The 282,593-nt window shown below is 48.3% G+C and overlaps 13 protein-coding genes and 1 long non-coding RNA gene across 41 annotated transcripts; 11 read left to right on the top strand and 3 right to left on the bottom strand.

Annotated features, from left to right (window-relative positions):
• The first annotated feature begins 875 nt into the window (after positions 1-875).
• On the top strand, positions 876-10,873 carry LOC122377415 (S-adenosylmethionine mitochondrial carrier protein-like). Of its 3 annotated transcripts, none has more exons than XM_043357418.1 (8): positions 876-895; positions 7,684-7,740; positions 8,124-8,280; positions 8,536-8,645; positions 8,964-9,137; positions 9,466-9,559; positions 10,026-10,164; positions 10,481-10,873. In XM_043357418.1, exons 2-8 carry the CDS (start codon positions 7,693-7,695, stop codon positions 10,575-10,577), a joined length of 819 nt encoding a protein of 272 aa, XP_043213353.1. In that variant the 5' UTR covers positions 876-895; positions 7,684-7,692; the 3' UTR covers positions 10,578-10,873. The 3 variants fall into 3 exon arrangements, with proteins under 3 accessions (XP_043213353.1, XP_043213354.1, XP_043213352.1); XM_043357419.1 differs by having other exon boundaries at positions 888-971; XM_043357417.1 differs by lacking the exon at positions 876-895 and adding an exon at positions 6,247-6,560.
• A 54-nt stretch (positions 10,874-10,927) lies between these two features.
• Positions 10,928-34,561, bottom strand: LOC122377412 (ribosomal protein S6 kinase beta-1-like). Its single transcript, XM_043357415.1, has 11 exons — positions 34,334-34,561; positions 29,929-30,020; positions 27,680-27,717; positions 26,555-26,813; positions 24,321-24,517; positions 17,460-17,588; positions 14,428-14,635; positions 13,896-14,027; positions 12,745-12,852; positions 12,206-12,381; positions 10,928-11,530 (listed from the first exon to the last, which is right to left on the bottom strand). The coding sequence occupies exons 1-11, from the start codon at positions 34,338-34,340 to the stop codon at positions 11,509-11,511; spliced, it is 1,368 nt and encodes a 455-aa protein (XP_043213350.1). The 5' UTR covers positions 34,341-34,561; the 3' UTR covers positions 10,928-11,508.
• LOC122377411 (small G protein signaling modulator 1-like) lies at positions 18,372-21,858 on the top strand. Its single transcript, XM_043357414.1, has one exon. The coding sequence runs from the start codon at positions 18,455-18,457 to the stop codon at positions 21,473-21,475; it is 3,021 nt and encodes a 1,006-aa protein (XP_043213349.1). The 5' UTR covers positions 18,372-18,454; the 3' UTR covers positions 21,476-21,858.
• Positions 34,562-35,005: 444 nt separating the features above from the next.
• Positions 35,006-43,482, top strand: LOC122377419 (actin-related protein 5-like). Of its 2 annotated transcripts, none has more exons than XM_043357421.1 (11): positions 35,006-35,357; positions 35,903-36,000; positions 39,099-39,315; positions 39,664-39,816; positions 40,112-40,242; positions 40,609-40,842; positions 40,995-41,191; positions 41,437-41,620; positions 41,927-42,105; positions 42,390-42,572; positions 43,050-43,482. In XM_043357421.1, exons 1-11 carry the CDS (start codon positions 35,261-35,263, stop codon positions 43,243-43,245), a joined length of 1,869 nt encoding a protein of 622 aa, XP_043213356.1. In that variant the 5' UTR covers positions 35,006-35,260; the 3' UTR covers positions 43,246-43,482. The 2 variants fall into 2 exon arrangements, with proteins under 2 accessions (XP_043213356.1, XP_043213357.1); XM_043357422.1 differs by having other exon boundaries at positions 35,042-35,088.
• A 1,762-nt stretch (positions 43,483-45,244) lies between these two features.
• On the bottom strand, positions 45,245-53,192 carry LOC122377420 (TBC1 domain family member 7-like). 2 transcript variants are annotated; one of them, XM_043357423.1, is made up of 8 exons: positions 53,026-53,192; positions 52,558-52,619; positions 48,801-48,869; positions 48,307-48,546; positions 47,902-48,105; positions 47,507-47,716; positions 46,426-46,680; positions 45,245-46,155 (listed from the first exon to the last, which is right to left on the bottom strand). In XM_043357423.1, the coding sequence occupies exons 5-8, from the start codon at positions 48,103-48,105 to the stop codon at positions 45,946-45,948; spliced, it is 879 nt and encodes a 292-aa protein (XP_043213358.1). In that variant the 5' UTR covers positions 48,307-48,546; positions 48,801-48,869; positions 52,558-52,619; positions 53,026-53,192; the 3' UTR covers positions 45,245-45,945. The 2 variants fall into 2 exon arrangements, with proteins under 2 accessions (XP_043213358.1, XP_043213360.1); XM_043357425.1 differs by lacking the exon at positions 53,026-53,192 and adding an exon at positions 52,842-52,913.
• A 565-nt stretch (positions 53,193-53,757) lies between these two features.
• On the top strand, positions 53,758-56,588 carry LOC122377421. The gene is made up of 3 exons (XR_006255862.1): positions 53,758-54,230; positions 54,723-54,880; positions 56,008-56,588. It is a non-coding gene; the product is annotated as an uncharacterized LOC122377421 (long non-coding RNA).
• Positions 56,589-56,686: 98 nt separating this feature from the next.
• LOC122377384 lies at positions 56,687-58,658 on the top strand. The gene is made up of 4 exons (XM_043357339.1): positions 56,687-56,804; positions 57,140-57,298; positions 57,534-57,835; positions 58,530-58,658. The coding sequence occupies exons 2-4, from the start codon at positions 57,292-57,294 to the stop codon at positions 58,656-58,658; spliced, it is 438 nt and encodes a 145-aa protein (XP_043213274.1). The 5' UTR covers positions 56,687-56,804; positions 57,140-57,291.
• Positions 58,515-59,978, top strand: LOC122377422 (translation initiation factor IF-2-like). Its single transcript, XM_043357426.1, has 2 exons — positions 58,515-59,197; positions 59,613-59,978. The coding sequence occupies exons 1-2, from the start codon at positions 58,714-58,716 to the stop codon at positions 59,798-59,800; spliced, it is 672 nt and encodes a 223-aa protein (XP_043213361.1). The 5' UTR covers positions 58,515-58,713; the 3' UTR covers positions 59,801-59,978.
• A 1,143-nt stretch (positions 59,979-61,121) lies between these two features.
• LOC122377423 (SH3 domain-binding protein 5 homolog) lies at positions 61,122-71,213 on the top strand. The gene is made up of 7 exons (XM_043357427.1): positions 61,122-61,453; positions 67,316-67,378; positions 67,580-67,757; positions 68,018-68,250; positions 68,681-68,892; positions 69,313-69,430; positions 69,954-71,213. The coding sequence occupies exons 1-7, from the start codon at positions 61,412-61,414 to the stop codon at positions 70,167-70,169; spliced, it is 1,062 nt and encodes a 353-aa protein (XP_043213362.1). The 5' UTR covers positions 61,122-61,411; the 3' UTR covers positions 70,170-71,213.
• Positions 71,214-71,949: 736 nt separating this feature from the next.
• LOC122377424 (dnaJ homolog subfamily C member 11-like) lies at positions 71,950-83,900 on the top strand. 6 transcript variants are annotated; one of them, XM_043357428.1, is made up of 14 exons: positions 71,950-71,996; positions 72,834-72,952; positions 73,596-73,725; positions 73,997-74,129; positions 74,565-74,681; positions 74,926-75,023; positions 75,506-75,727; positions 76,037-76,244; positions 76,440-76,556; positions 76,818-77,009; positions 82,227-82,340; positions 82,601-82,730; positions 83,228-83,357; positions 83,690-83,900. In XM_043357428.1, exons 2-14 carry the CDS (start codon positions 72,875-72,877, stop codon positions 83,707-83,709), a joined length of 1,689 nt encoding a protein of 562 aa, XP_043213363.1. In that variant the 5' UTR covers positions 71,950-71,996; positions 72,834-72,874; the 3' UTR covers positions 83,710-83,900. The 6 variants fall into 6 exon arrangements, with proteins under 6 accessions (XP_043213363.1, XP_043213364.1, XP_043213365.1 ...); XM_043357429.1 differs by having other exon boundaries at positions 71,976-72,003; XM_043357430.1 differs by having other exon boundaries at positions 71,988-72,012.
• Positions 83,901-86,917: 3,017 nt separating this feature from the next.
• On the top strand, positions 86,918-135,545 carry LOC122377425 (protein retinal degeneration B-like). Of its 8 annotated transcripts, none has more exons than XR_006255865.1 (26): positions 86,918-87,164; positions 102,345-102,544; positions 110,703-110,826; positions 112,356-112,488; positions 113,230-113,433; positions 113,622-113,761; positions 114,067-114,184; positions 114,501-114,770; positions 115,139-115,252; positions 118,177-118,257; positions 118,635-118,772; positions 119,059-119,221; positions 119,461-119,699; positions 120,109-120,282; positions 122,689-122,848; positions 126,349-126,458; positions 126,743-126,910; positions 127,132-127,433; positions 127,811-128,050; positions 128,275-128,423; positions 130,285-130,434; positions 130,940-131,197; positions 132,543-132,681; positions 133,205-133,325; positions 134,275-134,394; positions 134,783-135,545. XR_006255865.1 is itself a non-coding variant. In XM_043357437.1 (26 exons), the coding sequence occupies exons 3-26, from the start codon at positions 110,749-110,751 to the stop codon at positions 134,922-134,924; spliced, it is 3,834 nt and encodes a 1,277-aa protein (XP_043213372.1). In that variant the 5' UTR covers positions 86,918-87,164; positions 102,345-102,544; positions 110,703-110,748; the 3' UTR covers positions 134,925-135,545. The 8 variants fall into 8 exon arrangements, 5 of the variants coding, with proteins under 5 accessions (XP_043213372.1, XP_043213374.1, XP_043213370.1 ...); XM_043357437.1 differs by having other exon boundaries at positions 130,940-131,120; XR_006255863.1 differs by having other exon boundaries at positions 86,999-87,164; positions 110,700-110,826.
• A 2,639-nt stretch (positions 135,546-138,184) lies between these two features.
• Positions 138,185-188,044, top strand: LOC122377426 (BCL-6 corepressor-like protein 1). 8 transcript variants are annotated; one of them, XM_043357441.1, is made up of 10 exons: positions 138,185-138,405; positions 145,162-145,569; positions 146,138-146,236; positions 148,050-148,193; positions 148,823-149,024; positions 149,306-149,455; positions 149,596-150,600; positions 157,176-157,344; positions 186,484-186,629; positions 187,442-188,044. In XM_043357441.1, exons 5-10 carry the CDS (start codon positions 148,920-148,922, stop codon positions 187,637-187,639), a joined length of 1,773 nt encoding a protein of 590 aa, XP_043213376.1. In that variant the 5' UTR covers positions 138,185-138,405; positions 145,162-145,569; positions 146,138-146,236; positions 148,050-148,193; positions 148,823-148,919; the 3' UTR covers positions 187,640-188,044. The 8 variants fall into 8 exon arrangements, with proteins under 8 accessions (XP_043213376.1, XP_043213380.1, XP_043213379.1 ...); XM_043357445.1 differs by lacking the exon at positions 138,185-138,405 and adding an exon at positions 141,653-141,718; XM_043357444.1 differs by lacking the exon at positions 138,185-138,405 and adding an exon at positions 141,788-141,816.
• A 5,628-nt stretch (positions 188,045-193,672) lies between these two features.
• On the bottom strand, positions 193,673-217,945 carry LOC122377428 (calbindin-32-like). Of its 5 annotated transcripts, XM_043357452.1 has the most exons (15): positions 217,862-217,942; positions 216,034-216,196; positions 211,538-211,623; positions 206,821-206,910; positions 206,376-206,462; positions 205,325-205,381; positions 204,498-204,581; positions 204,118-204,173; positions 203,459-203,504; positions 201,578-201,592; positions 198,924-198,980; positions 198,503-198,574; positions 198,191-198,336; positions 197,440-197,496; positions 195,204-195,342 (listed from the first exon to the last, which is right to left on the bottom strand). In XM_043357452.1, exons 2-14 carry the CDS (start codon positions 216,188-216,190, stop codon positions 197,475-197,477), a joined length of 975 nt encoding a protein of 324 aa, XP_043213387.1. In that variant the 5' UTR covers positions 216,191-216,196; positions 217,862-217,942; the 3' UTR covers positions 195,204-195,342; positions 197,440-197,474. The 5 variants fall into 5 exon arrangements, with proteins under 5 accessions (XP_043213386.1, XP_043213385.1, XP_043213384.1 ...); XM_043357450.1 differs by lacking the exon at positions 197,440-197,496 and having other exon boundaries at positions 194,709-195,342; positions 216,034-216,191; positions 217,863-217,945; XM_043357449.1 differs by lacking the exon at positions 197,440-197,496 and having other exon boundaries at positions 194,709-195,342.
• A 21,920-nt stretch (positions 217,946-239,865) lies between these two features.
• On the top strand, positions 239,866-277,794 carry LOC122377429 (large neutral amino acids transporter small subunit 1-like). Its single transcript, XM_043357454.1, has 9 exons — positions 239,866-240,592; positions 246,172-246,297; positions 267,316-267,463; positions 272,163-272,286; positions 272,764-272,964; positions 273,284-273,402; positions 273,753-273,871; positions 275,151-275,243; positions 275,645-277,794. The coding sequence occupies exons 1-9, from the start codon at positions 240,154-240,156 to the stop codon at positions 275,746-275,748; spliced, it is 1,473 nt and encodes a 490-aa protein (XP_043213389.1). The 5' UTR covers positions 239,866-240,153; the 3' UTR covers positions 275,749-277,794.
• Positions 277,795-282,593: the final 4,799 nt, after the last annotated feature.

Consider the following 282,593-nt stretch of genomic DNA (forward strand, 5'->3'; position numbering starts at 1 on the left):
GAGACGCGAAGGTGGGACCGGATTGCCCCGTTGGGACAGTCCGCCCGCCTCCCAAACGGTCATCCCGGAGAGGATAACGGGTCCTGAAGCGGAGCCGACCTCAACCACCGGTTGTCAGGTGGGATGACCCCCAGCCCGGAAGGGGGAGCGTGAGTATGGGTCTGTTCCGGTCGCACTTCCTAACACCTGTAAACCCCTCCAAGATTGTTTCCCTGTTCCAGTGACAGCTCTAGCCCCTACAAAGCCAAGGAGGACCCTGCTCCAACCTCCTCTATCTTGCTCTTGGAGGAGTTTAGAGGTGTTAGGAAGTGCGACTGGAACAGACCCTTAGATTTTAGAATATGGATGGGCTGGTCCTGAGGATAGCGAGGATGGATGACCTAAGTTGTTTCGTTGGGTTAGGCATTTCGGTCTGACGAGACCCTGACCATTTCAGAGCCGAGAAGATGATAGAAGTTGGGAGAGACGTTGGTCTGGCCAGGCACTCCATTGGGACGCCGGGGCAGAGTCCATCCAGTTGGACAGGCCGCCCAGCCCCCCCCCCCCCCTGCAGTTGAACCACTGCACCACTATTGGTGTGCTCCGATGGAGCTGCCCAGTGCCCGCATGGGGTAAAGTTGCCCGTCCAGCCCGGATCAGGGGCATGGGCGTGGAGGAGAAGGATTTGACCGTCACCACGATTTGACTGTCCTTAGCCCTGAGGTCAGGATGAAAAAGAAGGAACGGTGGAGGCCACTCCAGTCAGTTACCTTTATGCCGAGATTCTTGGTTGGGTTGGCAGCAAAATTCCTGAGTAAGTTGGCAGCAAACTCCGGTTCAAAAATGGCGATATTGCGACGTTTCGAACGCAGGCTTCCCAATGCCGGCGCTCGCTATTTTTTCATAATTCATATCGGTATTTGTTTTTTATTCATATATGTGGTTTATAACTCAATTATTGATAGTTGAGCGCCTGCCAGTCAACTTTGATTGTAATTTTACTGCTGTGTGCTCCGTTTTATCATTGCAGCTCAAAACCCTGGGTCCTGACAGCAGTGTTGGAAAAGTTGCCGTTTTCTGGTATCAGATGCGCCAGGAATTTTGTACTCCACTGGAAAATGACAATTTTTGTACTCCAATGACTACGCGTCCCACACAAATAAAAGGGTGTGAAATTTGACAATGAACTGTCCATACTCCCTTGTGTTACAGGTACCCAGTGGAAACACAGCTTCTGCAATAACTGCATCCCAGCCCAGGGGCCCAACCCAAGTCAGGGCAAAAACTACAAGTACAATGCACAGCAAAATGAGGATCGAAGAGCCAAATATCCTGCATAACATCCACCAGCCGTGATGAACAACTACCAGGACTGATACTTGTACTGGTACATTGCTGTGTTATGCTCAACAAATTATGTGCTTACGTGGTCCTGTAGACAACGTACATGAAATAAACATACATGTAAAATGTTGTATTTTGTGAGCTTAATAACTTAGAATGACTTGCATTTGTGCCAAGTCCAAATCCATGATGATAATGGGGTACAAAGTTATCAAAAACGCCATGGAGTACCTATTGGTCTGGACAGTATATAGGGCCTTGGTCTGGACTAAAAGCTGCATGTGTACCTATCGTAATAAGGATCGATCATAGGGATATCAAGGAAGCAGACACCTTGATTAACACATTAATTTTATCAAGCTAGACAAGTATCTGCCAGCTGCGAATGAGGTTAATAATTTAGCTGTAACCTTCATCATTGTCATGCAATTAAAATGAAACATGGGATATTACAAGTAAAACTCACAAGCCGGCCACAAAATGAATGAATATACGTCGCAAGGTATACGCTTACACATGCCGCTACCTGATGATGATGGTTTAGAGGATTTGCCTTTGCAACGGCTCCTCCTATTCTTTTAAACTGTACTTAAGCTATCGCGCTATGAGTTGGTATGGGGTGCATGATAGTATTGAGCTCTTTTTCTTTTTGCCTTCTATATCTTAACTTCCACATGCTGTATAGAATTTGTTTCTTATCTTCCATATGTTTCCTATTATCATCAAATAGAAATTTCATAATGACTTCTTCTTTATCTTCCCAGTATGGCTGTTGCAGTTCGGGACATTTCTCTCTAATCTCACTCAATATTGGACATTCCAACAAGAAGTGTTTTAGATCCTCATTTTGTTCATCACACAGAACACAGTTTGTTTTCTCTTTTGTAAACCTCTTCCTAGAGTTCAGAGGGAGAGTGTTCGTTCTTGCTTGAAAGAGGATTCTTGATTGTGGGGTGTTGTCATATACATCATCTTCTTTTACCTTCAGTTTCCATCTCTTGTATATCCTCAGACTTGTTTTGGTCTCTACTTCCTCTTTCCATCTTTTATCGTCCCACCTGATCATATTTTGGTTAAGTTCTTCTTTCTTCAAGTCTCTCATGTCTTTTTGGCTTAGGTTTAGCGTTTCTAGGTGCGCGTTGATCATTTTTGCCCATTTCGTACTCTTCTCTTCTAATTGAGTTTCTATTACTTCCTTCAATAGTTGGTTATTTCCTTGAAGAGTGCTTCTAACATACTGTAGATGCCCTTTCATAACTCTTGTTTTCATCGTCGAAGCTCCAATTTCGCCCCGGAGGGCACAGTTGGCGGTATATCTCGGTGCACCGAGTATCTGTCGATATACTCCGTTTTCTATCATTTCCAGTTTCTTTACCTCTTCTTCCGTTATGTAGAATATGTTGGCACCATACAAAATGGATGGTAGAGCAAGGCTCTTCCAGAATGTTTTTCCTATCATGAGCTTGTTGCAACTTCTCGCGATCACCCCATAAGTCATGTTTGCCATCCTTTGAGCTTTTTCTATCATCTGCTGTTTCTGCTCCTTGAACATGTTTCGCTGATTTCCAATCCTTATACCCAGATACTTCAACTTGTCTGTTGTCGGTATTCCTTCTACTTCAGCTGGTTGTTCCTTGCAATTGAATACCAATACAGCACTTTTATCCTTGTTAATATCCAGACCACACTTCTTACTCACTTCGGTTAGAACTTTGATCAGCAGTTGTGTTTCATGAAGTGAATGTGCTAATATTAGTCCATCGTCTGCAAAGAACAGTATTGGAATGTAGAATTTCCTGTTTCTGAACCCAAGCGTTGTCTCCTGTATTTCTTTGGTGATTATATACGTAACAATCTTGAACAATGCTGTAGAACCGGTACATCCTTGTCGAATTCCACTTGTCACGTCCATTTCCTCTGTTGTGCTCTCATTCAAGTTGATCAGTGTAGAGTCTCCTTGGTATATATCTGCTACGGCATCTATAACTTTTGGATGGATCTTATATGCCATCAAAGCTCTTATCATTTCACTTCTTTTCACGGAATCAAATGCTTTTCTATAATCGATTGATGTAACATACAGTGGGGTCTTCCTTTTATAGCTGTCTTCTACGCAATAGTTCAGGATGTAGAGGTTATCTTCAATCTTCCCCCCTTTCGTGAATCCAGCTTGGGTTTCAATTATAGCATCATTTTCTCTTATGTGTTCTTCAATCTCATTTTTCATTAGGGTCATGAAGATTTTATACCCTACATTTGTGAGCGCTATAGGTCTAAGGTCTTTTGCTGTTGGGCGTGGTACCTTCTTTATCATTCTTGTCTTTGATGTTTTCCATTCACTCATTTTCCTTCTTTCTTCCACTTCTCTTCTTATACAGCTCGTTAATATTTTCAATCCGTCCCTTGTCTTTAGGAGTGCTTTATACATCTCTGCTTTCAGTCCATCAGGACCTGCTGATGTCTTGCCTTTCATGTTTTTAACACATCTTTGAACCTTTTCTTCGCTTATGATTGGCTCAGTCATGGCCTTCAATTCACTTATAGCAGTTTGAGCCAACTCTTCATGATCTTTAAGTGGTCTTCTGGCATTGATAGTTTGCTCATCATGTTGCAAAGTTCTGATGTATTCACTTTTCTTTTCTTCATTCCATACCTGATTTATGTCATTTTCATGTTTTTGGTATACAGTCTTCCAATATCTTACCAGTTCTTCCTTCTCTTCCTTTTTCTCTAGTCTATGTCCATCTGTGCTGAATAGGTTGGTTTCCTCATTCTTTTTGCCATCCTTTCTCCTTAAGTTGTCAATGTTCATCCATAGCGCCTTGCTTCTGTTTGTGCTGCATTTTATTTCATTGGTTATCTTCTTTTCATGTATACTCATCTGCTCTTTGACCAGGCTTTGTACATGTCTTTTCTGCTTTAAATACAATAGTTCCATGGCCTTTACCTCTTCCTGAGTTGAGGCATTTCGTTTTTTCCTGTTTATTTCTTTCCTTTTCTTGATTTCTTTTCTTATTTCTTTTGTCATCCATGGAGGTTCTTTCACTTGCTCTTGTTTGTTCAGAACTCTCCTTATATATCTGGCTTTCAGCTTTTCTTCAGCTGTGTCTTTCATTGTTCTATTTAACACTTCCATCGTAACTTGTTCTTCATCATGTACCCTTTTACATACTTCTTCCGCAAACTCTTTTAGTGTCTCTTCATCAGTCTTATAATATTCAATGACATCTTCCTTCCCTTGGGTGAAGTTTAGATTTTTTCCATCTGGTATCTTCATGCTCACAGTAATCATGTTGTGGTCTGACAGATCGAACTTTTCTCTGTCTTCATCTATGATCATTTCCTCGAACCACTTGTAGCATCTACCATTTACTATAACAAAGTCAATCACACTTTGTTGATCTTTTCTCTGCCATGTGATTTGTCCCTTGCATCTTCCATCCATGTTGAGAAGAATCAATGCATATTCATTCAACCATTCAATAACTGTTTTTCCATTGTCATCTTCTCTTTGTTTCCCTAGGCCGGTGATATGTCCATTGAAATCACCTAAAATCGCTAGTGCTTCATGCTCTTCTTCAACGTTTTCAATTATTTTTTCCACTTCCTTTTTTATCCTTTCATTCCTTTTCTTATCTTCATGTTTGTTAACAACAGAGAAATAAACTATCACTATATGCAAAGTTTCTCTGGCTACCTTCACTTTTGCATACAAAATATCACGGTTTGCAGTTTGTACCTTTGTTACATTGAAAAGATCATTTGCTTTGTACATCAGGAGCAATCCTCCTCCTTTCTTGTCTTCCATCTCTCTCATACTCTCAACTTTATCTACACCTCTAGAAAATTGCACTTTTTCATATTTTTGTTGAGTTTCTGTAAGGCATATGAGATCACAATCTGTTTGGAGGAGCTGTTCTAGTTCTACAGCCTTTGGCTTAGTTAATCCTTGCACATTGACTAGATTTATGACAATTTTTTTCTTGCTTTTTTCTTCTTTCTTTCTTGATATGTTCTCATCTTTCCATTTCTTCTTGCTTAGTCTGTCTGGGTTTACTAGTTCCTTCTCTCCTGGTCTTTCTGTACCTCTCCCTCTTTCTTCTGTAGCTTCCCATTTTTTATGTACCATGTGTGGTCACCCGCAGCTTTTTTGAGCTTCAGTTCCTCCCTCAGTTTCATGTCCTGATCCCTTTCCATTTTTGTCATATCTCGTGATATGCCTACTCGCTTTTTCCATGGGTTTTCTTCACCCTTCAGATTTTTGGCACTTGCCAAAATGTGTTTCTTTTCACCTTCGGATGAGAGTTTCACGAGCAGGGGTCGCTTCCTTTCATTTTCTTTCCTTCCCATTCTGACCAGACTTTCGATCTTGACATCTGTCACTTTCAAGGATCCTTCGAACAGGTCCAAACACCTCACCATGTCATCAGATTGCCTCTCTTTCGGATCTTCTTTTCTTTTACCTACCACAGCACAAATCGCACAAATAAGTGCGCAATGATTGTCTTTTTGTTAGAGATGTTCAAGTTGTGCACAGCTTCTGTGGAGTCGCGATTCAGTTCTCCTAAGGATGGAATTTTAAATGGTTTTTGATCGGGAGACGACTTGGAATCTTTCGACACTTGCATCGTAACTTATGCTCAAATAATGATTGTTTGGGGTTTAAAAAAAGGAGAAAAATACAACCTTTCAAAAAATGACCAACTTTTCTCAAATGAAACGCCGTCACTGTTAATATTGGAAATATTCTGAACTGGAAACTCGATGATAAAACTTGAAGTGCAGACCCTGTACTCCTTTGCCAATTGTATGCTCCACACAGCTCCGTTTCTCATGGCCCGGCTATGACAGATACAAAATTGAGCCTGCTTTCTGATGGTAGGCAGTTTTTGGCCAGATGACCTATGGTTATTGTGAAATTGGTGTTCAAAGGCTGTACTCCGACCTCTGTCTCCGGATCCTGTCGCCGCAGCGTAGTCGCGACTCCGTGGTGTGTGCTGTGCCAACTCTACGGGCCGCTTTATTTCGCCGCGCCGATATTTGTGCCGCGGCGTTTTCCAAATTTTCGAAGCTGGCTGTATATTTTCGTTTGTTTTCCATTAGCCGGGTTCACAACGGCATAAACCTGACCGTGTTGCCTGTTTTCCATGCTATGAGTATAGTTGTAAAAACAACCTAACAGGTTTTGTCTTTTATAATTGTAATCAAGCATACGGGCAGTGGGCATTAGCCGTGCGGTAAGTGAACGTTCCACTTTGGTTTTGGTCTGGTTCCTTTCATGATAGTAAATAGGAGTATGATGATTAATTGATAATTTGACTCATGACTGTTACCTGGAGTGGAGTCAATATCACTATCATTAACCTCCCAATTGTCTTTGCTGATCTAGGTACTATCATTTCTCTGACCCTGAATATTCATTCTTATTTTAAATCATAGGCATGATCCAACAAAGTGAAGTCCTATACATAAGTTGAAGTCTAACAAATTCAGATAATCTTGCTTTCAGTTATAGCTTGCATTACATAATATTGCATGACTAAGTAGTGCTTCCTGGTGCATACGAGAGCACCAATTTTTGGATCGACTCGTCCCTACTTCTAGCTGCTAACCTAATCCTTGCTATGACCACTAACCACTCAATTACACAATCACATAATGCTTGCCACTCTCAACAAAAAAGTTCTAGTCGATCGTCTTGCTGCGTCACTCGATAAACATTGTTTTCCACACTGTATTGTTTATTCACATGCTTACAATTCTACATACATAAGTACAAAGAAAAACACTGCACAAAAAACACTATGCAGACGCAGTTGACCACCCCAACGCTGTACAGTTGTACTCCACTGGCCCAAAATTTTTGTACTCCACTACCAGAACAAAAAAGTGAAATTCCAACCCTGCCTGACAGTGACCGCTTGTAGGGGTTCAGTTTATGTTTTTATCAATTTTATTACTTTTTCAATGCCCTTATAATTTCAGTGTGACTGTGACCCATAGTTAGGCTATTTATAGTAAGCATTGAAAGCCTGTATTTAGAACCTTGGTATCTGCTGCATCATTTTCTCTTGCAGTTCGTGACTTTGATTCTGTGAAGTGTGTTGTTATGTAACAGTAAGTGCATGTTGTTGATGCCAAAACAAGTTCATCAATTGATTGAAGAAAAAGTGTAAACTGTTTTTGCAATTTACTCATAGGAGTGCATTTAAGTGATCATTTTGGTTCAACCTGCAATTACATGTTCCATTTAACCATTTGCACTATTTTTCTAAGAACTGAATGATCTAATATTATTTAATATTTGTATCACTGTCACAAACTGGTTGCTTGTTTAACAACATCATAATTTTTTCCCAGTTTTACATCATGTCTTCTAGTGACTCATCTACTCCATCACTTCTTCATTCATTCATTGTAAGTTGTCTCAGCAGTTAGATTGATACAATCTTGATAATAGGGCAAAAATGCACCTCTTCATCCTCTCTCTCTCTCTCTCTCTCTCTCTCTCTCTCTCTCTCTCTCTCTCTCTCTCTCTCTCTCTCTCTCTCTCTCTCTCTCTCTCTCTCTCTCTCTCTCTCTCTCTCTCTCCCTCCCTCTCTCTCTCTCTCTCTCTCTCTCTCTCTCTCTCTCTCTCTCTCTCTCTCTCTCTCTCTCTCTCTCTCTCTCTCTCTCTCTGCCTCCCTTCCATATTTCCTACCCTCTCTCTGTTTCTCATCAGAGGATGACTTTGTTGTGTTTGTGTGCAGGGTAGGGTGCACTGTTTGACCCCCAGGCCCGGTGTGTGCTATGGTTGACAGGCGGGCGGCGCGGCTGGCCTGACTGTGGATGTGTCGCTGTTCCCGCTGGACACACTGAAGACCCGGCTGCAGTCAGCAGAGGGTCTGATGCGCTCTGGTGGTCTGCGAGGCCTCTACTCAGGAGTGGGCGCTGCTGCCACCGGATCTGTACCGACCGGTGAGCACTGAGCAGCCAGCTTGGTTCTCCTTAGCCCCAGTGATCATATCGCAGTCCATAACAGGTTATGTTAGTAATCCGTGCATGGGTCAGACCGAAACTATAAAGACGTTCGAAAGACACTCCGCTGTAAGGCTTGAGTAAAACAGGAAGCGATTTCTGGTCGTTTACAGTAATCACCGACGACAAGCTGTGTCCTGTGACGATTATCACCGACTAATGTCTGCATGATACTGGTCTGTCTTTCCTCCGCAGCGGCGCTGTTCTTCATCACCTATGACGGGCTGGCGCGGCGTGCCTCGGAGCGGCTGTCACCGAGCTGGCTGCCGGCAGCACAGGGAGCCGCCGCCGCTGCCGGCGAAACGGTAACGTCCTCGCGCGCACAATCAACTCACACTACGTGCGCTCGTACAGTCGGGCTGGGGCCTGCGGTTAGAGTAGTGGGTTACATCGGTGGGTTTTCACTCGGTAATCGCTACCGGTTGTGCCGCTTAGCCGATCTGCTCCAGCTTAGCGCGCAATGAGTAGTAAAACGGCTAATTATGCTGTAGAAGACAAGGAACCTGGGAACTCAGTTATGCTGAGCTACCCAGTGTTGTATTTTTAGGTAGTCAATGCTCGATCCCTGACCTACCATGTACTAATACTAGCTGACCTCGGCTCTCCTATACCGTACCGCTCAGGTAGCCGCCGTTGTGCGCGTGCCCGTTGAGGTGGTGAAACAGCGGCGTCAGGCGCGTCCCGACATCTCCGCACGCCACATCATCTCCACCACGCTGGCCGAGGAAGGCTTCGCAGGGATGTACCGCGGCTTCCTCACCACCGTGCTGCGGGAGGTGCCCTTCGCAATATTGCAGGTAGGTATGGGTGTTTATTTGTGTAGTTTTGTTATTGGCCGGGCACCGGCCTCTACCAGTAAGTTCGTTATGATGACATCATTTCTATGGATGCGATGCAAATCGTTTCGAACGATGTGGAGGCTGCATTCCGTTCTTGTTCATTATGTCGCAGGACTCAAGGAGGTTGGGGGAGGTCTTGAAAAACATCCCTGAAGGCTGATCGATTGCTGTTCCTTTGAGTATGCCGACGGGTACAGTCTGGTACAGTAATGTGCTGTCAGTATCTGGCTGCCGCTGGCTGTTCGGTGTTATCGTCTGACTGATCTGTCCGTCGGACCTCCGGCAGCTGCCGCTGTGGGAGGCGCTGAAGGCGGCGTGGGGAAGGCAGCGCGGCCGGCCCGTGGAGCCCTGGCAGTCGGGACTCTGCGGCGGCGTGGCAGGTAGGACGACAGGTTACCCAGGGTCGCCAGGGAAGGTAATAGACCGGCGTTCGTCCCAGATGCAGCTGAATCGAGCAAAAACTATCACACGGAACGCACTGGGCAAACTTGCAGCTGAGTTCGACCAATGTGGAAATGGTTAGCGAATTCAGAGACACTTCCTCTCCTGTAATGGTCAATGCTCGATTTTTACCTTGGTTTGTGAACAATCGCCTTGGTTTTCATTGTTTTGTTGAACCTTTTTCCCTCACCTGTTAGAGGGTTCGAGTTCCAGAAGAGAGCCATGGCCTCAAACTACTTTGTGACGAATGGGTGTAAATGTAGAAAAATGAAATCGATCAGTTGAGTATACTGATTTGTGCTGCAAGTTTGCCACACACATATCAGCTTTAACTGGACTGGATCTGGACTCATGAATCGCTGTTGTGTTGTCGTCTGCGACTGAGCGTGTGCCGTGGTGCGTCAGGCGGCATATCGGCGGCCATCACCACTCCACTGGACGTGGCCAAGACGCGCATCATGCTGGCCGACCGGCACAGCCAGCTGGCGTCCGGGGGCCTGGTGGCCGCCCTGCGCATCATCCGACGCGAGAACGGCTTCGCTGGGTGAGTGAAACCAAGTCCCTGTGATTCAGAGCTATAATTGTAGGCCGGCAGGCTGTCTTAGCACCCACCGTTCACAGGTCGAAGCAAAAAAAGCCCCAAACACTCGCTGTCATCGAGTTTCAAGGGCGCCCGGAATTGGTACCGGTTGTCGACCTTGAACACGCGTGCGTTGTTCACTAAACCAACCCATTAGTCCAGTAAGTTGTAACTTAGAATCGGAACTTATTCCCACAATGCCCTCCACAATATTTACCAAATCAATGTCTCGTTCAACTATCCCCGCCATTGCTAACCGTTTTGTCTGGTTTGTCGACAGGCTGTTTGCTGGTGTGGTGCCTCGCGTCTTGTGGATCTCTACAGGTGGATCAGTGTTTTTCGGTTCGTACTCGCTTGTGATGCGCCTAATCAGCTGACCACTCGCAGCCTCGTTTTAGGCTAGTCGTGTTGGTCAGTCCACCGGTCGTTTTACCAGTGCAATGCAGCTGAGTCATTTGTGGACTTGTGTAGCTGCTCAGTGATCCAACAGATACTATGTTGGGTTTAGTGCTTTGTGATCATAGCCGTATCTGCGTGTTTTTGTCGCAGCGATATTATGTTCATTTGCCTGTCATCACAATGGTCAGCAGTGCGATACGCTTACGATGTTCTACAGTGTTGTGTCAGTCACGTGCAAAGCAGCGACCATAAGCAAATCAAATAAGAACTTTTTGCCCCTGGCATTTGATGCTACTATACGAGCCCACACTACACGCACACGACTGGGTCCGGCTGCCACTTTGTATTAGTTTAGCTGACGGCGGCGAGCTCGGCCTCCGACGGCAGCTGCGCGACACTGTCGTACAAAAAAACACGCCGATCGGCGCCGTCCAGCCGGCGAGTGGTGCGTGCGCCGCCCGCACCCGCACACGGCCACAAACATATCCAAAACTGCCCCGGGAGTCAACAGAGTTTTTGCTCACGTTGAAAGCAACGTCTCGGTAAATTGTAACAACGGTAGACGACAGGCGGGCAGCCGGTCAGGCCACATCATACAAGCCTGTCCTGCCCCGCCAAGGCACGCTTTAACACAAGGACCATTCGAGCCCCAAAAATAGGGTCGCCATCCATCCGTAATAAAAATCTAAACATTACAAACATTATGACATCGCCTCCTATTTCGAAGACTCGAATGCTCAGCCTTAGAAGCGTTCTTATGAAGACGGGTTTGCCCTCTGTCTGGCGCGCGCGCTCTGTCGACGTCGACCGCTGAGCGTGGCCGTTTCGCCAGCTCCGAGCAGCGTCCGCGCGTGGCTGGGTGTGGCCGGGCCGACCAGGGCGCCGCGCCGGCCGGCCGCAGTCGCGTCACTACAGACGAGTCACCTGGGCGCTGTGACCACGGAGCGTCCCGGACGACGGACGACGCAGTGCAGACCGCCGAAAGAGAAAGAAACAGGGAGAGAAAAAGAAAGAGAAAGAAAAAGAAAAGATACAGAGAGAAAGAGAAATGAAGAAAGAGAGAAAGAAGGGAGACAGAGTGAGAGTTAGTAAGTATCTATCAGACCATGGAAATCTCACAGCAGCAGCAGCAGCTATACAGTGGATTCGGTACAGGGCCGGCCCGTGAAGTCGGTACAGGGCCGGCCGGGGCGCCGCTAAGGGCGCAGTCGCTCTCTCTGGGCGCGGGTTCACACACCGGCGTGGACCGCAGGCGCTCAGCTCGGGCCGCGGTCTCACTAGCGCCGCGCGCGCCCCAACGCACTCCATTGAGCAATCTGGCCTGGCCGCGCCGGCGCGCTGACGAGGCAAGTTAGTGACTCCCTACGGAGTCCGGCCAGGGGGCGGGCGCGCCGCGCTGCGCCGATCGCGCGGCGGGCAGCCCGGGGCCGATACCCAGACGGCCGCTTATACAATCACCCAAATACATCTACACGCATTCACATACTATCTGTCTTCAGCTCTATCAGTACCGGAGGCGCATTAGGCTATTGTGCCCGGCGGCGGCGGCGCGGGCCGGGGGAGGGACGGAGGGAGGGGCGCGGGTCAGTGAGGCTGCCACACCCACTTGGGCTGCGGCGGCTGCTGGGAGGTGTCCATCAGCTCCTCGGCGGGCGCCGCGCCCATAGGCGCCGGAGACGGGAACGCCAGCGGGCCGCGCTGCGGCTTCCGCGGCGAGCGCGGCCGGAACGCCATCGGCCGGTTCATCTCCTCCAGGATGGACGGCGCCACGTAGGTGAAACCCTGCGGACGGCCGTGGTGCGCCAGTTAGTCACACAGTGTGTCCTGATCCAGGGTGCAGGCTTCCCACACAACTGGAAATCCGCTTCAATCAACAACCACAGGTGAATGTCGAGATCCACAAAACAGCACTTGACAATACGGCATTGTTGCTGTTTCGCCAGCCCAGTGGCTGACAGGACTATGTACTCTATGAAAGAATATACCATGCGATATATTTTGAGCACGTAAAGTAATTAACGATTATGTCAAAGCGGGAAAGCTGCGTCACAAATGAATGAGACAACGCAACTTTTAACACAGAGCCCTGGCCACTGGTCAGGGCTCTGTGGTCAGTGAACAGCCCGTGTCACGCCGAGTACCCACCTCGAAGACCAGGTTGGCGCTCTCGGAGAGGTGCGAGTCGTCTGGCGAGTCGACGGGCGGCTGGTTGGTGAACCGCTGGTCGAACTGCGACGTATCCTCCTCGCTTGTCTGAACGCAGCGGGGGTAATAGATCAGTCCCAGTCCCCTCACCAACAGCCAGCGGCAATAGTCCCAGTCCCTCGCCCACAGCCAGTGGCAATAGTCTCAGTCCCCTCACCAACAGTCAGTGGAACTAACCTCAGTCCCCTCACCAACAGCCAGTGGAACTAACCTCAGTCCCCTCACCAACAGCCAGTGGAACTAGTCTCAGTCCCCTCACCAACAGCCAGTGGAACTAACCTCAGTCCCCTCACCAACAGCCAGTGGCACCTAGTCTCAGTCCCCTCACCAACAGCCAGTGGCAATAGTCTCAGTCCTCTCAACAGCCAGTGGAACTAACCTCAGTCCCCTCACCAACAGCCAGTGGCACTAGTCTCAGTCCTCTAAACAGCCAGTGGAACTAACCTCAGTCCCCTCACCAACAGCCAGTGGCACTAGTCTCAGTCCCCTCGCCCAAAGCTAGCGACACCTGCCTCAGTCTCAGTTCCCTCACGAATAGCCAGTGTTGCCGGATTAGTCTCAGTTCCAGTCCCCCTCACACAGCCAGCGGCACCGGTATCAGTTTCCTGATCTGCTAACAGCTTAGTCTCAGGCTCAATCCTTTCACCCACAGCCAGCGACACCAGTCTCAGTTTCAGTTCAGTCTCCTCACCCTCACCCACAGCCAGCGCCGGTTTAATCTCAGTCTCGGTCACGTTACCAACAGCCAGAGGCACCACAGATATTTTTTATATCTTATGCATATAAGATCTCTATGAGATCTCTATAGAGATCTTATATACCTATACCTTACGCGTATAAGATCTCTATGAGAGGCACCAGGAGTGTCAGTCCCCTCGCCCACAACCGCGGTCACAAAAAGTTGAAATATCATGAACGGCTATAGCTTAACTATTTTGTATGAGAGGCGGAAAGGGGATCTTATATTCCATCCGGAACGAAGGAGCGACGACCACTAGACTGATCGTAAAGAGGCGACAAGATGCCTGTCACTCACGAGGCTGGGTTTGACGCTGCGACCACGAGTGACGTATACAACAACAAGCACTTACGAGGCTGGGTTTGAAGGGCGGCTCGAGCTGCCGGTTGGCCACGTCCGCCCAGTTTGTGTTTTTGAAGAAGGGATGTGTCTTGATGGGGTCTGCGTCCTCGGGTCCACTGCCCAGCCGCTGCTTCTCCTGACGCTGTGAGCAGACGACGGAAGGTTACAGTCGGCACATAACCATCGCAACGAATACCAGATGATTCGAAACCCGGCCATCGAGACGACTGGACTAGCATGAGACATGAATTATGTAGCTTGGGTTAGTCCCGAGAAGAAAAAATATTCAAATCCTTCTCCTCCACACCGCTACCCTCAGTCCGGGCCGGACAGGCCACTTTATCCAACGCGGGCTGCTCCCATTGGAGCGCACCGCTGCTCCAAAGGGAGCCCACCCGTAGCCACCCTGTCCTAACGGCGGGACGGGGTCTGCCACAAGTATGTGCCAGTAACAGGCGGCCCTGTCACCGATGCCCACCGGTACCGGTGGCCGACTCGGCGTCACAGGCCGAGTCGGCCACTAGGACGACAGAGAACTCTACCTTGAGCAGCTTTCTGACGAGGTCGCGCGCGTCGGCCGTCAGGTAGGGCGGCAGGTTCAGCTTGCCCTTGAGGATCTTCTCCATGGTTTTCTTGCGGTTCTCGGCGGTGAAGGGCGGCGCGCCGGTGAGCATGTCGTACATAAGCGCGCCCAGCGACCACCAGTCGACCGCCTTGGCGTGACCGGTGCGGGTTAGAATCTCCGGTGCCCTGCATCCAACGCACGACTTAGTAAGGCCTATTCCAGCATCAAACGCACAGCCCACACGACACACATGTGATACGCAGAGTGTGGATAGAATTGATGGTTAGGATGCTAGCGTCACCCTGGCATAAAGAGAGACGCGTGGGCAGCATGGTATGGCGTGGATGACGTAGATGACGTCTCTTTGGGATGACGTAGATGACGCATTTCCGGGATTCGCTCGCACTGCACTGAAACGTCAAGACATTAAACAGAATGCGCCAAGGTACGGCACATGAGTCACAGTTCTGACGTCTGCCACAGTGGATCTGTGTTCGGCTGTTAGTAATTTCTTCCTTATTCGTTTTCAGCGTGGTAGAAGAAAAATGGTACATGGTGAAACAGATGAGATTATTTTGTGCGTAGCGCGGCCGGCTGCCGGCTAGCTGAGGCTCCAGTGACATCTAGCTAAAAACCCAGCATCAATGGGAGGGCACGTCAGCACCAAAAAAAAAAAACAACAACAACAACGACAATATACAACGTACAGTCTGTCTTAAAAAGTACCGCGCAAAGTAACGCTGGATCCATCAAGCCTGACCGAGGAAGGGCCTGCTAAATTTGAGTCACCGAAGCAATTGACATCCTCGTCCATTCCCCAGGTCAATTGGTTCGGTGACTTTCAAATTATGGCAGGCCCTTCTTCGGTCAGGCTTGATGGATCCACCGTTACTTTGCGCGGTACTTTTAAGACAGAATGTACAATGAGGTCTAGTGAACGAGCCACACAGTAGGAGTCATTACGATCTCCAACAGGCTCGGGTTAACCCTATTAGTGGCAGGCTCCTGGCTACCCCTATTAGTGGCAGGGGGGGGGCTGTTTACGACCCCCTTGATATCTCGAGATCTAACGGGCCGATTTTCAAAATTCAAACGGCATTCTATTTCGCTCAACGAGATCTACATTTCTTAAAAAAAAATTAAAAAATGTCAATAGGGGGTAGAGGGGGGGGGGGGGTAAAAACGGGCAAATTGCAGATACATTTTAGACTGTTTATCACGGTCAGGTTTTTGAACCAATCTTAAGTTTAACACAACTTTTGCCGATCGATAGAGAATGAACCAGGAATTCACATGGATCCTAAAAATATGCATTTTCAAAAATCATAGGCGGATACAGATCATTGAGATTGGGGGTAGGGGAAGGTGGGGTAAGACGGCCCAGCGGGGCAAGACGGACCACCAGCCCTCCCGGCTGAACCGCTGCTGGTATCTACTGCTTTATGCACTCACTATGTTTGTTTTCCTTCGTAACAATGGCCACCTTGAGCTCATGCTGCTAGGATGCATAGCTTTTGAGTTATTGAGAAAAATGTTGTTTTTCGTCAAACCGATCTAATATAAGAGGTCTACGGGTGATTCAATTACGGCGCCTTTCTTGCATGATTAGTTTCTATTTTGCACTTAACCGTGAAGAACAAAGTTATAAACTTAGTTATAGTCACACTTTAGGAAAGGCAAGGTTTTGCAATGCTGGGCTATTTGACATATACGTCATGATAATGACAGAATTTAGATTTGGGGCAAGATGGACCACTGTGGTCCATCTTACCCTGTGGTGGTCCATTGTACCCTGCATATAGAAAGTTCTTTTCCAAAACATTGACACAAGTTTAAGTAAGCTATTTTTTCAGGAAGGAGTCTTTGTTGCATGTGAGCCATGCATGCAAGTGCTCAGTTAGCATGCATTCATGCCAAACGACAATCAACACACATGTTCCCAGCTTTTAGCTGCACTTCCATCACACATGAGTAAAGAATAAAGGCTCATTTTGTTATTTTACCATTCTGGTTACTTTTTCTTACAAGAGTACAGAGCAGAAGTGTAACACACATGAACGGATAGCAGGCACTGCTGGGTGGTCCGTCTTACCCCACGTTTTTTCTTGTCTGAGCTTTTGACATGCCCCTCTTTAAGAGCATCCACCGCCTAGATGTCTTTAATTTGAAATTTAGTCTTTACACATATCAACAGAGGAAGGATTGAGCATTCCGAAGACTATAAATAATATGAATTACGAGAGCAGTGTAGCAAGATATGCGGCCTCAAACCTTAGCTGGTCCATCTTACCCCACCTTCCCCTACACAAAAAGTATAGTAAATAAGGTTTTTGTTGGTACTGTTTCTAAAAAGGGTGGCAATGGTTTTGTTATGTTACAATTTTCTTATGAGAGAACGACTAAAATTGTATTGGTCATGCATAGGCGGTGTCAGGGCACCTATGTTGGGAGGTAAAAAATAACCCCCCTTTTTGGACGCCTGGATCCGACTATTATAGCAAAAACGTGTCAAAAGAGGATGCACAATAACTTTATATGTTATCACATGATACCTTTCATTCACTGTTCGTAAAACTGGTGCAGCATCGTGATCTTCGCCCAAATGACTCGCTTCACGAATAGGACCCCCCAATTCCCAGTGCTCTGGAGCCGCCCCTGGTAAAGTTATGAACTTGAAATTTTCAGGGAATGTGCCCAATTTAGTTTTAGGAAAAGTCAGAAAATTTCAGCATCGTAGCTTCAGCGGTTTCGGAGATATTCCCGAAAAACCTGAGGGGTGGATAAAAACAACCCCCCCCCCTGCCACTAATAGGGTTAACCCAAGTCCATCGTTGGTATCTTCGGAAGTTTGTCGATTAAGAAGAAGTGTCATGAGTCCCAGACCCCTAAGAGAGTAGGTAGCTCCCACTCGGGGCAAAAAAAAAAAAAACAAAAAACAATATGGCCACACAAAGGTGCCGCAGAAAGAAAAGCTGTCATTACACGCGCACAGTAATGCTGAAGACTCACATGTACTCGATGGTGCCGCAGAATGTGTGGGTGACCAGGCCGTCCTGGATGCTCTCCTTGCACAGGCCGAAGTCGGTGAGCTTCACGTGGCCAGTCGCGTCCAGCAGGATATTCTCCGGCTTTAGATCTCTGCAATACAACAGGGGGCGGATGGCTTAGTCAGTATATCTGTCGGTTCCCAAACCGTCATCTGGGATATATGGATTGTGAGACACGCCGTTTTAGGAAATCTTTCATTTTATTTCAAGTTGAGTAACAAGTTGATCCAGGAAAAGCATGATTCCATCACTGTGGCAGCTGCCGTGTTCCCACGTACCGGTGAAGAGATGAGAGCTTCCTGGATAATATCCAGATGCTCCATATTGTTTTGCCTCCGAGCAGAGGGATGAACGGAAGGGAGGAGGGTATTTGAGACAATCGGAGACAAATGCAATAAATCTAGTGTTTGCTTGTTTATTGGAGCTTTAGGGCGCGCCGACTGCTGGGGTCATTTTGCGCCCATGCAATAAATCTATCGAGACCAAAGCAAACGTCCTAATTAGATAAGTAACTAGCAATAAAACAATAGATGTGTGTCGTTATCTCCATTAGAACATATCCTGTAACATCAATTAGCGAAACAATTTGCTACATGAGCAGCTTCCCAATAACGCAATCATGCATACTCCTACTCGGTATTGAGTGTGGCACGCGCCATCGATCGGTTCTCGCCGCCAGCGGGAAGGGGAGCAACAGGCGGCGTCTCGGCTCGGCTCGGCTCGGCTCGGCTCGATGGCCGACTGGCTGACGTCAGCGACCCACCTGGCCGGCGGCCGTTTCACGGGCATCGATCGGCGGCGCGCGCAGTCGCCGTCCGACGGCGCCGGTCGATCGGCCGCCGCCCCGCTCAGCAGCCACATTCGCCGCAATCCGGTGCCGTCTCAGCCAGCAGCTCGTGAGGTGAGCTGAGCCAGCCACGCGCCGGTCGCGCTCACAACGCCCCAGTCGCCGCCGCCATGGGGCCGGAGACCACAGCCGAGGACGAGAAGGCTCGCCTCATCGGCGCCGTCAAAAAGGAGGTCAAGCAGCTGATGGAGGAGGCCGTCACGCGGAAGTTCACCCACGAGGACTCGGCGTGTATCACGGCACTGTGCGCCTCCGTGGACGCGTGCCTGTCGCACGGTCTGCGGCGACGCGCGCTCGGACTGTTCAAGACCAACTCCACCACAGCGCTGCTGCACAAGATCGGCCGCAGCTGCGAGGCGGCGGCGCTCATCTCGACACGGCTGCAGGAGCTGGAGACAGCCGAGCCGGGCAGGCGCAGCTCCAGCAGTGGCGACTCTAGCTCTCGGATCAGCCCGCGGCCGCCACCGCTGCTCAAACGCACCTCCAGCCAGATCGGCACCCGATATCTCTGGCTTCGGCAGGCGCTCTTCGAGAAACAGCTGGCCAACATTATCAACTTCCTCGTGCAGAACAGCAACCAGTACTACGAGCGGGACGCATTGATCGCCGACCCAGACTACGGCACCATCCTGGGCTCGCTGCTGGTGGGCCCGTGTGCGCTCGAGTACACCCGCATGAAAACCATCGACCACCTGTGGTCGGACCCGCCGGCCGACGAGCTGGTGCAGCGCGCCCGCATCTCGACGGCGCCCTACAGCTCGCCCAGCACCCCGCCAGCCGGCCGCCGCCCGGGCCTCCAGTTCAGCGGTAGTGCGCGCACCCGGCCCCTCAGCGTCGACGGCCTCAACGTGTCAGCGAGGGATTACGTCGAGTCACTCCACCAGAACAACAAGGCCACTCTGCTGTACGGGAAAAATAACGTCCTGGTGCAGCCGCCGCAGCAGGCAGCGCCCCTGCCCGGCTACCTGTCCCTGCACCAGCTGCCCGACTGTTTGGTGATCAAGTGGACACCCAACCAACTGATGAACGGCTGTCACTCGGAAGGCGGTGAGCCAAATGACAAGGAGAAGAGCGCCTTCTGGGAACACGCACTTCAGGTGCGTGTTGATGAGATCGTCTACCTGCACTGTCACCAGCAGGCCGACACGGGCGGCACGGCTGTGCTGGTGGCGCACGACGGCGTGCAGCACCCGCCGGTGCTGTTCCCGCGCGGCGGCCACCTGCTGGCCTTCCTCTCCTGTCTGGAGACGGGCCTCCTGCCGCACGGCCAGCTCGACCCGCCGCTCTGGTCGCAGCGCGGCCGCGGCAAGGTGTTTCCGCGACTCCGGCGGCGCGGCCGCGGCCGACTGCCCTCCGAGCCCGCTCCGACCTCAGGCACGTCGACCAGCGATGAGGAGGCCGAGGCAGCCGACTACGTGTTCCGCATCCTGTACTCGCAGCGTCCGCCGGCCGTCAACTCGCAGGAGCTCATGTATCCGTCGGCCAACCGATGTGGCCCGCTCTCCTGGCGCGCCACCAACACCAAGCTCTCGTCGTCCACCATGTCAACTTCATCCACGTCCTCGGGCAAAAGTCTTTCTATCTCAGAGACGGACACTCAGGTAGCCAACGACGTATTCCCCGAGCAGCAGTCGACGCCACCCAAACAGCCGCCCGCTCCCCTGCCGCCGCCACTGCCGGAAGGGGAGCAGTTGCAAGACACTGCCGAAAGCGACGGCCAAGTGTCGCCCAGCATCAAACTGGTCTGTGACAGCATGCGTCGCCAGATACTGACACGCGCCTTCTACGGCTGGATGGCGCACTGCCGCCACCTGCGCACGGTGCGCACGCACCTGGCAGGACTGGTGAGCGCTAACCTGGTGTCGCCTCAACAGCCAACTGACGCCACCTGCGGCCTCACAGGAGCTCTGTGGGACGCCTGGGGCGCGGACGGCTCCTGGCACAACCAAGACGAGGTCTTCCGGCACGTCTACTTCGGTGGCGTGGAGCCTGAGCGCCGCCGCCACATATGGCCCTTCCTGCTCGGACACTACGCGTTCGATTCGACACCAGCCGAGCGGGAAACACAGGACGAAACACTGCGGCACGACTATGAGAGCATCATGTCCGAGTGGTTAGCTGTGGAAGCGATCGTACGTCAACGGGACCGAGAGCTGGCGGCCACCAACATGGCTCGCTGTTCGCAAAACAGTGTGGTGAACGACGGTGCCACCGATGGAGACGCAGCCACGCCCATGGAAACAGTGCCGGAACCGGAGTCGGAGCCGGAGCCTGAGAAGGAGCAGCGTCCTCCGTCCATCACCGAACCGGAGGAGGCAGAGGAGGCGCCAGAAGCGACACCGCAGGAGCCTGAGGTCGAGGTCGGCGAGTCCTCGGAGCATCTGCGTGTCGACGACGCCGTTGGAGAGCCCGGATCGGGTTGTGGATCGCCGGTCAGCAGCAATGGAGGCGTGTACGCCAACGAGCTTCTCGACGCCTTCGCGCTAAATCTGCATCGTATTGAGAAGGATGTGCAGCGCTGTGACCGCAACTACTGGTTCTTCACGAATGAAAACCTCGACAAGTTGCGCAACATAATGTGCACATATGTCTGGGAGCGCCTTGACACGGGCTACATGCAGGGTATGTGCGACCTGGCGGCGCCGCTGCTGGTCGTACTGGAGGACGAGCCAATCGCCTACAGCTGCTTCTGTCAGCTGATGGAGCGAATGAGCGCCAACTTCCCTCAGGGTGGAGCCATGGACCAGCACCTGGCCAACATGCGCAGTCTCATCCAGGTCATGGACAGCGAAATGTTCGAGCTGATGCACCAGAACGGCGACTACACGCACTTCTACTTCTGCTACCGCTGGTTCCTGCTGGACTTCAAACGCGAACTGGTGTACGCTGACGTGTTCCTGGCATGGGAGACCATATGGTCGGCGAGTAGGCTGGTGTCACCACACTTCGTGCTGTTCATCGCCCTGGCACTGGTCGAGTACTACCGTGACATCATCCTCGACAACAACATGGACTTCACAGACATCATCAAATTCTTCAACGAGATGGCCGAACGGCATGACGCAAAAGCAGTCCTGAGTATGGCACGAGATCTCGTCACACAGCTGCAAACCCTCATCGAAAACAAGTAGAACAGGACTGACAGTCGACCTGATACGGCAACTTGGTCTGACGCACACCCGGCACATATGAGAGCAGTGGTGATTCGGTGGAGGCGATGCAGTGTAGTGATTGGTGGTGCTGTGGCATAAATGTGGTGATGAGGCACCAGCTGGGTGAGTTAGAAGTGAACCAACTGAGATGAAAAGTGAAAGCCGTGGCTGCAGAAAACAGAAGTGTGTCTGCAATTAACTAATAGCTATGGCTTAAGTGGGCTGAAAAGTGACTACAAGAGCATGAAAGCTGTGGCTGCAGGGACCGAAGGAGTGACTAAAAAGTACTGATAGAGCTGCCGCTACAAGAAAAGAGAGCCGTGTCTAGGACGGACTCATAACTGTAACTACAGGGGACTGAACTATGGGTGAAATGGAATGAAAGGTGCGGCTAGAGGGTAGTGAGAGTTTTAGTTGCAGGCAGTGAGAACCGTGGCTGTAAGGAGCTGAAATGTATCTATTTACCACAGCTGCGGCCACAGGTGAGTGAGTGTTTTGAGTGCGGGAGCGACAGCTGCGGATGAAACGGACCGAAAGTCGGCTGCAATGGGCTGGTGCGAGTGTGCAATGTGTTAGCCTGTGAGCGTGTGTGTTTGAGTGCGGATCAGTCGGTACAGGTGGGCAGGTGCCATATGTGTTGACCCACAGGCGGAGGCAGCTGGCCTGTCCTCTCGCGATGCGCTGTGCGCGGCTAGGTGGTTCTAGCGGGTCGACAATGGCGGTCTCGTGTCTGCTGTTGCGTTGCATTGCATTTTATAGTCTATCATTCCTACGAGTCGACTGTGTTCCGAGTCTGTTCTGAACTTTGATATACGCCTGCTGGCTGTGCGACACGAGCAGCGCAGTCTTGTTACGTTCTGGGCAGCCTGTTAACTAGTCCGATGCCAACGACTGGCCCGTGCACCGCCGCGACTCCTCACTCGCTCTCTATGCTGGGTCTGACTATGCGCTGTCTTTGGGCCGGTCCGTTTCCATCCAGCGAGGGCGCGGCTCCCCACTGTCGCCTCAGAGACTGACTGAGCGGCGGTGCGCCAGGCGAGAATGGCGACGTCCAGGAGGGAGCCCCGTGTTTATGTTGTGAGGCGTGTCCACTGTGGAGGCCGAGCGCGCGCTCCCGGCCGTCTGTCCAATACAATGCTGTCTCTGGTGATCGCAGCTCTGGGCACTGAGAGACCGGGCGAGTGGAACGGTGCAATGTGCAGACAAGACGGGAGGGATTCGGTGCAGCGGGACACGGGGCAGGGTTGCGACTCTTATTTGGTAGCGTAAACCAAACATTGACAGAATGGAAAGGGCCAAGGATATTTGCAAAAAATTCAGTAACCGACGCCGATAGTCGTTATCATTTACGTAGGAAGATTAACAAACGTTATACATACAAACGACACTCGAATCTGACGAAAAGAAGAACACAGAAGGGACGCATGCCCACTCTGACGGCTCCAACAGAACGTATAGCTCTTTCGGCTCTATCGGAGCAGAGAGCTCCGCGCGATCGGAGCTGGTGCAGTGCCGCCGGACCGGCGAATGGCCTCGGCAGCAGCCGCGCGCAGTGCGACCGATAGTCGCCAGGCCAGATAACCAATCGGCCCACAGCCGCCCTGGGGCCAATCATTTACAGGGAACTGCCACAAACGTCACTGACTGAGCCCGTGCACCTTACCGATGTCTTTTATGTGTGCTATCCTCAGTTCATGCGTGTTCTCATCCAGCTGAGGAAACAGCAGATGACATCTCTTCATATCAGAACGAGCGTAATTTTCAGTACATATCCATTCAGACCATATTTTAGGTAGCATGCTACGAAAGAGAAGATGGAAACAGACAAGACCCAAAACTGGATAGGGAGTTCACTCTGGGGCATTCTCAGCCGAATTATTAATCATATTAAAGGGAGTGAGATTTGAGCACCTGAAATCAGTGCAGTTTTCATCTGCATCGACTCTGAAACGCTCCAAAACACACTTTCTTCACCAGTGATGTGCTAGGCGACACGGCGCCCGCCGCAGTGGCTTGAAATAAGCACGCGTCGGTTCAGTGCCTAGGGCAGGCGCTGCATTGCGTGCAACGACCGTTACGGTGGTGCTACACAGAGCTGATATGAATTCATAGTGCGGCACCGGACATCCAGATAAAGTAGACAACACCTTGTCGAAGCATTGTGAGATACCGCTTATCTGTATAGGAATTAGGAAGAGTGCACCGTCAGAGGCCGTCTTTAGATACACATGTGTAGCTCGTGTGGGCCGTGTTGTCGCGGAATATCAGGGCGGGCCGCCATCGATCGACACAGTTCCGCAGACTGCTGTGGGTGGCAGTCGATGAGCTCACCGCGATGTGATTATCATACCATATTCAGGCTGGAGTGCGCCACCGATGATCCCTATCTCATCCGTGGCCGATCATACTCTGATTTGATAGATCAACTGCACCGCCCCGGTAACGCGTGTGGAGTTGGTCGAGTGTTCCTCAGTGACCCCAGAGCGGAAGGAGCCGGCATCACGTCACAAACTCACCAAACTATCCAGAGTTCGAACTATGCACTGTTGAAGAAAATTACTAGAATAGATTGGAATATTTTACATAATAAGCTCCTTTCAGAAATATGTGCCAAGTTTGCAATTGTAGTTAGTGCATCACATTACATTTGGTTAAAATAACTTCCACACGGATTCACACTCGAACTTCATGCTGAAAGGAGTAAAGTGAAACACCGCAAACAAATGAAACACTGAGTAGTCTGTAATGCACACGCAACAAGTACAAGTCATTAAAAACATGATTATGCCGGGGCCGAGACCAGCCGCACTGACGATGCGCTCACCTGTATATGATGCCCTGCAGGTGAAGGTGCTCTAGCGCCAGGATAATCTCGGACAAGTAAAAGCTGGCCGTGTCCTCCATGAAGATGCCCTCTCGCTCCAGGTGCATGAACAGCTCCCCGCCAGACAGGTACTCCAGGATCAGGTAGAGCTTGCCGCCCGTTTGGAACGCGTACATCAGGTCCACGATAAACGGGTGCTGTGAACGGCAGAGGGCGCGGGTGGGTGAGAATTGAGAAACTGACGACGAAATACACGGTCAGGAAGTATCAGGGACGTAGCTGACCGACCACACAGTTTATAGCTGGTACGCTCACGTTTTCAAAGTTTTGTTACGCTTTTCTCGCCGTCTTTAAACCTACTTTGTTTTCCTTTCTCCTTCCCATCATAAACTGTGAGAACAAGGTCGACTTAAATCACATGCGCTCTTTGATAATTAAAAAAAAAATGTATTAGCATTTAAACTCAGCCGGCAGTGGTACCGAATAATATCTTGTTTTCTATCGTGCAGTTACGAATTGTAAATACCGCATGGCAAAAGACATATTGACTCGGGTAAGTTGAAAAATAAAATGGGACAGAAATAACAACAACCTTGCAAAACAATGCATCGTTACATACAGTGGCGGATCCAAAAAGGCGGTCTTGGACGCTGCGAAAGGGAAGGGCGTGCAGTCCATACCCCCCTAAAGTTTTTTTTTTAATTCCAAAAGCTCCTCGGATTTCGATTCCATCCGCACTGCTGTGCAGTTTAGGACAAACTTTTCCCTAGAAAAGTTGTGCACTTTACATTTTATAATGAAAAAAGTAAATTTTCGCCGATTTCGGGAAATGCTCCCCTCCCCCCAGGGGGGAGCATTCCCCCGCAAGTGGTTACAGACATTCATCTTGTTTCCAGTGACGTTATCACCGTATACTAGAAAACAATGGGCGTGATGCGTGATGGCTCGAGAGTGGCGGCTACTGACGAGTGAGGGACGACATCCTGTCACTGTTATGAGTCGACTGTGCTAGTGTTGTGGACTGTGGTACACTTCTTTTCTGCTATGTCAGTGTATACTGTATAGTGTATACTCGTAAGTTGATCATGGGATAGCAAGCTCAAGAGGATATGTAAATGTTTGCGGTCAGACGTATTATCCCCTTCTATCCAGAACGCGGCCCGAGTGCCGGCCACACTAACATGCCGGCATATGAGCATTTCCAGTACATGCGCGCTGAATTGGTGAGCGGTCCGCCAGCCGGCGGTCGGACATGATGTGTTGGACATATTCATAAACACGGGCCGATCTGTGCCAAGGTCAGCAGGGCAGCCGGACGGCCCGTGATGGCACTGAGGGCCAGTCGAAAGAGAGCAGCGCGGAGACAGGGGTTACAGCTGGACCAAGTCCGCCTATAAACGTTCGCGAAAATAATTTCAAAATTTTATCACACTACCTATTCACGCGACATAGTGCACTTCTCTGCAGTGTCAGATGTCTGTCTCCACTATCCATCTGTTACAGACCAAGACGAAAATCAAGACGAAAAAAGTGTTGTACGGACTACGGACGTCATAGAAATTATGTACCTTGTAATAACAAGTAATTCATATCGTAGCAATGCGTGAAGAAACGAGTCTAAGAATATTACGTTTTACGTGTAAAAAGGCACTACCAGCTCCATAACGATCGTAAAAATAACTGCTGTGTCCATTCCAAACCAAATCCGGACAGCGTTGCACACGAGGATAGCTGCCGCAGCGGCCAGTGACACTGTTCGGTGACGGCGTCGCGGGCGAGATGAATTCGGGGCGGGCCGCGTTCGGATACGCGTATGCGCTCAACGCTCGACTGTAAATTCTGACGCATTCACAAATCACATAATTATATCGATTGGGAAGGTGGAGACCAGAACAGCAAGCTTTGATTGGCGACAATTCTGGGCACTGGATCCACTTCTTTAAAGTATTCCGAATAAATAAACTCAAATTCAAGGGGCCAATGAACAGCATAAAACAATCACAACGAAACTTAATGCTTACACAACACGTTGTGCGTAATAATCGAAGAAAAAGTTACGCAATAAGAAAATGATCTCCGCTTTTGGACACATCCACGGAGTTCGCCTTTAACCGACTTCCCCACTCCCTGCGCCAATCATAGGGACGGGGACAAGCACAGGGATGGACAATACCTCTCCCCAGCGGCCGCGAGCTTATCCGGCGCGGTCAGACATCGCAGAGACAGCATCTTACCTTGACTGCTTCTAGGATGTTTCGCTCCGCCTTTGTGTGCGCCGTGTCCTTTTGATTCCGAACGATTGTCGCCTTCTTCAGCACCTTCATAGCGAACACCTTTCCGACATATTTGCCACTAATCTTCTTCACCTGGAAAACCTTGCCATAGCCGCCCTTTCCCAGGACTTTGCGAAGCTCGAAATCTTTGGGGCCGACCCGCTCCTTGCCGATATTGACGGTGCTCTCGTTCAGGGCCAATCGCTCTACGCCTTCTTGACTGAAACGGGACAAAATTCGACTTATCGGACAGTTATCTAACGGATAATTTCCTAGTAAATGCACCGAAAATCATGTATTCACGGCAAGTGAAATTATAAACAAAAGTCATGAGAGTGAAGCTGCGACTTGCATGTTAAAATAATACAAAGACATAACAGTGCAGCAGATAGTGGCGTGCCGACCATCTGCGCAATGCAGCTATGGGAGTCTATGATGGAACACTACGGCCCAGTTCCGTAAACACTGCCGTTACGCGAGCCGGTGCCATGGCCGACCCACACACCAGGCACGTGGCGCGCGACACACATGACACAGCTAGAGGCACCAGCCGCGATGTGACATGTCAGATATCGTACCTCAAGAACACCTTTTCCCGAAAAGCTGCACATGTTGGTAGGGATATGAAAGCAGCACATGCTGATACAAAACGTTTATCGTAGCCGTACGGCGAAAAAGTTCCGTTTGGAACTATGGAACGACAACGAAAACAGCTTTACAGATGCTCCGACAGATGTCGAGCCTAGCAATGCCCAATCAAATCATCAATTTAGAATATGAACATGAACTATTATTACCTATTTGATATTCAATTTCCTTTAAAAAAACGCATCGATGTGTCCGATCGAAACAAACCCAATGATATCAGTAAGTCGTATAATTTATTTAAAAAAAAAAAACAGGAAGAGCTCACACTACAGCATTTTAGGCGCAATTTCAAAAAGTTAAAGACCAAATTCAAAACGTTCACGTGCATTTTGAATGTAAACTTTTTGAATTTGGTCTTTAAATTTTTGAAATTGCGACTAAAAAGGTGTAGTCTGACGTGGGATAACGGTTTTAACGGGCAGCACCACAGTCACTTACTTCAGAAAGGCGTTCATGTCCGGCTGGTGGTCGAACTCCTGAAATGGAAATTATATCGTCAGATATATTGAGGGAAGGCAAAATTGCATAGTGAGTCGACAGCGATTGAACGCACCCGTAAAGATCGACTGTCTATTCCCAGGGAAGGGGGTGTTCGGCAAAACTTTTCTGCATACGCATTTCTGCATCTTTTCTGCATATGTTACCAGTAAGATGCCTTTCAGGGCGACAAACGAGCGAGCGAGAGGGTGAGCCTTGCACGTGCGGAATTGCGAGGGGCTGGGGGCACTTCCAACTGACTTGTGCACGGCACCCTAATAACCTGTCTCTAGCGATGTGCCAAATTTGGGGGCAATCGGCTCAGCCGTTCTCGAGATCTGGAAACGGCACCCTGCACGTGCGCACGTGCCAGCTGTGTCCCAAACGACTTTTGCACAGCACCCTACTAAACGGTCCTCCGCCGTGTACCAAATTTGAGCGCAATCGGTTCAGCCGTTCTTGAGATATGAAAGCGAACCCTGCATGTGCGCACGTGCAGCACCACCCCAAGCGTGACAGATGGGAATGCATTGCCTGGTGAGTGCCTACCTACATGCAAAGTTTTAGCGCAATCGGCCCAGTAATAACCGAGATATTGCAATTGTTTTTGTTACCAAACTGACACCCCTTCGTTTTGCGCGTGACACGTGCATAAGGGGTCACCCACATGCATCGCGAATAGTCCAATACTTGGTAGTTAGAAGGAATGAAGCTACCCTACCAAAATTACTGCCAGTAACTCGGTTTAGTAGTTGCGGAGATATAACCATCGCAAAAGCGTGATCACGGCCGGCCGCTCATACTCAGAAGTTTCTGCTACTCTACGTAAGAGTTCGCTCACTCCGCTCGCTCGTAATGAACATTTCATACCCAGACCTCCCACGGTCAGGTCACCAGGGCACGTCAATAGACCTCACTTAAGAAAAAGTTAAAATTTTTGCCTTAGCTGCACCGAGTGACGAATCACTTTGACAATTTCAGCGATTGATAAGAGCAACGATATGCAATGCACATGAAATGTATATCTTGGAATTTCGATGTCGGTGACCTCAGGTGAGGTCAATTTGACGACCTCTCCATAAAAGTCAATGGGATAAGTTGAAATGCGCCTCTTTTGGACGAACTCCATACTAAGCACTCCCAAACATCTGGTTACGGATCAAAATAAAGTACCGAATCAAATGATAGCACTCGAGACCCCTCTTTATGCCCCTGCGGTCATCTCAGGTCATGAAAGGTATCCAACAGTTTTCGCTAATAAATTTTGATAGAGGCATGCCAGAGCGGTGAACACCTCTTATGTGTTCAGCTCGACGGTAGATCTTTTCCGGTCAGGCGATGACCTAAACCTGAGGTCAAATTTCAAGTTGACCTTTTGCATTCGACGTGTCTCAACGAGAGGAACACATAGCCGGCAAAGGTAGGCTCGTACAAGCTTCGAGTCAAAAGCTATTGCAGAAAAAACGTTTCCGCATAACAACGACCATTTTCGCAGTTTTTGCCTTCTGCAGGCTAAACCCTTAACCTTAGGTCAAAGCTGAGAGAGTTACTCAGAAAGAACGTTAAAAGGGCTATCAAATGCATTTTTCTGCAGCGCTGTAGCTCTAATCATTTCCAAGTTATGCGCCGATTTGTCGAAAATTATCGATATAAGCGAAATTTGACCTTCGATTACCCCTGGTGGCCTGACCTCTCACCTGACCTGAAAATTGACCGAAGTTATTTGGTCTATTTTTTACGCTCTTTCAAATCCCACCTACTGCGTGTCGCTACGTCGCCCAGGAGCCGAGTTAAAAGGGAGTGTTCACTCCCCCTCCCCCCGGCAGAGCGCCGAACGAGTCTCATTACGGCGCACTTGCTATTTTTTTCGCATAGTTCTAGCTCAATAAGTGGTGAAACGGCGCAGGGGTCGTGCCAGTCCCCTCGGCCTGGACGTTTGTGGAAAACTGTTGTCCTGCCAGGTTCATGCTGTGATTGTAAAATGACACACTGACCTGAATTCCAATATCATCAGTGCATGCATCAGAGGCAAATAATGTAAGTTTTCCGTGACAAAAAAAAAAACAATGCCAAAAATATAGACTGTGAAACGAGACAACTCCAGGGAGTTTGGAGCAAGGCAGAACAAAATTATCATTTGAGCAGAAAGTTAGGTTAGGGGAGGAAGACTCATCCAACTTATGTTGTTAGATGATCCAACTCCAACTTGCCTGTTCGACGTCAATAATGTCATCGTCGTCGGACACCTGATCCCTGGTGTCGGACTCATGGAGCTCCATATCAAACACTCCGACTCCTGCACCTGAAACAAACACACCCGGATCAGCAACTCCCATGGAGCTCCATATCAAACACTCCGACTCCTGCACCTGAAACAAACACACCCGCATCAGCAACTCTCACCCCACTGGCATAGGCGGCGGAACGGGGAGGGCACCGTGCACCCCTTTGATTTTGACATTTTAACATTAGCCCTATGGACGTTGCATGGAAAGAATGGGACCAAAAGTCGGCAGTGCCCCCCCCCCCCCCTCTTAATTGAAGGTGTTCCGCCGCTACTGCCCACTGGGGCTCCTAGATTTCTACGTACCGCTGGGGGGGGGGGGACGTATGTTGTATTTAACACCCCTCCCCCTTCTAGCTCGCCTTCTGAGCCACACACCGACACGCGGTAGGCGGCGTACGACGAAATTGTTTCAGTCATTCTGAGGTCAGATCCAAGTTCAGGTCACCAGAGGTCACCAAAGGCCAAATTTCGCCTATTTCGACAATTTTCGACAAACCGGCACATAACTTGAAAACGGAGACAGCTGCAGCCTGCATCGCCTCAGAAAAGCGTATTTGATAGCCCTGTTAACGCTCGTTTTGTATACTGTCTTCAGATTTGACCTAAGGTCAACCGTTTAGCCTGCAGGGGAAAAACTGTTAAATAGACGATAGTCGCAGAAACGTTTTATTCCGCGATAACTTTTGACTCAAAACTTGCAAAAGCTTACTTTCACCGGCATTGTGTTCCTCTCGTCAAGACGTGTCGAATGAACAATAAGTTGACCTTGAAAGCCGAGTTTAAAAATTTAGTAGTAGGTACTCGTGGGCCACGTAAGAATACGCAGAAGGCAGCGTTCGAGAGAGCGCCAAAATATTGACGAAATCACTTCGGTCACTTTTTTGATTAGGTCAAAGGTCAGGTCACCAGAGGTCATTGAAGGCAAAATTTCGCCGATTTTCAGGTCGAATGCCGACAATTTCCAAGAAGCCAACGCATAACTCGGAAACCAATAGAGCTACAGCGCCGCAGAAAAGCGCATTCGATAGCCCTATTAACGCCCTTTCTGGGTAATTGTCTCAGATTTGACCTAACGTCAACGGTTTTGCCTGCAGGGGCAAAAACTGCCAAAATAGCCGATTTTTTTCGGAAAGTTTTTCTGCAATAACTTTTGACCCGAGCCTTGTACAAGGTTACTTTTACCGGCATCGTGTTCGTCTCGTCAAAACGCATCGAATGAACTATAACTTGACCTTGAAAGGTCAACTTGAAAATTTGACCTCAGGTCAAGGTCATGACCTGACCGAAAATGGTCATGTTGCATATCAGTCGATCCGTATCGTCGAGCTGAACACATCTAAGGCGTTTTCATCGCTCTAGCATGCCTCCATCAAAGGTTATTTGAGAAAAACTGTTAGATACCATTCGTGACCTGAGATGACCACAGGGGCATAAACAGGGGTCACGGACAGCATTTTTGTGTTCAGTGTGTCTAAGTTACTTGTAATGCAGTGTTTGGGAGTGTTTATGATGACTTTTGTCCAAAAGCGGCACATCTCAGTATTCTCCCATTGACTTATAATGGGGAGGTCGCAAAATTGACCTGACCTTGGGTCATCCATATCAAAATTCTGAGATATACATTTTGTACATGCTATTGCTCTTAGCAATCACTGAAAGTTTAAAAGCCATCGGTCACTCGGTGTAGCTATGGCAGACATTTAAACTTTTTATGAGGTGGGGTCACTTGAAGTGACCTGGTGACTTGACCTTCAATGACCTTGGTCTGAAATTTTCACAACATGTGTAGAAATGATGTCTGATAAGGTGTGCCAAAAACCACAGGGGGAGGGGGTGCTCAACCCCCCCCCCCCCCAGCAGGACATGGGTTAATGCATTTTAGAGAGTACAGAGTATACACAAGGCAACATTCTTTGACTCAATAACCTGCTACCTTGCACCAGGTATGTAGCTGTTATGTTGGCTTTAATTATGTTTTTTATGCTATAAGCTATCTAACAGAAGTTACATGAAAAGTAAGGTAACTGACTGTGTAATATTTCAAGAACAAAACTTTTTTATCAAAACTACCCCAACATGTTGTCTTTTGACTTTTTAAATGCTGATGGACCAAAAAAAAGAAGTTTTATTGGTTTTTACAGATAGTATGCCACTGGCAAAAGGCCAGCGATGGCTAAAATCTGATGCATGTGTAGTGTAATGTTAAATATCAAGAGTTCCTATTCAGCATTTTGCAATGCTTTATGTAATATAATGTAAGTAAGCACACAAACATGCTCCACATCAGTTGGGCAAACTAGACTTTTGGAATCAAAATATGGAGGCATCAATAATTTGATTCTGGTGGGAGGAGCCATGACCAAATATGGGCATGGAATCAATTTTTTGATTCATTTGGGTACACTTTTGACTTCAAATGAATCGTTACGGTTGAAAAAAGGCCCATGACGGTGAGATTTGTCTTTTAAAAGGTAGAAAAATGTGGTAGGTTTGCAAAAAGTGTTACCTCAAAGCTAAGAAATTGTCCCTTTGGCCTTGTGAATGGGAAGAAGACAGAGCCACTGTCCATCACGTAAAAGCTGTTTTGAGGAAATCACACTGTATGTTATTTTTGTATCATGAATCACATACTAACCAATCAGCATTTGTGTAAAATGGCAAAATAAAATTTTTAAACCCCTAATTATCATTGTTGTAGTGCTTTTATATTATTTATATGGTTTTTACCTGTTGCTTCAGTTTTTGTATTCTTGACATTTAAAAATTGTGAATTGTTATCAAATGTAGTGAAGGTAAAGTACAGCAATGCTATAGGTATCAGTTGTGGTGCTGAGGATACCACTAAATGAGAATAATAGCAAGATAAATGCTGTATTCTTGCAAGTCATTGATGCCTATCTGTTAACATTACCTGTGAATCAAAATAATGATTAGCCAGCTGATGGGGAATCAATATAATGATTATCTGTTTAAAGGAAATAGTTCACATTTTAACATGGGTTTTGAACTGGAATAGCAGTTCCGTAGCTTGGGCTGAGACGAGCATAAATCAGGAGCTTTTACAGCCCAACGATCACCCTAGGCAAAGATATTCTATTTCTCGTCCCGAAAAATGTGTCTTGCGTTGAGGATGTGTGCCTTGCATATATTCGCATCCAGTATGAAACGAGCATGGGTCCCGAAAATTCTTCAGAAACTAGAGAAATTATCTACGAGAACTCTAGAGAAATTCGCTCCAGTGAGGCGCTCCAGTAACAAAAGCACGAGCAGATCGCCCAAATGCAGGTGGCCGCGATAATTTTCAGTTTCTGAAGAATTTTCGGGACCCATGCTCTTTTCATACTGGATCGCGTGTGCCTTACAGAAACTGAAAAGTTCTTCCTATATCAAAAATATAGAAAATAATCTTTTGTTGTAAAAAGGTTTTATTTTCTTTGCTGATCATTTTGAACATAAAAAATCACAAATCCATTGCAAAAAAAATAATTTCGTGAAAGTGAACTATTTCCTTTAAAGTGAATCAATTCCTTGATTGCCTTTCACTACCTATAGAATTCAAAACGTTATGATAGGAGCAATATTATTTTGCTTAGGAGATAGTTCAAGCATTTCTGTTCAAGATCAGGCATGCTCCTTCTTGAAACACTCTCTTATTTTTATGTGATTGGTAAGTTAGAAATGGTCTGCATTTATGCCCAAAAAGAATCAATCTTTTGATGCCTCCATATTTTGATTCCAAAGGTCTAGTTTGCCCAACTGACATTATTTTTTACTGAAGTCAATTTAACCAAAAGAAAAATAACCAGCTGCCTTCACCTTTAATGCCTTAAGTGTCCCGCAAGTTCAAACAGCCATGAGAAAACAGCTGATGAAAAATAGCCACAGACCAGTTGGGAAGGCTGAAAGTTTATTAAGACAAAATTTGTCCAAATGGAAAAATGAGTGGTTGTTTCTCACATCGGTGGTTACTATTTGTAGCCGCTAAATGTGAAGGTGATCCAAAGCGACTTATAGCTTGGCCTAAGTCTGCATTTTTTTCTGCTGATAAAGTGGCCTCTGGACCATTATGTTTGGAAACCATATAACCTAAGGCTTAATGATTCATGAAATTCAATACTAACACACAAGCATGATCTTGATAGCTCTTATGATTTGGAGACAGCTGTTTGAATATCACAACTTCGGACATACGACAACCAAATAAACTTATTGACAGTCACAGAATCAAAACCAAAATATTCAAATCAACAAATATTAACAAGCAATTACCAACAATGTTCACCATGGAAAAAATGAGCATAAAACATAGAAAACAGATAGGTACTTACTCATCATGAATGCTTGTGTGATCCCTTCTATGCCAACGATATTTTAATGATCTTCAAGCACGCACTAAAAACCACATGCGAACCTTCTTCCAAATAATCATAAGTTTACTTTATTAGCTTTCTACGTGGATATTGTCCTCCACAAAGTGCATAGCCCTTTTTTCTCTTTACAAAAGCGCACCTTCCATAAGTCGCATTGCGCCACTCACACGGCCGATCTGACACGAACAAGGATGTGATATTGAGGGTCATTCGTATCGTTAAACTACAGTCCTTTTTAGAGGATTAGGTAAATGCTGTGATTCTAAGGTATGTCGTGCTTGTTGGATTCTCATTTTTCAAGTTTCGAATATTTCAAATAATACCCAATGAGTCATAACAAAGGAACCGTTTTTACTAGAATCTGAATCACTCAAATAATGATGTCGGTATGTTTGATTGATTGTACGGTTGCTAACAAATGTTTACGAAGAAACGGTTATATTTTTTGCGAATCTTGTGAGATAGCATTCTGTTCAGGAACTTTGATAGGAACAAATTATGTTTTTAGTAAAGGCTGATTTATTTACTTTAAATTTCATGCTTCAACGCTAATGTAAGGTGTATGCATTTATTTAGTAGTAGCATTCTTCCTTGCTTCCGTTTTGAAAGTCAAGCGAATCTGGCGCATGCAAGGCATGCCTAGCGCATGCAAAATATTTCAAGTTTCACATTCAATTTGCATATCATTTTTTGAGAAAAAAATATATTAGCGGGTAAATTCCCTCTTTTATTGATGTAATTGCTGTATGATATTGAACAAACCCTCCGTGTTCATATTTTATTATTCTGCAGTTTAATGAGAAATAATTGAAACAATTCATCTTTCCTCCCGACCCCGGCCTTGGCCTGCCCCGGCGGCCCCGGCCCCTTGATATAGCTTGCAAAATGGAATCGTATCACTTCAAAGACCTGAAGCCATCTCCTGACAAGATGTTCGCCTATACTGAAGATATCAAGGATGTTCCTTTGATTTTAGACAATGGTAAGATCATGATTAAACAACTAGCAAATGTCTTGTTGGGAAGTGCATTTTGGGCTTCAGTAGGGCAGACGTCACATGATGGTTATCTAACGAAGGAGAGACGCTTTACCTGTATATGCTTCTTAAACCTACAACCTACAAATGTACAAACCTACAACATACAAAGCAAGGCTATATATACAAACCTACAGTGGCTCTCCTTGGTTGGAAAAGCTTCTTGTGATGTCCACTCTAGATATGCCCATTTTTCATCCATTACTAAACTGTTGCAAAATTAAATACAAGCCCATGAGAATTATCATCAGAAAAAATGGAGGAAAGGTCACATAATGCATAGGTATTTTATTTAGGCATAATTTTTTCATTACAAAGGATGGCATGTTTAAGGAACACCAGTTCAAGTTCAAGAGCACTTGGGAACAGAATACTGTTTTTTTTTTCCATACAGTAAGTAAAGGGAACATGCATGAATGCTAAGGTAGTTGTTTAGGTACTCACCATTTAAGTAGTTCTAATTCAACATTTTTTGTGTACTTTGTTTACAGGTTCATACACAGCCAAGGTTGGCTGGACAAATCAGCAAGACCCTGCCATGATCTTTAAAAACCTCATCACAAAGATCAGGAAGGATAAGATGAAAAAGGTATTGTTTTGGCTATAGTGGTTTGGTTCTGGATCCTTATAAGCAGAGTATTGTTGCTGAAAAGGTTTATTTTCCTTACTAGAGGCCAGACCAGAGGGCTACACCTTCCAGCCCTGATGACAAGTACCTACTGATGACAAGTATATTTACCTGAGTATCTAATGAGTCTAGTGATACCTACCAGAGGTTGGGTTCTTTGTAATTAGCTTTCAACCAGTTTGAGGCTGGGACTTATAGCTGCATTAGTTGGCTCAATGTGGGGGCTACCAATGTGGGGACTAACAGTAAAGTAATCTTGTGGGCCTCCATCAAGTTACTGCAATGCTGCTGCTATCTCAAAACCCAAATTTGTGCTGCCTGCACTTGCAGGCTAAATAATGATCTGCACAGTTTGGATGTTCATGTCTGGCACTGATGACAGGCAATAGTGCCACAAGGCAAAAACCCAAATTACAACCCAAGTTTTTCAATTACAAAAAGAAAAATGACACCTAGAATGGAGGATCAAGCAGCCCCCTCTTCAAACTGCTGAGAAGAGCAGCACAGAAGAGTATGAGGTGCACCAAGCAGGGATATAAACACCAGCCCACACCAATCACCCCAACCAATCTGCAGTGAGACCCCGCCCAGGGCGGGATCGAGGGGAACCAGCGCGCGGACGTTCTGGCGAAACAAGCCCTGCCCTGCCCTGCCCCAGGACGTCGTGCCTTCGGACGCCCGCTCGCCGACACGGGCAGTCAGTCCCTCGGGCGGCCACTGGTCAGTGGCGCGACAACTGGTCCGATTCTTTATTTAAGCCCATCTTCTGAAGCACGCTGCCGCTTCCCATCCCCGGAGAGGACCGGAGGGCTGCTGTTTCGGTGCACCAGATGAGGGCGGGCCACGCCCACTGGGGCCGCTCGCTCCAGTACGTACCTGATCGGCCGTATCCCCTCCGAGGCGTGCCATCAGTGACCGGACAAGCGGTGTCCCGCGCTCTGCGCCGTGTGCCGGAAAGAGGCCGATGTGCAGGAGCACGTGCTGCTCCGCTTTCCGGCCCTCTCTGGCGCCCACTTGCGGCTGGCGGGTAGTGTCCACATCGACCCGTCGCGGCTGCGAGACGCCGACATGGTGGCTGCCTTGGTGGTCGGCTACCATCGCCACAGGGATGGTCCTGCTGACTATCCATAGTAGTTGTCAACTACCACTGATAGCCTCGTAACATGCTACGAAGGCACGGAAATTACTTAGTAAACGTGCAACTGGGTGCTAACTTCGAAATCAGCTCCAAAAACTACCCTAGAAACATGGAAAACTATAAAAGTGAACCAAAGTCATCAAAGGCGGCCCTGGTGGCGCAGTCGGTTAACCCGGCCGGGCCCGGGGGGTAATCCCAACCACCGCAGCCCGGGGGGGGGGCGTTTTTCGCCCCCCCCCCTGTCTAACTCCGTAAATAAGGAAGCTACGGAAACAAAAGCGATACCAAACGAAAGGTCCTTACGAGACGATTCTAATGCACCTAAATTTTTTTACCTCAGGTCAATTTTCAAGGTCAGAGGTCAAGGTCAAAGGCCAAAACCGGCATATGTGTAGTGATCTCAAAGTAAGCCTTCTAGAGGACGGCAGGCTGCATCAAACCGGCAAAATTGGGTGTCAAACGAAAGAAGAGAATCTGAGGATTCTGAAAATGTGCTCCAAATTCAAGGTCAAGGTCAAGGTCACGCTCAAAATTGACCTCAAACTTGGCACTTTTTCGCACATCTTGCGTGCTAACTTCCAAGATGTTTTGAAATGTTTTGAGGCTTATCAGTTCCCTATTTGTGGTTCATCTTACGATACAAGGCTGCTCAAAGGTCAAGGTCACAGAAGAGTATCCCTGCTAGAGGCTATTTCACTGATTCAAGTTAGTAATAATAAATAAGACAATTTTGCCATCCGGAAGCTCTAAATGAAGGCTTAGAGGAAAATAGATGCCAGATTCGTGATCAGCGGGTACAAATCCATCATAAACGACCTTTCATGTGTCAAGGTCAACCAGAGGTCATTCGAGGTCACATGAGGTCAACATGAAACTTGACCTTTTCCGAACAAAATATATATCATTCGACGCGGCTTGACAAGGCGAATGCGATGGTACCACTGCCGTAGCTCTAGAACCATTTTTGTCGAAGTTATTTGCGAAAAACTAAAACCACATTTCGGGGTCGTTGACCTGACCTCTGACCTCAGGTCACCAAAACTATTTTTCTATTTTTCTCTAGGTCAAACGCTACACAGCCGTGCTCGTAATTTGTCTTTATCTCTAAAACTCTATTTTTAGCAGCTATTTGAAGTTTGCGTCTGTGACGCCGAAGTTTGCCGTGCAGGGGTCTAGAAAAATGGACCTTGTGACGTCATCAAGGGGGCTAGGTCCAAATTTTTTACTTCAGAAGATGTCAAATTGATGGGAGAAAAGGTACTGAAAGTTTCGCCTTCCTATCCCTAAGCGTTCGGGAGTTATCGCAAATATTCGCCAGGGGGGGGGGCGAAAAACGCCCCCCCCCCGGGCCCGCGAGGGTTAAGGTGTCGGCCCGCGGTGCGGGCGATGCCGGATTCGGGTTCGATTCCCGGTTCCGCCCGTTCCGCCAGGAGGGCCAGGAGGAGGAGGAGCCCTCCTGTAAATGGGCCACAAGTGCCCGTTGGAGGGAGGCCTGAATGAAAAAAATAAAATAAAAAAGGTCAATGACCTTGACCTGTACTTCACGTGACCTTGACACCAACCGCAATGCATGGGACATCATTTCACATGCTTGAATGTTTACAACCACAAAAAGACTGGAAACGCACGGATACTGTGAGCTGACATACGCCGAATCGCAATTCCGGCCAAACATGGTCTCGAGATGACTCATGAAATGTTAGGGAAGGCTTAGTTGATTAACTCGATGGTAGGTACTGAAATTTTCGTCGCGATCCGTCCTATTTTACTCGAGTTGTTCGTGAAGAAGAAAAAACGAAGGATCGTGTTATCCCAAATAAGTCGATGTTTAAGATACTTTGATTGTCAAGGAATCTTTTTTATTCGACTTAATACCAGATTGGCGCCGTTTGTGACGCTGCTGCCACTGCTGTTTTGCCAGGACATGGAGACGCAGATAGGTAACGACATCGTGAGTGTGGAGGCCGGGCGGCTGAACCTACGGACACAGTTCGACCACGGCGTGGTGACGCACTTCGAGGCGCAGGAGACGCTGCTGGACTACTCGCTGACGCACCTGGGGGTGAACACGCCGGACGGCCTGCAGCACCCGATGGTCATCAGCGAGCCGCCGGCCAACCTCAACTCCTCGCGCGCCGGTCAGTCGCAACTCACCAATCGGCCTGTCTCTGTCAGGATGACGCACGTGTCCTTCATTTTCCATAGTGATTGTTTCGTTATTTCGCAAATACTGGGCGAATCATGTTGGGGAACAAATATACCCATTGATATTATGTTAATTACTCCGCTATTAAACTGCATCGCCACCTATCGACCTGCGTCGGAGATCGGCGATCGATTAAGTTAAGTATGGACCTTTGTTGACACTGTATCTAGATAGCATGGGTACTCTCGCACATTGCCAGCGGGAATAACTGCTCAACTATGCTCCAGCTGACGATGGCTTGTTCGCCGAAGCGTGCTTGATACGGTCGTTTTGCCGGTAGCCATGTCGGAGCTGTTGTTCGAGTGTTACCGGGTGCCGTCCATCAGCTACTTCGTGGACGCCCTGGCCAGCCTGCGGTACAACCAGCCCGACTGCCGGGACGCGCTGGTCATTTCCTGTGGCTACCACACCACACACGTCATACCCGTGCTGGGTGAGTCGCCCAGGGTGCAACCAGCGACATTCACTGCACGGATACGCGCACAACGGTTTGCTTTTACTGCCTCCTATTTGACATGAGCGTGAGATGAGTTGAACGTGAGTCTCATAGGTTAACAACGTGCGACCAGTGATATAATTGTGAATGGTCCGAAGGTTACTGTTCAGCGCACTGAGTACTTTGCTCTTCCCTAATCGTTCAGTTCTTTACCGACTCCGGAAGCTGAGGATGACATCGCTAAGCTAAGACCCGCGTTGCCTGACGCTGTCCCCGTTCGCCCATGTGACAGACGGCAGGATGGACGCGGGAAATGCTCGCAGGATCGGCGTCGGCGGCTTCCTGATGACCAGCTACCTGCAGCGCCTTCTGCAGCTCAAGAACCCGTCGGCCCTAGCGGCCATCACGCTCTCCCGCGCCGAGGTATGTGCTGGAATTGACAAACCGAATAATGACGTTTTCTTTTAAATTTGTTAAACCCTGATGTCGATGACTTTGATGTGATGTACTTTTGGCGTAATTTCGAATATAGAACCGAAGCAAAGACCCGCAGATACGTCTTGGCGCATTGAACCGCCGCAGTTCAGCTGCTGATATGCCGTTTCTGGCGGCTGTTCATATGAGAGTCCTGCTTTGTAACCATGTTGACGGATTCACTTGTCTGTCGACCCAGTGACGTACCCGCCCCATGTCGCGTCGGCAGCATGCCAGCGGCCCAGTTCTACCACGAACGCAGACACGAACTGCCTGGCTTTTACCCACACTTGACTGGGGCCGCTCGCTCGCCAGGAGCTGCTGCACGAGCTGGTGCGGTTCAGCGGCGATTACGGCTCGGATTTGCGGCTCTGGGCCGACCCCGCACACCAGAAGGAGCATACCAGACCAGTTCAGCTGCCGGTTACCATAGCAACCGGCTCGGAGCAGCCGCGTCCTTCACAGCCAGCGGCCGGGGAGGCCAAGGACAAGAAACTCATCGCCAAAGCGAGAATGCACGAAATGCATATAAAGAAAAGACAGGCGTTGGTAGGTTTATTTCTGTTCTACTTTCCAGTTTGCTTTCTGTGATGCTCTCCGTTGGTATGTGACCCAATCAAACATCGAAACTAAGCTATATTTCTATCGCTAAATGCAGCACTCGTGATGACTAAAATTTGACATACCGATCTGGCCGTCAGATTTCAGAGGACGAACGGCGGCTGGCCCGGGCCCGTCAGTCGGGCGAGGGTGACGCTGAGTATCTGCAAGAGCTGGAGCGTAGGATCGAGGCCGGCCGGACCAAGCTGGCGGAGCTGGCCGAGCGCGGCCGGGAGACGCCGGTGCGGCTGTCGCCGGACGCCCTGCAGGCCCGGCTGGGGGAGCTCGAGGGCAGACGGTGAGTAGCGACACAGGGAAGAGTCAACCCGGATATGACGGATGCGGGCCTGGAAGAATCATCACTGCCGGTCTGACACCGAATACGACACTCTTGAGATGATATGATAAATGATTAAATACGTTGCAGTATAAACTAACCGGCACTAATAGGTTAACAAAACACCGAGAATCTGTTTAGCTAGATGGATAAATGTGTATGTATGCTCTTGCCGCTAACATCTCGCGAATCCCTGGCCGTTCCAGCCGGGAGCTGCTGGAGCGGCGTGCGGAGAGGCGGCGGCGGCGCGCGGAGATGGCCCGTCGCCGCACGGCTGCCAGCCAGCAGCGCATGCGCATCATCAGCCAGCTGGCCTCCCAGCGGCCCACCAAGGACGACACGTTCGGCGCGCGGGACGAGGACTGGGACGTCTACAAGGCCATCAACGTGGTCAGTGAACGCCACACAGCGTCAGTGGAGAATCAAAACGGCGCGTGAGCGAGGCGTTTACGTGACGGAAAACGCCAGTCGATAAATCGAAAAAAAATAAGTAACATGTTTCAAAAATAAGTAACACATAAGTACAATGTTGACCTGTGAACTGCTTTCAATCAAATAAGTCGTTATTGTGTGGAATGTGACTGCCCTGCTACGACTGAGGTCAAAGCACGGACAGTCGGTGGTTTCTTAGTAGCCGGTACCGTACGGGTTTCGTCCGACCTCTGAGTATCTCCTCTCGCTGTCTGGCGGCGGCAGGACGGCGGTGACAGCGACTCGGAGGCAGACGCCGAGGAGCTGACAGAGGTCGAGGGTCGTCTCCGGCAGCTGGCGCCCGACCTGGCCTGGTGTCAGCCGGCCGCCGGCGGAGCTCAGCCCCACCAGATCCAGCTGGGCACCGAGCCACTGCAGACCGCCGAGATCCTCTTCCAGCCCAGGTCAGACAGGGATGGGTGGTGTTCAACGTGTTCAGCGCGCCGGGAAAGGCGTGTGTGTAGTGATATCACGGAGTCACGGACTTTTGTTTTCGATTGCCGATAAGCCATGCGACACAATCTATGTGTATATTGCGATTCACCGATAGTACGACTTACGAGTAAGTCGACTATTAAATACACTTTTGCCTTCAGGACACGCTACTTATTGTATCGAAAGAAATAGAAAATGCACTCGCACTTCACATGTGCGACGCAGTCGGTAACATTGTGTTTTGGCTCCACAGCATGCTGGGCCTGGACCAGGCGGGTCTGGCCGAGACGATCCAGTTTGTGCTGTCCAAGTACCCCGCCGAGGCCCAGCAGCGGCTGGCGGGTAACGTGTTCGTCACTGGTGGCGTCAGTAACGTGCCCGGTCTGCGGCAGCGGCTGGAGCACGAGCTCCGACAGATGCGGCCCTTCCAGTCCAGGTGAGCGCGCAGCAGATGGAGGAACAGTAGTTGTAAACTGAGCAGCAGCAGCAACCGTGACGGTCTCTCGTAGAAGGGAAGGGTCCAAGCTTATTTCGAAGGGGGATGCGGTGCGCAATGAGCAGTTTCTCTTGAAAGTTTTTTCTTCTTCTTTCTAGCATTGTGCTTCGAACGATTTATAAACAGCAATGAGTTGTTGTAACGGTCGGACCGCCGTCATGACTCTTGATCGACGCAATTATCTTAAAGTACCAATTACAGGATGCGTCATGGCTGACGCTCTCCCGCGGATGCCGCTTAGCCAGTGGCTATCTTTGTTGTAGGTTAGTTTCAGCCTACTCTGTGTATCGGCAGTGTCTGTGCGGCGTTGTGAGTTGTGACAGACTCTGTGCGTGTTTCAGTTTCGCCGTGTCGTTGGCAGACTGTATCGGCGCCTGTGTGTCTGTGCGGCGTTGTGACAGACTCTGTTCGTTGCAGTTTCGCGGTGTCGGTGGCCAGCTCGCCCTCGCTGGACGCGTGGCGCGGCGCCCGCTCCCTGAGCGCCGCGGGCCAGCTCGAGTACGTCTCCCGACAGCAGTACGTCGAGTGTGGCCCCGACTACCTGGCCGAGCACGTGGCCTCCAACCGGTACTGGCCAACCCCGGCCGAGCCGGCGGCCGGCCAGCCCGCCTGAGGTCAGCCAGCAGCGCCGCTGCAGCCCGCCAACTGAACTGTGAATCACTTGTTTTCGTCCACTGTGCCCGTGCAGTGAGTGGTCGGATTTTGCGTGCATTCCGTAGTATCTTTGTTTGTAAGGTTCCGGCCATTTCGAACTTGATCCGTTTGCAAACGTCCTGCATCGACTGTCTGTTTGCAGATTGATTGAGCCATCTATTAACGGATAAGGTTGTCAATAAATGATGCGGAATAATCGGATTATTAAATGCTAAGGCCACTTGTGGATAGTAGAAAACTACAACAGGGCTGCAGCTAAGGGGTTAAGTGCAACCTCGGCAAGAGCCGAGTAAGTCACTCAGTGGTTTTGCAGTTTATTGCAAGGTTTTCGACAGATATTTCACAATGACAAGGTAGGTATCCAGCCCGAACTGGCTTTGCATCTTTGCAATTCTGCACCGGGTTTGGATCGCTAAATCGCGCCACGGGATACATTAAGCTTTGTAATGAAAACAATATGTGCCGAAAACGTACCAAATGTGCTGGAGACATTAACCCGCGCACCGACGGGGGTCTGCGCCAACTTAGTACCGACGGGGGGGGGGCGGATGACCGCCCCCCCCCTGAGATCTCGAGAACGAAGCAAGATAGCGACAAGCGGTAAACGGCATCGGATACGCACGGTCAAGATCTACAATTTTTACTAAGGTCATTTTCAGGTCAGGTCAAAGATGACGTCACAGGGGTCGAAAAAGTAAAAATGGCGGCGCTAAATATGGAGAGAGTTTTTCTCGAATAACTTTCGAATTAGTCAAGATAGGAACAAACTAAGGGCATCATCGTGATCCTCTCGTCAATCCGCATCGAATGATATATATGTTGACCTCGAAAGGTCAAGGTCAAAGGTTGACCTCAGGTCACGTGACCTCGAGGTCATCATGTATATCATTCGATGCGTCTTGACGAGCTGAACACAATGAGACCATCCACGCGTCTGTATCTTGTTCCTGTACGGAGTTATTGGCCAAAAACCTTTGGTGACCTTTGATGACGTCACATGACCTCACAGCTGCCCAACAGCAAAACAGACCTCAAGGTAGTGAAGGTTGATCGTATATGAAGTCATGTATGGTATATGGGGCCATTCCGACCCGTTTTAGTGGTAAAAACAGGGAGTTGATTTTTCCCCCATTGACTTATAATGGGGAGGTCGCGAAATTGACCTGACCTTAGGTCACCGATATCAAAATTCCGAGATATACAAATTGTAGCTACTAATGACCTAATAACATCCTGCGACTTTCAAAGGCCTCCGACATCTACTGTAGCTCTGGCACGGTGACAAAGTTGCAAAAAAGTGACTTGAGGTTGGGTCATTCAAAGTGACCTGGTGACCTGACCTTGAAAGGTAGGAGGTTCAAACTTGCACACCATGTGTAAAATTGATAAGGGAATAGTCATACCAAATTTCGCGGCGCTACGCGCCGCGGTTTTCCCGCTATTTGCGAAAAACCTCAGGGGGGGGGGCGGATATCCGCCCCCCCCCGTCGGTGCGCGGGTTAAAAAGAATGCAGGCGCCACTGTCGGTCATCAAAGTTCACAGTCCGTACCTATTTCAGCAATGCATTGTATGTATATTGTTTTATAGTCTTGAGGAACACCTCCGGCCCCACCCCGAACGTTTTGGCGTCGTAGTCCGTGCCCACGGCTACAGAAATGGCATATGGCAGAAATGGCATGGAATAGACAGAAATGGCTTCGCAGCTTCTGACAACGCTCCAACGCCGGAGTAACACAGCTAACATTCCCTGGCGAGGAAAACTGAACCTCTTTTGCGGCGCTTCGACGAACCCATAATGCCAAGGGCTCAAACCCGGGAAATCGATGATACGAAATTGAACGGTACATACCAACAGTGATTGACGCCGATATCAGTATCCGCTAGGGTGTTTGTCATCAACGAACTATGCTATCTCTAGATCGGTCTGATTGATTGCGTGCCAATGTGACAGCCGATGCCATATTGTTATGCTATATATTTCGACAAAAATGTCTACATTGGAGGGCTTTCCAAAAATCTCAAACAAAACGCTATGAAACAAACCAGTCTGATGATGATGCAACACCGAGCCCTAAAAAAAAATATCACCGAACCCGGCACCGGCGGGACAGATAATCGTGCTAGCTTTGACGATGGCTGTGAGGCGGCAGGTGATTTGCGAAGACGGAATGTGCGTACTACTGTTTTCCAAAATCAAACAAGAGTTGTCGACGAAGAAAAAGCTATAAGATGCTAAACGAGTGTAAATCATTTGAAGGAATTCATGTTCCACATAGTTACTTTCGAAACGAAACCAATACGGTGAGTTCAGGTGACCAGGTCACTGAAGAGAATCCGTAAAACAGCATCGACCGGTGTAGAATGCAGCTACCAGCTAACTGCCGCGGCCTCGCAACAGCTAACACAGAGTCAGAGGACCGACACGGTCCGAAACACGAAAAAAACGCGTCAGCTTTGACACATGAATGAAAGGCGGTTTTCGGCTGATGACCGGACATCTCGCCCATACCTCAGTAACGCGCTCACAAATACATGTCGATCCACAGTGCACTTAGTGGCTGTTTGACCCACACCAGCCGGGCAGCCGGGTGGATTCATATTATGACCATCACAAGCGTTTTCCGACACCCACCCGCAGAGTCGAGTCCGTGTAGTCAGTCAGACCTTGCTGAGTTTGGTCCAGCTGTCGAGTGCCCAGTTGAAGACGCGGTCGGTGTCCTCCGGCTGCACGTGCAGGAGGAGGCGGCGGGCGTCGGCGGGGTCCGTGCAGGCCATCAGTGCGCGGCTGTGTGTCAGCAGCAGACTGACCGCCGTCAGAGGCAGGATCCGCTCTGCGCCGGCCACCAGCCGGTCCACCAGACGCTCCACCTGACAGACAGACACGCAGAGACACAGTAACGCACACGGTAACCGACTCAGCGACGATGAAGAAAATAATTGTACTGACTAAGTGATGCATGTCATAATTGTTCGCTTTTTAGTGATGTTACATTGTACAAAACAACGAAATCTCCTACAAGCACAAGGTTCTCGTGCATGTCGCAGAGGCAAATTAGCTCATAGAACACGCTGACCGTGAATTTTATTGGTTAATAGGTTTAGGGGAGTGTCTAGGGTAGTTATTAGCAGGCGACCCACCGACGACCCGGGCAGAATGCCGCAGAAGAGCCGCTCCGCCCAGTGGCGCAGCGGGCTGTCGCGCTCGGCACTCAGCACACCCAGCTGACTGAGATGAGCGGCCAGCGCCGGCTGTTCGCGCTCCAGCTGAGCCGTCAGCCAGGGCAGCTGGCCGGGCAGCAGCTTCAGCGCACCGGCGGCCAGCGTCCACAGTCGCCAGCTCACCCAGCAGCGCTCCGCGGCGCCGTCAAACAGGTCAGCCACCAGCTCGGCCACCTGCAGGGCGGGAGACGGTGTGAGACACAGACACCGGGCGGATTCGGCTGCAGACAGTCAGCTGATACAGAATGGCCGGATTTCACAGATGTGTAAAGTCACGGGCACGGCTGCTAGAGACAATGACAATATGAATTAAAAGGCACAAATCAAAGCCTATGATCAATGCTGCGTTTGCTGTGAGCGAACCGTTTCTAATCAACGGCGCTGAACCAGCCCAGTCGCATTCTCGAGATCTATAATATCCTCTATTGGTGTCAATCGGTTACCGAAAAATTCGGTTACCGAAAAGATGTGCTGACCGATTCGGTAATTGGTCGGTCAGGCCACCCAAAAATCGGACATTTTCGGTCACCCTGTCAGTGAAACCATTTTCAACAAGAGAAAGCATTCCATTTTTTTCCTAGTTAAATGCAATGTACCCTTAGCCAATGTACCCTGCAATCTACCCTTAGCAATGTAACTTCTACCACAAAATGTATTTTGCAGTGGCTAAGAATTGGCTGAACTTGGACTGAAATGCTATTTCCCATTATTTTCCATCGGAATTTACCAAATAATTGGGGGTAAAATAATAGCAACTAGAATTTCGGTCAAATTTCGGTCAAATTTTGGCTTGGGATGTTGTCGGTCGGTATTCGGTCGGAAATGTTTCCCAAATTTCGGTTTCGGTCGGTATCGGTCAGCCATTTTTTGGAAAATGACACCACTAATATCCTCCTTCACAGGCATCAGAATTCCGATCGCAGGAGTTGGTTCAAGCAGCTCTCTTCGGAGGCCTCCTACCGCTGAGAGCTCGGGCCACCGGCCGTCCATTTCTGCTCACCTGCAGTTGGGGCGCGCTGTTCTGGTCGTCGATCTGAGCCGCGTCCATCGCCACCAGTCGGCCCGAGTTGAGCAGCCAGCCGAGCCAGTGGACGAGCGCCGGCGGCGTGTCGTCCGTGACGTGGCCCAGCAGGCGCAGCATGTGCTCCGTGTCGTCACAGGTCTCCCGGCGGCGCGCCGTGACGAACTCGGCCGCCTCGGGGTGGCACGGCTGTCGGCAGACCACACAGTCCGAGCTGACGTACAGTTACCGCCGTTCGTCACTGGCCGGCGGCAGCAAGAAATCGCAAAACGCCGCATGGTTGATTTTATTCTCGCATGGTCGTTCAAGCTTCTTGGATCGGGTGCAGAACATAAGAAACTCCAGCGGGGCGCAAAACCAGCACTGACGCTCACCTGGACTTTGAGCAGCAGTTTCCAGACGAGCGGCCGGTACATGGCGGGCAGCTGGAGCGCCGTGCGCACCGCTTGGGCCAGGCGCCCGGCGTCCGCCGGCACCTCGCCCAGCAGCGGCTCCAGCGAACGCTTCTCGTCACCGCGACGGAAGCCCACCTTCCCATAGTACTGGGACCGAAAGTTGCGCTCGTCCGTGGAATTCATCTGCGAAGAGGGAAAAGAAACCGGTATTCCGTGAAGCTTAACTGTAAGGATAGGTAGGTACTTTCATTTACGACTTTTATTTATTCTTGAATCTTAAACAAGTCCTGCAGGCTGCATCAGTACCAACATCAAGCATTGCCAAGAATGCACTGGCGATTGCACTTTGGTGAACCATTCCCGCAATGACGAATATCGGTTTACCTTTCAGCGTCGTCTGGCGGTGGGCTCGCGCAGTCAGCGGTCGGCAGGCGGGTCCAGCGGCGGCACGGGCCCGACACGCGCCGTCAGCCGGTCGAACAGCTCCGAGAACTGGTCAAGCTCTGTGTTGAGCTGGTCGACGCACTGCTGACGCTCGCGCTGCACGTCTGCCACCTCTGCGCGCAGCGTCTCGAACGTCTGCCGCACCTTGGTGAGCCGCAGCGCCACCTCGCCCACGGTCGCCTGAAGGACAGCCATCCGTTCTCACTTTGGACAGGACAGACTCCGGCTCGCAGCTGGCTGCCGAATGACGGTTAGGATCGTCTGTTTGTTGAGGTTTTCGGGCGCGTTGACGCGAGCTCAGTATGCGTCAATGACAATAAGGATGTATAGAGTATACTTGAGCATACTTATTAGGGCACCTAATTTGAATTATGAGGAAAAACAGAGGCGCGGATGCCCGACAGTTCACTACTCACAGAAAATGAAGTACGTACCTGGTCACCAGCAGAGTTCGCGTCAAGCTCACGTAAAATGGATTCTACTTCCGAGTCCACTTTACGAAACTGCAAACAAAAAACATCAATATCTTCAGCATTAGGTACGCCATTCCGGGCATGAGTTGGTAGTCGGCGAATGGTGGTCGGAAGACGCTGTACAGAAAATGAATGAACACTTGCCGGCACTTGCCAGTTGCCATTCTGCATTCTTTAGCGGCACATGATGGCGCAAGTTGGTTCGACCCCTAGCCTGCTTGGCCGTTATTCAGGTAAAGCTTCAAAAAATAAGAAGAAGAATCATAACTAGTGTACAGTATACAGTTTTTCGCACCGCCGTTTTCAAAAACGGGGGCGCGGAACGCCGCTGTTTTTGGCACAACTTTTCATGATTGACTCGCCGCGATGAGCTGCATCGAATCAAATACCCCTTTTATGCAAAAATATCAACTTTGAAGTTTGACTTTTTTGACCTGACATTGACCTGACCCCCACCAGGAAGTGACCTAAACCGTTTCTGATGGTCTTATAACCAACACCATTGAGTTGGAAATGAAAAATTAGCCATAAAATATGCATAGCAAAGCCCTAGTAACATTGGGTTCATGTGCTGACCCTTGCGTGACCTGACCTGTTATCAGTGACCTGTAATAGCAACATATGTACTAGGCAACTGTCGCCTTATCGCTGATTTTCGATAAAATGCGTTTTACTCGATGTTAAAGCGCATTCCCTAGAAGACCCGTGAACAGCACAACATTTTATCTTTGACCTGACCTGTGACGTCATCGGCGACCCCGAGGTCAATGAAATTACTATTCCCTTAGCAAATTTGATAGGGCTTTCGAACACCGTTTGAATTTTGCGGATCCGTCCAGTAGGTAGTTACAGAGAAACGGGGGGGGGGGGGCAAAAATAGCCCCCCCCCCCCACCACCACCAGGTCGCTTTATAAACAGACCCCACCAGGGTGTGGGTTAGGGTCCAAGGTCATCGGTTCACCTGCCAGGTCAGGTCAATGACCCAAAAGTCGGAAAAGTCGGGACCTGTTAGAATGTCGTAAAGTGTGGCTGCTATGGGGTTTTTCGGGATGCTGATCACGAATATCATGTTAGTTTTGATCACAGAAGATGTATTCATGCACTTAGGCAGCTCGGGTCAGGTCAGGTCAACCAGTCGGCAGTCAGGTCAACCTGCCAGATGTTTGTAGTACCTACGTGTCAACCGCTTCAGACAGCTTCGTAACATGTCACGAAGGCACCAAAACTACTCGTACTTCGCAAATGTTAAAATGGTTGCTAAATTCGAATTCAGCTTTTAAAAACTAGCCTAGAAACATGTAAAACTCGAAAAAAGAAACCGAGGTCATCAAAGGTCAATGACCTGACCTGACCTTCAGGTCACCCTGACGCCGACCCTAATACATGGGACCAGCATCTTATCACATGTTTGAACGCTGGAGACCACGAAAAGACTGCAGACGCGCGGCTAACGCGGGCCGACATACGCCGAATCGCGATTCTAGCCAAACATGGTCTCGGCAAAAAGGTTACAGGTCAAAGGTCATTAGCGATTAGGGTCAGGGTCATGACATTTTTAGGATAGGTGTGAGATTGATTAACTCGAGGGTACTGAAAGTTTTGTCGCGATCGGCCGCTTTTTACGAGTTTTTTTTTCGAAAAATCTTAGGAGGCCGTTTCGCCCCCCCCCCCCTACGGGGCGCGGGTTAACAGTTGTTGCTGTTTGGAAGCCAAACCGTTGATGTTAGGTCAAATCTGAGGACACACCGCAGAAAGAGCAGGAAAAAAGCTATCGAATGAAATTTTCAATTACAGTTGTTGCTGTTTGGAAGCCAAACCATTGATCCCAGTAAACATGCCGACGTCGGCCCGACGTCGGGCCGAGGCTCGGCCCGACGTCGGCCCAACGTCGGTTCAACCTCGGCCCGACATCGGCTGGACGTCGGATATGCCCGCATGTTCCGACGTCCAGCCGAAGTCCAGCCGACGTCGAGCCGACGTCGGGCCGAGATCGTCTGCCGAGGTTGACGAGATCGTTTGTCGTTGGACCGACGGGGCCGACGTCGGCATGTTTATTGGGACAACGCGCCAAAAATATCAACCGGCGGCGGGATTCGAGCCCCCCAGTCGCCGACGTCGGCATGTTTACTGGGACAACACGCCAAAAGCATCAGCCGGCGATGGGATTCGAACCTCATGTCATTCGAACGAGAGGTTAGTGCGCTAACCACTACACCACACAGCCAACTAACCAACTTGGTTTGTTTTGTTGGGTTATGCCCTTTCGGTCTGACAAGACCATTTCAGACCCGGAAGGATCATAGGATGGAGACATTGGTCTTCTTGGCGAGCACCCTGGGTCCAGTTCATATAGAGTCCCTGGTCCCATTGCTATTACGTGACACTTATTGGAAAGGGCGACCCCACAATGGATTCATATAGCCACTCTTACACACCTGCACCAACGTTTCCCAAAGTGTCTGTACTGTGTTGTACTGTGTACTGGCAGCGCTGATCTGTTTCGCCGGCTCGCTCATGTTGGCGCGCGCGCAGGCGGGTCAAAGTTCGGATGTGCCGGCGGCCGGCAGCGGCGAAGGCCATCTGCAGCGGCCGCCGGGCAGTGGGGGTCAGGCGGAGGGGAGGATCGGGTTTGCGCGTCGTTCGGTGTGCAGGTGCCGACCGCGGCAGTGGAAATACAGTTCCGGCTTACAGTGCCCCTTTGATAAGTGGCACATTGGCAAAGTGACACTTGCCGACTGGCCTTTCTATATGAACTGGGCCCGGCCCTGGTGAGTTGCCGGGGCTGAGCCTGACCAAAGGATAGGCCGAGAAGCCCCCAAGCACTCACCGCACCCGGCTACGGGCGAGCTCGGCTTACGGGCAATCCCAAATGGGAATGGGATAAAGTTTCCCGTCCAGTCCGGATCAGGGGGTTGCGGCGTGGAGGAAGATTTGAGTTTCCTGAGGATATTTTGAATACAGAAGCTCTTTATGAAACATGAAACATGTATTTTATATTATTTTAACGGTCAAAACAGCGGCCGATGTCGGTCCGACGTCGCCCAGACGTCGGCCCGACGTCGGCTGGACCTCAGCAATTGATCTCGGTCCGACGTCGGCCCGACGTCGGCTGGACCTCGGCTGGACGTCGGAACATGCGGGCATGTCCGACATCCAGCCGACGTCGTGCCGAGGTTGGACCGACGTCGGGCCGACGTCGGCATGCCGATGCCGAGTTGCCGACGTCACGCCGACGGCCGACGTCGGGCCGACGTCGGCATGTTTACTGGGATGTTAGGTCAAATCTGAGGACACACCGCAGAAAGAGCAGGAAAAAAGCTATCGAATGAAATTTTCAAAGGTGCTGTAGCTTTATTTGCTTCCATGTTATGCACAGCATTGTTGAAAATTGTTTAACTAGACCAATTTTTAACTTTGATGACCTCTGGTGACCTGACATAAAAATACCCAAAGTATTTTACTGGTTATTTTACACACTCTTTCGAATGCCACTTATACGAATGCCACTTATACATGGCCCAGGAGCTGAGTTAGACAGGGGGTGTGGATTAATGCCCCCAGCACAACAAAAACTCAGACCACCAGCACAACTCAGGTTAACAGCCTGTCCACTCAAATCAATTGTCTTTTAACTCAGATGTGGTTATTAAGTTGACAGCCTGAAAGTGGGTGGTACAAAGTACAAATTTTGCTACACAGAGGTAGGTAGGTACTCACCAAGGCCTCTAGTGTATCAACTGCGGCTGCAGTGCTCATTCCGATTATGTAAGATGAATTCCCTGGAAATGAAATTAAATGATTATGAATATTTCAGCCAGACTCAAATCCACTGTTGACATTTAACCAGGGTGGCAACTGGCAGGCAATTGCAAATTGCACCCGATAAGCAATTCAAAGGGAGACCTTTGACGACTAAAGCACGCACAAATTGACCTCTCTGCGCTGCAAATGCCAAAAATAAAAACTATGCTAAAGAACGGTTTCAGGCAGGCATTATGTACCTTTTAGGATGGGTTACAAAGGGTTGGATTGTAAATTAACATGTGCAAAATGTCTAAAAGCGAATAATGGCTAATTATTGCTAATTTAATGCCAATTATGGCGCAACTGTGACATTGCGGTGCAGAGTAACAAATGCAAAAAATATCACCGGTATTCAATCATTTGAGGTAACTAGCTGCTTACCTCCTCAGTAAGCAAAATGTCCGACTGTGTACGATTTCTAAATTGATAATAAATCCGTGGGAAATGCCGTGCAATCCCCCCACAAACGGGTAGCACCGCATTTATGACATTTATAATTGGACAGCAGTATGCGCACAAATATTGAAGACTTTTAGTAAAACTCTCGTAAAGGGCGACATCAAGAGGAAATTCTGATAGATACGGGCATACTGATACGGGAAACGGAATGCGAATATTCTTGATGTTGATACTGCTGAGTTGATACTTGATACTGAGTTGATACTGAAAGTGCATGTACATTCTCCCCTAAACAATGGTCAATGGGCTACATGAATGTAGAAGGCTGAGGCATTGTGCGTGGACCAGAGAAGCGACAGTTTAAAAAAATCATTTTTCTTCGCTCCCTTACATGAACATTAGGGACCAGAATGAATAGAAATGCTGAGCAAGCTGTGACAAGGGGATTGTTTCTAAAATTGCCTTAGAATTGTCCCTTTGGAGGAATTTATTAAAATATAGCGGTTAATTGCTCATTCAGAGAATTTTGCGATAATTTTCGCTAGTTGATACACTTCTACCACTGCTAAAAAATATGCATTTCAGTCAACATTGCAGTTAAAGGTATTATCAGGGTTTTTTCCGAAATTTCGGAGTTACTCAGTGAAACGTGTAGATGAAGGTGGCTGAGGCCCCGATCCGAAATCATTCGTCTCAAAATTGCCTAATTTCCAAATGGTGGGCCTCCAAAGTTGATCCGTCTGCCAGCCAGTACCTGGAGGAGGCAGTACCAAGTACTCGGATACATTTCCCTATAAGTCCATAGGCTTAACACTAGCTAGAGACTTCTAGAGATATTTTGTATGCCAGATAAGGCCGTCGCATACCAGATAAGGCCGCAATGGCCGTTCAACGTTACGTGGGGAAATTGGAGAAATCTAAAGACTTTTTTCTCTCTGACGTCTCCACTCCGCAACTGGCAAGCGTTGTTAGCATTGGCTCGTGTCGTCGTAAATAAGATTTGTTTGACGGATATTCCGTTAGTTGAGTGTGTTGTTGTAATTTCTGAGGCTGTATGAGTTGGACGGAATGGCGCCATCCCGCCAAGTGCGAAATCGGCGGTGTAGTGTGAAGGGTTGTGGAAAAACAAAGGCTGATTGTCATTTGTCCCGGTCTCAACTTCTTCCATGTTCCGAAAACCGTGTCAAGTAAGTCCAATTTCAAATCCTGGAGATTGCGGGGCAGGCACTAAGTGAAAAACAGTTGCATATTTTACGAAATTGTATTAATATATGTTTTTATGTCAAACATGCACAAATGTAATGATCAAATGTTTGAAGTGTTTGAAGTGTTTGAACACACAAATGTTTGAAGTGTTACTCATACATCAAACAGTAAGGCGTACGAGTAAATTGTGTGGATGAAGTCTGAGTGGTCCGAGGAAAAAAAAAACAAGCGAACTTGACCTAAGTCCTAATATTACCTATTACCTAATAACCTACTAAACTACAGCCTCCCACGAACCTACAACCTACATGCTTCAGCTTACAACCTACAACCTACAACTCGGAGTTCATCTACACATATAACTAAAGTACTCAATGTACTATCTGTGGTTACTTGTTATCTGTTACTTGTACTGGAATGGCAAGCCTTGCAATTTTCCCAGACCTTTGATCACAAAGTCATGCTGTTTTTAGGAGACTTGGTTGGGTGGCTGTCCTAGAAGATGGCTTGGCGGACAAGCAGGTTGACGAAGCACTTGTGTGTAGCTGCCACTTCAACCCTCAAGATCTTTTGCTTGGAGAAAGGGCTAGAACGTCACCACATGCCGTACCGTCAATAGCAGTCGTGGAAGGTGGGTTTGGCATTTCCTTTGTAATTGAACTGGTTTTTAGCACAACTTGTAAAAGTGGCACGAACATTGTTACATTGAACACTTGATGTGATGTAGAACCTGATAGCTGATGTTGAGTCTTCCAAATTGTATGAACAGCAGCTGGTGCATTGAGCCTGACAAGTGACGTTGGCACCCTAGTAGTCTCGTGTTTGAGTGTGGTCACCTAAAAAACTTGTGTGTAACCAACCATAAAGTTTTTAAATATAATTTTGGGATAATATTGATGTGGTGTGTTTTGGTCATATGGCTTGGATGGTGACTAACACTAATTAAGGAATGCTTCTTCACGACAATCTCCAGTCTCCTGAAGCACCATCATCTATATTTTCTTCCCAGGGATTCATCCCTGAATCACAATCATTACCTAGGCCAGATAACTTTGCTGGGCCACATGGTCAAAACAGTTGCAGCTACAGGGTAGGTATACCAGCTGTACATGTATTTGACAGACTAAACATTCTTTCTGTACATCTGGACAGGTTAACTTGATAGGCGGCCGGCGCGCGCCCATCGGCACCGGCGGCCGGCGCGCGACCATCCCATCGGCACCGGCGGCGGGCGCGCGCCCATCGGCACCGGCGGCCGGTGCGCGCCCATCCCATCGGCACCGGCGGCCGGCGCGCGACCATCCCATCGGCACCGGCGGCGAGCGCGCGCCCATCCCATCGGCACCGGCGGCCAGCGCACGCCCATCGGGCACCGTCGGCGGGCGCGCGTCCATCGGCACCGGCGGCCAGCGCGCCCATCCCATCAGCACCGGCGGCGGGCGCGCGCCCATCGGCACCGGCGGCCGGCGCGCGACCATCCCATCGGCACCGGCGGCGAGCGCGCGCCCATCCCATCGGCACCGGCGGCGGGCGCGCGCCCATCGGCACCGGCGGCCGGTGCGTGCCCATCCCATCGGCACCGGCGGCGGGCGCGCGCACATCGGCACCGGCGGCCAGCGCGTGCCCATCGGGCACCGGCGGCGGGCGCGCGCCCATCGCCGGTGCGCACGCGCGCGCCCATTGCATAGAGAGGTGATGTGATTGACCCTGTTGGCCCCCCCCTCCCCCACCCTCTGACCCGCCCGCGCGCCCCGACAGGTCGTCGTGTAGCGCGGCGCTCCGCCAGCTGCTGTGCTGGGGTTGGCGGCGCTCAGCAGCTACCAGCTGATGCAGCGCGCCGTGCTCGCTCGCCGCGGCGCAGTGTTTATAGCGCGTGCGCCGGGCGCTGACGGCAGTCGTCTGGCAGCGACAGCTCTGCCGGTGACGGCACACGCTGCTGCTGCAGAAACTGGACAAGGGCCTGCTTGGGCTCCTGGTCCTGGATCGGTACGCCGGCTCAGTCACCTGATGACGGCGGCGCAAAGCGTGACCTACCCGCCCTACAGCCGGCCCAGCAGGGTGAGTAGTGAACTGAGTACTGAGTAGCGCTCAGAGTTAGCTTGAAGTTGTTTAACATGATGCACTGTTCTTCATGAGTCGTCCCCATCGCTGCTTGTGACTTGCAAGTTCCCTCTTTTTCGGCAGTGCGTCCCAGCAGCGATTTTCACCTCTGAGAAGTATAGTTGCCGTACTAGTGAAAAAGTGTATATCTTTGAAATAAACATTCCGTTTCATCTGCCCACTACCACTAACGCCCCTCTGCCCTCTCCTGCAGCGGACGGGGAGACCCACCTGACCGCTCCTTCCCCCTGTTCTGCTGCAGGCGGGGAGGCCCGCCCTGACCTTCTCCTCTACCCTCTGCCCTCTCCCGCAGCGGACGGAGAGGCCTGCCCGGGCCCAGTGCCGCACGGAGAGAGGCGGTGGCGCTGGAGGCCAACACCCCGGCTCGCGACCTGTAGCTGACGGTGCTGGAGCCGCGAGTCACCGTGTTGGCTGGCCATGGGAACTTGGAAAAGGTGGGTCTCCGCGCAGCGGAGGAAGGGGCGGCGGCTGACAGTGGTGGCCGCCAACGGGGAGCTGGGCGGCGTGGGTCCATGCATAGCGGGGATGTTCGAAAGGACAGCATCAGCTGCATTGTTTGAAGAGCTGCTGCAGTTGGGCGTTGAGATATGATCGCAGACTTGCAAGGAGATGGGCTCCTGAGATGCGTGCTTCGATGATCCGGCTGATCGCTGTTCTATGAGGTCGTATTACCCGCCCGCGGTCACCAGGCCGGGGAGGTATATACGTCTACAGCAGCTGTGTTATTTGTCTGTCCCGGTTGTATCACCCAGTCTTCCCCCGTCCTCAGGCCGGTGAGGTGCGTCTCCAGCTGCGCTGTCAGACGATCCAGTGGAACGAGCAGCAGCCCATGTACCCGTCCCGGCTGTGCCGGTTTGTCTCCCAGCTTGAGCGGCGCCGGCCGACCGCTGCGCTGCTCTACAACTGCCACGTCCACACACGATGCACGGTCAGTCATTATACCGAGTAATGCTAATTATAACCGCGGGTGTTTTGTTAGAATGGCCCTGAGAGTGTGCCTTTGTTGTGTGATTATTGTTGAGTGCGTTTTCTAGTTGTGAAGTACACTGTGGTAGGCTCGACATTACTACTCATTAGAAGTGGCGGGAACACTGCCCCAATGCCCTATTGTCGATTGGAAATGAATAACTACAGCCGCGGCTCCTGACTGTATCCCTCCTCAGCCTCGGTCTACTGGAAGGCGCTGCTGGCGCCGGCCCTGTGGGCCGGCTCCCAGCACCCGCTCACAGAGCAGGTGTGCCACGCCGACTGGCTGCACTGCGCCGACGACCGGGGGACCGCCGGCGCTGAGCCGGCCGGCTCGCAGCTGGACCTGCCACTAGAGACGGACCTGTGCGACCTGGACGTGCGGCTGTGTCAGACCGGCTGGTGCTGGGCCGGCGCCGCCCGGTGCGCTGTCAGCTGGACGGCCGGCCCGTGCTGGCCGCGCCCCAGGAGGCCGACGCGCCGGCTCCCGGCGGCGGCGGCGAGCGGGCGGTACCAAGATACCTATAAGAAACAGGTAGGTCCGATGTTTTGAGCAAAGCCCCCGTGACGTCATTATCATTTTTTATGTGGAGAATTCTGCCTACAAATAAAATATCCTACATACCAAAATTCGTATTATGTAATGAAAAATTACAATCTTTCAATTTCATCACGAAAACTATATAATTTATTTTGAAAAATTAAAGCCCTTCAAGCGTTTGTCCCAACCCCCGCTACAACTTTGGTCACGTGACTACGGTGGTAAACTTTGCTTTTTGCAATGTTGTGACCTAAACGGAAGTAATAAATGTTGAAGATGTATTATTTATGTTGTTTGAAGCAGCAATCGTGTAACTAGATTATGAAATTATTTATAAACTGCTGTAAAGAGGTCACGTGATGCTACCAGATTATGTACACGACAGCATCTTTTTGAACTTCGATTTCGAGTACTTGTACCTTCTTTGAGGCCTAATAATGGACGTTTTCAGACATGAAATGAAACACTGAATCTAATGACGCCAATATTTAATCCTTTTTGCACTTCCAGACTGAGATATCCTGGCATGAACTTTGGTCAATTTGTGTGTAAAGCCTATGGTGAAGGGAAAACTTCACGCCCAGCTGACGTCACAGACCTCGGCTACCAAATCGTGTCCGGTGGGGGTCGGGCGGTACGGGCGCTGCTGCAGCTGCCGACAGCTGCCGCCGCCGCGGACAGCTGCCCGCTGCTGGTGGTCGTCTCCGAGCCGGCCCTGCTCTGCTGGCAGCCGGCACTGCTGCTCTGGCTGTCCCTGGCCACTCAGCTGGCCAGCAGCTGAGTGGCCCGGCGCCGCCGCCACTACCCCAGCCGCCCGAGCCGCCGCCGCCGCCGCCATGGATGTGCCCCGGCCGCAAGGACACTCGGGTACCTCGCGATCGGCACGGAGCCACACCACGGAGAGGAACCTACCCGCAGTGTCACCCAACACCTCCGCTGCGGCGGCCGTCTCCCCCACTCCGCCGGCGCCGCCCGCCGCTCCGACTTTGGCCTGGCTGCCGGCCCTGGAGCGTCTGGAGGTGCGCCTTCAGATCAGCGCGGTCACCGTCACCGTTCCGGCCGGTCCAGAGAGCGGCGGCGGGGCGGCCGGGGACGCGGAGCGGACGGCGGACCCGCTCCCGGCCGCGGCCGGCCACCACCCGGCGCCGGTACCGGGCCGGGTCCGCAGCAGCAGCGACTCGGGCCACCGGTGCTGCCTGCACGGACAGCTGGTCTCTGTGCTGCCGTCAGTCCGACTGGACAGCGCTGCGCTCAAATCGGCCGCCCTGCCGACAGTGCCGGAGGTGCCCGTCCAACTCACCAGACCTTCAGCGGCCGCAGGTCAGTCGCGGCCGCCGCACGGCCAGCTCATACCGGCCACTGAGGAGGGCTTTTCCATAAAACTCTCAGTGCTAGTGATTTTGGCATTGGCATGGGGGCGGGTATTAGTACTCACTACTCACCCTGCTGGGGCCGGCTGAAGGGCGGGTAGGTCACGCTGTGCGCCGCCGTCAACAGGTGACTGAGCCGGTGTACCGATCCAGGACCTCAATTATGATTATAAGTAAAACGGGATGTAGGGATGAAGTCAGCTTGTGCTCAAGACTGACGTCATGACAATCGACACGTGAATATAACGGGCATGTTTGCTCCTTGCTGTCGTGCGGGCATTCGAATCTCTCCCAGTTTGTTGGCCCGTGTCTCTCTCCCGTCCCCCGGGTCTCTCCGCCGGCTGACTCCGCTCTGTCTGTTCCAGCCGGCTCCCAGCTGCGCTCGCCGAGCCAGACGCAGCAGGTGATGTCGCCGTCGGTCGTGGTGCGCGACTGTGCGTCCATCCCGTGTCCAACGCCCCCCCCCCCCCACACCGCGCGCTGCTGCCGGGCCCGCCGTCGTAGTTTTATGGCCTTGCGCCGTCAGTCGCCAGCTGGTGGTGGCGACCCGTGATCGCTCGCGTACGTTCGCCGGCGCGCCCATTGCAGAGAAGGGGTTCGCGCATGCCCATTGTAGAGGGGCGCGCCCCTTGCGGAGGCGGTACGCGCTACGCTGTAGACAGTAATGCTTGTTGGGTAGCCCCTTTGCACATTGTTTGTTCATGGATGTAAATACAAGTTACATGACTGATGAGTGTAATGCTTACATTTTTGAACTAAGAAATGCCACAGGGCAGGTTACCTTGGTGAGTTTCTGATATCAACATACTGAACATAAGAGCAGAATAATTATCCATAGAGCGTTAAGGATTTTAGCCACCGAATTCACCAGTCAGTAATTGCACATGGTGGCACCATGAGCATGAGTACCTTGCCTTGTCCGATCCTATTCACAACTAGCAAGTAGAATGTGGGAAAAGGCAGGGAACTTCAAAGCATGCGCATATGTAGATAGCTGATGATTCTCTCTGTTCAAGCACGATCTGGCACTCTGCAGCCTGTTCTGTTCCACATGAGTTGCCGGGACAGCATCACACATGAATTTCTGCATGCTTCAAACAGAAATGCCTTAATTTTCCTTAAAATATATTCATTTTTCACACAAAGACAACAAAAATGTACATGCAGGTGGGTACTGTGGCAAGAAATTACATACAAATGTATTTTGCCATGTAGGTACCCTCCTTTCACATCACAATCATCAATCATAATTAAGAGCACCAAGACGTTCTTTGCGACTTGCGAGCCCAGCCGTGTCAGACCAGCTGATGCAGGGGCTCTGTCACAGGGGGCACAAGGCCCAATGGTTATGTCACAGCACAATGTTGTACAACCTGCTATTCAAGAACACTTAAATCTTGAAAAACCTGTAGCTCTCTTGTCACCTCACTTTTCGCACTCTTGACAAATCACTAATCAGTCAGATCAAGACTGAAAATTGAAGAGGATAAGCTCTTTTGTGGGATGTACTTGCAGTTTCAATTCAATGACATAAATTACTCGAAATTACCATTTAAATTGTACTGTACCATGACGAATCTACCATTGAAAGAAAATTGTATCATGACCCTGCTATAAAAAAACTGAAACAAGCTCCAATTGCATATGATAAATTTGGCGATGTTTATAAATCTTGCTGCCTTAGACAAGCAATTCTTCAATTTGTTTCAATTTCAGTCGAGTTCTTCACCAAAAATCCATCGTATATCGACAACCAATGCCTATCACCGAAATCTTGTAGAAATCCTCAATCCCGCAAAATTTCGCAAGGCCGCTCTTTGTTTACATTATAGTGATGGGCCAATCTGACCGCTCAAGTACTTGTTTTGCGGGAGTAAGTACATTTTTGTCGTTTTTCAAACGGCTATAACTTGCAAAGTATAGCATCAATAGGCATTTTATGTATATCGTTGAAATCGGCAGAGTCTGGAGACTTAACTGATAGGCAATACATTCCGATTCCTTTCAATTTTTAAACCCTGATAATCCCTTTAACAAACAGCAAGATTCTTACAGATAACAAACAGTGTATGTGGTGTGTTTGAGTGGCTCCCATTTCATCATGGGGGCTGTTCAAATATTTCTTACTTGTGTATGAATCGAAATTCATCTATATGTCATTGACATGGCAGAGGCTGAGGAAGAACCGGTTGATCCACGTGTGCCGGTAAGGGTAATCAACTTTGTAATGTAGTTGCGACTTTCGCAGCGTCCCTTGACCCTTAGTAAGTAAACCAAACTAAAACCCCCCTGAGCCCTCATACTGATACCAGTTGATGCCTAAATGGCTATGCAAAATTTGTTGACCCCACCAGCTTTTGTTTGAGGCCAAGGTAGACACTGTGTGATGTTCCATGAAATAGCACCCATGTCCTGTGTTTCAGTTTTGACGAGCTTTGCGTGAAATTGGTGCACAGATCAGTCATCAGTCACACTGGGTCAGTTACACTGAAATCAGTCAGTTACACTGGGCTATAACAGCCTCCAAGCTCCGCCCACTGCGTCCCTACGTCAGCCTTCCGTCACCACACACAGCGACCGCTGTGGCCGGTCGGGACTGGCCACAGCGGACCGTCCACCGCACGCAGCCGTGACGTCAGAGCCCCTACCCCCCACGCCTGCTGGACGCACCGCACATGCCACACACCGCACGCAGCTGTGTGCGGTGCCCGTGAACACCCTTCAGAATAGCAGCGTGCTGCTATCACCGGTGAAACACCACCAGGGTCACTCACATTCAGTCAAGGAAATCACATGTTCAGTCCAGGAAATGGCAAGTGGATTATCTTGTCAGGATTATCTACCAATACCTATGAAGTTTGGAGTTCTGAACCTTTTTCAGAATCTGTGTGCTTGCTTTATTACTTGAGACAGTTATTGGCAGACTTCGTGGCTCTCTATTGAATCTAGGTGACTAATTAATGATCATGGATTATTGTCAATTATATTAGAAATAAATGTGTGATAAATTAAAAAGAAATGGGTCTTCAAGCCTCAGACACCAACCATCCTAGTCCTGGAGTGCCCTCATGACGCACAGCTTCTGGAGGACGTCAAGCACTGCGCGCACACAGCTCACCACGACCCGGGCCGATGGTCTTCAGCTTCACCCTCGGGTACTGAAGGAGAATGCAGCCGTCCTCTCTCACCCACTGCGCTGGATCTTCAGGAAGTCGCTGGACTCCGGTGATGTCCCCCCAGAGTGGAAAATCGGCAACATGACTCGGATATTAAAAAAGCAGATCGCTGCATACCAGCGAGCTACAGGCCGGTCAGCCTGACATCCGTCTGACCGTCTGTTGATAAGGTCCTCGAATCTGTCATCAAGGATGAGCTCCTGCACCATATGTCAACAAACGGCGTGCTTCACAGAGCCCAGCATGGTTTCCTGGCGAAGGGTTCGGGTAGCTCCCAATTGCTTGAGGCACTGGAAGACTGGACTGCCGCCCTGAAAGACCGAACCCCGGTGGATGTGGTCTACCTGGATTTCGCCAAAGCGTTTGACTCGGTGCCACACAAACGTCTTCTCGAGAATCTGAGGTCGTATGGTGTCGGAGGTAAATTTCTCACCTGGATACAGACCTTCCTATTATAGTTGGCCGTCGTCAACGGGTGCTGATTCAGGGCTGCAGCTCGGAGTGGGCACCTGTCTCCACTCAGCGGTGTCCCCCAAGGCTCAGTGTTGGGGCCGACGCTATTCACAATATCCGTCAACGACATGCCATAGAGGTCTCGAGCTATGTGAAGATGTTCGCGAACGACACCAAGCTATACAAGCCACTGACAAATCCATCCGACTGTGGTGATGGTCTGCAGGGTGACCGGGATGCTCTGGCACGATGTTCCTCAAGGGGGCTGCTACCGTTAAACGCAGGGAAGTGTAAGGTGATGCACATGGGCTCAAGAAGCCCTGCGCATGAGTACAGGTTGCCCATCGCCGTGGTAGACGAAGAAAGGGACTTAGGGATCATAATCGACTCGGAGCTGAAGTTCCACTCGCAAACGGCGGCGGCTGTTTCAAAAGCCTCGCAGCTGCTCGCGGTCATCAAGCGATCCTTCGCTCACATCGACGAGACGACCTTACCTTTGCTCTACAAGGCTCTTGTCCGCCCCTTTCTGGAGTTTGGGAACGCCGTCTGGGGTACATTCAGCAAAGGTGACGGGTGACCAGAAACGCTTGGAAAGGTCCAGAGACGCGCCAAGCGTATGCTGGGGTCCAGCAAGCACCTTCCCTACCCCGAGCGTCTGGAGCGTCTCCGACTGCCGTCCCTGTTCTATCGTCGCCGCGGGGGAGATATGCTGACGGTTTACCAGCTGTTCCACGGTGGAATTGATGTGCCGCCAACCACCTTCTTCACCAAGAACGAGATCGAACTGACCAGAGGACACGGGTGGAAGCTGCTCAAACCCTGAGCTGTGACTCTCGCCCGACGAAGCAGCTTCAGCGTCCGCATCATCAGCGATTGGAACGCTCTACCTACTGAAGTCGTTTCGGCCGAAACACTCGACATTCAAGGCACGACTTGGCCATCACTGGGCCCACCTAATTATGTCATGCCACAACCTTAACCCGCGCACCGACGGGGGTCTGCGCCAACTTCGCACCGACGGGGGGGGGGGGGGCGGATGACCGCCCCCCTGAGATCTCGAGAACGAAGCGAGATAGCGACAAGCAGTAAACGGCATCGGATACGCACGGTCAAGATCTACAATTTTTACACAGGTCATTTTCAGGTCAGGTCAAAGATGACGTCACAGGGGTCGAAAAAGTCAAAATGGCGGCGCTAGATATGGAGAGAGTTTTTCTCGAATAACTTTCGAATTAGTCAAGATAGGACCAAACTAAGGGCAGCATCGTGCTCCTCTCGTCAATCCGCATCGAATGATATATATGTTGACCTCGAAAGGTCAAGGTCAAAGGTTGACCTCAGGTCACGTGACCTCGAGGTCATCATGTATATCATTCGATGCGTCTTGACGAGCTGAACACAATGAGACCATCCATGCGGCTGTATCTTGTTCCTGTACGGAGTTATTGGCCAAAAACCTTTGGTGACATTTGATGACGTCACATGACCTCACAGCTTCCCAACAGCAAAACAGACCTCAAGGTAGTGAAGGTTGATCGTACATGAAGTCATGTATGGTATATGGGGCCATTCCTACCCGTTTTAGTGGTAAAAACAGGGAGTTGATTTTTCCCCCATTGACTTATAATGGGGAGGTCGCGAAATTGACCTGACCTTAGGTCACCGATATCAAAATTCCGAGATAGACAAATTGTAGCTACTAATGACCTAATAACATCCTGCGGGCTGCGACTTTCAAAGGCCTCCGACATCTACTGTAGCTCTGGCACGGTGACAAAGTTGCAAAAAAGTGACTTGAGGTTGGGTCATTCAGAGTGACCTGGTGACCTGACCTTAAAAGGAAGGAGGTTCAAACTTGCACACCATGTGTAAAATTGATGAGGGAATAGTTGTACCAAATTTCGCGGCGCTACGCGCCGCGGTTTTCCCGCTATTCGCGAAAAACCTCAGGGGGAGGGGGCGGATATCCGGCCCCCCGTCGGTGCGCGGGTTAACCCGCGCCCTGCTGGGGGTCCTGGATTTCCACGCCCTGCTGGGGGGGGGGGGGTGTTTGAACACCCCCCTTCTAACTCGGCTCCTGGGCCACGTAGCGATACGCGGAAGGCGGCGTTCGAAAGAGCGTCAAAAATAATGAGGAAATCACTTCAGTCAATTTTTTGGTCAGGTCAAAGGTCAGGTCACCAGAGGTCATTGAAGGCAAAATTTCGCCGATTTCCAGGTCGAATGTCGACAATTTCCAAGAAGCCAACGCATAACTCGGGAACCAATAGAACTACAGCTCCGCGGAAAAGCGCATTCGATAGCCCTATTAACGCCCTTTCTGAGTAATTTTCTCAGATTTGACCTAACGTCAACGGTTTTGCCTGCAGGGGGCAAAAACTGCAAAAATAGCCGATTTTTTTCGGAAACAGTTTTTCTGCAATAACTTTTGACCCAAGCATTGTACGAGCTTACTTTTACCGGCATCGTGTTCCTCTCGTCAAGACGCATCGAATGAACTATAACTTGACCTTGAAAGGTCAACTTGAAAATTTGACCTAAGGTCAAGGTCATGACCTGACCGGAAAGGGTCATGTTGCATATCAGTCGATCCGTATCGTCGAGCTGAACACATCTAAGGCGTTTTCATCGCTCTAGCATGCCTCTATCAAAAGTTATTTGCGAAAAACCGTTAGATACCATTCGTGACCTTAGATGACCTCAGGGCATAAACAGGGGTCACGGACACCATTTTCATGTTCAGTGTGTCTAAACCACTTGTAATTCAGTGTTTGGGAGTGTTCATAATGTCTTTCGTCCAAAAGAGGCGCATTTCAATTTTCTCCCATTGACTTATAATGGGGAGGTCGCAAAATTGACCTGACCTTAGGTCATCGATATCAAAATTCTGAGATATACATTTTGTACATGCTATTGCTCTTAGCAATCGCTGAAAGTTTCAAAGCGATCGGTCACTCGGTGTAGCTATGACAGACATTGAAACTTTTTATGAGGTGAGGTCACTTCAAGTGACCTGGTGACCTGACCTTGAATGACCTTGGTCTGAAATTTTCACAACATGTGTAGAATTGATGTGTGATAAGGTGTACCAAAAACGGCGGCGCTCCGCGCCGCCGTTTTTGAGATATTCGCGAAAAACCACAAGGGGGGGGGGTGTTCAAACACCCCCCCAGCAGGGCGCTGGTTAAGAGTCCTGAATGTCTCTGCAAGTACCTCGGTGAGAACGGGACCTATAGGCCAAGTGGCCTTTTCTATCCCGATGACCTTTAATGTAAGGCAAGTGTTGAGTTGCGGTCGAGTGTATTCGGAACACTACACGGCACTACACACACGAGCGTGCGCACCCCGGCACGCAGCCGAGCCAACTGACCCTGACACCGACAGCGCCCCGCGACCCTGGTCGCAGGGGCGGGCCCAGCCGCTCTGACGGGAGGGTCTATCACATCACATCACCTCCCTCCAGACGCTGATGTGACAAACAAACAAAAGAACAGCAGTGAAGCGTCTCAAAACAAACAACTTGACTGGAGATACCAAATAAGAAACACATTTTCAGCCCGTAGTACCGCTGAAAAAAAAAGAAATTAGAAAAGCAATTAGCTAAATTGTATTGTTCCTTTGACTTTGCTATATTGTACGGTTATCGACCCTCAATACATATACGGAACGAGACAGACAAGAAATGCCAGAACCACTGGCGTGAACGATTTTGGAACCGAAGGAAATCGGAAGGATGCTGGCCCTCAGGGATTGCCCCGTGCCGCAGGCCAGGGTTAAGATACGTATTACGTACGTCCCGCCAGGACCCCTGGCAGTTGGCACGGATGACGGACGGTTTCAAGCCGGGAATATCGGAAGGAGACCGTTCTCGGGTGGGGGGAGGTGAGCGTCCCGCCAGAACCGCTGGCGCAGACGGCCCCAACACCAACCAGCGCGGGGACCGAGGTACTTATGTGGCGAGAGCTAGTGTCCAACTGACCGACCGTCCCGGCCACCGCCCCGACGTGACCTCGTATGGGTCATACAAAAGCGTTTATTGATAGAGGCCAAATGACGTCAATGGCCCAATTGTAATTCAAACCCACATAACAGTATGTTCATTGGCATAGGTAGTGCTTGCGAGTTGTCATGCTTACTGACGTAAGCATACTGAAGTGGACAAAACAGATAGAAAACAAATATCAATAAAGGAAATCCTGCAAGCACAGAAATGCAGATGAGAACATGCACATACTTCCCTGGATCAGATGATGATGCATAGTGTAGGTAGCCTAGCCGTTAGGGAGATATGGAGGGAAGAGGACAGAGAGGCTGTTTCGGCCCCTTCCAGTTTCCGCAATGCGGGGGGGGGGCAGTTTAAAAGGAGTGCATGAACACAGCTGTGTCTCTTTTGTCATAAGCCTACCACAGCACATTTTCAAAATAATTTCTCTTCTCAGGTTGAGCTGGAACGCCTGAATGCATCATCAGACGATATCAACAGGCTTGAAAATAAGTTGGAGGTGAGTTGAAGTGAAGTGCATCTATAGCTATTTGATACCTATAGCAGCAGCCAGATGACCAGTAGGCATGCTGATGTTCATGGATACACAAATAGCTACATGCATGCTTCACTATAAACAAGACATGTAATCTTACTATGGCGAGGTGAATTACCATGATAAGCAGTAAATTGTTATCCACACACTTCTGCTGGTTCTCAGGAGGCCAATGCCTTGTTCCGGACGACGCTAAACAACTCGACAGCCAGTCTGAAGCTTCTCTCGCGCCGGCTGGGCTCGGCCGTGGAGAAGGCGAGGCCGTACTATGAGGCGAGGGAGGCAGCGCGCCGCACCCAGCTCGACTGCCACTGGGCCGCCGTGCAGTTCCAACGGGCCAGCGGTGAGCAGCTCCGATCGTATCCCCAAGGGTCCAGACTCCAGCGGGTACTCTCCAGTTCCTTCCAGTCTAGGATCTGCTGACATTGCTCTGCTGCTATCATTGTGTTGCTCAAAGTTTGATATATTTGCATATTCAGATGCTGCAAATACACAAAGATCGTAATGAAAGAAAAAGCACACTAGAGCACTTCTGTCAGAAACTAGCGTTACCGCGTGCAGTTCCCGAATAACGAGCGACTCTCTGGTCCGCCATTCCGGCAGTGCTGCACCAGAACGCGCGCGAGACGATCCGCCTGGCCGAGGAGCGTTTCCTGCCGCGCCAGAGCGGCGCCGACCAGCCGCCGCCGCCGTCGCCCCAGTACCAGTTCGACAGCGCCTGGCAAGAGCTGCTCAACCACGCCACCATGAAACTGCTCGAGGCCGAGCAGCTCAAGCACGCCAGCGAGAGCGAACACCTGCGGCGGGCCAACACCTTCGCCAAGGCGCAGGCCAAGGTTAGCCGCCTGACGCCGCACGGTGGACCAGTGGCCATTGTAAACAAACGCGAATCATTCATTTGCGATGCACGTCACGTTTTTATTTTTCCCCTTGTATGGGAATCGTTGGTCCATCGAAGCAACGCAAGTAATAGATTCCTCGACCTCTCTCAAAATAATTATTACTTTTTGTCAAGATGCATTATAACAGCTTTCACAAAATTGTATGTAATATTATATATAGTAATAATATTTAGTTTATCGGCTAAGATAAGGTAATAATATGCGACGAATAATTTTACGTCGTATCTTGCATCCTCTCTCTTTTGTGTACGTTCATGCGTTTACGCGTAAGGCCACCACTGTATCTCTTGCCAGTTCTTGCCTTAACTGTGTTATTCATACCGAGCCCAGACGTGTGTGACCTGGTGCGGCGCCCTGTCTGCAGTTGAAGCACCTGGAGCGCTCCTTGGAACGGTTCGTGGCGCGCGCCCGGCCCTACTTCGAGCAGCGAGAGGTCGTTCAGCAGGAGCTCCTCAGACAGAAGGCAACTATTCAGCAGCTGCAGCGGACACTGGGCGCCGCCAAGTCCCGATACAGCTCGTCTCTGCGAGAACTGGAGAGCATCTCTGAACAGATTCACGAGCGCCGACGCATGAGGTGATGAACCTTTCCAGAGGGGTTTCCTGTAAACTGCCTAAAACCTCCAACAAAAATATTGAATCGCAAAGCACGTAAAATTCCTTGCTTGTTGTAAAAGAAGACACATCGTGTGGTGGTATTGTTATCGGCCTGTGATCATGGTGACCACGATCAATTAAAAAGACGTTCCTGCGGGCTACTGCCGATATATTAATGCACCGTTGTCCATTCCATGTTTTTTTAATTCCTCATTTTTATTGCTAAATTTACTTTGCAAATCCTTCCATCGCTCGCTTTTTTGCTATCGTCTCTGCTATTATGTTGACTTTTGTAATAGCTGATCGCCGATCGGTTGTGTTGTTAGCGATAGCGATGCTGTGCCGCAGTGGTATGGTTGATATCGGTTGTGTTCGTTTAACCGCAATGTGGTCCGTCCAGGGAGCTGAAGCCGGACCTGGTGTCGATGGACCTGGGCGCCGCTGAGCTGGACGCTGGGATAGAGCTGGACGGCGAGTCGGCCACTAGCGACTATCAGGAGGACTTCCGACTCAGCCAGGTCAGTCAGGCACCCGTCAGTCGGCACACAAACTACAAGGATCACAAAATTATTTATTTTGTGATTTTGACAAAATAATTTCATTCCTTTTTATCCAGACATCTTGCTATCACAGGAAAAAAAGAATGAAACAATCAGATTTTGATTCTTTGATAATAGTACATAGCAGATTTCCGGCTTCCACCCTCATAAAGAAAACAATACGAACAAATGCACTGAAAGAATAATGTTCGGATGTGTTTGCTGTCATGCATTGCTATTATCTGAACAATTATGTGCGTAAATATTGCAAGCTTTCTGCTTTCAGTTGCAGCAACGAACTGGGTCGTACTCGTAAATATCCAATATTATCAAAAAAGTTATGCCAGTATCAGTCCGTTGTCGCTGCTCCCCTTAACCCCAACAAACAATGATTACGTAAAACAGTGATGCAATGAGACCATTTTGTCATGCATCCGGCTACTGCTAACGTGCTGGCTCGTATCTGGCGTTACTAATTTCCTCTCCTTGTGTGTGCGTGCAGGAGCAACAGTACTGGGCGGATGTCCGGGAGCAGATCGAAGCCATGTCGGCCGGTATGTACGCCGGGAGGGGTGCTGCAGCGCCGGCGGGCCCGCAGGCGCCGCTGGCAGAGCCGCCGAGCGCCGCTCTCCGCAGGAGGCGGACGCTCTCGGAGCCGGGCGGCGGCCAGCTGGGGTCCGGCGGCGAGCGGAGGCGACCGCCGTCGGCCGGCTGGTAACCTCACCGAGTGTGGTGCCACATCAGTCTGAATGTTTGGAGAGGACATGTAGCGATACGGCAGCTGTCCGCGTCTGGGCACTGTGTGTGATACATGGGACGCCGTCCGCGCCGGACGGTGGTAGGTATAGTAGACACAGGACACAGCTGTCCAGAACTGAGGATAGGGTGGGCTCACCCGCCGGCCGGCCGCTCAGAAGAGATGCGTTCCCTGGACGTGACCCGGTCCCGCTCATCCCGTCCGGTATATTGACTATATGGAGGACTACTATCACACTTCACAGTGCGACCTGCTCGACAATTTGTACCCTATGGTACGCTCTGTAGGTTTAGAACGGCTCCGTCCATAGATCCCGATTCCTTGTGCAGCTGCACTGCAGCTTTTCAGGTTCATGTTTACTGAGCCTAGCGGATGTCGGTTGTTTATAAGTAGTGCAATAGTGGGTGACTTAGCCGCCCGTAGTAAGTGCAGCTGGATAGCAGCTTATCAGGTTCATGTTTTCTGAATCTGGCAGCAGTCTGTAAGTTTAACTTGTACATACACCGGTTAGCATTGCTTTTCTATTGAGAAGCGTGTTGACTTACTTAGTTAGGTATTGTTATCGGCAGCGCATTTTTGCAGCGTGATAAGTCCCGAAAGCCTGCAGTGCGATTATCGTTATGGGCATTGAGTCTTGTGAGTTAGCTTAGTGATAATGATGCTGGTAGGCATGCTAAAATGTTCATGAATATGTATTGTCGAGTTAAGGTGAAAAGACATTTGTAAGGTTTATGTGTACATGCTTAAACGACTTCTCATATTTTCCGAAATTTTCTTCAGAATTGCCGCTTCAGAGAGTCGTGGAACAATCTGTACCTACCTATGTTCTCACTCGCAATTCACTGATGGTTGTGCCGTCCTGAATTTTGGTTATACAGGCCAAGGCGTCGGTCAAGACCATGGTATGTTATGTATTTAGCACACGAACTAATAACGGTGTCGTGGTGTGGTATCTGCTGCAAAATGTTTATTAGAATATCTAATAATAACATCTACCGGAAGTTCTATCGCTGTCTTTTGGCATGATGGAATGTCATGAAGTCGCCTGGAAAATAACATTCAAGTTTCTCCTTCACGCACATATTTTTTATCGCATATATAGTACCACTTCACCACCACATGTAACATTGGTGTAATTTATAAATAGAGAACGACAAATGCATTACGGATGCCGTCTATTCTATCATAAATTCTTATTCACGTAGGAACGTAGGTACGAACCAAGATTCTTCAAGATATACGAACTTCTTCTTTGATGCCTATGGACGTTGCATGGAAAGAATGGGACCAAAAGTCGGCATTGCCCCCCCCCCCCCCTTTATATTGAAGGTGTTCCGCCGCTACTGGGATGAAGCAACCTAGCAATTAAAACATCTTGTCAACGCTTTTTTACCATCTTTCCTCCGGACTTCGAATCGCACACATGCCGACTGTGTTGACCTATACCCAAGATTCTTACAGATATACCTATACCTATAGGTACCCTGGTGTTGACATCGGTCATCGACCATAAATAAATATTATTAAATGCGCCTACTTTTCTCTAGTAATCAGATGTGATGAATGCCATGGAAAAAAATAGATAAGTCCAGAGTAACAGAGGCATTGTGCGCAAATATTTGTGAGAATAATGTTGGTCAAATGTGGTCACATTATTCATCATTGAAATGGACAGACAAGTACCAGTCCGAATCCAAGGCTAAATTCACGAACTTCAATAGTGCGCCATTATTGTACTTCACGTTCAAATGACGTCATAACCAGTTTTTTGAGGAGGACGTCAACACGGTAGGTGGTAAATAGGGTAATTACATAAGAAATATGCTAATTTAACCGATTTTATCATACTTGGTGTAAGATGGGGTGCTATCATCAAAGTGCTTTTCACTCATCAAAATGGGCCACCTGAATTTGAGGTGTTTGAGATCTAAGATTGATGAAGTCGTGACCTTACCTTAGCTCAAGTTTTTTTGATTAGGTATCTTTTATCCATTAATTTATCTATGTAGGGAGACGTTTACACCCTTAATGCGCATATAATGTGAGGGGACATGTCAAATAGCAATTTCGGTCAAACATGGTCTGGTGATATAGGTCAGCCCGCCAGACAGGTGAAGGAGTATTTGGGCAAGGATCATGAAAGTCCTCCTCAATATTCAGGGTAGGTGTAAAATCAATCAATTTGAGGCTACTGAAGGTCCTGTCATGATCTGCCGCTTTTTGCTAGAGTTAGTAGCGAAAAATTGAGGGTAGTCTGTTTGACCCCTTCTATATATAAAAAAGACTATATTCAAATACACAATTAAAAGACAGAGCTTTCGGTAACAAATACCTTGATCACTGTGTGTGCTGAAATGAAAATGACCCCTTCTATATGTACGATGTGATTGGGTTTGTATCAGTCCTTGTGTGTCTCAAGGTAAATTTACTATACAAGTGTTAGTGACAAAGTTAAAGGAAGTTTGCTTCAAATTTGTTGCTATCTTATTATGTGGAGTGGACCAATGGCTCACATGGCTGTCTTTTTTGCAGTTGTTCACTTTAAATAGATGCGTGACTCCTGAGCCTTTGTGTGATTTCTGATCACCAGCCAACTGAAGGATGACATAATACATGTATTTACAGAGTATAAAGAACCCTGAAGTAGGTGATACTTGAAGAACAAAATGACGGCCTCAAATCAAGAGGACTTGGCACCAGAAGAAGATGAAGACTACTATAGTCTCCTGAACATTCCTAGAGATGTATGTTTTTCCCACTGTCATTGAATACTTAGATTGGACATGTGCAACAATTTTACTAGAAAAAAATGATATTTGGCATATAGCTTTCATGATAACTGGTACATTATATTTTCATTGGTTATTATTGACAGCTGATCCCTGCATCTTTTCAGTGTTGGTTGTGCTTGGTGGCAGGAAATGTTTCATATTTTATCAGGATCTATTCACTGAAGGCTACCACTCATTTTTTTGTGCCTTCTGTTTGAGCCAGGCGGTGCTGAGACCCTAGGGCCTAGTTGGCACTAAATAAGCACTCTTTATTTGCTTCTGATGGGGATGTTAGAGCACCTATTTATTATTCCATAAAGCCAAGTGCATACAGTTTATTTTTGAATGAGGAGCTTTAAAGTACAACCTATACAATAAACTCCTTCAGTTTTTGTTCTGGGATTGGAATTCAGATCATTCAGAAAGCTGAGCAAATTTATCTAAAATATGCAGTGTCGATTGATTGCCAATTGTCTATACTTTTGTGATTGTGAACTTAGTCATTAGTGTTCTGCTGGGGCTGATACCCAAGACCAGAGTCCCCAAGCCACTATATATAATCTGTCATTGCTTCATGTAACTTATATCCATTTATGACTTGATTGGTAAATTTCAGGCGCCACAAAGCTCCATTAATGATGCATACCGGCGGCTCAGTCGCCTCTACCACCCAGACAAGCATGTCGTGGCAGAGCAAAAGCAGCGGGCTGAGGTCATGTTTGGCAAAATCAAAACTGCCTATGAAGGTGAGGCAACTTAACCAGTGAGGAGACCCATTCCACATTTTTTCTACCCTGCATAGATCTGCCTCGCACCTCTAGCAGCTGCATATTTTTTACTTACAAGCAGGAACTCATAAAAGAATGTGCCTAATTGGTGATTTGATCTGCTGGTGATAATTTTGGTTTGATTTCTGTGAAAATGACTACTTTACAGGCTGATAAAACGCTGCCAGTGTTAAATATCATTGTTCGTCTAAACTGGGCTGTTCTGACTGTGTGCCCGGCCTCTCGGCAGTGCTCAGCGACCCCCATCGGCGCGCCATCTACGACAGTGTCGGCGTGGCGGGCCTGCGCACCGAGGGCTGGCAGGTGGTACAGCGCACTAAAACGCCACAGGAGATCCGAGACGAGTACGAGCAGTTGGCCAGGTGAGCCGCGCGCCAGAGCCGACGGGGACGCGGCTACCACCACATGGATACCACCGCCGGGCACCGGGGACACACGGCTACCACCGACGGTCGCCGGAGCAGCATCGGAATTGCCATTTTTCGATAAATGCGCTTTGTTTCACAATTTTGTTCCTGGTGTGCTAAGATCTGATGGTTCATGCTGGTCACTCGAGCGAGTGCACGTTTTTAAAGTGTTGCTGTGGGGTTCATAACTTATCACAGCCGAAGGTGCCCGTGTGGGTTTTGCATCTTTTCAATTGCTACTGTTCACCAAACACTGGTGTACACCGAATTTTGCGGTCATTTTTGGTGCATTTACCCACGCATCTGTGTCGCCTGTCGGTGTCCCCGCTAGTGCCAGAGTGTCTCTCTGTTTGTAATGCCGTCGTTGGATCTTCTGTTTGGTTTCGGCAGGGAACAGGCGGAACGGCGCCTGTTGCAGAGGACAAACCCAAAGGGCTCAGTGACGCTGTTCATCAATGCCACCGACCTGTTCTGCAGCTACGGGGATGAGCTGGACGACGACGAACTGTAAGTGTTGCCGTATTTCGAGCTCCATAATTGTTGGCGTTTTTATGTTCTATTTTCGCCGCGAGGACGATTGGCCCAGCAGCTGTACGGGTGCTTCTATTTGACTGTGTTCTGTGCTCGCAACATTGATGACTGAAACTGATCATCAGTCATGTATTGGTATCTGTTGACGGTGTTGACCGTGTTCCATGCATGATAGCGTTTGTCCCGATGCCTGTTAACAGCTGTGTTCTGCTCTCGGCAGGGACGACTGGCTGCTGCCCCAAGTGGAGGTCACCGGCATGTCTTTCACGCAGAGCATTGAGGCTCCGCTCACTCTCCGCGACACTGCCACAATGTCCGGTGAGAACCGTCAAAGGAACTTCCGAAGGTACTTCTAAAACCAGCGGTAAACAAAAAATAAGTATTTTTGCAATGAGCTTTCGAGTCGAGGGTTACTGTCGAAGAGAGGGCAGCAATTGGTCTGTGTTCCCACTGAAATCCTTATGGATACCCTGCGTAACGCCACTTCCAGATCATTTCTAGACTCCACTGATATCTGTCCATTCGCCCCGACACCCTCCCCCTTGCCTGTCCGACGATATTATGGTAAAATCGGTAATTGGATGCCCTTGTCACACCTTCTGTCATACTGTGCCCTGTAGGCACTGTATATTTGATAACGGTATAGATCGGGCTTAGAATTGACAAGAGCGTTATATAGGGTGCAGATATTAGGAAATTATAATGCATTTTATCTCATTAATTTAATGTCCCATGGGTCAAACATAAACACCAGTGACGGCTGAGTCATAGACTCATACGGCCGTTCTATCTGCTCCCAGGTAATCTGTCGACGTCGAACGGCACCGGTCAGGGCCAGGTGAGCTGCTCAGTTCGCCGGCTCTTCTCGGACCGCTGCTGGGCAGAGGCCGAGCTGGGGGTCGGCGACGGTCTCATGGTGTCGACACGCGCCTTCCGCTCGCTGGGCCGCCACCTGCACGCCACCGGACACGGGTTCATCTACCTGCTGCCGAACGGGCTCGGCCGCGTCGGACTGCTCGGCTGTAAGTTGCTATAATCGGTCGTGGTCTTCGAAGAGTCGCTCACATTGAACATAGGCAGGTGGCTAGAGAGGGTGCTTCAGTTATAACGTTCATTTTAGGCGCGTTGTAAATCTGAATGCTAGTAAAGCTCTTGCAATTTGAGAGAAGTAAAATATTTGAGAGCCTTTCCAACTAAGCCTTCTTGTCTACGGTCTACTTCGCTGATTGCTATTCCTCTGGCTATTCTTGGTATTGTGCTGGCGTGTGTTTTTGTATTGAGACGTTGTCGACTGTCGTTGTGACGCTGTCGATGTCGTTGCTCTCCCGCAGCTTTGGGCTGCCAGCTGGACCGCCGCACGGTCGGGTACCTCAGCTACCGGGTCGGCCGGCCGGCCGGCGTTCAGGCCATGGTGGTTCGCGAGACGGAGCACAGTCGCCAGTCGGTCAGTCTGTACGTGGGCGTACCGCACAGCTACGTCACCGGCAGTCTGACGGTCACACTGCCAGAGGCAGACGTCAAGGCCAGACTCGTCGCCAAGTGAGTGTCGCCAGCGCGAGGGGCAGGTCACATCTCGGTGGATTAATATGTGGGAGGGAAAACTATGAGCCAATAGTAAATGCTTGTAAGTGTTATCTGGTTTAATATTGGTTCCTTATTTTCGGTCATGTCGAAAAAATTGGTATTCATGACGCTGGGCGGGATTATTGACCAGTGACCAATCTGTTCCTACAGGGGTGGCTCCTTCGGTTTTCTTGTCGAGTGCGGCCTGGACAAGAAGATAACTGAGCTTAGCACACTGGGCGCTACTGTCAGTGTCGGTCTTCCCACAGGAGTCGCCGTCAAACTCAGGTTAGTGCTGATTCAGTCGACGATTGACGCTATTCTGTCTTGAGACTTGAAACTTGGGTGAGGCAGAGCTAACCACTTATTGCTATGCGTCCTCAATTTATAACTTTTACTCAAGGCCAATAAGTTAAATGCATATACCTATAATATATTATATATGTGAACTGCTACGAATATCGTACGACGACAGTGTAGTAGAATATGCTTTGCATTGATGCCGCTCATATGATCGAATCACGACGTTTTACATCTGTCTGCTGGAAGGTTGAGTCGGGCCAGTCAGACATACACTTCGCACGTGCGTCTGTCTGACGAGCTGCAGGCCAGTGCCGTGTTTTACGGCACCGTGGTGCCTCTGCTGGCCTGGACGGCCGTCAACAGGCTGCTGGTGGCACCATACGTCAGCCGGCGCCAGAAGGAGGAGGCCCAGCGGCGCCGAGAGGCCAACAGGGAGAGGTGAGATAGCTCACACTGACAGGAGGGGTCTGACAGCACACAGGGGCAAGGGTGGTCCCAGCTCGACAGCAGTGATCACTTTCGCTGCCAGGTCAACGTTCGCCCCTTCGCTGCGGTGCGCGGCGCTGGCTACATCATCGCTGGTGGACGCATCGCGGCCGACGGAGGTGGGGCGAAGGGAGCGGCCTCGGCCCCTGCCTGCCGCCCGAACGCCTCCCTCGGGGGCGCAAGCCCCGCCCACGCGCCTCACCTTCTCGTGGTGGGGGTGTTTGCACCAAGAGGCGCATCTGCCGGAGTCAACCGACGACTTCAGCTGCGACCGAGTCGCACACCGTCAGCGCGGCCCCCGAGTGGGGGGCTGCGCCTAAATGAATAGCCGACGGGAGCTGCGGTCCGCGTCCCGACCACTGGGCGCGGACCGCGCCGGCGGCGATGCGAGGGGAGGCGCTGCCGCCGGCCACAGGAAGGAGAAGGAGGACGAGACACTACCGACAAAACCAGAGACGGACACCAAACAACCCACCAGAAGAGTCACCAGAGCCATGACAAGACAAGAAGGAACGGCCGATGCCCGAGCAACTGCAACCACTGAAAGTGCAACTCTGCGTAAGGCAATGGCGCAGCTTATCGAGGCAGGAAAGCAGTGTCCCACGGAGGACTTCCAGTTGTGCACAACCGTGGAGGCGGAGACGCTACGTGAAACGATGAAGCGACTCATCCAACGGGGCAAACAGTGCACGGAGGAGGAATTCCGACTCGACAGTGGACTGCTCGAGACGTCAACAGACAAGACGGAACCTGAACCACAAGACATGCCAGCCTCCGGTCCACCGAGACGTAACTCACCTCGCAACACCCGAAGACAAGATACTCAGAGCCCTGCAGAGGACACACGCGAGGATCGGCCGAGGGACGGGGTCGTGGAGCAAGCCGAGCCGGAGAGGCCCCGTCCCTTCGCCGCCCTTGTGAGTGCAGCCAGAGCGCTCCCACAAGAGGACTACCGGCCACCAGAGCATCTGACACGAACAATACGAAGTACAAAACTAACTCACAAGGCAGAACTACACATAATTCAGTTGAACGCTAACGGCATCGGTGCAACAGAGAAGAGGGCAGAGATCCTACGATACGCCGAGGAACAAAAGGTAGATGTCCTCTGCCTCCAAGAAACCAACCTCCGACAGGGACAGGAGACCCCGAAGTTCGAGGGATGGGAGGTGGCGGCGCGGGCTGACAGAAGACAGCATCGAGGAACGCACGCCGGAGAATCCCATGGATACGGAGGTGTCCTGACCCTGGTCCGTAGAGGATGCGGCTTCGGCTTCGAACCGATAGCGTACGACGTACGAGACCAAAACTCCGACGCGGTCATGATAGATATCCAATCAACGACACGAACTGTAAGGCTGCTAAACGCGTACATAGCCACAGTAAAACCAAGTCACGAAGACACGAGAAGGGACGAGTTCAACCCGGACAGCCTCCCCCAGGGAAGAAACGTCATCATTGCAGCGGACATGAACGCACATCATGAACTCTGGGACTCCAACCGTGCGAGAGACCCCAGAGGGGGCAGGATCGCCGAGTGGATGGACCAACATGACATGTGTGTGCTCAACTCCGGAGCACCGACGAGACATGATGCGAGCGGTAGAGGCACCACACCAGACGTCACAATCTGCCATGCCGCCCTGAGCGGCGGGATCGAGTGGTGTATCGGGGAAGACCTGGCGTCGGACCACCGCCCGCTACACATCAAGGTGGAAATGCAAGTCAAGACGCCGCCCCCAGCAAAGAGAAGAGCGAGACTGTGCCTGCGGAAAGCAAACTGGACACTGTACCGAACACTGACCGACCACAAATTCAAGCACAAGCTACGCCGCATGACATCGACCGAGGCAGCGACAAGAAAACTCACTAGAATCATGGTCCAAGCGGCAGAGAAAGCCATCCCTCGCGTGCCACCCCGGAGAAACGCGAAAGCATGGTGGTGTGAAGAAGTCGAAGAAGCCGTGCAGCAAAGAAGGGAAGCCCGAGACGCCCTGAGGAGAGACCCTGGAAACGAAGATCTGATGGCACAATGCACAGAGAAAACCGCACAAGCGAAACAAGTTGTAAAACGTGCAAAGCTGAACGCATGGGCCCGCGAATGCGAGAAGATGGACGCGGCGACAGACAACTCGCACCTCTACTCCACAATCAAGGCGATGGATGGTCGCGGGAAGAAGCAGGGATCGACAGCTATCCTGAAAGTGCACAGAAGATCTGCAAAAACAGCGAAGGAAAAAGCAGATGTCATGGCTAAACACTATGCCTAAGTCAGCCAATCACAATACTCAACCTCAAACCAGGAACTCAGAGACCACCAGAAGGCCAGACGACAGGCGGTGAACAAGGCGGTAGCCCAACCATGCAAGCAACACCCAAACTGCCGGGGCAAAGTCTGCCGTCCCTACAGCCTGACGGAGCTGGAAGTGGCCCTGTCTCACATGAAAACAGGTGCCCCCGGCCCGGACGGAGTGATGCCACAGATGCTGAAGGAACTCAGCACGGCGGGCAAGAAGACGCTCCTCAGAGTGCTGAACAAGAGTCTAGCATCGGGAGAGGTGCCCACCGCCTGGCGCAGAGCCAAGATCATACCGATTCACAAGAACGGGAAACCCCCGGAACAGCCGTCGTCGTACCGCCCCATCAGCCTCCCCAGCTGCATCTGCAAACTGGCCGAACGCCTCCTCCAGGGCCGACTGGCGTACCTGCTCGAAGCGAATGGTACCCTCGTCCCAGAACAGGCGGGCTTCAGATCCGGCCGGTGCACAGAGGAGCAGATTGCCCGACTCGGCCAAGATATCATGGATGCCATGGAAGCGAAGCCCACCAAGAGAACAGTCCTGGTGGCTGTAGACATGACTGCCGCGTACGACCGTGTCAACAAAACCAGTCTGCTCTACAAGATGACGGACATGGATGTTCCACCATGTATGATGAGGTGGATCAGGAACTTCCTGGCAGATCGAAGAGCCAGGGTGGCATGGGACGAGACGGCATCCGCAGAGGTGAAGATGCGGGAGGGCCTGCCGCAGGGAGGAGTGATCTCACCGCTCCTGTGGCTCTGCTACATCAACGACCTGGCACCAGTGCTGCGGCGGCACGACGTGCAGATCGACATGTACGCAGACGACCTGATCATCTACGCCAGTGACAGCAGCGTCCCCACAGCCCAGGCCAAGGTGCAGGCGGCAATGGACGAAGTAGAGGAATGGGCCTACGCCTGGAACATGACAATCAGCGCCACCAAAACCAAGACAATCTTATTCACCTCCAACGTACACGAAGTAAACTCAAAGAAAAAGGTGGACATCTGTCTGGGGGACACGACCATACAGCAAACCAGCGAAGTCACAGTGCTGGGAGTCGTCTTCGATACCCAACTGTCTTTCACCCAACATGTACAGCAGCTGAAGGGCAAGCTGGCAAAGCGACTGCAAGTCACCAAGGCTCTGGCGGGAACCACGTGGGGCTGCAGCTCAGTAACCCTGCGAAGGATGTACTGCCAGTTCATCCAACCCGTAGCGCTGTATGGAAGCGCGGCGTACATGTCGCTGAGCCGGAAGACGAACAGGGAGAAGATGGACCAGGTCGCGGCCGCCGGAGCCCGAATCATCACGGGCTGCCCCGCCGGCACGAGGACGAGGGTGGTGATGGCGGAGGCCAACATCCGGAGCATCTCTTCTCTGGCTGAAGAACAAGGCGCGATCCTGAGAGAGAGGGTCATCCGTCTCCCTGACAGCGTCCCGGCCCGACAGACGGTCACCAGGAAGATGAGGAAGCGGCTCGTGAACCGGCAGACCTGGCGCGAAGAAGCGACCAAGATCGCGAAGGAAGCGCTGCTCGAGGAGACGGAGAGGGAGGCAATGTCCCTGCCACCGCGCCCCCCGTGGCTGTCGATGGGGAAAGGAAGGATCAGCTTCCACACGGAATCTGGTGACACCACCTCCAGGCATGACCCACCGGAAAGAAGGCGAGCGGCAGCGGAGCGCGTCCTGGAATCCCTGCCGCCCACGGACTCAACCTACTACACTGACGGTTCCACGGAGAAGGGGTTTGGAGTTGGCGAAAGGGGAGTTGTCCGCATCGAGCAAGGCCGAGGCAACGCGACCTGGAGCGTACCGGCCGGCAAGTGGTCAAGCTCGTACCGGGCCGAGCAAGTGGCTTTCCTGGCAGCTGTGAGGGACGCAGCGGGAGCCCCAAAGGAAGTCAAGACGACCCGCCTGTGCACCGACTCACTCTCACTGGTAACCTTCCTCAAACAGGGTACCAGAGGGCCCACCCCAGAAACCCTTACCGAGATATGGACAGGCCTGAACCATCTCAGTCGCAGAAAAGTGAACATACAAATCGTCTGGATCCCTGGCCACGCAGACATCGCGGGAAATGAGCAGGCAGACCAGGCAGCAAACACCGGAAGGACCCTCCCTCAAGAAACGGCCAAGATCGACCTCCCGTCGGCGAAAGTGGCCATCCGTGGTGTGTGCTGGAAGAAATGGTCTGGCACGTACCACACCACCGTGCCCCCGGAGCACACACACCGGAGAGCGACGGACGGGCGCTGCCTGAAGTATGAGAGTGAATGGGCCAGACGGGACCAGGTTCTGCTCCATCAGCTGCGAGCGAACCGCTGTCCACTGCTCCAAGCCACACTAGCCAGATGGAACAGGCCGGACACCGACGGCCTGTGTCCCGAGTGTGGCGTGCCGGAGGACACGGAACACGTGGTCTGAATGCCCGAAATACCAGGCGGCGCGGTCTGCGCTCCTCGGCCACACCCCGACACTGACGGTGCTACAAGAGGACCCGGACGCGGTGCTGAGGTTCTTCAGGAGGACTGGCCTCCTGCCGGAGGCTCGATGATCGGCCCGCCGGAATCGCCGGACAACAGAAGAAGAAGGTCAACGTTCCACCCGCCAGACTCCTGATCCATGCCACGAGTTTGTTTAGTGATGTGCGTATGTACGACACATGCGTACTTGGAAGATCCTTCTATTATGTGTGCCGAGTGCCACTTATTCCTTACATGACTGAACGTAGCATTCATGATTGGCTGCCTCTTAGAATATAAAACAATTACTGCTTCGTGCTCACGAATCGGATGGGTCCGCTGCTAGCATTACACCCAGTGTTATTCTCCCGTCAAGCAGCCTGATCGTTTGCTATCGGCAGGACGGCGGCGAAGCGCAGGGAGGCGGAGGCTGCCGTCAGTCTGATGCGCGAGACGGTGGCCAGGATACGGCAGGCCGAGGAGCTGCGCAGGGGACTCGTCATCACCGCCGCCTGGTGAGCCAAATGATGACCTGACGATCCGAAACAGCTGCCTACCAGATGGGTAGTGCGGCGGCAGAGACACGGCGCGAATGGAGGGGGCTCCTGGATGTGATAGTTTAGCTTCGAATCGGGTTTTTATATTTTTTCCTCCACGGGGCATGATTTTTTGCACAATTCGTGTTGGAATCTCATGGAGCATTGTCTAATATATTTATCAATGATTCACGGTCTTTTCTGCGCTATTGACCGACTGTGATTATTCGTACGTGTAGGTACGGTCGCATTGTGCAGGCCGGCTCGGGTGACCAGGCCAACGGTGGTATGGAGGATCTGGTGGACGTCACCATCCCGCTGCAGTGCCTCGTCACCGACTCCAAACTGATCCTGCAGGAGGGAACCAAGGTCGGTGGGGACTGGGTGATTACGAGCGAGCGAGCGCAGCGAGCGAAGCGAGTCTTTTCAATATAACGGAAAAATCTCAGTATGAGCGGCCCGGCCCGGCCCGGCCTGTAACGCTTTTGAGAGGCTTATACCTCAGCAACCGCTAGACCGATTGGCCTGCGGTCTTTTTTGCTGGGTAGCCCCATCCCTTCTACCCCATAATTGACTACTTTTGATACATCTCAGTGACCGTCGTGGCACGTGCCACGTGAAAAGTCAAGGGTGTTCAAGCTGTTTTGCAAAAGTACCTAGTGATTTTTAGAGGCTCATATCTCAGCAGCCGCTTGGGCGATTGGCTTGCGGTAATTTTTGTAGGGTAGCAGCATCCCTTCTACCAAAAATAGGATACCCCCGATGCATGTGTGTCACCCCCAGTGCACGTGCAAAATACAACAATAAGAGGTGTCAAATTTGTTCCCATTTTAATAACTCGGTAATTTAATAACTCGGTATTTCAGAGCCACCTGCCGGGCTTCTTTGACCCGGCGCCGGACACAGAGAAGAGCCTGCAGGTGGAGTACCTGTTCCACAACGCGCGGCACCAGGTGACCGTGGCCGACACCGACCCGCTGCGAATACCCAAACCATGTGAGTCGCCGGGCCGCGTGTGTACCGTCTGTCGGGCCGTACAGGCAGTCGCTCATCGACAGTACATAGTCTCAATCAGTCCACAATTATATGTGTGGGCAACTCATGTTGCAACATTTATCATCAAAATATGTTCGTAAGCCGTTCAAACTTACTTTGAAATTTAATTTGCTGCTGACACCGTCAAAGCGAAACTTATATGACGCCATGAGATACAATGTCGGATTTGCATTATGCTCAGAAATGGTTTGTTCTCACTCACTCACTCACTCACTCACTCACTCACTCACTCACTCACTCACTCACTCACTCACTTTCCTCTTCTCTTGCAGCTCATCGAACAGAATCGTGACCCCAGTCAGTCCACTAGTCGACTAGTGCAATGAGCCGTACCGGCGCGCGCCCACCCCTGGCCAGCCTGGCGCCTCGAGCCGCACGCTGTGGCCGGACCGGCGCTGCCGCCTGGATGATACCAGGCCTACATGAGCGACTGCCGATTACGCAATATGGTTCACAATACACGAGAGCGAGAGAGCGAACGACGCCACTGTTTGCATCGTGCCAGGGAGCTGTGAATGGGCGCTGGTGTAGTCAAAGCCATGGGCGCAAGAGGCAGTTATACCCCTGAGACTTGAGAGGTCTACGAGGCTCGATATACGAGGCTCATAGATATGTTTTTCCGTTACCGGGACCCGGGTTACTGTAGTTGTTGGAGTGGTGGATTGATGTAACTCGACGCACAAGATCAGGTCGGGCTCGGCTGAACGGGCTGATTGCTAATAAGTACCACTTCAAATGATTCCCAACCGGGTGGTGAATTGCCTGCTTCACAGTTGTGGCATGCATCTGATTTGCATAATGGGACATTCGGAGCAGGTTCGCTACCACTGGGCACTGGACATGGCCAGAGAATCTTAGCCGGGATTTGGGCGACGATTGCGTCTGCGTGGCTTGCTCGATCTACTGGAAAAGCTTCAGAGCGGAGGTATTATGCGCGACTATGTTGGATCATACACCTCTACGATTCCGGATCATAACTTCAGATAATGTTGTCATTGCATTGGGACAGCGATTTGTCATATTTTCCAATGTTCAGCGTTTACTGAACCGAATGCGGTTCGAAATTCGCGAATGTAATGCCACTGCTGGACAGTGGCGGATCCAAGGGGGGGGGGGCAAAATGGGCAATTGCCTCCCCCCCCCAAACGGCATAATTTTAACATTACGCCTATGGACGATGCATGGAAAGAATCGATAAATTGTTATGGTTTGCCCCCAAAAAAACTCTGGGCTGGATCCGCCTCTGCTGCTGGATGACCATAGAAAAGTGCATGACGCTAGCTAACCATTGCGAATGAGTAGTCGCTTGGGTAATATTTTAAGCCAAGGCACGATTATTCTGATCGCCAAATCTTATTTGTTCTAATTTGCAATATTTTAGTCTAATATTTATAGTCACCGTGCTGTTTTCATTTTTTCATTCCGATTTTGATGACGTCATTTTGAGGCATTCAAGACGATGAAGCATGTCATTCATTTGTAGCGCTGTTCGGCAGCCGGCTATTTTGTGTGCAGGGTATGACGTATTTCGCGAGCCGACGTCACAGGCGGTGACGTCGGCTCGCGCGCGAGCCGAGCGCCAACGACAAACTAACGGGAACCCTCGGACACCCTCGGGGCATAAACCCAGGCCCAGGGCCCTGTTTCACCGGTGATAGCAGCACGCTGCTATCACGTTTCGCGAGCTGACGTCATGTCATGACGCCATACTGTTGACGTGATGGGCAGTTCTGGCGCACGATTGCCGCGACCTTGGCCGCGGCATTAAGTGACGTATGAGCCACTAAAAGTAAGAGTTTACGCAGTAATGATAGTATATTTATTTTTAATATATATTTTCTTTAATATAATGTATTTAAAATAAGTTGGGTTTAAGGAAAATTTGGACGTAAACTTCGAACATTTAGTTGATGACGTAAAACAATATTGCGGCAATTGTGCGCCAGAATTGCCCCTTACGTCAGCAGTATGACGTCATCACATTACGTCAGCTCGCGCAATTTGATAGTAGCTTGCTGCTATCACCGCTGAAACAGGGCCCAGGTCACTCCACTTTTGATGACATCATATGGGGGCCTCAGGACAATAATGGCGCGGCGCGCCACAATCGCTTCAAAGCTACTTGCCAACAGTTGCCATTTTTGAAAATATTATTTTGAAATAAAGTTTCAAGCAGTGTTCCATTTTTCAGACTTTTTGGTGGCAAATCACACCTAATGGGGAAAATATTTTCATCCCTAAAATATGAATGACCGACTTTACTTCATCTCTGAAAAAGAGTTTCATGTATTCCCAACAGCCAGTTCACACGTCACTTGACAGTTGATGCACCCACTTACTTTTGTTCCACACCCTGTCAAGATCGTGACATGAAATCCTAGTTTATCAGTTGGCATGAAAATTGGCATTACACCATTTTGAAAAAATACTTCAGTTATTTACTTTCTTTTTCGTCATCCTAGGATTCTTCTACTTCATCGGCACACCCAACCAATATCCAATTTTAGAACACTGGTTTCAAGTAACAAAAATATTGTAATAAAGTTGTTGAATAAATCGATACCATATCTAAAAACTTACTGAAAAATGATTTATTCATAGTAAAAATATAAGCTCGATGCATTTTTACGTTGCTTTCCTGCAACTGCAGAGGGTTTTCAAATCGTCTATATCTTCAAAATCGGCCATTTCTTAGCATATTGCTGCTCTTTTTTATCGCTAGAAAATTAGTTGGACTTTCCAATGACATCAATGGTTGAGTGATATATGTAGATTGTCACCAACAATCTTCAAATGAAGTTAGTCATTTTTACGTTGTAAAGGAATGGAGTACCCCTTTCGAGCATCAGGGGTGACGTCACTCAGGATCTGTCTCTGATTGGTCGGCGGGGGAGTGACTGTACCTTCTATAGATGGCCTTGCATAAACCGCGGAGTAGCATATTGAGCGAGTTTTATAAGGAAAATTCATATTTTTTCGTTTCTCAAATGATAATCAGGGTGTCTCTTACCTTTTTACATATCATTTAGGCTTACCTAACACTTCAGTTGCCAAATATCTGCAATTTATTCAAGCCAAGGTATCTTCAGTAAATATCAATGGTATAGACCGAAATCTTTTAAATAAAAACTCCAACCAACAGAAATAAAAATAACTTAATTTATTCCAACCATTTCCTCCAAATAAACAACATAAAAACTCACTTTTACACACATCATCCATAATAAAGCATACTAACACGCCGCTTTTGACAATTGCGGCGTCGAGTGGCGCGCTGCTAGCGCTCTTTTTCGATCGCAGAGACCCTGCACGCGCGCGAGCACACTACGTCACGTCTGGGGGGCACAGGTATATGAAAAATCGCAGTGACGTAACACTTTTCTCGCTTCTCATTGGTCAATAGCCCGTTGCCGGGGTAACGTGCACGTATGTGAGCGCGGGCAAGAGTACTAGCCGGCCGCCGATCAGGGCTTGATCACTTCGTTTGCGGCGTTTACGCCGCGGTCAGTCATTGAGCCCCGCCTCCCCTGTGTTGGGTGCTGTCATTTTACGCTTGATTTTACGTTCCTATTATCTTTTTGTATTGTATTACAGCGCATTCTATTACAATTAGGGTTCTTCATGCCATGATTGTTCCTGTGGAGTTCATGATGTATTGACATGAACTAAGCATCATTTTTCTGGATGTCGAACGAAGTTCCTCATCAGTTGTGAAGCATCAACTGAAGGCTGAAGCTACAGCTCAAGGTAGGAATCTGTTTCCGTTTATATTCTGTAAGTTTCATTCAGGTCATTAAAGCTATTGTAAAACCTCTAGGGAATTTGGCAGGCACATGGGTCACATGGGTCGAACGCCAGTGGCTCGAGTAATTACCTATGTACCGTAAAACGGCGTGTTAAGGGACAGTTTTGAGGTGTTTTGTTATATAACTCAAGAAGGGTTGGAGATAGAAGCATCAAATTGTCAGCATTTTATGTGGAATTTGGTGCTTTACATGCCTGCCACATTTAAGTTTTTAAGATTTATACCTGCATATTATTTTTTATTATTTTTCATCACTGTCCCTTAGCACCTCAATGTGGGGTGTTAAGGGACACCTATATTATTCCAAGAAATGGTCATCAAATGCCCACAATTGGGGTTGGAAGGGCACACAATTTATTTATTGAAATGTTTTGCATATTCTGTCACAAAACAAGTCAGGTTCATTAACCACTAATGACCTTTTTAGCCAATTACGTGTAATGCAGTTTACGCTTGTGAAAAATGTGCTAATTCTAAGGTAAACAGAACCAAAAAGTAATCTTCTGTCATCAATAAAAACCCATGTTGAAGCTAGTCACTTGTCATTATGTTGCCCTCTTTGTTTTAGTATTTTTATGATGACATCACATTTACCTACATCAGTCTCCATTGACCCATCATTGTAAAAGCGTGTTGAGATGTTTTGTTACATAACTTAAGTTGTGTTAGAGATAAAAGCATGAACTTGCCAGCATTTTATGTGGAATTTGGTGTTTTCCATGCCTACTGAAAGAAAACTTAATGAAATAATATTTAAATATTATTTTTTATTTTTTCTTCCCTGTGCCTTAGCACCCCACATCCACCTCAAAATATGCATGTATCCGGAAAAGCGGAAGAGGATGATGAATGAATGGGTGGATTTGCACAAGTTTTTCAGGAAACATGTGCAATACATGTGACAATACACCTATGCATTCATTTTCCCTGTACACCCACTAGTTTATGTGGTACACACAGAGTTTTGGAGATGTTTCAATTTTGTGAAAATGTAGCATGATTTTCAAATCCATTTTTGAACCAAATCACTTGCATGAAAAATCATACCATTTTGTCCTATGGTCAAGAGCAAAACAGTGTCAACTACCACACTGAAGTTTTTATTGAACCTTCTCAAATTAGGAAGTTAATATGACTCAATGTTTTTCCCATGCAACTGTCCCTTAACACCCCACTGTCCCTTAACACCCCATTTTATGGTACTGATTAAAACTTTTGGAGGTCTGAATATCTTTTGTCACTTTTTTGATGATTCAAGGGTTGTTTTATGTGAATTTTCAATGAACTAATCCCACCTAAAAAAAAACAGGTGGTGTGAAAGATCTGGCTTGAGTTGAAAGTCAGGTAGGTAGGTGGTAGGTGTGATACTGACGGCCCGACTGGAAAAAATGCCTCCACTACGCTGAAGTTCTCGGCGGAGGTGATGCGCCGAAATTTCGGCGCAAGGGTTTATGCGCCGAAATTATTTTTCCAAGCCATGCTTCATGCGCCGAACATTTTCAAGGCTTACTGATGGCTGCAGGCTGTAGCCACGCACTTTTCGTCGAGGGGGGGGGGGCTGGCGTGTGTGTGTGGCTGTCTTCCAGTGACTACTGTCTACAGACGGTTGTTGGCACGGTCGACGGGATCGGGCAGACAATAGACATCAGCAGGCCATGCGGGACCGAGCACCAGCGTTCGCTATCACAAAATCTCCTGACTCACAAACTCACTGGCATGTTCCATAATGTAACCTTTATTTTGTTGCCCGGCTCTGATCAGCAGTAGTGCCCAACCGGTGACTGACGCCTGACGGGGCCTTCAACAGGCGTGGTGCAAGCACGGCCGATGGGATCGGGCAGATACCAGGCCACGCGGGACCGATTGCCAGCGTCCGCTCGCAAACCACACGCCGGAAATACAGGAATCACAACGGTCAATACGCACACGATAGCATACGTTACCTATCTGAACTAGGGAATCCGACAATCCATAACCTCACTCTCGACCGGTGAACTGTTCCCGCCGTGGGAGAGTCACAATCAGGTTCACTGAACATGACTTAAATACCCTGAGACGAACACGAGACAAGATAAGTGATATTTAAGATGTTTAACTCCCGAAGACATTTAATCCTCGCCGGCCGAGGGGGGTTGGTGCCACCCCCTGACGGTTTTTTCGCGATTTACGCCGAAGTACGCCGTAAATTTTCGGCGCAAACGCCCAACCATGGATGAAGGAGGTTCTTTCATCCATGGCCCAACTACGCTCGAGTTCTCGACGAAAGCGTGCATTTTTTCCAGTCGGGACTGACGGTTACGCGCCCTAATCCACGAAGAAGAAGAAGGTAGGTGTGATAAGCTTCACCTCTATATCACTAAAGGCATTGAAGCAGTCACTAGCAATCTCCCAGGGGTGAAAGTCACCTGTTCCTGCTTGGGAGGATTAACCCTCTCCAGCACAGGGGGGGGGGGGGAGGTGATGCAACCCCTCCCTTCTAAGGATTTTCGCGAATAATTCGCGTAAAAAGCGGCCGATCGCGATGAAACTTTCAGTACCCTGAACCCTCGCATTTATCGATTTCACACCTACCCTGAAAATTTCATGACCCTGACCGGCCTAACCTTAATGACCCTTGACCTGTGACCTACGTTCCGAGACCATATTTGGCCGGAATTGCGATTCAGCGTATGTCGGCTCGCATTAGCCGCGCGTTTGCAACCTTTTCGTGGTTTCCAACGTTCAAACATGTGATTTGATGCTGCTCCCATGCATTATGGTGGATGTCAAGTAGGGTGGCCCTTATTTTCGAAAGTTTGAAAATCCAGTCTCCAAACCCGGATTCTTGTTCCACTCCATGAGAAAACCACGCGAATATTTTTTTTTTAAATCGAATAATATTTACCCGGTGCTCAACGACCTTAAAATTTTACTTTTTACGCACGCATGGGAGGGGTGGACACAGCACTAGCTGCCCAAGAACAGCGATCGTCACTGCGGCAAGCGGCACAGGAGGCGAGGAAGCGACGCGCGGAGGAGAGGCGTCGACGTCCGCGGCAAGAGTCCAGTTGGAGGATTCGTCCTCAATCTCCTCTAGCACCAGCGCCGAAGGAAGCCCCACACGTGGTATCTCCCCAGTCCCACCCAAACGGCCTCGAGCGAACCTCAACATCGTCACCCCGGACGTGGCGGCCTCTTTGGATCGCGTCAAGGTGAGCGACCGTGGCGCAGTGTTCGTCCTCACCGAGTCAGCGCGTGCCCTGGGGCACGACACAGTTGAGTACAACATCAACAGGACATCGATCCAAAGCCAGCGCCGTCGTCACCGCGAGCAACTGGCCTCCGCCCTCAAGGAGAAACTGCGCGTAGAAGGCCCCTTGGTAGTCCACTGGGACGGGAAGCTGATGCCGGATCTCACCAGCAACGTCCACGTCGACCGCCTGCCCATCCTCGTGTCTGGGGGAGGGGAGGTTCAGCTGCTTCAGGTGGCGAAGCTTCCCAGTGGAAGAGGGGCGAATGAAGCGAAGGCCGTCGTGGAGGCGTTGGATAAGTGGAGCGTCGCTGACCGGGTCATGGGGATGTCCTTTGACACCACCGCCGCCAACACGGGTCGCCACAACGGGGCGTGTACCCTGATTGAGCAGCAGCTGAAGAACGACCTCCTCTACCTCGCCTGCCGGCACCACATTCTCGAGCTCGTGATCGAGGCGGTCTCCACGTCGGTGATGGGGCCAACTACAGGGCCTGCTGTCCTGCTGTTCAAGCGTTTCCAGGAGAGGTGGCCCTTCATCAACCAAGGCGAGTTCCAGCCGATCGAGGATGGAGCAGGAGAGGTCGACATCAAGTGGTTCCTTCAGGCCCTGAAAGAGCGGACAGACCTTCGGGACGACTACCGGGAACTTCTGGAACTAACCGTCATCTTTCTCGGCGGCGTACCTCCCCGCGGAATACGCTTCCGTGCCCCTGGCCCCATGCACCACGCTAGGTGGATGAGCAAGGTGCTGTACTCGCTCAAGGTGTGGCTGTTCAGGGGACAGGTCAAACTGACGCCGAAGGAGGAGCGCGGACTGTTGAGGGTGGCCATGTTCTCCGCCCGCCTCTACAGCAAAGCCTGGACGCAAGCCCCACTTGCTGTCGCGGCTCCGCTCAACGATCTTCAGCTGCTTCAGGCACTGGACGGGTACGAGGACGCGGAGGTCTCCAAGGCCGCGACAAACAAGCTCCTCGGCCACCTCTGGTACCTCTCGGAAGAGCTGGTAGCCCTGGCGTTCTTCGACGACCGGGTTTCATCAGAAACAAAGAAGAAGATGGTAGCGGCGATTGAGGAGAAGGACGGCAACGACACAGCCCAGAAGCGAGTGACCATTCCCGCTTCAGCGATCAGCGGCTGCAGCCTTGAGGACTTCGTGACCTCCAATACGTCCTCGTTCTTCTCTAAGATGTCCATCGACAAGGGATTCCTGGCGTTGGAACCGGCAGACTGGAAGAAGGATGAGGCGTACGGCAAGGCGTGCAAAGCGCTGGAGAAGCTGTCGGTCACCAATGACCACGCGGAACGAGGCGTCGCCCTGATTCAGGAGTATAACCGGCTCCTGACGAAGGACGAAGAGCAACTCCAGTTCCTCGTCCAGGTCGTCGCGGACCATCGGCGCCAGTTCCCGGACACCAGGAAGGGAACGCTTGCACGGACCGGGCGACAATGAGTGGCTAGCAAGTAGCAACCACATAACCCCCGCCAGGAGAGGAAAGCGGCTAATACTCCCACGAGAGCAATGTGGGAGTGGGACCCGGAGTGCTTGTGACTAGCGTTCGCTGAGTAAAATTTCAGAGTCGTTGAGCACCGGTTAAATATATTCCGATTTCAATGAAACTTTGCACAGCACGTTTCTGGGTCAAAAGGAACAAGAATCCGGGTTTGGAGCATAGACAATATTCGTTTGAAATTTCACCCCCATACAGAGGGCCACCCTAATGTCAAGGTCACCTGAAGGTCAGGTCAGGCCATTGACATTTGGTGACCTCGGTTCACTTTTTCGAGTTTTACATGTTTCTAGGCTAGTTTTTTAGCTGAATTCAAATTTAGCAACCATTTGAACGTTTACGAGGTACAGAGTGTCCCAAAAATGATATCACACCCTTCCAGCGTCAATTGCATGAAAATAACAAACATGATTGGTTTGCTTTTCTTACATATGTATCCCACCTTCTCCCTGATACGGGCAAGCATACGGTCCGGGACATCAGACACCAACATATCCAGCTTCTGTGGCCTGATCTTGGACCAGACAGATGGAACGTTCCTGGTAAGCGTGCCTTCAGATTATTCTGGTGCCATTTTGTTCACCTCTTAGTTCTTGCCGGACGATCGCCCTAAGATTTTCTCTCAGCAACAGGTTGGTACTATTTCCCGGTCGTTTGCCCTTCTCCAAGAATGCTGGGAAGTTCGATCTGCACCAGTCATGCGTCGTTCTAGCTCGATGAGCCGGGGCGCCGACCCGTTGAAAGATGACCGTGGACATGTTCAGTAGAAGTTTTCGGCTGGAGACGTGGCTTGGTGGGCTTCAGCTTTAGAAACAACCGCCGGTACCGATGGATTATCAATTTGGAGACTGGATGACTGTTGGCAATCAGCCTCCTTGCCAGTTTCCTTGTGGATAAGCCCACAGATAGATAAGCCCGTCTTTAGCTCTGTACTTCGCGATGACCAGCGATGACGATCTGTGCTATACCCGGCTGGCGGAAGTCTTTCTGCCGCGACCTAACTTGTTCTCAGGCGTCTATCCGCTTCTGTCGCGAGACAACCAGCGCCAAATCGTGCGGCGACTCATGTCCAGTGCCTCGGCGACCTGGCCGAGGGGCGAGGGTCATGCCGTCGGCAGCCATGCCGACTGCCCCGCTGCGGGACGATTTGCTCTGCAATGTTGCCATCCTGGACACCTGGTTCGCGCCCGCTGGGTAGTGGGTACTGCCTCGGAAATGACCTCCGTACACCCCTTGACCGGTCAGGGTCACAAAAATTCGAAGGTCACGTGACTAGAATGTAGCCAAGATGGTCTGGGAGCCAGTACCGGCGAAGTTATATTGATATTGCGCCGTATAAGGCAAAATCTCGCTTAAAGGTAGTGTGCCACCTTTGAAAGATTTCCCATTTTATTTTTCCTAGGATAAGAACCTTCTGTTTTTACCTAATATCGCAAAAAAAAAATCAAAAATGGGCCTGGAATAGTGCCTTTTTCGCCTAAAAGTTTATCGGTTTTTCTATATGTATAACAACTGTAGTGGGCTGACCTGCAAACAGGCGTCGGCAACAATCGCGAATGCGGCGCACATGTGACAATAAGCAAAGGTCATTATAGAGTTACGACGTACGGGAATGAGTTATCAGCTGTCTAATCGTAGACAACACAATGTCGAGCCTTAAACTGTAAGCCTGTATTGGTATTGTTTCTTTTATTTGGCTGTCGAACATTATTTATGGTTTGAAATATGATTTTATGTAAAATAATTGATATGAAAAAGCCGTCTCTTAAGTTATGACCCCATTTCACCACACGCAATTGGCAGAAATGACAATGATCAGCTGACGCATTTTTCTTGGCCGAAGTCAGAGCGCGCGGCCCGACGCACCACCACCGCACCACAAAGTATGAGCAGAAGCCGCGCCCAAAGCCAGGGCCCCGGTAACGTGAGGTAGCCGAGTCGGGGCAGCGTGCGCTGACCCAAGCCGGGGCCGCAGCTTTGGGCGCGGTCTACCGCATCCCCGCGGGCAGCCCCGGGCTATCACATGACACCGGGAGGACGCGCGGCCCCGGCTTGGGTCAGCGCACGCTGCCCCGACTCGGCTACCTGACGTTTCCGGGGCCCTGGCTTTGGGCGCGGTCTACCGCACCACCTAACAGGCGTGTTCGAAACCGCAAGAGATGATGATGAACGGGTTTATCGAAAGTTGATTGGATGAGCATATCGGTAATAGCGATTTCAGTGTGTGCATTTATTGTTCATAGTGGTGTGAAATGTGGTTGGGGTACCACCGACAACCCGTCGCACACTGGTCGGAAACGCCCTCACGAGAGGCCACGGGCGATTCCGGAGTTTCGGATTATTTTTTATATAGATCGATTTGAAATTGATCAAATTATTATGCTTAGGCCAAAAAAACTAATCCGGGTGACCAAAAATAACTGTAATCAGCCCCCGAAGATGGGGTATCCCAGAACTCGGAAACTGACTCAGAGCAAGAGGTTTCTTGAGCCGGATATTCAGAGTCTTATTGCTGATAGACACCAAATTGAAATCCCACATATTATGCATCAAAATGTTCCTTATGAAGTTGCCGACTGGTCAGTGCCAAATTTTTGGTATATTTTTTCCCTAACTAAGATTTACTGTAGCTTTTTTATGAAGGCTCTCCTACAGTGATTCTGGAATATAACTGCAAAGTTTAGGTAAGGAAACAACAGGTAGTCCCATCTAGTTCCACTCTGATTTTTTGTGAGATGAAGCAGGATTTAAATTTACACCAGGGCAACATAAAAGCTAACTGCGCATATTTGCGCAAAATTTGCAGGAGCCGCTCTTCCTACCCAACTACCGCCCGCCCCGCCCCAGTTTCGGCTCGGCCGCCGCGCCCGGCTTACGCTGACCTGTGTGGCCTGCACACATCCATGCGTAGTTGACTGGTCATTAAAAACAGATGCGTTTGAGTTTATGAATTTCGTGAAAGGCGCGTTTTATGTATGCATTTATGTATGTATTGACATCAAAAGCCTTCCACATATTGCGTGGCGATTACGGCTTGCATTTAGAGAGCCTTGCTATTGACAATAGAGGTGGCAAAATGTGGACCCGAGGACCCGGTCCAAAGAACCAGTCTGGACCCATATGGGTCCAGACCGGTTCCTGGAAATTTTCTGACGGGTCCAACCGGGTCCTACCATAACTATACATCTTGCGCACTACACATTATTGCGAAATATGAAGTGAATGTTTCTTTGCACACAGTAGCTCATGAGTATTCCCAGTGGGAAATAGGCTGTTTTACATGATGCAACTAATGATACCTACAAGCAGTTTGTATTAATTGACTTTTGGGGAACGGGTCCAACTGGTTCCGATTCCAACTAAGACCGGGTCCGACTGGTTCCAGAAATGTCCAGCCGGGTCTGGTTCGAGTCTGGTTCCCAAAATTTTCATCTTTTGCCACCTCTAATTGACAACCATCACTCGGCTGAAGAAAGTGGAAATTGAAACCTTCGTGAATATAAGACGCTGCAAATGTAGGACACCTGTCACTGACGTCGGGTTACCTTGGGCCGTCTTTTTACATTAGATCACAATTCTGGTATTTAACCCTGGCCGGACCGATTGGCTTTCTATATTGACCGGGGAGCGTTGGTACAACTCCCTCGCTGTTTCGCCTCTAATTGAGCTAGAGCCTCGAGGAAAAAAGAGCTTGTGTGCCGTTATAAGACGCAACAATTAGGTACTACCCGATTTTAAGGTCTTAGGTCAGCCAGTGACCTCTTAGGTCAGGTAAGTGCCACAAGGCACGGGCTCGGTTTTAGGTTAATTACTTTGCCAAAAATGGCCGCACTGCCGCGATTTTGGCATCATCGTGTTTGTCTAGCTCAGGCGCGTTGAATGCTATACTTGGTGTTCGGGTGAAGTCAACTTAACCCTCGCCGGCACAGGCCATTTTGCGTCCTTCGACGGCACAAGGGTGGTACGACCCCCCCCCCCCCTCGCGTTTGGCCCCTGATCGAGCTAGAGCCTCGCGGAAAAACGAGCGTGTTGCCCGTCACGAGAGGAAGCCGATGATACCCAATTTTAAGGTCCTAGGTCATCGGGTGACCTTCCAGGTCAGGTCAATGACCCGAAAACCGGGAAAATCGGGACCTGTTAGAAAGTCGTAAATTGTGGCTGCTATGTGGTTTTCCGGGGTGCTGATCACGAATATCGTATTAGTTTTGATCAGAGATGATGTCTTTAAGCATTTAGACCAGGTCGGGTCAGGTCAGGTCAGGTGAACCGGTAGGGGTTGTGACGGGTATTCGTAATACGTGTCAACCGCCTCTGACAGCTTCGTAACATGTTACGAAGGCGCCAAAACTACTTCATAAATGTTCAAATGGTTGCTAAATTAGAATTCAGCTCCAAAAACTAGCCTAGAAACATGTACAACTCGAAAAAGTGAACCGAGGTCACCCGAGGTCACCAAAGGTCAATGACTTGACCTGATCTTCAGGTGACCTTGACACCCATCCTAATGTATGGGAGCAACATCAAATCACATGTTTGAGCGTTTGAAACCACGAAAAGCTTGCAAACGCACGGCTAATGCGAGCCGACATACGCCGAATCACGATTTCGGCCAAACATGGTCACGGAAAAGAGGTCACAGGTCAAAGGTCATTTGGGTCAGGGTCATGAAATTTTCAGGGTAGGTGTAAAGTTGATCAATGCGAGGGTACTGAAAGTTTCGTCGCGATCGGCCGCTTTTTACGCGAGGTATTCGCGAAAAACCTTAGGGGGGGTTGCACCAACCTGTGCCGGCGAGGGTTAAGGTGTTAACCTCGGGTCAAGGTCAGGTCGGAGCCCCTCAGGTCACGAAAATGGTTGAAGGAGGTCATATCGCATATCATTCGATTCGGCAGGTCTTCCTGAGTCCAATGGTGGCTTTCCCGACTCTCTAGCTCCATCTGATCAGGAGTTATTGACGAAAAACTTACATGGCCTTAGTGACGTCATAAATGACGTCACGCAAAGTCAACAATGCTAAAGTCAAGCACTGGACCTTGCAAGGAGTGCATAAAACCATTCCCGGTGCCCGAATAGCAGCTCCCAATTTCCCTCGTTGACTTACAAGTGGTGCTAGATCCTGTATTATACTCAATTATGACGTCATAACTTAACAGATTCACGTCATACATTTAGTGCTTGACATCCAAATGATAGCTTACATATGACAGAGAAGGTATGCAAAGTTTTATGAAGTTTGCTTCACTAGTTGTGGAATAACAAGCAAAAAACTTTTGCGGAAAGGCCGCTGGCCTCTCGCTGGAGCGTTTCCGACCAGTGTGCGTCGGGGCGAATTTCGCACTGGGGTACTCAAAATTTGAAGAATTTAAGACGTTTCCATCATCCATGAGTTTTGAAGGTATGGATAAGTTCTAAAAATCCGGTTCTCCTTATCTGGGCCATTAACTCCATACGGTCCAGGAAAGCTGGCACACTACCTTTAAGAAGGCATGTTCCAGATCTCGCTTAGGAACATGTAAAACTTGAAAAATTGAACCGAGGTCATCGAAGGTCAGTGACCTAACCTGGCCTGACCTTCAGTTGACGACTGTCACCCACCAAAATGCATTAGACCAGCACCATTGCACATGTCGACACCTTTTTTTTTGTTAAACCCCACATCTGCTCTCCCGTGAATTTCCGGGAGGCACGAAAGATCTCCTTTTAAAAGTGTCCAATCGTCCGATCCTGATCAAATATGTGTGTTCGTAGGCCTGTTCTGGTATTGCTTTATCTGCCAAGACAGACAAATTTGAGAAAAATCGAGTGATTATACCTTTTTTGAAGGTCTCTAACCAACTTGTCTGAAATTCACCGGAGGACAAATGTGGGGTTTAGAAAAAGAGGTGTCGATGTTTGAACGTTTAAATCCACACAAAAAAGACTGCAAACGCGCGGATAATACTATATGAGCCGACATACGACGAATCGCGATTTCGGTCAAACATGGTCTCGAGAAATAGGTCACAGGTCAAAGATCATTTGGGTCAGGGTCATGAAGATTTCTGGGTAGGTGTTAAATTGATTAACTTTGGGTACTGAATGTTTCGTCGCGATTGGCCGCTTTTTACGCGAGTTATTCGCAAAAAACCGAGGGGGTCCGTTCGACCCCCCCCCCCATAAGCGCGAGGGTTAAGATAAGAGCGCCTATCCGCTGGAAAGTATCAGCCCCGTCCGTTTTACTTTAACCTTCCAGGCGGTTGGGGGGGGGGGCATTTTTTGCCCCCCTTTAGTTTTTTCAATATATCTCGAGAACCGCTGCGCCGATCATCACCAAACTTTCAGTACCCTCCCGGGAGCAGCTAGCGCACATGGTGACCAAAAATTTTTTCCAAAGGCTCTGATAGGTTGGCCGCTTATGACGTCAGAGTGACGTCATTTTTGCCATTTTCGACCCAAAAAAAGGTTTCGCGGGAAGAGCTGTCAGACCTACAGCTTTAGAGATACAGAAAAATGTTTCAGACATAAAAGGTGTGGAATTAAAAGGGCTACAAAACTGCTATTTCGGTTTTTCGAATTTTTTGGATTTTGACCCCCAAAAATCAAAAAATAGATTTTTGAATATAATAGCCAAAAAAATCCAAAAAGTTCTTTGAATTTCGAAAAAACCGGAATAGGGGAGAGTGGGGCACATTCGTGCAAAAAATGGATAAACCCATATATCTGTTCTTTGGTTAGTGCAATGGCAAAATTGTTGATTGTAGTATGGAAAGGAACTATTGCAGATAGTTTTCCTCTTTAAAAGTTATCCTATAAAATTATTGCTTCCATTAGAAAAAATGACTTTTATTAACTCTGAACATTTGTACGAAACTGCCCCACCTATGGGGCACATTCGTTCAAGAGATGGGGCACTTCCGTTCACCCGGCAAAATTCGAGAAATTACCGGGCATTACCAGAAATTTACCAAAGGAAATTGGCAGGGGGTCATTTCACTTGATTCCTTTCGACAAGAATGCATTGCACAACAAATGTAGAAAGAATGGGCTGGCCAACAAGAATGTGCCAACTGCCGGCCTCCGTGACCTCGCCAAGTTCGCGTGAATTGCTCGTCACGACGTCGCAAGCAGTCGAGACTGAGTCAGGCGAGCGTCATTAGAGAAACCTACTACAGATAAAGTCATAAATCGCAAAAACTAAAAAAATATGCACGAATGTGCCCCCAGGCAGTGCGTACACGAACCTGCCCCACAACGTTATTAGTAATATATTTCAAAATTTCTTTTTGAAAAAATGACACTTTTTCAACAAACAAGTTTGCAGCAGTTCCGTGAATAGAGTGGGCTTCTTCACCCCCAATTTTGAAAAGCTGAACCACATTTCCGAGTCAGGATCACGAAAATGGATGATATGAGAAAAGTTTGGAAAGCTCACGAATATTACAAATTTGCGTTTTTATCAAGCATGACAGCAGGTACACTGTTGTCTTCTACGGTGAACGAAGGGCGGCAATGATAGACATATTTCCATAATTTACCTTGAGCTCGTGCAGTCACTCGTGTTCCCATAAACTGCTGAAAACGAATGTGCCCCATCCACGAATGTGCCCCACTCTCCCCTATATGTGATAGTCCCTACCGCCTTCTATCTACATACCAAATTTGAGATCGATACCTCTTTTTTGGCCAAGTTATAGCGAAAAAAAAAACTGTTCAAAATTGATGACATCAAATTTTTAAACTCAATTTTTAGCAATTCTAGACCTCGTAGCGCAAAACAAAGACCACCATTAGACTCCCCGTGACGAGCTGCATCGAATCGATACCCATTTTATGCAAAAATATCAACTTTGAAATTTGACCTTTTTTACCTGACCTTGACCTGACCTTCACCAGAAAGTGACCTAAACCGTACCTGATGGTCTTATAACCAACACCATTGAGTTGGAAATGAAAAACTGGTTATAAAACATGCATCGCATAACCTTAGTAGGGGAAAGTGGGGTAAGACGGGCACCTTAACTTTGGAGCCATTTTTCGGCCGGTTAGAAACATCATAGAAACGGGAAACTGGGTGAAAACCTTTTTCAGACATTTTACTTTCATTTGCCAGAAGATGAGACTTAGACCTGATTCAACAAATAAACTGCAGCTATTTTTGCAAAACCTTGCAAAAACCCGTCTTACCCCACCCCATGGGGTAAGACGGTCACATGGGTAGGGCAAGACGGCCAGCTTCTTTCACCGATCAGCGCAGCTCGCAACAAATGCCCGAGATTAGCCGCATTTATACAGTCGCTCGTTGGTCTCAAGTGCTTCGGAAATGGCAGTATACGAGATTCGTGCAGAAGGCGTATGCTCCTATATAGGCCCTAGTTCAGAAGCCATGTAGAACCGTTTTTCACATTCATTATTCGAGAATAAACTGTGCCGAAGGAATATTGCTAACATGTCTGTGAGTATCGGAATCGAACATATTCTTATTAGAAATGCTTCTTTTTTCCTACAGCAACAAAAATATTTTCACCATTACAGACCCATTGGGTTCATAGTTGCCCGTCTTACCCCAAACTCAATGTCAGAAGTTCAGCACGATTTTTCGCTGTGGACAATTTGATGCAGACAAAGCAAATCCGCCGTAAATGAACACTGTTGGCATATGAGTGTACCACAAGTGATTGCGAGTTTTTAACTCTATAGTGCTGTACACAAAAGCTTGCACAATACATTATGGATGTTTTCAATGAAATGAGTGTTTTAAAGAAATCAAAATAAAAGATTATCGACTGAACACAAATTCACCAGACTTGAATGGTGGTGTGTAGTGGGAAAGGCAATTCTGGTCCTAACTTTTCTTGCTCGTAGCGCTATTGGTTTGGTCTGCAGAAGGGGTGCCCGTCTTACCTACCCTGACCGTCTTACCCCACTTTCCCCTAGTTGGGCTCATGTGGTGACCCTTGGTGACCTTTGGTGACCTGACCTGTGACCTGACCTGGTATGACCAGTGACCTCTAATAGCAACATATGTACTAGACAACTGACGCCTTATCGCTGATTTTCGACAAAATGCGTTTTACTCGGTGTTATAGCGGTTTCCCTAGAAGCTCCGTGAACGGTGAAACATTTTATCTTTGACCTGACCTGTGACGTCATCGGTGACCCCGAGGTCAATGAAATTTGGTTTCCTTCGACAAATTTGACAGGGCTATCGAACGCCGTTTGAATTTTCCGGATCCGTCCAGTAGTTTCGGAGATACGGGGGGGGGGGGCAAAAAAATGCCCCCCCTCCCACCGCGCGGAAGGTGGCTGGTAGGCCCACCGCCTGCCGGGTTAACTGAGGTTGCATGAGCAAGTAAATGCGTATCAGGAACGTAGTTTCCTATTGGCTCATCATTGTGATTCGTTTGTAATGCGCATTTACTCTGGGTATCCCTGGTCATTGTCCCTCCCCCTCTCCGTGCGCGTGACAATGCGAAGACGGAGAAGCAGGACGAGACAGACGCGCCTCAGCTGACGGGCTGGCCGGCTGACGCCTGTCCCGACCGGTCGGCGCCCCGGGGCGGGTCAGGTGACCGCGGCCGGCCAGGAGCGGCACCGGCGCCGCGGGCCAGTTCGCACCGGGACGGGGCGGAGGGTGGTGGTGGGGGCTGCCGTTGTGTTATTGCTGTTTTCTTTTAATCGTTTTTATGTGTATACGGTACACATTATTGGCATTGAAGTTAATGGCAGGGCTGCGGAGTCGGAGTCGGAGTCGGAGTCGGAGCCGGTCGGAGTCGACAGTTGTGACCGGAGTCGGAGTCGGAGTCGGAGTCGATTTTAGAAACCCGAGCCGGAGTCGGAGTCGGTGTCACCGAAAATCTGTCGACTCCGCAGCCCTGCTAGGTCTGCGGAGTCGGAGTCGGGAGTTGGAGTCGGTCGGAGTCGACAATTCTGCCCGGAGTCGGAGTCGGAGTCGGAGCTGGTTTTTGAAAGTCGGAGTCAGAGTCGGAGTCGGAGTCGCCGTAAATCCATCGACTCCGCAGCCCTGGTTAATGGTATTCAGTGCGTCTAGGGAAGAACGTAATTGTTGCGCAGCGATAGTGATATTGAGATTGTTGAAGCGACCAGGTGAACACGTTCCGCTGTGACTGACCTTTCTGATTCCGACTCCGATTCCGATTCCGAGTGAAGTGAATTGAAATGTGAGTTAAGTATTTAGGTTGCCGTCTACCGAAGTACTGGAATACCGCATAAGGGTCATCGACTGTTTTCTGTTAGCTAATTTATATTGGCTATATTTGCCATTGTATTCGAAAAATGCGCTGTCGAAAAGATAAGTCACTTTCCTTTAACAATTACGCTGACTTATCTACGTTTCCTGATGTGTTGGAACGGTGTTGCTGACGATCAACACGTGTTTTTGTCAGCGATGGCCGCGGCCTGGCCGGGGGAGCGCCGGGGCCAGTCGGTCGGGACGCGGCTGACGGTGGCGGCGCACGCGCCTCTGGCCGCCGGCCATCATTGATCGTCGCTGGGCCTCCGATCCGGCCGGGGCCGTCCGTCGAGCGCGCGCACCGAGCCGACCTCTGCAGCCCGACCACCGGACTGGACTCGGCAGTGAATTCAGGTGAGGACTGCTGTGGTGTTTGATTCCACACACATCTTTGTATTATGCTTCATATGCGGACGATATTCGTTGAGGAATTACCGGTATGAAATTTATTGTAATTAGTAGGTATGTCAACAAACAGTGAACACCATATTTGGCTAGGTATAAAATGATATCGATCGATTTGAATGATGTTTGATATTTGTTTCATACCAATGTTTTGTTTTTTAACTGGAACATTTTAAAATTTTGCAAAGATGCGGAGTTTAGCTGCTATATGAGTGATTCAGTAACGGGGGAATTGCATATTGGCATGGATGCACGATTTGATACAACTCCGGCGTTTGCTCCAGTATAACACTCTAAACTATTTGAAATGACTAGATCCGAAACTATGCAGTGCAAGATTCCATGGAGGCCCGTGTGGCATTGTTTACGTCGGTGAAGGCCTCCGCCATCGCGGCTGTGGCGTTAAAAATCAATCGTGCCGTAAGTTCCGCGCGTAGGTATTGCAGTCTTCCGTTCCGACTGTGCGACTTTGTCAATCATCATTGTTGCATATTTACGTCTGGACAACGAGTTGCGGGGAAAAGTGCTGATTTTGTTGCAGTTTTAGGAGCCGGTGATGAGGCTGGATTTTTGGGTTACTTTTTCGTTCCGATTCATGTATTTCATAGTGTTTGGCTTTTGAATATTTTAGTTCTTTCAGATAAATATTACTTGCCTTACAACTTTTGTAAAAACGTTTCATTTTTTATAAGCCGACCTTCAGAGTCCTAAAAATACATCAGCACTACAATCATTGTAAACAAACAAATGGAGCACGACTTGGCTCTATTCCAAAGCGCTTTTTAAGTTTATCTGGTGGTTTCCGTACTCTTGTACGTCGTTTTGTTGGATTTTTGAATCCCTTAAGATTGACTTATATCATATTTAAGAAGCATGTGACTGATTACAATCCGAAGTATCCAAGAGGCTGACAGAGGTCCTGACTCCTGAGCATTGAGCAATATCAATATCAAGTTGAACTTGAAGTTATGAAATTTTATGAAATTTTGGTTGATAAACGCAAGTTAAACGGGCTCATATATCAGCAAGAAAAAGTAAAATTAAAAGAGCTTATTGGCCGAAAACAAGCTATAATATTGCAGATCTTGGAGCAATACTGAAGAGCGCGCTGAGCAGGATCATGCCAGAAAATGTTGACTGATGAGCGCACTACGCATATTGATGTATTGGTATGAATATTGAATGATAACTTACGACAGGAAGATAAATTAGTGCACTATCAAGTTAAAAATCTAGAATGAATGGACTTTGGCAGCTGTACTATGCTTTATAGATGCTATGCAGATTGTAATGTGCATCAGGTACTCAGTGTCTGGTAAATGAAACATGCGATCATTCCATTGCTACTGGAGGAGAAAGCTTGGATCACTAAATCCACTTTATGATGATTTTGTTGTTAATCATTACTGTATTTCTTGAAAAAAGGATTGTTATAAAATTGTCAATGTGACAATCCATGCAACGATGTGATCATATAATGTGTTCATAGTCATTCGTGATAGTGATTGTTTGGTCCAATATACAATGGCAAAGCTCTCAGTCTCAGCATTTCTTCCTGTGGATGGCCAGCAGTGACTCAGAGCTTAGAAGTATTAGTTTTCTTCACAGGGCTGGGATAAAAAGTACTGAGGGTAATCTTCCACCAAGGAACTCTTTTCGATGAGACATATTTGAGTGCTGAGTGAATGGCTATCAACTCAGCACTAAATATGCTATGGTCGTCGTGTAGCCTACTTGTTTTGTTATGATGGTCAGATGTGACAGCGGCTGCCGTCCTCCCGTCACAAACTGAACCATCTGTATATATGTATGCATAGTCTTTATGTTCTTCTTTATGCTCATAGAAAAGTTGAATGCTTTCTTCTTTTGTGACTTTTGATTTTGCCTCTGCGTACAGGAATGCAATATTCTCTATGGCTGGCAGAAAGAAAGAAGAGATGGGTGGCCGATGAAAAATAGATGGAAAATCCAACTGGAAATCACTGAGTGTCCTTTCTATGCGATAGGCGATTATCGGGTATTTGAGTTGGGCCGTTGTGGGAGGGTCGTCCGTATATCGATTGGAGACAATGCGGTGCGAAGGCGAATAAGGGGACAAGAAAGTGCGCGCATAGAAGCGAAGGAGTTGGAGTTTACGGCGGTGAGAGAGAAGAGGAATATTACATTCTGCGTGAAGAGCCTTGATATTTGTGGTGCATTGGGCTCCTGTAACTATACGCAGGGATGAATTTTCGCTTCATATTTTGTAACAAACGCGCTAAAACTGCAATATAACAGCACTATATGCTTCTTGACAAAATGCAAAAGTAGTAAAAATTTAGCCCTGATGGCATTTATCGTTGGTGGAAACGTAATTACAAAATATTTTGTAGTAACTATTAAATTCCGGCCGAAAACAGTGCGCGGTTTAAAAAAGAATCATTACAATGACGGTCCATTCTTGCGGTCCTGAAATCGCCACTATTTCCGGCCTCTCCAACGCAACTCGTTGTCCAGACGTAAATATGCATCATTGTTAGTGTTCTTACCAGTTATTAGTGTTTTTAGCTAATCATTCATTTACAGAAAATGAAAGTCATTTTACCATTACATAAAATAATATGAACATTGAACATAGGTAGTGGTATCAACCATTGGGCTGTTGATACCGTATGAGATACAGATCAAGATGGATATGATATACCTACGGATCATGTGTTTTCGTATACACATATCTGTCTAAAGCCATACACCTCTACCTATGTACATAGGACACGGAATGCATACTGCATTACTGCATAGGTCTAAGCATAACAAACACAAAGCAAAAGTCCGTGCTACTGACATTTAAATAGCTGTGCCTGCTCAGCGCAGGATTTTAAGCCTTATCTGTCGCGAAGCATATCACGCGCCGTGTAGGGGGGGGGGGTGTTTACGTCCGTTACTGTCCCACAATAAAGCTCCTCCAGTTGTTCACCGACATAAAAAACGGCGGCGCGCATCGCAGTCATTTATAGCACACTTAACTTTCCGTATACGTTACGTATGTCTTTCCCGTATAGGTATGTGAAAACTTTGGTCTTTTGAACATATCACAGGTGATTCATCGCCCTCGCATGCTTCTGTCATGTTATTGTAAAAAAAAAAAACGCTGTCGACGTTACCTGGCCTACTATGACCTATCGAGTGACTGCTGGGCGTCAGCTACATATCAGCCATTACATATAGGCTGATATGTCCTGACTGAAAATATGAAGAGGTATTCGCTCACTTGTCGAAAGTGAAAGGTTTTCCTTTACTTATATATTATTTTACAATGATGAGGTGAATTGAGCCGTATCCCTGGTCACAGATGTACGAAATCCGAGATATACGAGTTGCTGGCACTTGTACTTTTATTTAGCCTCAGCTAGTTTTAATGTTGTAGGAAATAAGCTCTAGGGTCGACACGATCGCAATTTTTTAGATGTAATGTAGGGTCCCGTAACTTGACCTTATGATCTAACCCTAGGTCAACTGCGGTCAAACTTTCTACAGTGTATCTAAAATGGATGTGTTACAAGCTTAGCCCATTTTCGCGGTGATACGTGCCGTGGTTTTCTGTGCATTCGTAAAATTAGATCGTTGCCATTTTGATCTCCCTCCCGACGTTCCACCAAGGACCAAGGTGAAGTGTGAACAATTGGTAATACCACCAGGTGATTTTGCTCCAATATAAACCAGTATAGCGCCTTTTGGGGCGACTAACGGAGCGAGCGAGAGGGTGAGCCTTGCACGTGCGAAATTTCGAGGGGGTACCTCCAACTGACTTGTGCACGGCACCCTACTAACCGGTCTCTAGCGATGTGCCAAATTTGAGCACAATCGGCCCAGCCGTTCTCGAGATCTGGAAGCGGCACCCTGCACGTGCGCACGTGCAGAATGGGTCCCAACTGACTTGTGCACGGCACCCTACTAACTGGTCCCTAACCGTGTACCAAATTTGAGCGCCATCGGTCCAGCCGTTCTCGAGATCTGGAAACGACCCCTGCACGTGCGCACGTGCAGCAGCACCCCAACTCTGGCACATGGATATGCAGTGCCTAGTGGGTGCCTACCTACATGCCAACTTTCAGCGCAATCGCCCGAGTAGTTACCGAGATATTGCAACAATTATAAAACTGACACCTCTTCGTTTTGCGCGTGGCCGTGCATATGGGGTCACCCGCATGCATCGGGAATAGTCCAATACTTGGTAGAAGGAATGAAGCTACCCTACAAAAATTACCCCGTGTAAATCGGTCAAGTGGTTGCTGAGATATAAGCCTCGCAAAAGCGTCCGCACGGCCGGCCGGCCGGCCGGCCGGCCGCTCATACTCAGAAATTTCCGTTAAAGGGACCCTCCCACCTTAAAGGAAGACTGCCACCTTCAAAAAGTTTTCTCAGATCGGCCTATGATTTATTCCCTGGACAAAACAAAATTTTTGAATTCACCTGACAAAGTATCATCACGTGAATCGCGAAAAAAATTGTCGATTATCATGCAATTATCAATCGGTTAATGTCTAGCGACAATGTTTACACATCACTAGACTTCAAGGTCATAAGATTATTACATTTTATTTGAAAAAGTAAGGTATTTTATGATTTACTAATATATGATTTCATAAGAAATTGGCCATGTTTAATTTATTTTGCATTTAAGTTCGTAAAACATTTAAAAATCATGGCTCATTTGGAATATGGGTCTGGCCCATGTTAAACCCCATTTCCCACACTTTTTTGGAAAAAATGAACTACTGAATATATAAGTTTAACTTTTATTTTGACTCTCCAAAATTCTTCTCTGATCTCGAAACAATCAAAGTTTTGACATATATTTACCAAAAGATAAGAAAATTCATGTTTCAAAGTTATCGATAAACAGTAGAGATGTCGGTTTTCTTGGACTAAAAAAATGGCATCAAACTGAACTTTGGTCTCCGATTTCTCGCAAACGGGTTCGAATTTCGGAAAACCGACTTCAGTCTGGGACATAGGTGGCTCAGCTCTAGTGAAAACCGTTTTGTGGAAAAAAGGTGGCAGTCTACCTTTAACATTAGTTTTGAGTTGAGATAGCCAAGTTTGCGGCCAGGCTCAGAAACCACCATTTATCCTGGTCGCAACCCCCGCAGCTTTATGGTGTTCAAGAAATTTCTTCCCTTTACTTGCAGGGTGGGACCAGCGTGGTCCCTATCTCTTAACCATTACGGGAATATGATGACGTCATCAGGCTTTCGAACGTCCGTTAAATGTTTGACTAAAACGTTTTGTAGCACGCGGCGGTATATGCTGCTTTGCGCGCAACAAATGCCGCACTTTCAAATAAAGTCGCTAGGAACAGCGGAGATCCCAAAAAGTAAACAAAAGTAAAAGTCTAATATCTTGAAAACCGGTGAATATTTTTCGATGAAATTTGGTAGATATTCGTTTTTGCTCTTTCTGAACCGAGCGACATCACTTTCATGCCAATTCATTAACTTTTTTGAAGGTGGGAGGCAGGGTTGTGCTCGACTCAAAAAAACTTGCCGACTCGACTCAGCATTCAACCTCAGAAAGCCCTGACTCAACTCTGACTCAAACAAGGAGCTGATTTTTTCCCTTGACTCGACTCATGACTCAAGCGGCTCAATGAAAATATGAGTCGACTCAAACTTGACTCAAATTTTTTGTTGAGTCAAGTGATTTGACTCAAAATTGACTCAGATAAAAAAAGCTGTTGAGCGGGGGGAGGGGGGTGAAAAAGTCTGGCAACAGGGCCAGGGAAGCGGGGGTGGGGAATGAAAAGCTTGTTTCTGGAAAGTTGAGTCAGCTGACTCATGTTCCTAAATGTTTGACTCAACTCAATGTCAAAAGTTATTTTACTGACTCAACTCTGACTCAACTCAACGCCTTAATATTTTTATCCGACTCAACTCTGACTCAACTCAACAGCTCAAAAATTTATCCGACTCGACTCAAATCTGACTCATTTGAGTCAGAGTTGAGTCAAACTTTTGACTCGACTCATGAGTCAAGCACAACCCTGGTGGGAGGGTCCCTTTAACCCTATTCCTGGCGGGCTCCGCCGGGACAAGAAACTGGCGGGGGGGCCGATTCGGCCCCCCCCCCCCTTCAGATCTCAAAAACTACACATCGCAGCGACAAACGGCGAACGGTGTTTGATAGGTCGTTTAAAGATCTACAACTTTTACATAAAACATTTTCAGGTCAGGTCAATATTGAGGTCACCAGTGGTCATCAACGATAAAATGTTTTGGAATTAGTTACCTATATAACTTTTAAACTAAGAAACATAGAGACATAAAACCAATACATTTTTTGTTGCTCTCGCCGAGGCGATGCGAAATAAGTATGTGATGACCTTCACAGGTCAATTTAAAATTTGACCTGAGGTCAAGGTCAGGTCATTCATCAATGAGGTTGTGGGGTATGGTCATGCTGCATACCAAACGACGCGCCTTGACCAGGCGAGCAGTTTGGTACCACTTACAAGTCTTTAGCACCATCATGTCGTGATTTATTGACAGAAAAACGATTTATGACGTCACATGACCTCAGATGACCTTTGCCGGTGCCCCTGTCAATTAGCGGCACCAGGATCATCACCGATGAGATAATCTTCCATAATACTGAAAGAACTGGGTGGTTTTGACTCGTTTACACGAAGCAGGAGGCGTTTCAATATTTTCCCATAGGCTTGCAATGTAAAGGTCACGAGTCTGGCCTGACCTCAGGTCACAGATATGAAAATTCTGAGATATACAAATTGCACATACTGGTACCCTCACTAAAGCCTGAAGAGAAGAAATTGATCGGTCAAAAACTCTAGCTCTGGCGTGATTGCAAACTTTTCTGAGGTAGGGTCACCAAACCGCCTCTGCCCTCTGGTGACCTGACCTGAGGTCAGATCAACTCAAAATTTTCAGAAATGTTGCGTAAAAGCCTTTTAGAAAAAGTCAGAAAATTTGAGCTTCCTAGCTCAAAGCGTTTGGGAGATATAACCAAAAAACCTCAGGGGGGGGGGCTCCTGAGGCCCCCCCCCCCGCCAGGAATAGGGTTAATCTAAGGAAAGACTACGCTCGCTTCGCTCGCTCCGTAAAAAGCAGTCTTATTATGATTTCAGCGTGAATAGCGGACGTTCCGAAAATTTGAATGGTATGCCCAGCTTTGCGCTATTTCGATCGAAAAAGTTGTTAACTCCTTCAAAGTCTGACCCAAAAGCCGTTGCAATTCTAATCGCCACGCAGTTTTGACTACGAATTTATGTAGGATAGGAAGGTTGACCAGATGATACTATGATTATGACTCTAACGAAGTCATCTAAATTTATCGTAAATAGGTACCCAACAACATAGATAAGATGAAGTACCTACTGTATGGTAGGTATAAACGAGTTACTCCAGCGTAACATGGCAGTTCATGTAATTGATACCAATACGTCTGCTGTATACCGCTATATGACCCTCGCCCATACACTATGATCTACACTGCAGCTGTGATGGACACTGGCCAGGCACTGAGGAGGTGCTTCGCAGATCGATACCGCCCTTCGGCTTCGTGGGCCCCGAGCCGAAATCGGATTAGAAGCCGGTCGGACGGGTGGTCTGCCGCTCTGACGGAGCGACACCGAATCCCACAGAACGGGGACTGTCTTATATACCTACATATTATGCTTTTTATATGTAGTTACGTTCTCCGACTTCCATTTCTTTGCGCAACTAGTATTCATTATCTTAAATCCATCGCATGCCTGCTACTTGATTCATACCTATTTTATCTCTGTACTGATAGGCACAAGGATGCCTAATCCCAAGTGTGTGACATTTCATATGTGCGAGATCCTATCTGTACTGCCGATAATATTACGAGTCACCGCGTACCGGCTCAGACGATAGTGTGTCCCCGTGGTCTGTCAGGGCGCGCCCGGTCGACCTGTCGCGTCTGACACCGCCCGGGGCGGTCAGGTGTCAGGTGTCGGGCGACAGGGCTGCGTGCGCAGCGTTACGGCCGCCGCCGCGGTGCTTCTGCCGGCTCCGCCCGTCGCGTGACTGGTGTCTGTGCCCTGCCGCGCTGGTGACCGCTCCGTCCGTCTGTCTGCCGCCAGCAGCGGCCGGAGGTGTGCGCTCCCCCGGTGGCTCCGCTAACCGGCCACCATGCTAGTCAAGGAGTACAGAATACCACTGCCGCTGACGGTCGAGGAGTACAGGATTGCACAGCTTTACATGATAGCGGTGAGTACCGAATCTGTCCCATCCTTGGGCGCCGATGACCACTGTAGTCCGGGCGCCCAAAAACCCCAATTCATCATCATCATCATCTGTCCCATCCTTCATCGTATCAGTGTTGCATCTTTATTTCTATGATTTTATCTATCATAACCTCTGGTTACGGGGTGACCGAGTGATGACTAGTAAATTGGCATCTATGCACGCTCCGTAATCGTTGGCAAAAATTTACTGAAGTGCGATAATTCTGCCCACTTATAATATGACTTAGCGCCCATGCAGTTTGGTCCCCAAACGCATACGCGCAAACGCGGTTTGTCCAGGCTAGGCTCAAGGGTTCATTTTTGTTTGGTATTTTAATTTCTTGAACATCGGCGATTCTCACCTTCTCGATTGCACCTTTACATTACACACTCATCACTTGAGACACAATACACGCTCACTCTTATCTTTGAGAAAGACGCTATGCTTTTTCCGTGGGTGGGAAGAACAGTCAGCGGATACGTTTGGCTGAAAAGTGAGGATTTCCATTGCACAATGACTCATGGTTCCATTCATTGACCTATAATAAGTACTTATTATAGGTCAATGGTTCCCTGGGTATATTGAGTGAAGGGTAGGACGAACTTTGGTAGGAATTTCTAGTATAACTACTAGAAAACCTACTATATGTGGTCGGGACTAGCAAAAACTTAGTTCAAACTAGAATATGGTAGCGCTTATGGTTGACAGTCGTGACGCGCACGTGACATTCATTTATTAAATTTCTTAAATAACAGGTTTTAGGGGCCGATTAGTGGGCAGATACATTCAATTAGCTATTAATAATTGATTATGCAAACATTCAAGAATCTACATCATTCAATTCTAGTCGAAATCACGCGGCGCTCCCAGGAATCGAACTCACGACCCTCAGATCCGTAGCCCGATACGCTGCCGACTGCGCTACCGGGGACCGCGCGCCGACGATCGGAGAGCCGGATCGCGGGTGCTGGCGTGCAGAGAAATCTTTACCCTGTACGCCGTAGAAGATCGGCTGGGTTTCGTGAAAAATGGTAGAGGAATTGTCGAAAGAAAATTCATCGATCTATCATTTGAGACTAAGAACCATTGATTCCTTCAAAGGTTGACCGAGATATCGCTCGCCGAAAACAGGCCATTTAACATGTAAACCCTATGGGCTGGTAGGAAATGTACGCCGTGGAGCAGCAGTGCTACCAACTAACTTCGGCGGGGGCCGAATGGTTCCATTACTGAAGGCAGGCTTTTATTAGTCAAGCTATCTTGGTCACCAGCTCGCGACGTTTTATGATACGTATTCCTGTGGGCGAGCCGTGATTGGGCCAGTGCTTCACGATAAAGAAAATAGTATCTGCTTGGCTGCATTTTTTTTTTCGTCATTGATAAGACATGTCTGATACTGATACCTTACCACCATAATGGTAACCTTTGAATAATCTCAGAACCAGTCTTCACATACCGTTACGTGCGTCATAATCTCCCGATCCGACAATCTACGGCGTATTTTGTTACAGAAAAAGAGTCGGGATGAGACTCACGGCGAGGGCAGCGGCGTGGAGATCCTCGTCAACGAGCCGTACCAGGACGGGCCCGGCGGCAACGGACAGTACACCCACAAAATCTACCACGTCGGCAGCCATCTGCCCGGTGAGCTGCCGGTGCATACTCGCTCGTTTGGATGAGCCGAGAGGTTCTTTGGCGATTCTAGTTATTACTGATATTGTATGCGCTTACATTTCTATGCCAAATTGATTCTTAAATGTTATTTGTTAAAATTAATGATACAAATTTCAGCGCGGTAGTGTAACACGCATGGAACAACGGCATGTTTCACTGGGCGCCCGTCATGGGTCGTCTTCGATTTATCAGTAATTTAAATACAGCAAGTATCTTGGAATGACCCTCTAAAACAAAGGTCAGTCCTGTCATCTGCACACCAAACTAATTTAACTCCTCGTAGTTTGTTAGTGGGTGAGATTAAATCTCATCTCATACATCATTGATTGCTTGGTGCTAGGAGACTTTGTGCAGGAAATGTTAATAAGCGCGCCATCTGGCTAACAAAAAGCTAGTTTAAGCTCGTTACGTCAATAAGGGCACTCAGCTGGAGACGCCAGGCTCACGCTGGGCTCGAATTACATCCGTCGGAGCGCAGTTTTTCTCACGTCATAATGAGTTAATCAAATATGACGTGCAGATCAAGGTTGCCAACGTTTCTGGGCGTAAATGTAAATGCTTTCAAAATTGCCGTGGGTTTACAGGTAACACCATGCTGAATGCATTGCATATTGTCATGGCTTTTGCGACTGTCCGTTAATATTGCTTTTCAATGTGTTTTGTTCACGGATGTTTCCTATTGTGACAACCTCGTTGTACGGTGCCCTGCAGGATGGTTCAAAAACCTGCTCCCCAAGTCGGCCCTCACGGTCGAGGAGGAGGCGTGGAACGCCTACCCCTACACCAAGACGCGCTACACCTGTCCGTTTGTGGAGAAGTTCAGTCTGGAGATCGAGACCTACTACTTCAACGACGGCGGTCACCAGGAGAATGTGTTCCAGCTGAACAAGGCCGAGCTGAGCGGCAGGACAGTCGGTGAGCGATCAGACCTGTTCTCTGGTTCCGTCCAGGCTTCGATACGTTTGTTTCACGGTCTACGCTTTTATGCTTGGTCTCTTAGAGGAGTTTGCTACCGATTAAATATATTATTTTAAGGTAAATGGAATATTAGGCGGAGAAGTGGCCAGTGTTGATGGACTGTTTTGCGACGTGTTTGTCTGCAGACCTAATTGATGTGGTGAGAGACCAGCTGGGCATTGGCGACTATCTGCGCGAGGAGGACCCCCGGATCTACGTGTCACAGAGGACCGGCCGCGGACCGCTGAACGATGACTGGATCCAGGACTACTGGGGCGAGTGCAAGGTCAGTAATATTTGCGAATGACTGGATCCAGGACTACTGGGGCGAGTGCAAGGTCAGTAATTCTTGCGACTTTTTTAGCGAATGTCAGGACGTCAGTGACACCACTTATTGAGGGAGTTTCAGGTCGGTGAAGGATATCATTGCGTACACGTATCTACCCCCACAAGTCATATACTTCAATAGCTTATTTTGGTGTTTTGTCGCAATTAATTCAAAATCCAAGCGTTTTTCGGTGAAACCTCTAACTTTATTATCTGTTTATCGAAAGGGAACCCTTATTTATCACGGCCTTTGTGTTGATGCAGGGTAAGAAGACTCCTCTCGCCAACGGGAAGGCCATCATGTGCGCCTACAAGCTCTGCAAGGTCGAATTCCGCTACTGGGGAATGCAAAGCAAGATCGAAAAGTTCATTCACGATATTGGTAAGAAGAGATGTATGGTTTGCGGAAACCATTCTGAAAGAAGCATAAACTCGTTCTCCTGTGTCAGTTACATATACCGATGTAAAGTAGAATAGTAGAGGGAATATGACAAAACATTTTTGGAACAGGTGAGAAGACGAAAAGGAAAGAGACGCCGTTCTTGTTTTATATAGTAATTGGCGACTTCCGGGTCTGTAGCATAAAGCCATCAGAGAAAGTCTGCTTTACAGACCTACCAACGCCCTGGCGAGTTCTGTCACCAAATCTCACGTATTCACCCAACGCTTATACCAGCCCTCTGCGTTTTCGCCGGCAGCGCTGAGGAAGACTATGCTGCGCGCCCACCGGCAGGCGTGGGCGTGGCAGGACGAGTGGCACGGCCTGGCCATCGACGACATCCGCCGCATCGAGGCCGACACGCAGCGCCTGCTGGCCAGCAAGTTCGGCGCCACTGAGGAGGCGGCGCTGCCGGCGCCCGGCGGCGCGGCCGACCTGCCCGACCGGCCCGCCGCAGAGGGCGCGGACGCCGACGCGCGCCGCAGGGGCTGGTCCCGCAGTAGCTCACGACTCACGCTGCATTCGCCCGGTGAGTCGCGCTGGGGTTCGGTGTGGTGCGTGATATGGAGTTTTGTAACCGTGGTCTTCAACCCTGGAGGAGACTGGAGCGCTGACTACGGGCACCTCGCAAGAACTTGCAGTGTTTTTTTTTTTTTTTACGAAACAGCAAACATTTATGTATCATCGACAACACGTTCTGTAGCCTTCATAGTTCTTTTATGAAGCAACTCTAGCTAGAAAAATAACACTTCATGACACGGTTTGGGACGTCACCAGGCTCCCTACAGATAATGCAGTCGCTGCTCCTGTAAAGGTCTGTCGATTCCATTTGAGTCCGGCTCGATATGTATTTTCCCCAACGGCCACCATATCTCATTGACTTGCCCCATTCGTCAGGCTCTGTGTCCGGCAAAGCCGAGCTGGAGGCGCAGCTGGGCAACTGGCGTATGGAGAGCATTCGCCGGGACTCCGTCAATGGCTCATCGGACGACGAGTTCTTTGACTGCGAAGGTAAGCTATGTGACTGGTATCTATCAGTTGTGTAGGTTAGAATACATAGAAGACGTATTCAAATGTCACGCATATCAGTGTGAATAACTAGTCATTTGATCCATGTCTATTCGCATACCTGTTTGTGTGTGCATCTTATATTTGCATCTATAGTTCGTTTTTTTTCAAAAGGACGCTGGCTCAAAGTGCATTACCGAAGCTCTCACGTGAGTTTTGGCAGCTTCAGCGTCTGGCCAAGAATTTCTTACCGAAAAAATATCCGATTTCAAATTGTGCACGGTAAGTACCCGGAAATTGTGTCCTAAAAAATTAGCATACTATGATGACGTCACTGGTTGCAGCAGGCACCCAATGTCCGTACGATTGGACAAAGTTTTGACGAATTTGGGGGAAACTTCGTTTTTCACTGTTGCCGAGGTTATAATCGAGTAAGCGGTTTCGTCCATAATAGTTATACCTTACATTGCAATACAAGTTCGACAGCATGACGTCACCACTGTTCTCATATCTGGCTCCAAAACGCACGTATGGAAATCATCGGGAATATTTCACATGTTAAAATAATGCGACGTTCGAGTTTCTCAGGTTCAGTTTTTGCTCGTTTTGCTCGCTAAAACGCGTGCTTTTTCGAAAAACATACTTGGAGCCAGAGTCCTTTTGAAAAAAACGAACTATAGTTTAGCTAATGGGTGTCCATTTTATTGCTATTGAATTTTTAATGTTGAGAGCAGTTATGAAGTTTCAGTGTTTCACTTTTAAATCCATTGTGTCCCTCTAATTGTATCGCCATGCATCGGCTGTGGCACAGAGCGCCATTAGTTTGACAAAAGTAGTTTAAAGTAGTTAGGCTGCTAACTACTTTGACGATAGTTTGTAATTATCTTTGTAATGTTTTCAGGTTCAGTTTTGTGGCGTTAAATCAACTCGTAGGTTGATTTTGAGTTACTTCCCACTTATTGCCGCCTCCATAGCTTAGCTGAATTTCGTTGGAATAATGGAGAACCAAGGGTGATTAGTAGTGAGCTAACGAAAAACTAGCAGACTTTTCCAAGGTGTCTGTAATACTCACCCGCTCTACAAATAACGAACTTCTACGAATTTGTCGCCTCTTATTTCGTGGAACGCACTCGGACCCAAAGCTCTTTCCAGATTTTGTTCTCGTGTATCATAGCTCTATCATTGTTATCTAATGGTGTCTATTCTTGTCCATTCTATTGTTTAGCGTGTAAATATGCTCTGGCGCTCATTTCTTTAATTCGTCGCATGTGCGACGAAAACGAACTACTGAAATTGGTGCGACCCGCTCGGGAAAAGGTTTTGCGACGGGATAGCTGATGCCTCATGCATACTATCAAATGCGGTAAATGTTGACTTATTTGGGAGCAATCCATTGTGGAAAGTATCCCCATTCCACATCATACAAGTCATTGCGTCTTTTCCAATTTTGAGGTGAAGAATGACGTTTCCCGCCAATGAAGCTGAATTCGATAGAGCAGGCACGCCAAGCCATGTAAGAAAGTGAAATCGAACGTAAATGCTTAGTAGGACTGTCAAAGCAACCCCAAACAAATTTTAATAGACGCACTTTCTGCAGAGTTGCTATTAGTTTGTTCGGTGATGAAAAGATAAGTGTTATGATTTGTCCATTTTGAAATATGCATTTCATTAATCGGAAAAAGCATTCAAGTTTCAACTGGACAAATCCACCGTGTAGCATGTAGACTGTAGTTTGTAGCCGCGTTGTCTATAGTCCTTTGTCAACTGTTCTATCAGAGTAAGCGTACACCAATTAGACAGGAGGTACTCAGTAGATAGATTTCGATTTATCGACCTATTGACTTCCCCTGACAGAATTTGTTTACCGTTTTTAGGTTTTATGATCCCCACAATCAAGGGTAGGTACAATCTGAATTATTGCCAACACACACGGCATGGCCTAGTTAGTGAACAGAAAAGTGCCGCGACACGCATGCGCCTTGCTGCTCTCGTGATGGTTGTCACGAAACTGACCGCTTGGCTAACTAGTTGCTAACACTGTCTGGCGGGGGCATGCGGCGGGGTGGGTGCGCTTATTTAGAACGATGCGCAGCTCAGAACATATGTAAATAACTCGCAACAGACGTCGTGCTGGTGAAATTGTTATCGGCTGCTCTCACATCGCGCTGGAGCGTGGCGCCATAGTCCAGGCTGGTCGGCCGCTGCTCTGGCTGGCATGGTACTCGTCTCACGCCTGTTAGGCACTAGTCTCGCTGCTGACATTGGGCTGGGTGAAATGATACCAACATTGCCGCATCAGGATGTAGTCGACAGCTATTTGCAGGACATGGGGCGTGCTGCAGTACTGGGTTCGGGAGTGCATGGCTGAAAAGTGAAATGTAGTCCTTCTGGACTCATCGTTTGGGAATTCGCTACGGTATTCAAACTCGAAAGTTCAGCCGCATTTGGGTGTATATTTTTACCATTGAAGGTGATTAGCTTCAAATGAGTCACTTTTTTGTCCGAATATACGGAGGCTTGATAGCTGCGGCGTAATCCTTAAGACTGACTATCTGGAGTCGTGATGAAAATATGAGACTGGCTCGTGATTGAAACAGGGAGATTTCCAGTACAACAAGGTACGTTGAGTTACTGTATCAGTATAGACCTCTGAAATACACGGAGGTTGAGTTCGTAAGCTGTTTTTTTTTTCTAAATGCGAAACAAGTGTAGGCAATAATACCGAGAATTAATCCGCACGGTAACAGTATCATCAACTTGAGTGTGCGTTGAGCTATGTAGCTCATTAGCAGAATATCAGTTACCCCTGCCGCTGAGGCGCTGCGACTGTATCGGGCCGGGCGGGCGCCGGCTGAGTCGCGGGGTCGGTGGTCTGCCGGCCGCTCTGTGCCGTCTGCGTCAGCCCGGTCCCGTCCCACTGTCCACAGAGGAGGTGGTGGAGCGCACCACGCTGGCCCGCTGGAGCAGCCTGGAGCTCCTCTCCGACCCGCCCGGAGCCACCAAGGACGGTGAGCGGGGACCGGAGGAAACAGACAGGCCACTGCGCGCCCGCGGTAGTCATGTCATTGTCATTTGAAACATTAAGATGAGTGTGGATAATGCAACAGTAAGTGAAGGAACCAAGACCAAGGGGCGGACTCAACTGACCAGAATATTTCGCAGCTAATCCCTAAAATATAGCGTCTAATAGGAATTATATTTCGACTATAAGCATTCGATGTTCTAGCTAGCTCAATAAATGAATCCTTCGTTTAAATTTAAGGACGACTGGCACGCATCTAATTCGCTCGATCAAGAGGACTGGTGGAAGCCACATAGACTTCTCGCTGCAGTCATGGGCGTGAGGTAGGTGTGCTGTCCGTATCATACCTGTATGGGCCGACAGAGCTGTCGGCGTCGCCGGGCCTGCTCACCAGCCAGCCGCCGGAGCCCGTCAGCTCGGGCAGTCCACAGCCCGGCTCGGCGGTCGGCTCCTGCAGCTTTGAGATCCTGCTGCTGGTGCTCCACTCGGGCAGTGTGCTCGGTGAGGACGGGACGAGGGGCGAGGGATGGTGGCGTCTGGTAGGGTCACTTAGGTGCCGAGAGCGAGCCATGAGTATGACGGAAGTAAGGACCAATAATGGGCTCTTGAGCGGTATTTTTTCGGTGGATGCATTCACAAGCATAAACGGTGTAACCGAATTTCCTCTATCTTTGTGGTTACATTGATGTTAAAACAGTTGCACGTCTACGAGTCTTCCTAGAGTCTAGACTAGAGGCGTACTCCCAGTTCGCCTCCAGTGCTCACGCTCTCTCCGTGTCCCGGTCAGACGCGCACACGGACCGCGGCACGAAACGCTCAGACATCACCACGTTCCGGGCGTCTGTGGAGGCCATCGTGACGCAGCACTACCCGGCGCTGCAGGGCCGTCTCTGCATCCGACTGGTACCCTGTCCGTCAATGTGCGCAGAGGCCATCTCCGTCCTCACCAGGTCAGAGCGGAACGAACGACGCATTTACAGAGACTCATGACTGTTGACATTAAAAAAACGGTTTGGAATCCAAATCCGCGCTTCTGGTCGTCTGCGACTCCAAAACTCCAAACTCCAAATTGTGTATGATCTCGGAGTTGGTCTTTAATTTGGTGGTAATTATAGTGTTGTATGGGGATAATTCTCGACAGTCATATCGGACGCGTCGCTAACATTCCGCCCTACATATGCTCCGGCAGCCTGTCGCCGTACAGTTTCACGACCCCGTGCTCTGGCGGCGGCGGCGGCGGCGGCTCGGACCAGTCTCCGCCGTCTGCCACCGACTCGCTGCCGATCGGCGCCATCCCGCTGCTGGCCGCCGCCGCCCCCGACCACCGGGAGGCGGTGGCCCAGGTGGCCTCCGAGATGAACCGCGTCTACCTGGAGTTCGTCCGCTCACCGGCCGGCGCCGGCTTCCAGGGACAGGTCTCCATCATCGGTGAGGCGCTGCAGTTTAGCGGTCTGTTCTGTGTAATCTGATTATAGGCGAGATCGTACAACGGCCGGATCATTGTCCAATTCTGAGTTGCTCCACGAATTGTTAGTCTGGCCGCAATTAAGTCGTGTGGCCAGTTTCTTAAGCAGCTTAGAAATTCCATGTTTATTCTCATTGTGGTTCTTCATTTGCATTCACTCGTTGGTTACAAATATCCAGCAGTCAGGGTTTCCTTTCTTTGATGTTTTTATTCCTTATGGTCACTAGTTCTTTATTCAAAAGTTCACTTGCGCCTTTGTTTGATTCGCTGGGCGTACGAGGGGCACGACAGAATTTTTTACATTTCCTTTTTTGTCCTTGTCTTGTCATGCGAAGATACCCGCGCTTTCAACTCGCGTCCCGTGCCCGACAGCCGACTCTATGGGCTCTCTGCTGGCGTACGACGTGCTGTCTGCCGGCGGGGACGAGGACGACCACCTGGCGCCGCCCCCCTCGCCGGGCGTGTCCACGTTCGCGGCGTGTCCGAGCGGCGAGCTGCGCCCCGAGCCGGGCCTGGGCGGCGCGGCCACCACCGACACTGAGTATGGTGAGAAGCAGCGACAAACTCACAAGCATACGCACATACACCATAGGCTGCGGACACCACCGACACCGAGTATGGTGAGTAGCAGCGACTGACAAACACACACACACATATATATTTACACCGGTAAAACGCCTTTTGGGCGAAGAACGAGCGAGCGAGATTGTGAGCCCTGCACGTGCGGAAGGGCGAGATGGTGCTTCCAACGGGCTTCCGCAAAGCACCCTTCTAACTGGTCGCTAGCGGTGTGCCAAATTTGAACGCAATCGGCCCAGCCGTTCCTGAGATCTGGAAGCGGCATTCTGCACGTGCGCACGTGCAAACGGGTCCAAAATGACTTTTGCACGGCACCCTACTAACTGGTCCCCAACCGTGTACCAAATTTGAGCGCAATCGGCCCAGCCGTTCTCGAGATCTGGAACCCTGCACGTGCGCACGTGCAGTAGCACCCTAACCGCAACATATGGGAATGCATTGCGTGGTGGGTGCCTACTTGTATGCCAAGTTTCAGCGAAATCGCCCCAGTAATTACCAAGTTACTGAAATGGGAACAAATTTGGCACCTCTTATTGTTGTATTTTGCACGTGCACTGGGGGTGACCCACATGCATCGAGAGTATCCTATTTTGGGTAGAAGGGATGCTGCTACCCTATAAAAATTACCGCAAGTCAATCGCCCAAGCGGCTGCTGAGATATGAGCCTTTCAAAATCACTACTTTTGCAAAACAGCTTGAACACCCTTGGCTTTTCACGTGGCACGTACGCCACGACGGTCACTGAGATGTATCAAAAGTAGTCAATTACGGGGTAGAAGGGATGGGGCTACCCAACAAAAAAGACCGCAGGGCAATCGGTCCAGCGGTTGCTGAGATCTAAGCCTCTCAAAAGCGTTACAGGCCGGGCCGGGCCGGGCCGCTCATACTGAGATTTTTCCGTTATATTGAAAAGACTCACTTCGCTCGCTGCGCTCGCTCGCTCGTAACCAGTCCGTCGCGGCGGATCCCGTATAACGATTTATTCTTTCTCTGCACCTTCCCCACTCAATTACACCGAATTTTACGTCCTTATTATATGGGCTTGTTATCAATGCCATGCGAACAAAAAAAAAAAAAAAACGACTTCGCGTATTTAATAGTGAAGGCTCAACCGGCTTATGGGCATTTGACGTGATCTCAACTTGTTGCTTATCTGAGAAGCTATTCTGTCCCGTTTGTTTTGTGAATTCCATTTAACTATAATCTCGTAGCCGGATTTCGCGTCGACTTACTAAGTTCTATTAATAGACGATATGAATGCCGTCAAAGGTCAAGGCAGACAAGAATTAACGTTAGTGAGCGCATTGTTCTGGAGTCGCTAGACAAACGACGGGACAGTGAGGGGAAACTCCTCGGGCATAGAGCATTGAAGACGAGGAAAGTCATTTGTAATGTAAAGAGCGAGAGTGAAAAATTTGTACGTTGGTTTCTAGAATGGTAAGTTTTACCAGTTTTACTGACTTTCATTCTCAGCCCAAGGTACAGGTCTCGCGAGATTAAGCGGTAGGTTTTGCACTTTTACATTTCCGGTTATATCTCAGAAACTAATCGATCTACGACGAAGCTATTTTACACGATCATGGCCGGCTTGTTACCCAACAAGTCGATCGCATCCTCAACGCTTAAAAGCTTAAGACGACGAAGATATAGCCTGAAGTACGCTAAATTTTCTAGGTGCAAAACCTACTGCTAAAACCCGCGAGACCTGTACATTTCTTTATAAATGATGCGCAGACCATCTCTGCATTTATCTAGCTCGGTCTCAGGTGATAAGTATTGGATTCGCAACGTGCTTTGTGGGAAGTCGCTAGTCTAATTTGCATTTCGTGTCCGAATCTAAAATATAATCTAACAGTTTTGAACCGACTGTGTGCTACCACTCCACGATGTCTGAGTGCGACTGCGTCTTCATGCGACAGCGACTGGGCTGCAGATGTGAAATGGTCCAGATTCATCGCAATGATTAACATCTCATCGCTTAGCCCTAAATCAAAAGCGGATCAATCATACGGAGCTTGTGTTCGCAGTAACACAATAACATTGCATTTTCGGAATCCTCCATTAGCGTTTACCGGCGAAACTGCGCGCAAGCCACGTCTCGACCACAAGCGATCTCGGATTCACCGAATTACCTATCCGCATCAAACAGACTACCCGGCATCCATAGGCGATAATTCTTGTTGCGACAGATTCTGACTGTCCGTAGTAGATCTTTTGCCGTCATAATGTGACTGCTTGTAGATGATCTTTACCACACACTCTAACTGCCAATAGCTGCTTTTATGCCGTCAGACTGTCGTTGGCATTGTCGTCACTGTCGTGGGCGATCTTGTGCTTCATATTCTGACTCAGTAGCTGACCTTTTGCCATCAGACTCTGACTGTCCGTCGAGGGAGCCTCGGGAGCTGCGCCGCTGCAAGTCTGACGTCCCAGCTCGGCCGGCCGCTGCCGGCGAGGCCGGAGCCGCGCGAACCCTCTCCGATAGCGAGCCGATCACACGCCACCTGTCTCCGCGCCGGCCCTCGGGATGCAGGTGGGTGGGCGGGTGCAACTGCCGGCCGTCGGGCTGCAGGTGGGTAGTCTGGTACAGTCGCCGGCCCTCGGGCTGCAGGTGGGTGCCTGGGTAGTCTGGTACAGTTGCCGGCCCTCGGGCTTCTTCTTCTTCTTCTGTTGTCCGGCGATTCCGGCGGGCCGATCATCGAGCCTCCGGCAGGAGGCCAGTCCTCCTGAAGAACCTCAGCACCGCGTCCGGGTCCTCTTGTAGCACCGTCAGTGTCGGGGTGTGGCCGAGGAGCGCAGACCGCGCCGCCTGGTATTTCGGGCATTCACAGACCACGTGTTCCGTGTCCTCCGGCACGCCACACTCGGGACACAGGCCGTCGGTGTCCGGCCTGTTCCATCTGGCTAGTGTGGCTTGGAGCAGTGGACAGCGGTTCGCTCGCAGCTGATGGAGCAGAACCTGGTCCCGTCTGGCCCATTCACTCTCATACTTCAGGCAGCGCCCGTCCGTCGCTCTCCGGTGTGCGTGCTCCGGGGGCACGGTGGTGTGGTACGTGCCAGACCATTTCTTCCAGCACACACCACGGATGGCCACTTTCGCCGACGGGAGGTCGATCTTGGCCGTTTCTTGGGGGAGGGTCCTTCCGGTGTTTGCAGCCTGGTCTGCCTGCTCATTTCCCGCGATGTTTGCGTGGCCAGGGATCCAGACGATTTGCACGTTCACTTTTCTGCGACTGAAATGGTTCAGGCCTGTCCATATCTCGGTAAGGGTTTCTGGGGCGGGCCCTCTGGTACCCTGTTTGAGGAAGGTTACCAGTGAGAGTGAGTCGGTGCACAGGCGGGTCGTCTTGACTTCCTTTGGGGCTCCCGCTGCGTCCCTCACAGCTGCCAGGAAAGCCACTTGCTCGGCCCGGTACGAGCTTGACCACTTGCCGGCCGGTACGCTCCAGGTCGCGTTGCCTCGGCCTTGCTCGATGCGGACAACTCCCCCTCCGCCAACTCCAAACCCCTTCTCCGTGGAACCGTCAGTGTAGTAGGTTGAGTCCGTGGGCGGCAGGGATTCCAGGACGCGCTCCGCTGCCGCTCGCCTTCTTTCCGGTGGATCATGTCTGGAGGTGGTGTCACCAGATTCCGTGTGGAAGCTGATCCTTCCTTTCCCCATCGACAGCCACGGGGGGCGCGGTTGCAGGGACATTGCCTCCCTCTCCGTCTCCTCGAGCAGCGCTTCCTTCGCGATCTTGGTCGCTTCTTCGCGCCAGGTCTGCCGGTTCACGAGCCGCTTCCTCATCTTCCTGGTGACCGTCTGTCGGGCCGGGACGCTGTCAGGGAGACGGATGACCCTCTCTCGCAGGATCGCGCCTTGTTCTTCAGCCAGAGAAGAGATGCTCCGGATGTTGGCCTCCGCCATCACCACCCTCGTCCTCGTGCCGGCGGGGCAGCCCGTGATGATTCGGGCTCCGGCGGCCGCGACCTGGTCCATCTTCTCCCTGTTCGTCTTCCGGCTCAGCGACATGTACGCCGCGCTTCCATACAGCGCTACGGGTTGGATGAACTGGCAGTACATCCTTCGCAGGGTTACTGAGCTGCAACCCCACGTGGTTCCCGCCAGAGCCTTGGTGACTTGCAGTCGCTTTGCCAGCTTGCCCTTCAGCTGCTGTACATGCTGGGTGAAAGACAGTTGGGTATCGAAGACGACTCCCAGCACCGTGACTTCGCTGGTTTGCTGTATGATCGTGTCCCCCAGACAGATGTCCACCTTTTTCTTTGAGTTTACTTCGTGTACGTTGGAGGTGAATAAGATTGTCTTGGTTTTGGTGGCGCTGATTGTCATGTTCCAGGCGTAGGCCCATTCCTCTACTTCGTCCATTGCCGCCTGCACCTTGGCCTGGGCTGTGGGGACGCTGCTGTCACTGGCGTAGATGATCAGGTCGTCTGCGTACATGCCGATCTGCACGTCGTGCCGCCGCAGCACTGGTGCCAGGTCGTTGATGTAGCAGAGCCACAGGAGCGGTGAGATCACTCCTCCCTGCGGCAGGCCCTCCCGCATCTTCACCTCTGCGGATGCCGTCTCGTCCCATGCCACCCTGGCTCTTCGATCTGCCAGGAAGTTCCTGATCCACCTCATCATACATGGTGGAACATCCATGTCCGTCATCTTGTAGAGCAGACTGGTTTTGTTGACACGGTCGTACGCGGCAGTCATGTCTACAGCCACCAGGACTGTTCTCTTGGTGGGCTTCGCTTCCATGGCATCCATGATATCTTGGCCGAGTCGGGCGATCTGCTCCTCTGTGCACCGGCCGGATCTGAAGCCCGCCTGTTCTGGAACGAGGGTACCATTCGCTTCGAGCAGGTACGCCAGTCGGCCCTGGAGGAGGCGTTCGGCCAGTTTGCAGATGCAGCTGGTGAGGCTGATGGGGCGGTACGACGACGGCTGTTCCGGGGGTTTCCCGTTCTTGTGAATCGGTATGATCTTGGCTCTGCGCCAGGCGGTGGGCACCTCTCCCGATGCTAGACTCTTGTTCAGCACTCTGAGGAGCGTCTTCCTGCCCGCCGTGCTGAGTTCCTTCAGCATCTGTGGCATCACTCCGTCCGGGCCGGGGGCACCTGTTTTCATGTGAGACAGGGCCACTTCCAGCTCCGTCAGGCTGTAGGGACGGCAGACTTTGCCCCGGCAGTTTGGGTGTTGCTTGCATGGTTGGGCTACCGCCTTGTTCACCGCCTGTCGTCTGGCCTTCTGGTGGTCTCTGAGTTCCTGGTTTGAGGCTGAGTATTGTGATTGGCTGACTTGGGCATAGTGTTTAGCCATGACATCTGCTTTTTCCTTCGCTGTTTTTGCAGATCTTCTGTGCACTTTCAGGATAGCTGTCGATCCCTGCTTCTTCCCGCGTCCATCCATCGCCTTGATTGTGGAGTAGAGGCGCGAGTTGTCTGTCGCCGCGTCCATCTTCTCGCATTCGCGGGCCCATGCGTTCAGCTTTGCACGTTTTACAACTTGTTTCGCTTGTGCGGTTTTCTCTGTGCATTGTGCCATCAGATCTTCGTTTCCAGGGTCTCTCCTCAGGGCGTCTCGGGCTTCCCTTCTTTGCTGCACGGCTTCTTCGGCTTCTTCACACCACCATGCTTTCGCGTCCACCAGGCCCTCGGGCTGCAGGTGGGTGGGTGGGTGCAGTCGCCGGCCCTCGGGATGCAGGTGGGTAGTCTGGGTGGGCGGGTGCAGTCGCCGGCCCTCGGGCTGCAGGTGGGTAGTCTGATATAACTGTTGTTTTATCACTGGCTGCTGGTAGGTCTGATCAAGGCAGTGGCTGTAGGGTCATCAGAGCTGGCACAGCCGCCGACTCTAGCCAGACTATCACATCGTCACATTTACAAGAATATTATACTGTTTTCATCAGAGTGCGTTGGTGAATACTGTTGGGTTTTGGGTTCCACCGTTAAAAAGTATCAGGATATAATCTCAGTTTTGATTCTTAAGACTAAGTGGCTCGAGTTCCAAAGTGGCGCCGGGCACCTAACGATGTGTTTCGGTTACAGCGATCACCACTGGCGACTCGAGTTCGACGTCACCGACCTGTTCATGTTCGGTGCACCGCTCGGACTGGTGCTGGCCAGTCGGCGAATGTATCTGCCCGAGGAGAACAGAGGTACGGCCAACCAGCCAGACGGGGACATCGCTGTTTGTGTGGTTGTGAGGAGTCATCGGGAGCAAATATGCAACAGGGGACGAGGAACACTTTTGATTTGGGCTGAGAATGGGACATCGCCGAAGTCGCCCGCTAAGATTTTATGACTGAATTCACGATTTAACTCAACATTCATTTCCTATAACACACGCCTGACTGTTTTTATGATTCTTTGGGTTACTTTAAGTGGGTTTGGTTGAATGACTTGGCACATTTATTTGAATTAGCTCATCTTTCTCCGGCAGTGCCGCCTCGTCCGGCGTGTCACAATGTGTACAACCTGTTCCACCCGACTAACCCGGTGGCGTGCCGGCTGGAGCCGCTGCTGTGCTCCCGGTTCGCTGCAGTGCCGCCGGCGACTGTGTGTCGGTACCACAAGTACCCGCTGGGCGACGGACAGCCCACCCACCTCCGTGAGTCGCTGCGGGCAGAGGCGGACTTTGGAGGCTCTGTTAACAGTCCTATTGTGACAAGCGAATGGAATAATCCTGCAGCACTAGTTGTGTCAAATAAACAAATTGTTTCCGGAAGTAGTTCGAGTTTTCTTTTTTGTTAAATGGTTGTCCTAATGTTCAATCAACCCTCTCAATACTATGTCTTAAAATTTAACCCGGCCCTTTTCCCCCCACCACAGTGGAGTTTGTTCAGAGCAATATGCAGCTGCTGGGTGAGCCGTCTGGCGGCGAGGAGCGGCGCGCCGGCGGCGTGTTCCGGCGCGAGTCGGCCGCCTCCGTCCTCTCCACCATGTCCGGTCTGGACACACTACACCTGCACACCGTCAACCACATGGTGCAGCGGTGGTGGGGCAGCAAGCGCATCGACTACGCGCTCTACTGCCCCGAGGGTCTCGCCAGCTTCCCGGCCCAGGTGCTGCCGCATCTGTTTCACGCCAGCTACTGGGAGAGCCAGGACGCCATCGCCTTCATTCTGAGAAATGTGAGAGACAATATGTGGTATGGTCGTGATGTAGGAGAGCACTTAAGTCAAATGTGTATAGAAGTGTCGAAAGTTGGCCTTCTGTCTTCCGTCCGACGAATTGCGAAGAAAGGGTGCAGCGAAGTAGATTTTGCTTATCTTTTAAATAAGGGCATGTGTCTCTTTTCAAAATTTATATCCACTCCCTCCCTCTCCCCTCTCCTGCTCCCCTCCTGCTCTCCCACCAGCTGCTCTCCCATTTCCTCCCCTCTCCCAGTCCTTCATCTTCCTCTCGCTCTCTTCCACTGGACTAGGCATCAGCATGTCGATCAGGCGTTGGCACTGCGCTGACTCGGTGAGCGATACCGCGCGTCATGTATCTGCCCGTGTGCCGGCAGCTGTTGGGTGGCGATCAGCACAGCGCCGGCGGCGACAGCCGCGACGGCGCTGCCGGTGCCCTGTTCTCCCCGGCTCAGCCGCGCGAAAAGTGGATTCGGAAACGCACCTCGGTCAAAATCAAGAACGTGACACCCAACCACCGCGGCAACGACGTGGTCGTTTGCGAGGGTGTGCCGCAAGTGCTGACTGCGCGCTTCACCTACGGACCCATCGACATGGTCTCCCTGACCGGCGAGAAGGTGGGTCGACAGGAACGCTGAGTTACTTCGCTCTTTATCTTGGACATACAGGTCATGTAGCAGTGTCATAAAACATTTTCCTTGCAGGATCTTGAAGATCGTGATTTCCCTAGCTTATGGTCACCGATGACCTCTGAATTCCGGGCGCAATAAAATCACAACTCGTCATTTCCGACAGTGTTAGACATTACTTTCTACGTGTTATCACTAATTCTCTATCACAGGTGGACATTTATTACATGGCCGAGCCGCCGGGTGGCGACTGGCTGCTACTTGGCACCGAGGTGTCCGACAAGAGTGGACGGGTGACCTTCACCATACCGGCGGCCAAGGCGCTCGGATACGGACTGTACCCCATCAAAATGGTCGTCAGGTGAATAGGAACAAAATACCAAGGGAACTTGCCATGACTTTCCACGACGGGCAGATCATGTCCAAATAAACCGTGATTAAAACCGTTCAGTTTATTGGTGATTAACCCGCGCCCGGCTGGGGGTCCTGGATTTCCACGCCCTGCTGGGGGTGGGGGGGGGTGTGTTTGAACACCCCCCCTTCTAACTCGGCTCCTGGGCCACGTAGCGATACGCGGAAGGCGGCGTTCGAAAGAGCGCCAAAAATAATGACGAAATCACTTCGGTCACTTTTTTGGTCAGGTCAAAGGTCAGATCACCAGAGGTCATTGAAGGCAAAATTTCGCCGATTTTCAGGTCGAATGTCGACAATTTCCAGGAAGCCAACGCATAACTCGGGAACCAATAAAGCTACAGCGCCGCGGAAAAGCGCATTCGATAGCCCTATTAACGCCCTTTCTGAGTAATTCTCTCAGATTTGACCTAACGTCAACGGTTTTGCCTGCAGGGGGCAAAAACTGCAAAAATAGCCGATTTTTTTCGGACAGTTTTTCTACAATAACTTTTGACCCAAGCCTTGTACGAGCTTACTTTTACCGGCATCGTGTTCCTCTCGGCAAGACGCATCGAATGAACTATAACTTGACCTTGAAAGGTCAACTTGAAAATTTGACCTCAGGTCAAGGTCATGACCTGACCGGAAAGGGTCATGTTGCATAGCAGTCGATCCGTATCGTCGAGCTGAGCACATCTAAGGCGTTTTCACCGCTCTAGCATGCCTCTATCAAAAGTTATTTGCGAAAATCTGTTAGACACCATTCGTGACCTGAGATGACCTCAGGGGCATAAATCAGTCGGGGAAACTATGGTAAAATCTGCTATTTTTAGCAGTCTGCTATTTTTAGCAGAAATCTGCTAAAAATGGGTACGCATGTGACGTCATCGTACCCAAATATAGCAGATTTGGGTACGGCCCCATACAAAAGCAGATCTGCACCCTAATTGAAGCAAATGCGCATCAAATGCCTGCCAGATTCATGATTAGAATAGTGCTGAGAATGTCCTCTGATATTTTTGTTCAGATCCGACTATTTTCAAATAATGAATTTGAAAATAGTCGAATCTGAACAAAAATAGCAGAGATCACTCTCAGCACTATTCTCATCATGAATCTGCCAGGCATTTGATGCGCATTTGCTTCAATTAGGGTGCAGATCTGCTTTTGTATGGGGCCGTACCCAAATCTGCTATATTTGGGTACGATGACGTCACATGCGTACCCATTTTTAGCAGATTTCTGCTAAAAATAGCAGACTGCTAAAAATAGCAGATTTTACCATAGTTTCCCCGACTGAAATAGGGGTCACGGACACCATTTTCATGTTCAGTGTGTCTAAACCACTTGTAATTCAGTTTTTGGTAGTGTTTATAATGTCTTTCGCCCAAAAGAGGCGCGTTTCAATTTTCTCCCATTGACTTATAATGGGGAGGTCGCAAAGTTGACCTGACCTTAGGTCACCGATATCAAAATTCCGAGATATAAATTTGATAGATACTGTTACCCTTATCAATCGCTGAAAGTTTCAAAGTGATCGGTCACTCGGTGTAGCTATGGCAGACATTGAAACTTTTTATGAGGTGAGGTCACTTCAAGTGACCTGGTGACCTGACCTTGAATGACCTTGGTCTGAAATTCTCACAACATGTGTAGAATTTTTTAGATATTCGCAAAAAAAACAAGGGGGGGGGTGTTCAAACACCCCCTCCCCCAGCAGGGCGCGGGTTAAATGCTTCAGCTGAAGGACCTACGTTCAGTTGTAAACTCGGCTGTCTAGCAGGCTGTACGGCACGCGTTATTTGACACTGCACGTGCCTGTCTGCCAGGGGCGACCACACGTGGTGCGACTTCCAGCTGTGCGTGGTGCCGCCGCAGACCGAGTGCGTCGTGTTCAGTATCGACGGCTCGTTCACGGCCAGTATGTCTGTGACGGGACGCGACCCCAAGGTGCGCGCCTCATCCGTCGACGTCGTCAGGTCAGTGGAGAGAGGCGGCTGCACCTGTGTGGGATGTTAGCTGATAGTGAGTGTGGGTGTGAGAGGGGGCGAATGGATGGTTTCAACTGGTTTTGCTCAATGGATTCGCTTGCTGGCATTCAAAGCGGTGACACTAAAAATGGTATGCTCTCTTGCGTGCCAAATGCTCCCGGTCTGTTGCTTTTCCAGTCGGCATTTCCAGCACTCTTGACTGAACGCAAACCGTTATATTTTTTAATACGAAAGCACAAACTTACATTTCTTCAGCTACAAGTTTTATTAATAAACCTGCTGCGTTATACCTTGCCAGTGATCAGACATAGGCCGCAGCGTCAACACGATCTTGGAAAACGCGTTACAAGTTTCTACTGACATATAGTACATATGCTGGTTTTGAGGTGGGTAGATTTGTCAACGGTAACGGTGTAACCATATATCCAACCAATATATCTGTGTGTAACCACTGCAGGTGATAATTCAATTGTTTATCCTCCTGTAATGGCAGGCACTGGCAGGAGCTGGGCTACCTGATCATCTACGTGACGGGCCGTCCGGACATGCAGCGGCGCAAGGTGCTCTCCTGGCTGTCGCAGCACAACTTTCCGCACGGTCTGGTGTCGTTCGCCGACGGCCTGACCACCGAGCCGCTCAAACACAAGGCCGACTACCTGCGCCAGCTCGTCGAGGTGGGCACGTGACCTCGTGACCTCCGGGCTCCGCTGCGCTCGTTTCACCTCTGGTTCAGGATGAACACATCTCTAAGGTGCTTTCGGGTTTCTGTGCATGCATCTGTAGGAAGGTGTCGCCGATTAAAACTGAGTTAACGCTTTCATTTGTATCTGGTAATGAACACCTTTCGCAGTCTTTGTAATTGCTCAAAGCGGCTGCCAGGGTGTTTGAATTCTCCAGTTTGTTCCTTATTGGGTCATATTCGTGGCCTGACAAAATAATATCGCTACCATTGGTATCAAAACTACGACGTGTTCATAAACTGGCATCATGCACATAATTCACGCATGCCCAATTATCCTAATGCACTTTAAATCCAACAGGCCAGCCTAACGTCACAATATGTTGACTTGACCTTATATGACCTAAAATGATCAAGGTAAATGCAGGGAAGGTTTTTCAAGCGGACCCTGAACTAAGCATAAATACGTTTTTTGTCCCTTTCTTCACAGTACCAGTTAAAATAGGTACACGTTTTGCAAGACCTTGCGGGACAAGCACAGCCTTGACAGACAGATACCAGGAACTGCCGCATGTCCATTGTCCAATGTCCATATTATCTGACCTCACATTCGAAGGATAAGAATAACCTATCTGTGAATTAACACCCGAGCGCACAATGTAACGGATACGGCTGAATCTGACGCATGGTTTCCAGGTCATTGGGCGTGACGCTCCAGCGGCAATATGTATGTGTTATTGGAGTGGATTGGTTTGCTGGTTTTGTCGAGATGGTCCCCAGCGATCCATAAGTTACTGGAGATCAACCACCAGTTACCCCAATGGCGTTACGCCCCTGTGTGCGAGCCACCGCCGCTGGAAGCTTTTTGCCCCCATACCGCTGCATACCTTTGGGATGTAGTTACAACCCCGAGATTTGGGTAACTAATGTAGCATTATAGAACATCGCTATCTTAACAATTATACAGATAAATACAGATACAATGTTTCGGAGTACCCGACTTCTAACTGTCCTGCCTGAAAGTAAATAAGTCCCCGTCCTGCTTATTTTGCAGTGATGTGACGAAAACGGCATTTTAGTCGAAATAAGTATATGATTGAAGTGTGGAAGCATTGTTATCATATGGTGTTCCTGTGTGTTGCTTAACTTCTCATTCCTTGGATTTTCCTAAATCGCTCAATTATTGAATTCAAACATTTATATGATGGGATTCGTAACATAACGCAATTTTATGGCCAGAAATGTCGATTTACTACATGCCTATCTCTAAATGTGTGGTTGTCAAACTTCAGTGCGTTATGTATTACATCCTTTGTTGAAGGTTTGCAGCTAAATGACGTTTACTGCTCCCGACTAACTTGCACCTCATATTGAGGCCGGTCAGTGACGACTGGTTGGCCATTCTGTGTGATCTCAGGAGTCCAGGATGATCATACACGCCGGCTACGGCAGCAGCAAGGACATCGCCATGTACGCCAGCGTGGGACTCCGACCCGAGCAGATCCACATAGTCGGCAAAATGTCCAAAAAGCAGCAGGCCGACTTTTTAGTGGACGGTAAGCGAAAAACGATGCGTGACGAGTGTCATCCTAACTTGTCCTACAGCGTATGGGCGCCGAGTATCTCACTGAAGTCCGGGCGCCCTAAAATCACAAATTATCATTTCTGCAATGTTTGTTATGGGGATCGAATACAGAATGCAGTATGCACGTCTGCTTCCAAGGCATAACATGATTTTGGGATTTGGGCTAATAAGTTGTCATGAAGGTTATTCGCTCAGTTTTTTTTCCATGTCATTGGGATGCCAAACGTGCCTGTAGGTTCAGAATAGTCAAAGCTTTTAGTTTTCCATTTTTCCAGTCATGGCTCACACCCAAGCAATTGCAGAAATATGTCGGGCTAGACTTACCCCTACACACTCATCCTACCCTCGGCTTGGTGTGGGTCAGATACAGATCTGTTAGTCGGGCTAGACTAGTGTGTGCTGCGGGCTGGTGACAGCGCTCCAATGGTTCGTCCCGGCGGCGGTGGCCCGGGGCCTGCGGTGACTGGGCGACTGGTGTGCCGGGACGCTCACAGGTTATGTGGCTCACCTGGCCGAGCTGACCAGTGTCGGAGGCAGCCGGGCCGCTAAGGGTAACGCTCGCATGGTGCTGCCGCGCGGCTGCTTCGGGCTCAACCCCGCCCTCACGCGACGAAGGTGAGTCGGTCCGCATAGGACGTCCGCCTCCTTCGGCACGATCACTTAGGGATTTTTATGTGTACCATCGTCACGTCCATTGCGCTACGCAAGCTGATGATATCTCAATCACCCTTCATTTGGAAAGGAAGTTTTGTTTTCGAAACCGTTCAGCTTTCTAATTTTTCCATAACGGGTATTTCTACAAAATTTGCGCTCTGTGTTAACTCGACCAAATATATAGATTTTTTGGCGGGAGTGCTGAAAATAAACGTCACAAAAACGAGCAACTTTTAAAATTACAAGCGGCTCATGTGTTTTCATTTTTTAAAGAGATGTGTTACATGTAATCATGCTCCAAACTTAATAAATTTACTCCAAATTGAACACATCAATAAGTGCTTATGAAGAAGCAAAAAAGTGTTCATTTTATTTTATCTTTATCTTATGCATGGTGTGTGATTTTAAGTAGCTCGTTACATGCATCCAAAGTATAGTTTATCAAGACCCGACTATGCAGGTGGGTATAACACATTTTGCACGGCTGCTGTTTCAAATGGGTACATTTTGCATGGCGCATGCCCTAATAGTTTGCGATGATGCCCGCTTTAGGCAATATTAGTTTATTCAAAAATACAGGAAGAACACAACTCTTAAATACAAAAGCAAACAGCCGAAAAACGCCTAAATTTGGATTAAGCTCATATTTGTTAGTGTTGTGTTGGTCAATCGTTTCTTCCCAAAAGTAAAACATATAGCTTCCCCTCGGCATTATATGTCCGATAAGAGTTGTATTGTTTCCTAGCCCGTGTGCCGTACGAGTTTGGTTTTACATACACAGCAGCAGGCAGCCGAGGAGGCGGCTGAAGTCGCCGACCTGTGTGGCCGTAGCGCTCGTTTTGGTTTGCATGTGGCCCTGTCGGCGAGCCCGGCTGCCGGGTGCCAGCGGTGACGGCCGTGTCGCCCGCAGGACCACGCTCGTGCACCGGCCCACGTGGCCGGCTGCCGGCCAGTCGCTGCCGGCGCCGCCCGCCTCGCCCGGCCAGCAGACGCACTCGCCACTGCCCGTGCCGCATAGACGCTTCTTTTGGTTGGTGTTTTATACCCTGGGTGGGCTGGGGACACGCACATTGGACCTTGCAGTTGGTGTTATTGCAGTTTATTACTCAATTGCCTCCTATGTTACATTATTTGCAACCGATAGTTATTTTCACTTATTATAGAAATATCAGCTCACTTCGGCTGCTGCACCACAGACGACGAACGTGCTCGCATCTCGTGGTCCCATAGTATAGCTCGACCGTCACGGTATTCACGGTACCGCGGAGAGGGATTTCTGTGGGTCGATACTTAGCTGCCGTCACTCAAAGGGGAACACTAATGGGGGACGAAAAAACTCCCTAACATTTTGATAGATTTCAATGTCATTCTCTATTCTTTGAACTGAGATTTATCCGTCATCCGACCGTCTGTCGCAGGTCTGCCAAGCGAGCTACGTCGTTCCCGGCGACGTCGGCGTCGTCGGCCGGTCCGACGTCGCCGTCGCTGCAGCAGCCCTCCGCCAGCGAGGGTCTCTTCAGCCGACGCAGGCTGGCGCCTCGCGGCAAGACGGCCAGATAGCACGGCGCCCGCCGGGCCATCCGACGGCGTCCGTCGTCCGACTGGCGGCTGGCGCGCGCCGCGCTCCTCCGCGGCCGCGCGCCGACCGCCCGTCACTGTATACGCTTTCTCGTTGGTGTGTTGACCAACGACCTGTGGTAATGTTCAAACGCTGAGAAGACTTAAGGTATTATTTAATGCAGTTACCAGCCGGAACGTGTGCGAATTGTTGTTGACTAGATCTTGATGAGTGTTGTAGTGCAGGCGCGCTAAGTTCAGTGTTGCTTCTGCCGTTAGTCCCGCCCCTGGCGTCGCCGTGAAAGGGACGCGCCCGCCCGCCTCCGAAGGCCAGTTTTATCGTAGCTGACATGTAGAACGTGATGACGGTCGGTGGCCCTACGACGGTCCGTGACTCATTCGACCGCAGCGATATTCTCAAATGATACAATGTGACGTTCAATGTGTGCAAGTGACAAGTTGCAACCAATGACCTCGTACTAGAAATGTACACCCAGTGGCCTCGGCCTTTTTAATTTTTAATTTCTGTCTGTGTCAATGATGGGACATCAAAATTTTAATTGTTTCAACACAGTTCCTCATGTCACAAAGAATGAGAAACAATACAGCAATTTACTGTTACGATCCGATTTCGTTTCAAATTCACCGGCTGACCGACTAGGTTTCGAATCGCATAGAGTGATGGGGCTACGGGAGGGGGCAGTGGGCACACGACCCGTCCGAAACTCTATGATTTGGTCTGCAATTTAGGTAGCGTTAAGTCGTCAGTACGATTGTAGTTTGTAGTTTTTGTACCATTTACCAATGACTAATGCTAAATGTTCAGTGCCCGTGTGAAGTTCAACTTTGTCTGGCCAGTTGGTAGCGTGACGTAGCATTCTCTATTGGTTTCCCCTCCCCCCGTCTAAGCGTGTGCGGCCAAGATTCTCGGCATCCGCAAAATGATTGATAATGTCCCGGGATCACCAGTAATTATTCGGTAATGTAAGAATCCTCGCTGCGATTACAGTCGAGAATCAAGAATCATGGTTATTTGGGCTTTGGAAGACGACGTCGATGTCTAGTTGTAGCCCACTTCTTTTTTCAAATCAGGCACTGTCCTTTGCATCTCTTGGGTCGGTCGAGGGGTCGGTCGTTGTTTGTCTGCTCTTGGTCTGGGCCAGTCTGGGCCTCGTTTCATAAAGCGAGTCCGTAACTTACGCCGGTTTTTGGTCTTGTATTGTAAGTGCATGTGAAGCGATAAATTTATTTCCCCTTCTCCCTTCTGTTTTTACTTGCAAGATAAATAAATTCAACGATTTCACATGCCTTGCACCTTCAAAATGTTTAGAAAAAATGAAGTAGTGTGTAGGATATACGAAAGAGTGCGAAGTTTGAGGTCAATTTTGATCGTGACATTGACTCTTACCTCGAGTACATCATACATCAGACATCAGACATCCTATGAGTACATCATACGCGGAAGCGATACGCGAAACATCCCCCCCCCCCCGGCCCCCCTTCTAACTCGGCTCCTGGGCCACGTAGCGATACGCGGAAGGTGGCGTTCGAAAGAACGTCAAAAATAATGAGGAAATCACTTCGGTCAATTTTTTGGTCAGGTCAAAGGTCAGGTCACCACTCACCAGAGGTCATTGAGGGCAAAATTTCGCCGATTTCCAGGTCGAATGTCGACAATTTCCAAGAAGCCAACGCATAACTCGGGAACCAATAGAGCTACAGCGCCGCGGAAAAGCGCATTCGATAGCCCTATTAAAGGGACCCTCCCACCTTAACATTAGATTTGAGTTGAGATAGCCAAAATGGGGTCCCTGGCTCACAATTACCGGTTTCGGCACTCACAACATCGAGAAATGCCTTAAATCGGAAATATTGAATTTCAAAATTGCAGCATTTTGATTCAGAGGGGCTAATGCTGAGGAATACCCCTCTGAATGTGTGACGTCAGCGCAGATATCTAACGATTTTTAAATGTTTGACTAAAACGTTTTGTAGCACGCGGTGGTATATGCTATTTGCGCGCAACATCTGCCGCAAACGCCGCACTTCTAAAATAAAGTCGCTAGGAACAGCGGAGATCCCCAAAAAAGTAAACAAAAGTAAAAGTCTAATATCTTGAAAACCGGTGAATATTTTTCGGTGAAATTTGGTAGATATTCGTTTTCGCTCTTTCTGAACCGAGCGACATCACTTTCATGCCAATTCATAAACTTTTTTGAAGGTGGGAGGGTCCCTTTAAAGGGACCCTCCCACCTTCAAAAAAGTTTATGAATTGGCATGAAAGTGATGTCGCTCGGTTCAGAAAGAGCGAAAACGAATATCTACCAAATTTCACCGAAAAATATTCACCGGTTTTCAAGATATTAGACTTTTACTTTTGTTTACTTTTTTGGGATCTCCGCTGTTTCTAGCGACTTTATTTTAGAAGTGCGGCGTTTGCGGCATATGTTGCGCGCAAATAGCATATACCACCGCGTGCTACAAAACGTTTTAGTCAAACATTAAAAAATCGTTAGATATCAGCGCTGACGTCACACATTCAGAGGGGTATTCCTAAGCATTAGCCCCTCTGAATCAAAATGCTGCAATTTTGAAATTCAATATTTCCGATTTAAGGCATTTCTCGATGTTGTGAGTGCCGAAACCGGTAATTGTGAGCCAGGGACCCCATTTTGGCTATCTCAACTCAAATCTAATGTTAAGGTGGGAGGGTCCCTTTAACGCCCTTTCTGAATAATTCTCTCAGATTTGACCTAACGTCAACGGTTTTGCCTGCAGGGGGCAAAAACTGCAAAAATACCCGATTTTTTTTCGGAAAGGTTTTCTGCGATAACTTTTGACCCAAGCCTTGTACGAGCTTACTTTTACCGGCATCGTGTTCCTCTCGTCAAGACGCATCGAATGAACTATAACTTGACCTTGAAAGGTCAACTTGAAAATTTGACCTCAGGTCAAGGTCATGACCTGACCGGAAAGGGTCATGTTGCATATCAAAGACTTCATAAATTGCATTTTTCTTACTAACGAACATATTCCACCGGTCTTAGCTAGGACGGTCGGTTTCTTTTGCGCGGCGTAGTTAGGTCGCCGCCCTCCTCGCGAGGCCGGAACTTGGCCACTAAAAAAAGTGCTGTTAGTCTGGCGCCGCAGGATAAAAGTGAAAATAGGTCCAGTTCGACGGACGCCAATTGAGCTGCGCTGTTCGTCAACCTCGAGCACCTCGAGAACAAGAAAGGCCAAGATACCTATAAGAAACAGAAAGGCATTCGGTTTTCTGGAGGCCACGTGTGAGGACGTTTCCGGAGAGGAGAGACATAAGCGTCAAGATCTAGAAGTTGCTATTTGGTTATTGCTTTTCTTTAATTTAATTGTCTTTGAGAGAGGACGATTAACTGGAGGGTGGTGAATATTCCACCGACTGGTTTTCGCTGTTGAGTTCATTCAAGGCCATTTCATTTGTACTTGTAGTTGCATTCGGAGGTCGGTAAGTAGGCGTATGGATTGGACGTGATGGAGGGGCCAAGGGCCTTAAAACGGACAAGAGTGGATGAAATGAGTTTCTGGGGAGATGCAGATGAAGGAACCCAGGGGGTTTATCTGCAACTCAAACTTACATCTGGGAAAAGTGTGAAGGAAAGAGGGTGGCCATGGGTTCAAACCTGTGTCCGAGGCATTCTTGGCGGACAGGAAAAAGTGGCCAAAGCTAACTTCATGGCAGACGGGTCTTTGCTAGTCAAGACCAAAAACGAGGTTCAGACAGACAAACTCTTAAAGGCCCAACTTTTTGGTGGTGAGAAGTGTGTCGTACAGAGGGACGCGAGACTGAATCAGAGCAAGGGTATCATACATGCGCCTGACCTGATTGACTTGTCAGAGTTGGAGATCTGTGGTTGGTTTGAGGAGTTTGGTGTGGTTGGCGTAAAAAGATTCACGAGGAAGGTAGGGGAGGAAGTTCAGCGCACGCCCACTCTTCTTCTTACCTTCAACACCCCAACATGTCCCTCACAGCTCCAATTTGACTATGTCAGGTACCCAGTCAAGAAGTACATACCAAACCCACTTCTTTGCCACAACTGTGGGAAATACGGACATGCACAGGAAAGGTGTAAGGCTGAGTGTATATGTCTGAACTGTGCCTCCAAAAAACATGAAGGGACTTGCTCTCCAAAGTGCATCAACTGTGGTGAGGCTGGACACGGCTGCCTTTCCAAAACCTGCAGTGTTTGGAAAACTGAGAGGGACATATGTGAAATTAAAGTGGACAGAGACGTCTCCTATGCCCATGCTCGTCGTATCCATCGCACAGAGAGGGGGAACTTGCCTCCTGAACCACGCTCCTTTGCAGCAGTGGTACGGAACTCAAGTGAAAGTGTGCGCTGTGACGATTCCCTGAGAGTCAGAGTGGAGAATGTCGAGCATAAGCTTGACAAAATGCTCACGCTACTGGAAAGACTATTACAGCTCCACAGTGCCACACTCACCAAAGAAATGGGCAACACCACAGAGACATCTCTGAACCCAACACCAACTCAGGCAGAGCCTTCAGTGGCACAGGCACTTGCCAACACGCCCTCAACGAACCTCTCCCAGCGACAAACCGTATCAGACAGTGAGAACGAAGGCAGCAGTGACACCTCAATGTCTGACACTGAGGAAACAGAGACTACGCCTCAAAACAGATCACAACGGGAAACTGTTAGCCCACTCTCCCCTCGGGAAACTCACCAGCTGGACAAGCGGAGTACAGGTAGGTCACAAAAGAGGGTACAGCATGGGTGCCCACAGGAAAAAAGGGAAGACTCTTCCCCACATATAGGGAAAAGATCTGGGAAAGTCACAGATAAGAAAAACACATCCAGAATGCCAAGCCTCACCAGGATGGCATTCACTCCAGGTCCTCCTGCAGGACCACCCCAATCGTAGTCAGGAAACCACCAGACCTACTCATAGGTATAATCAGGGTGTTATACCTTTTGTTCATATTGAACATATTGTACTATTGTTATTTTTGTGTCATGTGTATGACAAGGTATACTATGTATACCAAACTTGACACAATGCATCATATCAGAGCTGAAGTCAGCAACTATTTATTTTTGTTTTGTTTTTGTTTCATGCCTAGGCGATTTCAAAAGCCAGGCACCGGACTCTCCCTAGAGAGGGCCACATATGTGTTTGCGACTCAATGTTTATTTACGGCTTTAGACACTCTATTAATGTGACTCCTCAAATCCTTCAATGGAATGCACGTGGACTTATCGGAAAATGGGCCGAAGCAAAGCCACTATTCACGCAAGGGCAATTTAAGGTTCTGTGTCTGCAGGAGACCCATTTCCTGGCAGACGATATATATGATTTCAATTTACCACGATTTACGAAATATAGCAGCTTTTCTCCCAATGGAGATCGACGAGGTGGAGTGACAATTTATGTTACCAATGATGTACCACATTTTCAGCTGAATTTACAGAGCTCCCTTCAGGCAGTGGCCTGTGCAGCAAGATTGAACAATAGAAGAATCACTTTTTGTTCCTTGTACCTTCCCCCAACATACAACTTCACATTGCAAGAGCTCACAGATCTCATTGATGAACTACCTAGACCGTTCATCTTATGCACTGATGCTAACAGCAAGCACCTGATGTGGGGTGCCCCTCATTGTGACAGAAGAGGGATTTTATGGTTAGATGTTATCAATCACTTTGGTCTTCGTATTCTCAATGATGGACAGCCAACACGATTAGACGAAGCCTCGGGGGAGGTTTCCCACATTGATCTTACACTTGCATCAAGCGATATAGCGCACATTATAGATTGGAACACTGACAAAGACCTCCGTGGCAGTGATCATTTTCCAATTTACCTGAGCCTTATTGATGCTATGCAAGGTTTCATTGATCTCCCAACCTTGTTTTCAGGCTGGAACATGAAAAAAGCAAACTGGACTGAATTCCAGACCCAATGTGCCTTTCATTTTGACGATGACATGGGTATCGACAATTATGACGCTATCACCAACGCTATTATTGAAAATGCCCAAAAGTTTATACCGTCTAGAAACGGAAATGGAAAATACCATTGTCCATGGTGGAATGATGGATGCAAAGAGGCGATTCGGGATCGACGAAGAGCTCAAAACAGGATGAGGAGGGATCCTCACTCTGTTTTCCTTCGAATCGAGTATAGGAAACAAAAGGCGAAAACGAGACGTGTGCTTAAGGACGCACAGAAGAGCGCTGTTCGGCAGCCGGCTATTTTGTGTGCAGGGTATGACGTATTTCACGAGCCGACGTCACAGGCGGTGACGTCGGCTCGCGCGCGAGCCGAGCGCCAACGACAAACTAACGGGAACCCTCGGACACCCTCGGGGCATAAACCGCGGAGTAGCATATTGAGCGAGTCTTATAAGGAAAATTCACATATTTTCGTTTCTCAAATGATAATCAGGGTGTCTCTTACCTTTTTACATATCATTTAGGCTTACCTAACACTTCAGTTGCCAAATATCTGCAATTTATTCTAGCGAAGGTATTATCAGTTAATATCAATGCTATAGACCGAAATCTTTTGAATAAAAACTCCAATCAACAGAAATAAAAATAACTTAATTTATTCCAACCATTTCCTCCACATAAACAACGTAAAAACTCACTTTTACACACATCATTCATAATAAAGCATACTAACACGCCACTTTAGACAATTGCGGCGTCGAGTGGCGCGCTGCTAGCGCTCTTTTTCGATCGCAGAGACCCTGCACGCACGCGAGCACACTACGTCACGTCCGGGGGGCACAGGTATATGAAAAATCGCAGTGACGTAACACTTTTCTCGCTTCTCATTGGTCAATAGCCCGTTGCCGGGGTAACGTGCACGTATGTGAGCGCGGGCAAGAGTACTAGCCGGCCGCCGATCAGGGCTAAGGCCTCATGGCACGAACTTTTATCGATTTTTAACCACCGCACCCCAATGAACAGGTTATGGGAAATATTGCGCCGGTTTACACATAAAACCAGAACAATGCGACCTTTCCCTGTACTTAGTGTTCAAGGGGGAGGTCTTGTCGATGAACCTCTTGCTGTTGCCAACATGTTCGGAGAGTTCTTTTCGAATATGAGTGCTAGAACGAACTATTCTGACAGCTTTTTAGCTCACGAGTACGAGCTCCGTGAAAACTTACCAGATTTTGACGACGATAACCACGAAGAGTACAACCAACCCTTCTCGATGCGAGAACTCATGAGTGCCATTAAACACTCTGGGTCGACGGCTGTTGGGCCGGACCAGATCCACTATGACTTTTTCAGACATATGCACGAATCCCAGATTGGAGAACTACTGACATTGTTTAACTTTATATGGACGAATGATGTTTTCCCGAACTCATGGAAACATTCGTTCATAGTCCCGATACTTAAACCGGGGAAAGATTGCAACAAAGTGGAATCCTACAGGCCAATACAGTTGACTTCTTGCATGTGCAAGCTGCTTGAGCGAATGATTGCCAAACGACTGAGCTGGTGTTTGGAACGACATGATTTGTTGTCGACCTACCAATGTGCCTTTCGTCCAGGGAAATCAACGGTTGATCACCTGGTACGAATCGACTCGCATGTTCGTGACGGTTTTTTGCATCACTGCAGCACCCTAGGAGTTTTCCTGGATATAAAGTCGGCCTACAATATGGTTTCACCGACCGTGGTACTTCACAGAATGTACCAAATTGGTTTCCGAGGTCACCTGATGCATTTTGTGAATAATTACCTTACGAACAGAACCTTCCAGGTACGGTGTGGAGTTTTATCAGATGTGTATCAACAGGACTATGGTGTGGTTCAAGGAGGAGTCATTTCACCTCTACTGTTTAATATTGCGATTGACTCTCTGTCTGACCGAATTCCACGACACGTCTCGCTAGCTATATACGCTGACGACTGTACTATCTGGTCTCAGGGACGCTCAATTGAGAACATCTCCATACTGATACAGCAGGCCTTGAACTGTATAGGGGAATGGGCCAACGAGAATGGGTTTACGTTTTCAGCACATAAGTCCAAGGCTATACTATTCCGCCGAGGGCTTCGACGAGTGGATGCCAATTTACCACCGCTGATGCTGAACAATGACTGTATTCCCCTGGTACAGCAAGTGAAATATTTAGGGATGATACTCGATTCTCGTCTGAATCTATCCACACACATGGAATATACGAAAGGCAAAGCGATTAAGAGAATTGCTATCATGAAAAGCATCGCTGGAAAAAGATTTGGCGCAGACCGAGCGACTCTACTCAGACTGTACTCGACGCTTGTCCGACCTATCCTCGAATATGGATCACACATCCTTGATGGGGCTGGCCACAGTAAAAGCAAGGCGTTAGAAACTACAAAACATGTGTCTCCGCATAGCAACAGGAGCGTTACGCACTTCTCCGGTAAAAGCCATGCAGGTTGATACCCATGTGTTTCCACTCGAACTGAGACGACAAGGCCTACTCCTCAGGTATTATTTAAAGATGGTGAGCGACAACCGACATCAGAACTACTCACTGATGTCCACAGTCTCCACTGATCAAACATACGAGGATGTTTCCGAGACATACATGCAAAGAATCGCTGGGATGCCCCTTAAATTCCGGCTGAAGCGGTTATTCTCCTCCATGCAGTTTCTCCCACCTGGTAATATCACCAAACCTGAAGGGAATATTCCACCATGGTTGCTTACTGAGATTGATGCTGTCATGTTGACGGAGAATAAACGAGCAATGACAGACGCTGATGTCCAGACGGCTTTCCATGAACTTATCGCCACTTACCCTGGTTACAGGATATTCTTTACCGATGGCTCTAAAACGGACACGTCAGTCGGTTGTGCCTTCACATTGAACAATGCCTTTTTTTCTTTTAAGCTTCCTGGTGAAGCCTCCATATATACTGCCGAACTGTTCGCAATCCTCGCAGCAATGGAATATATCCGAGACAACCGAGTGCAACGAGCCGTCGTTTGCACCGACTCTCAGTCTGCGGTCATAGCGCTGACCTCACAAAGTCGGGAGCATCGTCTACTGGTAGATATATTAGAGCTGTACCACATAAACTGGCGAGACGGACTTCTTTGCACGGTGGTCTGGATCCCAGGACATAGAGGGATTTCTGGCAATGTTCGTGCTGATTACTGGGCAAAGAAGGCACACCAAAAAGACCGAACCACTCCGGTCAAAATGAGTTACAGAGAACACATTCCTCGTGTGACGGAATGCATCTCAAAGAGATTCGCCAAAGAGTGGGAAGAGTATAGATCAACCCAACTCAAACAAATTAAGCCACTCACCGGACATTGGAAGTCCTGTCACCGCAAAAATCGTACAGAGGAGGTGATACTGTGCCGACTGAGGTTGGGACACACCGTTCTTACTCACTCTTATATTATGGATCACACTCTTCCACCGATATGCGACACATGTGATGATGACTTGGATGTTTCACATCTTCTTCTTGATTGTCGACGTTTTTCCACTAAGAGACAGAGTCTGAGAACGATCTGTCGAATGGCTCGTGTTCCTATGAGTCTAAACACATTGCTAGGTGATAAGGACATCACCATCATAGACGCGCTGTTTCTTTTTCTCCAACAGTGCAATCTCATCAACAAATTGTAGAGCGTTCTCCAATCTCCAGTCCAATCTTACTTTCCTCTATGCATCGACTTCTGCACGGATTGTTTATTTGTGATTGCTCAACTCGTTTTTTCACATTCATTTGTCTGTGTTGATCATTTGTACATGCAGCCTTTGGCATGTACATCCTCTGTCACACCTGCTCTTGGATAAACGGATTAAGCGGCGCATTGTTTTGTTTCTCTCTGCGCGATGATTCTCTCTTTTATTTGCTTACCTCACTGTGCTCAAAATATGCTGTTCGTATGCTCCCCATCCATACGTTGATCGACATTCGACACCCACGACTGGATGCCCTGTACATGACTTCCTTCAGGGTACCTACCAACTATGTGTGCACGGTGGCGTGGACAAGATGTGATTGATTGTGACTTGCGAGTGCTCTATCTGACACCGATGTGATTGCTCGTTACCCGCACGCTGCACCACAGCTGTGTCTGTGACGATTGTTACGAGATGTTACTTGACTTCCTCCGATCGTTGTGTAACTGACCCATGTATGACCTAAGTAGTGTCGTTTAGTTAGTGCCTATCTGACCGAACTTTGCTCTCTCCCGCTTTTAGCAATCTTAACTAGTAGATTACATCAGATCAAAGTTGTGTGAACTAACAAGATTAATATAAAGTAGAAGAGGAAATAACTTAACATTAACTTTACCTTGCCCTTCTCCACGAAAAGTCCTTGCATACCCTTTCCCAGCTATACCGCATCCTTCAGAGCCTTGCTTAGTGACCCTGCTTAGTTTCCCAAAAGCAAAATCGCCTATCAGCGATACAAGACGAGACACCGAGTGAGAGAAGAAAGAAGATGGACGCTTGAGCCCTGGCAGCTACGCGCCCTAATCCAACAAGAACAAGAACAAGAGAACAAGAAAGGCGCTTGAGTGCTTGAGAGACGGCTGGGGCCAAGATTACTTTACAAGATTGCTTTACTGAGCGGGTTGGGGTAAAAACGCTGAACTCTAAGCACCTGTGAGTAAAAAAATAAAAATTGTCGCTATAGCTGCAAGGTATTTAAAACACTTATCGTTGCGGTACTATAGTCGCCTTGCTATAAGTCTTATATCGAAGCTTTATTGATATAGACCAATGTATGAATTCCTATATTGATATCAATATACTCTGCAAAAATGCCAGTACCTGATTCACTGCCTTGGATTCACCTGTAACTTGTAAAATTGAAGCAAAAACCAATTGTATCGTAAATATGGGCATGGGTTTTTAAAGGGACTGGGACCCTCCAATCCAATCTGCAAAAAGGTCAATGAATTGGCCTAAAAGCAATGTCCTCGGTAGGATGTTGGATTAGGTAAGATTTGGTTCGATTTTATTAGTTCAGATTACATAGAATAAAACTCATCAGAATGTAATCAACCACAATGATATTCGTGCTGTGATGGTGATTATCTTCGGTGCACGATTGCCTGCGCTATTCTTATATGGAACTGCATGTGCTGCTGTCTTGTCTCCTGGACTTACAAGCGTCTTCTGTGTCGGCGAAAGCCTTGCCTAATGCCCGCCCCTCCCTCCGTATCGGCAGCGGGTGGAGCCGGCCTGAGTCTGGAGTTGAGAGACGTCCAGACGTCCGACTGCCTATCAGACGAGAGCAGGCGTTCCTGTCAGCCCCCGCCGTGAGAGGGTGAGAGGGGAGACGAGAGAGCGAAAGGGAGAGAGACAGAGACAGAGAATGGGAGAGAAAGATAGAGAGAGGGGGCACAGAGTGCCGCGCTGACTGGGCAGCTTCCTTGTGAAACTAGAATAAGGGTGACTATCTTTTGTGCTCAGCGCTATGACCTGAAAACTAAAATTATATAAATGTGATTTGTGCTTTATTGCGATGCTACTTCATCATTTTATATGATTTATTAACTTGACACATAATCTCAATTTGCTTGTTAACCCGCGAGTTGCTGGGGGGGGGGGGGGCGTTAAACGCCCCCACTTTTTTCGCCGGGCCATAGCATAAAAATGGCGCGCCGCAGGCGCGCCAAATTTTGGGTACCTGTAGGGAATTGATTGAAGTTTATTGTGACAAAGTTTCAAAAAAATCGGTCGGAAAATTTTTGAGATATCGAGGTTTTAGTGACGTCATGATTTCTGAGTTTTCGACCAAAAACGGCATATGTTCAAAAAATCATATAAAATCACAGAATAGAGATACAGACATGCCGTAAACGCCATTAGAATGCCAATACCATGAACAATCAAATGGCTATCTTCGATTATTGATTATCGTTCCGCATTTTCCAAAATCTTGAACTGAATCTTGACAATTTCTCGTGACTACTTCACGACCATGATACATGAATTTCTTAAATTGAGCTTTTTGAGCCAAACACGTACACATATGATAAAATGAATGTCACCATCGTGTTCTACGGCCCAAATTACCCACAAAACATGTGTCATAGGCTGCAAATAACAGTTTTGATTTTCGGGGATATGTGCCTACCCGGTTGACCTGACCTTGACCCTGACCTGACCTATGCTTGACTGACCCCTACATGAAACTGACACTCTTGTAGGCCTTATATGATGGATTGTGCACCGTTTTGACAGAGTTTCTGACGAGAGGCGCCCATTGCGAAGTCCTGAAGTCCATGCTACTGAAAGCCTGATTTCAGGTGTTTGACCTGACCTTGACCCGACCTGTGACCTCAAAATTCAACTTTAAAGTACTCATCTGAAGCGTCTCGTCGCGTTCTTTCGTTTGCCGCCTCGTGCGTTTCGCTGCGCCTATTGGTTCTCGAGTTATCGGCTGGGGGCGTTTAACGCCCCCCCCCCCCCCCAGCAAACGGTGGGTGGCGAAACACCCCAGCAACTGCCGGGTTAATGCTCTGGCACACTGTCCGATGTGATGTGGGGCTGGAGGTCAGTGGAGGTCGACCGCCCTGACCCCGGCTGGAGGTCAGCTTGTCACGGCAGCGTTGTATACTGTCCCAGTGAGAATTATCCCACCCCAATCCAACTCAGCCCAGCCCAGCCCATTGGAGAATGATGACAAGAGTATCGGATCCACCGGCCGTGTCGCGCCGCCCGCCCTCGGATAGGCAGGCTTGTTTGGTTGACGCGGCCGGTCTCTTGGTCGGAGCCGGTCGCTAACGTAAAGCTCTAGTTAACTCACTGTATGTCTGTGCGTGTGACTGACTCAGAGGGGATCGGACGCCCGTAGCGGCGGAGGACGAAAGCGAAGTGCAGCCGAGGCGCCGCTCTGGCGGCCGCTGACGACACGCCTGCCCCGGTGTGAGTGAGTGTGTGACTGCGCTGCAGTAGGGTAGGGGCGGCGGCGGCGCGGCGCGGCGCGGTGGGCCGGCGGCTCGCGGGCGGCCGGCGGCTGAGGCCGTCAGTGGCGGTGTCTCGCCACCGTCCGTCCGTGTCTCTGACTCAATTGTCTGGGCCCGGCGCCGACCGGAGCTCAGCAGCGCCCGTCTCTGACGGCCCGCTCCCGGCAGGGGCGGAGAGCTGACTGACGGTGACGTCCAGAGGTGGTCGCAGTACCGCGCCACCGGCAGCCCGGGGCGGCCTCAGGCGGCCTGCTGCGGCCGCCAGCACCGACAGTCGACAGAGACCAACCTGCACCCGGCACGTAGTCATCCGTGAGTTGCCCAGCAGGCTCGTTAAGACTGTGCGCGGCACACTACACCTTTTTGCATTTGAATTCAACTATTCGCCATAACTGTTTAAGGAGCCATTTTGACAATCGGCATTGAACGCAACTATTCCAGCGTTGTGTGTTTCATTTCAGCCATTCAGCAAAGCAGATTGAACACTGAAATGAGCGATCTACAAAATAGTTTGACACGTCGCTAGACTTCGGCATTGAGCGAGCCAGCTCGGTATGACGAATAGTTTCGACCATCGACGATTTGTTTTGCACAATGCTGAACCATTCGCTCAATGTCGAGTTGTGGAGGAAGACCGCCGAATAGTTTTGCACAATGATTCTTTGTGACCAACCGCCCATTTGTAGCGCCACCTATATGGCGAATGTGTACAAATGTTTTGCCCAATGGTCAGATTCTAACGCAAAAAAAGGTGTAGGTTCTAAGTAAGCAGTCCAAGATTTCCGAGTTTTGGGGGTCCCCACCTAACTTGCAGTTTGCTGCAGCACTGCTCCTACCCGTTTGCAACACGCCTGATAACAATTATTGATGCTCTCCCCCCCCATATTTATCAAATCAATGAATTTTTTAGAATGGTCAGTTATTTTTGTTTTGTTTTTCAGATAAGGGTTCTTCTGTCTTCAATGCAGCGCTGGATACTAGGTGCTGAATAAGTGTTTTGACAGCTTTGTGCAGTCCTAAGCACCGCCCTGAAGAACCATGTCAGGAAGCGATCTGGATAGGTTTATGCTGGCCTGCTCCGACCTCAATCAGCCAGCCAAATCACGGCTCTTTCAGAATCGTCCTGGACTCAAGGATATCAAGGTAAGTTGACCTGAGTTGCTCCCATGCATCAGTTGTCGCCTTGGGCTGATTGAATGATGCTTGAATGGGCTGATGGAGCACCTATATAATTTGTGCATAATTAAATGCCTATTTTAAAGGTATCTGAGTGCACTTGCAGTGTGAGATCTGTTAACTCAGCCGAGTTTACCCACAGGTATCATGTAGCAACCCGTATCCATGGTCTTTCTGCTGTGTGGACATTAAGCATTATTGCAGTTCCTGGTTTACATAAGGCTGTTTGACGATAGTCCGTGTTTCAGGTGCAGTCGCGACCGACCACGCAACCAGCGAGTTTCCAGACGAGTGTCAAGGCCCGCGACTGGTCGCAGCTGGATTTGGGGGACGCCTTTAGCCAGGCGGCACCGCCACAGCCGGCGCCGTCTCTGTCACCAGCGGCAGCCCCACAATCGGTACGTCCGGATGAAATCCTTCGGTTTGTGCCTTTTTATGCAACAATGCATTGTAGTAGTCAATTTTATAGTTGCGTTGTCCAGTTTTGCGTGATAACATCCTGTGCATCCATTTGTGATTTTCCTTTTTCCGTTTACAGGTCGATGTGAAAGCCGACTCTGACTGGGACGAGTTCGATGAGTTCCAGAGCTGCCCGCCACCTCCGGCGCCGGCGCTCTCCGCGCCGCTGTTAGCCCCGACCTCGCTGACTGGCTCGTCCGCCCTGGCGACCGCCTTTCTGCCCCCGGCAGCCGGCCTCAGTCAGAATGTACTCCAGAGCGGCCCGGTACCCAGCGACTTTGTCGCGCCGCCCAGCGCCGGGACTGGCTGGCCGCCGCAGGCGGAGCCCGTGGCAGCCGCCGCGTACACCCCTGTACCGGCCGTGCAACCTGCTGCCAAGCCCACACGATTTAGACAGGGCCTTGTTCCGTTTAACGCCTACCCCAAGCACGATGGATCGCTGCTGGACCAGTCGCCCGTGGCTGAAGAAAGCGCCCCTTCACCGTACGACGGGCGACGAGGGATCTACACTCAGGAAAAGGAGATTCGGCGTCTGCCGACGTCAGAGAGTTTACCGCCTTCCGGCGCTGCTGTCGATCAGCTGTTCGCCCAGAGTTGGTCACCTTTGACTTCAAATACTTCGAACAACACTGGACAGGGCTGGAACGAACCTGTCGCAATTGGAACACCGAACCTACTGGAGCTGGAGACACCCTCAAATCTGCCGCCTAGCGTCAGTTCTAATCAGAGCAACCCAGTCGCTGCCCCAGCCCCCAGTTTGGATGTTTTTGCTGGTTCCCAGGCTCCGGCGCCGGACAGCTTTTCGGCGCCGCTGGTGCCACTGCAGCTGGATCTGGGCGGTGTGTCGGTGTCGACCAAGCCCGAGGAGGCCGCTGACGAGGACTTTGGCGAGTTTGTGTCTGTGGAGCGTCCGTCGGCGAGCGGCGCGTCAAGTCGACACGGCTCGCTGCCCAGCCTGGACCTGCAGGTGGCGCCGGCGGCCGAGGCCGGTGAGGTGTCGCCACTGGAGCCGGACAGACGCGATACCGACGGAGAGCCGGCGGCCGCCAAGCCGGACAAATACGACAGCATCCGACAGGAGGTGGTGAGTAATGGCTGAGAGGCCGCTTTAACCAAACATAAAACATTGCCGACTGGTTTACTGATTGGTATGTTGTATTTGTCAACCGACGATGACACGCCAGCAGGAATATTGAATTTCGATACGCCTAGCTCATACAGTAATGGTTACAGCTCATGTAACCGAGGGAATTTCTTTTAGAGGAATTGGGTGAAACAGAGGACTCAGTAGCCGCTGATCTCGGCTTTTTCGGTGTATGTGCTCAGTTTCGTTCAAGTCATGTCAGATTCAAGTTTGGATTCGATTATGCTGTGAACACAAAATCGATATTGTCCCTCCTAGACTTATGACAAAATGGCTCTGAAAGAGTCGTCAGCACTGCGTGACATTGTTATTACGAGCGAGCGAGCGCAGCGAGCGAAGTGAGTCTTTTCAATATAACGGAAAAATCTCAGTATGAGCGGCCCGGCCCGGCCCGGCCCGGCCCGGCCTGTAACGCTTTTGAGAGGCTTATATCTCAGCAACCGCTGGACCGATTGGCCTGCGGTCTTTTTTGCTGGGTAGCCCCATCCCTTCTACCCCGTAATTGACTACTTTTGATACATCTCAGTGACCGTTTTGGCACGTGTCACGTGAAAAGTCAAGGGTGTTCAAGCTGTTTTGCAAAAGTAGGGGAGGGTGGGGCACATTCGTGCAAAAAATGGATGAATTCATATATCTGTTCTTTGGTTAGTGCAAAGGCAAAATTGTTGATTGTAGTATGGAAAGGAACTATTGCACATATTTTTCCTCTTTAAAACTTATCCTCTAAAGTTACCGCTTCTATTAGAAAAAATGACTTTTAATAACTCTTAACGTTTGCACGAAACTGCCCCAGGTATGGGGCACATTCGTGCATGGGGTGGGGCACTTCCGTGCACCCTGCAAAATTAAATGAATTACCGGGCATTGCCAGAAATTTACCAAAAGAAATGGGCAGGGGGTCATTTTACTTGATTCCTTTCCACAAGAATGCATTGCACAACGTATGTAGAAAGAATTGGCTGACCAACAAGAATGTGCCAACCGCCGGCCATCGACCCGCCTCCGTGACCTCTCCAAGGGTCACGTGAATTACTTGTAACGACGTCGCAAGCAGCCGAGACTGAGTCAGGCGAGCGTCGCTACTACAGATAAAGTCATAAATCGCAAAAACGAAAAAAATATGCAGGAATGTGCCCCTAGGCAGTGCGTGCACGAACCTGCCCCACAACACTATTTGTAATATAATTCAAAATTTCTTATTGAAAAAATGACAGTTTTCAACAAACAAGTTTGCAGCAGTTCCGTGAATAGAGTGAGCTTCTTCGGACCCAATTTTGAATTATTTTGTTTTTCAATTTCAATTTATTTTGCTCCACTAAATACCACATGGTGGGCTGTCACACCGGGAACCTTCCACTTTCCCTCCGAAACGAGCTAAGAGGTTGACGTGAAGACGTCATAGACGGGGTTTTGAGACGTGATAGACGTGACACGACGACATAAAAATGACGCATCAAAGTGACTATACGTTCATGCAACTTATACCTAGCGAATATGTGAAACAAATTTCAGGAGTGTCGCCATTGCGTTTTTTTCCATTGGAATAATTTACACGTCATTTTTTGAAGGAGGCGCCTAGCCCCTTCATGGGTAGCACTGCACCCCGTTTTTTAGGACATTTACCCATGAGCACCTCTTTGAAGTATCTCCACATGTTTTACGTACCCACAGTCGCATTTGGGCGAGGTGAATGACTCAGCTCGTTAATTCTGTGAGTCCCCCTCCCCCACTCCACAAATGGCTTCTCACCAGGCACCCGTTACAGACACGAACGCCCCTTCAGAGGGGCGATTTGTGTTTCAATGTTTACACTCATGAAAACCATGCCGACCTCCGAGCATGGTAGGCCCACTCGAATGTGAATGCTCCCGGCTTGTTGGTACAATGACCAAATTCAAGCTGGCGTGTTCTATGTTACATTGCACTTTGCACGTCAGTGTTGATTAACCCTCGCTTGGCGGGGGAGGTTGATGCAACCTCCATAAGGTTTTTCGTACGTAGCGGAAATGGCGGCGCGTAGGGCCGCCAAATTTGGCATATCCTATGGGGCATCCTTTAAGCACATTTTCTGAAAATTTCCTGCTTCAGTCCTGTCAGGCCATGTCACCAGGCCCCGAAATTGGTACGTTGCCAGGTTAAAATTTAAATAATAACAATATCAGAATAACACACACAGCCTTTTTGCAAATTGCGTAAACACGGTGGACGTAGCACCACTAAATTTCTGACACTTTTTAGGGCATCTATCTGACACATGTCTCGAGTATTTTTTTGTCCAGGTGACCTCAGGTCAGGTCACCAGGTCACGAAAACCCGTAAATCGTCAAATTAAGACCGAAATCACACTTATTTCACGTGTTTTAGCGATTTTTTTAAATTTATTCCTCCAAAATTCCAAATATTGACCTGAACTCACCAAACTTGTACGGACGTGAGAACTTTAGCGGGTCCCCTGTAATGCGTGGTTCACACCGGATCCGTAATGACGCCGTAACCGTTACGGACGTAATGAGCTAGAGATTTCTCAAGATTCCCCAAGCATTGTGACTTTTGTAGACGAAGTTGAAATGTGGCAACCAGTCGCCGTAAACTGGCAGCGTCCACCGTACTCGTTACGGAACGTAACAGAAGTTGGGAAAATTGAACTTTTCGGCTCGACCGGCCGCCGTAATGACTTTTATCGACATGTATCTCCAAAACGGTTTGACTGTTTGATGAGCGGTCTTCTTTGGGGAGGGGCTGCATCCTTTCTACCCTGAACTGTGCTATTGATATCACTCATGTGTGCCTGTTACAGCACGTGTCACGTGTACAGCACGTGTCACGTGCGACGAGAGAGGTTCCAAAAGAGCTCGTCATACCATAACTCGGGAACGGCTGAATGGAAACGGTTCAATATTTGTTTGTTGTTTTGGCTGGGTGCACACTACACATCCCGTGACCTTAGGACGATTTCGAATTGCCTCAGCGCGTGCGCACGTGCGCACCCCTTTTTCACATCTCGGGATTGGCTGTGCCAATCGCACCCATATTTGGTATGGTGAGTGACATCATGTTCATATGCAAATTGCACAGGTTGACAAAAGCATTGATCTGCACGTGCGCACGTGCGTGCCCCTTTTTCATATCTGGGGATCGGCTGGGCCGATCGCGTTCATATTTGGTGTGCTGAATGACACCATGTACATATGAAGATTGAACAGATCGGCAAAGGCATTGGTCTGCACGTGCGCGCGTGCGTACCCCTTTTTGGCATCTTGGGATCGGCTGGGCCGATAGCGCTCATAATAAGTATGCTGAATGACACCAAGTTTATTTGTAGATTGCACAGGTCAGCAAAAGCATTGATCTGCACGTGCGCACGTGCGCACCCCTTTTTCATATCTGGGGATCGGATGGGCCGAAAGTGCTTATATCAAGCATGCTGAATGATAACATGCTTATATGTAGAATTCACAAGTCGGCAAAGGTATTGATCGGCACGTGCGCACGTGCGCACCCCTTTTTCATATCTCGGGATCGGCTGGGCCGATAGCGCTCACATTTGGACTTTGGTATGCTGAATGACACTACGCATATAAAGTATGCAGATTGCAAAGGTCAGCGAGAGTATTGGTCGGCACATGCGCACGTGCCCACCCCTTCTCACATGTTGCGATTGATTGGGCTGGTCTGGGTAGCGGGTAGCGGTCTGCTCGTGTGCAAGTGCGGACCTTTCTACTTGAAAAATCGTATCAACTCGCCGACTGATTTTTAGGCATTATTTCATGTAGGTATGCCTTCAGTATGTCACAACCTACTATGTATCTCTTGAGTGACGTACATAAAATTCATGTTCCGTAATTACATTTCACTCGTTTATTTAAAGATGACATTTCCTTCGTAGGCCTAGCCTAGCCCTAATCATGTAGGTATGCTACAAGTCAAGTTCAAAGTCCACAAAATAAATTCCAATGCATAGATTCTCGTGCCACGTCTTTTATGCAGTTCTGAGTCAACTTCGCTGCCCATATTGCCCCTGCTAGACTTGATGCTTGGACGGACACTGCACCGCCTCTTCGCAAGCCAATTGAGCAAACTGTACGATGCGTACGTTGATCTTGCCCATGGATAGCAGCCATTCACGAGTGCAGAAAATGAACTTCAGCGTTGACCAGCATGGGCATGTTTTCTTGTTTATGCCAAAAAAGGATAACAGATTCTCTGTATAGTATCATGCCCACAATTGTAGTTAATTAACAATGATATGCCTCCATAAAATTATAAACCACTATGCAAAAGTGATAGGAATAAATTTAAGAAAAAGTTAGCAAAACCAATTAAAATTCTGACGCACCGATATTAAGAACAGCTCTTAGCTTTAGCCCATTTTTCGATTGTTTATAAGCAAAACAGTTTTGGCGCACTTGATTCGAAGGACGGCGCTCAACGCAATTCCCGGTGCACACCGAATCCGTAACGAATACGGCGTTACGTCGCCAAAAAATTGAACTACGCATGCGCGTTTTGTGCCCTCCACTTTCAAGATATTATTTAATCGCCGACGCATTCATTACGGCACGTAACGGTCATTACGGATCCGGTGTGAACCACGCATTAAACCACATTTCCGAGTCAGGATCACGAAAATGGATGATATGAGAAAAGTTTGGAAAGCCCACGAATATGACAAATTTGCGTTTTTATCAAGCATGACATCAGGTACAGTGTTGTCTCCTACAGTGAACGAAGGGCGGCAATGATAGACATATTTTCATAATTTACCTTTAGCTCGTGCAGTCACTCGTGTTCCCATAAATTGCTGAAAACGAATGTGCCCCATGCACGAATGTGCCCCACTCTCCCCTAGTGATTTTGAGAGGCTCATATCTCAGCAGCCGCTTGGGCGATTGACTTGCGGTAGTTTTTGTAGGGTAGCAGCATCCCTTCTACCAAAAATAGGATACTCTCGATGCATGTGGGTCACCCCCAGTGCACGTGCAAAATACAACAATAAGAGGTGTCAAATTTGTTCCCATTTTAATAACTTGGTAATTACTGGGGCGATTTCGATGAAACTTGGCACAAAGGTAGGCACCCACCAGGCAATGCATTCCCATGTGTGGCGGTTAAGGTGCTACTGCACGTGCGCACGTGCAGGGGGCGCTTCCAGATATCGAGAACGGCTGAGCCGATTGCGCTCAAATTTGGTACACGGTTGGGGACCAGTTAGTAAGGTGCCGTGCAAAAGTCAGTTTGGACCCCGTTCGCACGTGCGCACGTGCAGAATGCCGCTTCCAGATCTCAGGAACGGCCAGGCCGATTGCGTTCAAATTTGGTACACCGCTAGCGACCGGTTAGAAGGGTGCTTTGCGCGAGCCCTTTGGAAGCACCCTCTCGCCCTTCCGCACGTGCAGGGCTCACTATCTCGCTCGCTCGTTCTTCGCACAAAAGGCGTTTTACTGGTTTGTTAGCATTATGTGTGCAATTTTGTTACGAGCGAGCGAGCGCAGCGAGCGAAGCGAAGTCTTTTCAATATAACGGAAAAATCTCAGTATGAGCGGCCCGGCCCGGCCTGTAACGCTTTTGAGAGGCTTATATCTCAGCAACCGCTGGACCGAATGGCCTGCGGTCTTTTTTGCTGGGTAGCCCCATCCCTTCTACCCCGTAATTGACTACTTTTGATACATCTCAGTGACCGCCGTGGCACGTGCCACGTGAAAAGTCAAGGGTGTTCAAGCAGTTTTGCAAAAGTAGTGATTTTGAGAGGCCCATATCTCAGCAGCGGCTTGAGCGATTGTCTTGCGGTTATTTTTATAGGGTAGCTGCATCCCTTCTACCAAAGGTCGGATACTCTTCATCTATGTGAGTGACCCCCACTGCACGTGCAAAATACAACAATAAGAGGTGCCAAATTTGTTCCCATTTCAGTAACTCGGTAATTACTGGGGCGATTTCGCTGAAACTTGGCATACAGGTAGGCACCCACCAGGCAATGCATTCCCATGTGTTGCGGTTAGGGTGCTACTGCACGTGCGCACGTGCAGGGGGCGTTTCCAGATCTCGAGAACGGCTGGGCCGATTACGCTCAAATTTGGTACACGGTTGGGGACCGGTTAGTAGGGTGCCGTGCAAAAATCATTTTGGACCCCGTTTGCACGTGCGCACGTGCAGGATGCCGCTTCCAGATCTCAGGAACGGCTGGGCCGATTGCGTTCAAATTTGGTACACCGCTAGCGACCGGTTAGAAGGGTGCTTTGCGCAAGCCCGTTGGAAGTACCCTCTCGCCCTTCCGCACGTGCAGGGCTCACTATCTCGCTCGCTCGTTCTTCGCCCAAAAGGCGTTTTACTGGTAAGTATATTTATATTTCACAGTGGTTCCTGATGATCATGAGAATAACGTACCTACAGAAAGTATTTCCGATCGGGTGCAAAATGTGCGTCGCAGCGGCTTGTGTAAATGTGTAGCCTGCTGGGTCAAGACCGGTTGCGAATGTCCCCTGCGTTACCACGTCTGTTTGTGGTGCCGCCCCCAGATGAGCCCGCCGACGATGGCCCGGTCGGCGCTAGTGGCCGAGTGGCGCCGCTGTCTGCAGGCCTGCTACGAGCTCATTCAGGAGGGCGTGGCCCTGTTCGGCTCTGTGGACAGCCAGCGCACGTGCTCCGAGGTGGCTGGGTCACGCCAGGGGGCGCGCTATATGGACAGTGAGTACCGTACCGCTGAGCTCCGGGCTACCCAAGTGGACGGGGGATGGAAAGTTGCCGGACGGACATCTTGCCAAAAGAGCGTTCATGCGTTTTGGATTTCTGCAAAACGTCCCAGTTCCTATCGTGCTGACTCGTGCTCGTGTTACTTTGAACAGGGTGAGGGTGCGGGTCGATCGGGTGGCTAATGTAGATTGATTTAGTCAAGTACGACCTGCGCATAGTTTTTTCCCGCACAATGAGAAAAAATGCCATGCTGAACTGCATGTTGTGCTCGCTCTATGGTTGAGTTTTGACTTGCCGACACCGACCTGGAATGAACGGATAAGAAGACCGAGCGCACGGTTTGCTCTGCTGACAATGTCGGACATGTGCGGTTCAAATGTCAGCTTCGTGTCCAGCGTAACACCTACCAGTATGTTCAATAAGTAAGTTCCGTTTTGATATACTCGTTTGTTTTTTGGGCACATCTCAACCAAACATGGCCCACGGCTCGACGAACTACGCATCGTTCCCATCGCTTGGCCAAGTCCCGGATGACCGCACGGAAGCTTTGAGTGAGGGTCTTTTCGCCATACTGGTAAAAAGCAGACCCGAGTGCAGACCGGGAGCCGAACCTCCGGCCCCGGAAATTTTTCTTCATGTCTGCGAACATCCAATAGTCACTGCGTGCAACGTCTGGAGAGTAGGGATGGTGTTAGAGCACATCGATGCCCTCTGCCTGCAGGGCATCCCTCGCCACGAGGGCACGCACAGTGATGCAAATGGGGTTCACGAGTGGCCATAAATACGAAAAAGGCCCCAAATTCAAGTTCACTTAATCGAATTAATCGTAATATGGTCAGTCAGGCAAATGTTTGGGGTGTCTGAAAAAGCATGATTTTAATGTTTTTGTCAAAACTGGCCTCGTGTATGATTGTCAGAAGTCGAGACATTTTTGATGTCGTAAAATGACTGTCAGGTACTTGAAATTCAAGTGCCGCTAGCATGCGTTCATGTCATACAAACTGCAAAAATTATACATGAAAATGATCCCCGAAACCTGCTGCTTCTAATGCCACGTCATAAAAAGCCGTATCTATTTTGGTTTGGCGGTGAGCTAACTATTTGTAATCATGTTGCAACCGCAGTTTTTTACCAAAAATATTTGCTTTCAATTCACCTACAGCACTTCGCACAGTGTGTGCCCGTTAGTGCACCATATCATAGCATTCCCTAATCATTTCTGAGTCGCATAGTGAAAAAATTAAGGCGCTAGCACAGGGCTGACCGGCGCTACAGAAGTTTTCATCCGGCACGGTCTGGTGCCGCGGCGCAGCGGACGGCCCGGGCGGCCGCGCCGCCGCGCCGCCCGGACGCCGCGCGGCGGCACCCATCCGCCCACTGCGCGCCCACTGCGGCACCCGACCGCCCGGACAAAAACCTCTGTAGCGCCGGTCAGCCCTGTGCTAGCACCTTAATTCTTTCACGATGCGACTCAGAAATAATTGGGAAAGGCTATGGTATGGTGGACTAACGGGCACACACTGTGTTCAGTGCTGTAGGTGAAACGAAAGCATTTTTTTCTTAGTAAAAAACTGCGATTGCAACATGATGATAAATAGTCACATTACCGCCAAAGCGAATGAGATACGGCTATTTGTGACCCGTCATTAGAAGCAGAAGGCTTTGGAGATCATTCCCATGCATAATTTTTTTTTCAATTTGTACGAAATGAACGCAAACCAGCGGCGTTTGAACTTGCGAGTGTCTGACTGTCATTTTACGACCTAGAAAATGTCACGACTTCTGACGATTATACACGAGGCCGGTTTTGACAAAAACATGAAAACTGTGTGATTTCAGATGCCCCAAACATTTGTCTACTCGGCCATATCGCAATTAACTCGATTTGGTAAACTTGACTTTTGGGTATTTATGGCCACTCGTGAACCCCATTTGCATCACTGTGGCACGGTGAGGAGGCGCGCAATCCTGGTGGAGGATGAACCGACCACGGGCCTTCTCGGGGCGGCAACTGGCGATTACTAGCAGGAGATGGTCTCTAATGATCCTGGCGTAGGCTTATGTTTAGGCTTTCTGTTATCGCCTGGACAGTAATTTTTCTGTTGGCCATCACCATCTCCTCCACTTTGGCGACGTCAGTGGCTGTGACCATCGTCCTCAGCCTGCCTGCACGTGCCAGGTCGCGCACGCTCTCCCTCCCCTCCCCAAACTTTTTCTTCCGCTTCCGAACTGCGGAATCACTAAGAGCATGGCTCCCGTACACATTCACGAAGTTGGCTTTGAGTTGGCGTGGATGTCAGCCGCCGGCTAGCCCTGGATAGCTAGGAATCTTATCACTGAACGTTGGTCCTCCCCGGTGGCCGATGCCATTTCTAAAGCAGTCTAAAAAATGGTGTATTTTGATCTGCTCCATATCGTCACAGAAATGGAATAAGAAGCTGAAAATGCGGTCACTTCGACATAAAGGTCTGAATTCTAATCCCTGAAAAAATTACGTGCGTAGACCGCGTGAATTTTATGTAATTGCTCTCCGGAACTTACTTATTGAACGCACCTAGTATTTTTTTTTTGAGATATTGCGATTTTTATATTTCATCGTGACGTCACTTAGATCGGATCTGTGACGTAATGAAGGATTTACTTCATGCCAATGAGGGGGAAATTTGGCAGCAAATATATTTGCTTTCAAATATGACGCGGCTCATACAATAACAAAAGTGTCTCTGATAAGGCATTTTGTAGTTCTTCCAACTTAACGGGTGTCTACTAATTTTTGGCACAAAACTAAATGTCTTATAAATCACATATATTTTGCTCAAACGTCACCAAACTTCACACTTGGTTGGAAGCACTCATACTTAACGCTATCTGATCAGTGCAGGCTGCTGTTGACTCCTCGTCGCTCGGCACGGCGCACGCGCTCCGGGACCCTCTCCATCGTGGTGCGCGGCACCTCCTCTCGGATCGAACGAAGAACCCTCTGAATACGGTTCTTCAGCTGGACTTCTGATGCCGTTCTCCATCCGCCCTTGTAAACTTCCTGCTTGACGATGCCCCAGAAGTCCTCGATGGGGCGCAGCTGAGGCACGCAGGGCGGGTTTTCATCACGCGCAACAAACGGCACCCCAGCCTCCTCCAGAAGGGTGACCGTTTTCTTGGCATAGTGGGCCGCTGCCAGGTCTGGCCAAAAGATAAACCCACCATGAGGGTACTGTTCTCTCAAAAATGGGAAAAGTTTCTTCTGGAGACACTCTTGGCGGTAGAAGTCGCCCCCTACGTTGGTGCGGCTCGGGCAGATGACAGGGCTTGACACCCCCCTGGGAGAGATCGCCACCCAGACGAGAAGCTTTCTCGGGAACTTTCCCACAGGCCGGAATCTGACGTCATTCGGTACGTCTCCTCTAGGGCCAGCGTAGAAGCCGGAGTTTGCGGGCATATCACATCCTGAGAACGTAAAATAGCTCTCATCATCCATGACCACCTCCAGTTCGGCGTTCCTCGAGAACGACCCACGGGACAGCCGTCTTATCCGGGTCTTCTGCCGCTTTTCTTGCTCAGGAGTGACCTCGGGCACCTTGATCCCTTTCGTATACTTTATGTTGTTATCATGAAGGATTTTCGCCACATACTGATGAGATACGCCAAAACGCCGGGCCAGCACGCGCAGGGATGTTCCAACGCGTCCCTTGGCGGCATTCAAAAGAAGGCGCTTCTTCTGGGGCCCAAGTTTGGAGGGTTTTGCGCCAGCTTTCCCTTTACCGGCGTGCTTTCTGCTACCCCTTGTCTCAATGTTCTTTAATATACGGTAGGCAGTTTTTCTCGACACTCCTGCTACCTCCAGCCGTGACACAAGCTCGCTTTTTGGTAGGAAATGGTGTTCTTTGGCAAAATTGGCCACAAATTCACGAACCTGCGTTTTAGTCAAAGTCTCCATGATAAGTGAATATTGCACGAAAATAAAATAAAAATGTTGTGGCAAGTGCACAATTGTTAGGTCTTCATATGCAAATAATTTCAGTGACATTGGGTGACGTTAGTGTAAATAAAAATAAATCAAACTTTTGTGCCAAAAATTAGTAGACACCCGTTATTCGTAAAACAGGTTCTGGCGTTCAAACGGCTGATGACGTCATCAGAGCGCCGTTAATGGTGAAGAGATAGGGCCTTAGCTAAGGCCCACTTTTCAAATAAAGGGAACGAATTTCTTTAACACCACGAAGCTGAGGATATTGCGACCAGGATATAGGGGAAGCCGGGGGAAGCCCGGCATAGTAAGCTCTTTTTCATTTTTATTACATACCATACGTGCTGTATAAAATGTTGATATCCTGTTAGCTAGCTAAGTTCATTGGCCGTGTCTTCCCAAAAATTCGGTTTCGTGGAATAAGTATAAGGTTGAGAAAATCGAGTTTTAAAAAAGTGTTGATTTTTCTGGGGTAAGCCCGGCATAGGGGTAACGCCGGCCACCTCCCCAGCGCTTTACAACGAGTTGATGAAACCATTATGTGTCTTCCAAATATTAACGGAAAGTGAAATATTAAGGTACTGATTAGCTCTGGACATCTTAGAGTTTATGTCACTACTGGTATTTTAGCTAGCGTCTACCACATATACAGTACAGGTCGATGAAAATCGTGATGCAAAATTGACAAAAAATGTGTATTTCAAAACTCCTTAAAATTTATTTTTCTTTTTACCCTAATGCATCATATTGCATATCATTCGACTCGGCTGATGAAGAAGAACACAACGACACCATTTTTGAAGCTCTAGCTTCATTGTCTGTCGCGTTATCGGCCAAAACGTAGTTTGACCCTAGTTGACCTTAAGTGACATGACTGGCTTTGTCTATGATAACATGCTTATTTTCGAAATTTATCTTTGATCTAGGTGTAAACCAATTCTGCTCAGTAACTATTATCTCATGGAAAATAGTGGTTTAGTGGCATTGCTCTCGGTTGGGGGTAAGCTTGGCCACTCGCCCGGGGTTACCCCAATGTGCTAATTTTTATTTTAGAACAGCGATATTCGAAAAAATGTCATACTTAAGCCAGCCTGCCTCGTCACCCCTCACTACAAACACTTAAACGGTCCTTACATAACATTCGTATAAATATTAGTACTGTATGGTATAACATTAACAGTGCAACATATCTCACTTTTTAGCTAAAAACCCTTAAAATATCATTTTTGCGCTATAACTTTAACAATATGCAATTTTTGTTAGCCTTAACTTTTTTGCTGGCGTGGTCCAATATCAAAATTTATCGATAACCCCACCCAATTTACAGTGAAACTAATAAATTTCCACAATTATCACTGAATCCACGCCGCGGCAAAAACCCGACATTTGAAAACCAGCGTGGGTTCAAGGTTAGGGAATTGCGAGAGCAAGATATGCCAACCAAGCGCGATTTGGTAGCCGAGATCTGCGGTGTCGGCCGGGCGTAAAGTTTTTCCTTCACCACACAGTTGTTGCGCAAACTGCCAAAGTTCCTGCCAGGATATCATAATCCGGGAGTGAAAGAGGGATAAAGTTTCAGCCCCCGTAGGTTCAATGATTCGTTTACATAAGCCCATCTGCTTATCAGGCCATAAGGTAGGTAAAGAATCTGAGTCGAAAAGGGACTGGCCAAAACACAGACCCCGAAATATCACGTTCTTTTGTTTATTTGTTAAGTTAAGTTATACAAAATTTTGAAATGCGGTTACACGATTACGGTTCAAAGGGTATAACACATTTTTTTTTGTTTTGTTAAAGTCACAACATTGCAAACAAAAGGATTTACCAAGGCGATCACGTGACCGAAGATATAGTGGGGGTTGGAACAAACGCTTGAAGGGTTTAAATCTTTGTCTATATGGGTTCCTTGATTAAATTGAGGAATCGCGAATCGTTCCCTGATGTACAAATTTTTGTGTGTAGAATTTTTTCCCCCTCCAGCAAAAATTATATGGTTTAGCCTGGGCCCTATTTCGCTGCCGTCGCAGTACTCCGTCTTGGAACTCCGTCCAGGGCTCCCCCAAATTAATCCGACCTATCTGTGGTAATTATCTTGATGCCGTTCTCCAAGGGCCACGATTTAAAAGACGTCACGAGTCAACTCCCTTGCCAAGGTCAACACTGAGCAATCATAAGAAATAAATGACGTCACTGGTGGAAGTCCATGATGCTTACCAAATTATGGGCGTACTGACGGGCGTAACAATTGTCGCGGAAATAAAAGTTACGTGACTGTTCCTCGTTATTCGATACGTACAAGTCACAACTGCAATTTGGACGAATCTCGATGAGATGACTGATAGACACCGACATACACCTTCATGAACTAGACAGGTAAGGAGATACCTAACTGATTTCCGTGGAATACTTAGGTATCCCTAACCATGGAGACCAAGGATATGCAAGGAAGTATAAGATTGATGCTAGCCGGAGAGGAGGTATGTTGCAGCACTTCTATGTGCTTCTAACTCTCTGATACGTCGGAACCTGCTTGGACTGGGATAGTTCCTCGTTGAAAGGAAATAATTTAAGGTAGTTGAGCAAATAGAACGCCATAAGACGCCCAACAGAGAGGTGAGTTCGTTCAGAAGACAGAGAGTCAGACAGGGGCGAGGGAGCACCCCGCTGAAGGTGAGTGGTAAATACGAAGATGATAGAGGATAAGGCGAAGGAAGCAATACCGCCGGGATGAGGTGAGTCCACCGTCGGAAGGATGGCAGCATGTATCATTCATGACGCTAACGCGCTTGAACACACATCTGCAGGATAGAATTCCACGGCGTCGGATAAAATTGCAGGATAGATTCAGTCATGGAGTCTTCGAGTCACACCGGTCAATGATTCAAAGGCGCCACTTGCGGGTGCCATGACTGCATGAGAGTACTGAGTAGGTACCTGTCTATGAGCCCAGTGAGACTGCGGTCGTCGGGGCGGCAGGGGTTGTGTCCACCGGTTCGTTAGGTGAAAACGTGTAAGACGGTCTCTCACAGAAGGGCTGCAAGGGTCAGTAACTAACGTCCGGCCGCGGGATTTTAGTAGGGAAACTGAGACGTGCCGTGAGCGGCAGGAGAGAGAGAGAACCAATCACACCTGTCGACGAACGCTAATAACCAGTCGCTACACCGCGTCGTACCTTTAGACAAGTAATCCGGGTCGAGTGATGTAAGGTTCTAGGCTAAATGGGCCGAGAGGGGCCAAAGGAGGGTGCTAGGACGGGCACCAAGGGATCCAAGGTTACAGTGGGGCGCAATAAGTCGTTGTGAGGTATGATTGAGACAAGAATTATATTTTTTTAATCCCCCTTACATTTAACACGGAATCCAAAAAAAAAACACTTACGTTTATGGCACTTCTATGCACCGCTGGAGGGAGTAGATTTATCGTTGGGAGGGACCGAGAGGTCAACTCGGAAGGAAATTCATCGTAGCGGGATGGGTGTTGTATGAAAGGAAGTGTGCGTCGGTGAAAGATTGATGTACGCGTCGGTAGAATAAGGACCAGCGGGAGATTTGACCCTCAGCATAAAGGTGACCTTAAACTGGGGCATAATCTATTGTTCTTTCGAGACAAAGGAGGAAAACCAGAAGGATTGATTCGTATTTTATCCTAATCAGACGGTGGCTAAGGGCTGACCCTTAAACGGGAGGCATCAAAATTATTGATAGGGGGAGACTTCCACATCCCAAAATTCCTTACGATGCAGACACCATCCCAGGCAGGAAGACTATATGTTGACAAGCGACGAGCCAGCCTCATTATAAATATTGTTTGTGACGAAGCCCAGGCACAAGGAACGGTGGCGGAAGGGAATCGATCAGCTTGAAACCAACGGACCGATCATCACTTGGAAATGGGTGTGTAATTACGTTTGAACAAGAGAAAAATCAAACAGCAAGAGAGTCAACGAGTTAATCAACAATTTGTGGATCTACCAGCCTAAAACACTCACCTGAGGTTGTTCCAGAGCACGGCGCAGGTCGGCAACCATCTCGGCAAGAAAAACACCCCCGATGAAAAAATTTTATTATTAAACAAATTTTTTTTTGAAAACATACTCCCCACCGCTTCCGGACCCCCAGGGGGCATCATCACATTCGATGTGAGGATGCCCCCCAGGGGGTCCGGAAGCGGTGGGGAGTATGTTTTCAAAAGAATTATTGTTTAATAAAATTTCGTTCATCGGGGGTGTTTTTCTTTCCGAGATGGTTGCCGACCCGCGCCGTGCTCTGGAACAACCTCAGGTGAGTGTTTTCGGCTGGTAGATCCACAAATTGTTGATTAACTAGTTGACTCTCTTGCTGTTTGATTTTTTTTTCTTGTTCAAAGGTAATTACACACCCATTTCCAATTGCTGATCGGTCCGTTGGTTTCAAGCTGACCGATTCCTTTCCGCCACCGTTCCTTGAGCCTGGGGCTCGTCACAAACAATATTTATAATGAGGCTGGCTTGTCGCTTGTCAACATATAGTCTTCACTGCCTAGGATGGTATCTGTCTCATAAGGAATTTAGGACACGGAAGTCTCCCCAAAGCATATAATTTTGATGTCTCCCTTGAGGACATAACCTGAAGCCACCATCTAATACCTGATAGCTACCCACCATTCTCTCTCCCTTTCTTATGCCTATCATCCCAAAGATAATCGAGTACATCCCCATTTAATGTCGCCCTCAATGCTGAGATTAGATCTCCCGCTGGTCCTTACACTATATGACGCATACCTCAATCTCCCTCAGACTCACTCTCTTTGTCATACCTCTCTCATCCCACTACAATAAATTTGATCCCGCGTCGACCTCTCAGTCCCTCCCAGCAATTGTTCTAACTCCCTCCAGCGGTACATATTAGGGACAATAAACGCAATTTGTTCAATAGACTCCGTGATTAGTGTAAATTTCATCTAAGCTTACTCTTACCTCCCAACGACTTATCGCGCCCCATTCCAACATTGGAATTGTGTGTGCTCTTCCTAGCACCTCTTGGGCTCCCTGGCCCAATATCCTCGAACACCTACATCACTTGACCCTGATTACTTGTCTAAAGGTGCAACGCAGGTAGCGATTACATTATTAGCGTTCGTCGATGGGTGTGATTGGTTCAATCAATCTCTGCCGGCCCACTCTCTTCGAACACCTACATCATTTGACCCCGATTACTTGTCTAAAGATCGACGCGGGTAGCGTCAGTTATTAGCGTTCCTCGGTGGCTTATGATTGGTCCGTCAACCTCTGCCGCTCACGGCACATCTCTGTTTCCCTACTAAAACCCCGCGGCCGGACGTTGGTTACTGACCCTTGCAGCCCTTCTGTGAGAGACCGTCTTACGCGTTTTCACCTAACGAACCGGTGGACACAAGCCTGCTACCCCGACGACCGCAGTCTCACCGGGCTCATAGACAGGTACCTACTCCGTACTCTCATGCAGTCATGGCACCCGCAAGTGGCGCCTTTGAATCATTGACCGGTGTGACTCGAAGACTCCATGACTGAATCTATCCTACAATTTTATCCGACGCCGTGGAATCCTGTCCTGCAGATGTGTGTTCAAGCGCGTTAGCGTCATGAGTGATACATGCTGCGATCCTTTCCGACGGTGGACTTACCTCACCTCATCCTGGCGGAATTACCCCTTCGCCTCAATCTATCACCTTCGTATTTTGTCACTCACCTTCGGCGGAGTGCTCCCTCGTCCTGTCTCTCTGACTCACCTCTCAGCTTGGGCGTCTTATGGCGTTCTTTGTTCTGATATCTGCCTAACATATTTACTTACTTACTCCGTGACGTGAGACAGTCCAATCCTAGAAGACTTAGACGTATCAGCAGAGTCAAAAACACATGAAAGTGTTGCAACATACCTCCTCTTCGGCTAGCATCCATCCTTAGATCTTTCCTCCTTTTGTAATTCCGGTTTCAATAGCTATCGACCACTTCAGGGTCACTCCTTCTGTATCTCCTTACCTGTCTGACCCGTAGAATCCCTTCAGTCCATGTGCGCACCGCTGCGCGGTACGAATCAATTGTTACCCGCGACCCGAACAAAAAAAAAAAAAAAAATCATTGGATAGAGAAATCTGCGCCGCCAAATACTCAGACCATCTACTACTCCTTTCATCTACACGATATTTACGCCTATCAGCCGAAACGTCTCTACCGTAGCTTACTATATTCACTCAGTGACGTCATATTTCTAGGAGATTGCCAGTTTCATACTTGTTGATCGATAATGACGTCATAAGATCCTGTCGCCTGTGGGTTAGTACATCCTGACCTCTCATCGTTCAACCTTGGAGACGCTAACTTTGATCGGAATTTCAACTCGACTATTCTGAGTGTTGTCTGTGATTTAATGAAGTAATTCTCAGTAGTGCCCAATCATTTGTGATCATGAATATTTTTATGTGGATTGTTGTCTGGCGTCCCTCGCCACGTTGTCGCAAATTTCTCTGGGGACATAAGTATTTGCATCAAGGGAATTCTAAGGTAGTGCGCCGGATTAGTCTCAATTTGGCATTTGGGTTTAAAGACAATCCAAATCATGTGATTTCATGTTATGCCACTGAACCGATTTTTAGAATCAATTTCATAATGCAGATTTTTATTGACATACTGGTCCAGATGATTTATTTAATTTGCAACGGACAATCAACTTGTGATGTTCTAATTTAAGGTAGCTCGGTTTACCGATTGCTATGGTGTTGAAGGTATACAGATTTGGCAAATTTGGTATCCAATTATTCAAATGGGGGACATCAGCAATGGGAAATGGCTATATCAAATCAGAGACAGGAGCAGTAAATTTCAATAAGCTAATGGGGAACTGACCATTGGAGAATGATGCTAATTTTTAATCTAAATTGATGGCTCGGCAAAGACTGGTGTAATCAATAGTACGCTCATTGCCATTTCTCCAGTGTTAATGGTAATTTGATTTATTTACCTAGTGGGTACTTTTGCTGGCAAACCTGCTATTATAATTTCAGTCAAGGTAGCTGTCCAGGATAGAGGACAATCCGATAGACAGCCCTTCGTTGTATCTGTTCCGCCATCTGACAAAGTTTGTCATGTTCAATGATGCCTTATAAATTTCAATTCCAGGATATCCCTTTTAAGTGAAACCGCACTTTACTGAAACAGTTTTGCTGGCATCCAAGGCCAGATATGAGATTAGTGTGACCTGAGGGGTCAGTGGTCATTGACATTGAAATTCCATGTTCAATAGATCATGTCAATAGAAAGAGATCAACTAACGGATGTTACTGGGAATAATATGACTTGAATTGTTGCATGTTACTGATTTATCATCTGAATTCATTAATTTCAGCGGGTCCCTCCAAAACTTTGTAAGTACAGTTGTCAGTAGCTTTTCACACCACGTTTGACATGAGATGACTGTTCTCCTAGGCTTGGGGTGGCAATGTCAAAGTTTTAGTGATGCGCGCTCAATCATAACACAATTAATTCTCCATTCCTGCCTTTAGCCTATAATTGTCTGCTAATCTGAGTCGGTAGCATGCCTCGCGAGGTAGAGTTTGGTTTCGACTGACAAAGGGACACCAGTTTCTCCCAGAATTAGACCGTAGAGTTGTTCACCAAGATTTGCTAAAATTTGATCATATGCGACTGCTGTCTATTTCTCCCCTTTTTGACCACCCGCAATTTTGTCCGTCTTTTCTACTGAGGTCATCGTGGGTCAATCGTTAAAAGAAGGGTTCGTCCAGCTGTCTTAACAGATAATTTGTTTCTCTCAGCAGGTCCATATTGGTGCATTGTTCGCGGTGCAGCTGAGGGCCGGTGACCAGCGCTCTTTCCGATCCAGCGGCGAGGGACCGGGCCGTACTCACTACTCGTGAGATTCAACTGCCCTTGCCGTTGGCCTTATCTGGGTTAAATTAACATGACGGTCACTTTGCCTGCTAGTTAAATGAGTTATCACGCCTTACTTGAAAGGTTTCGACAAATTGAACGTATTCCAATGCAATGATCACTAAATATTATTTAGATCATTTGAGAATGTGCCCTGTGATCAAAAGCTATCTTGTTTGATTCCTTCATTTGTTAGATGTTGAAACGAAGATGAAACTCAGACCTTTGGTTCGTTGTTGGTCTGAATCCTTTAAAACAAAAGATATTTCATCGAATCTACATACACAAGATTGGTAAATTAAGCCAACGTGGAGGGTTTGGTGATAAGCATCCTTAAATGCTTGTAATTATGGGCTTGGCGGTGACATGACCTTGTTCCAACCTGACCGGCGACTATTCTAACTCATCGACGCTTTTGGCGCCGCCTAGTGGATGTAGTTGTAGGTTATACGGGCTAGGTGGCAGTAGAGTGCCACGCATCTAATTCGTACCAAAAGCTTTCATTTATGGGGTCGATCTTTGTAAAGACTGAATTAAAACGTTTTGCTTCGACATCCTCCTCCCTCTTTATCTCTCTCTCTTTATCTCTCTCTCTCTCTCTCTCTCTCTCTCTCTCTCTCTCCCTCTCTCTCTCTCTCTCTTTCTCTCTCTCTCTCTTTCGCTCACTCACTCTCTCGCTTACTCACTCTCTCGCTCACTCACCTTCTCGCTCTCTCTCTCTCTCTCTCTCTCTCTCTCTCTCTCTCTCTCTCTCTCTCTCTCTCTCTCTCTCTCTCTCTCTCTCTCTCTCACTATGATCATTCACATTCGCTCTCTCACTCACCCACTCATTTCAGTCAGTCACACGCAATTGCGTGTCGACACGAGGGACCTCTTGCGGCAGTTTAGGGAACCAGCTTGGTCTATTTCACGCTAGGCGGCACTGCTAGTACTGTCAGCTGCATCTGAGCGCTGTCGGAGTTTGCACCGAAGGCATTAGACCTTGTAGGTGGCGCTAGTGGTGCTACCGTTGGTGCGTCAATTGACCTGTTAATTGTTTAAGGTCATGTTAAGGTCAAGGGTCATACATTTTTCATTTCGCGCGGACTACAATCGCTCAGTTTTTAGTAAAACTCACGGGGCCCAACATACTACCAAAATTAATCACAAATTACTTCAAGGAACGGGTGGGCGTGGTCATGTTCACGATCCCGGTGTTAACTAACTCGAGTGGGTTGGAAGTGTAGGCAAATGCTGCCCGGCGGCATAATGCGTGGTGTGACCGTGCACGTTACATGGTTCCTGTCAATTAATTGGGGTCTGCAGACTGTTCAGTAATCCGATCTGAACAAAACGGTCCTTATCATACCTGAATGGTGATTAATGGGCGGTGATAATTTCTCGCTTCCCTCCGTAACCAACTCTAGTTGTGTACAACCAGGGTGACATTTTCACGTCATATTGAACGGTAACTCTCTTGACGTTTATGATTAAATTGTCTCAAATGATGCATCAACTTAACAACCGTGGCATTTGTACGTTAATCTTTGATATGCCTCGAAGGGAGCGAGCATCGACATCTGTTAAATACCGATAATGCTAGGAGAGAAAGGAAATTGATGGACATATTCCGAACAGCGATCAATTTATAACGATTGAAATGGCGATTCAGCTTGGCTTCGTCTATATAAACTCGAGTCACGAAACGGCTCAAGGCTGATTTAATAACGAACCGGAAGGCGATTCAGTTTCCCCATGTTCTTGTTCTGGCGCTGGGCTGCCGAAGGAGCAGAATAATGTTTAACGTTTACGATGTTTTACTCTCCTTATCCAATTGTGACTGTAACACTAGATTGATAATGGATTGAAACGCTGGTCTACCGGGTCCAAACTAGTTAGATTATGAAACAGCTTATGCTGACCTACTAGCAAAAAAAAAACGAATTTGTGGTGGTCGCGTCGTGAGGGCGTGTCATTGCGTTTACGTTGATTCGTGATCAGATCGCCGCGGTGTAGTCCCGTTGAGCCTGTGATGTGATGCCGGCGTACGGTCGTGTGGTCGACGTGACAACTTAAAGATAATTACGTTAGCGGTCTCTGTGAATCCGAATCAGCAACATATCCGGAGTAACCCTCCCTTCTTTCCCAGACAGATTATTGAATTTTCACGCTATATTTACAAACGGACGATACAATGCTGGTCATTTTCAACCGGTGTACCACGATCGGTTGTCAGCTCGCCAATGCCAACTTAGCCTTAAATCTAATCCTAACGCCCTAACTGCAGAGAACTTAATTACAAACCATCGCGAATTGAACCGTCATGACGTCATCTGACGTAGTTTGACGCGTCAATAGTGACCAGCGCCCCAAAAATGACACCACCTGACCTGTTCCCCTCCCCTCATACATTGAATCCCACACCTCACTGCGGCCAGACCGCGCGCGCGATGGCCGACGGATAGCGCTCCCCCAATACCAATGTAATGGTGAGCCATTAGCCTACACTGACCATTACTGACCCGCCCTGGCTGTCCCTCTAACCCCTCTGTCTATCCCATAGACAAGGCCGGACCAGTCAGGCCCATTAGCCCCTTCCCGCCTTTACAAACAGACGCCCCACTGCCGCGCTGCTCGGTCGGGAGCGGAATGTAGCGACCATCTGCCCTCCCCTTCCCAGTCGAGTAACACTCCCACGATGTTAAATCCATTACCCTCTAATGGTGGCTCAGGTTAGACCCCAGGGAGTGGCATTTGTAATCCAGATCAGAGACATCCGATGGGTGAATGGGAGGTTGAATTGTCCATGACGGGGAGGCAGTCTTGATGAGGCGGACAGATGAGATGACTCACTTGACAGTGTTTGATGATTGCTGTCCACTCCAGTTGAGGTCCGGTGCAGTGATGATCCGATCAGCAGAGAGGCCGCTCCGGCCGAAGCCGGGCGGGGCGGTGTCCCGCGCCGAGTCCCGAGGCGTTCTGTCCCTGGTGGTCGGCCTCCGATGGTCGGTCTCGGGTCTGTCTGTCACTCGTGGTCTGATCCCGTAGTCTGTTCCCCTCTCTCCTTCTCCGCTGAGTTTTGTTCGCCTGTGATTTCCGGGCCGGAGGTTCCGGGCGTCGCCGGGCCTCCCCGACCGGGGCAGAAAATTGGCGACATCCCGTCTCGCATCCGGAGTCGAGACCGTCGTCCTCCTCCTCCATTCCGCCGGAACGTGACGTCTTCCTCACTAGCACGGCTCATCCGTCTCAGCTGTCTCCTGCCGGATGACGTTTTCACACTCGATTTTCGCCGGATGTCGGTCCCTGCCTGTGCCGGACGCGGCGTTTTTCGCACTAGCCAGCACCGGAGGGCAGGTGGTTCCGACTGCGCCGCGTTCGTCGGCGGTAGCTGCGCCGGCCCGGATGGGTGTGTTTGTACTCCACCCTTCGGCGAGCCTTTGATCTTCGCTTAATGGTGACCGGCCGACGGGTCGGGGGATCGTATGGTCGACTCCCTCCCCACGCCGGCTCAGCGCCGCGGCAGGCAGTGCGATCGTCCTTACGTATAGAGTGTGAGAGATGTCCTTTTTGACGTACGGAGAAAAAAAATGTCACAGCTTCCAGCTGTTACATTTTCAGGCTTCTTCTTTTAATTGTGCCCCCACAATTAAGGATGGGCTTGTTCTGCATGGTAGTCGGCTGGCCTTCTTCGTCTGCCTTGGCTAGGACGTTGACGTCCTATGCCTCCCTGCGATGCGAGGGTGCTGTTTCTGGACTCCATGGGTAACGTCTTCTCGATCCTCCGACAGCTGGTTGTGGTGCCGCCATCCCCCCCGAGGTCAGTCCCCTTGCCACCATTTGCCCTAACCTAGCTTACACCCTAACCATCCCATTAGTGACACTTCCCCCTTTCGGTATTCCATCCCCCGAGTTAATTACAGCAGGTCATGTCCTAATCGTTTTCCCCAACATTCGTAAGGTGGTTGCCTGACAAGCCCGGTAACGAGTAAGCACAACACATCTGTTTAAGTACTACACACCATCAGATATCTACCCCTACATAAAACCTAATGACACACCACGCGCATATTGTCACATCGGTACATACGTCGCTCCATGTTGGTACGACGGCCCGTTGTGGCTCTCTGGTAGCCACTTGGATGAGATGTCTTGGGCCTTCCCCCCGTTCGCCGCCTGGCGTGACCCCCTAGGTTGCTCGTGTCCAGGCCGGGGTCGGTCGTCGTAGTCGTGTAGTCCGCTTTGTTGGCGTCAGGGCATCGGGCGTTTTTAGAGCAACGCCTCTGCCAACGCCTTGGTCGATCTGGTTCCCTCCATGGTTGGGTGCTGTTGTCGTGAAGTCCGGTGGCGGTAACCCGCGAGGGTGCTCTGGAGCTGCACGCCTCAACGCCACAGTGGTAACGTTGCTTGCTCCGGTACCTGGAACAAAAGAAGGGGGAGGGTGCTTCTTGGGTCGAAGGGGGGAAGGGGGAAAGTTTCAGGCGGTTGGACACGACCCTTGGAGTGGGTAGGATGGGGTGTGGAATGGTTGTTGGGCAGGATTGGTGTTACTGGGGTCTGTTGTTCGGCCTCCATGGAGCACATCAACTCTCCGTACCTCCCCTTGGTGACCACGCCTTTGTTTCTGTATTGCAGTCATCTGGGTGGCCTGTTTTCTGTTTCACCAGCTGCTCCGTGCGTTCCCGACAGCTGGATTCATTCATCTGCCCCGCATGCCTCGAACTTCTGGTTTCCATGAATTCCTTTCGGTGTTAGTGCGACTTATACCGGTCTTCGAATTGGTTTGTTGCAGGTCAGCTCAACACGATGTTCGATGGTTCAATGACACCAAGTCCTCAACTTCATGAAGGCGCTCTTGATGTTCATCGATGTGTATTGCAGCTGTTTCTCTTGATCCAAGTCGAGCGTCTTGGTGCCCAGAATCTTCGGATCCATATTTCCTTCATCCTCTTTCCCGCTTAGCCAGACATCTGAGTGTTTTGTTCGCTGACACCACGACTTCTTGACTTCTTAACAGTTGGTGGTCTTGATATTTGGTCTTCGACGTCTCCTCCTTGGGTGGTGGGGAGTTTAGGTGAGTCTTCTGCTGGTGGCTGATTTTTTTTTTCCACGGCTTGTCTCGACTCAAAGGCTGATGGCGCCGCTGGCCGGCTGGATTTTCTCTCGAGGCTCGGTTGGATATTCCTTCGTTACTGCTTGGTCGACTTCTCCACTTCTCGGAGTGATGTTTCCTCCTGGAACAATCCATCTTGGTCCCTCCTTCTCCGACACCGGTTAGGTGGAGGCCGCCGCTTTCTTCTAGAGTGTCGCCTCCTTCCGTTCTCCAGGATGATTTTGTTGGCTACAGAGATTCAAAGCTTTCTACTGACCGCTCGACGATGATGCTGTTTTTCGGACGAAACTAACTCCGACGATGGCGTCACGGTGAAGTTCGGCGTATGGAAAGGCGTCATGTCTTCTTATGTACTCCTAACTCGAATTTTACTGCTGTTTCTCTGGTGACCGGTTATCATATGACCTGAGGCGGACCGAAGAGCCACGCCCGCGACTTGGGAAGACTGGCTGTTGATGATGTCTGACGAGCAACGCGAGAATCAGTGCCGGTTTCCTTTGGACCTCCTTTCGGCGGGAGTACTTTATACGTCGGTCCGTGTCTCGTGCTGATGATGTAGCGAGGTGGTGGGCTTTCGTGACCAGGTTAGCTGTTTTCTTCTCAGGCTGCCTTCGATCACCTCTGATTGAGATTCCCGTAGATCCTGGTGTTGTTTCCTGTGGAGGTTGAAGGAAAGTTGCGTCCATTCGTCACGCTGATCCCCCTGCGAACGATGATGTCAGTCTCCCTGATGCTGTTGATCTCTCGGGAGGTATTCGAAGGCTCGGTGCCGCGGGCGGTGGTAATTGTAGCACATATTCAGAGTAAGTCCCTCTCTCGCCTGGCTTGGTTGTATTTGTTGAACCCCTGCGGTCTTGAGGTCCGGTACGTCGCCATTCCTGTCCGATTGCTTGGCTTTGCTCTGATCGACTTGCTCTTGGCACGTAGACTTCTCCCTTTCACCGTACTCAACGCCAGGTCAGTTTTTGTTGTGGAGTTTGGAACCGTAAGATTAGCGTAGCATGGCTGGTGTGTTTCCTCCCGCTCTTCTTGATCTCCCCCTCAGATTTTCCCGTTGCTCGCTGGAGGCAGGCTTTGCTCTTCGCGTTCCAGTCGTCCCGACGGCGCAGGCTTCTTCTCAGGTTCCTCCTCCCGCGTTTGGAAAAACTGCCACGATCTTTCCGACCACTTGTCGCTGCGAATTCGGGAACCTTCTTGTGTAGCAGCTCAGGACCTCCCCTTCCCGGTGGCTGGCTCCCACTGCTTCTTCTTCATCTGCCATTTCACTTCATTGTCAAATGTCTTGCATTTCCTGCACCCTTGATCTTGATCTTGTTGTGATCTGGGCTAAACCAGTAACACATGCTTGCGCATGTACGAGCTGGATCCTTGTGATCAGATTGCTGCTCCTCTCGAACCTCTAGATGTTATCTTGTCTTTGTTTCTTCGTAGTGCAGTGTCTCCTCTAATCTCCTTTACCATTGATCTTGTTCCTTTCCGGGCGGCTTCTCGATAGGTGCGACTCTGCTGATTGCATGTTGTATTTTGTGACTGCAGTTCCTCTTGAACAACTGGATCCAGTTTTGTCCCTTTGACCGCAAACTTCTTGAGATGTCGTGATGGTTCTTCATCTTCTTCAGTCTTCCTTCTCCCCCTCCTGGCTCAGTGAGGTGTAGAATTGCTGATTGTAGGTTCCGTGCAACATATCTGAAGCGCATCTGAACAGCTGGATCCGATTCTCCATTCTTGATTATCAATTCCTGAAACGCAACGTCAATGCTTTTCTTAATTTTACCCGTCTTAGATTTCGCTTTCCTTGATTTGGATTTTGTGCAACATTGCTGAGTCCATGTTGCTGTTGCATGCAATAGAACTGCAACGCCACCGTACGACTGCATCCGTCTTTCCTTCTTGCCCGCAGATTTCTTGGACACAACGCCAATACTTCTTTTTTTACTTCTCCGGTCTTCGGTCTCGTTCTTCTGGATTTGGATTTGTGCAACATTGCTGATTTCTTCTTGTATGCAACCGCATTGCAATGCTTCTGAACAGCTGGACCTGCCTCCGTCTCCTTGACTACTAATTCCGTAATTGTTAATGTTTCTCCTTAAATTTTCCAGTTTTGACCTCGTTCTTCTGGGTTTGGATATGCGTAACTTCACTGATTGCATGCAACAGAACTGCAACCTTTCTCGATAGCCGGATTCAATTGTGTCCTCTTAACCTCAACCTTCTTGGATGTTATGAAGTATTTTTGAATTTCTTCTGTCTTCGGTCCTATTTTCTGGCTTCGGGTATGTGCCACATTGCTTAATTGTGTTGCATGCAACGGAACTTGCAACGCCTCGAAACAGCTGAAGTATTTTCGGACATCTTGACTATCACCTCCTTGAATAGTGTTCTTGAATGTAGCATGGTATCCTCCTTGATTTCTAGCGTTTGGTTTCGTTCTTCTTGGTTCCTGTATGTGCAACATGGCTGATTTTCATGTTGTGTGCAACCGGATCGCAACTTCTCTGTACTGTTGGGTTATATCCTGTGTTCATAGCCATGACCCCAGTTGATACGTGGTTCTTCTCCGTAGCTCCTCCGGTCTTCGATCCTGTTTTTCTCGGGCTCGGATATGTGCACTCGGCTGATTGTATGTTGCATGCAACTGAGCTGCAACTCCTCTGGGCAGTTGATGACATCCAGTTTTCATAGCCAGTGGATACAACGTGTCTCTTCTCCGTAGCTCCTACAGTTCGTCGATCGTATTTTTCTTCTTGGGCTCTGGTATGCGCAACTCTGCTGATTACATGTTGCATGCAACTGGACTGCAACTCCTCTTCCTCCTCTGGACTGTTGATGATGTCCTGTCCTGTCAGGGAGTATAACCTGTTTCTTCTCTATTGCTCGTTCAGTCTTCGGTCTTGATTTTTTCTTGGGTTCGGGTATGTGCAACTCTGCTGATTGCATGTTGCATGCAACTGGCTGCAGCTCCTCTGGACTGTAACTCCTCAGAACTGCTGGATTATATCCCGTCTTCATAGCTAGTGGATACAATGGGTTTACTCTCCATAGCTCCTCCAGTCTTCGAACTTGAATTTTTTTTTCTTTGGGTTCGGGTATGTGCAACTCTGCTGATTTCATGTTGCATGCAACAAAGCCATTGCCCCACGTTGGGCGCCACGAATGTGAGGATGCCCCCCAGGGGGTCCGGAAGCGGTGGGGAGTATGTTTTCAAAAGAATTATTGTTTAATAAAATTTCGTTCATCGGGGGTGTTTTTCTTTCCGAGATGGTTGCCGACCCGCGCCGTGCTCTGGAACAACCTCAGGTGAGTGTTTTCGGCTGGTAGATCCACAAATTGTTGATTAACTAGTTGACTCTCTTGCTGTTTGATTTTTTTTCTTGTTCAAAGGTAATTACACACCCATTTCCAATTGCTGATCGGTCCGTTGGTTTCAAGCTGACCGATTCCTTTCCGCCACCGTTCCTTGAGCCTGGGGCTCGTCACAAACAATATTTATAATGAGGCTGGCTTGTCGCTTGTCAACATATAGTCTTCACTGCCTAGGATGGTATCTGTCTCATAAGGAATTTAGGACACGGAAGTCTCCCCAAAGCATATAATTTTGATGTCTCCCTTGAGGACATAACCTGAAGCCACCATCTAATACCTGATAGCTACCCACCATTCTCTCTCCCTTTCTTATGCCTATCATCCCAAAGATAATCGAGTACATCCCCATTTAATGTCGCCCTCAATGCTGAGATTAGATCTCCCGCTGGTCCTTACACTATATGACGCATACCTCAATCTCCCTCAGACTCACTCTCTTTGTCATACCTCTCTCATCCCACTACAATAAATTTGATCCCGCGTCGACCTCTCAGTCCCTCCCAGCAATTGTTCTAACTCCCTCCAGCGGTACATATTAGGGACAATAAACGCAATTTGTTCAATAGACTCCGTGATTAGTGTAAATTTCATCTAAGCTTACTCTTACCTCCCAACGACTTATCGCGCCCCATTCCAACATTGGAATTGTGTGTGCTCTTCCTAGCACCTCTTGGGCTCCCTGGCCCAATATCCTCGAACACCTACATCACTTGACCCTGATTACTTGTCTAAAGGTGCAACGCAGGTAGCGATTACATTATTAGCGTTCGTCGATGGGTGTGATTGGTTCAATCAATCTCTGCCGGCCCACTCTCTTCGAACACCTACATCATTTGACCCCGATTACTTGTCTAAAGATCGACGCGGGTAGCGTCAGTTATTAGCGTTCCTCGGTGGCTTATGATTGGTCCGTCAACCTCTGCCGCTCACGGCACATCTCTGTTTCCCTACTAAAACCCCGCGGCCGGACGTTGGTTACTGACCCTTGCAGCCCTTCTGTGAGAGACCGTCTTACGCGTTTTCACCTAACGAACCGGTGGACACAAGCCTGCTACCCCGACGACCGCAGTCTCACCGGGCTCATAGACAGGTACCTACTCCGTACTCTCATGCAGTCATGGCACCCGCAAGTGGCGCCTTTGAATCATTGACCGGTGTGACTCGAAGACTCCATGACTGAATCTATCCTACAATTTTATCCGACGCCGTGGAATCCTGTCCTGCAGATGTGTGTTCAAGCGCGTTAGCGTCATGAGTGATACATGCTGCGATCCTTTCCGACGGTGGACTTACCTCACCTCATCCTGGCGGAATTACCCCTTCGCCTCAATCTATCACCTTCGTATTTTGTCACTCACCTTCGGCGGAGTGCTCCCTCGTCCTGTCTCTCTGACTCACCTCTCAGCTTGGGCGTCTTATGGCGTTCTTTGTTCTGATATCTGCCTAACATATTTACTTACTTACTCCGTGACGTGAGACAGTCCAATCCTAGAAGACTTAGACGTATCAGCAGAGTCAAAAACACATGAAAGTGTTGCAACATACCTCCTCTTCGGCTAGCATCCATCCTTAGATCTTTCCTCCTTTTGTAATTCCGGTTTCAATAGCTATCGACCACTTCAGGGTCACTCCTTCTGTATCTCCTTACCTGTCTGACCCGTAGAATCCCTTCAGTCCATGTGCGCACCGCTGCGCGGTACGAATCAATTGTTACCCGCGACCCGAACAAAAAAAAAATCATTGGATAGAGAAATCTGCGCCGCCAAATACTCAGACCATCTACTACTCCTTTCATCTACACGATATTTACGCCTATCAGCCGAAACGTCTCTACCGTAGCTTACTATATTCACTCAGTGACGTCATATTTCTAGGAGATTGCCAGTTTCATACTTGTTGATCGATAATGACGTCATAAGATCCTGTCGCCTGTGGGTTAGTACATCCTGACCTCTCATCGTTCAACCTTGGAGACGCTAACTTTGATCGGAATTTCAACTCGACTATTCTGAGTGTTGTCTGTGATTTAATGAAGTAATTCTCAGTAGTGCCCAATCATTTGTGATCATGAATATTTTTATGTGGATTGTTGTCTGGCGTCCCTCGCCACGTTGTCGCAAATTTCTCTGGGGACATAAGTATTTGCATCAAGGGAATTCTAAGGTAGTGCGCCGGATTAGTCTCAATTTGGCATTTGGGTTTAAAGACAATCCAAATCATGTGATTTCATGTTATGCCACTGAACCGATTTTTAGAATCAATTTCATAATGCAGATTTTTATTGACATACTGGTCCAGATGATTTATTTAATTTGCAATGGACAATCAACTTGTGATGTTCTAATTTAAGGTAGCTCGGTTTACCGATTGCTATGGTGTTGAAGGTATACAGATTTGGCAAATTTGGTATCCAATTATTCAAATGGGGGACATCAGCAATGGGAAATGGCTATATCAAATCAGAGACAGGAGCAGTAAATTTCAATAAGCTAATGGGGAACTGACCATTGGAGAATGATGCTAATTTTTAATCTAAATTGATGGCTCGGCAAAGACTGGTGTAATCAATAGTACGCTCATTGCCATTTCTCCAGTGTTAATGGTAATTTGATTTATTTACCTAGTGGGTACTTTTGCTGGCAAACCTGCTATTATAATTTCAGTCAAGGTAGCTGTCCAGGATAGAGGACAATCCGATAGACAGCCCTTCGTTGTATCTGTTCCGCCATCTGACAAAGTTTGTCATGTTCAATGATGCCTTATAAATTTCAATTCCAGGATATCCCTTTTAAGTGAAACCGCACTTTACTGAAACAGTTTTGCTGGCATCCAAGGCCAGATATGAGATTAGTGTGACCTGAGGGGTCAGTGGTCATTGACATTGAAATTCCATGTTCAATAGATCATGTCAATAGAAAGAGATCAACTAACGGATGTTACTGGGAATAATATGACTTGAATTGTTGCATGTTACTGATTTATCATCTGAATTCATTAATTTCAGCGGGTCCCTCCAAAACTTTGTAAGTACAGTTGTCAGTAGCTTTTCACACCACGTTTGACATGAGATGACTGTTCTCCTAGGCTTGGGGTGGCAATGTCAAAGTTTTAGTGATGCGCGCTCAATCATAACACAATTAATTCTCCATTCCTGCCTTTAGCCTATAATTGTCTGCTAATCTGAGTCGGTAGCATGCCTCGCGAGGTAGAGTTTGGTTTCGACTGACAAAGGGACACCAGTTTCTCCCAGAATTAGACCGTAGAGTTGTTCACCAAGATTTGCTAAAATTTGATCATATGCGACTGCTGTCTATTTCTCCCCTTTTTGACCACCCGCAATTTTGTCCGTCTTTTCTACTGAGGTCATCGTGGGTCAATCGTTAAAAGAAGGGTTCGTCCAGCTGTCTTAACAGATAATTTGTTTCTCTCAGCAGGTCCATATTGGTGCATTGTTCGCGGTGCAGCTGAGGGCCGGTGACCAGCGCTCTTTCCGATCCAGCGGCGAGGGACCGGGCCGTACTCACTACTCGTGAGATTCAACTGCCCTTGCCGTTGGCCTTATCTGGGTTAAATTAACATGACGGTCACTTTGCCTGCTAGTTAAATGAGTTATCACGCCTTACTTGAAAGGTTTCGACAAATTGAACGTATTCCAATGCAATGATCACTAAATATTATTTAGATCATTTGAGAATGTGCCCTGTGATCAAAAGCTATCTTGTTTGATTCCTTCATTTGTTAGATGTTGAAACGAAGATGAAACTCAGACCTTTGGTTCGTTGTTGGTCTGAATCCTTTAAAACAAAAGATATTTCATCGAATCTACATACACAAGATTGGTAAATTAAGCCAACGTGGAGGGTTTGGTGATAAGCATCCTTAAATGCTTGTAATTATGGGCTTGGCGGTGACATGACCTTGTTCCAACCTGACCGGCGACTATTCTAACTCATCGACGCTTTTGGCGCCGCCTAGTGGATGTAGTTGTAGGTTATACGGGCTAGGTGGCAGTAGAGTGCCACGCATCTAATTCGTACCAAAAGCTTTCATTTATGGGGTCGATCTTTGTAAAGACTGAATTAAAACGTTTTGCTTCGACATCCTCCTCCCTCTTTATCTCTCTCTCTCTCTTTATCTCTCTCTCTCTCTCTCTCTCTCTCTCTCTCTCTCTCCCTCTCTCTCTCTCTCTCTCTCTCTCTCTCTTTCGCTCACTCACTCTCTCGCTTACTCACTCTCTCGCTCACTCACCTTCTCGCTCTCTCTCTCTCTCTCTCTCTCTCTCTCTCTCTCTCTCTCTCTCTCTCTCTCTCTCTCTCTCTCTCTCTCTCTCTCTCTCTCTCTCTCTCTCTCACTATGATCATTCACATTCGCTCTCTCACTCACCCACTCATTTCAGTCAGTCACACGCAATTGCGTGTCGACACGAGGGACCTCTTGCGGCAGTTTAGGGAACCAGCTTGGTCTATTTCACGCTAGGCGGCACTGCTAGTACTGTCAGCTGCATCTGAGCGCTGTCGGAGTTTGCACCGAAGGCATTAGACCTTGTAGGTGGCGCTAGTGGTGCTACCGTTGGTGCGTCAATTGACCTGTTAATTGTTTAAGGTCATGTTAAGGTCAAGGGTCATACATTTTTCATTTCGCGCGGACTACAATCGCTCAGTTTTTAGTAAAACTCACGGGGCCCAACATACTCCCAAAATTAATTACAAATTACTTCAAGGAACGGGTGGGCGTGGTCATGTTCACGATCCCGGTGTTAACTAACTCGAGTGGGTTGGAAGTGTAGGCAAATGCTGCCCGGCGGCATAATGCGTGGTGTGACCGTGCACGTTACATGGTTCCTGTCAATTAATTGGGGTCTGCAGACTGTTCAGTAATCCGATCTGAACAAAACGGTCCTTATCATACCTGAATGGTGATTAATGGGCGGTGATAATTTCTCGCTTCCCTCCGTAACCAACTCTAGTTGTGTACAACCAGGGTGACATTTTCACGTCATATTGAACGGTAACTCTCTTGACGTTTATGATTAAATTGTCTCAAATGATGCATCAACTTAACAACCGTGGCATTTGTACGTTAATCTTTGATATGCCTCGAAGGGAGCGAGCATCGACATCTGTTAAATACCGATAATGCTAGGAGAGAAAGGAAATTGATGGACATATTCCGAACAGCGATCAATTTATAACGATTGAAATGGCGATTCAGCTTGGCTTCGTCTATATAAACTCGAGTCACGAAACGGCTCAAGGCTGATTTAATAACGAACCGGAAGGCGATTCAGTTTCCCCATGTTCTTGTTCTGGCGCTGGGCTGCCGAAGGAGCAGAATAATGTTTAACGTTTACGATGTTTTACTCTCCTTATCCAATTGTGACTGTAACACTAGATTGATAATGGATTGAAACGCTGGTCTACCGGGTCCAAACTAGTTAGATTATGAAACAGCTTATGCTGACCTACTAGCAAAAAAAAAAAAACGAATTTGTGGTGGTCGCGTCGTGAGGGCGTGTCATTGCGTTTACGTTGATTCGTGATCAGATCGCCGCGGTGTAGTCCCGTTGAGCCTGTGATGTGATGCCGGCGTACGGTCGTGTGGTCGACGTGACAACTTAAAGATAATTACGTTAGCGGTCTCTGTGAATCCGAATCAGCAACATATCCGGAGTAACCCTCCCTTCTTTCCCAGACAGATTATTGAATTTTCACGCTATATTTACAAACGGACGATACAATGCTGGTCATTTTCAACCGGTGTACCACGATCGGTTGTCAGCTCGCCAATGCCAACTTAGCCTTAAATCTAATCCTAACGCCCTAACTGCAGAGAACTTAATTACAAACCATCGCGAATTGAACCGTCATGACGTCATCTGACGTAGTTTGACGCGTCAATAGTGACCAGCGCCCCAAAAATGACACCACCTGACCTGTTCCCCTCCCCTCATACATTGAATCCCACACCTCACTGCGGCCAGACCGCGCGCGCGATGGCCGACGGATAGCGCTCCCCCAATACCAATGTAATGGTGAGCCATTAGCCTACACTGACCATTACTGACCCGCCCTGGCTGTCCCTCTAACCCCTCTGTCTATCCCATAGACAAGGCCGGACCAGTCAGGCCCATTAGCCCCTTCCCGCCTTTACAAACAGACGCCCCACTGCCGCGCTGCTCGGTCGGGAGCGGAATGTAGCGACCATCTGCCCTCCCCTTCCCAGTCGAGTAACACTCCCACGATGTTAAATCCATTACCCTCTAATGGTGGCTCAGGTTAGACCCCAGGGAGTGGCATTTGTAATCCAGATCAGAGACATCCGATGGGTGAATGGGAGGTTGAATTGTCCATGACGGGGAGGCAGTCTTGATGAGGCGGACAGATGAGATGACTCACTTGACAGTGTTTGATGATTGCTGTCCACTCCAGTTGAGGTCCGGTGCAGTGATGATCCGATCAGCAGAGAGGCCGCTCCGGCCGAAGCCGGGCGGGGCGGTGTCCCGCGCCGAGTCCCGAGGCGTTCTGTCCCTGGTGGTCGGCCTCCGATGGTCGGTCTCGGGTCTGTCTGTCACTCGTGGTCTGATCCCGTAGTCTGTTCCCCTCTCTCCTTCTCCGCTGAGTTTTGTTCGCCTGTGATTTCCGGGCCGGAGGTTCCGGGCGTCGCCGGGCCTCCCCGACCGGGGCAGAAAATTGGCGACATCCCGTCTCGCATCCGGAGTCGAGACCGTCGTCCTCCTCCTCCATTCCGCCGGAACGTGACGTCTTCCTCACTAGCACGGCTCATCCGTCTCAGCTGTCTCCTGCCGGATGACGTTTTCACACTCGATTTTCGCCGGATGTCGGTCCCTGCCTGTGCCGGACGCGGCGTTTTTCGCACTAGCCAGCACCGGAGGGCAGGTGGTTCCGACTGCGCCGCGTTCGTCGGCGGTAGCTGCGCCGGCCCGGATGGGTGTGTTTGTACTCCACCCTTCGGCGAGCCTTTGATCTTCGCTTAATGGTGACCGGCCGACGGGTCGGGGGATCGTATGGTCGACTCCCTCCCCACGCCGGCTCAGCGCCGCGGCAGGCAGTGCGATCGTCCTTACGTATAGAGTGTGAGAGATGTCCTTTTTGACGTACGGAGAAAAAAAAATGTCACAGCTTCCAGCTGTTACACCAATGAGGGGGAAATTTGGCAGCAAATATATTTGCTTTCAAATATGACGCGGCTCATACAATAACAAAAGTGTCTCTGATAAGGCATTTTGTAGTTCTTCCAACTTATTCGTAAAACAGGTTCTGGCGTTCAAACGGCTGATGACGTCATCAGAGCGCCGTTAATGGTGAAGAGATAGGGCCTTAGCTAAGGCCCACTTTTCAAATAAAGGGAACGAATTTCTTTAACACCACGAAGCTGAGGATATTGCGACCAGGATATAGGGGAAGCCGGGGGAAGCCCGGCATAGTAAGCTCTTTTTCATTTTTATTACATACCATACGTGCTGTATAAAATGTTGATATCCTGTTAGCTAGCTAAGTTCATTGGCCGTGTCTTCCCAAAAATTCGGTTTCGTGGAATAAGTATAAGGTTGAGAAAATCGAGTTTTAAAAAAGTGTTGATTTTTCTGGGGTAAGCCCGGCATAGGGGTAACGCCGGCCACCTCCCCAGCGCTTTACAACGAGTTGATGAAACCATTATGTGTCTTCCAAATATTAACGGAAAGTGAAATATTAAGGTACTGATTAGCTCTGGACATCTTAGAGTTTATGTCACTACTGGTATTTTAGCTAGCGTCTACCACATATACAGTACAGGTCGATGAAAATCGTGATGCAAAATTGACAAAAAATGTGTATTTCAAAACTCCTTAAAATTTATTTTTCTTTTTACCCTAATGCATCATATTGCATATCATTCGACTCGGCTGATGAAGAAGAACACAACGACACCATTTTTGAAGCTCTAGCTTCATTGTCTGTCGCGTTATCGGCCAAAACGTAGTTTGACCCTAGTTGACCTTAAGTGACATGACTGGCTTTGTCTATGATAACATGCTTATTTTCGAAATTTATCTTTGATCTAGGTGTAAACCAATTCTGCTCAGTAACTATTATCTCATGGAAAATAGTGGTTTAGTGGCATTGCTCTCGGTTGGGGGTAAGCTTGGCCACTCGCCCGGGGTTACCCCAATGTGCTAATTTTTATTTTAGAACAGCGATATTCGAAAAAATGTCATACTTAAGCCAGCCTGCCTCGTCACCCCTCACTACAAACACTTAAACGGTCCTTACATAACATTCGTATAAATATTAGTACTGTATGGTATAACATTAACAGTGCAACATATCTCACTTTTTAGCTAAAAACCCTTAAAATATCATTTTTGCGCTATAACTTTAACAATATGCAATTTTTGTTAGCCTTAACTTTTTTGCTGGCGTTACCTTAGCTGCCACGCTGAAAGGACAAACAGTTGAGCATTTTATTGTGAATAATTTAGCCGGAAACGGGGTGGCCGGGCTTCCCCCGCGCCCGGGCTTCCCCCGGCTTCCCCTATATTGGTTTCTGAACCTGGCCGCCAACTTGGCTATCTCAACTCAGAACTAATGCAAAGGTGGGACAGTCCCTTTAAGTATTCGTTCGTTGATAGATCCCTTGCCCAATTATTGTCACAATGGGGTCCATTGCTTCTTCCGTGCAAGGACGCTTCTAAATCGTTTTACTGTCCACAGTACATTGTTTAATTATGCGCGTCGGGTCACTGCAGCTGGCGGGCCTGTGTTGATGCCGTTACATTGACGAACTGTGTGACTGAGATTGTACCTACTCGTCCACCAGACCTGAGCCGCGTGTATCGGGTGGCCAGCCGGATCGAGCGGGCCTGCGAGCGGCACAGCTGTGTGAAGGAGCTGGAACTGGTGCTCTCCGAGACCTGCAAAGCCTGGGCCAACCTGACGTCGTTCGTGGCCAATTCGCCCGCCCAGGTGAGGGAACAGGGTGTGGTCTCAGCTCGGCGGGTAAAACTGCTCGAGGACACGCCTGGTGAGCGAGCCATTCATTACAGAATATGACGACGCCGTTTGTGATAGACAGCTAGGTACGTATATTTTGACATTCTAAATAAAACATTTGAGCTCTACCTTCTCAATTTCATTGGTTTAAATAAAAAATATTCTTAACTTAACGCGTTTCTTGAGTTACTGTAGCCTGACAAGGACAGTCGAAACAACCGACGAAAATGATCATGTCGTGCTATCTTACCCTTGCCACTTGGCCACTTGGTCTACAGCCCTGGCAATACCTAGGAGGGGTGAAAACTGCTGGCACGTGCATAGTACGTGCACCGTGCACCCCACCACGACCATTTTTACATGGCCTTGTAGCGCTTGTCGAGTTCTACCAGTGTACCGAATTTGATGTCGCTAGCTCAAACTTTACCCAGGCCAGAGGATCTCTTGTCGAAAAATGTTCTCTGTCTGACTCTTCTAACCTTACCGTAGCCAGTTATAGTTGACTAGCGGGAGAGGTGTGTCGATTGTTGACGACTCCATGTCGGGGTCGGGTACTCCTGCTTCCCAGTGGCGTTTGGGAATGATGCTATAATGGGAAGTATCTTGACCTAACGAGCAAAAAGCGCCAATCTTAACTCCAGATTGCTTGAAACTCTCAAAGGAATTCGTAGCATTCAGGTTTGATCGTGTTTTGTACTCCAGTGCCCAGTTCCTTATAGCTACGTCATTACCACGACTACCTTTCGAGTTCCAAACCATTGATATCGATACTTAACGTTTCCCAGACTGCGTCAGAGGTGCGCGACTGTTGGTCGGAGGTGGGCGCGTCTTCGCCAGCCTACTGCGGCGTGTGTCTGCTGCCCGCCGAGGAGGCGGCCGGTGACGAGCCGACACTGGCCTGCGCCGGCCACCAGTACCACGCGTGCTGCGCCAATCTCTGGGTCAACCGGGTGGCCGACGTGCTTCCAGCGCTACGACCCTAGTCGCGTGTGGGAGTTAGCCCTAGCCGGATATCGACTATTATTTATCTGAATTTTATGAGATTGGTTAGTCAGTTTATTTTAATTTTATCTATTTAATCAATGGCCTGAATGTTTGTGATTTCTTCAAGTCTGTGGAACCGCACATGAGTATCGGCGAGGGTCTGGAGCTGAAGCTATGTGATTAAATGGGGTAAAAGCGTCCTCTCGTTTGGGGAAAGTAAAATGATGTGTTGTGATTGAACGATATACATTCCGTGATGTTTATTCATTTGATGTGCACCTGCTTGTCGGAAATAAGTGTTGAGTATTTATTGAGCATTGTCAAAAATCGGTCATAAGTGAGTATAAATACCGGAAAGATGTCTTCTAATAAACGGACTACATCGGTCCAAATTGACGATACAATTGACTGTTGTCTTTGACTGGCCTTGAAAGGCTGAATAATGATTACAGAAAAGGTACCGCTGTTTATTACGAGCGAGCGAGCGCAGCGAGCGAAGTGAGTCTTTTCAATATAACGGAAAAATCTCAGTATGAGCGGCCCGGCCCGGCCCGGCCTGTAACGCTTTTGAGAGGCTTATATCTCAGCAACCGCTGGACCGATTGGCCTGCGGTCTTTTTTGTTGGGTAGCCCAATCCCTTCTACCCCGTAATTGACTACTTTTGATGCATCTCAGTGACCGTCGTGGCACGTGCCAGCCACGTGAAAAGTCGAGGGTGTTCAAGCTGTTTTGCAAAAGTAGTGATTTTGAGAGGCTCATATCTCAGCAGCCGCTTGGGCGATTGACTTACGGTAATTTTTGTAGGGTAGCAGCATCCCTTCTACCCAAAATAGGATACTCTCGAAGCATGTGGGTCACCCCCAGTGCACGTGCAAAATACAACAATAAGAGGTGCCAAATTTGTTCCCATTTCAGTAACTCGGTAATTACTGGGGCGATTTCGCTGAAACTTGGCATACAGGTAGGCACCCACCAGGCAATGCATTCCCATGTGTTGCGGTTAGGGTGCTACTGCACGTGCGCACGTGTGGGGGGCGTTTCCAGATCTCGAGAACGGCTGGGCCGATTGCGCTCAAATTTGGTACACGGTTGGGGACCAGTTAGTAGGGTGCCGTGCAAAAGTCATTCTGGACCCCGTTTGCACGTGCGCACGTGCAGAATGCCGCTTCCAGATCTCAGGAACGGCTGGGCCGATTGCGTTCAAATTTGGCACACCGCTAGCGACCGGTTAGAAGGGTGCTTTGCGCAAGCCCGTTGGAAGCACCCTCTCGCCCTTTCGCACGTGCAGGGCTCACTATCTCGCTCGCTCGTTCTTCGCCCAAAAGGCGTTTTACTGGTTATGTAATGTAGAGAGTGAGACTATATCCATAGATTTTTATCTGATGTTTCACGTTTTATAAGGTGCTGCACGATTACGTGGGCTTCTTTCTTCGGAGAAGCACCGTCGGTTCACGGAGTCACTCACTGGGGCTTAGAAAAAATCGCCTGGTCTATCGGGTTATATGGCCATCCGGTGTGTAAATCATGGGTATGCCCTGTCAACAGCTGTTCGTTCGCCACCCTTGAATGTTTCCAAGAACAAGCTGGATTCGCACTAGAATTCATTACCTGTACTTTTGGTTCCTCACTCCCGCTACCGAGTGACATAAGCTGTCACCGGAGTTAGCGAGATCGACCTCGACAGGTCACGTATGTCTTCCGATTTTTTTTTCTTCGGCTTATCCGATTATTTTGCGATGCATAGCTGGATGGGGACTAACAATTTTTGCTAGCTACCGACGGAAGACGGGCGCTTTACCCAACAGGTAGGTCACACGGAAGACCTGTAGACTGGCGGAATATAAATGTTATTGCAAAAGCTCATGAAGGTCCGTGAGTAGGCGGCTGCAGCTTTCCTCTCCAATCAGCGCCCCTCTCGAGTAGCACCGGGTGGTCAATGCGGCTCAGAGTGCCTCAGCGGTGGCCCGGCAACACGGGAGTGGCGCTCCGGCCTTATTTGGGGGCAGGCTGGGACATGGCAGGCTGCAGAGTCACACTGGAATTGTCGTTATGCAATGCCCAGCGCTTCCTGCAAGGTAAGACAACACGAAAGCCGTTACGAAATGCTCCACGCATGAAACCTGCCAAATGCTCGGTCACGGCATTGTGCATGACAGCAGTTGGCCCGGCAGAGCTCTTCGCTCAAAGGATTTGACGCTGAGCTCGAACCCTTTTTATTGAGTATCTTGAGACGGTGCTCGAAAAAAAGACATGACAGCAATCCACAGTACACATCCTGTGCCAAACTGCTCAACCATAGCTATTGAAGATAAATTTTATGCTGTTTATGCTATTTTATGCTAGTAGGTAGTTATGTATATGTATGTTATGTACTATATGTACCTACATCATACCTATATACACATGTAGGTTTTAACCCTATTCCTGGCGGGGGCCTTTAACCCGCGAGTTGCTGGGGGGGGGGCGTTAAACGCCCCCACTTTTTTCGCTGGGCTATAGCATAAAAACGGCGCGCCGCAGGCGCGCCAAATTTTGGGTACCTGTAGGGAATTGATTGAAGTTTATTGTGACAAAGTTTCAAAAATATCGGTCGGAAAATTTTTGAGATATCGAGGTTTTAGTGACGTCATGATTTCTGAGTTTACGACCAAAAACGGCATATGTTCGAAAAATCATATAAAATCACTGAATAGACATACAGACATGCCGTAAACGCCATTAGACTGCCAAAACCATGAACAATCAAATGGCTATCTTCGATTATTGATTATCGTTCCGCAGTTTCCAAAATCTTGAACTGAATCTTGGCAATTTCTCGTGACCAATTCACGACCATGATACATGCATTTCTTAAATTGAACTTTTTGAGCCAAACACGTACACATATGATAAAATGAATGTCACCATCGTGTTCTACGCCCCAAATTACCCATAAAACATGTGTCACAGGCTGCAAATATCAGTTTTGATTTTCGGGGATATGTGCCTACCCGGTTGACCTGACCTTGACCCTGACCTATGCTTGACTGACCCCTACATGGAGCTGACACTCTTGTAGGCCTTATATGATGGATTGTGCACCGTTTTGACAGAGCTTATGACGAGAGGCGCCCATTGCGAAGTCCTGAAGTCCATGCTACTGAAAGCCCGATTTCAGGTGTTTGAACTGACCTTGACCTGACCTGTGACCTCAAAATTCAACTTTAAGGTACTCATCTGAAGCGCCTCGTCGCGTTCTTTCGTTTGCCGCCTCGTGCGTTTCGCTGCGCCTATCGGTTCTCGAGTTATCGGCTGGGGGCGTTTAACGCCCCTCCCCAGCAAACGGTGGGTGGCGAAATACCCCAGCAACTGCCGGGTTAAGGCCCCCCCCCCCCTTCAGGTTTTTCTTGTGCCATTGCCGAACGCCGCAAGACTGAAAGCTCATACTCGGTGACTTTTTCTAAACATTCATTGCGCACATTTTGACAAAAAAAGTTGCCGGGTCAGGTCAGGTCAGGTCACCAGAGGCGGTTTGGTGACCCCACCTCAGAAAAGTTTGCAATCACGCCAGAGCTAGAGTTTTTGACCGATCAATTTCTTCTATTCAGGTTTTAGTTAGGGTACCAGTATGTGCAATTTGTACATGTCAGAATTTTCATATATGTGACCTGAAGTCAGGCTAGCTAGACTCGTGACCTTTACATTGCAAGCCTATGGGAAAATATTGAAACGCCTCCTGCTTCGTGTAAACGAGTCAAAACCACCCAATTCTTTCAGTATTATGGAAGATTATCTCATCAGTGATGATCCTGGTGCCGCTAATTGACAGGGGCACCGGCAAAGGTCATCTGAGGTCATGTGACGTCATAAATCGTTTTTCTGTCAATAAATCACGACATGATGGTGCTAAAGACTTGTAAGTGGTACCAAACTACTCGCCTGGTCAAGGCGCGTCGTTTGGTATGCAGCATGACCATACCCCACAACCTCATTGATGAATGACCTGACCTTGACCTCAGGTCAAATTTCAAATTGACCTGTGAAGGTCATCACATAGGGTAGCCTGGGGCAAGACGCCCCAGATAATTTATTTTGCTACATAACTTTTGTCCCACATCACCTGGAAGGCCAAATTTGTGCTCAATGCGTTCTTTGGACATTTTACTTTAAATTCCACCCCTCAAATTCATTCATTTATGATCGGACTCCCAGCTAGGAAGTGATTTGTGAACCAACTGCAAATGGGGCATTTTGCCCCAACCCCAGGGCAAAACGCCCCACGGCCTGGGGCAAGACGCCCCATACTCTAGATTAAAGATTGAACATGCTAGTTGACTAAATCTTATATGAGAGGCCCGTTAGACCTTGGGAGGCACGGCACTGAAGTTAACACCTTCCATCCTGTCAGGTGTTCAGCTATGACACTATTGTATGTACAGGTTTTTCACCTGCCTCATAAGGCCAAATAATAAATTATTGCAATGCAAATGTTAACAAAATACTTCCTTTGTCATTAATTTGCTGAGAAAGGTACATAAAATTGCATAGAAACTTACTGTTCGCCAGCAACCGAACATTAGGAAGTGGGTAGTCGGAACAATACATGAGGTAAAACGCCCCATGGGGCTTTTTGCCCCGCGACCTACTGGGGCGTTTTACCCCATCACGTAGTTTGGTCAGAGAACAACGCCTTGCACTCCAGCAAGGCATAATTTAAAACGGACCAACCCAGCATTATAAGCGTAAAACAATAGTTGTTCAAAATACATAAAAGTCGTTAACCTGATGTGAACCATAAAAGAACGCCATGATGCATAATCTGACTACAAAACATAAAAATCACTCCAAAAACAAATTTTTGGCTATATCTCCCTAAAGAGTTATCACAATATCTTTCCAGTCTGCTCATATAATTATCATATAGTGCACGTTTTAAAGAAGAGAGAATGTTTCCCCAGAACCTTGCCAGTTCCGAGAAACATCGGTGAGGCGTTTTACCTCGGCGGGGCGACTTCCCCCGGTCTACCCTACTTATTTCGCATCGCCTCGGCGAGAGCAACAAAAAATGTATTAGTTTTATGTCTCTATGTTTCATGGGTATTTTTGGCTTACGGGCCACCACATGGTCCTGTATTTGGGCCCCTTAGTTTAAAAGTTATGTAGGTAACTAATTCCAAAACATTTTATCGTTGATGACCTCTGGTGACCTCCATATTGACCTGACCTGAAAATGTTTTATGTAAAAGTTGTAGATCTTTAAACGACCTATCAAACGCCGTTTGCCGTTTGTCGCTGCGATGTATACCTAGTTTTTGAGATCTGAAGGGGGGCCGAATCGGCCCCCCCCCGCCAGTTTCTTGTCCCGGCGGAGCCCGCCAGGAATAGGGTTAAGGGAAGCTGTTGTGAATGTTGTCACCTCAGGTGACCTCGATGAACTGAGAGGTCAACTGAACGGCTCCGCCTATTGAAGCTATCCTATACCTAACCCAGCAACTACCGGGTCGATCGAGACAAAAATGCCACTATGAAGTCGATTTGCTGGATGCGATTCCATCGGCTGGTTTGCTTATGGTGAAATCAAGTGACCTCGAGGGGTCAAATTAACGTTGTCACCTGTCATCGATAACGTCACCGCCGACCAACGGAATGGTATCAATTTACACCACAATATATCGTGTTCTAATGTTGCTATATATTTTGTGGAAATTATCGTAGAGGCAACCCATGTGATGTGACTGAGCAGTATAGGTTACGGACTGGAGATAGCTTGAGCCGAGTGGTTTACATAGCCTTGAGCCTAGTCATTACCGACGTCGATATACGGTATACCTATGAACTGTATTAATTGTATTAGCCCGCTGGTGAGCTCGACGATTATTAGTCAAGATTCTTGCAGATAAGGTTCAAGGGCCAAATTATAGTTTCGTCCGCCTAGTACCAGCCGTGTGTGCAGATATGTGTTAGACTCGAAGGCGTGGTGTGAATCGTGACAAACATGTAACATTCAGGTGCTTCAGATGATACGGAAGTCAACAGTAAAAAGGAGCACAACGATAGTTTCGATCAACCATTTATTTCTTTTCACAAGAGATGGTAAGAACGAGCAAGAACATGTCGAATCATACCTCGTCTATGTAAGCACATTCAGTTGATAACAAGATTAGGGGAAAGTGGGGTAAGACGGACACCTTAACTTTGGAGCCATTTTTCGGCCGGTTAGAAACATCATAGAAACGGGAAACTGAGTGAAAACCTCTTTTAGACATTTTACTTCCATTTGCCAGAAGATGAGACTTAGACCTGATTCAACAAATAAACTGCAGCTATTTTTGCAAAACCTTGCAAAAACCCGTCTTACCCCACCCCATGGGGTAAGACGGTCACATGGGTAGGGCAAGACGGCCAGCTTCTTTCACCGACCAGTACAGCTCGCAACAAATGCCCGAAATTAGCTGCATTGATACAGTCGCTCGTTGGTCTCAAGTGCCTCGGAAATGGCAGTATACAAGATTTGTGCAGAAGGCGTATGCTCGTATATAGGCCCTAGATCAGAAGTCATGTAGAACCGTTTTTCACATTCATCATTCGAGAATAAACTGTGCCGAAGGAATATTGCTAACATGTCTGTGAGTATCGGAATCGAAGATATTCTTATAAGAAATGCTTCTTTTTTTCCTACAGCAACAAAAATATTTTCACCATTACAGACCCATTGGATTCATAGTTGTCCGTCTTACCCCTAACTCAATGTAAGAAGTTCAGCACAATTTTTCTCTGTGGACAATTTGATGCAGACAAAGCAAATCCGCGGTAAATGAACACTGGTGGCATATGAGTGTACCACAAGTGATTGCGAGTTTTTAGCTGTATAGTGCTGCACACAAAAACTTGCACAATACATTATGGATGTTTTCAATGAAATTAGTGTTTTAAAGAAATCAAAATAAAAGATTATCGACTGAACACAAAATCACCAAACTTCAATGGTGGTGTGTAGTGGGAAAGACAATTCTGGTCCTAATTTTTCTCGCTCGTAGCGCTATTGGTTTGGTCTGCAGAAGGGGTGCCCGTCTTACCTACCCTGACCGTCTTACCCCACTTTCCCCTATCAGCATCAGGGAATAAAAGCCCGAAGCACGGAATGTATCGTCTAGCGATATATATTCTTTAGACTATGCATTGCGTCGTTGGACTAACGACATATTAGTCTAGCGACATTACATCGTTAGACTATATATTCCGTGCCCGAAGTCTTACACCCGAAATGCATCTAGTTAGACTTTGCCTTATGCTTCATCGCATAGTCTTAGAATATCAGTATTTCGAGTAAGATGACACGACAGATATGTCGATGTATGACAGACAAAGACATCGATATCAAGAAGTTTACATATCTATAACGAACTACACCTATTGTAAACAATTCTGTTACACAATATTTGCAGCAACACACCGGAATTTCACCCCAAAACGTCCATGTACGTAAAACGCAGTCCCATGGCCGGCGCTCGTCGGACCGAGCTCGTCCAACCAGTCACCTCGAGTCGCCAACTGTGCGCCCGCTCAGTGCTCGCCATCACGAGTCCGGGAGACTAGCTGCTGGCCGCGCCCTTGGGCACAGGTGAGGAGGCGCCGAGCGTGCGGTTCACCAAGTGACGCACGCGCAGCTTCTGCATACGAATCGCTCGCATGCCGAAACTGGTGATCTCGCTGATGGCGCTCCTAGAACGATAAAACGACTGTTAATATTCATGTCCCTTCTTCCTCCTGCATTCCAATAGCGTGCCACGAGGAAATGCAGCCAGTGTCAGTGACCGCTTCTCTATAACGAACGTGAGGTATGACGGGTAACTAGCAACGTATGACGGATTCCATGCTTCCGCCTTCCAGTAACTATTTACTTTCACAGACAGTTACCTCTTCTCTTGCATAGTTATTCTACGCGTAAGTCTGTAAGGCCGGCAACTTTTTCCGGTAATGGTCGAATGGCACTGAAGTCAGTCGACCGTCTGGAGGAATAAAGTCTGACCATGTTATAAATTACCAATTATACGGCAATCAAAGGCAAAACCAATGAATCGGCCACGTAATAAATGGAGCACTTTGCTGCGTTAGCTGAAACGGTTGCACTAAGTCATTTCGTGGAATATAATATCTTAATATGCACGGAATATGCACGCTATTGTCTCTTGGTCAGACTGACCTAGCTGCCAAAATCTAGATAGAAATTTATGCGGATATCCATAGAGATATTAGGTAGGTATTAGGTATAAGATAAGATCTCTTACGGATCATAAGATCTCTATAATGCAGATATCCACGGCGGAGCGGACGTCAGTCGCGTGCCGAGGTGTCCAGCCGCGCGGCGTAATGCATTTAGATCACGGGTGTTTAATTTACTAGTTACAAGTAATTGCACTTACCTACCTACTTCATCAAACTTTTAGGCCCAGTTTTTGCCAGTTTCGATTACTTTGCTAATGCTTAGGTAAGGTGCGTTACTCAATACCTGGTTGCGTTGCAGTGACTACCTACAGCTTCCAAAATTCACATATTTAATTATGTACAAGCCGAAATTAACGGTTATCTAGTGGCCCTGCAACAAGTGATTCCAGTCGTAGATTTCACTTCACGACTGTTTATTGAAGCTCCGCTCTGTCGGTACGGTTGAAGCTCGACACGCAGGCCCATGAACTTCCAGTCCGCTCGATTCGAATTTTCTCCATTATCCACCCGAAACCCCTGATGCCCACAAAAAAAAAATGTTAAGCCAAGAGCGGGGCAAGTTTGTGGGCCAACGGAACAACTCCCTTCGATAGCCAAGCCAAGCTGACGCTTTGGCTATATTTTATCCCAATTTTCCGAATCGCCGCTGCTAATCGGCTTCTTGGAAGCACACTTCAGTCTGATGAATGTCGCCGCCGCTCGGTTAGCACCTAGAGGCCAGCAGGTCGCCGTGGACGTGGCTGCATCGAATTCAGTAGTGTCTCGCTCATCTCGGATCGCAGTCACGTTTTCAGGCGGCGAAGCGAGCTTAGACTGCGCTCCGGCGTTTGCAGTCATGGCGAAGAAAGAACGAGCAGTGCAGTCAGATCAGCTTCACAGCGTCTAAAACGTGAAAGCGTGCTTTCATTTAGGCGTCTCATTGCTTCTACCGCAGTACTCAGAGTTCAGACTTCGTTCCTTGGCAATATGGTTCTTTTGCTAGTGCTGCTATCTCGATCTTAACATGACGTTCGTCTCATGTGTGTCATATACCTACCTTCCACCTTTGGCTATGTGTTTTTCCGCCTTGAATATATTTCGGTGCTGTCTTTTTTAGTGCATCCGAAAATCTCGATGTGCTCTGCGACGCGTAGCTTCTCAACTGCCTTCACAAATGGCTTTCGTCTGCTCCACAGCTTAGCCAGCAGCTGGACGGTGTCAGTGTCATCGTGACCGAACTGGTAAACAGCTAACGGGATCAGCATGGCACATCAGCCTGGCCGAAGGGAGCGTGTTGTGAGGTGAGTCAGGACGTGGGTAATAAGCAATGATGTAGGTATATCGAGGCAGGTCTGCGCTTAGGTATTGTGCATTTCTTAAAAGAAGAAAGGACGATAGTTTTGTAGGTTGTCGGTAAGTTGTAGGATGTGGATTTATGCGGTATATATTGTAGGAGGGCAGCTCGGGCTGAATTGTTGAATGTTGATGAAGTTATAACATGCATTGCTACCTACCCCTTCCACTAGTTTAACCTAAAAACAGGGCTAACGGCATGTAAACACCGTTAAGACTGAGATAATGGAAAAATGGAACAACATTTTGAAACATACTTACGTCCATAGTTAGACGGCTTCGCGAAGAAGGCCAGACTAGAAGCCAAGGTCAGACATGCTGCAAAAATCAGCAAGTGTGTGAAGCGCCGGACATAAATTAAGCGTTCTGCTGCAGCACAGAAACATAGAGCGAGCGAAGGGCAAAAATGGCATTTAAAAAGCGCAAAAGGAACACAGAAAGTTATCTTGACATCAAGAAGCATCAGCCGACACTGGTGAGCATGAGGTCAGGAAGCGGAACATGCCACGGCTGCTTGCAAGTACAACTGAAACTTAATTATTTGTGTATGGTCTTCTTCCTTCCTTTACAGGCTGCACATCAATAAGAATAAAATTAACTTTACTTGCGAAAAAATGATGGAATATAAATCATGTGTAGGTAATAAGCATAACTGTCATTCGTATAAAAAAACAGTAGTCATGTTGAAAAAGTCATGCGAAAGAACTGATCGCCAGCGTTGCATGCTCTTTAAAATGGGGAGACGGAGGAGCCACTGGCAGTTGATATTTCGGCATATGCAATTTCAAGCACACATGTCGGTATGCTCATGCAGCAGGCAATAATTTGATTTTCAGAAATGGCAACCGAGGCGGAGGACATTCGTGGCTTTAAGTAATTTGGTGCTTCAATAATTTCAAAGAACATAGGCATCAAGACGGGCCGAGTTATACGCAACTACCAACATTGACCTTTAAAGGTCAACTTTTTAATTAGGTATCAGGCTGCTTCATGGATACCACTGAACCCTTACTGTTGCTGAGTGTCATCGTCGTTGTGTTTGGAGAGCGCCATCAGGATCATGGTAAGCTCCTTCTTGTTTATTTTGCCGTCACGATTGAAGTCGCAGCCTCGTAGGATGGTCTCCTGGAACTCATCCAGATCCTTGGCGTCGTAGTCCTGCCGAAAGAAAAGGACTTCTTGCAACCTACCTATATCAAGTGGCAATGGTAGGAATAGATACCAAACGGCCGGAAACAACTTTTGCATTTAAAACGGAATCAATCCTAAGCAGGAGCTCATATATATGTCAACCGGTTATTGACCATGATTAATTCAGTTTTACCTTTTTAACCAGCTCCAGCAGGTCTTTCAGGAAGCCTGTCAACTCGTCATCTTCGATGGTGCCGCTGTTGTCCTAAAATGTAACGTCATGTGAGAAAAAGAACAGAACTGTGGATAGTTCACAAGGTGTGAGTACCTGTAATTGGGTGAAAATTGCACCAAGCATTAATGAAACATCAGCACAGGGTTTGTTCCAAATGTCCTCTTAATAGTTTCTCAACTGAGACATTGGCTTCTTGTGACTATATTCGAGCAAAACGTGTACGCTTAACGTTGCAATCTATTTCGCTCCTGGCTGCAACAAAATAAATGGCATGTTACAGCTAGAGCATCAGATACCGTGTTCCCGAGAACGCTTCCAAGTTCCATCAAACCCATTTCATTTAAACTGAATCGTTGAGAGCGCTTCGCTCTGGACTCACCCTGTCGTAGAGCGCAAATACTCGTTCGATGTCATCTCGGGTGAGTTTGGAGGCTCCCTGACAATTGGAAAATGTCAGTCATGCGGCTTAGATAAGGGGCTCAACGGGAAATGGGGTCAGTTATATGATTTATTAAAATAAAAAAGCTGCAGACATACAGCTTAGGCTGAACGTGAACACACTGAACAGTAACTAAAGGGTATTCATATGACATATCTCTTTACACCATCCATTCCTTGTCCTTTATACCGGACGTAACTCAGCCGTTTATTTATATCGCCCTTGATAAAGCATATTCACACTGCAGCGGAAAGATTGCGCTTACCAACCACTGGAAACACCAGACATGATGATTTAACCCGTTGTTTGTATCTCATCCGAACTCATGGAGCATTTCATTTTCTAAAAGTGATTCTATTTTGACCATTGCTTAAATTTGGTTCGTCATTCGTGACTACCAAAAAGTACCAAAAGTGACACCTACATGCGAATACTCGGGTTCTGCAATTTAAACGGATATTGGCACAAACAAACATTAACATGCACACGAATGACTACATACATGCATACATATATGGTACACGTACAGCTGCAGATGCATTGGTATAAGGATACCGCACTAAGCGTAGGGGAGAGTGGGGTAATTTGGCCGCTTTTTTTAGAAAACGATGTAACTTAAAATTGACGACACATTTCTGCATTTCCTCAACGCTGGCAGGTGTCGCATTCATTTTACTTTACTGGACAGTGAACTTGAAATGATAGAGTAATTACTTATATTGAAATTGTGACGTATTACAAAGGTCTGCAAGGCGGCCAAATTGCCCCACTAGCAGGGTTATTTGGCCGGGGGTGTGGGGCAATTTGGCCGGTGTTAGTTTGCGGTCGGGATTTTCTGTTATATTGCGAGTCAGCTTCAGATTCAGCAATGACGTGTGTCCTATGACGTATTTACCACATTTTGGAGGTTGACTCATGGGGTCACAGGGGTCAAAATAGCCAAATTAGCGGCTCTAGATGCGTAGACAGTTTTTTACGAATAACTTTTGAAGTAATCAAGCTAGGCCAAAACTTCGAGTACCATCGTAATTCTCTCGTCATTCCGCATCGAAACATATATGTGTTGACCTCGAGAAGTCAAGGTCAAAGGTTGACCTCAGGTCACGTTACCTCAGGTCGCTTGACCTCAAGGTCACGTGATTTCAAGGTCATCATGCATATCATTCGATGCGCCTTGGCGAGCTGAACAGAATGAGGCCGTTTGTGCGGCTGTACCGTTTTTATGTAAGGATTTATTAGCAAAAAACGTTTGGTAACCTTTGATGACGTCACATGCTCTTACAGTTGACCAATCGGAAGTAAGGCATCAAAGTAGTCAAAGTTGGTCATGAATCAAGTCATTTATGGTACAATTGACCATGAAAACTCTGCCATCCCAGCATAGTGACCATGAGCGCACCGGCCAAGTTACCCCGCTAGTCCCGGCCAAATTACCCCATATTGCCATTCTGAAAATTTTTGTGTATAAAGTCATCACGGCTATACGGAATTAGATGAAATTGCTCTTGGAACCGCTGAACACCCCCAAGAATGGCGCTATAATGTCTGAATTCGTTTTTAGCCCAAATACTACATGTTATACAACTTTGTAAACAGAAGTAAAAGTTACCATTTTCTAATGAAATTAACGTTTTATTAATTTTGAATAAAACTACGAGGGGCAAAGTTTTGACATTTGTCCTCCAGTTATTTCTACCCATGACAAATGAATAGAGACTAGAGTTATTTCACTCACTTTTATTAGACATCGTACAGGTGGGGGCGGCCAATTTACACCACCGGCCAAATTACCCCACTCTCCCCTACCGCTTACTCGCGCATTGTTTCAACTTCGTCCGTCTTTTTGTACGAATAGTTTGTCCGCAGATGTTCTTTCTCTTATCATGACCTTAACACAGATAAAATGTGTATTAAATGTATCGTCTTCCGCGTTATTTGTCTTATGTTCCAGTGCCATTGGCGGATTCAGGTACTTGGACGATAGGTATACAATACGATGCATCGGCGCTACGGGTGTGCTTATAAGGGTAACTGCATTCCAAATTTTCGCTATTTACAGACGAGTCGTGGTTGAATGCACGTCTTCTGGCTCCGTCAGTGTCCATTATATCACAAACCGCAGCCACTTCTGTCTTCGCCTTTCACTACTGTCTCCTAGTGACACAGTTACTTTACTGCGTTACACGGTAGCTCAGTGGGCCGGGAGGAAGGCTCCGGCCAAGCCCCGGCCAGCCGCCTGGGTCGCGAACGATCCGACACCGGGGGAAGAGAGGGCAGGGGAGGGTAGACGACGGTCCCTGGGCTCAGTTAGCGCCTCACTCACCGCCGGTCCCGCATCCCGCCGCGCTCGGCGACACTCTTCTGAAGCCCGTAATGTGCTCTGTCAACTACAGGGTCGATGAGCCTATTAGCACGCTAAAACAAATGGTGAAGATAGCATTCGTTTTTTCAATTGCTGTGGATATTTATGGACGGACTACGTGGACTACTATCTAGACTATATACTACTTGACTATGGACCACTATGCAATAAGCGCGCGTGAGAAAATGGACCACAAAACTGACAGCTAAGCATCAGAGTCCAGGCGTCTTACCCAATCAGCATCGCCCTGAGTGAGGGACAGGCGTTAATTTCAAGCGATATCTCCTACCCGCGGCATTTTACCGGTGTCAATGTGTTACCAATGGATAGGCTGCGCCTTTGGATTTGGAAGCGATTGCAACTTTAAAGCTGCGGTAGGTACATTAACTAATTTGTTATGAAAATATGGTTAGTTAGGTACCTTCTTGTCAATTGCAGCCTGGGGTAGGTTTTAGGTATTATCGGTTGGTAATACACTTTTAAGAATTGCAACAAACATTCAATACGCGCACCATGATGTGATATTTTGGCAATCTACGGGAGACGACGATTGGATGGTAGTCACTGAATAACCTTCTTTTGAATTGAAGTTAGAAGGGGGAAGGCTCTGCATCATTATTTCCAGAAGTTGATGTATAGATAAACCAAAGCGGAAACGGGAACTTGAATGAGGAATGAGCATCACAATTAGGAATGAGCATCACTTCCACATTATTGTAGATATAATATTGGTATCAGTACCTAGTTACTGGCTAGCCTTATAAGTGGCTTTTGACCGCAATTTTGGTCTGGCAGTTGACATCTGTGTTGGTCGACATTGGCGCCGGCCTGTTCAATTTCTGTCAGCACATGCATTGTTTATAAATGCCCGACGTCCGCAGGAGATTGTCTCATGTCCCCTCGCTGCAAACTGGTTGTCGTTGGATGCAGCCACCAAGTCATCACGACTGTTCTCATTATTATGTAAGTAGAGCACGGTGGGATAAAAAGCTGTCTCGGAATGATATTGTTCCGTGCGCATCATCATCCGCCTGATCCTTAGGGTGACCATCGCTGGGTGTCTAATGACTGGGGAAGGAGCACTTTTTCGTTGATTGAATCTCGTTAACATTTATTCCTAATCTCGTTTATTCCAGTAGAATTTGGAAGTACTCCATTCAGAACATAAATGGAAACGTAAAATCATTCAAATAATGCATAAAATTGCAAAAGTAATTCTTATTTAGAAATGGCAATACCTTTGACAGCATGAGTAAATTTTCGCAAGCGGCACAAGATGCGCAAGCTTTGGCTCTTGATGCACATAAGCACCTTCCACCCTCCCTGAAGACTTGCCCACACGCTAGGTGATGTCGCTGCTCGCACAGAGTAATAGTAAAAACAGCAAAGGCGAATACAGCCAGCGACGCTCAGCTCGCATTTATGTAGATGCTAATGCGTAAATGTGTTATATTTCCCTCGTCAGGACAGGGGGTGGGCTGATGCTCCCATCAATAAAAAAAAAACATGGCGTCATCCTCCAGAGTAGTCGGTGGAATACGAATCCGTGGCGTTTTGTTCTACTGCTCAGCATGTTGTTGGATGCACACCGGTTTATTAGCAGCAACCAAAGTAGGCTCAATAAAACCTGTCTGACTGCATTTATAAATGAACCTAAACGGCTTTCGCCACATAAGCTCAAATCTGTATGATTCGGATTGTTTTGTTTTGTTTTGTGCCGATTAATGCGCGGTAAAAATCTGCCTAAATAAATGGCTGCTGTCTAGATAAATGGATTGGCTCCCAGCCAACAGCAATTGAACTTTAGCTGCAAAACAAATAGCCTTAGCAGTGTTTCCGGTAAGGCAGCCACATTATGTGGACCTGAGGTCACCAGATGTACAGTAAAATGAGGAGCCTGTGGTCAGTCAGCTCTAGCCAAGAGAAACAGGCGAATGTTCCCATCGCTGACTTCTGATAGAGGCAAAAAACGAGACAGTCGAGGGGCGGGGGTCGCATCAGCCCTCTCCCTATTGCTGTCGAGAATGAAACAATGTTGTCGGAATGAAGAAGATGTAAGATCATGCTACATCGTAAATTGATAAAAATACAACCAGTTTATTACCTCTCTTACCTTGAATACCGATCGGCAAAGGAAGTTCTCCTTTACTGGCAACAACCTGAAAAAATGCATGTATGACTAATGACTTGTCCACTCGTGGAACGTTCCTCTGCACAATCATTACATACCGTCCTATACAGCCTTGGGCACAGCAGCGTTGGATATCAGGCAGGGCTCGCTCTGCTTTCTAAGAATCATCGCCGAAATAAGGCGACCAGACTATATGCGAGCCAGAATTTGGTCACAGTGGGAAGTCGTCAGATCAAAGTGACAATCAAGCTTAGAGAGTCAATAGCCATTTTCACGACGGGCTATCCGGCAAATGAACGTAATTTGACCAAATCTGCACCTAATCTCTTTTACAGCAAATATCTTTATTTTATAAATTTATGTCAGTGTTTTTATCGATGATACTCACTGATAATATGACAAAGTAGGCAGATAAGCAATTAGCGCAACCCTACCTGTTAGCTACTAAGAGATACACTGAACCTAATTTGACCAAAGCTGCACCTAATCTGTACCAAATTTGCACCAAATGTGTACCAGATGGCCGTCGTGAAAACGGCTAGTATCCGCTTTATACGACCGCTTTATATGCCAAAAACACAAGGTGTTTTGATTTGCATGCATTTCTAAATATTGATTTATCACTGTCACATGTAACTTACTTTGCCATTTCGGAGAGCTGTAGTTTTCCGTCTTTGTTGGCGTCGAACACTTGAAGCTGCAACAGGACGACAATGAGGTCAGTTATGGAATCTTGAGGCGCTCTTTTGTTGCGGCAATAACAATAAAATATTTATATTATTGCGATCACATGAAATGAGAAAACAAGCATTCTTTTTAGGTGCTCAAATATTCAATAAAAAGGCGCATAGCGGCACATCTATTTTATTCGAAGATGCCAAACCACGCAAATTTGTGTCGTTTGTTTAACTAATAGTTCGTGATAACCAATGAAGAATTAGCTTAGCATAAAAGCTTCAAGCTCACATAAGTGGCGCATACTTTAGGCTTCAGATTATTGGTGGCGAACTTCTTTGCTTACCATGGTGTCGGTATATTCGATGAGCTTGTCTTCAGATACCTCAGTAGACTTCTTTGCTTCTTTGAGAAGATCACGGAGAAAAGCCTGTGAGCGCGGTAGAAATGAACAATCAGCGGAAAAGTTGTTAACTTTGGTCTATGAGTGAAATACTCGTACCGTACTTAAGTACCTACCGCACTCGTACTCGTACTTAAGGGCCATATATCTTGATTAACAAGGAATTTTATGTTTAGGTTACAGTGAAATTGTATAATATAGCAATAATAAATATCAAAAGAATTGAAATTAGCCAGTGCCGGTAACTGATCATGAATAAAACATAAGATTAAACAAATTGAATTAATTTTACTTGAATATGAATGATGCGATTGTGTCTTCATCTGCCAAATACGGTGACATCGACTGCAGCTGGGGGAGGGGAAGGGATGAGAGTGTCCTGTCGCTTCACCATCGGTCCCTGTCATGTCTGCGGGGCCCGGAACGAAACTTAAGCCGCACTTACCTACAGTTCGGCCGGATGGTAGTGGCCAACATCGAGTGGCGCCGGCATCTCAGACTTAACACATCTGCACATCACACACTGCTCACTGCACACTGCACAGCGCACACTGCACATCACACACTGCACAGCGCACACTGCACAGCGCACATCGCAAACTGCACAGCGCACACTGCACACTGCACAGCGCACACTGCAATCACACACTGCACAGCGCACATCGCAAACTGCACAGTGCACAGGTGATCTAGGAATCATCGACCAAACGAACATTACACATGAGATCGAGGGTAGAAGGGTTCAAGGACTGAACAGCTGCGCACAGTACCTTCAGTTCATCCGCTTCGATGTAGCCCGAGTTATCCTTGTCATACTGACGCCATATCTGGAAGAAATTGACAGTATTTCACTGGCGGACAGTTTTTTGTTGTTTTTTTATTTCAACAACTTCAGCATTAGCCATTGTCATCGATACCGTGGTCTCCTTACGTATCTTTGCTATGTTGCATATTGTTATTATTATAGTAATATAAGTTTTATATATAGGAAAGAAAGGTATTGATTATAACCTGGCAGTAAAAGTAAAACCGCCTTCGAATGAAGGGTTAACTCGCATAAGAAAATGTGTTTTGGGGGCTCCTCCGAAGACAGCACGCCCTATCAGGAACGCAAGCAAAATACCTCTGTGTTGATTTTTGTGTTGAACGTTATGTTATATCGTATTATCCACAACATCTCTAATAGGGCTGGATCTCTAAAAGGACCCTGCGCTATTCGGTTTTATCTTTTTTTTTCATCTTTTTCCTCTCACTCCTTTTAAGTGCACCGAAGCTGTTGTTTTCGAAAAAAAAATTATTGTCGTCATGACAAAGTATTTCTTTCAACATGCAGAAATTGTCCAGTCATGTCGATTGTCGAGGCTAGCATAGGGTGTATGTATATTACAGGGAGGCGATTACATCAGGTCTTATTAGGAACACGGCCATCAGAGCGGGTCACACGACTAGGGGTGGTGTGGTTTATCGTCATGACTATCCGACAGGCTTGTTTGTTTGGTCAGTATATATGCAGCGCAACATTAGACGCCACGGCCCATAATGCACCGGCGACCCCCCCCCCCCTTTGATAACAGGTCACAGCATGATACCAACCGACGCTGGTGGTCCCGCGGCTGAGGACACAAGTGGACTAATCGGTGGGCTTAGCCCGCTACGATAAGTGCTTCTTTTCACTTTGATTTGTAGAAAACGTTCACTTTGGATTTTTTCCATGCAGAAAATGTGGAATGTATGACTTATTCATCCAATAAATTAAAGTAAATCAAGCTAACTTTATTCGAAAGCCTCTCGAAAAAAAAACTAACACATTAAATCGCCCACCTTCATGAACTCAACGCTGGACTCCAGGGGGTTATCGAAACGGAAGAGCAGAAGAAAGTTCTCCTCCATGGGCAGCAGCTGAGCCAGCTGCAAACAGGTCAACGTCAACGTCAACTGGGAGCCGTGTATACTACTTATATACTGGCACATAGCTGATAGCCGTCCCGAGGGGATCTGAGGTCACAATAGCATAGGCAGTACAGGGGACAGTAGACAACATAGCGGGGATAGCATATAACTCAGCTGAGGATCGTAACGGCTAGACGACACAATAACTGTACAATTTACATTTGTATAACTATGACATCAATCGGGGCTATCCGGTGTATGCATGCAGTTCAGGTGCGTCTGTCCTTATGTTGCGTTAAACGTTTGAAAGTTTTAACAGCATAAGCGTCGTTAACATTCCCTCCATTTCCTGCATGGGCCGATTTATCGACCTCACCTCTCTGATCTCAATGCGTCCGTCCTGATTGTCGTCGTACGCCTCCATGAAACATTCCTTCAGTTCAGCCAGCATGGTGTCTGAGACCACCTGAAACGACCCACTGTCTGTCACAGGAGCTCCACTAAATATCACATGGTGGACTGACACGCCGGGAACCTTCCACTTTCCTTCTGAAACGAGCTAAGAGGTAGTCGTTGAAGCGTCATAGACGTGGTTTTGAGACGTGATAGACGTGACACGACGACATAAAAATGACGCATCAAAATGACTACGTTCATGCAACTTATACCTAGTCGAATATGTGAAACAAATTTCAGGAGTGTCACCATTGCGTTTTTTCCATTGGAATAATTTACACGTCATTGTTGAAGGAGGCGCCTAGCCCCCTTCATGGGTAGCACTGCACCCCGTTTTTTTTTAAGGACATTTAGCCATGAGCACCCCTTTGAAGTATCTCCACATGTTTTACGTACCCACAGTCGCATTTGGGCGAGGTGAATGACTCAGCTCGTTAATTCTGTGAGCCCCCCTCCCCCACTTCACAAATGACTTCTCACCAGGCACCCGTTACAGACACGAACGCCCCTTCAGAGGGGCCATTTGTGTTTCAATGTTTACACTCATGAAAACCATGCCGACCTCCGAGCATGGTAGGCCCACTCGAATGTGAATGCTCCCTTGTTGGTACAGTGACCAAATTCAAGCCGGCGTGTTCTATGTTACATTGCACTTTGCACGTCAATGTTGATTAACCCTCGCTTGGCGGGGGAGGTTGATGCAACCTCCATAAGGGTTTTCGTACGTAGCGGAAATGGCGGCGCGTAGGGCCGCCAAATTTGGCTTATCCTATGGGGCATCCTTTAAGCACATTCTCTGAAAATTTCCAGCTTCAGTCCTGTCAGGCCAGGTCACCAGGTCCCGAAATTGGTACGTTGCCAGGTTAAAATTTAAATAATTTAGCAATATCAGAATAACACACACAACCTTTTTGCAAATTGCGTAAACACGGTGGACGTAGCACCACTAAATTTCTGACACTTTTTAGGGCATCTATCTGACACATGTCTCGAGCATTTTTAGTCCCAGTGGGCAGTGACCTCAGGTCAGGTCACCAGGTCACGCAAACCCGTAAATCGTCAAATTAACCCTCGCCCTGGCAGGGGGAGTCGATGCGACCCCCCCTAAGGTTTTTCGAAGATAGCGTTAAAACGCCGGCGCGCAGCGCCGCCAAATTTGGCACAGCCTATGGGGCAACCTTTTTACATATGACATGAAAATTTCAGGTCCGGGTGACCTTGGGTCAGGTCACCAGGTCAGAAAAACCGGTACAAGGTCACGGTCAAATTTCAATTTTTTTTTGCACCTGTAAAACTCACAGATTTGGACTGAGTTCCTTCAAACTTTCAGGAAGTGCTAAGTTCACCGAGTTGTATAATATATAGTTCGGGTTTTTTTGAGGTCACTGACCTGAGGTCAGTTAGAGGTCATTACGTCGTAATGTTAGGCCTATGGGAAAGTATTAAATTCGGAAAAACTGAAAATATCCGCTTCGTTCTATCACTTTTGTGCTTTGAAACCATAGTACTTCACAGGAGGCCACTTGGTGCTTCTTTGTTTGGTGTACTTATCCATGGGTCAGGTCAGATGAGGTCAACTGAGGTCAAATGACGTTTTTGCCAATAACTTGGCACATAATGACGGTAGAGCTTAAAAAATGGTGTCATTGTGTTCCTGGTGATTAGCCGAATCGAACGATATGCGATATGATGCAATTTGGATAACTTGAACTTAATCAATTAATTAAAGTTTGCTTAAAAATTAAGAAAAACTTTAAGTACACTTAAGCAAACTAAACAAGTATATCATTCAACGCGCCTTGACGTGCTGAGTTCACTGGTGCTTTTTTTGCTGTATCTTAATTAGATCAAAAGTTATAAGCGAAAAACTTTTGACCTGTTTTTAGCGAAATTTCTACATTTATACCCCCAACCCCCCCTAAATATTGACCTAGAGCAACCAAATTTGCACAGGGGCGAGAACTCCAGGGGCCCCACCTACCTACCAAATTTGGTGTTTCTAGGTGCCATAGGAGCCAATCGCCAGGGGGGGGGGTCGCATCGACACCCCCCCCCCCCTGCCAGGCCGTGTTATGAAAAATGTCCTGCCATGGTGTGTCAAAAGTGGAAATAGCCGCCCGGCTTTAGTTCGCCAGCCTTGTCAATAGATGGCAGTATCACAATATGGGCAGCGGACCGTGCAATTGACGTCAAATTTTCGTTATCTGCTAAGGATTGAATGGCAGATCTTCTCATGCAAGAATCAAGTAAATCGGTCCACAACTTTTCTAGCAACAGAGATATGAAGTCAAACACCCTGCCAGAGCGGCGGCGCGGCGGCCGGCGGCGGCCGCCGCTACGCGCCGCCTGGGAGACTGGCGGCGCTGAACGGCTCCGACTTGGCACTGCACTAAAACCTGTTAACTGCTTGGAATAGTTATTATAGCAAAATTTTCATTCAAGTGAGGAATAGCCAAGGGCAGGAAGTATGTATGCTTGCATGTGCGTACTGTGTAAGCCAAGAAACTGCATTTGCAGATACTCGCTAATATTAGATCCAGCCAAGTCCAAAAGCATTCCAGGGGCTGTGTTTCTGATGAGTCAACAATATTTATCGTTCGAGGGCGGATACAGTTTTAACAATACAAAAAATATTTTTGCACAGCTCTATTCCTTGAATAATTCTCTTCAACGCCTTATTCCTAGTTAAGCGAATTAGCCCACCCTGGTTGAATAAATAAGGCGATTTCGCCACAAGGTCGCGGAAAACCGACCGAAAACGGCCGCGCTCAACGTTAATTTGGGCATGCAGACTCTTAAAAACTCGCATTGGGCGGGTAGAGTTTCCCAGGTATTGGCTCCAAAACACCGTATTCGGCTCCCGAATACGTCCAAGTGACCCGCCTCGTTCCTAGTTAAGCTCTAATTAGATGAAGTGACTCATAAGGAGCGAAAAAGCGTCAAAAAGCATGAATTTCCCTATGGCGGCGGGCTGCCGGGTTGCCAGACGGCACACCGGCTATTTCCACTTTTGACACACCATGCCAGGACGAGGGTTAAGACCGAAATCACACTTATTTCACGTGTTTTAGCGAATTTTTTTTAATTTATTCCTCCAAAATTCCAAATATTGACCTGAACTCACCAAACTTGTACGGACGTGAGAACTTTAGCGGGTTCCCCGTAAATTTGACGTTTCTAAGTGCAATAGGAGCCAACCGCTAGGGGGTCGTACCAAACGCGGAACGCCCTCCCATGGCCGTCAGTGTTATGAAAAAGACACTGGCCGGGCGAGGGTTATTAACCTTCCAGGCGGTGGGGGGGGGGGGCATTTTTTTGCCCCCCCCAAAGGCTATGATAGGTTTTTTTTCCAAAGGCTATGATAGGTTGGCCGCTAATGACGTCAGAGTGACGTCATTTTTGCCATTTTCGACCCAAAAAAAGGTTTCGCGGGAAGAGCTGTCAGGCCTACAGCTTTAGAGATATAGAAAAATGTTTCAGACATAAAAGGTGTAGAATTGAAAGGGCTATAAAACTGCTATTTCGGTTTTCGATTTTTTTGGATTTTCACCCCCAAAAATAAAAAATAGATTTTTTGAATAAAATAGCCAAAAAATCCATTTTTTTCGAATTTCGAAAAAAAACCGGAATATATGTGATAGCCCCTACCGCCTTCTACCTACATACCAAATTTGAGATCGATACCTCTTTTTTTGGCCAAGTTATAGCGAAAAAACTGTTCAAAATTGATGACGTCAAATTTTCAAACTCAATTTTTAGCAATTCTAGACCTCGTAGCGCAAAACAAAGACCACCATTAGACTCCCCGTGACGAGCTGCATCGAATCGATACCCATTTTATGCAAAAATATCACCTTTGAAATTTGACCTTTTTTGACCTGACCTAGACCTGACCTTCACCAGAAAGTGACCTAAACCGTACCTGATGGTCTTATAACCAACACCATTGAGTTGGAAATGAAAAACTGGCCATAAAACATGCATCACATAACCTTAGTAAAGTTGGGCTCATGTGGTGACCCTTGGTGACCTTTGGTGACCTGACCTGTGACCTGACCTGGTATGACCAGTGACCTCTAATAGCAACATATGTACTAGACAACTGACGTCTTATCGTTGATTTTCGACAAAATGCGTTTTACTCGGTGTTATAGCGCTTTCCCTAGAAGCCCCGTGAACGGTGAAACATTTTATCTTTGACCTGACTTGTGACGTCATCGGTGACCCCGAGGTCAATAAAATTTGGGTTCCTGCGACAAATTTGACAGGGCTATCGAACGCCGTTTGAATTTTCCGGATCCGTCCAGTAGTTTCGGAGATACGGGGGGGGGGGGCAAAAACGTGCCCCCCCCCCCCACCGCGCGGAAGGTGGCTGGTAGGCCCACCGCCTGCCGGGTTAAAGCAGATATAAAATTAATGAAGGGTGATGAAATTTTAGATGTAGATAAGTGGTATTTGAAAACCACATTCAAAAAATTGAAATGAGTTATCATGCTGCGCGTTTCGTTGAAATGTAGGTAGACGAATGTCACATATTTCAAACACGTCATTGTGTGATACTATTTAATAAATTAAATAAAAGACGACAGCGGCGCAGTGTACGGTGCTATTTTCCATGGGTGTGACTGTGGACTGACCTCCGGTCCGCAGTCGGTGGCATTGACGCTGGATACAAACTCTCGCAGAAAGCCATCCAGTTCGGTGCCCTCGATGAAACCGTTTCCTGAAACCAGATACTTTTATGTATTGCTGCCCTTGCTGCATTGATGCTCGATAAGAACGTGTTCGAGTTATGTAAAAGAGCTTGACTGTTAACCCGCGAGTTGCTGAGGGGGGGGGGGGCGTTAAACGCCCCCACTTTTTTCGCCGGGCCATAGCATAAAAAAGGCGCGCCGCAGGCGCGCCAACTTTCGTGTACCTGTAGGGAATTGATTGAAGTTTATTGTGACAAAGTTTCAAAAAAATCGGTCGGAAAATTTTTGAGATATCGAGGTTTAAGTGACGTCATGATTTCTGAGTTTTCGACCAAAAACGGCATATGTTCAAAAAATCATATAAAATCACAGAATAGACATACAGACATGCCGTAAACGCCATTAGACTGCCAATACCATGATCAATCAAATAGCTATCTTCGATTATTGATTATCGTTCCGCATTTTCCATAATCTTGAACTGAATCTTGGCAATTTTTCGTGACTACTTCACGACCATGATACATGCATTTATTAAATTGAACTTTTTGAGCCAAACACGTACACATATGATAAAATGAATGTCACCATCGTGTTCTACGCCCCAAATTACCTATAAAACATGTGTCACAGGTTGCGAATATCAGTTTTGATTTTCGGGGATATGTGCCTACCCGGTTGACCTGACCTTGACCCTGACCTATGCTTGACTGACCCCTACATGGAGCTGACACTCTTGTAGGCCTTATATGATGGATTGTGCACCGTTTTGACAGAGTTTATGACGAGAGGCGCCCATTGCGAAGTCCTGAAGTCCATGCTACTGAAAGCCCGATTTCAGGTGTTTGACCTGACCTTGACCCGACCTGTGACCTCGAAATTCAACTTTTAAGTACTCATCTGAAGCGTCTCGTCGCGCTCTTTCGTTTGCGGCCTCGTGCGTTTCGCTGCGCCTATTGGTTCTCGAGTTATCGGCTGGGGGCGTTTAACGCCCCCCCCCCCCCCCCCAGCAAATGGTGGGTGGCGAAATACCCCAGCAACTGCCGGGTTAACTACTTCGTCAACATTAAGACATCAATCAGAATCATTAGCTCACGCCCTGCTGGGAAAGGCATTTTTTCGCAGATATATCAAAAATGGCGGGGTGGAACGCCGCCGTTTTTGACACACCTTATCATACATCTTTTTGTGCACATGTGAAAATTTCCGACTGAGGCCTCTCAAAATCAGGTCACCAGGTCACGTCAAGTGACCTCACCTAAAAAAGTTTCAATACCTGCCATAGCCACACCGTGGCTATACCAAGTGACGGATCACTTTAAAACCCTATTCCTGGCGGGCTCCGCCGGGACAAGAAACTGGCGGGGGGGGGGGGCCGATTCGGCCCCCCCCCCCTGAGATCTCGAGAACGAAGCAAGATAGCGACAAGCGGTAAACGGCATCGGATAGCATGGACAAGGTCTACAATTTATACCAAGGTCATTTTCAGGTCAGGTCAAAGATGACGTCACAGGGGTCGAAAAAGTCAAAATGGCGGCGCTAGATATGGAGATAGGTTTTCTCGAATAACTTTCGAATTAGTCAAGATAGGAACAAACTAAGGGCATCATCGTGATCCTCTCGTCAATCCGCATCGAATGATATATGTTGACCTCGAAAGGTCAAGGTCAAAGGTTGACCTCAGGTCACGTGACCTCGAGGTCATCATGTATATCATTCGATGCGTCTTGACGAGCTGAACACAATGAGACCATCCACGCGTCTGTATCTTGTTCCTGTACGGAGTTATTGGCCAAAAACCTTTGGTGACCTTTGATGACGTCACATGACCTCACAGCTGCCCAACAGCAAAACAGACCTCAAGGTAGTGAAGGTTGATCGTATATGAAGTCATGTATGGTATATGGGGCCATTCCGACCCGTTTTAGTGGTAAAAACAGGGAGTTGATTTTTCCCCCATTGACTTATAATGGGGAGGTCGCGAAACTGACCTGACCTTAGGTCACCGATATCAAAATTCCGAGATATACAAATTGCACATACTGGTACCCTAACTAAAGCCTGAAGAGAAGAAATTGATCGGTCAAAAACTCTAGCTCTGGCGTGATTGCAAACTTTTCTGAGGTAGGGTCACCTAACCGCCTCTGGTGACCTGACCTGAGGTCAGATCAACTCAAAATTTTCAGACATGTTGCGTAGAAGCCTTTTAGGAAAAGTCAGAAAATTTCAGCTTCCTAGCTCAACGCGTTTGGGAGAAATAACCAAAAAACCTCAGGGGGGGGGGGGCTCCTGAGGCCCCCCCGCCAGGAATAGGGTTAAAACTTTCAGCAATTGATAAGAGCAGCAATATGTGCGAAATTTATATCTCGGAATTTTAATGTCGGTCACCTAAGATCATATCAATTTTGCGCCCTCCCATGATAGGTAAGTAAATGGGAGAAAATTGAAAGGCGTCGCTTTTCGACGAACGTCGTCCCAAGCACTCAAAGGCTGAATTACAAGTAAACATGACACACTGAAACGGAAAATGGCACCCGTGACCCTTCCTTATGTCCCTGAGGTCATCTCGGGTCACGAATGGCATTACAGTTTTTCGCACTTTTGATAGAGGCATGTAACACCATAGATGCGCTCGACTCGACGTTATGGACCGACTGATCTGCGACCTTTTCCTGTCAGGTCATGACCTTGATCTGAGATCAACATCTAAAGTTGACCCATCAAGGTCAATTCATAGTTTATTCTATGCATCTCGACGAGAAGAACACGAAGCTGCTAAAAGTAAGCTCGTGCAAGTTTTGAATGAAAAGTTATTGCAGAAGCACTGTTTCCGTAAGAAGTCTATTTTGGCCGTTTTTGCTCCCCGCAGGCTAAACTGTTGACCTTAGGTCAAAGGGCGTTAAAAAAAACGTTATCGAATGCGCCTTTCCGCGGCGCTGTAGCTCCATCCTTTGCTAAGCTTGATTAAGTTTGACCTGGAAATTGGCGAAATTCTGCCTCCGATGATCTCCGGTGACCTGAACTTTGAACTCACCAAAAATGTGACCGAAGTAGTTTCTTTATTATTTTCTATTCCCTTTCGAACACCGTCTACAGAATGTCGCTACGTGGCCCAGGAGCCGAATTAGAAGGGGGGGGGGCGGGCGGGGGTATTCAAACACACATGCCCCTGGCAGGGCATGGAAATCCAGGAGCCACAGCGGGGCGCCGGTTAATTAAAAATGAACGGTATATATTGGCCTTAAGATGCAAAAGTTGATATATAAATCAGCCGAATGATTAGCCGAATGAATGAAGGAATAGATCATGACCTGACCCCAGTTCCTCTTGGCGCTTGGTAAGCACGGCGAAGGTGCAGCGTGGAGGCTGCACCCTGCAGCGTGCAGTCTCAACGGCAGTGCGGCGCGTAGACGCGACGAACAGCCCCGGGCATACCGCCTGGTCCACCACACCTTTGAGGTCCTTGAGCAATGAGGCTCCTTGTGTTCCGTTAGGCATGTTAATGAAGGCAGCGCCCAAGCAGCCCCACAAGAATACCGATGGGATCGATGAAGTCTAGAGAATTAATCCTTCGCGTTGAACCGCCTGTCGCAAGCGTTTCTGCAGAGCGCAAGCGCAGCGCACAGCCATCATCGGGTTTCTTAGGTGTTATGGCACTGTCCTGCGGGAAACATTGGCACTTGTAAACACTTTCGATTCGATCTCCAGCCAGTTGTCGATGACCCTGTGAAGTTTCACCGTCTCCGTCCGATATCTCTGAACGCTGACAATGCGGAGTCGGCATGCCGCCGCCGCCGCGCCGTCTTCAAAGAAGTGAAGACCCAGTGACCCTCCCCGGGCTTCCACCGTGATCAAAATATGATGTTTTCTTTGCTCACTTTCCTAGCATCGCTTTGATAAATCGAGAGCCTTCCATCGTATTACCGAAATTGGTTCGCAAAAAAATCACGGTTTCGTTTGCACTTGCTCAGAAACAACGTACGGAATGGTCTTCGAAGATTGCTATGGGATTTCGTCATTATTTGGCATATCGCAGCGGAACCTTTTTACAATCATGTGCGTACTACGGCGGCGGCACCCTTCTTCCTGACGAGGCGTCACATCTGCTGAGAATTTGCTGAAAAGTACCTCCTTAGAAACGGTGTTCACCGGGGCACTTCAGATGTGCGAGCGACTTACTTTCCATAGAACTTGTTGCTTTAAAGATTTTGGAATAAGGAGAACACTGCGATTAACTTACGGGAAAGTCGTTATTATTTTTCATGCATATAATGAAAAACTACCAGCTTCAGCATTTTTAGCTTAATAATGAGTTATGTATGCATATCTGTAAACCTATTGATTATCAGAAGTTCGATGAGAATCGCAAATGATCCCTAATGATTTCTCGGATAGTTGTAACACAGGATCATATCGTGCAGGGTAGCTGGCCAGCTTACCGTCAGCGTCATAGTGGCTCCACACCTCCATGAACTGGTTGGCGGTCAGCTTCTTCAGTTGCCGGCTCTCGGCGTCACGGAACTGGCGCATGAAGTTGTTGGCCTTGTCCAGCTTCACCCTGCTGGAGGGACTGGCGGTGGCGGCCTGGGTGCTCATTCTGCAACAGCGCAGTGCAGGGCCTTATTGCACCATCTAAATACTCCATCTGATAGGTCGCGGGTTGCGAGCCAATTAATAAAAGGAAATGCTAAAATTGAGTTAAAATTCAGGAAGGTGACCTTAGATGTTTTTTTTTTGTTTTTTTGTTTAGTGATATGACCTGAAACGACCGAGTTACTTTCACTATTATCTTTTACAACGTTTTGAACGTCGTTCACTTATTGCCGCTATCGTAGTCCAGAACTGGAGTTAGATGAGGTGTAACGCCCCAGTTATCGTCACTCAGCTTTGCAGCAACATCTCTGAAATGAACTACTGCTTTTATTATGTGCATTGCGCATATTGTAAGCAACGTTGACAATAGCCGAAAGAAAGCGTTTCGACACATTCACAGTGTGCTGCGCTCTGAAGAAGGTTCAATTTAATAAAAAGTCCAGATTCTCCTCCCTTGTGATCAGTGTCACGCTCGTGTCGCTAGAATGACTCCTGAGCACCAAAATTTATCCCAAGAATGTAAAATATTTGCTTTGGCCGGGTCGTTCCTTAGCCAGTGACTGGCGCAAGAACCCGATAAGCTCTACAGTGACAGCATAATAGACTTATGATAAATATGTCCTCGATTGTTATGCATTTAAACTGTTAATCATTACTAGCATTTTTTAATTTGGTAATTTTATATTGAATAAATATTATATTAATAATTTTTCAATCTAATTCACATCGTTCCCTTTATAATGTAATATGTATGTAATGTTCATGATTGACGCTATCGTTGATACTCTTATACGCCTTTTGAGCTACAAAGATACGAATGAAAAATGTGAATGTGACGCGATTGATGAAGTGGAGAACAGTTACGAAAAACACCAGCATCAAACTACTGTCACATAACAAGCACTGTGGGAGTCTGACAGCCATCACTTGGTGGAGGCTGGATGGCCTGAATAAAATGAGTGGCCTTTATTTACCAATAAGGCATTGGGTGGGCCGGTTCCGCACGCTATCAGCGGACCATAACGCGTGATCGACGACAAAGGGGCGCGGTCGTTTGGCGGCAAAGTGTTTTTGCTCCCCAGTAGTCGGAGGGCTTCGCCCAGAGGTGGCTAAATTGAACTCGAAAATTGGGGATACATTCATTTACATTAGGATACAGATTACACATTAATTTCTTCGCATTCACTTTTTGAGGATGCAGCTGTAAACGCAAACATGGCCGTCGCATTGGTGAGCCAGCGGCAGTGCGTTGGGATACTGTCTTCTCTGTGTCAACCCATGCTTCTGACAGTGTGTCATTGCTTTGTAAAATAGCCCCTTAAAATTCTTGAAAGATCATGGGCTCCAAAAACAATTGTCAACTTTAGTTATACCTAATGAAAATCTGACGTCTTTAGCATCCCAACTACATGCCTTAAATGCGTAGGTAAACTGTTATCCTCCAGAGATCCTCTTGCACCCGAAACGCTTTGGAAAGGACGGCACCGTCAATGTTTGCTCGTAAGATCTACGCTTGAATTTTTCATTACAGCAACATGACATTCAGATTATCGCTCGCAAAGTGCAGGCCGAAATTAGTGTCCGCGGTCAGATTAGGGCTATTTGCCGAGTGTGTCCGCGTGCACAGGTGTCTGGTCTGGCCAGCTCAGCGGTGACGGAAGTGCTACTGACCCACCTGAGTCGGCTGGATGGCGGCTGGCTGGTGGTCGGTGCCACACTAGCGTCGCGCGGCGTCCGCACAGCCGGCGCCGCGGCCGCCCGCCCTCCGCCCGTATTGATCGGCCCACCGGCCGTATTGCAGTGCGGTGCGCTGCCGACGCCGCCCCCCCTCACCACCCATCGCCCCCCCCCCTCCCAGGCGGCACACAGGTGGTCCGATGACACAGTCCGACAGCTCACGGAACCCCTCTCCGGTCCAACACATCACGGAAGGAAGGCCTCTTCAGACGGCTCACGGAGAGCTCACGGAAACCCCTCTCCGTTCCGACACATAACGGAAGGCCTCCCCAGGCAGCTTACGGAGAGCTCACGGAAACTCTGCTACGGCCTCATGGACCACGAGAGCCCCTCTCTAGGCAGCTTAGGAAGAGCTCACGGAAACCCCTCCCCAGACGGCCCACGAAAACCCCCTGGATTACGAAGAGCTCACGAAAAACCCTCTCCAGACGGATCACGAAAAGTCCTCTCCAGTTAGACAGCTCACGGAAGCCCCTGTCCGTCGCCGTGCCTAAAAGAAACGCCTCTTCGGTCCGTCAGCCCATTGTGTCTGTGATATATGCTAATGTTTCTCGCGCTAACGCAATGATAAAATCACAAGCATCTCTTTAGTCCTTCCTCTTGTTTTTGTCATCTTCCCTTCTTTTTGCCGCATAAACTACAAAGATATACCCAAGGAATATTTCATATATATCATATGCAGACCATAGTGCAAGTTATTTTTCTAATTGAAAAAAAATTACGATCGTACGAAATGTTCGTGATGTTTTGAAAACAAAGCAAAAATGTTCAGAATGATACCGATATTTCATTAGCATATCTTTTTGTCATTTGTGCTTTGTTTTTGTCCACTTGTCCAGGGACCTCAACAGAAACGTTTAGCATGCCCTCACACATTAGCTACCTACTGCGCAGCATTATTGCGACACTGGTAGACATTGCTCAGAATCACTCAACATACCAACTGACACAGCACACATTCAACACTAGAACTCGCACCACCATTTTCCATTCTTCCCAGTCGCTGTCTTTTTCCCTCCTTTCAGTGTCCCATAAGTCCCATGTCTTTTTCAAGATGGCCGCATGAACCGGCGCGGACGACCACTGAGTGTCAGGCGGTTAATTTGCCCCGACGGTCGGCGCTGAATTGTGGCCGGCGTCGGCAGGGCGGCGAGGCGCGTCCCCCGTCGTCAGGTTGTTGAACTGCGGTCTGATGTTTTTGTTGTCCGTCCGGCGCCGCCACTCCGTCTCCGCTGCGGACGTCTCGTGTTTCGGGTGGGAAGAGATATAGTGCGGGATGATCAGTTTACAGTGCAGGCGAGAGATTCTGTCGGGAGGTATTCCACTAAGGAGGGGGCCCTGGGTCAAGCTGATTGGTCGACTCGTCTCCGTATTCACTTGTTTAGTGAGTGGAGGAGAAAGCTGAAATCATTTCCGAGCGATGGACATTACCTTTAAGCTTCATAACTATACTTCTTACACATTTAATGTCCAACATTGGGCCGGCATAACATTGCCAGGTTTCTGAAGTCGCGATAGGCGGTCCCACCCACCGCCCAACTCCAGCACTCCGCGCCCTATCCGTCGCCGGTCGGCTCTGTGCGCCTGCCTGCCTGTGCGGGCCGTCGGGCGCCAGCCCGGCGCGACGGTCCGCCGAGGTCGGCCATTCGGAATGTGGCGCCCGATGATGGATTGGAGATTTAGCGAGCGCACAAGCTAGAGAGGTTATTCCGCCGGGAGCTGCACGGGTCTGAGGGGAGGCAATACGCGGATGGACAGCAGCGATAAGTCTGTATTGAAGGCGACCGATGTCATAAGCCGTACAAAATAATGGATGTGAGAATATGGCGCCGACATAGACTCAAAATCGCTCAGTTTATATGGTGAAATTGTTATCGCTTGCAGTGTTGCTATTTTTTGCAACTGACCCGGAAACGTCCATGTTCCGACTTCAGTCCAGGCACGGCTATTTCCTCGTATATAGTGCTACCACATGTCTAACTAAGCGACATTACGAGTCGGACGTGCAGAGTCACTCGCAAGTGTAACAACATTATGATAAGGAAAATAGCATTATACCGGGTGGCCCAGAAAAAACGTTCCCAACTTTGAATCAATATTTCTCAGAAAGTGATAAAGATGCAGCACAGACACTTCCAATCGTCAATGCGGTATATATTTTCAGTGAATGGTATGATTTTTTATGTTATTCGATCAATTACTTTTTAAACGGTTCATGTTTGTAGCATGCCATGTAAAAATTACTTTTTGCTCAGATGTTTACTAAAAAATGTGAGTGAACGGGCCACTTCCATCTCGGCACCACGGCCTGCAGCCATGACTGCTACTGGCAACTAGTCTATTTGATGGTTCAGGCCTCAGGGTGACACATTTCGTCTAGCTTTTTTCTTTATTCGGTCGATTTACTGTTTGATCTTCTTGAAGGGAGTGCGATGAGCAGTAACCCATGCACCGTGCCACTCCTGCTCGAAACAGGACTTAGCGTTGAAACGAATGGCATCCCTTAACCCGCGCCCTGGTGGGGGGGGGGGGCTATTTTTTGCCCCCCCCTCCAGACTTTTCGATATATCTCCAGAACCGCTGCGCCGATCGCCACCAAACTTTCAGTAGCCTCTCGGACATCAATTTTACACATCGTGACCAAAAATTTTTCCAAAGGCTATGATAGGTTGGCCGGAAATGACGTCAGAGTGACGTCATGTTCTGCCGTTTTCGACCAAAAAAAAAGGGTTTCGCGGGAAGAGCTGTCAGGCCTATAGCTTTGCAAATACAGAAAAACGATAAAGACATAAAAGATGTAAAATTGACAGGGCTACAAAACTGCTATCTCGGATTTTTGAAATTTTTGGATTTTGACCCCCAAAAATCAAAAAATAGATTTTTTGAATATAATAACCGAAAAATCCAAAAAGTTTTTGGAGTTTCGCAAAAACCGGAATACATATGATAGTCCTTACCGCCTTCTATCCACATACCAAATTTGAGATTGATACCTCATTTTTTGGCGAAGTTATAGCGAAAAAACTGTTCAAAATTGATGATGTCAAATTTTCAAACTCAATTTTTAGCAATTCTAGACCCCGTAGCGCAAAACAAAGACCACCATTAGACTCCCCGTGACGAGCTGCATCGAATCAATACCCATTTTATGCAAAACTATCAACTTTAAAATTTGACCTTTCTTGACCTGACCTTGACCTGACCTTCACCAGAAAGTGACCTAAGCCGTACCTGATAGTCTTATAACCAACACCATTGAGTTGGAAATGAAAAATTGGCCATAAAACATGCATCGCACAACCTTAGTACCTAATGTTAGGTTCATGTGACCTGACCTCTGGGCTCTGACCCTTGGTGACCTGACCTGTGACCTGACCTGGTATTGTCAGTGACCTCTTATAGCAACATATGTACTAGGCAACTGACGCCCTATCGCTGATTCTCGACAAAATGCGTTTTCTTCGGTGTTATAGCGCATTCCCTAGATGACCCGTGCACGGTGAAACATGTCATCTTTGACCTGACCTGTGACGTCATCGGTGACCCCGAGGTCAATGAAATTTGGTTTCCCTCGACAAATTTGACAGGCCTTTCGAACGCCGTTTGAATTTTGAGGATCCGTCAAGTAGTTTCGGAGATACGAGGGGGGGCAAAAAATAGCCCCCCCCCCCCACCAGGTCGCGTTATAAACAGACCCCACCAGGGCGCGGGTTAACACCATTTTGCCTCACTATTTTTGAGCATTTGGCACATGAGTGAGATGAAAAATATTTACAATAACAACATACGTGCTGGTTTCATTCACGTGTTCTATTTTTCTATTTATTTTTATAACATCGCACGTCTAAGCCAATCATCACTTCCGCTCAACATCGGCAAAAAGAGCAAAAACGTCTTACTTAATTCAACATAAGACTGGTGGCTTGAAAATAATGGTAGGTACAGTGTTACAATTTGGCATGCCAATGCGCAAAGAATTGATGCAAACTTGATGAAAATTTTGGCTCGTTATTTGCACTCGAATAGGCCTCCAAAGTTTGGAACGTTTTTTTTTTTTGCCACCCGGTAGTTACAACAGACGCTGGGTTAATAACTTCATTCCGTATGTGAGTCCGTATTCGCTTTGCGACGCCACCTGTTTGGTGGCTCTTGAAACTATCAACATCCGAGAACTATTCCATCAACTGACAAGCCAAGTCTCCATTCTAAGGACCCTACTAGCACATGGGCGCATCGATGATCCTGATTCGCCGCCCGGCCGCACCCTTTACGTTCACCCCTTCCCAAATGAGGGAATCAGGGTACAGCGAAGCCTCCCTTCCGGCTCAGCGGTCGTGGTCCACCCAGCTGGCCCAAGTGAATTTGACACCGACAGTGCTTAATAGGGCTGCATCATCGTATTCAGTTTCAGACCGATACATTCACAGGGCTCGCACAGCCTTTTACATAGTGCATTCTTGTACGTTGAAAAAGGAATCCTGGATTTTAGATCAGTCTCTACCTAACTGCATCTGCGAGTGCTTCATTTGCCCGCCATGTGTGAGAGAGAGAGAGAGAGAGAGAGAGAGAGAGAGAGAGAGAGAGAGAGAGAGAGAGAAAGAGAGAGAGAGAGAGAGAGAGAGAGAGAGAGAGAGAGACAGACAGACAGACAGAGAGAGAGAGAGAGAGAGACAGAGAGAGAGGGAGAGCATTTTATTCACACTGCAACAACATAAAATTCATATATTACATATGCAATTGGCGCAAAAGTGCTACGTGAAAAGGTGTAAGGATCGTTCGAGGTCATTTTAGGTCAACTGAGGTCAACCTTGACGCTATTGTTACAAGGAGTCCCCACAAATCCTCCCCACATTTGACAGTCAAGCGATCCCATGTGTACCCGCACACAAACACCTAGGATTAACCATATCAACAGACATGCATTTCCACCAGCACGTTAACGACATCATATCCAAAATGAAAGGGCTCTAGAACCTCTATACCCACTGTCACGAATCCTTCCTAGACACATTCTCAAAAACATTTATACGGTTTACATTCCTCCATATTCAACTACTGTGACGTAATCTACGACGGACACCTGACTACTCATGACTCTCTACTACTTGAACGACTCCATTATGCAGAGCCCCTCGACTCATCACAAGAGGAGGATCTCTCCTCAGGACCCATACCAAAACTTAACCGCACAAGACTTGGGTTCGACTACACTCCAAGCCCGAAGGGAGATCCGCAAACTCACCACACTACATGGACTTATAAAGGACAGACACATACTACCACAAAACACGATTGCACTTCTACCCGACACACGAGCGCTCACTAGATTGAGGCTTGGAAATTGGAATGTCGCATCTTAACCCGCGCTGGGCCGGGGGTTGTTTGAACACCCCCCTGAGGTTTTTCGCAGATATTTCAAAAACGGCGGCGCTCCGCGCCGCCGTTTTTGGCACACCTGTTCGTGCATCTTTTCCGCACATGTTGTAAAAATTTCAGACCCAGGTCGCCTTAGGTCAGGTCACCGGGTTACGCCAAGTGACCTCCCCTCAGATAAAATAAGAATGCTCGTCAATCGTCATAGCTACACCGACTGAGCGATTGCCTTGAAATTCAGCGATTGATTAGAGCAACATTATCTATAAAATGTATATCTCGGAATTTTGATATCGGTGACCTAAGGTCAGGCCAATTTTGCCCATTATAAGTCAATGGGAGAAAATTGAAAAGCGTCTGTTTTGCACGAACGCTATTCTAGACACTCTCAAACATCGAGATGTAGATACGATTGACCTACTGAACCGGAAAATGGCAACTGTGACCCCCCGTTATCCCGGCACCGCCTGGGCTATTTCCGTACCCACATCAGCCTGGGGGGGGGGGTCGGATCCGACCCCCCCCTGTTATCTCGAGAACCAATGGTCGTATCGAGCCCCGCGAGGCGGCGTTCGAAAGGTCTCTACGAGACCTTCCCAAAGCACTCTTAAGATTTTAAGATTGAGGTCAACTTTCGGGTCAAGGTCAGGTCAAAGGTCAAATTCAGGGGTTTTGCATGATTAGGCTTACGGAGAGCGAAATCAATAGCTGCTGCTCGAAACTCATCACAAATGACCTCAAAGACCTAGTGAAGGTACCATGTGCGTATAGGGGTCATACTAAGTACGGGTCAAGGTCAGGTCAGGTCACGAAAGGTCACGGTTTTCACTTTCTGCTACATGGGCGTGCGACACATGTTTTATGGCTTCTTTTTCACGCCAAATCCGATGGTAATGGTTATATGTGACCCCAAGTCACTGTGCTGGTGATAAGTGTGCATTGAAAGCATAAAAAATCGTTTATACCATATATAACTAAACGAGGGCTAAGAAAAAAAAGTCAATTTTTCAACTTTTTATTTTTGACATAAAAATGCACTTTTCTAGACGAGCTTTGTCCCAGGAATCTAGTGGTGCCATTTGTTTTCACATGCGATGTTCAGAAGTGCCTCTAATTCGCGAAAATGCTTATGACGTCACCATGCCCTATGCATGTTGGAGCTATTTTTTACAATTTGGGGGTCAAAAATCAAGATAGAAAGTTGAAATTTGGGACATCTAATGTTCTAATAGAGCTATATAACATGTATTCCGGTTTTTTGGAAATTCTCAAAATTTTGGATTTTATTAGCTGTTTTCCAAAAAATATAGTTTTTTGAATTTTTAGGGGTAAAAAACGCATTTTATGGAAAATCCGAGATAGCCATTTTAAAGAACTCGTTGAGCTGCGTCTTTTCATGTCCTTAATTTGCAATTTGCTTAAAACCTCGATTTTTGGCGATTTTTTAAACATTTACCATTTTTTGACTGAAAACGCCATGTAGTTACATCACTAAAATTGATATATCTAAAAAAAATTGAAAATTTTTTTCTTAAAAATTGCACAGGAGACGTCAAATTGATGGAGGAGAAGGTATGCGAAGTTTCAAGTGGATAGCACAAGCGGTTCATGAGTTATTCAAGAAAAACGGAGGGGGGGTCGGATCCGACCCCCCAGGCGGTCGCGGGTTATGTCCCTGAGGTCATCTCAGGTCACGAACAGAGTCTAACAGTTTTTTGCTAATAACTTCTGATAGAGGCGTGCTGGGGCACTGAAAATGCTTCAGACTTGTTCGGCTCGACATTGCGGATCGACTGATATGCAACATGGCCTTTTCCGGTCAGGTCATGACCTTGACCTGAGGTTAAATTTTCAAGTTGACCTTTCAAGGTCAAATTTTAGTTCATTCGACGCGTCTCGACGAGAAAGACACGATGCTGTCAAAAGTAATGTCATGGCTCTTTTGAGTCAAAAGTTATTGCCGAAAAACGCTTTTCGTAAAGGAGGCTATTTTTGGAGTTTTTGCCCTCTGGAGGCTAAACCGTTGACATGAGGTCAAAGCTGAGAACAATGCTCAGAAAGGTCTGTAAAAGGGCTATCGAATGCGCTTTTCCGCGGCGCTGTAGATTAGGGTTGTTCAAAAAAACCGAATTTTGGAAAAGTTTATGGGCTCATGGCTCATGTGGTGCGGTATTCTTTTCTGAGTCCAATGATGCCCTTTTTTCTGAAAAGTATTAACTGTTAGGGGCTCCTCAAACGGCTTAAAGAGGACCATGTTACGCCCGCCGACCGGCCGGTATCAATAAGGGCGAGAATTCGACGCCGCGCACGGGCGGCAGCGCCTTATCGGCACCGCGCGGCACGACATCTGCCGGGCGGCCGGCCGGGCGGTGGGAAGTTTTAAGTGGGTGGTCTTTATCACGCGGTTGGGGTGCGCTATCCCATGTTTTCGGGGCGGAAAGTTTCAGTGCAGCATCGGTGCGTCTGCCACGGTGGTCTGTGTCGATGGTACATAAAATAACTCAAACAGAGCTCAGAAAAGACTGAATGATTCTGGGTAGTTGCCTCGAAACAATCCGTTTCAATAATACAGCTGCCTTCTTAACGTACTGTATCACTTTTTAATTCTTCAAAAAGCAAGCTCTGAAGTCTGAGCAATAACAGACTTCTTTGCATTGCTGTTGACAATTCAAGCTGCTTTTGGACGGTGGCTCGCAGCCCCAATATGCTGCCGCGTAACTCTATTCCAACGACGAAACGGCAACTTAGCGAGAATCGAAAATTTAACGAAGTAGGTATAACAGGAGCTGGCAAGGCTCCTGCATTGGTCTATCCGTCATGAGTGACACACCGGGGTAATGTGTCACGTCAGGGCAGAGCTGTGTTCTATGCCGGGTCTGGATTCGGGTCTTGATCGGCATCGGTGGGCACGGCCGCCCTGGCCGGACTGCCGGCGTCGCTTATGCTCGAAGGATTGGATAAACGGCGCTTGATTTATATGAGTAGGTACTCCGGCTAATGTCTCTACTCATGTCTCACTTTGTCACACTGTCAGGGTGGCCACCCTGTCATTCCCAGACATGTTATGTTTTCTTTCGACCTGCTAATCTAAGTTAAACCCTGGCGTCGATTCTGTTGCCCCAGCATCTGATATCAACGTATCTGAATAATGACATTGGTGACGCCTATGCTCGTCAAAGCCACCTCCAAACTTGGGCCGATGACTGTCGGGTCTCCTCTAAATTATGTCCTTGTGCATAGTGCATACTGCATTGCCAGCCCCTGCTGTACGTATATCGTGAATTTTCGATTCTCGCGAAGTTGCCGTTTCGCCGTTGGAATAAAGTTGGGCGGCAGCATATTGGGGGTGCGAGCTACCGTCCAAAACTAACGTAAATTGTCAACAGCAATGCAAAGAGGTGTGTTATTGCTCAGAGTTTGCTTTTTGAAGAATTAACAAGTGATACGGTACGTTAAGAAGGCAGCTGTATTCTTAAAAAGGATTGCTTCGAGGCAACTACCCAGAATCACTCACTCTTTTCTAGCTCTGTTTGACTTATTTTCTGTACCATCGACACAGACCACCCGGCGGCAGACGCACCGATGCTGCACTGAAACTTTCCGCCCCGAAAACATGGGATAGCGCACCCCAACCGCGTGATAAAGACCACCCACTTTAACCCGCGCCCCACTGGGGGGGGGGGGCTATTTATAGCCCCCCCTCCCGTTTTTCTGCAATAACTTCCAAACCGCTTGACGAATCGACGCCAAACTTTCAGTACCTTCGGCTGCATCAATTTGACACCTTGTGTCAAAATTTGAACTTCGTAGCTACCATAGGTCGGCCGGAAATGACGTCAGAGTGACGTCATGTTCGTCCGATTTCGACGCAAAACATTGAACCACGGCAATCGCTCCCAAGAGCTCAATTTTTAAGCTAGATCCAATTTCTTTGCATGAAAGGACTCAGAATTGACCGCGCTATCAAACTGCTATCTCGGATTTTCAAAATTTTGAAAATTCCGAAAATTTTATATAATAATATTCAAAATTTATATTTTTATATTTTTTTCAAAAAGTTTTTGACTTTTCGAAAAAACCGGAATATATGTGACAGAACGCATGATTATGACTAACTCTAGCAAGTTTTAGCTAAATATCTTCAAAAATGGCCAAGTTATACGCAGTATTGCAAAAAATTCACAATTATTAATTTTTCAAATCAATTTTTCAGTACATATTTGGCATCAGGGCTGCGGAGTCGATGGATTTTCGGCGACTCCGACTCCGACTCCGACTCCGGCTTTCAAAAACCAGCTCCGACTCCGACTCCGACTCCGGGCAGAATTGTCGAATCCGACCGACTCCAACTCCCGACTCCGACTCCGCAGACCTAGCAGGGCTGCGGAGTCGACAGATTTTCGGTGACTCCGACTCCGACTCCGGCTCGGGTTTCTAAGATCGACTCCGACTCCGACTCCGACTCCGGTCATAACTGTCGACTCCGACCGACTCCGACTCCGACTCCGACTCCGACTCCGCAGCCCTGTTTGGCATCGTACACCAATATAAATGGCACCATCGTGTTCCTGAGCTCAAACTGCATCTAATAGACACCTTTTTTGTTGAAAAATTTCAACTTCAAAATTTGACCTTTTTTGACCTGAAAGTGACCTGACCTAAGCTAATTTCGACTCAAAATGACCTTGAATGACACACACGACATCAAATTCGAAATCTATGGCCTAAATGGACCATAAAACATGTGTCACGTGACCGACGCATGATATAATATTTTCGTGACCTGTGATGACCTGACCCTGACCTGAAAATCAAAGTACAAGTTTGGTACCCTCAAGGTATCTAGAGCATCTGTTCACGAGTGTGGAAACCAAAAATGAGCCTGATCTGACTTGTAAGATGGCGGCCAGAGCCCAACATGTGAACAAGCCAAAGTGCTAATAATTTTTACTTTGACCTGACCTGTGACGTCATCGGTGACCTCGAGGTCAATGAAATTAGGTTTCGTTCGACAGTTTTTCCGGGGCTATCAGACGCCGTTTGAATTTTGACGATCGGCCCAGTAGTTTCGGAGTTAGGAGGGGGGGCTATGAATAGCCCCCCCCCCCCCAGTAGGGCGTGTTATACACAGACCCCAGTGGGGCGCGGGTTAAACTTCTCACCGCCCGGCCGGCCGCCCGGCAGATGTCGTGGCGCGCGGTGCCGATAAGGCGCTGCCGCCCGTGCGCGGCGTCGAATTCTCGCCCTTATGGACACCGGCCGGTCGGCGGGCGTAACATGGTCCTCTTTAAGCCGTTTGAGGAGCCCCTAACAGTTAATACTTTTCAGAAAAAAGGCATCATTGGACTCAGAAAAGAATACCGCACCACATGAGCCATGAGCCCGTATACTTTTCCAAAATTCGGTTTTTTTTGAACAACCCTACTGTAGATCTATCGGTTCCCGAGATAGCCGTCGGCAGTTTCCAAAATGTTGAAATAGTCAACACTTTAACTTTGAAGACCTCTGGTGACCTGACCTTTGACCTGACCCAAAAAATGACCGAAGTGTTTTCGTCCTTATTTTAGACGTTCTTTCGATTGCCGCTTACTGTGTGTCGCTACGTGGCCCAGGAGCCGAGTTAGAAGGGGGGTCTTCAGACATCCCCCCGGCCCGGCGCGGAATCTCGGAGCACCGGCCCGGCACAGGCCATTTTGCGTCCTTCGACGACACAGGGGGGGGGGGGGGGGTACGACCCGAATATATACCGAAAAGGCCCAAATTTCAAGTTCACCTAATTGAATAAATCGTAATATGGCCAGTCAGGCAAATGTTTGGAGTGTCTGAAAAACATGACTTTCATGATTTTGTCAAAACCGGCCTCGTGTATGATTGTCAGAAGTCGTGACATTTTCTATGTCGTAAAATGACTGTCAGATACTCGCAACTTCAAACGCCGCTAGCGTGCGTCCAGTTCGTACAAATGACAAAACTTATACATGGCAATGATCCCCAAGGTCTGCTGCTTTTAATGCAGGGTCACAAAAAGCCGTATCTCTTTTGGTTTGGCGTTGATCTAAATATTTGTTATAATGTTGCAATCGCAGTTTTTTATTTTAAAATATTTGCTTTCGTTTCACCTAGAGCAGTTTACACAGTGTGTGCCCGTTAGTGCACCATACCATAGCATTCCCTAATCATTTCTGAGCCGCACTGTGAAAGAATGAAGGCGCTAGCACAGGGCTGACCGGCGCTACTAAAGTTTTCGTCCGTTGCGGTCGGGTGCCGCGGCGCGGTAGGCAGCCCGGGCGGCCGCGCCGCGGGCGGGCGGCCTCAGCGGGGGTTCGTCGGTGCATTCCTCTGCTGTTCCTAAACGAAGTGTCCTATCGCCTCGCGACAAAAACCAATGAATTGGTCTTGACAAGATATCGCGAGTGAGCATATTACTTTTGACTTAAGGTCAATATTTGACCTACTTATAGCAGTTCAAAGTTAAACGTCTGTCGAAATTGCGATCCGCGGTGAAAGCAATCCGCCCCGACCGCGACACCCGATCGCGCCGGACAAAAACTTCAATAGCGCCGGTCTGCCCTGTGCTAGCGCCTTAATTCTTTCAAAGTGTGACTGTCACTCAGAAATGGTTAGGGAATGATATGGTATAGTGCACTAACGGGCACACACTGTGTAAACTGCTGTAGGTGAAACGAAAGCAAATATTTCTTAGTAAAAAACTGCGATTGCAACATGATGACAAATGATTAGATCACCGCCAAACCAAAAAAGATGCGGCTTTTTGTGACCCGGCATGAGAAGCAGCAGGCTTTAGCCCTATTCCTGGCGGGCTCCGCCGGGACAAGAAACTGGCGGGGGGGGGGGGCCGATTCGGCCCCCCCCCCCCTGAGATCTCGAGAACGAAGCAAGATAGCGACAAGCGGTTAACGGCATCGGATACGCATGGACAAGGTCTACAATTTTTACTAAGGTCATTTTCAGGTCAGGTCAAAGATGACGTCACAGGGGTCGAAAAAGTCAAAATGGCGGCGCTAGATATGGAGAGAGTTTTTCTCGAATAACTTTCGAATTAGTCAAGATAGGAACAAACTAAGGGCATCATCGTGATCCTCTCGTCAATCCGCATCGAATGATATATATGTTGACCTCGAAAGGTCAAGGTCAAAGGTTGACCTCACGTCACGTGACCTCGAGGTAATCATGTATATCATTCGATGCGTCTTGACGAGCTGAACACAATGAGACCATCCACGCGTCTATATCTTGTTCCTGTACGGAGTTATTGGCCAAAAACCTTTGGTGACCTTTGATGACGTCACATGACCTCACAGCTGCCCAACAGCAAAACAGACCTCAAGGTAGTGAAGGTTGATCGTATATGAAGTTATGTATGGTATATGGGGCCATTCCGACCCGTTTTAGTGGTAAAAACAGGGAGTTGATTTTTCCCCCATTGACTTATAATGGGGAGGTCGCGAAACTGACCTGACCTTAGGACACCGATATCAAAATTCCGAGATATACAAATTGCACATACTGGTACCCTAACTAAAGCCTGAAGAGAAGAAATTGATCGGTCAAAAACTCTAGCTCTGGCGTGATTGCAAACTTTTCTGAGGTAGGGTCACCAAACCGCCTCTGGTGACCTGACCTGAGGTCAGATCAACTCAAAATTTTCAGACATGTTGCGTAGAAGCCTTTTAGGAAAAGTCAGAAAATTTGAGCTTCCTAGCTCAACGCGTTTGGGAGAAATAACCAAAAAACCTCAGGGGGGGGGGGGCTCCTGAGGCCCCCCCGCCAGGAATAGGGTTAAGAGCCTCCCGATCAATTAAGAATGTTTCGTTTGCTTCCGACAGCTGCTTTTTCAGAAATATGCAAAACGGTGCATTTACCGACAACTGCTGTAAATTGCGCCAGGGGGATGGCGCAATTAGAATCCAATTGCGCCCTATACTTAAACATGGCTAAGCGAATGAGACGGAATGCATGCACCCCGGCAGTGTAATGTCATTGCGGCTTACTTAAACATTTATAATGTTTATCAGGCTGGATAAATAATAAATGTAAATTTAAATCGCGATGTTTTTTGCCCAGGTAAATAACTTAGCATGTGTCCGTATGTTTGTAAAAGTGCAACGAAAACGTTTTATGTAACCGACTAGATATATGTGAAAGTATGCACCTATACGGTTAAATTTTCATTCGTTTCTCTCAAAATTATTAGTTCTTATCGTTTCGACAACTTGTTGACATCAGTTTTTACTTTTTGATCATAGCTGTCACCCTCACGCCTGAGTCAATGTTGAAAATGCAGTATTTTGTGAATTACACCACAAGTTCGCAGCCTAAATGGCAGCTGCATTATAAGTTTGACGAGAGAAATAATTTGCGGACTGGCGACAGCGGTCTGCTCCTCTGCCTGGCATTAAGCTCTTTCTTTATTGCAATCAGCTGATGATGCATTCATACTGTCGTGATACAATAGCTACACCATTATTCTATTTGCGCCCCCATGGCGCAATTGCCATGGGCGCAATTAGAATTGAGGTAGGGTAAGGTGCCTAATTAGCGACCCCCTTAATTTGAACAGTCATTGCTCACACTCTATGGGTGCCACTGTATTATTGGCTTGATTTTTGGAGAGATCTTTCATTTTTCTATTAAAATATAGTCATTTTCTGCCCCAAAATTCACTAACTTATTTGTAGTGAGCATTTTGGCAAACCATTGCAAAAAACGCTAATAATAAAAACGCTTCCCGATTAGCGACCGGGGAGGGTCGCTAATAAGTCTATGGGTTTCCCCATATTAAAAATGGCAAAAAAATGCGATGCCTGAAAAGATGAGATATGATCTCAAAAAGGTAACCTATATGCAAAGCACTCAATCACTCGAACAGGAACGTTTATCCAACACATTTACGTAAGTAAAAACTGATCACGTGATGCACCGAAGGCGAAAAGAAGGCGGAAACCCAAATTTTGCGGGCTATCTCGTACGATATTCGATGTCCGCGCTGAATTCGACACCCCTGCAGTCGGTGACGACTGACGACATTTGGCATCCCCTGTCACACATTGCAAGCTTCAGCAAAACCTCATTTTCATTTCTCTCTTTTCCCCTTTCTTTCCCTTCTTGAGCTATTTGCGACCATGTCAGGCGCAAATAGGAAATATGAGTTGCGACACATTTTTAACCGCCATGCTGTGCACAGTTGAGCGATTCACTATGGGAAAACGGCAATCAATTGAAAAAGGAATGTCGATTCAGAATAAAAAAGGTGCATCATCCTAATGTGCATCGCTTTTCATCAGAGAGGGCCCAAACACACACGTTTTGGATAAGAAACTCGTCATTTTTATTTGAACTCACCTGAAACGTCCCACCAGAAACATCGACGACCGGAAAATAATTTAATTTGATAACCAAAGTATGGCTGACCTTTTGACGATATTTTTACCTCGTTTTCTCCTGCCAGTTTTTCTGTAGAGAGGTAGGTCGCAAATGGGAAAGGGTCGCTAATTAGGCACCTTACCCACTTTTTAACCCTCGCCCGTAAACGGCGATCTGCCACCTTCGCCCATGCAGGGGGGGGGGGGGGGGGGGGGTTGGTGCGACCCCCCCTTGGCGTTTGAAAACGGAGCGTCGTAGAGCTTAGCGGAAAAGACCAACGGATTGCTCTCGCCGAGATCTCGCGATTGGTGGTATATTTTTTGGTCCTAGGTCAACATTTGACCTACTTTTGACCGGTCAAAGGTCAAATTTTCGGGAAAATAGACTTTTTCAAATTTTCCGCGGCGATTGCGGCGAAACGGTGGGAGATATAGACTTGAAACCTTCACTATCGTGTTCCTTGATCAATTCTCTATCGTTTGGTATGTATTTCGTTTCCCTAGCTCTAAAAATGGCGCGTTGGGAGCGCCGGAAGTCGGCAAGGTCACAGTCGGCGGCAGAAATTCGAAAAATCAAAATTTAAATTTTTGAAATCTGATTGTATTTTTGGATTTGGGATGTCCATTTGCTCCCCATAGAAGCTAATATTGCTGCATATTCCCATTGAGGTGACAAGAATTAGCAAAATAGTGGTTCGGGCGCTTTTCAAAAATAGTACCGGACGCTGTTCCTCTTGTGACGTCATAGCTCCGTGACCTGACCTGACCCGGTCAAGTTTCTTATACCATATGATAGCCAATACTTGCCCCAACATGCATGGGAAGTTTCATCACGATCCATCAACCGATGTCCGTACCACCGGCAGAAAACCTCGGGCGTTGGCACTCAGTTTGTGAAAATCCGGCCGGAGGCTGTTCCCTTTGTGACGTCATAACTCCGTGACCTGACATGACCCGGTCAAATTTTTTTTTATCAAAAGATGCGCAAGGTTTGCCCCATAAGGTACCCAAAATTTGGCGGCGCTGCGCGCCGCCGTTTTTGCACTATTTCCGAAAAACCTCAGGGGGGGGGGGTTGCACCAACCCCCCCCTACATGGGCGAGGGTTAATAAAAGCGTAGAAGTTATCATAAATATGCTGAAGGAAGTTTACTGTTCAAGTGAAATATAATGAAAAAATGGGCTTATTTTCTAAATATCACTCTGAAAATCACACACGTATCACATATTTTTATAGCCAACGGTTCAAAATACTGCAAAAAAGCTAAGAAAACGCCGTAATATCTTTGATGGCGTAACTGAGCCCTGCTGATTGGCTTCGTCGGAGAGCTTGGGCCATAAAAGGAACTATCCAGTGGTAAAAATATTGTTTTCGAACACAAAATTATAAACATGCCATTGAATTCGTGGGAATGTTGGTGGGCGCAATTGGTTAGGAGGGCGCAATACACCCACTTTCCCCTACACATGCATGACAAAGGAAGCTTATGTAAAGAGAGGAGTTGGCAAAAGCATTTCATAGTTAAAATTATTCAAAACTGCACACAGGGCAAACATAAAAAGCAGCAAGTGTGCTGTTCTAATATGCTAAGAAATAGTCCAAAACAAAATACATCTTTTCATGTTTGAACTGGTTGTTCTTCTATGCCACTTCATCCATATCTTGATTACAGATGGGCTGTTGCTGTAGGCTGATGAAGTGACACTTGATTGCCTTTGTGCGAGTTTCAGTTGCAGCCTCCTAGGTACTGCACTGGAAAGCAGATTGAATTGAATGCCTCTGAAAGATAGGAATACAGGCAAAGTTAGCTGTAGTAGTGCCAATGATAATAGACATGACATTTTTGTCCTTTGACATACATTTGTTGAAGTCAAAGTACAAAAAGGTACAAAATAAATTGGTTTGCTTCAAGACACGCACACCGCACAAAGCCGCACAAACATTACACAGGGATATGAAATTGGTACACATAAAACTTGATTATTAAAAAGGTCAAAACTTGTAATAATAATTGAAGTAAAAGTTACAATCACAATCATTTGATTTAAAATGACTTGACATAAGTCACAAGACGCAACGCTCCTATTCACTTAAGAAAGGTTTTTATGCTTTCATTATCCTCCACATATCAACCTGCTTGATACCAGGCTTTGCAATAGATAGTGTGTACATAACCCCGTGTTGCCATTTTATTAGAGCAAGTGGGGTTACAACAACAATGCTAATGTCAAACCCACATCTGCAACCCGTACTGCAGTTTCAATCACCTTACAAGCACACCTTCTGGCAGTTTGAAAGGCAGAATGGTCATTACTACTTTCTCCTCATATTCAACACATATTCCCTTTATACCTACAGATACAGTTTAGACCTGGTTATGGCAAGCATTTTCGAGAAAAGATATGATTTAAGTCCACGACAAAGGTCGAGAGAAACAACACCAACATAAAACACCGACTATGTAGCACTAATACTGTCAAATTCATAAAAATATATACATGAGTCGATCAGAAATTCACTGTAGATTTCGAAAATGATGTCAAATGCCACTCAAATACCCCCATTCGCATGTACGATAAAACACTGACCTTCAATTCCGCGTGCCATTCTCCATAGGCCACTGTGTATTAAATAACGCGTTCACTGATAGCAAAAAATGAGACCCACATATTGACGCGTTTGCTACCAGCAAATCAGCGCTCGAGATGCCGAACGCTGATTGGTGGAGAGAGCCGTCGTTAGCAGTCCATTACACGTTGTTTTCCTTGAACATGTGCGTGAGCGCTGATGCTGCTCACGGGTTGTTGCCATTTTTCGTAATGCTGAAGGCACGGGAGCAAACTAGAGGTGGCAAAAGATGAGAATTTTGGGAACCAGACTCGAACCAGACCCGGCTGGCCATTTCTGGAACCAGCCGGACCCGGTATTAGTTGGAATTGGAACCAGTTGGACCCGTTCCCCAAAAGTCAATTAAAGGGACCCTCCCACCTTCAAAAAAGTTTATGAATTGGCATGAAAGTGATGTCGCTCGGTTCAGAAAGAGCGAAAACGAATATCTACCAAATTTCACCGAAAAATATTCACCGGTTTTCAAGATATTAGACTTTTACTTTTGTTTACTTTTTTGGGATCTCCGCTGTTTCTAGCGACTTTATTTTAGAAGTGCGGCGTTTGCGGCAGATGTTGCGCGCAAATAGCATATACCACCGCGTGCTACAAAACGTTTTAGTCAAACATTTAAAAATCGTTAGATATTTGCGCTGACGTCACACATTCAGAGGGGTATTCCTAAGCATTAGCCCCTCTGAATCAAAATGCTGCAATTTTGAAATTCAATATTTCCGATTTAAGGCATTTCTCGATGTTGTGAGTGCCGAAACCGGTAATTGTGAGCCAGGGACCCCATTTTGGCTATCTCAACTCAAATCTAATGTTAAGGTGGGAGGGTCCCTTTAATACAAACTTCTTGTAGGTATCATTAGTTGCATCATGTAAAACAGGCTATTTCCCACTGGGAATACTCATGAGCTACTGTGTGCAAAGAAACATTCACTTCTTTCACTTCATATTTTGCAATAATGTGTAGTGTGCAAGATGTATAGTTTATGGTAGGACCCGGTTGGGCCCGTCAGAAAATTTCCAGGAACCGGTCTGGACCCATATGGGTCCAGACTGGTTCTTTGGACCGGGTCCTCGGGTCCACATTTTGCCACCTCTAGAGCAAACCCCCCTGATGTGGATGGAACCAGATCGATACCTCTTTTTTTGACCAAGTCATAGCGAAAAAAAAACGTTCAAAATTGATGACGTCAAATTTTCAAACTCAATTTTTAGCAATTTTTGACCATGTAGCGCAAAACAAAGACCACCACTAGACTCGTGACGAGCTGCATCGAATCAATACCTACCCATTTGATGCAAATCTATCAACTTTGATGTTTGACCTTTTTGACCTGACATTGACCTGACCTCCGCCTAATGTAGTGACCTAAACCGCACCTGATGGTCTTATAACCAGCAACATTGAGCTGGACATGAAAAATTGGCCATAAAACATGCATCGCACAACCCTAGTAAAGTTGGGTTCATGTGCTACTGCTGACCCTTATTGACCTGACCTGTGATCTGACCTGAAATTACCAGTGACCTCCAATAGCAACATTACAAGGAAACTTACGCCCAATCGCTAATTTTCGCGAAAATGCGTTTTACTGGATGTTATAGCGCCCGTGTCAGGCGAACAACTTGGCCGTCGGTCAGCAAGAGCACTGAGTTCAGGCGGAGATGTGATGTCGCATGTCCGCCGACGTCACGCAGCGTCAGCCGCAGCGACGACGACGCGCCCGAGCGGTATCTCCTGCATCCCTGACGGTCCTTCTGACCAGCGGCGTCAGCGCGGTCAGCTGGTCCCGTCCACGACCGGCTGTGACCTCGGCGCCGGCCGGCAAGAGACACCGTTGTGTCAGCTCCCGGGGCCCAGTTTCAGGTACAGTGGTTCAATAAGCTGATCATTTGTGTCTGTCGAGACAAAGAAGACGAGCGGCAGTCTCTCATGGTTGGGTGCATCGTAGAGGTGACAAAAGGAGAAAATTTTGGGAACCAGACTCGAGCCAGACCCGACTGGACATTTCTCGAACCAGTCGGACCCGGTCTTAGTTGGAATCGGAACCAGTTGGACCCGTTCCCCAAAAGTCAATTAATATAAATTATTTGAAGGCATCATTAGTTGCATCATGTAAAACAGTTTTTTTTTTTCACTGGGAATACTCATGAGCTACAGTGTGCACTGCAAAGAAACATACATGAGCAAATGCTTTCTTTCCATCCACTTCATATTTTGCAATCATGTGTAATGTGCAAGATGTATGGTTTATGGTAGAAACCGGTTGGACCCGTCAGAAAATTTCCAGAAACCAGCCTGGAGTTGGACCCATGGTTCTTTGGACCGGGTCTTTGGATCCATATTTTGCCATCTCTAGCCCTCACCCGCACATGCCATTTTCCCATCCTAGAACGCCATTGGGGGAGGGGTTGCCACCCCCGCGCCATTTCGTTCCTGTTGGAGATAGAGCTTCGCGGTAAAGACCAAAAAGATTCTTTGGGAAGAGACAAGTCCAATGATACCCAGTTTTACTCTTTCAGGTAAGTCGTTGACCTTCCAGGTCATGTCAAACTAAAAAAATGTTGCTGTTTTGGGTCATCGCCAGATGTAGCAGGCCAGATGTAGCATCTCGCCAGCCGGCAAATGTCGTGAGGGCTAGTGTTCGTATCTAAGTAGCATTTGGCCAGTTGGCAACTGCCGTGAGGGCTGTACATATTTACGCGTGTTAGATTAGGTCAGGTCACGTCAGGTCAGGTTAGGTTTGCTTTGGTTTGGGGCAGAAAGAAGCATCTCCGGGTAGCGCCTCCCCTTGGTTGCTAAAACGAAACACGCGAGTGCCAGACATTACGAAGTCCAAAAGACAGTTACGTAGACGTCGGCTCATTCTGATTTTTTAATATGATGTGGCTTATGTTAGGAGAATAAAATAGGCATGTGAAAATCAGCAAAATCGAAGGGTCCTACCCAGTACCCATTTAAAAAAAATCATAATTTATTTTTTGAATTTTAATTAAATTCACTAATTAGCTAATTACGTCAAGATTGTTATGCTCAAATTAAAGCCTAATCCATTCCCTCCATTTCACACTTTGTTTCGTGGTGATATGTCTAAAACTTCAATGGTTATGACGCTTTAAAGATGATAATGTGCCTTGCCTAAGTCAATGTTTGATGACGATTATCTCGTAAACGTGACGTCATATCCTGACAAAAATGTCTCCTTTCTTTTCACATATAGATGAGTAGTTTCACAAAGTTTCGCAAAAATCGGAGGAGGTGAGGCTCAAAATGGTCATTTTTTTTTGTCCCACTTGACGTGGAATGCCCCAATTGGAACATATTGATTTTGGGTATTCATCGGCTTCCTCTCGTCACGGACAGCATGCTCGTTTTTTACTTTCGACCAGGGGCGAGCGGATGGGGGGGGGGGTAAGAGACCCCCTTGTATTTACGTCAGTGGCTGTCAAAACACCAATGCGGGCGATTGGGCCCTTGACTGACACGCAGTCTCAACTGGTTGTCAAATGTCAGGGCCCGGCCTGGCGCTCAGGGGACTTGTCACGTGAGCCGGGTGGATGGGGCTCAACGAGGTAACTGGAGGCTGGAGCGTCGGGGAAGTAACCTCTGTCCTTGATATGACGTATCACACGGGACACAGGTGGTCACAGAGATTGGGGCAGCTGGCCGGCCGGTGCTCCGACCCATTTCGGTGGGATGGGCATGGGGTGTGACCCTTACAGAGGTCACTGGGGACCCGCGCCCAATAACTCTGGGGTCACTGGGGACATGGTCTGTTACACAGTCGACTCAAGCCCGGAGGTCTGGCCGTAATCACACTGTTATCTTATTGCATGACATTTCAGGGTAGCCGTGGCTGACTCCGCATACCTCGGTTCAAAATATGTTGTGCTAGGGGCAAGGAACAACTCTTGCGTGTTTCGTCGTCACTGCGTTCAGTGTTGCATCAGGTGTCCATTGTTGCTTCCTTACTGTTCAAATAAGTTCCTCTGACTTTGAGAGTAAGGATGTCGGCATCGTCCTTTCTCGCGTGGAACGATTCGTTCGGAATTACAGATGTTCATGAGTCAGATTATTATATCTCTTTTGCTTATTTGGGGAGCGGCACGAAGCTTTGAAGTGTGTTACATTTGGTTATCGATATGTCATTCATGCAGCAACACAGTACCATTACTGTACACGATGTGATAGGACACAATATGTCTGCATAATGATTCTGTCAGCAGTGCAGCGTGGCGGTGTGTCTGGTGCGTGCGGCCTGACAGTTGTGTCGGCGGCAGAGGGGGCCGGGCCGGGGGGGGGGGAGGCCCACCACGGCCCAGGTGGTGCCAGTCGGAACCGGCACGCGGCCAGACACGGCGCGCGGGCCGACAGTGGGGGCGGCGGCCGGCGACCCGCAGCCCCCGCAGCTGCGCCGCCGACACACCCGCTGACGAAAACTCCCCTCCGTCGGCGTCAGTCAGCTGGCTAGCGTGACGTCACATTCGTCGGATCGACCGCGACGTAGGTACGGTCTCTAACAGGGCGGCGCGGAGATCGCCGCCTTACAAAGCCAATCTCACAGCTCTGATGAGCGGATTCGTGACAATTGTGGCCCGGTCTGAGGGCTGCCCGGGTGCAGGCGACAATTTCGGGGCCGGCTGGCCCGCGGCTGACCGGGTCCTTGAGGCCGGGACGTGGGCCGCGGCCAGCGGCCGCGCTTGCGCGCGCGCCACCCCGCCGCGTCGGCCGGCCGCCCGCGCGCCGCGCCGTAGTCACCACTCGCCACGTGAGCGGCCAGAGAGGTCGGTCGGCGCCGGCGCGGCTCCCGCTGTCGGTCTGTTCAGTCTGCAACGTGCTCGACGCCATCCGCCATGACTGAAGCGGCGGGGGACGGCGGCAGCGCCGACGGAGGCAAGAAGGTGACCCTGATGAACGGCGTGACCCTCATCGTGGGGTGCATCATCGGCTCCGGCATCTTCGTGTCACCGACCGGCGTGCTGGCCAACGCCGGCTCGGTCGGCGTGGCGCTGATCCTGTGGGGCGTCTGCGGCGTCATCTCCACGCTGGGCGCGCTCTGCTACGCCGAGCTGGGCTGCTGCATCCCGCGCTCCGGCGGCGACTACTCGTACATCCTGGAGATATTCGGCCCGCTGCCGGCCTTCCTGCGCCTCTGGGTCGGTCTGGTGGTGATACGACCGAGCCTCTCCGCCATCGTGGCGCTCACCTTCGGAGAATACGCCGTGAAGAGGGTCTACCCTGACTGTCCGGTGCCAGGAAGTCTTACGAAGCTTTTGGCAGCTATCTGCATCTGTAAGTATATCACGGGCGAAAGCATAGTGTGACTGTTCTTGAATGTTTTACTATAATAATTCTGAATGCAACCAGTAGCGCAATGTTCAACACATGTTGTTGATGGTCGTATCATTCAAAGTGCTATAGCACCTGGTGAGCGCACCTGTAGCACCTATAGCACCTGTTCTTGTTATACCGGATTATTGAGCCATGTTCACAGTTGTACATACCTGATTGGAAATAACCGGGTCATCGTGGCACGGGTCAGCGCGCTCTTCCTTCCAGCGTGCCCAACCCAGAGCCCCACTGTCCCACTCGGTGAAATCGGCCCGGCCAGGTGGCGGCCCACGTAACCCGACCATCCGGAGCTCGATAGCCTTGGGCCGTCGCCTGGCGCACCAGCGCCTGACCACAGACAATCGATAATGAATTAAAGGGACACTCCCACCTTAACATTAGTTTTGAGTTGAGATAGCCAAATTGGTGGCCATGGCCTGCAAATACCGGTTTGGGTACTCACAACATCGACAAATGCTTTAATTCGGAGATTTGGAATTTCAAACTTGCAGTTTTCGGATTCTAAAGGGCTAGTGCATTGGTATGCCCCCTTAGAATTTGTGACGTCAGCGGAGATCTAACGATTTTTAAATCTTTTACTAAAACGTTTGGTAGCACGCGGTGGTATATGCTGCTTTGCGCGCAACAAATGCCGCACTTTCAAATAAAGTCGCTAGGAACAGCGGAGATCCCAAAAAGTAAACAAAAGTAAAAGTCTAATATCTTGAAAACCGGTGAATATTTTTCGATGAAATTTGGTAGATATTCGTTTTCGCTCTTCCTGAACCGAGCGACATCACTTTCGTGCCAATTCATTAACTTTTTTGAAGGTGGGAGGGTCCCTTTAATGAAACGCCGACGATCCTGATGTCAACCTGACGGTCTGCTTCGTAGTTCTTCGGTAGCTCACGTGGACATATGGTAGCTAACTATGCGATAGCCTCCGATCCTCGGGGCGCACCTAACCCTTCACTGTCAGTGTCCGCTATCCAGTATAACCATTCCCCTGTTCCGCGCCCAACAGCGGACGGTCAGCATCATCCGAATGAAGTGGCTCACACCGGAGCGGGCTCACGTGCGGTGGGGTGACCGTACTCGCAGCTGGATGGCCTGTCCATCGTGACGGACTCAGCCGCAGCGACGCACCAGGGCGGCAGTCCAAACCAATTTCCCCAATGCCCCATACGGCCATATCCATTCGCTCTGAAATTGTCTCACTAAATCGCGAGGTCCTAACCCAATAAAACAAAACAAATAGCCCCGGCTCGATCTATAACATACTGATCAAATTGTTTAATTTGCGATCGAGCTGATTAAAATGTCCAGGTGCCCAGATGCGTTGGTTTAACCCTATTCCTGGCGGGGGGGGGGCCTCAGGAGCCCCCCCCCTGAGGTTTTTTGGTTATTTCTCCCAAACGCGTTGAGCTAGGAGGCTAAAATTTTCTGACTTTTCCTATAAGGCTTCTACGCAACATGTCTGAAAATTTTGAGTTGATCTGACCTCAGGTCAGGTCAACAGAGGCGGTTTGGTGACCCTACCTCAGAAAAGTTTGCAATCACGCCACAGCTAGAGTTTTTGACCGATCAATTTCTTCTCTTCAGGCTTTAGTTAGGGTACCAGTATGTGCAATTTGTATATCTCGGAATTTTGATATCGGTGACCTAAGGTCAGGTCAATTTCGCGACCTCCCCATTATAAGTCAATGGGGGGAAAAATCAACTCCCTGTTTTTACCACTAAAACGGGTCGGAATGGCACCATATCCCATACATGACTTCATATACGATCAACCTTCACTACCTTGAGGTCTGTTTTGCTGTTGGGCAGCTGTGAGGTCATGTGACGTCATCAAAGGTCACCAAAGGTTTTTGGCCAATAACTCCGTACAGGGTCAAGATACAGACGCGTGGATGGTCTCATTGTGTTCAGCTCGTCAAGACGCATCGAATGATATACATGATGACCTCGAGGTCACGTGACCTGAGGTCAACCTTTGACCTTGACCTTTCGAGGTCAACATATATATCATTCGATGCGGATTGACGAGAGGATCACGATGATGCCCTTAGTTTGCTCCTATCTTGACTAATTCGAAAGTTATTCGAGAAAAACTCTCTCCATATCTAGCGCCGCCATTTTGACTTTTTCGACCCCTGTGACGTCATCTTTGACCTGACCTGAAAATGACCTTAGTAAAAATTGTAGACCTTGTCCATGCGTATCCGATGCCGTTTACCGCTTGTCGCTATCTTGCTTCGTTCTCGAGATCTCAGGGGGGGGCCGAATCGGCCCCCCCCCGCCAGTTTCTTGTCCCGGCGGAGCCCGCCAGGAATAGGGTTAAATTCCAGCCAAGCACAAACAAGTAGTACCTATACGATCGATGCCTGTCGTCTGATCATGATTCACTTCAACATTAAGTGTCCGCCGGTTTCCGGGGAACAACGCATAAGCTGACTGAACTGTCCAATGATATGTCACCGACAATTCTGCGATCCCGGCTCCAACTGAGATCGTCCATATTGCAACAGACGTAAACTGCATTACAATTAGCACGGATATACCTTTAGTTATATAGGGGGTGAGTGGCCGCTCACAAAAGGTTGTTAGGTGTACGTTGTAATTGTATATATTGTCTAACATTAACCCTCGCATGTGTAGGGGGGGGGGGGGTCGGATGGACCCCCCCCATGGTTTTTCGCGAATAACTCGCGTAAAAAGCGGCCGATCGCGACGAAACTTTCAGTACCCTCGCATTGATCAATTTTACACCTACCCTGAAAATTTCATGACCCTAACCCAAATGACCTTTGACCTGTGACCTCTTTTCCGAGACCATGTTTGGCCGGAATCGCGATTTCGCGTATGTCGGCTCGCACTAGCCGCGTGTTTGCAAGCTTCTCGTGGTTTCAAACGTTCAAACATGTGATTTGATGTTACTCCCGTGTGTGTCAAGGTCACCTGAAGGTCAGGTCAGGTCATTGACCTTTGGTGACCTCGGGTGACCTCGGGTCACTTTTTCGAGTTTTACATGTTTCTAGGCTAGTTTTTGGAGCTGAATTCGAATTTAGCAACCATTTGAACATTTACGAAGTAGTTTTGGTGACTTCGTAACATGTTACGAAGCTGTCAGAGGCGGTTGACACGTACTACGAATACCCGTCACGACGCCTACTGGTTGACCTGACCTGACCTGACCCGACCTGGTCTAAATGCTTCAAGACATCATCTGTGATCAAAACTAACACGATATTCGTGATCAGCACCCCGAAAAACCCCTTAGCAGCCACACTTTACGACTTTCTAACAGGTCCCGATTTTCCCGACTTTGGGTCATTGACCTGACCTGGAAGGTCAACCAATGACCTAGGACCTTAAAATTGGGTATCATCGGCTTCCTCTCGTCACGGGCAACACGCTCGTTTTTTCCGCGAAGCTCTAGCTCGATCAGGGGCCAAACGGCAAGGGGGGGGGGGTCCAACCGACCCCCCCCCCTACACATTAGAAGCTGGCAAACGCCGCACACATGCGAGGGTTAACATACATGGCCTTAGCAGCCATAAGATTAACGCCAGGCGATGCCTCTCGCTGCAGTCAATTCACAAATTTCCATTTCGGAACGGGAGGAACTGACGGACCTGAATTGAATAAACCCTCTTCACATGTCACGTCGTCACGATTACTATTCAATCCGCTTGCTAGCTGAAGCTTGGCACAATGGCAATGACAATAAAACAATATTTATCTTTGACCATTGCATAACACCCACATTTACAACCGCAACATTTACGTAAGTATGCAAAACAGTTTGTTGTGCATTACCGGTTACGCTCCTGATACGGCACTTCAACATGTTTTTGGACTCCAGCATTTGCAGGAATCACGATAAATAGCGTGCAAGCAGGGATAGTGTTGATGCACATGAGCTTGTCCCGTCCCCGAAGCAGGTGAGGTGAAGGGGTATATTCAGCTCACGTAGCTGAAAAGGTTAGCTGCGCTCAAAAAGCGAGTGGTAAGTGAGGAGGGACACTGAACAATAAGGCATATCGCTTTAAAAAGATCGTACATCTACATAGGTACATACATCAGATAACATCAATAAACAGCATGCACTGTCACACGGCAAAACGCGATATGGATGATCACGGATATAAACGCTTAGGTCTTGGAACGAAGCATAACCCGTGTCCCGTTTGGGGGGGGGGGAGGAGGGGGGCGAAACGGCCTCCTCTCCTTTTTAGTCGATAGCTCCCAAAGTATATCGCCATGAAACTTTCAGGACGCCTCCGGGTATCAATTTTGCACCTTGTGACCAACTTTGTTCCAAAGCCTATGATAGGTTGGCCGCAAATGACGTCAGAGTTCCGTCATGTCTTGCCATTTTCGACAAAAAATGCTTTGCGGGAAGAGCTGTCACGCCTACAGGTTTGGAGATAGAGGAAAATGTTTAAGATAAAATAGTGTACAATTAACAGGATTACAAAACTGCTATCTCAAATTTCTGATTTTTTTTTTGTATTTTGCCCCCAAAACTAAAAGTGATTTTTTTGATATAATACCCCCAAAATAGGTACCTAAGATTTTCAAAATTTTGAAAAAACAGAATACATGTTGTATGATTATTGGTCTGCTATTGACATGCCAAATTTGAGCTCCATAGCTCTATTTTTGGCAAAGTTATGGCGATAAAACTGCTCAAAATTTATGACGTTAATTTTTCAAACTCAATTCTTAGCCGTTATCGATAACGCAGAATAAAACGAAGAGCATCATTGGATTCTCCGTGATAGCCTGCATCGAATAGACACCCCTTTTATGCAAAAATAGCAACTTTTAGCTTTAACCTTTTTTAACCTGACCCTGACCCGACTTCCACCAGAATGGAACCTAAGCCGGTCCTAATGGTCGTGTAACCGACACCATTGAATTTGAAATGTGAAATTGGCCATAAAATATGTATCACACCACACTCCTGTGCCTTTTATTCAATGTTATAACGCATTCCTTAGAAGGCCCGTGATCGGTGAAAAATGCGACATTTGACCTGACCTGTGACGTCATTGGTTGCACCTAGGTCACCGAAACTTGGTCACGAGGTAGTTCCCTGGCGGCGCTATGGAACGCCGGTTGAATTTTCAAAATCGGTCGGTAACTTTCCGAGATACGAGGAGGGGGGGGGGGCGAAATAGCCCCACCCTCAACGGGTGGTAGGGTCCGCCAAAAGCCCAATGGGACGCGGGTGAAGTATTAAATAAAGGTGCCGTTAAATATGTGGGAATAAAAACATGCCTATGCGGGCTGATCATTTGCGCTCTGTGTTGCAAATCACTTTTGTTTCCCGAACAGCAGCTGATGTTCGGACGGCATTGCGGCAGGTTAATTAAGGTCATCGAGCGTTTTTGCTGATGACATGTCTCGCTCACAGTGCAGAAAAGCGGCGACAAGTTATCTGGCAATCGAGTCATGCTGCTCCATACGTGTCCTCACATGTGCGCTGCCGCAAGTCGACACGACACTGATGTGATGTCTGTGTGTCGTTGCAGCCATCCTGACGTTCGTCAACTGCATGAGCGTGCGCTGGGCGATGCGAATTCAGGACGTCTTCACGGCTGCAAAGCTCAGCGCTCTGGTGGCGATCATCCTCGTGGGATTGGCTTACATCGGAATGGGTGAGTACTGAGTACCTAGGCTGTGCTCAGATATTGTTTGTCTCTTTCTGCCAGCTGGGTGTCTGTCCGGAGTGGAATATCTCTGAAAGTGGCAATGTAGTAATGCCATTGTTTTAATCAATAGACATGCATATCCATCCGCTTTCACTAGATTATTGTCGCCAATGGTGAAATGAACCGTCTCACGGTACAGGTAAGAATCCGGTGAACTGAAGCATGGTTATGCATCGCTCTGATTTTGCCGTCTGAAGTACGAGAACTATTCAAACTTTGTCTTTGATGAGGTCTCTCACTCTTTCCTCCCGTAACTCGATTGATTATGCTGTTTTTTCCTTGAAAAATCCCAAGTGTCGTCTGACGAAGATGCATTTCAAAGGAAGCACCCCTTATGTTTTTATTGATACGAGTAAAACGTTTATAATTGACGTTTATGATATAACGTTTTTTTATAGACTGCATTCAGTAAAGCTTACTACACGTACGGCTCTCGCGAGATTAAGCGGTAGTTTTTGCACTTTTACATTTCCGGCTATATCTCAGAAACTAATTGATCTACGATGAAGCCATTTTACACGATCATGGCCGGCTTGTTACCCAACAAGTCGATCGCATCTTCAACACTTAAAAGCTTGAGACGACGAAGATATAGCCTGAAGTACACTAAATTTTCTAGGTGCAAAACCTACCGCTAAAACCCGCGAGACCTCTACATACGTGGATTATGCGACGATATGCGTATTATAATTATTTTATGTATAAAGCGGGGCGCCCCTAGCATTAATGCCAATCAAGTGTGGAAAGTAATGTTCAATTACCTGATCCGGTCGTTTCAGCATTGCACGCGTACTAAGCGACTGTGTGATGTTTGTACAGTCCACAGCAGAAGTAATGTGGGGTTTCAGTCAATGGGTATGTTCTGCTTCTGAAGCTTAGGAACGATTAGCCAGACTACAATGAAACTTTGAATGTAGCTTATATGTATCGTCACCCTTGCAGCTGCAACTTTAGCTACTGACATCTTCTTTTCGATCACTCCGCATTAAACAATCGCCAGTCAAAGCCAACCGTTGAGAAATGGTAAAACCCTACATTACTTTAGCGGTGGGCTGTACGTCCATTCATCACTCAGTGCAGCATTCAGCCCTGCCGTGGCTACTGAGGCTGGTTGAGGGCAATCGGAGCACTGGAACGAAGGTCGAAAACAAGTTAATTTAAAAGGCAGCCGATGAAGCGCAATAGTGACGGTTGAGGGAAGTCCAGCGGAGGTAGATAACCTGTTTGGGGTGCAGACTGCAGGTCGGATGAACTCTGCCAAACAGTCGGTAGGCCAGACAAATCATGCATCATACATGTCATAGTGTTTTCAATGTATCTTTCTGGGTAGTGAGTACTGCAGTCACAAACAACATTTGCGAAACATGACGTGGTTATGCTCAAGTCGCATGACATCATACGTATGATCATTAATCAATAACAATGGCGCGTCAGCTCCCGCAATGCTGTAGCGTTCAGTAGCGTCGTACAGTCGTGTACAGGTTGATGGTCCCCTACTCTTTATCCACCGGGTTCCTATGGCTCAGCATTGGCAGCAGCCGCCTGGTACCGGTAGGCTGTGCCGCATGACCCGAGAGTGAAGCGGCACAGCCTACCCACACTGTATGACACCGGCTCGGGTCGCCTGGTAGAGCGATTTGACCGGACGCTGCGTTACACCGGCTGGGGGGAGGGGGGGGGTAAAGGTCAGGCCTGTCTATTTAGCTAGGCTCGGTGGATGGGGCGGGCTGGAGTGTGGTGTGGGGCGGGGGTGATGTGGGGAGGGAGTGAGCGGACCTGGGGCTGGGTGTATGTGGTCACTTGTCGCATAGAACCGATCGTAATCCACCCTCCAAAAATTCGCTTTAGAGATATTCACAAAACCCAGGGGGGTTCAAACACCCATCTCCCAAGTGGGGTGCGGAAGGACAGGTAAGGGTCGATACGGTCTCCTCATGAATTGCAGCAAAGAAAGAAAACAGACCTGTCACCAAATAATCTTTCTGAAAAGTGGACTACTCGCATAGCCTCGGACACAGAAATAAACATCCAGCACGCGAAGCGTCTCGAACCGGGCCTCTCACTACCGGTCAGTTTGACAGTCTTAGCACTCCTACGCTGAGCTACACCGGATTGTGGCCACGGCCGGGGCAAAGTCTGGCCGGGCGGGCGGCGGGGCCGGGAGTTCGGCAACAAAGTCAATGAATGTTTTTGTGGTTTCGGGTGCCGGTCGCTCTAGCTTGGTGGAATGATGATGGATCATTGGCAAAACTTTCAACGTGGAGTCCCGGTTCGAGCCTCATCGGGGCTCCGGCTACTTTTCCGAGTTAGGATCTGGTTTGATTTTAGTGGTTGCGAGCCATTTATAAGGTTTTATATCTACATGTCGATTGTCGATTGATTGATTGATTGATTCATTCGTTCATTTATTACATGTCGACATTTAGTATACGAATTGACATCCAGGATCAATCCGATCAATCTACCATTTTCATAAGCGTATTGCCTAAGTATCATGCATATATGTGGCACAAGATCTATGGTTGCCTCGATACCGTGCCAAATCACGTTTTGCACAATGCACAAGTAAATTATATTCGCTGGGTCTTCCGTGCATTGTGCTTATCAAAAACAGGAATGCAATTGTTAAGCGACGCAAAATGTGCAATGCAGCAAGTGACCACACAACCCGCCCAGCCCCCATGGTTCACCAACACGCCCCACACCACTCCCCAGCCCACGCCAACCACCGAGACGAGCCCCTCCCCCCGCGCTGGTCTGACGTGACAGCTGGTCTACAAAGCGCTCCACCCGGCGACCCGAGCCGATGTCAAACGGCGTGGGTAGACTGTGCCGCTTCACTCTCCGGTCATGCGGCACAGCCTACCGGTACCAGGCGGCTGCTGCCAATGCTGAGCCATAGGAACCCGGTGGATAAAGAGTAGGGGACCATCAACCTGTACACGACTGTACACTCACCTACTAAGTGATGTTCGCCCCCCGACGGCCCAGCGTTTGACTGGAGCGGTAGACTGCGCCGTCTCACACCCAGGCTCAGCGGCACAGCACATCCCTCTGGCCTCAACGGTAGACTGTGCCGCCTCACACCCAGGCTCAGCGGCACAGTATATCTCTCTGGCCTCACACTCGTTAGAGACGCGTTTGACCTGGTCAGGGACGCGCCGCGCTGGTTGCCTTATCGCTCACAGTCACATATCTGTGGCTAGGGGGCCTGCTGCGAATCGCTGGTCTTTCTGTGTCGACTCGAATATGATGCTTGTAAGTGTTCACGATCGCATTTAGCTCAGTGAGATTAGTTATAGCAATTTATATCGTTTGTTTTCTCCCGGGTGGGGTGGGGGGGGGGGTGTTTGGCCACACCTGCCAATGTCTGTGTGTGTCTGTAACGGAAACTGCGGCGCACGGCGAAGCAAAACTTGGCACAACTTATGAATTTCGTATCGCGTGTGGAATTCTTGACACCTGGTCACATCATAAAGTCAGGTCAAAATGCTCCTCTTTTTAGCGATGGCACCCGGATACAGGTGAATATGGCACACCGAATCACAAAATTCCACTCTTTACCCATTTTATGCCCCTGAAGTCATCTCACATCATGATACGTGTCTCCGTAACCCTCGCCGGCACGGGGGAAGTTGATGCACCCGCCACCCCCCCCCCCCCCCCACCCAAGGCGTCTCGCGAATAACTCGCGTAAAAAGCAGCCGATTGCGACAAAACTTTCAGTACCCTCGCATTGATCAATTTTACATCTACCCTGAAAATTTCATGACCCTGACCAAAATGACCGTTGACATGTGACCTACTTTCCGAGACCATGTTTGGCCGGAAGCGCGATTCGGCGTATGTCGGCTCGCATTAGCCGCGCGTTTGCAAGCTTTTCGTGGTTTCAAACGTTCATACATGTGATTTGGTGTTGCTCCCATGCAATAGGGTGGATGGCAAGGTCACCTGAAGGTCAGGTCAGGTCAGGTCATTGATCTTTGGTGACCTCGGTTCACTTTTTCGAGTTTTGCATGTTTCTAGGCTAGTTTTTGGAGATGAATTCGAATTTAGAAAGCATTTGAACATTTTCGAAGTAGTTTTGGTGCCTTCGTAACATGCTACGAAGTTGTCAGAGGCGGTTGACAGGTACTACGAATATCCGTCACGAACCCTACTGGTTGATCTGACCTGACCTGACCTGACCTGGTCTAAATGCTTAAAGACATAACCCACGAGCCGCTGGGGGGCATAAAGTTGCTCCCCCTTTACGTTTTGTGAAATATCTCCGAAACCTGATGAGCTACGAACGTGAAACTTGGCATAGCTTCAAATGAATACCTAGGCAATGTTTGAGGAAAGTTTGGTGGTTGTAGCAACTAAGATGACGTCACAGTGACGTCATAAAGGTTTGTCGTTTTCCGACATGGACCGTTTCTGATGACGCTGAGCATGAAACTCAACTGTAAATGAACTAGACAGCACCTGCTGTCATCCTAAAACATCTAACTACACTTCCATCTAGTTTCTGACCAATAATCGACCCTTTATATTCGGTCCAATATATCTGATGTATCGTGAGGAATATGAGAGTCGCAAATCTATAATTTTACTTATGACGTCACTGTGACGTCATTTCAAATGGGATCGACACCAAATTTGGACACAACCTCGGCTAGGTATTCAGGAAGATGTGTGTAAAGTTTCGCTTCTCTATCTCTCCGCGTTGCGGCGATATCGTCGCAGAAGTAAAGGGGGGGGCAACTATATGCCCCCCCCCAGCGGCCGGCGGGTGGCGCGGAGGCCCAGCGGCCGCCGGGATAATCTGTGATCAAAAGTAACACGATATTCGTGATCAGCATCCCCCAAAAAACCATAGCAGCGACACTCAACCAATGACCTAGAACCTTAAAATTGGGCATCATCGGCTTTCTCTCGTCACGGGCAACACGCTCGTTTTTTCCGCGACGCTCTAGCTCGATCAGGGGCCAAACGGCAAGGGGGGGGTCCACGGCAATAGTTCCCGACTTGACTTATGCGCCGCTTGTTAGAAGTTGTCAAAATGGGGAACCAGAATTCGTGATAATTTTAATCCTGGTGACCTGCAGTGACCTTAGCGATAATCTGATGGAATAATAGCCCATGAAAAATACAACAGTGGGCTATAGATTGCTTTTTACTGCGTCTTTTTCTTTTTTTGCTTTCTTACCTTCCGAGATAACCATGCGTGGTCAAATACTTGTGTGGCCCCCTCCCTCACCGCCCACCATGGTAACGTTGGCTGAGAGGCCCACCTGTCAATTGCTCGGGATTCACCGACCACCGGCGCCACGCAACCACTCGACCGTTTTCTCCGAAGCGCCAGTGAACAACCTCGCGACCCACGTTCTCCCCTGCCTCGCAGACAAGCTGTGGCTGAGCCCTCACCTCGAACTGGTCACATGACTGACCTCGCCCGAGGCTCGCCAAGTGACCAAAGCGCAGACTGGGCGCCGCGGTGCCATGGGGTCGCCACCTATCAGAACAACAGTTTCACTGCGATAACACTCGAAAACCACCGCAGGTCCGTGGCGCTGTGGTTAGAAGGTGGGCTTGTAATTGAGAGGCGGTGCGTTCGGCTCCTGCGGACGTCGTAACTTTTCTACAGAAAGGAGATCCGTGCCATTGAACTCATAGCTAAATAGTTTCCTGTATGTTGTTGCATGCCTTACCTGTTAACGCGTTGCATTGCTTGAAATTATATACTAGTGGGTATAGAAAGAAAGCATATTGCAGCGACTTCATTAGATAAATCCTAGTTACTTATGTCTGCATAGAGATGTCATCAAGGATGTTGAGTGGTGTCAAGGCATGCCGCCAACACCTCCGCACGTTCCACCATTTACACAGGCTTTGACCTGCAATTGAAAACTGTAATTGATACCTACGCTGTCATCCCACAGCCGTTAGTTATAGGTCGTGGGCCCCGGACCTGGCTCCGCCTTGTGTTTACAGTGTTAAGTCATTTACCACCGGTCGGTCGGTCGGTCACGTGACTGACCTAGCCCGAGGCTTGGCCGGGTGACAGAAATGCGGGCCGCGTGCTGACTGATCGTCTCGCCTGACTTCGATGCACCTCCACGGGCGTAAAACGCTGGGCTGCGCGGGCCTACGAGGGTGTGCCGAGCGGCAGAGACCGTACCGATAGTGGGATGGGAACGTCCCGATAGGACATCCCGTCCTGCCGCTCAAACGGTCACCCCGGAAATGGTGTAATCGAATGAGGAGTTTCCGTCACCTGCACCGGTCGTGTGGTGGGGTGACCGCCGTCTGGAAAGGGAAACGTGAGGAGCATGATGACTTCGTCCCGAGGAGGCCAAGAATTAATTTAATGCCGCGCTAGGAAAAACAAGTTCCTAACAAAAGAAATCACCCCAGCGTGGCCCAAACACACAACCCTCCAATCCATAGTCCAGCACCCTGCTGCTACGCCACGGAATACGCACAGACCAAGGCACAGACTCCCAATTTGAAAGTAGATAAGTTTGTCGGAAGCCGCGAAGGTGTATCAATTGTGGGCGAAACGATCAGTCGGCACGCGGCCCGCACTCTGGTCAGACAGCCGGGGCTCGGGCTAGGTCAGTCACGTGACCGACACGTGGTGAAGGACTCCACACTGTAAACACAGGCGGAGCCAGATCCGAGAGCCAAGGATATAACTAACGGCCGTGGGGTCAGGGGTGCCAGATTATGTGTGACAGGTAGGTAGGGCCTTGGCCTACAGTTTACAAATGCAGGCTTAAGTGAAAATGGTCCTTGTTATTGCATTGGTGCAACGAGCAGAGATGTTGGCGGCACCTTTGACACCATTTACGTATTATTTAGGAAATGACATGTCTATGCAGTTGTAAATATCTGGGATCTAAGTAGGTATGCAAGTCGCTGCAATAGGTATGATTTTCTATTCTTGATAATTAAAATAAATGCAACGCATTAACAGGTAAGGCACGCAACTTTAATCATGAAGCTATTAACCAACCAGCTGTCAAGTTACAATAGCACAGATCTCCTTTCTGTAGAAAAGCAACGACTCCCGCGCGATCCGAACACACGACAATGCAAAGACCAGCCCGACGCCATACCACAGAGCCACGGATCCGCGGGCTGACCTGGCCCGGCCGGCTGCAGTGTCGATAGGTCGCGACCTCATGGCACCGCAGCGCCCAGTCTGCGCTTGGGTCACTTGACCAAGCCTCGGGCGAGGTAAGTCATGTGACCGGTTCGAAGTGAGGGAACCCACACAGAGTCCAGTAGTGAGTGAGATACGGAGCCCCTGGGCATAACCGCGTGCCTGTAGTTAGGGACTTGAACCACCAGCAGGGTCCCGAGGGCCGAAGTTTACACGCGGACAATATAAATAAAGTTTTTATAGTCTATATTACCTATAAAGTTTACATAGTTATCCTACAAAGCTGCACTTGTTTGTGGGCGAGTGGCTGCTGGCGGTGGTGTGGTGGGTCTCGTGATGATGTATGATTGATGCGTTTTATAAGCAAATAAATAAATAATCAGGACACAAGAGACGGGCCAACACAGAAGTGAGAGCAGACTTTGGGTTTGTTGCTTTTCTCACTCTGTTTTTAGCAGGATAGGGGTTGTTTTCCATTGCCGCACAGTTCTTTCAAGCGCTGACGGATTTGTTCAGCCACAGCTTGGCTACGGGCAGGGGAGAAAGAAGGTCGCGAGGTCGTTCACTGGCGCTTCGGAGAAAACAGCTGAGTGCAGTGGTTGCGTGGCGCCGGTGGTCAGCGAATCCCAGCATCTGACAGAACCAAGGAGCTGTTCGTGACCGTTTCCCTCACTCTCTCTAGACCAATGTCAACGGCCAGATATTTCGACCATTGTGTCAAGGCCACAGGTAGGGTTCGCCAACGGACCACCACGGAGGATTTTTGAGAATACGTTTGAGTATCGTCCTACTAAACAAGTGTCATTAGACCTGTCCAAAAAAAACCAACTTTTCGATGGACAAGCTCCCCTGGTGTTTTCCCATTGCTAGATGGCCCAATAGCTAGCACACCGAATTTCAGCCCTCTAGCTAAACCCACGACCCTAGCGCAAGAGCGTCAAAGTTTTCCGGTGCGAAGTACACAGAGAAGGTCATTCTCCGGTGTGAGTCCTGCAGTTGTCGTGTCAGCAGCACTACGCATAAATGTAAAATAATGTGTGGTGAGATCCGTGTCATTGTCTGACACATCGACACATCTTCGCTCGTAAACTCGGCACAGGTGGTCTAACCCGTCTGATTTGTATTGAATAATACATTACCTAGGAATGGTAATGACACAAAACAAAACGACAAACACGAAACAAGTAACAACTGGCAAATCATTATGTCACTTTTCCGAGGTAGGCAGCTTTATCCTACTTTAGATATAAGGTAACCAAAACACAGCGTCTGGTTTCCACTGCTGCTCGTATTTGGTACGAAAGACATATGTTGATGAAACGATAAAACAAATGCATTTCTCAACAGACGATAAACAACCTAAATCACATCTTTTCTGTCACATCACAGCCAATGAAAGACGCACAGCACTGATCAGTCACAGAATCACAGTCTCATGGCCTCAGACGGCGGCTGACAAGGTGGCTTTGCTGTAGTCTGGGTACCGCTGACGGTGCGCCTCCACAACCTGTAGCAGCTCCTGCAGCTCGAAGTCGGAGGTCGTGATGTGGCCGATGAAGTCACTAATGAGCTTTACTCCGCGCTCCGCAGTGTCGTTTGTGACCCGCAGGTGCAGGACGAATGTCGCCAGGCGATCAAAGCCCGGATCACCGTCCCACGGCAGCGGCTTTCGCAGAAATCCCGCGCTGATGCCGAGGACTCCGAACACTGTGCGGGATTCTGGTCCGATGAAGTCATCCAGTTCCAGTGCCTTCACTTGGCCGGCCTCGGTGGGCAGAGTCGGGAGATCGGGCTTGCCCATTCTGGTTGCGGTTGCCTGCTCCGTCGCATACTCGTGTATGACGTCTGCCATCCGCCGTTTCGTTGGAGGATCCACCAGGGAGCTGACCAGCGCCAAGGTAACCAGCTCCTGCGTGAGGTACCAGGTGTGGCGACCGTACACCTCCATTGCCGCCTCCGCTACCCTAGGGTCCACCCTGCGGAGAACGTTGAGGTCCTGGTACCTGCTGAGGTCGCTGACAGCGGCATCCGCAGCTGTTGTGCAGGTGAGCCACTCTTTGACGTAAAAGAGGCAGACAAACACAGCGAACCGCCGCAGCTTGTCGTGCATGTCCTTGGAGATGATGCCCAGCTCCAGTAGCTGATGTCGGAACAAGAACATCTTGATGCCGTAGATGACGTGGGCCATCCAGCGCGCCTTGTGGCAGGCACCCGGTTTCTTGAAGCGCACAGATGCAGCGCCGTTTGCCTCTGTCGAGTCACCGCCCAGAGCTATAACTGCAAGGGACGCAGACTCTTCGTAGTCCGCACGCAACTGCTTCTTCCCACGGATGCAGGCCAGCACTGTCAGCACCTTTGTCGCTTGTTGCTTCAAATCGTCTTCCTCTAGTTGCAGGGTCTCATACTGCGTTTTGTTCAGCTTCGACCAGACATTTTTAAACACTTTGAACAGCTTTGTTTCAGGCGTTTGGTCCTTGCCGAACAGTAATACCCACACAGCCTTAGCGGACAGCTCTTGAATATGGTGTCGACAGGACGTGTACAGCAGCTTCTTGGATAGCTTGGCCTCCAGCCTGATCGCTGCTCCCTTTTCCCAGCCAGTGTTAGATGCGGTCGTATCAAACGACATAGCGCGCACACTGTCTTTCAACTTCCAGTCCTGGATGCACTGCAGGGCCTCGGATGCTTGCGATTCACCGGTTCCATCGCTGATCTTGCGCGCCGATAGAATCTTGCCTTGGTTGCACTGAGATGTGTTGCCTGACACCATGACGGCCAGCCGTTCGCCCTTACCATCTTTATCTTCTAACAGCTTACCGTCCCAATGTATGGTGGAGTCAACAGGCGGTGAGAAGTCTTCTTTAATTCGTTTAGCCTGCTGGTTACGGTTGGCAGATCGCTGGCGCCGCACCGTTGATCGACTGAGCCGGAACTGTTGCAGGTCACCTCCACCGGACTGAATGGCAGCCGCCAGCAGATACGTTGCAGCGCCATCAGTGACCTTGTTCCGGTCTAGTGCACTGGACACTGCGGCGTCCGCGACTCTCTTGGGGAGATGCAGCGTGACACTGCTGCATCGCGACGGCCGACCTACGGGGGCGACGTAGTCAGCATCGTCTTCCACATCCTCTTCTGCCGCGCCCTCGTCTTGTGCCAGTCCTGCGTCCGTGGTGTCGGCTGCGTCAGCTGCACTTTTGGACAGCTGCGGTGCTACTGCTGGAGCTTCTCGCTTCCGCTTCCGGATGACCCTTGCTTTGTAGCTGGTGTCTTCGCAAGCCAGGTGCATCTTACGATCCTTGCGTTGGTCTCGCAGAAATTTCAGGTCCATTTGTTTATCCGCTTTATCCCTGAGCCGATCCTGCTGAATGTCCCGCACGGCGGTTTCGGTTGTCAGGTCACACAGTTTGTTGATGAATGTCTCGAATTGCCGCCTCTTCTTCCTCTCAATCGCAGAATCCCGGTTCCTGCTCTTCTTCAGCCCGGCCCACTGGTTGTGCAGCTTTATGATGACGTCTGTAGCTTTGTCGGGGCGGACAGTTGTAAGCGTTGCAGCAGCGTACAGAGCCAGCGCTTCATCGGCGACCTTGGACGCCAGCCTCCTGATGCTGACGACGCCTACCTCGATTTCCTCCAGGTAGAAGAGCCGTTGTAGACATTCTCTCCTGGTAGGCAGCTGGGTAGGGCGAAACGCCTCAATGGTTTTACCCACGAGCCATATGCTGGCTCTGCTTCGGGATCGGCGTGCTGGATGAGCCTTCCCCGATCTCCTCGGGCTGGTAAACCCAGTTTCTCTGCCGCCTCGAGTGGTCGGCATGGTACGAACGAGTGGCCAGGAACAGTCTGAAAGCGAGAGAAATAAGATGGGTCCATTTCTATTACCGGTATACAAATGAATCCGAAATGTATCTACCAAAAATGAGCACGATTTAATTTGAAAGCGACCATCAATTAAATTATCTATATTAGCTGCTGGGTTACTGCAGCTGTTTTGTGTGAAGATTTTCATGAGAACCCAGCATAGCACAAAACAGAAAGCAGCCCATATTTAAAAGTGAGATGTGGAAATGAAACGACTGAAAATGTCCACTATTCATGCGACAAAACAAATAAGTGCTTTTATCGTTTTTGGTGCATATTTTATGCTGACGGGGCAACATTAAACAAACACACTAACCTCAGTTACGTAGCTGGTAGCGGTGCAGTAGAGTCGGTGGACAAAGCGCTGCGGTGCGGTCGGTGACCGGGGGACAAGTGACCGCGCCGACCGGTCGCGGCTCCCAGGTCAGCGTGGTCACGTGACCCAACCCCTCCGGTAATATGGCGAAGGCGGCACAGGGGCGGCGCGGGGATATAGGTGGGGGGGGGGGGGGGGGAGGGGCGCAGACCATGACACGGATCTCACCACACATTATTTTACATTTATGCGTAGTGCTGCTGACACGACAACTGCAGGACTCACACCGGAGAATGACCTTCTCTGTGTACTTCGCACCGGAAAACTTTGACGCTCTTGCGCTAGGGTCGAGGGTTTAGCTAGAGGGCTGAAATTCGGTGTGCTAGCTATTGGGCCATCTAGCAATGGGAAAACACCAGGGGAGCTTGTCCATCGAAAAGTTAGTTTTTTTTGGACAGGTCTAAAGTGTCATATTTGTTTGTTTAACGATCCAATTCCATATCACTATCAAAGTTTTTCAGGATGCCGGTGAAGAAAGTTCATTCTTCTGCTAGATTGACCTACAACATGCTTTCACTTACATTTTCTTATACAGGTTTTGCTCCGTCCCGCTGCGCTCAATGCCCGCGCGGGGAAAGTTAGCGGGGTTTCACTGTCAGAGGTTGTACCAGTGACAACTGTTTGGCCCTGCGACCGGTCGAAGGTTACCCCGCCCCACCGGGCGCTACCCCCACTCCTGACCAGTTGAAGCCGATACAGCCTCTGACAGCTCAGCGCGGCCAACTCTTCTTGTATGGGCATAATGCTTAGCTGAGTTGAGCAAAGTAGACAAAAACAAATGCAAATTCATACATGATGTGAAAATGACAGAGCAATGAATCTTCCTCTCAGGTATCCTGAACAGCTTAGGTACCGACTTGAATTGTTAAACTAACAAAAATGAAGTCTGTTTAGTAGGGCGACAGCCGAAAGTCTCTTCTGTGGCCCGTCAGACAGCTGAGAGCGCCGGGTCTGCGCGTCGATAAGGGTCATTTGACGCCTTTGTGTGGCTTACTTTGATCCGTCGTGACACTGAGTTGTGTAATTGCGCCTTGTTGCCGGCTGTGAGAGACACATCTCAATATTTCAGAATACTTTTTTCGCTACATATTGTTATTTTGGCATTCAGCTTTCACTGGTAATCGGAAAAAACATGACTATGATTTAATGACTGTCCTGGACAGCCCGTTGAATAAAAGATTTTTACGATTTTACAAAAACGCAATTTCTTAAAAAGGCCATCGAACGATTTCTATATAAAATACTGTTTTGGAATCAGCTCACCGTCAGCTTTCGAACGGTATGTTTCGTTTCTTTGGTGGATGAAATGACTTTCCAACGAGCCGTGCTGGTTCAACCGCCAACGCATTCCACCTATAAAAATAAAACCAGCATAACGCCTTTTGGGGCGACTAACGGAGCGAGCGAGAGGGTGGGCCTTGCACGTGCGAAATCGCGAGGGGTATCTCCAACTGACTTGTGCACAGCACCCCACTAACCGGTCTCTAGCGATGTGCCAAATTTGAGCACAATCGGCCCAGCCGTTCTCGAGATCTGGAAGCGGCACCCTGCACGTGCGGACGTGCAAAATGAGCCCCAACTGACTTTTGCACGGCACCCTGCTAACCGGTCCCTAACCGCGTACCAAATTTGAGCGCAATCGGTCCAGCCGTTCTCGAGATCTGGAATCGACCCCTGCACGTGCGCACGTGCAGCAGCACCCCAACTCTGGCACATGGATAATGGATATGCATTGCCTAGTGGGTGCCTACCTACATGCCAAGTTTCAGCGCAATCGGCCAAGTAGTTACCGAGATATTGCAATAGTTACAAAACTGACACCTCTTCGTTTTGCACGTGCCACGTGCATAATGGGTCACCCACAAGCATCGGAAATAGTCCAATACTTGGTAGAAGGAATGAAACTACCCTACAAAAATTACCGCATGTAAATCGGTCAAGTGGTTGCTGAGATATAAGCATCGCAAAAGCGTGACCACGGCCGGCCGGCCGCTCATACTCAGAAATGTCCGTTATTCTACGTAAGACTTCGCTCGCTTCGCTCGCTCCGTATAATGAGTGGTAAGGCGGCCAGCGCAGCGCGGCGCGTCCCTGACCCAGCCCAACGCGTCTGTGCCGAGCGTGAGGCCAGAGGGATATACTGTACCGCTGAACCTGGGTGTGAGGCGGCGCAGTCTACCGCTCCAGTCAAACGCTGGGCCGTCGGGGGGCGAACATCACTTAGTAGGTGAGTGTACTATGAGACAGGTCGATGAAACAGGTCGTCCCTGTCGTTGGTCACTCCCGCCCGGTGACCCCGATGGTCGTTAAAGGTAGTGTGCCACCTTTGAAAGATTTCCCATTTTATTTTTCCTAGGATAAGAAGCTTCTGTTTTTACCTAATATCGCAAAGAAAATCAAAAATGGGCCTGGAATAGTGCCTTTTTCGCCTAAAAGTTTATCGGTTTTTCGATATGTATAACAACTGTAGTGGGCTGAGCTGTAAACAGGCGTCGGCAACAATCGCGAATGCGGCGCACATGTGACAATAAGCAAAGGTCATTACAGGGTGTTGCAGGTAAATTGGGAATTTTCAGACCTAATTTCAACATGCTATTAATACGGTGAATGAAAACACAGAAAGTTGAAACTTCGCACGTGTGTTGTGTCATGTACGAACAGCCTTGTCACTCGATGTGACCGCCGTCGGCGTCCCGCACCCTCTCGAGACGGCGCCGGAAAACGGAGCACGCGCGCCGGGCCTCGTCCTGGTCAATGGTGCTGACTGCCTTCCTGATGGCCTTCTTCAGGTCAGAAACGTTGGCAGGAGTGGTCGAGTTGGCCTTTTGTTCTACCACGCCCCACATCCAAAAGTCGCATGGATTCAAGTCAGGCGAGTTGGAGGGCCATATGTCCTTGGGTACATATAGGGGGATCCTCTGGCTCAGGAAATCTTGCACCCTCTGGGAAGCATGTGCTGGGACGGAGTCTTGCACCAGCATGACTTTGCTCAAGTCATAGTATTTCATCATCCAGGGGATGAGAGACTCCTTCAGGATGGTCAAATACGCGTCAGTGTCGATCATCACACCAGCAGGCATGCAATTGGGCGGCATTATGCGGCCATCACTTGCGACGGCCCCGAACACCATTACTGATGCCGTATTTTTGCCTTTCATCACGGGAGCCACTTTATCAGGGCTGTAGGCGATAGCCCGCGAGTTCCTGCGGTTGGCGACCTCTTCTACGATGAACTTTTTCTCATCGACAAATACTCTGACGTCACTCCCGAGGTGCTTGAGGAGATTGAGGACCTTCGGTGCCCTCTCCCTTCGTATCGCTCTTGCTGGTTCGGTCAGGAGGCTTCGTCGTTTTCTGGTAAACGACTTCATCCCGAGGTCCTCTCTCACGGCTCTGCTGATGGTGCTCTTGCTCACGTGACGGGCACGCGCAAGCTTGTTCATCGAGGTCCTCGGTTTGGCCTGTATCGAGCGTTTCAAGCCGCTCAGGAATGTTGGTGTCCGTTTTCGGTCACTGCGAGGTGTGTGAGAACGTCGAGCGACATCCCCTCCAGCTCCTACAGTCGGGATAGTTCGGTACACGGTAGACTTTGGGTACCCAGTTAAACTTATTTTGTCCTTCGCGCTCTGTCCGGCGCGAACTAACTCACCAATCGTTTCCCTCCGACGCTGCTCCATGACTGCGCGATATGTTAGGATTAAAATTTCAATATCAAATGAAAAACAATTGTTGAAATTATATTGTGTCAAATTTCCATGATGTTCCTCCGCATACCAAATTTTTTGTAAGGTCATGAACTTAGTCCCAATTTATCTGCAACACCCTGTATAGAGTTACGACGTACGGGAATGAGTTATCAGCTGTCTAATCGTAGACAACACAATGTCGAGCCTTAAACTGTAAGCCTGTATTAGTATTGTTTCTTTTATTTGGCTGTCGAACATTATTTATGGTTTGAAATATGATTTTATGTAAAATAATTGATATGAAAAAGCCGTCTCTTAAGTTAAGACCCCATTTCACCACACGCAAGTGGCAGAAATGACAATGATCAGCTGACACATTTTTCTTGGCCGAAGTCAGAGCGCGCGGCCCGACGCACCACCACCGCACCACAAAGTATGAGCAGAAGCCGCGCCCAAAGCCAGGGCCCCGGTAACGTGAGGTAGCCGAGTTGGGGCAGCGTGCGCTGACCCAAGCCGGGGCCGCAGCTTTGGGCGCGGTCTACCGCATCCCCGCGGGCAGCCCCGGGCTATCACATGACACCGGGAGGACGCGCGGCCCCGGCTTGGGTCAACGCACGCTGCCCCGACTCGGCTACCTCACGTTACCGGGGCCCTGGCTTTGGGCGCGGTCTACCGCACCACCTAACAGGCGTGTTCGAAACCGCAGGAGATGATGATGAACGGGTTTATCGAAACTTGATTGGATGAGCATATCAGTAATAGCGATTTCAGTGTGTGCAGTTATTGTTCATAGTGGTGTGAAATGTGGTTGGGGTACGACCGACAACCCGTCGGGGCGAATTTCGCACTGGGGTACTCAAAATTTGAAGAATTTAAGACGTTTCCATGAGTTTTGAAGGTATGGATAAGTTCTAAAAATCCGGTTCTCCTTATCTGGGCCATTAACTCCATACGGTCCAGGAAAGCTGGCACACTACCTTTAATGCCCGGTGACCTCAACCTGTGGTCGTTAAACCGCGCCCCGTTGAGGTCTGGCAGGTTTCAGGTCCTGTCGGGGGAGGGCGGGGGGGGGGGGGTGCCAAAGGGCCCCAGTCGTATCTCTGGAACTAATAGTCGGATCGGGAAAATTCAAACAGCATTCAAAAGGGCTTGTCAAGATGCACCAGATACAGTATCGATTGCTTCAATATTTGATCCGTGACGTCACAGGGAGATCAAATAAGGTTAAATCTGTCCAATTTTCTATAATGATGAGCAGTCGGTTCTAAAAAGAGAAATCTAGGCTTCTAAAATGGGTCTGAATATGATGCATATCTTGGATCTAACAGGTGGACAGTCAACTGAATGGATGATGACCTATCATCTCACAAAGGTGGTCAGCCTCGACCAATAAAAAAAACGTAAATGCGTGTTACGTACGAAACGTCATGCTGGATTATTAATTTTCGAGTCGTTATTAAAGTATGACATTCATATGAAGCCACATAAACCTCATTGGCCAATTTTGTTTGCCATATGACGTCACAGGAAGGTCAAAAAGGTCAAATTGTACCGAGTTACATTGGCAAACATTTTATTGCAAAAAGTGACTTATCATGTAAAAAAGGCATCAACAGTCGTATTTAGTCGGCAAAAGATGGATTAGTGTCATAGATACGGCTCTAAACTAATTTTAAGTACAAATGCTGAAAACAATGTGACGTCATCATACTAGTCCCTATATTTTCAAGTCTTTCAAATGGCTAAACCTATCTCTGGGATGAAAGCAGTAAGCTGATCTCTGATATGTAATCCGGTATGCTTAAAATTTCTTCAAATTACCAAAACATTTATAAAAAATCTAAATTTTGAGCTTGAAAACCTCAAGATCTTGAGTTTTTTATTTTAGAAACTAAGGATATCAATTTTGTTTGCCATGGTTTTGTATGTATACATAAATTACAAAAATTACAAATACATAAAAAATACAAAAATTCAACCTATACCTAGGTTGAATTTTTGAGTCACTAGGTTGATTCTGATTTTCCGCAAGTTTTTTCTTTTCCGACCAAAAATGACCGAACACGACCTCACTTTGACATTAACAGTCATGGCCTCATGACCTGAGCTCATGACCTGAGATGACCATAGGAGGACTTGCGCAAAATTGATGTTCGGAGAGGTACTGAAAACGGCGAGTCAACATTTGCGGTCGTTTGTGAGTTATCGGCAAAAGCCTCAGGGGGGGGGGGCCTTTGCCCCCATCGGGTCGCGGGGTAATGCTCGCGGACCTGTGGTTAGTGTCTGGGGGCCTGTGGTTGTTAATGCTCGTTGACCTGTGGTCAGTGCCCGGTGACCGGCGCGGAGACCGCCCACGCCCTGGTTGCGACCTTCCGGCGTATTGGTCTAATTGTATAACATGCGGTGTTACGATTTTTCGGTGTGAATCACCATCCGAAATTCCGAATTCTTATTTGTAAGTCCAGGAAAATAAATACCTACATAATACTTATGCTGTGCACTGTTTAACCCTATTAGTGGCAGGCTCCTGGATGCCCCTATTAGTGGCAGGGGGGGGGGGCTGTTTACGACCCCCCCCCCTGATATCTCGAGATCTAACCCGCGACCGCCTGGGGGGGGGTCGGATCCGACCCCCCCCTCCGTTTTTCTTGAATAACTCATGAACCACTTTCGCTATCTACTTGAAACTTGGCATACCTTCTCCCCCATCAATTTGACGTCTCCTGTGCAATTTTTAAGAAAAAAATTCCAAAAATTTTTGAGATATATCGATTTTAGTGATGTAACTACATGGCGTTTTTAGTCAAAAAGTGGTAAATGTTTAAAAAATCGCCAAAAATCAGGGTTTGAAGCAAATTGCAAATTAAGGACATCAAAAGACGCAGCTCAACGAGTTCTTTAAAATGGCTATCTCGGATTTTGCATAAAATGCGTTTTTCACCCCTAAAAATTCAAAAAACTATATTTTTTGGAAAACAGCTAATAAAATCCAAAATTTTGGGAATTTCCAAAAAACCGGAATATATGTTGTAGAGCTCTATTAGTACATTAGATGCCCCAAATTTCAACTTTCTATCTTGATTTTTGACCCCCAAATTGTAAAAAATAGCTCCAACATGCATAGGGCATGGTGACGTCATAAGCATTTTCGTGAATTAGAGGCACTTCTGAACATCGCATGTGAAAACAAATGGCACCACTAGATTCCTGGGACAAAGCTCGTCTAGAAAAGTGCATTTTTATGTCAAAAATAAAAAGTTGAAAAATTGACCTTTTTTCTTAGCCCTCGTTTTGTTATGTATAGTATAAACGATTTTTTATGCTTTCAATGCACACTTATCACCAGCACAGTGACTTGGGGTCACATATAACCATTACCATCGGATTCGGCATGAAAAATAAGCCATAAAACATGTGTCGCACGCCCATGTAGCAGAAAGTGAAAACCGTGACCTTTCGTGACCTGACCTGACCTTGACCTGTACTTAGTATGACCCCTATACGCACATGGTACCTTCACTAGGCCTTTGAGGTCATTTTTGGTGAGTTTCGAGCAGCAGCTATCGATTCCGCTGTCCGTAAGCCGATTCATGCAAAACCCCTGAATTTGACCTTTGACCTGACCTTGACCCGAAAGTTGACCTCAATCTTAAAATCTTAAGAGTGCTTTGAGAAGGTCTCGTAGAGACCTTTCGAACGCCGCCTCGCGGGGCTCGATACGACCATTGGTTCTCGAGATAACAGGGGGGGGGGGTCGGATCCGACCCCCCCCCAGGCTGTCGTGGGTACGGAAATAGCCCAGGCGGTGCCGGGCTAACGGCCGATTTTCAAAATTCAAACGGCATTAGATTTCGCTCAACGTGATCTACATTTCCAAAAAATAAAAATTAAAAAATGTCAATAGGGGGTTAGAGGGGGGTAAAAACGGGCAAATTGCAGATACATTTTAGACTGTTTATCACGGCCAGGTTTCTGAACCAATCTTAACGCAACTTTTGCCGATCGATAGAGAATGAACCAGGAATTCACATGGATCCTAAAAATATGCATTTTCAAAAATCATAGGCGGATACAGATCATTGAGATTGGGGGTACACAAAAAGTATAGTAAATAAGGTTTTTGTTGGTACTGTTTCTAAAAAGGGTGGTAATGGTCTTGTTATGTTACAATTTTCTTATGAGAGAACGACTACAATTGTATTGGTCATGCATAGGCGGTGTCAGGGCACCTATTAGTGGTGTCAATTTCAGAAAATGTGTGTCCAATGTCCGTCCAATGTCCAATACTTACGTCGACTGTCCGTCCAAAAATGTCCAAACCAGCCATTTGTCCAAAGATGTCCGACACCTACGCAATAGTTTACACTCAACACTGTTATTTAATTTGCTTTTGATGTACGATTACCAGCTCAAAAGTGTTAATCATATCGAAAGCTGAGTTTTATAATAGCCAATCAATGTTAAACACGATTACTTTATAAAAATGTTGAGGTGTAGCAAGCGATTGTCCAAAGTTGTCCAAAGCCCGCTGTCATTGTCCAACCGAATTCGGAATTGGACATTGGACAAAATCGGAATTCCGAAAATTCAAGTTCCGATTGACACCATTAGCACCTATGTTGGGAGGTAAAACATAACCCCCTTTTTGGACGCCTGGATCCGCCTATTATAGCAAAAAGTGTCAAAAGAGGATGCACAATAACTTTGTATATGTTATCACATGATACCTTTCATTCACTGCTCGTAAAACTGGTGCATACAGTTATAATACATCAGCATCGTGATCTTCGCCCAAATGACTCGCTTCACGAATAGGACCCCCCAATTCCCAGTGCTCTGGAGCCGCCCCTGATAAAGTTATGAACTTGAAATTTTCAGGGAATGTGCCCAATTTAGTTTTAGGAACAGTCAGAAAATTTCAGCATCGTAGCTTTAGCAGTTTCGGAGATATTCCCGAAAAACCTGAGGGGTGGATGAAAACAACCCCCCTGCCACTAATAAGGTTAACAATTTACCCCTCGTAAAACTTTCACTAGCATAGTCTTTCGATCGCCTAAACTGCCCTTTTGACTGCTGAGAGTGCTGAGCTGGCCTTCACCCTTGCTCATGCCGCTTCGTTTAAGTCAATCAATTCAGCAAAATCAATCATCATATTCCCTGAGGGAGATTTGATTTGAGGAGCTGTTTGACAGTAGCCTGGGCTGATCAGAGATGATTACTGAACGATCAAGGTGACCTGATCCAGTCACAGCGCTGAACTGAGACAGCGCATATGAACTCAGTGGGGTACGTTTATGCTTATACTTCCCAGAGTTATACCTAGCTGTTCCATAGTGGAGGGATAGCCAGCCGGCCGTGCCCCTCAGACAGTCGTTGGACTAGCTGCAGTAGCAAACCCTATCAAAATATTTGCCGATGCGTCCTGGTGCTGGGATCTTTCAGAAACATCTGCATCATTGGTGCCTGCTTTTAATGATTATCATTGTCAGCTGTTTTAAGGCATTCATCAGGCTCATTTAACTCTGAAAGACTTTAGATTTGAGTTACCGACTACCCTGCAGGCACCAGGCCATTGGTAGTCACATGCGGCTGACACAACACAGCCCCGTGCGACCATACAAACATATAGTACACACAAACTCCGGTCAGACAATACCGGGAACAAATGTGCTTCCATGGACACCGCTGATCCACTCTGATCCGGAGCAGTGCTCGCTGTAAACGTCAAACGTGGTGGCAGGCGAGTCGTAATCAGGCCCCTCAGGACCGCTTCCTTGATTGACTTGGGCTTTTTTTTGACAGAATGTTGACCTCACCCATAAATATTGATTGCTTGATCGCAAATGACTAACCAGGCATTTTAACGACTTGTGTTGTGTTGTGTCGTTCGTTAGGTCACAGCGAACACCTGCAGCCGGCCACGGCTTTTGAGGGCGAGGTGACGGTCGGGGGCACGGCTTTGGCTCTCTACTCCGGCCTGTTCGCCTACGCTGGCTGGAACTTTCTCAACTTCGTCACCGAGGAACTGCAAAACCCATACAGGTGAGGAGCACTGACTCGGGTGAAAATCAACTGTAATTAACATCTTTCAGTAAGCATTTCATGGCGGCTGTTTATGGAGATGGCGGCCGATAAAATAAACGTTGAACTAGCTTATTTTATCCTGAATCTTACAAAACATGACGAAGGTAAGTAGTTATCATTTATCGAATTCATTTACTATGCCAGGCACATAAAATGAAATGAGTGAAACTCGCCAGGCAGTTCGGGGCCCAAACACCGCTCCCAACAGAGCCCACTCTTCTGTAAGGCATGGTTAACATCGCAATGCTGCAGTTTTGCCATGCCACCTGTTCTTCTATCAGTATATGAATTGCAATTATTCATGGAGATCCGGTTTGAGCAGTGCTTTGAGGCCTCATGTTAGTGGTGCATTCTCGTGTAACTTGACCGGGGATCCGTCGCAGAAAAGGGGCGACCAGCTAATCTGTGGAATGGCCGCAGCTGTGTGTATGCGTTGGGCTTCACACGAATGTGATGGCTTCCCGTAGACTTTACGGGTTCCCCCTAGAGCAGCGCAGCTGCCCGCTTGGAGTCGAAAAGCATCACCTCTTTTCGACGCTGCCATGACGGCTCCCTAAGCCGTCGTATTGGTCTAATTGTAAAACATGCGGTAAAACACTTCGAGGCTCGTTCAACGTCCTGCCCTCCTTAGGTCGGAGAGGTTCAAGTTAGGTCGAAGGAGAGATGTGATAGGTCAGTGATAGGAGATGTGATAGGAGACACGAACACGGCCGACATATTCACTGAACAAAGTCGAAATCTGCGCGAGAAGTACCGAATAAATTGGAACTATAATGCGTCCTTAATTGGGACTCAAGTTCAAAAATGGACGACACTTTCTAGGACTTCGGTAGAAAACAAACGTTTCTAAAAAGGTAGAGCAACATGCGGGAATACCTTTGGTTACCCAAGAAAAATACAAAGACAGGTTGCACATTTTGACTTTCGGGCAGCACCAAGCTGCATCATCTTTGTATTTGCTGCCTTGGGCTAAAAAGAAGAAGAAGAAGATATTGTACGTTTAACTCGCTGCTATTTCTTTATTTATAATCACTGTTATTTCTTCGTTTATGTAGATGAAACAATAGAGATCACCTATACGTCCCGTAAGTTGGCATTTAAACGACTATACTAGCAATGCTTTAGGTGTAAGAGATACGGCTGAGACCTATGATGAGATCAAGATTACTTTACTACTCGATGAGCTTATCATGCTCTTATGCGATAATGTACCAGATAAAAGTAATTCGTTTACTAGATAAATATCTAGACATATACATTAAATGCAGTCGCCAGTGTGATGCAGAGAAGCTGACACATTGTGCAACTCCCCTGTGCGCTGCACCCACCGCTCCTCATTGTGTCACCGCGTGTCACTTGGCGGCGCCGGCACAGTGTTTACGGGGCCGCTGGCCAGGCCGTGTCATCCGATATACCTGCGCCCGGACACAGAGCAGACGGGATGACCGTCTGGGTGGCCGCGCGGCGCCACCTAATGAGACCGCCTGAGGCCCCATTCAGCGACACCGAGCAGCAACACGGCGGGCTCGATGGTGACGACTGACGAGGCATTAACATGCTAATGCGGGTCTCATTGATCTGTAGCTTTAGCGGATATACGATAATGTCGCCGAATGTGATTCCGTGCATCACGTGAAAATAATGTCATCTAGTTATAATCTAGTGTAACATTCCATGACATCGGCATTGACATTGCACAGCGCTTCCAGGCCTCCAGTTGCTATTTAAACATCTTAAATCATCCGTTTTAGATATATGACAGCAGGCAAGTGGGACCACCACATTGTAGTCATAACAAATGATCTATGGTCTTTAATGCGCCTTGCTATGAGCGGAAGTGGTAACATGAAATGTAATATCATTTGCATGCATCACTAAACGTTCTTGTTTAGTGATGTGACTGCTCTGACCTCTGTCACCGCTAAACTGCATTGTAGCGTGTATCTAACTATGTACAGGTCTCGGGGGTTTTAGCGGTAGGTTTTGCACCTAGAAAATTTTGTGTACTTCAGGCTATAGGTATCCTCGTCGTCTTAAGCTTTTAAGTCTTGAAGATGCGATCGACTTGTTGGTTCACAAGCCGGCCATGATCGTGTAAAATGGCTTCATCGTAGATCGATTAGTTTCTGAGATATAAACGGAAATGTTAAAGTGCAAAACCTACCGCTTTATCTCGCGAGAGCCGTAGGGGAGAGTGGGGCACATTCGTGCAAAAAATGGATAAACCCATATATCTGTTCTTTGGTTAGTGCAATGGCAAAATTGTTGATTGTAGTATGGAAAGGAACTATTGCAGATAGTTTTCCTCTTTAAAAGTTATCCTATAAAATTATTGCTTCCATTAGAAAAAATGACATTTATTAACTCTGAACATTTGCACGAAACTGCCCCACCTATGGGGCACATTCGTTCAAGAGATGGGGCACTTCCGTTCACCCGGCAAAATTCGAGAAATTACCGGGCATTACCAGAAATTTACCAAAGGAAATTGGCAGGTGGTCATTTCACTTGATTCCTTTCGACAAGAATGCATTGCACAACAAATGTAGAAAGAATGGGCTGGCCAACAAGAATGTGCCAACTGCCGGCCTCCCTGACCTCGCCAAGTTCGCGTGAATTGCTCGTCACGACGTCGCAAGCAGTCGAGACTGAGTCAGGCGAGCGTCATTAGAGAAACCTACTACAGATAAAGTCATAAATCGCAAAAACTAAAAAAAAAATATGCACGAATGTGCCCCCAGGCAGTGCGTACACGAACCTGCCCCACAACGTTATTAGTAATATATTTCAAAATTTCTTTTTGAAAAAATGACACTTTTTCAACAAACAAGTTTGCAGCAGTTCCGTGAATAGAGTGGGCTTCTTCACCCCCAATTTTGAAAAGCTGAACCACATTTCCGAGTCAGGATCACGAAAATGGATGATATGAGAAAAGTTTGGAAAGCTCACGAATATTACAAATTTGCGTTTTTATCAAGCATGACAGCAGGTACAGTGTTGTCTTCTACGGTGAACGAAGGGCGGCAATGATAGACATATTTCCATAATTTACCTTGAGCTCGTGCAGTCACTCGTGTTCCCATAAACTGCTGAAAACGAATGTGCCCCATGCACGAATGTGCCCCACTCTCCCCTACATACCTACTTCTATGAGTATCTATGTGACCTTTCCCAGTGTAAATAGCCATTTGAGTCTTCGAAATCCAGACCTATATGTGTAGTTATTTCACGATGAAACGTCCAGTTTTTTACGCTCTTCCGGTATAAGGAGACGATTTCACAGCCGGAAGGATGATGGGAATAAGGGGGAGACATTGGTCTGGGCGGGCACCCTGGTGACCCGTCGGGGCTCAGCCCTTCACGTGGACAGGCCAACAGCCACTGCACCCGGCTACGAGCCTGCTCCTGGGTGGAGCTACCCGCATGGGATAAAGGTGAACGTCCAGCCCAGATCTTAGGGTTGAGGTGTGGAGGAGAAGGACTTTTGAGCATCCTGAGGATGGGAACGTCGGAACGGACGTCAAGTGATGCAATTAACGTTGGCCTTGAATACAGAAAATGGAAGAAACGAGCTACGTACCAGCAAAACAAAAAAGCCTCGAAATGATTTTCACGCTTTCTTATCACGCTCCTATCCCTAAATCATACGGATCACCTAAAGGCGCGGGAACCGGGGGGCAGGTTGCCCCTCACCTCTGGGGCCGTGGGGGTGGTGCCCCCACATTTTTGAGACGGAATACCGCACTTTTTTGTATGTAGGTACCTAAATGTTTTCTTTTTTTGTTGACAAAGGCAAAGCCAAGGGATGAAAAATAAGCATGGCCTAAAGCCCGTGAGAAAACTAGATTTGGGGGTACCCTAGGTTGATCTCTATCATGGTGTGCCCCCCCCCCCCAGTCTTGAAAGTAGCATCCGGGCCCCTGCCCTAAATCATCTGATTTCATCCCTAATCCTCGCCTATAGCCGTGCGGCGTGCCTACGTCCCTCGCACTCCATGCCGCGAGATATGCAGCCTTCAGCCTGAATTAGCTTCTGGCGTCAGTTGTGCTGCAGTGCACACAAACCGGAAATCACCAGTTTGCCGGAGAATCTGCCAATGGCAGGTCAGGGAAGGCGTGCGCCGGCGACTGGCCGCCACGTGCTCGACACATGCTGGGCGGCGCCCAATTAGTCTTGTCGTTGCGTCACAGCCGTCTGAGCGGTGGGTGTGGGGCGCGGTCTGTCAGATCCCGCCGCCAGTGGTGACTCGCCTGCCCAGCGCTCGCTGGCGGGCCTCCAAACGGCAGTGGGAGGAGACTGTGCGGTGCACGCTCCGTGCAGCGGTCCCGGGGGTTAATGGTCTTATTATGCTGCCGCTCCCGTTATCGCCGGACGACCGCGCCATTTAACCCCGCCTGGTATATGCCACCGTGGTGCCATCCTGTCGGCCAGGCTCTGGAATTACTTCAGATCTACAACTTCCAAAGCTGGAGTCTGAAGTAATGCGGCACGTGTTCATTGTCATCATGATTACGCCTGTATTATAATAGCATGTCAGTCGATATCAGACATAAGCCCATGAATAAAGTACCGCCCTGTCACCACCCAGTACGCGCTGTGGTGGGATGGTTATTAGTCAATCATGTACTGATGGCATGTCGGTGCCGACTTCCGGCAGGAACCTGCCTCGCGCCATCGGCATGGCCATGCCCATCGTGACGCTGGTATACGTGGCCGCCAACGTAGCCTACTTCTCCGTGGTCTCGCCGAAGGAAATGCTCGCCTCCCCAGCCGTGGCAGTGGTGAGTGTGTACATCTGAATCCACTCTCTGAAATACATGCTCCAAAAAATATGGCTCGAATAGTACTTGTCTGCTAAGTACCTACTGACAGTTCGGTTTGAGCCTGAGTCCCAGAAACTCAGTGGGAAGTAAACACCTCGAGATGACGTAGCAGGATAGTTATGCTCCGCAGGAACATGAAACGCAAACTTCAGATATTGCGTGGGCATAAACATTGTGTCGTGACCTCAAGCTACTTTTACCGTAAATATATTATTTGTTGCTAAAGCTAGCTTCACCAAACGGGGAAAATGAATCAGACTTGCATTTGACGCATTGAGGGCACAAATTAAATAATGAATTATCTAATTGCAGCATTTATGAGGGCATGTGTATTACCCTGTAGCTTCAGCCCTGCCCAAATAAAGTTGCAGTCTGCTGCGATGTCTGGGATCATGGCACTGTCCCGATTGTAACTTCCACTTTCCCCACCCTCAGTCGTTTGGCGACAAGACGTTCGGCGTGATGGCCTGGTGCGTGCCCGTCTTCGTGGCCCTCTCCACCTTCGGCAGCGTCAACGGCATCATCTTCACGTCGTCGAGGCTGTTCTTTGTGGGCGCCCAGGAGGGCCAGCTGCCCGCCCTGCTGTCGTTCGTGCACACGGAGCGCGGCACGCCCGTTCCGGCGCTGCTGACACTGGTGAGGGACCCCACACACGGCCTTGGAGAGGCCAAGTTGGTCGAAAGTCTCGCTGTTGATTCTTATATACTTCAGCCATGCATAACACATTGAATCATTTTAGTGCCGTTTTGTTAGCCAATATCCATGTTCGCCATGTTTGCCTAAAAGAAAAGAAGTTACTGCGTGAATCGTAAAGCAGGGTTACCTAATATTACATTTCATTTCATGTATTTTACATTTCACGGAACAATAATGCTTCAATAGCGTTACGTCCACGGTGTTGTTACCTCGCCGCCCGCCTGTGTCCTGACGCGGCGCGTCCCGCACCCGTTCTCAGTACGGCCTATCTCTGGTGATGGTGGCGCTCGGCGACAATGTATTCCAGCTCATCGACTACGTATCGTTTGTGCTGTGGTCGATGGTGGGCGGTGCCGTGGCCGGCCAGCTCTGGTGGAGGTGGGTGCGGTAGCGGTTCCCGGGAGAGCTCTTAGCTAGAGACCGGAAACACCCATTGGTGGCTGTTTACAAGTGCTGACAACTCGCATCAGCATCGCTATGTTTTGGGTGTATCAAGACTCTATTATTTCTTAACTCATTGGCACCATAATCTGTGATAAAATATAGGGTATTCTTTTCTTTGATGAACAGGGATGAAGCTGAAAGCATCTCGGATGAAGTGTTGCCATTTTCAGCTGCAACACTCTACATTCTTTCGTGGCTTTGAGACCGTTCAATGTGACAGGATAATTTTGCATTCAATCTTGAGATCCCGTTTTAATGCAGCGTTTTTCTACCCTCCCTGACAGATACAAGAAACCGGATCTTATTCGTCCGATCAAGTTCAACATCATCATCCCGATCGTGTTCTTCTGCGTCTGCGTGTTTCTGGTGGCAGTGCCGCTGATCGTTCAGCCATTCAACGCCGGTCAGTACCCACGCTGGGAACGCGTCATGTTGTGTGACAGGCCTTGAAGCATAACTTTCTTGTGATAACAAAATGATAAACTGAAATATTCACCAATAAATGGGTGTATAGGTAATGACCCGCCGGGATGCGCTATCAAACTCCAATAAACAAACAACAAAATTATCAATAATCATGGATGATAAAATACCAGTATAACGCCTTTTGGGGCGACTAACGGAGCGAGCGAGAGGGTGGGCCTTGCACGTGCGAAATTGCGAGGGGGTACCTCCAACTGACTTGTGCACGGCACCCTACTAACTGGTCTCTAGCGCTGTGTCAAATTTGGGCACAATCGGCCCAGCCGTTCTCGAGATCTGGAAGCGGTACCCTGCACGTGCGCACGTGCAAAATGGGTCCCAACTGACTTGTGCACGGCACCCTACTAACCGGTCCCTATCTATGTACCAAATTTGAGCGCAATCGGTCCAGCCGTTCCCGAGATCTGGAAACGACCCCTGCACGTGCGCACGTGCAGCAGCACCCCAACTCTGGCACATGGATATGCAGTGCCTAGTGGGTGCCTACCTACATGCCAACTTTCAGCGCAATCGGCCAAGTGGTTACCGAGATATTGCAACAATTACAAAAGTGACACCTCTTCGTTTTGCACGTGGCACGTGCATAAGGGGTCACCCACATGAATCGGGAATAGTCCAATACTTGGTAGAAGGAATGAAGCTACCCTACAAAAATTACCGCGTGTAAATCGGTCAAGTGGTTGCTGAGATATAAGCCTCGCAAAAGCGTGACCACGGCCGGCCGGCCGGCCGGCCGGCCGGCCGGCCGCTCATACTCAGAAATTTCCGTTAATCTAAGGAAAGACTACGCTCGCTTCGCTCGCTCCGTAATCATATTTAAAATTTAAAGCTTATCTTTCTATATGTTGCGCCAGGATGTCGAATTTCCTTTTCCATAAACGCTCCTTAACTTCATTTTCTGTCCAGCTCCGGGCTCAGAGGCCGGGCGTGGGTGTCGCGTAAACGTCTACGACGCAAGATATATTGCTGCATTTGATTTGTATATCAGCAATGAATTATTTCTACGCATTTACCTTCATCGTCGTTTATGCCGAATTTGAATGTTTGTAGTTTTGTAACGCTTAATGCCAGAAGTTTTAAAATAATAAATACCCATCCAAATTTGCCAGACTTCACTCTCAGCATGATGACCCTTTGTTTTCCGCTCATTGAGGCTGGCTGCTCATGCGATCAGTGACGTTTTCATGGCCTTTTTGCAGGAATGGGTGCGCTGATCGCCCTCTCTGGCATTCCCGTCTACCTGGTCGGTGTCAAGTGGACGAACAAGCCCAAGTGGCTCCTGCAAGCCGACCGTGAGTTCAGTAACAGCAACAACATTTCGAATCATAGTCCATTTTGACCGTGAATAACATTTAGGTACTTGCTATTTGATAGCATGGTGACGAAAATTTTGAAAACATTGGTCTGCCTCCCAGTAAGGCACCGTACAAAATAAATTGAGGCCTGCATTTTCATCCTGAAAGCATCATTTAAACCATATGACACGGCTTGTTGGAGACAACAAAATGCATAGACCGTTGCATCGAATGTTGCACCGTAATATACAGTAACAGAGGTGCAATTTTGCACGATTTACCAAAAAGCCGGTTCTTTCTCTTTCTCACGCAACAAAGTTGTGGCCCCGTTCCTCCATCTCCGACTTAGATGACCTACGGTGGGAGGCACTCATTCATGCCATGATTTGTGCCCACAGACCGGATAACGAAAGCCTTGCAAAAGCTGCTGATGGTCGCTCCGCAGCGTGAGGACAAGCCGGAGCCGCTGCTTCCCATGGACGAGAAGCCGGTGCCGACCTGAGTCAGCGTCTGAGCGCCGCGACGAAACCGACGCATCTGTCCGCATATCTCATACCGGCGATCGAATGGCCAAGGCGCACGACCACAACTTATTTCAGCGCAACGGTTCTATTAAAGCGTGGACGATCGCTATGTTTAGTGCCATTGGATGTGTTCAACCTGTGTTCAAATGGTCATCAGCGTGGTGCCAGTCTTCTGCTTAATGTGTTCATATCGTGAGCTGGTTCTAAGCAATCTATCTTACAACCTTAGGGAAGTCCCAGTTTTAGCGGCACCGACATAGGGTTTTGTCCTATTCGCATTTTACCATTTGCTTTCCGTGGGCTGTGACCTTCACCTAGAGGATCATGAATGCCTATTATCAGATTTTTTACTCCATGGAGCGCGCTGTTTTTTTACATAGAAAGCTTAAACTAGAAATACGTCGTCATCAACCAACAAACAGCACGATTTCCGCCTTGAACATATTCAAACCGAAGAGTTACTTTTCTAAACCCATGTTAAAATCATATTCAGCTCACTCAATTTTAAAATCTAGCACAAAATTGGTGTGCTCTGATTACGGTCACAACTTGAGCGATTTAAGACGTCTCACATACAGGCAACAACATGGGGGAACTTCTGGAAACGCTTGAATGTTTCTCATGCTTGAGTCATGTTCACGACATGACTCTGCAAAGGTCTGCAGAGTCATGTCGATGCAAAGGTCTGCAGCAGGTCAGAAAATTATTGCACTTTCCAAAAGTCAAGTAATTTTCTTCAGCCGTTTCTAAACAGTATTCTTGCGCACGAAAGTAATGCCACGTTCTTCTCATATGTGACGTGTCGACTTGAAGTATGGTGAATAATGCCTTTAATTGACCTTTAATTGACATCAATTCGAAAATATTTACTCGGTACAGAATTATGTTACTTTTTTCGCAGGCAATCAGTTGCCTGAATAGGTAGGCTGTGCCGCATGGCACGGGCCGAGTTCACAGTTCAATCCTGTGACCCAATGCTCACCATAGCCACACTTAATTGCGCGATGAACGGTGCAACTTAGCGTTTTATTCAACTGATACCTTCTGAGGAGTGGAACATCATTCTGTAAGTAACTATATTATATACAATGCTTAGTTTTTCTCGCAGCAAACTCGTGACAAGGCTGATTTCTGCTTTCAAATCTTTGTTTCTTTTTTAGGAATCTTGAAAATGGAATATGCTATTTGTATAAGATATGTAATGCGAAAACTAACAGAAAGATCCAAATTCATTTGCGTATTGGGTCCCCTGGCCCGATGGGTGTCGTTGCTGTTTCGCTCCCCCGTGGAATTTGATTGAGAAGTATCTATCGGGTGTGCAGCTGGCGCTACTGGCGCCGGATCGCCCATCCGTGCGACTCAGTGCAGAACACTCACCGTGTCCTGATAGTCAGCCTTGCAACGGGAGCGTATTAACCTTAGATGTGCTTGTATGTATATACGCTGCTGACACTAGCCTATACAGGGACTTGTAAGAGGACCCGGTTTCCATAACAAAGTGGAAAACTCGTGAGGCTTACGGACCTCTGCATGACATCTATGTCATATTCTGCACCCAAGGGACCAATCGAAGCCTCGTGGCTGCCTTCCCATGCTATAGCTGTCATGTGCTGCGTCATCAGTCGAGCCCCGTTTGTTCGGGCTGGACTGGACGTGGCCGTTTCATATAGCCCGGGGTGGGCGCCACCTACTGCCGAATTTCGGCAACGGTTGGACTGTGTCCACCAAGATCTATGTATCGGTCGCAGAACGTCTGCGCTGACCCCGGTGTGCAAAGTCACCTTAAAGGGACATGTTCATCTTGACAAAGTGAAGGTACTGAGTGCTAGTGCTGAAACACAGATATAATATATGGAAATTGCTAATCCAGCTACATTAACTGCTCAGTCGACATGGCTGTCGAAATAATATGTAGGTATGCTGCAAACAACGCACTAAAATTCCTGTATGGGCGCTGACTTTATATCAGCATAGACAAATACGTGGTTTACGAGTGGCTTGCGTCTCATTTGACTGATTTACAAGCTTTGTTTTATTTATTACTGGCATGTGAAAAAATGTACTTTTTTATTAAGATGCTTTCTAATAAAGGGAATCCCATCACGGCCGCTGCAAGAAATAATTGGCTGAACTGCAGCGGCTGCATAACATCTTTTTTACTTAACGATGATTTTATCATTTATGTGGTTCGTTGATGTGCATCCCGCCTTCAATTCGAACTTCAAACAGTTCTAATGATGATGATCTTGCCTCCTGCCCAAATTATTTTTGCTATTAAAGGGACCCTCCCACCTTAACATTAGATTTGAGTTGAGATAGCCAAAATGGGGTCCCTGGCTCACAATTACCGGTTTCGGCACTCACAACATCAAGAAATGCCTTAAATCGGAAATATTGAATTTCAAAATTGCAGCATTTTGATTCAGAGGGGCTAATGCATAGGTATACCCCTCTGAATGTGTGACGTCAGCGCAGATATCTAACGATTTTTAAATGTTTGACTAAAACGTTTTGTAGCACGCGGTGGTATATGCTGCTTTGCGCGCAACAAATGCCGCACTTTCAAATAAAGTCGCTATAGGAACAGCGGAGATCCCAAAAAGTAAACAAAAGTAAAAGTCTAATATCTTGAAAACCGGTGAATATTTTTCGATGAAATTTGGTAGATATTCGTTTTTGCTCTTTCTGAACCGAGCGACATCACTTTCATGCCAATTCATTTACTTTTTTGAAGGTGGGAGGGTCCCTTTAAGCTTTTTCCGGACATGTTCAGAAGCATGCTCACATCTTGCAGTGAGAGTAATAGCTAACTGGCAGCCCTAATCGCTATCCGACAATGTTCAGACGAGTGACTTCGAATCATGGGGCGCGGATCAGCCTGATCGGTCCGAGGGGATCAAATATCCAATGTCAACTCCATTTCTCCATGTTGAAGGTGAACATGTCCTTTTAAGCCCCTAGCGCCCCAGATGTCAGTGTAGCGCCAGTCTATGTGTAACGTCCTTTATGTATGGGTGCATGGTTGCCTGCAGTTGAGGGAAACTTCTGTTTGGTGACCAGACGAAGAGGCCTGTTACGCCCAGTGAAGGAAACAGAGTAAGCATATGGAGCCAAAATTTGCAACACAAATGCAGCTCCTATTATTTGAAACATGAATTATTTTCCTTTTAAGAATATACAATTCAGAGATGCACAGATAGGATTTAGTTTGTGGAACCTGTCCACTTCATAAAATCGTCAACTGATTACTTTGGAGTTTGGTGAGCTGATTGTTGCGAACTTTTATCCGGTGTAATTAGGAGCGGGGTATGCTTTCTATTGGCATTTATGTACTATACGCCTTATGTGAGGATTTCTTTAACTAATGAGAAAAAAACATTAGAAGAAACTTTAGAATATGGGTGTTCTCAACAGAATAATCAACATTTTCGGCTCCTATTTTGTCACAAAATATAATGTTGGTATGGTCTTCTGGCCTGTAGGGCTTTAGTTTAAAGTTTTATGATGTGTTTATTTTTGCCGGTTCCGTTTTGTGGCTGAAGGGGTGCAGCATAAGTGGTCTTGTGCTTGTCCGTGCGTGTGGTCTCACATCAGTATAGGTATTATACTATGAGCGCTATTTTGAGCCGCGTCGGCGGATTTGGTTGGTGTTCGAGCCTCTTGTGTCTCCTGCTTCATTGTTTTATTAGATTGCTGTTATTGTAAATACTTAAGCTTCCACTGTCGATTTACCTATGCGAGTTGATGTTACGTTTCCGGATATATTTTTTTTTGCGTATGCCTCGCAACCATAGATGTCTTAACCATTAATTGTTCATTCAACACGCTTAATGTTCCGACATCGCATTAAAGTTAAATCAGTTTTTATGTTCAGCGCTCGTAAATAAAGCAGCAATGTAAAATAAAGGAACAATGGTGTTATGAATTCGATTGGGTTTCCTATCGCATTCGCGGTCCAACACAACACTCGTTGACGGCTGAAGATGTGCTCGCTGCTGCCAGGAAGAGGGCGGTCAGTTCCTGCCCCCGGAACCACTCGTAGAATAACTGCCCGGGTTCGGACGTGGCCGCCGGCCCAGCACGGTCACATGTGGCCGACACATGTCCCTGGGCGGCTGCGGCTGAGCACCGGCTGGCCGGAAGGGATGGCACAAACGGTGGATAAACAAAACACGCGTCTGAACTCAGTCGGACAGAACATCCATCCTGACGAAAATCACATCAGAAGTTAAAGAATCACAGCACAGCTCAGCCAACATTTCTAAGCAAGGGAGAAATTCGTCACAAATTTATACGGAACGAGCGGTTTTCTTTGAGAATATTTTTTTGAGGGGGGGGGGGGGGGTCTGTTCAGGCTCTTTCGGCCTGAACAGACCATCGCAGAGCTACATGGCATATTAGGATATCCCATGTAGGGATATCAGGGGCATTGGGCTGTGCGGGAAACCGACAGTGATCCCGGGGGCGAGACCGTCCCAGTGCAGTGGGACCGGATTGCCCCGTTGGGACAGTCCGCCCGCCTCCCAAACGGTCATCCCGGAGAGGATTATAACCCGCGCCCCACTGGGGGGGGCTATTTATAGCCCCCCTCCCGTTTTTCTGCAATAACTTCCAAACCGCTTGACGGATCGACGCCAAACTTTCAGTACCTTCGGCTGCATCAATTTGACACCTTGTGTCAAAATTTGAACTTCGTAGCTACCATAGGTCGGCCGGAAATGACGTCAGAGTGACGTCATGTTCGTCCGATTTCGACGCAAAACATTGAACCACGGCAATCGCTCCCAAGAGCTCAGTTTTTAAGCCAGATCCAATTTCTTTGCATGAAAGGACTCAGAATTGACCGCGCTATCAAACTGCTATCTCGGATTTTCAAAATTTTGAAAATTTTGAAAATCGTATATAATAATATTCAAAATTTATATTTTTACATTTTTTTCAAAAAGTTTTTGACTTTTCGAAAAAAACCGGAATATATGTGACAGAACGCATGAATATGACTAACTCTAGCAAGTTTTAGCTAAATATCTTCAAAAATGGCCAAGTTATACGCATTATTGCAAAAAATTCACAATTATTAATTTTTCAAATCAATTTTTCAGTACGTATTTGACATCGTAGACCAATATAAATGGCACCATCGTGTTCCTGAGCTCAAACTGCATCCAATAGACACCTTTTTTGTTGAAAAATTTTAACTTCAAAATTTGACCTTTTTTGACCTGAAAGTGACCTGACCTAAGCTAAATTCGACTCAAAATGACCTCGAATGACACAGACGACATCAAATTCGAAATATATGGCCTAAATGGACCATAAAACATGTGTCACGTGACCGACGCATGATATAATATTTTCGTGACCTGTGATGACCTGACCCTGACCTGAAAATCAAAGTACAAGTTTGGTACCCTCAAGGTATCTAGAGCATCTGTTCACGAGTGTGGAAACCAAAAATGAGCCTGATCTGACTTGTAAGACGGCGGCCAGAGCCCAAAATATGAACAAGCCAAAGTGCTAATAATTTTTACTTTGACCTGACCTGTGACGTCATCGGTGACCTCGAGGTCAATGAAATTAGGTTTCGCTCGACAGTTTTTCCGGGGCTATCAGACGCCGTTTGAATTTTGACGATCGGCCCAGTAGTTTCGGAGTTAGGAGGGGGGGGCTATGAATAGCCCCCCCCCCCCAGTAGGGCGTGTTATACACAGACCCCAGTGGGGCGCGGGATAACGGGTTCTGGTGTGGGCCCAACCTCATCCACCGGTTGCTGGGAGAGCCCGGAAAGGGGGATGCGGATGAGTTGTCTTGAGGATGACGTGGACGGATGAAAGAATGAAAGTACAATAGGATCGCCGGGATCATTCGGTGTTTTTGGCTGACACCGTGCACAACGGACATGACAACTATTTAGTAGAAGAGCCATAAGTGAATCAAAAGCAATATAAAATGTGACTAATTTAATCAATGGTCCCTGCAATACCAAATATTTACCGGTGATCCAGGATAATCATCCCTCATTTTCCGGATGCCGAAACACACAAAAAATAATTACACTCTTCGGTTCTTCGGAGCCAAGTACTCCCGTTAAGATGCTTCATTATCTCACTCTTGCGCGCGTCACGTGTTGACCTACACTCGAACACTCTTAACCCTCGCCGGACCTATTTATTGGTTTTCTACATACGCGCCGGCCGAGGGGGGGGGGCGGGTACGACCCCCCCTCGCCGTTTCGCCCCTGGTGCAGCTAGCGCGTCGCGGAAAAAACGAGCGTGTGCGCCGTTACGAAACGCAGAGATTGGGACACGATTTTAAGGTCCTAGGTCAACTGGTGACCTCTGAGGTCAGATCAAGTGCCCCAAGGTACGGTTCAGTTTTTGGTGAATAACTTCGCAAAAAACGGCCGCAGAGCCGCGATTTTGGCAGCATCGTGTTTACCTTGCTCAGGCGCGTCGAATGATATACTTTTTGTCCGGGTCAGGTCAACTTGGGGTGTTGACCTCAGGTCAAGGTCAGGTCAGCACCCCCAGGTCACGAAGTTGGTCGAAAGAGGTCATGTCGCATATCATTCGATTCGGCAGGTCTTCCTGAGTCCATTGGTGGCTTTTCCGACTCGCTAGCTCAATTTGATCAAGAGTTATTGACGAAAAACTAATATGACCTTGATGACGTCATAAATGACGTCACGCAAGGTCAACATTGCAAAAGTGACGCATCTAACCTTGCAAGGAGTGCATCAAATCACGATTCTGTGTGCTTGAGATAGTTGGAGATCGTTCCCGGCGCCAGAATAGCAGTTTTCATTTTTCCCCATTGACTTATA

Source organism: Amphibalanus amphitrite, unplaced genomic scaffold (assembly GCF_019059575.1).
Source record: "Amphibalanus amphitrite isolate SeventyFive unplaced genomic scaffold, NRLGWU_Aamphi_draft 000044F_arrow, whole genome shotgun sequence".
NCBI classification, from domain to species: domain Eukaryota; kingdom Metazoa; phylum Arthropoda; class Thecostraca; order Balanomorpha; family Balanidae; genus Amphibalanus; species Amphibalanus amphitrite.

What these genes read in the sequence shown, in the direction of transcription:
- LOC122377424 (XM_043357428.1), top strand. Translation starts at nt 72,875, where the DNA reads ATGACGGCCTCAAATCAAGAGGACTTGGCACCAGAAGAAGATGAAGAC. An exon ending in AAGGCCAGACTCGTCGCCAA is followed by an intron (nt 76,245 to 76,439) that starts GTGAGTGTCGCC and finishes CTGTTCCTACAG; the next exon opens with GGGTGGCTCCTTCGGTTTTC. An exon ending in GCTGCGAATACCCAAACCAT is followed by an intron (nt 83,358 to 83,689) that starts GTGAGTCGCCGG and finishes CTTCTCTTGCAG; the next exon opens with CTCATCGAACAGAATCGTGA.
- LOC122377384 (XM_043357339.1), top strand. An exon ending in GCCGGCTCCCGGCGGCGGCG is followed by an intron (nt 57,836 to 58,529) that starts GCGAGCGGGCGG and finishes GCGCTGCTGCAG; the next exon opens with CTGCCGACAGCTGCCGCCGC.
- LOC122377415 (XM_043357418.1), top strand. Translation starts at nt 7,693, where the DNA reads ATGTCTTCTAGTGACTCATCTACTCCATCACTTCTTCATTCATTCATT. An exon ending in TGCCCTTCGCAATATTGCAG is followed by an intron (nt 9,138 to 9,465) that starts GTAGGTATGGGT and finishes GACCTCCGGCAG; the next exon opens with CTGCCGCTGTGGGAGGCGCT. An exon ending in CGCGAGAACGGCTTCGCTGG is followed by an intron (nt 10,165 to 10,480) that starts GTGAGTGAAACC and finishes GTTTGTCGACAG; the next exon opens with GCTGTTTGCTGGTGTGGTGC.
- LOC122377428 (XM_043357450.1), bottom strand. Translation starts at nt 216,190, where the DNA reads ATGAGCACCCAGGCCGCCACCGCCAGTCCCTCCAGCAGGGTGAAGCTG. An exon ending in TCGAAGCGGATGAACTGAAG is followed by an intron (nt 204,582 to 205,324) that starts GTACTGTGCGCA and finishes CCGCGCTCACAG; the next exon opens with GCTTTTCTCCGTGATCTTCT. An exon ending in TATTTGCGCTCTACGACAGG is followed by an intron (nt 198,575 to 198,923) that starts GTGAGTCCAGAG and finishes GTTACATTTTAG; the next exon opens with GACAACAGCGGCACCATCGA.
- LOC122377425 (XM_043357437.1), top strand. Translation starts at nt 110,749, where the DNA reads ATGCTAGTCAAGGAGTACAGAATACCACTGCCGCTGACGGTCGAGGAG. An exon ending in CCACTCGGGCAGTGTGCTCG is followed by an intron (nt 118,773 to 119,058) that starts GTGAGGACGGGA and finishes TGTCCCGGTCAG; the next exon opens with ACGCGCACACGGACCGCGGC. An exon ending in CCGCATAGACGCTTCTTTTG is followed by an intron (nt 134,395 to 134,782) that starts GTTGGTGTTTTA and finishes CGTCTGTCGCAG; the next exon opens with GTCTGCCAAGCGAGCTACGT.
- LOC122377420 (XM_043357423.1), bottom strand. Translation starts at nt 48,105, where the DNA reads ATGAATTCCACGGACGAGCGCAACTTTCGGTCCCAGTACTATGGGAAG. An exon ending in ACAGCGCGCCCCAACTGCAG is followed by an intron (nt 46,681 to 47,506) that starts GTGAGCAGAAAT and finishes CCCGCCCTGCAG; the next exon opens with GTGGCCGAGCTGGTGGCTGA. An exon ending in GCATTCTGCCCGGGTCGTCG is followed by an intron (nt 46,156 to 46,425) that starts GTGGGTCGCCTG and finishes TCTGTCTGTCAG; the next exon opens with GTGGAGCGTCTGGTGGACCG.
- LOC122377411 (XM_043357414.1), top strand. Translation starts at nt 18,455, where the DNA reads ATGGGGCCGGAGACCACAGCCGAGGACGAGAAGGCTCGCCTCATCGGC.
- LOC122377423 (XM_043357427.1), top strand. Translation starts at nt 61,412, where the DNA reads ATGGCAGAGGCTGAGGAAGAACCGGTTGATCCACGTGTGCCG. An exon ending in CGGTTGATCCACGTGTGCCG is followed by an intron (nt 61,454 to 67,315) that starts GTAAGGGTAATC and finishes TTCTCTTCTCAG; the next exon opens with GTTGAGCTGGAACGCCTGAA. An exon ending in CACGAGCGCCGACGCATGAG is followed by an intron (nt 68,893 to 69,312) that starts GTGATGAACCTT and finishes TGGTCCGTCCAG; the next exon opens with GGAGCTGAAGCCGGACCTGG.
- LOC122377422 (XM_043357426.1), top strand. Translation starts at nt 58,714, where the DNA reads ATGGATGTGCCCCGGCCGCAAGGACACTCGGGTACCTCGCGATCGGCA. An exon ending in CAGACCTTCAGCGGCCGCAG is followed by an intron (nt 59,198 to 59,612) that starts GTCAGTCGCGGC and finishes TGTCTGTTCCAG; the next exon opens with CCGGCTCCCAGCTGCGCTCG.
- LOC122377419 (XM_043357421.1), top strand. Translation starts at nt 35,261, where the DNA reads ATGGAATCGTATCACTTCAAAGACCTGAAGCCATCTCCTGACAAGATG. An exon ending in ACACGTCATACCCGTGCTGG is followed by an intron (nt 39,817 to 40,111) that starts GTGAGTCGCCCA and finishes CCCATGTGACAG; the next exon opens with ACGGCAGGATGGACGCGGGA. An exon ending in GAGATCCTCTTCCAGCCCAG is followed by an intron (nt 42,106 to 42,389) that starts GTCAGACAGGGA and finishes TTGGCTCCACAG; the next exon opens with CATGCTGGGCCTGGACCAGG.
- LOC122377429 (XM_043357454.1), top strand. Translation starts at nt 240,154, where the DNA reads ATGACTGAAGCGGCGGGGGACGGCGGCAGCGCCGACGGAGGCAAGAAG. An exon ending in CGTTCAGCCATTCAACGCCG is followed by an intron (nt 273,872 to 275,150) that starts GTCAGTACCCAC and finishes GCCTTTTTGCAG; the next exon opens with GAATGGGTGCGCTGATCGCC. An exon ending in GTGGCTCCTGCAAGCCGACC is followed by an intron (nt 275,244 to 275,644) that starts GTGAGTTCAGTA and finishes TTGTGCCCACAG; the next exon opens with ACCGGATAACGAAAGCCTTG.
- LOC122377426 (XM_043357441.1), top strand. Translation starts at nt 148,920, where the DNA reads ATGTCAGGAAGCGATCTGGATAGGTTTATGCTGGCCTGCTCCGACCTC. An exon ending in CTGGACTCAAGGATATCAAG is followed by an intron (nt 149,025 to 149,305) that starts GTAAGTTGACCT and finishes TCCGTGTTTCAG; the next exon opens with GTGCAGTCGCGACCGACCAC. An exon ending in TGGCCAATTCGCCCGCCCAG is followed by an intron (nt 186,630 to 187,441) that starts GTGAGGGAACAG and finishes AACGTTTCCCAG; the next exon opens with ACTGCGTCAGAGGTGCGCGA.
- LOC122377412 (XM_043357415.1), bottom strand. An exon ending in GACATGAACGCCTTTCTGAA is followed by an intron (nt 26,814 to 27,679) that starts GTAAGTGACTGT and finishes GTCCCGTTTCAG; the next exon opens with TCAAGAAGGCGTAGAGCGAT. An exon ending in CGCCCTTCAAACCCAGCCTC is followed by an intron (nt 12,853 to 13,895) that starts GTAAGTGCTTGT and finishes CGCTGCGTTCAG; the next exon opens with ACAAGCGAGGAGGATACGTC.